Below are 288,358 nucleotides of genomic sequence, written 5' to 3'. Positions count from 1 at the left end.
GGAGCCTACTCACAAAAGTGTGAACGCACTAAATAAAATTAACCAAATAAAAGTATTATATAAATTATTATTATTTTAATTACGGATATGAAAACTATAATTATTCAAATTTATCCATTCTATTTTTTTTTTATCAAATATATTTTTTACTTTTAAGTTTCTGTTCAGATAATTTATGCGACCAAAGAAAAGAAAAATATAGGGGAGAAGGGGGCAAATTGAACCCCATCAGAAAAATAATTATAATATTATTAATTTTTTTTACGCGTTTAAATTGAAATTGAAAAATCGAAAACTAGAGGCAAAGTGGGCCCTCCAAAAAATTTCGGATTTGATATTTTTTATTTGAACAATGAATTATGAAAGATTAAAAAAAAAATGCTTATTTTGCGCTTCTATACAAACTCTCAATATTTGTAAATTAGGAGCGCTTATTTTTTTGTGGCTTATTTTTTGTGGCAAATTATACTCAAAGTTTTTATTCATGTGCCAATGTTCACAACAAAGTTCTGCGAAGCTGCACGTGTGACATTCGCAAATAACTATAAAACAATTGTATTTTAATAATATAAAAAATCATTTTAATAGTCTGCTGCGATAAAACTTTAAAACGTAATTTTATTATCTTCAACTTTTTTAAATTCATATTAGAAATTTCGATAAGTTTATTATCCGTCCGGATTTATGGACGTATAGAAAATTTTAGGGACCTACTTTTCCCCCATATTTTTTGAAAAATTTAAGAGGCTCACTTTGCCCCCTGCTCTCTTATCTATATACATATATATATATTCACCCTTAATTAATTTTGACTCGAAACTAATGGAATAAAATTTTTCAACCCTTTATATATTTTCAATAAAAAGAAAAATTTGAATTTTTAGAAAATGGCAAAAAAAAATTTAATAACTGATGTTTTATCTATTATTTAATAAGTAATAAATTAAATTTTCAAAAAGTTTCTAGCATCCATTCAGAGAAAAATAAATCACACATACTATGAAACCTATTTCCTAAAATTAACAATTCAAAGCCATCAATCCGAGGGATCTAATTGTCACGATGGGAATTAATTGACATTAAATCTACTCCTTAACCGCAAATATAAATATTCAAAAGAAGTGTTTTGTATACCCGTTAAAAAACAAAAAAAAAAGTATCGGACTTGGAACCGAGTGCAGGCAATCCCGAGAATAAGCGATACAGTAGGAAAAATATATATACGTACGTATATAAAAGAGACAGACGCTGAAGAATTGCAAAAGAGATGGCTTACCCGGTGGTTTTGTTCTCTAGTTCGTCCACTACAGAGTGGATCGAGTTACTAATTAAGACGCCGTCGGACGGACGATTGTCTTCGAAACCGAATATCTCTTCGAGTGTTTTAAGCGATTGGATCTACCGATCAAGCGAATTAAGTCCTTCGTACAGGTTCGCTGTGTGCTGCGTGGGTGGAGCCCAGGTTTATGTGCCTCGGCATCCCGTATACCGAGGATAAAATTTATCAGAGTAAATGTGAATGAATGTGTGTATGTGGATGTGGATAATCGTGAGTTGGATGCAACATTGAGTGGAAGAATTGGAACGAACAAGAGCTAAAGCAGTTGAATTCAACTGTGAGGTCCGAGAGACATTGGCTGGCCACCACGGCATCAGCTTTGTCTTGTAAATGAAGCCTCGCTGATTCGTATCCCGGACGTTGATAAATATCGCCCGAGCTTGCTACCAGAGATAGCCGTGTGCCTGACTTAAGAGCTCGCTGAGGAATAAAAGAGGGAGCTCCCACTGGATGATCAAAGAGAGGAGAGAATGAGTATACTTCTCTCTACTGAGATACGCAAAACCCCATTCGTATAAAGTTATACATATATATGGTTAAGAAGATCACCCATTCAAGAGAAAACGACCAATGGGTGATTCAGACTACCGGGTGAAAGATCTCGTGGGAAAATTGATCTCTTTGGATCGCAATATTGTTGTCATTGTTGTTGTTTGTGGTGGTGTTGTATTTAAGATTTTATTTGGGATTGCAGTTTGAATTGGGACGAATTCTGCTCACAACAAACGTACAAGACCTAGTATATTAGCCAATTGCTGGAATTGCTGTTTTTAGGGGAGGTCTTTAAAAGAACCAAATGCCAGTGGACTTAAACAAGAATTGAGAAATTGACGGCGTTGAAAAGATTTATGTTAACGGTTTGGAAGAGATTTATTTTTGAAAATTGATTGATTTTAAAGAGAGAAAAAGAAAAAAACAATTTTTTTTTTAAACTTTAGACTGAAATATTTTATTTTTAAATTGATAATGTAAAATTACAGCTTGCAAGGAAAATGTTTAGCGTAAAATTAACAGAGGGCATGAATAAATTTAATAACCATCAATTACTTGAATTTATTCAAATTTAACGCGGCTGAAAATGTGTTAAAGTTTTTAACGTTTTTGGTACATATTAGAAAAAAAAATTTCGGGTGTGGCGAATGATCGTTAGGGTGAATGGTTGCATTGGGGTCTGTATAAAATGTAAAAAAAAAAAAAAAATAAAAGGAAAATAAAATTAAAAAAATGGATACGGTTTGGCTGTCGGTTTGGATGAAAAAAAAAAGTAAAATAAAAGTAACATAACAGAGGTGCCGGAAGGAGGGAAAGGTTTCTTTTCTCAACTATAAGTTCTTCAGCAGACTTTATACACACGCCTAAAGGGACTCGCCACCGTTGATAAATGGTCAGTGCCGCCCTCTCTCGCTCGATCGTTCGGGTGCTCCCACTCTGAGGCAGACGCTTATGAAGGTGATGCACGCAAATACACATTAATACATTCTCTTTCTGTAATGTGGATATGTATTGTACCAACACTTTAAAACCATCGAGGTATATATAAAACGTACCAAACGGTTCTTTGATAGCCGCGTTCTCGTCGTCGCGATATGATCAACGAGGCTCAAGTTAACATGCTCAGAGAACGTACCAAGACCTTACACTTACTCCTGCCAAACCAAGAAGATACTAATATATCCTTTGAATATGTGGTTGGCTATGTTCAACAATGTGTTATGCGATCTGATCATATATATACGCATATATACACATATGTGTGTCCATGTGTGAAGGTATGAGTAAAGAAAGGGATAAGAATATTATGGGCAGCAAAATGCCTGTGGCCTTAATAGATTGCTTCTTCTTCTTTTTTAATTTTTGAACCACTTAGGTGTAACGAAGACATGGAAATCTCATGGAAAATTATCTTTATCGTCTACCTCGTTAAGCTAACCCTCTGTACACGATCCTTATGAAGATGCGTGGAAAATTGAGTAATTGCTCGGCGGTATAGCCGATAATCACACGGAAGGAAATACGAGCGATTAAATATTTCAGCCTGGGGTCGCGCTAAAAATAATTCTATTAATTTACCATTTGAATAATAAATTCAAGCAACAAAACTCCCCAGTTAATTTATATTTGACAAACAAAAATATTTTTAGACCGTTTAAATTAAAATTTGCTGTGAAATTTATTTTACTACTAAATATGCTTGTGAAATTACATGGAAAAAAAATACTGCTGTAAGAGCAATACCATTCGGTTATAGTAGCCATCTAAAATATATCATTACTTTATTTACGTAAATATTAGATTGCATATTACCCATACAATGTTGCGTTAAATCAACTATCTATATATAGATAGTTGCTATAACGTATGTATTAATATATTTTAGGGGCGTGCGAATCGGGTTCGAATCAAATAATTTGAATTTCTGAATTATTTGTCAACTTTAGAATTATTCGAAAGTTTTTGAATTATTGATAACTTTTCAAATTACTCGATTCAAATCGAAAAAATTCTGATCAACTTTCAAATATTCGATTTTGATTCAACGAAGAGCTTAGGTTTTAAAGTAACCGAAAATAATTTTTTCGTAGATCTGTGTCTGAGCTCTATTTATTTCTGATAATAATTTGGAAAAAATATTACAATATTAAGTCGTCCAAAAAAAAGTTTTCAAATAGTCCAAGAATTTACGAAAAATTCGGAGTTTCAAATTGTTCGATTCGAAGTTCGACCGAATAGTTCTATTCGATTTGATACGAATAATTCGTAAAAGTTTGAATTGTTCGCATACTCTTAATATGTTTAAAATTTGGATCACTATATTACCCATTTAGGGCATGTTCAGAAATTCACTCTGAAAGAAAAAGATGCAATTTCTGAGTTCACAAATGTTATCTAGTTAAACAAGAGAAACAATTCGACATTACCATAATACGAAGTGTTCATAAACTCTGCAGAGAAGGTAAAAGTAGTATTAGGTATTCTCTCATTCCTTTGATTTTAATTAAATCACGTGGCTTTCCACTTACTAACCATCTAGATAAATAGTTATCTATCGTTAAAGTGTACTTCTGAACATGCCCTTAGATTGATATAATAGCAATTAATATGAATCGTGAAAACAGCTATTTTAAATATGAGAAATATAACCAGATAGTATGATTAAGTTAACAATACTTCACAGTAAAAAGTATTGTGTTAAAATCAACACAATATGCGTGTTAGAAACGGTCCATACAATATTTGTGTTGTTTTTCAACACAGACTATTTGTGATAAATTTCAACACAAAATTCGAGTAATATGAGAAGTAACTTCAACACTTTTTAAATGTTAATGGTGACACAAAAAAATGTTAACATGTGCATTTTATTTCTGTACCATGAATTATTTTTAGGCTATCAAAAGTGTCACCAACTATTATTTAACATTTAATTATTTTGTGATAGTAAACATGATCTTAGTTAGCAGACAGTTATCAATTTTCGAATTTTTTTATCAACAAATCAATTACAAAAAAAATAAAAAATATGCGCATGTAGAAAAGTAAAAAAGCAACAGATGCAATTTTTTAAATATTTTTTTTTTTTAAACTATACGAATCACAAATTTTATCAACTTAATTTTTTTATGTCCAATTTAATAAAAAAAATCAAGGTCACAAAAATAATGACTAACCAAGCAGAACTAATCCTTGATGGCACTTCCGCGTGAATGAAAGAAAGACATTTTTTTTAACACAATTCAACTGTCGCTTCAACACTTTGTGTTGATTTTAAAGTAACACTTAATAAATGTTGATAACATCGATCTTTATACTAGATAACACCTTTAGAGTGTTGAATAGTAAATCGAGTTAAAATTTTAAAGTAACACAGAGAATTGTGTTGATTTGACACAAAAAATTAAACACGGACCATGTTTAATACAGATACACAATATTTTTTACTGTGTTTCATTTGAAATTAAAGATATTTAATGCAGCAATCTAGTATTTCCAACTTAACGATCCATATTATTATGATAACTATCGACCACTTGTAATACTTTAGATGGTTACGATAACTACACTTTTTTCAGTGTGCGTATAAATGGTTGCAATTTTCATATTCTAAATAAATATTATAATGCTGTCATATTGTGAAATATGTTAATGGATGGTTGAAATAAGTTTAAGTAGATCTGAAAAGTTTTGATTATTAATTAAAGATAAATTGTTGTAAAAATGTCTGATTATTTTTAAAATTTAGTGTGTGAATCAGAAGTCAAGATTGATGATTAATATGTCCACAATAAATTTGATTGCACAAATTTATTAAAACACCCAGTTATTGGTACACTAAAAACCAATAAATTATAATAAAACACTACTTCTACATCGGTGAGCTCAAAGAATAAGAAAGAACATTAATTATCGGTAGAAAAGTGCAATCTGACCCCAAGTGACCCCATCATTCAATTTCTGCACACGTCATGAGTTTAATAGATACGAAATAATTTATTAGCGATAGAAAAGTACCGAGTTGCCAATCTTATTTCCATATTACCGGTCATTAGTGTATTTATGTAAATTTTTTTAATACTCGATTTTTTTGTTTACAAAAAAAAGTTTCGACGAACTTTTTTTGTTGAAAATTTCTGAAGAGTAGGTAACCAATAAGAATTTAGTAACCTGAAGAAAAATGTAAATGGTCTGACTTTTACTTTCATTAATAGGATACATATTCATATATTTCCAACATATATGTTACCGACAAAAGAGCATAGAAGGCGGGAGGTTACTTGGCTTCTAATTTCATTATTATTAAACTGAAATTTTCTAAAAACAATCATTAAGTATTTAATTGCATAAATGAAAAATGTAATGATTTGAATTTGAAAATCCCGCTAAAATTTGAAAAATGAACTTGAGTAAAAAATCTAAAATGTTCTTAATGATCTGGTGTTAGATTTAATAATTTTGATAAATGAAATAAATTGATTTTAAAAAGAATAGAAAAAAAATAATTATCTGAGTAAAAACTTAGATGATCTAATCTTATGACTCATTAGTTTCAACGCCCATAGTTTTAATAAATATTAAATCCACAGTTTTCCGATGGCGCCGACAATGACGAGAGGATCAAGATCAGCAGCCAGCAAATTAAATAAAATAGTGAGAAGTCGAACTAATCGTTCTCCATTAGATTAATTTTTCGGTTCGTGGGTGGGCGCCACAAAAGTCGGGCGTCTATATCGCATGTTATAGCCGAATCCATTCTTCATTTTCGTCCCACTCACTATACATACACACACTAAAATAAATTTTTCTTCATCTCGATACAAAGGCTCATATAAACAATGACTAGGGCTCGGTTGTTTTCTTCTCCCCACGACGCCAGACAATTCGTTCCTGACTACCGTTTACAAATAAATCTCCTTAAATTTTTAATCCCATTAAAATTCATCTCTATCATGCATTTTTGCATCAGCTTTGCTAAACGGGTCCAAACAAAAATAAAAATAAAAAATTCAAAATGAAAGGTAAAAAAAAAAAAATACAAGTGACGAGGATTTTTTTAAAGAAAGTGTCGAATGAAAAAGATGAATTACTAAAATAAATAATAAACATAAAAGAACGATTGAAATAGTTTTTAGCCCACGTGCGAAAAAAGAGCAGCTAGATGTCCATTGTAACTGTCCTATGGACAATGGTCAAGCTGGATACACTGGGTTCTGGACACTGGGGATCTCAACTTCTCATTCTTTAAATTTAACACCCGAACAGAAAGAAAAACATCCCAAATAAAATATATGTTTCCGGCATCACCTTTTCGTATCCAACACAAATTATTATTATTTTTTTTATTATTACTATTATTATCACTATATATATTAAGTTCATGCCTAGATAAATAATTGCATTGTAACTAAAAATTGTGACGAATCATCCGAGAAAAAATGGCCAATAAATATAAACTTACTATGAAGTTAAAGCAGCATTAAATAGGTTACTTATTTGTTATTTTTATAAAAAGGCCATCGGAAACGTATTAAATCACCGATTTTATCTCGGCATTTATCGATGAAAAGGATGAACCCTAACAAGACTAAACCTAATCTGGCGTAAGCTTTCGTTTAAAAATATACGATTGATTCCGTGAACAACGAACGGATTTATTGAATTTGGTTGAATATTAGGTGACCAAATTCTCGCACGCGATCCTTTGGATGGACGCGTGCCTGTAGAAAAAAACATGTTTCTAATGTATAATCGGTTGGTTTAGTTGATGACACTAGAAATGGAAATTTTTTCATTGTGGGAATCCAAAGACTACTCTGGATTGTGGGTTTTGTTGTGCAAAAGGATTCGGACACGTGCTTGTGATCGCATTCACATTTTTACATTTAGTTCTTTGGGTCGAATGCATCAAAACTGGTATTGGTACTTGTAATTGTATACCGAGCAGTTGTTTGACCCTTTCGGACGAAATTACTCAGCATGAAAATTTTCAGAGCTTCGGTTTTCTTTAGTGAGTTTTATAAGGTGCAATTAGGGAGGATACAATTAGGGGTTATTATGGGATTTGGAATTTAGTCTTTTAGAAATTTTTTTTAGATTAAAGGGTAAAATTATTAGTAAAAATTATTAATTTTTACATCAAAAGGAAATATCAGTTACTTAAAACTTTTAAGGAAATGTCGTTTAAGGTCTTCTGAATTGAAGCCATTTAAAATAAACCGAGTCTTTATAAAATATCTTCTTTTTTTTTTTTACTAAAATTTGTGGGTACCCCGTTTTGTCCAGCCCTTCTCTAAGAGTAATTTTTAATAAATAATTTAAGAGTGGAAAATTCTTGTTTTTAAAATTTTACTGCATACTCATGAACGTTATTGACTAATGAGGTTTAAAATAAAATGAATAAAGTTAATTGAAGAAAAAAAAATGAATTATGCAAATAAATTGAAGAATGAAGTTTAAGTGATTTGATTAAGTCAAAGTAAAGAGGGCAACGTACTTGGCGAAGCCACAAGATCCTTTCCTGGGCATTTTATATTTTTTTGGTTGCGCACAGGAAGAAAAAGGAGAGTAGACGTTAGTAGAAGAGCCCTGCTGATGTACCGTGGCTACGTACGCTTTAACGTCTCTGCTCGGGGGATGAGACGCGGTACAAAGAGTATTATATGTACAAAGACGTAAAGCGAAATGGGAGCGAGATATCCGACAGGGTTTGCGGATGAATGGAGGAGGAGAAGTCGGCGTTGGCTCTCAGAGGTAGAGAAAGGCATACACTGGCACAGAATGAGTAACTGAGCATAGTAGTCGTAGTAGTAGTAGTAGTATAGTAGTACAGCGGAAAAGAAGGAGGAGAAGTGGGAGGGGGAGGAGAATAAGGATGAGGATGAGGATGAGGAAAAAATAAGAGAATGATAAAGGTCTGACGGGGAAGAGGAAGAGGATCAGGAAGGAGGTGGAGAACTGTTGGACTTGCTGAGTAAAGGATCTAAAGCCAGAATGATCCACACGTACTTCTACATGTGTGTTGCACACTACACAGATATATATAGAAGACCGCGGACGCGGACGGGTTTGCTGTAGATACACAGAGAGTATACGTACGGGAACTAAACCGACCAAACTTGATTTAATGCCTCCGGACTTTGCCGAGGAGTTCGAGCACTCTCTGTTACTTCTTCTACTACTGCTGCTGCTGCTGATGATTCTACTTTGAAAGGTTTTTGCTCTTATTTTCCTTTGTACAACACAGGTTACTGAGATACGAGAACTCGCTCATTCATTCCTACGAGCTACTACTTCTAGTACGATGTAATCGTTCTTTATACAGGTTCAACTATTTTTATTTTTATATTTGTTACCATTAGAAATACTTAAATATTTCTGAACAATTTCAAGGAAATCGCAAACCGTTGAAAACAAAGCATTCATAAGCATTTTTTTCAACGATTTTTAATGCAAACCCTGGCTAAACTACCGAATATACACTCGCTAAAACCAAGTGCGTTACAAGTGTATTATTTAAACGCATATTACATGTGTTCTATGTTTGAGGCCATAAGCAAAAATATAGTTTTTTATAGTCACTTAAAAATGTTTCATGGTGTGTTAAATATCGATAGTTCACTTGTAACGTTTTAATGTTATTTGGCAAGTGTGTTAACTTCGACTACATACTTAATTTTAGAGAGCAACAAAAATATCCTTCAACAACTTTGTAGCCAATAAAATTTTCTACAAAAGAGATCCTTGTCAATTATTCTATACATCCAATACTTTCAAAGGTATAATTTTTAAAATTGCACGCAGATAATTTTTGAATAAAAATTACCCATAAAGTTTGGTACTGTAAGGACACCTAGCCATGGCTACTGCAGTAACTAAATTTTGACTATGTTGATCGTAGAAATTGCACTTGATTTACATGCTATCGAGTTGTATAAGAGAGGGAGAAGCAAAACGAGATTCTTAAGGAAATACCAAGTTTTCGAGGACTCAAATACACTAAATCTTTTTCAAAGTAAATAGAAAAAATTTTCAGTTACCGTTAGAAAAAAAATATTTGGATTTTTGCGGGAAAAATGGCGTACTCCCTGAAAAAGATAAAAAAAAAGTTCTCGATTTTAAATGAATTTGATTAACAGGAGTTCGCACTTTTCTCTCTATTACACTCAAGTCCACGAACGGTACTATTTTTGTTGCACTTGTACAGTAAATGGAAACTTTGGCCGAGTTTTTCTCTTAAACAATCGAATGATGTGAAACAATTAAAGTGCACTTTGCTAGATTAGACAGTAATGCATCAAAGAGCGGTCCGTGTTTTGTATTGAGAGATTTTGTTTCCGAAAACAACCCAGCCGAAAATATCTGATAACCCTTGTTGTTAAATTTTTTGTAAGTAATTCACATGAAGAAAAATTATATTTTACGTGATTATTGGATACAGAAGAAAAATAAAATTTTAATAGTTTTTATCATAAAATAAAAGCCAATAATATTTTCCAACTGATAGTTGATTTTTGAAAAAGTTTAACAAAAAAACTTCAAAATAACGCTCAATTATAATTACAAAAGTAATTTGGGAATGTTTAAAAACCATTTAAAATATAAAATTTGGGGGCCATCCCCTTTTGTCCCCCTTCCCCTATTTTACAATGTACATGGGAAAAATTTAGGTATTTTCCACATGTCCTCACAATATCATATTTTTGGGTAATTTTTACTAAAAATTCCTCTGCGTGTCAAAACACAACTGTAATTTTCTAATTACTTTTTGCGTACATCCAATAGTTTAAATTCGAAATCACTACACTGTAAAAAATTTGCGGAGTGAGCGGGGGTCGAATCCAAAGTGAATGCGGAGTAGATGATTTTTTATTTATTTAACTCCCTCGGAGTGAAATTTACTCAGGAGTATTTTAAAATTAGATCTCCAGATCGGAGTGGGTATGGATTGAAATAAACTCTACGACACTTCAAAATAACTTTGCTAAAAAAAACTTCTTATTCACCCCATTTGCGGAGTGATTTTTTTTAAACATCAGGTGATTAACTCAATTTGTGTTCAAGATAAAGTCCGTAATTACTCCGAATTTACTCCCGATTTTTTACAGTTTAGTTATGTCGTCCTTGAAATTGTGATTGTTGTGTTTATTTATTGTATTATGCTTGATGAAGTTCCAATAAATGAACGAAACGAAACGTCTCTAATAATCAACGCTGTAATGTTAAGTAAATTGTAAAATTTTCTAAAAAATAATTTTCAATGAAAAAGAAAATATAAATGTTTCAGTATTTTATATGTTATACGAGTAAGTAATATATAGGTATATAGGTTTTAGCTTACAAAGTGCATTGAAGGAAGAGCAGCGTATATAAGCTAAGGATATACACGATGCACAGACAGGAACTTGGTCCAGAGTAAGCGATCCTGCGTAGCGTTGTTCCCAGGCTCTCGAGCCGTTTGCCGAGTCCGATCGTATCTTAGCAAGGATTTATTGTTTGGTAAATCATTTAGTCGCTGCCAAGCTGCCGCGGGCGGCCGCGAACCAAACCCAATACTGACGGGCCGCACTTGCTCTCTCATTCGTATGAAAGACTTTCGACCCTTTTTTTCGTTTGTATCTCCTCTCTCAATATATTTATTCCCTTTTTTCTATACTCACATTATATACATTACATCACATTATTTTATTTTATACCGTCTCCTTCAGTACTCGAGTACTTTTAAAAACCTCCTTCCCACTTTATCTCCCTCACTCTTCACCCCTTTAGACTCAGATTCATTTAAATTAACATAAATACACTATTTCTAAATTGCACCTATACTTAATTTTACTCAAATATTTTATTTCACTCCATTTACTATTATGTAATTAATTTAAATTATTAAACTTGTCATCTGGTTACAAGCTATACTATTTAACTCGGCTGAATGCCCACACATGACACGATTTAATAGCAAAAATGAATCAAAGATTTATCAACCCGACACTTTGGAATTTAATTCTCGCATGCACTATTCGTTGCGTCACACGTGTTTAGATATTGCGATACTAAATTCATAAAAAATAAAGAGAAATGATTAAGAAACGAGTTATTAAAGGACCTCACGGTATTGAAATCTTTAAAAATTAAATGATTAAAAAATATATGAATAAATAAATAAATAATTAAATACAAATAAATAAACGTGTATATCCAGCTGATAAGTTTTAAATATTATATAGGAAAAAATTATAAAATTGTAAACAGGAAAGTCAGCTAGTAGAGAAGGCAAAACTTTCTAATATGATTTCCATTTCTGGAACTCAGTTAATATTAATATTTATTTATATATATCTGTATATATATATTATTACCTTGATACATAATGATTTTGTCTCATAAAATTTTTTTTTTTTCGCTAAGATAACGTTATTTCACTTTTCAGTGTGTAATTAATCTTTTAATTAAAACGAATTATTAGCGCTGCTTTTACCAGGGCAGGAATCGGTTTCCAGTTTTCAAGAATTCATGAAGGGCTTTCATTTCTAACAAAAACATGCGTAGAGATGATCCAGGAAAAATGGAGGACAGTTAAGTTTTTTTTTTTTTTTTTTTTTTTTTTTTTTTTTTTTGAAATAATCAATTTAAATCGACATTTGTTACTTGTGCAATTATTTTCCAGCATTTTTAAATGCCCATGCTTATTTTTAAAGAATGTTTTAACATAAAAATATTTCCCACTTTGTAAACTGGCGGAAATTTCTGCTCAAAATATATATAGGAAAGTTACTATGAGTCATAAGGATTTTTCTATATTTCATAATAATTTTTACAAATCAACCAAGTAAAATATTTTTATGTTGACATAGTACACTTTCCTATATGTGACATATAGTAGTTTTTTTTTAATTATATTATCGATAAAATTCTTATGTAAGCAACATTATGAATGTGCGTTATTCCTTGTTATAGAATGTATCATAACTGTATTCAATAATCAAACAAATATTGGTTCTAGTGAACTTGACTCTGTTTATGATAAACATAACCATGTGAGTTATTAGTTCATCGTAATTCTTGGCAACCTCTGAATGTATTGGGTGCCCAATTTTAAAACACAGTAACTGACAAAAAAAAAGTTTTTAAATGTGAATTGAATCATGTTCACAAAACACTACTGGAACTAAAAATACTGAAAAATCGATTTTGAAAAATTTGTCCCTGACTGTTTTGAAATTGGGCAGCCGTATAGACATATGTACTTTTTATGCATTTTTGATACCAATCGATGACATCATATTTTAAGAAGTTATGATGTTACTTTAAAATTTAGTGTAGACAATTATACACGAGGCTTGAAAAGTCCTACTTTCCACCCAAGGTGTGTAATGCCCTATTTTTCTCCGTACACCAATTGAAGCTCGTAATTGCTCTAATGCTTACTTTATGCAGACTCCAAAATCAAAGATATAAATTAATTCATTCTATTCTAATAAGTTTAGTGTAACCAAAAACATCCGTACACGCGGAAAAATTTTTAGTAAAATTTACCCAAAATTACCCTTGTATATAAAAAGTTTGATTCTGTGAGAGCATGTGGTAAATATCTAAATTTTTCCCATGCACATTTCTGAAATATATTATTCGACAGCATGTAAATCAAGTGCAATTTCTACTGACATCATAGTCAAAACTTAGTTACTTGCTACATATCCTTACAATACCAAACTTTATGGGTAATTTTTACTCAAAAATTATCTGCGTGTAGATATACTCAAGATTTTCTTAAATTGTTAGAATTATGATCATGATTTCCACTAAACTTTTTCTACGCGCAGAAAAGTAGGCCTAAGAAATTCACGAATGTTTATTATACCATCGATTAAACTTTAAACAGGAAATTACCTTAAAGAACTTCAAGGTTAGATTATCCAAAAAAAGGTTATTGAAGCCCATAGACTTTTTTTGAAACAAGCAAAAATTTGGAAGATTTTTTTGCGGTGGTTTTTTAAGGATTACTCCGGAACAGTTCCTGTGTATGATTAAAAATTTGAAGTTCAGATCTGAAAATTAGAAACTTGAAGCTACAATTTGCTTTTTTTATATTTGCTGTGGCATTTTCCCCCGAGCTACAGCATGTTGAAAACTGTTTGAAAATTTAAAATTTTTTTTATCCTTTAATTTCTGCGAGTAGTGTATTATGCTACACTACAAAACATATTCTGCACTTAAAACATTGATAAATTGCAATAAATATTAAGATTAAGGAATTATAGTAGAAAACAAAAAATTTCTCGAGACATACAATAATAATTATAGTGCAGCATAATAATTTTTTGGCGACTCAAATTCCTACTTCAAGTTTGGTCGACAGCATAAAATTCGTACAATTTTTGTCTCCATTTTTCTCCAAGTCTATTAATATAGTCGAAGAAATTCAAGACAATAAGTCATACTAATTCTGTACTCACCTAAATCAGAGCTTTTGAAAATATCTCAAGAAATCACAATTTAATTCTATGCAAATTTTAAAAGCTGAACCTTTATAATGTATAACTTTATGCATGTATATAATATTTTTACAGTAATTAACTTAAGATACCTTGAACAAGGTATCAATTTCAATAAAATACTGGTTTTAAAAATATTAAAATATTTATAAAAAATAAAATAAATAATTGAACTAATTGGCATTGATGTCAAAGATACAAGTAAAAGTAAAATAAAATAAAGCAGTTGTTATAGTTAAAGCATTTAACTTGCTGATTTGAGATTGTCCAATAATATTAAATTTAACCGGGTGTATATAATAAAAGAAACCATGCAGAAGGACGTCGTTATAACACACCCGTGTAACATATTATACGAGGATAAGGATTATGGAAATTTATTAGCACTATCGTGACTGAAGAGCGTGTAATCTCGCAAGGAATTTCGAAAGCTTTCGTCTTTAAATATTTTATTTTTTATTTTTCGTTTGATTTGTAAATGCACTTGGCTCCTGAAATCCAAATGCATAAAGTATAGATTTTATTTTATTAATTAAATATTATAATATTTATATTAAAAAAATAATAATCAGTTATGTGAATTTCGGCGAAAGTTAAAATTGAGGCTCGTGTTGGCGCCCAGTCATTGTAACTCCGCCTATTCTAAAAAGATGGTCTAATTTGTTGAACAAAATCTACTCGCGTGTCCCTGTCATTTACTTTGGAGACGGTATAACTTAAAATTTGTCTAGGTCTAGACTATTTATTATAGATACGTACGAAAGATCTATATGGATCTATGGATCTGTGGGGTGTCTATAGATATGTTATTTTGAGATTTAGACATAGACCAGTAGTTAGGAGACAAAGAGGAAGTGCCGGCGCGAGCCAGCACTTAAGAATCTCAATGACAGGATTGAGAATGCTACGGACACTCTTGGCTACCCGAGAAAGCATCACCGGGCTTAAAGAAGGACGAAAAAATTATGGTGAATTGACGAAATGTGTATAAGTACTACTGCTTGCTCACTTTTGAAAGGATCGGTCTGTTTGAGGAAACCAAGAAGGGAGGAGTAAAATAATGATTATACGGCTTGGGCGATTAGTTTTTTGCTCGAATGACATAGAATTTGCGACTATTCTTGACCGACTTTAATATAGGCTTGCGTTACTGTCGGTTCAGTAATTGCGAAAGAATTAATTTTTTTAAAATACTATATTGCATTTAAACACTTCTCTAACCAACTATTTTTTAAGTGATATATACTTTTTTTTTTTTTTTTTTTCAAGACAGTTAGGAATTTGTCAAATTTTTTTTTTTTTTTAACTAAATACCTTTTTAACTTGACTCGCGTAGTTTTGATAAAATTAAAAAGAAAAATCTTTTAGTTTGTACAAAAAATTAAATATTGAACTTCATAGATATTCATAAATCTAATTAAGACAATTATTGTTATTATTACTCTCAGAGAATTTTGTGATATTTTTTACATAAAAAATTTATAGAAAAATTACTATAGTAGGGAAGGGGGGCATAGTGGTCCCCCTAAAGTTTTGGATGCCTCAAAATATTTTGAGGCAAAATGGACCCCCCAAAATTTTTGTTCAAGTTGAATGATTCAAGAATAAGGAACTCCTGCAAAATGCTTGAGATTGTGGTTTAATTTACTTTTGATTCGTCTAAATAAAAAAATTCTCTCGACAATTATACACTAGGTTTGGAATGTCACTTTTCTACCTTGATGTGTATTATACTATCAAAATGAAATAAAATAATAATCGAATTTTAGTAGATTTCTTAGAGGGCCTATGTTGCCCCAAATTAGGATGTTTTATTCTGTGTATGTATGCGTACGTGTGTGCGTGGGTATGTGTGTGCGTGTGCATTAGCTTAGATGGTAATCATTATTTGGGCTGATAGTAACTAATACCATTAGGTTATTAAGAATTACGATGTTTATAAAAGTAGAAATTATTTAAGATAGTAAAAATTATAATTTCTGATTATCATAAATAATTTGAAATTTTATTAGGGGAGACCGGGGCAAGACGGCGCACCTGGGGCAAGAAGGTCCACCTCAAAAATTAACCAAAATTTTTTTTTTCTTGTTTTCTTTTGATTATCACAAATTCAGATTATTTACTCATTTTTAGCCCTATACGTGAACCTAGGGTCAAAATGAACCACTCAAAAATTCTAAAAAAAAATGTATTTCATATTATTATAACCTAGTCATGATTAATCTAATAGAAATATCATTTTTTGGTTAATTCTATGGATTTTGAGTAAAATAGAGCGTTTGAAAAAGTTAAAAATATCAATAATCAATTTTCTATTCAATAAAAAAATAATTATTAATCAATTAAGTTATTTTTTATTAAATAACTTTTGATTTATTCATATAATTTGTTATAGAATCCAACAGAACAATTATAATTATTATATGTAACATTATGAATAATATATTTATAAAATTAACAACATTAGCTATTAAAATGTAACAAAAATACTTTTTTAGGTATTAAATTTAATTTAAGTGTACTATAAATTAATCCTCACAACATTCACAAGTGTACATATCGGAAAAATATTCGTCAACTCCTGCACAGGTATCATGAGTCCATTCTTTACATTTTTGACATTGAATCCATGATTCTTTTGATTCCGAATACAGTCCATGACAGGAGAGACAGTAACAATCGTTTGGAAAAAAATTAAAATACTCAATTTCTTTCTACAGAAGTGAACAATTTACTCGTAATATATCAAAAAAGGTTATTTCGAGTAATATAAAAGTAAATACAGTTGTTAAAGAAAAAAATGTAAACATTTATAACGCGGGAAATTTTTTTACAATTAAAAAAAAATTTTTTTTCATTTTTTTTCGGAGGGAGCCGTCTTGCCCTAAAAAAAAAAATTTTTTAGGAGCTTCACCAAAATTTTGGTGAATTGAGTTAAAGTTGGACGAGAGTAAATCGACTCGATGGTTAAAAGTCACAAAGAATAATAATCGGCTTAGGTGGGCCGTCTTGCCCCGGTCTCCCCTATATAGTTGGTAGATGAAACCATTTAGATTGTTTATTTAATAATTCAAATGATATTTTCTACTATAAAATTCAGTTTAAAAATTGTACTCTAACTTGATGATAACTTTTACCATAAAATTCTCCTTGTCTAGCTAACATACGTAATCGCTTAGTAACAACAAAGTGTAAGCATGTTTATTTTTAAAAATAAATTATAATTTAACACTTCAAAAAATAAAGTCTTCCTCAGTTAAAAAAAAGTTAACAGCTAAGGTAAAAGTCCTAGTACCCGATCACTCCATGTATTTGTATATACATATTTAGTAAAATTTAATAAATATAAATATATACAGAAACATAAGTGTTCGGGTACTAGTTCCCTAATCGGATACTAGGTCTCTCAACTTACTACGGAAAATAAAATATAAAATGCCGAAACCAGTTTAAATGCTATTAAACTTTCAAATTATTTAGTTACTATTTCTTAATTAATTATTGTAAAAAATTTTTTACTGTTTTCCAAACATGAAAACAATTTTGAACAAAATGCTATTTTATTTCTAATAATATCAAATTTATTTAGTTTGTTTTTTTTCAAACATTATGTTTTGCATTTAATATCTATAACTATAGTTACATTTTTTGTGTTTTATGAGCTTTTCAAAGTTAATACTCCAAGCGGACTCAATTTACTCCGTTGTTACACAGGTTTAACACCAGTATTTTAACACCGCATAATTACGCCTCCTACACCGGTGTAATTTCATTTCAACACCGGACGAAATTAAAATGAGTCCATTTTTAACACCGCTTTTTTTACAGTGTATGTATGATGCATACATAAATATACAGACACATACAAATGTATAGCGTCGGGTGGGAGACAGCGTAGCTCGTAGCGGGGGGTCAAGATTCAGGGGAAATTCCAAGTTAATGAAATCTGACTAAATAGACTTCGACTGTATATTCGAGACTTATCAAGAATTTCGAGGTGTCCCACCGTTACATAAAATTTTTAGGTAATTTTTATTACACTGTGAAAAATTTCCAACGAATTTTACTATGGGTGCATTGTAACTCCGGACCATAAGAAAACAGGTACAAAATTTACAAGAGTACCATAGTAAACGTATGCGCATAGGTCCCAATCGTGTCGTCTGCGCATACCGTTTACTATGGGACACTTGTAAAATTTGTACCAGTTTTCTTATGGTTCTGTATTACAATGCACCCATAGTAAAATTTGTTGGAAATTTTTCACAGTCTATAAAATTTTCTGTGTGTATGCTTGAAAAATGTAATCAGAAATAATTTTATAAATGGAATTATGTACCTGAAGATCCAAACGTTTTTCGCGAAACAAAAATGAAAAAAATTGATCTACTTTAACTATTTAAGGGCTAGTAGTACCAGAGGTTGGGGGTGGCCTGCAATTTTCCGCTGACATACCAGCATCTATATACGAAACACTTTAGAAATTTAGTCATCCAGTAAATGTTTTACTTTCCAACTTTTTTTTTTCATGTTGCGCGAAAAGTATTACGATTTTTAAGTACATATGGAATTAACGATCACGAAAAAAAAATTTTTTTGTTCCATACAATGTCTTTAAAATTACATGAAAATCATCTCATTGAAATCCTTAATATTTAATATTTATTTTATTTTAATTTTTGTTATAATTAAAAAATGAAACTTTTACTCAATGGATAATGAGCTGTCATTAAAGTTGTCAAGAGTTGCATTTATGAATGTCGTTATCACAAAGATATTCAGTAATTATGGACGATAATAATGAAGAAAAAAAAAAATAAGAGATGGAAAATTTATACTTGAAGAAACAAATACAAGTTGGGCGTGTTTCATGTTCGCAATAACATAATGGTCAATGTAAGTGCAAGCAGGCGAGAAGAAGTTACGTGAAAGACGCAAGTTAAATAATATAATGAGCGGGCTAAACGTCCTTAAGTGTACTTACACGCAAGTGCGTTCCAATATAATATCTTTAAAATACTAATAATGATAATGATTCCAAGAGTAAGAGGAAGGAATAAACTTTGTACGGGAAATGTTATTCCGAGTACATAATTTAGTATAGTCCCAATAACTTTCATGTAATTTCTCCTGGCAAGCAATCATGCTTAATGGTAATCACTCTTTACTTACGTGTCGTTTGTTTATTTCAATTTCGTCTCTCATTTTGTCCTTAGTTAAAAATTTCTTCTCAATATATTTTCATTTCAATAATCATGAATAACCTTAAAAAGAAAAAATTACTACATTATGCACATGTCGATTGCGTCAAATTAGTTAAGCAGAATCATAAAAAAAAATTACAGTATCTAATAACCCATTGCTATAAAAAGGGAAAGTGATATTTATTGTTTAATGAACTAATACATAACATATATTTATGCTTGCACATAAAACAATTAGCTAAATACTCGAGATTTTTTTATTGCATTATAATATTTATTACTGAATTTATTTAAAATATAAATAATTATTTTACGTAATTCATTTTTATTCGTAATAAAATATAATTAGAAAATGTTATCGTTACAAAAAAATGAATTGATAATTAAATAAGTAAATTAGTCTAAAGAAAAACACCGGAAAAATTATAGTCAAATACACATAAACATACACGGAAAAAAATAAGTGCTGCAACGAGACGCATCCTGTGGGAGCGACAGGACAAAATCCTGTTGCAGTAACAGGATATTTCCTGTGAAATCAACAGAATAAGAAACAATTTTTATATGACAATTTTTTATGTCCGTATAATAAAATTTTAAAATTTGATAGAAAATCGATTTAGAAATTTTTTCAAAATTTGAATTTTCTTTCAAAATTTGATTTGTTTTAAATTTTTAAATTTTATTATACTAAAAAAAGATAGCCATCCGGCCTTATCCGGAATGGAAAGGTAAATTTCTTATATATGTAAATACAATAAAGCTACCATAGTGTAATCAATACTTTTTTTGTAAGCTTAAATATGAATTTCAAGGAAAAGGGTTATGCCTTATTATTTAGAAGTTATTAGAAGACTAAGCTGCAAAAATAAGCTTTTTTTGTTTTTTGTAAAATGTTCGATATCATCAAATTGTAAGAAAAGATGTTTCAAAAAATCAAGCATTACAGTGAAAATTAAAGCTAATCATTTAAATTTAAAGATACTTTTTACAGAATCGAGTTATCATTTTCGGTTCAAAAGTTATTTTAGGATAAAGTCAGAAAATTCATTTTTATGAAAATCAGAAAAAATTTCAAACACTTACAACTTCCAAACTAATCGACCGATTTGGCTCATCTTGGAATTTGATCAAGGTAATTGTCCAATAAATATGAGTATAAAATTTCATTAAGATCCGTTAAGAATTGCGGGCGCTATCGTTATGACAAGACGCGTTATATTGTATATATACATACACACATATATAAACTTTTGAGCAGATGGTATTTTTTGACTCTACTAGGTAAAATAAGATATATGGTGGCAAAATTCTTTGATAATTCGATCATGAGACCCATTGCAATAGGCCGATTTCTGAAAAAATCTACCTAAAAATAATTGGTAAATGAAACTTGTTTTTTATCCTGTTGCTGTAACATGAAAATTCTGTCGCTGCAACAGGATTGTGTCTTGCGTCCTATTGCAGCAGCTATTTTTTTTCGTGCAATAATTAATTTATTATTATTATTTTTTAAAAATTCCAATCAAAATTCAAATAAAAATTATTCAATCTTAAAAAATCTTTATAATTTTTTTTTTATAACAAATTTCATTCTTTACAGATCAATTTTTATTTATCAGTTTATCGTATCATTAATAAATCACTTAATTTTAATTAAAAGTATCTAATGGTTTATAAGGTAAAGATATGATACCATTTAGATTTTAGCGTCTTTGAACTTTAATTCTAATTAATCTTTCACAAATACGACAAATTATGTCTCAATACATTTTCACAAATAATATAAATTACTATTATTATTGAAAAATTAATTTATGGATGGAACTAAAACAATTATTTGAAAACAAAAAAAAAAAAAATCGAGCAAAGAACAAACAATAGTAAGAAAATAAAAGATGAGGGCGTCGAGAGTGAATCTTTTCATGTCCAGCACGAGAAATGTTATTTTTATATATTTATATTTATGTATGTATATAGCTAAAGGGAATCACAAAGCAAGGGAATATATAGCAATGGCGGCTTACGTCGGCAAGTATAAAAAGTAACGAAAATTTTGGGTACCTACCGCGGGAGATAGGTAATTGCCGGTCGTTGAGATCGCGTGCGACGAAGAAAGAAAACAACCCGACGAGTCGTTTAGTAGTCAGCGAAAGAGAAAGAGATGAAGTGAAACAAGAACGCGAAAAGCAATTTTTTTCTTTATTTAGCTTATATACTTTCTTGTTCCCCATCAGAGGGCGTAAGAATGTGCACGTGCCTTTATTTATTTTGCATAATTATTCCACCGTAGATGTATGTATATATTTATAAATATATTTTCTTTTAGGCTTTGAATACAGAGAGTTGAGTGCTCACACAACCATCACCTGAGATGTGTTTCTTGAATCGCCTCGAGCCAATTTTTTTACATGAACCTTTCGCCAGCATACATGTAATATATAGTGCATTATAAACTGACGATTAACTTTGGATTTATAATTTTTTTAATAGTGCTCCAGAATATATAAAGTTATCGGAGGTCAAAATGTTAACGAATTGGTATTTATTTAATTTTTTATGTCGCTATCTCAGGTTTCACGACATCCACACACACATACACACACTTTATATGAAACATGTTATAAATATATTCAAAAACATTATTTTAAGGTTCGGGTATGCAGTGTTGTCGATGTTAGTCTGCATCAAAAGCTGATGGGGAAAAATTACGAGCCGACACGCGAGTCGTACGCAAACCAATTATACACGTTGATTAATTAAAATTTCACTGTCTCTTTTTTGTTTTAAGCAATCGATTATTTATAAATGGTTAATCATTAAAAAATTGATAACTCAATAAATTCGTATTTTTATTTAAATATTTTAACAAAGTCATTAATTTAAATTTATCAGAATTACAATTTTTAAAATTATTCATTTTTATTCTACTTAATTAAAATGTCTCGGCAAAACATTTAATATCTGAGTTGTACTCATCTACGTAAGATTTTATCTTCAAAAAAATATCATAATATTAAAATCTATATTAATTAAAATTAACAAAAAAATTTCTGCATTACCGACTGTCGAGTGTTGATTTGTTTTTTTGTATATGATGGCGTTAGTATGAAGTAAAGAAAAAAAAATGTCAGCTGCGAGTCATTATTGAACTGTCGGTTTTTAGATTTATTTATTTATTACAATCAAACTAGAAGAATTTGAATACAGATTTTTCATAGGGTTCTTTTAGATGCAACTCTAATGCAAATGTAAAAAAAATTTTGTCAATCTAGTGTTTCTTTTTTCAGATATCGTGTTTTCGAACCACGCCACAGATACGATTGGCCAACGGTATTTTAAATAAAAATGCACTTGTTTCTAAGAAATATCTGAATAAATTGACCGAAAAAATGCTATACTTATTTATTAATATCCCCTTTTTATAATAGTGTACTTTTGATACTAATTTAGTGTTTCATATAAAGTGCAGATACGATTCAACGTCAGTGGATCAATAAAAAATTTTAAGCGAGAGTAGACATGACCACTCCTTTGGTCATGAAGTATTAATTATATATTAAAAAAATATGTTATTAAATAAAGTAACTTTTTTGCTTTAACCCTTCTAAGAAAATAGTAAAACGATCAAATAAAATAACTTTTTGTGATAAAAGTTAAAAAAAAAACTAATCCGAAGCATCGATATATAAATTAACTTATGACGGCACCTTAGACAACTATAATCGAAAAATAAAAATAAATAAATAATAAAAGAAATCAGCAGTATAAATCCAGGAGTACCCAGTTTAAAATTAGTATTCATTAGACGGTCCGCGTGAGAATTTCGACAAGTCACGTGGAAATAATTAAGGTAAGTAAGGGGCTCGAGTAGTGCCTAATGGGCATTGGCCTCCTCCCGTTTCTCATATAATATCTTTTTCCCTCTACTGAACTTCCATCACTTGGTCTCACATCTCGCGTATATCAACCTTAACCCTCTTTCTTCGTGTCTGTGTCTGCCTATGTCTTTGTCTTTGTCTCTGTCTCAGGGCATACACGAGACTAATACCTATAGGCAAAGGCTTTACAGCCCAGCAGCAACCAGGACTCGTCAGGACTCCTGTGTCGGTGGTCATCGCTCTCACCTTACTCGTCATTTTTTTTTTTATTTATTACATTTTTTATTTCTTCTTGCTTTCTCGGACATATACTTGCTCTTTCTCACTTAATTTCACGCCTGCTACCTTTTTAATATCCACTATACCACAAAATACTTGCCACATCTGCATAAACTGAAGCTAAATAAACCACTGAAATTTCCATTCTCACGTCTAATTTACATTCTTCGTCTAATCTCTTAATTTTTAAAGCTTTCACGATATATATATACACTCTGCATACATCGTATTAAATAAACAAAATAATAACAAACAAATAAAATGGGTGAATTAGAAGATTGAGTTCTCAGTTTGCACGATTTTACAGTCTAATTACTATTATTATGAATCGCGTGATTTTTAACCGAATAGAAATATTTTTATCGTGTGAAAATAATTAGTGCGCCCCCGGTGGTCTTTTAAAAATTATTACTAAATTAAACTTTGCAAAACTGCATTGTAAAAAAATAAAAATTTATGTATAATGAATTTAAACCGCCGGCATTTCGGAAAAAGTAGCCGCGTTTTTTTTTTTTTTTTATTTTTTTTTACCGTAAAAAAAATTTCTTATTACGAATCACTCGAGGTGTCCATTGCAGTAGACAGCTGAGCGAGTTAAATGAATGGTTGATGGTTATCGTACGATAATTAGAAGTCGAGTAATTAAATTTTGAAAAATAAAACCTAAAAATAAGGATTAAAATTAGTGGAGCGTTTATTTCATTTTTTTTTTTTTTTTGGTGTCAAACAAATTTTTATGAGACAAATCGGAATGACGTAGATTAAAGTTGACATTTTGACGAGTTAAATTAAGAGTTGATGGTTACTGTACAATAATTAGAAGTCGAGTAATTAATTTTAATAAATAAAAAAAATTAATCGAAATTTTATAAACATTTTTTGTGTGTTAGTATAAATTTAATTTATATAATACCGTTATATGAATAATTCAACGCTTGATATGATTTTACCATTTTAGAATGATAATAATAAAAATAGGAAAAAATTTAGCCTTCATTAAAAAGCCATATTTGTGTAAGCTTTCTCTTTTCTTTCACCTATCTGCCCAATTATTACTCGCTAAAACACGTGTGTTTATTCAACTAGCTACCAGGGATAGCAAGGATGAAAATATTTTAAGGTCAGTGCTCGACCTTAAGTGTAATGTTTTCCGGGATCTATAAGCCAAGCACGCGAACGATAAAAAAAATAATAATAAAACAGATAATATATGTATAAAGGTTCTTGGTGATCTACGACGAGCACGCGGCACCTGTCCCTTATTCATTCGAGTGAGGTACGTACGACTCGAGCTGTTTCACAACTAAACGATAAATTTTATAGCTAGTCTAATGAAGTCGTTCCAAAACTTGCCACCCATTGCCGACGGACGATTTTATCGTCCTTAATTGGTCAAAACCATACTCTTATACCCGATTTACTCCTAAACATTTTTTACCATTTATTAAAATGTAATTATATATTTATGCTATTCTCATGCTAATGATGTGACATCTGTAGCTCATCTATCAATTATTATTTTACAAATTACCAGATGTAATGTCTTTATTTATTAGTATTATTTTTTTTTTATTTTCGGTATTCATATTTTATCAAATCTATTTAATCCTCGATGAAAAATTCCAGTTTTTTCTTATTAATAATTAAAATATTGATTTTGTACAAATACATAACCCCAATCTCAAATGCGAAAATACATGGAAAAAAAAGAGCCACCCGGCCTTACCCAGAATGGAAAGGTAGATTTCTTATGTAAATACAATAAAGCTGCAATAGTGTAATTAATACTTATTTTGTAAGCTTAAACGTGAATTTCAAGGAAAAGGGTTATGCCTTATCATTTAGAAGTTATTAGAAGACTAAGCTGCAAAAATAAGCTTTTTTTATTTTTTGTGAAATTTTCGATATCATTAAATTGTTAGAAAAGATGTTTCAAAAAATCAAGTATTACAGTGAAAATTAAAGCTAATCATTTAAATTTAAAGATACTTTTTACAGAATTGAGTTATCATTTTCGGTTCAAAAGTTATTTTAGGATAAAGCTAGAAAATTCATTTTTATGAAAATCAGAAAAAATTTCAAACACCCACAACTTCCAAACTAATCGACCGATTGGGCTCATCTTCGAACTTGATCAAGGTAATCGTCCAATAAATAAGTGTATAAAATTTCATTAAGAACCGTTAAGAATTGCGGGCGCTATCGTTATGACAAGACGCGTTATATTGTATATATATACATACACATATATAAACTTTTGAGTGGATTGTATTTTTTGACTCTACTAGGTAAAATAAGATATATGGTGGCAAAAATCTTTGATAATTCGATCATGAGACCCATTGCAATAGGCCGATTTCTAAAGAAATCTACCTAAAAGTAGCGACACCAGAATAATATAACCTGATTCAAATTTAGTGTCAGTACTAGTTGTAAACAACAGAGGCAATTGAAGTCTACCAAATTGCTTGACTTTGAAATGTTGAGAGTAATGCACTACCTCAAACGCTTCGCGTTATGAGGCATGCAATATATATTGACGCTTAATAAATATCACTACTGATACATACTTTATATCTGATGTATTTGACATGACGTTCAATATACTCAATATTCTATAATCTAGTCTACGAAGAAAAAAAATGGCTATTTTTGCCATTTTCACATAGGAAATTTTCACGATGTCAACATTGAAATTATTTCTTTTTGTTACATTAGTGAAAGTTCCTATGTTCACATATGAAGTGATTATTCCTCTGGTGACATCGTAGAAATAACCATGTAACATTGGAAAAATTCCTATAGTATTATAGGAATTTTTACAGTGTCAACATGGGATTATGCATGTACATAAGAGTCAGAACAGAAATTTGATACTCAGTTTTATTTACAGGAGTTCTTCATACATAGAGAAAAACGTTAGCTCAAAACCTAGCAATTTTTACTATGCTCTCGATCAAACTTGAAACAGGAAGAGAAGCACTCAAAAAGTTGTTATACTTTTACAAAAAATTATTATGCCGCATTACAATTATTATAATGTATGAAAGTCATTGTTATTAAAGCTTATCGATAAGTTTTAAGCGCGTAGTAAGTATTGTGATACCGCAAGAAATTTTTCGTATGAGCATAATAATTTTTTAGATGTTTCACTTCCTGTTTCGGTTTTGATCGACAGCATAATAAAAATTGCTAGGTTTCGAGACAGCATTTTTCTCCGTGTATGTTAACATAAAGAAAATTCCTTTATTGACGTTGTAAAAATCTATACGTCAATATAGAAAAAGGTCTCATATAATATAGGAAAATTTTTCATAAAATAGTGGCAGTTTTCCATTTTTACATACAGATTATTCCTATACTCAAATCACCGAACATGTTGGTATGAAATGCTAACAGAACCATACATTTATGTCACCGGATCTACTAGCAATATGTAGGCATGATTTGCTTAGCAGTATGTGTTATCGTGCTTACAATTGATGCATGGGTACTGATGACCATGACTATTATGGCAATATGCTAGCGTACTCTGCTGAACAGAATGGGCTGTCATCAAGCATACGATTCATGCTCGTGTACTGTCGCCATCAAGTGTACGCATAATAGACAGCATATCAACATTGTCTAAAAGCTGGTATTTGATGTTAGTTTATAAACGACAGGATATGAATTAGACATATTTGTCAACATAGGAATTTCCTCTTTTTAAATATAAGAAAAATAGCTTTTTTTCCCGCGTAGACCTGAATATGAACAAAAGTATAACATATATAATCTATAAATTTGACATTGAAAAACAATAAAACGCCACTTATTCGATTGAATTTCTAAAAGTTTATTTAAATGTTCTTTTAAAAACGATGTATATCAATTAAAAACGTCGGTGGAATTTGAAACTAGTAGTCATTAAAATGAATTCAAAGAAAATTTATTTATAAAGATATAAAAAGTACCTATGCCGAGTTTCTATATAAAGTTTCAGGAAAGGTTTTGTTCAACAAGTTCTTACATCAAACTTAATTAAAAAATTATCACGTTTGATTAACTAACTTAGCTCCATAGTGTCATTAGATGTCGAAATAAGTACAAAAAAACTTAGTATTCATACATGTCAGTGAAGTGACCATAAAAATTGAACGACTTTAAAACAAGCTTGATAGTAAGGATTTGTTATATACTAACATTCTGTTACTTGATTTATCAGATGTTCTATTGTCACGACAAAGCTGTTGTTACCGTAACAAATTATTAGTCATCCATATATCAACAAAGAAATTTGCCATTGCAACATATTCAACGTTGTGGTAACAGAAAACTTTTCTTGTTTAATGAATGGTAATAAGAAAAAACAGCCATTTGCCAGCCAAAATGGAAATAGATTTCTCCTAATATGTTTATTATTCAACCGATAAAAATTTTAATAATCGTAAGCATCATTAACAAATCAGATAAAAGTTGAAACACCAGTTTAAATAAATTATTATAATTTAAGTATTAACTCGAACGATATGTGTGCCAAGTTTCATTTAGATAAAGCCTTAGTGAAGCGATTTGAAACTTATTATATAAGCTACAATAAGATGTAATTAACAAAATTAATCTGCAACGTATCATTCAAAAGATACTGAGAGTTAAAGCCGTAACAAAATTTTTTTATATTTTATTTCAAATTTCAAGTCATTAATCTTTTAGAAAAAATTGTCGAAATCGTAAATGATATAACAAAAATTAAAGCTAATTTCATGAGCTTTCAGATACATTCATCGTAAATGAGCTATCGCATTTTATTCAAATTTTTTTTTTAATTTGAAAAACTTTTAACAGTTACAACTTTTATGTATCTGAAAATCGAAACGTTTTTTACGTAACAAAAATTAAAATAATTTATGTAATTTGAGTCTACAGATGAATTAAGAGTGAGTTGGGAGATTTTTTACTGACATGCGAAATACTTCAGAAATTTAGATCCAGTAGATTTTTTACTGTTTATTCCTTATTTTCGTTCCGCGAAAAACGTTCTGATCTTCAGGAACATCAACTTTTGAACTAACTGACCGATTTGGCTTATCTTCGAATTTGACCTAGATTTTTACCCAAAAACTAGGCAAACAACTGGATAAAATTCTTTTCATGATACCAGCATTGAAACTTAAAGTTTCAGTGCTTCTACAACCAGTCGAAACAAGATAATTTTAAGCCGATGCTGCAAATAATTGCTCGCCAATTCGTAACTCACAAATACCTTCATACAGCGGGTAGAAATATGCGTGTTTCTTTTCTTGGGAAGAAACACAATTGTTTCTACCCGGTGTTAGTTATATTTAATGTTCATTTGCAGCCTTATTACTCTCATTTGCTTACTTGTCACTTTAATTTACTCATTTCATTTTTTAAGTGACAGTTTTAGTTAACCAAATAAAATTACTAAAAAATAAGTACAAATGATATTTTTGTAGGATTTACTATTTAATAAGTGACTGTAAATCACAGATTTCTCGTTCTCTAACAGTTCTCCTTATCATCGGCTTGAAATTAACTTGTTTTTTTACTGGCTACTGACACTGAATCTTGAAGTTCAGACGCAGGGAATCATGAAAAATATGGTGTGAGACCTAGGATAAAATACGATTTCAGACTGCGAGTGTTGACAGCCAACTTCACTCTAGTCTGAAATCGTCTTGTTTTATCCCTTGTTACACAATATACCATTAAAAATTTCACTGAGAACAAATATAATATCCAAATTCCTATAAAAAATCTACTAAAAAAGTATTCTGTGAAAATTGACATAATATATTAGAGTCTAGGTCTAATAATAATTTTTGTTTTAAATTTATGCATATAAAAAAATAATAATTAGTTTTTTATCTCTCATCAAAAAAAAAATTTCGAACTAAAAAAAAAAAATATATATATATATTTTAACATAAACGTTTAAACCACAGAAGTTTAGTTCTGTTATAAGAAAGAAAAATAAAATAATACTAGCTGACTAAAGGTGTAATTTAAAAGTCTTATTTTTATTTCGAACTGTTAAAATTTTTATTCCATCATACTATCAGTAGCAACGTTGTTATTTTCGCGTTCACGATTATTTTATACCATGTGAGAGAAAGAGTTAACTATACACTCATTGGCACTTACGATCATACCAGAAGCTGCATATCACCTTGATAATCTTAACACCTTATACTTTACCGCGAGCTCATTTCACCGTGGATCAAATCTGCGCTATAACACACTCGTCTACCCAAATTGTTGATAATCATTCTCTCTAACTTTTTTCATTTATTTTTATCGCTCTCATTTCTTTTATTCTTCTTATTCTTTCCGTCCATTTTCTACTTCATATCCTCTATACCATACTACACATTTTTTATTTTTGTTTCCGTCTTTTGCGCTCCGTGCAAGAAAAAGGGACCGAGTGCTCGTTAGCTCGTACACCTGTGTTAGTGTTTAACCGTCTCAAATTTTTCATTCCTACCCCCTTCACTGTTTTTTTACATCAAATTATTATTATTATTTCGCGACATATGCAGTGACATTTGGACTCGGAAAAAAATTTAACAAAAAATTATATTAATTAATAAGAAAATAAAATAATTGTCATTCAATGAAAATCAAACCATTGATATTTCCGCCAAAAAAAAAAAAATTTTATTTATTATAAAAGTGTGACTTAGTCGCGTGGCTTTTAAAGGCATCAATAAGAGAACCTGGTACACGAAAACGAAATGAAACTCATGCACCTGCGTTGTCGTCCAGTCTTTTAGACCTCAGCCTCAGCTTTAACATCAGCCAAAGTCTGCATTCCCCGTTTACACGGCTTATCATGCTCAACTCTTTCCTCATCCTCTTTTATTTCACTTACTTTTAATACTCTTTACTCTTTACTCGTTACAAAGACATGGATTTGACACCGAATAAAATATAACCGAGAAGCCTTTGAAACTCTCATGTGTCTCGATAAAAAAAAAAAAATATATTTTATATCTACTGGTCCACTTATCTCCCACTTTACTCAATCCACTGTCTGTACGCGTGCCACACGCGATATATTTTTATAATAATTACGATTTTTTCACTTGCAATAATAAAGAACAGATAATAGTCAATTTATGAGGGAATTTAAATAAATACTAGTTTTTAAAAAAGTAAAAACAAATATATAAATTGTAGAAATTGAATCGGTTATATAAATATCCTTGACTGTTGTTAACACTTAAAAGGTAAAAAAGAATTTTGAAGAACACGTAAAATTGATTCAAATCGGAGAATTTGGTACAATCAAATTTTGACATAATTAATTGTGTATATGTGCACAGAAAAAAATAGACGCTGCAACTATGTTTTTCCTGTGCAATTTTTACTACATATATTTTTTTATATTTATATATAAAAGACAATTAAAATTATCATCATGTTAACACCATCAAAATTACCTTGCTTCAACAGGATTTTTCCTGAGGAATCAATATGATAAAGAACAAGTTTCATGCACCGAGTTTTTGGCAGTTTTATAAAATTTCGCAGTTTGAAAAAAAAAAAATCAGTTTGGAAAAAAATTTCAATTTTGCGAAAAAATTAAAATTTTTAAATTCGAATTTTTTTCAAATTTTGAAATTTTATGATACTACCAGATAATCGATAAGAGAGAGTGGGGTCAATTGAACCAGGGGGCAATTGAACCAGTAAGCTTAAAAAATCGAAAAAAATATAAAAATGAGTCGTCCTCTTGAAATTATATTTTAATACACTAAACCTTAGTCTGATCAAAATTTTGAACCAATATGATGATTTAATTTTAAAAAGTTAAAGTTTTTGTGTTTTTAGGTATCTGAACTTTGATTTCAGCTCTTGGCAAATTGTTTAATAATTTTTTGATTTTCAAATGAAATCTTAAAATTTTTATTGTAATACCTTCTTACATATATTAGTCATAAATTTCTAGATTTACTTCTAGTAAAATAGTTCTTGAATATTTTTTTTTAAACTAATTATTTCAATAAAATCATATGGGATCAATTGAACCAGTACTCTCGGGGACGGTTGAACCACACGAATCACACTGTGAGTAATCCGACATGCGCGCGCATCTTGACAGAATGTGAAAACAAGCTAAACTAACCAAGAAAAAAAATAATTATAGCTACCGAAGTTTTAAAAGTGATTGTTATAACATATAATATTATAAAAAATAATAAATATAATTAGAAGTGTTGTAATTTTAGTTGTAAGCTGTAATGAATAGTAAATTATTCATTAAAGTCACTCGTTTGTGGTTCTAATACTCATGGTTCAATTGCCCCCGCAAAGGGAACGATTGAACCATTTGATGCAGTTGTACAATTCCGTATTTATTGAAAATTTTCATCATTCGTTAAGTTATGTGCTTATGAGAAATGATAGTCAATATAATAAATTATAATTTTGAAAAAAAAAAAGTTATCATTTTGCTTTTATTCATATAAAAAAAAATGTCAAAGTATTTTTGGTTCAATTGACCCCACTCTCCCCTACATGAAACTTGTTCCTTATCATATTGATTCCTCAGGAAAAATCCTGTTGCTGAAGTAGGATTTTGTCTTGTCGCTGTAACATGGAAGTTCTGTCGCTGCAACGGGATTTTGTCCTATTGCTCCCTTCCCCCCCCCCCCACGACTGCTGTTGCAGCGCCTATTTTTTTCCCTGTACAGCCAAATTTTTGAAGCAAGGTAATTATAATGGTGTTAACATAATGATAGTTTTAATTGTCTTTTATATATGAATATAAAAAAATATATGTAGTAAAAACATACTATCAGTCGGTAATTTTAATTGACAATTGAAGCAATCCTTGATTAAAAACGCCGATTGAATCTCAATTAATGCTATAAAATATACTATATGTATAACACTAATATTGAACAGGTAACTATCGAAATTGAATAGTAGCTAAGCAACGCGGAGAGAAAATTATGGTAACCGTTCGAGAACGTCTATAAAATACAACCCTATATCGTTATGGTAATAATTACTTGGAATTATCAGATATACGACCCTTGGTTCAATTGACCTCACTCTACCCTACCGATATCGTATAAGAATGAAATTCATATAGATAGAAATGATTATACCATAATTTTTATGAGTACCATTGCTATAATCTATAATTTAAACGACTTGTTCACTGAAAAAAAATATTGCTGTAATAGCAGAACCGTTAGGTTATAGTAACTATCTAAAGTTTGAAAAATCGTAGATTGTTAATATAACAATACTTTATTTGCGTAAAGGTTACATTGCGATTTTACCCATATAATGCTTTGTTAAATCAACTATCTATACAATGGTTGCTACGGCAATACGTATTGCTACATTAAGAATACGTATTGATATATTTACAATCCGGATTGCTATATTAACCATTTCGATTGCTATATTAACAATTTGGTTTGCTATACTAGCACTCTATACAGGAATCGTTAGAACAGCAATACATACCAAGTATAGAGAATATAATTACGGAATATAGTTAAACTGACAATACTTATATTCAAAATTCAAGATAGTTAATGCAGCAATGTAGTATTGCCAAGTTAACGATACATTTTGTTATGACAACTATTTACCACATTAGCAATACTTCAGATTGGTTACGATAACCACATTTTTTTCAGTGTTACCATACAATACGGGTATGGTATATAATGTTTTTAGTCTAATAATAAAATTTACATGTTAACAAATTGGTAACTGGTTCGGATATAGATACTTGGTGAAAATTCTCGCGCTCTCACCTGTTCAATACATACTTGGTGCCAGACACGACAGTGTCTCTTGACGAATAAAAAATTTTAGTCTATAACTATAAGAACTAGATTCTGATTATATTGAATGCTTAACCAATTTCTTAATTAAATTAGATTACGGAAAAAGCAAAATACAACAAAAAAATCGATTAGAACTGTTTCGGCAAATGCTTATATCCCTCCCTTTTCGCTATTTGAAGCCGGGGACAAAAAAAAATGTTTCCAACTTTACGAGTAATTAAACGTCGATAATTGTACATCAATTAATGGATTAAAGAAGGAAATAGTCGAGCAAACTTGCAAGAATGTTGTAAAAAACATTAAATATATAAGAAGTAATGATACATATTTTTTGTACGATTCCTGACAAGAGTTATAAGTATACGTATTATAAACCACATATTTCAAGTCTCATTCATTAAAGTAAAGCAGACGGTAAGACCAGTTGCACTTTATATATATATATATATATATATATATATATATATATATATATATATATCAACTTGCCACACGACCTACTCACCTACCAACGAGTTTGCCACATACGCGTAAGTTTGTCTCACTCTATATCGTCGTAGAAGTTACTTGCTCTTGCTTGTTTACGATCGAAAGGAAGAGGAGCCGGTTTCCCTCTCGATATATTTATTTACTTGCGATAATATATTTATCATAATCACGAGTTTTATTTATTTTAAATCATTTAAAACGTCTTTTTTTATCTATCTAATGTCAATTTAGTTTATTCATTTATTTTTCTAATCAATAATGACACCTGTTCGTTTAAATTCTTTATGACTGAAAACTTTTATCATGTGCAAAAGTTAATTAACTTTTATGTCACTTTATTTCTATCTTATTAAATTGAATTAAATAATTAACATAGTTTAATGAACATGAACAAGATATACGTTTTTGATATTACATTATCACGCTAAATAGTTTAAATAAAATTTTAAATTATAAATGACTTTGTTTGCATGGGCCATTGGCGAATGCTGCCAACACTCCAGATAATACTGGAAATTTGGACATTTCTAATGTTTTTCATCTCTACATATATTGATTAATATAATATTCAAAGGATACAAAACAAAGATTAATAATTAAATGAAGCCCATGGAGAAGAAAAGCAGTTGTTATTCTATTATTTACATAGGGAGAGAAACTCCCATGCTGTCATGATAAAAATTATAAAAAATATGAAAAATATCTAGATATTAGTTACATTAGAGTATTTTGTCTACTACACGTTGAAAAAAAGTGGCAGTTCTTCCCATCACAAAGGACAACACAACCTGGTTATAAGTTACTGTAAGGGGGCTATGCACGGAAAAAAATAGGTGCTGCAACCGGACAAAATCCTGTTGCAGCCACAATGTTTTTATGTTACAGCAACAGGACACATCCTGTGGGAGCAATATTTTTTTTTGTCCGTATAGTAAAATTTCAAAATTTGAAAAAAATTCAGTGTAGAAAATATTCAAATTATGAAAACAATTCAAATTTAAAAATACTATACTAAAAAAAAAAAAATTGGTACATAAAACATGTTCCTTATTTTATCGATTGTTGTTGCAACAGGGTTTTGTCCTGTTGCAGCGCTTATTTTTTTTTTCGTATTTATTTTTTAGACTTTTATGTACATTCACGGAAAAAAGGCACTGCAACAGGGCGTAGCCTTGTGGGAGCAACAGGATTTTCATGTTACAGCAACAGGACACGTTCTGTAGAATCAATAGGATTTTTCCTGTGGAATCGATAGGATAAGGAACAAGTTTCATAGACCAATTTTTTTTTGTCAATATATGATGAAATTTCAAAATTTGAAAAAAAATTCAATTTGAAATGAGGTTCAAATTTTTAAAGGAAATTCCAAATTCGAAATACTATATTGTGTGACAAGGGATGAAACAAGACGATTTTAGACTAGAGTGAAGTGGGCTGACATCACCCGCAGTCTGAAATCGAGTTTTATCCTGTCACACACCATATTTTTCATGATTACCTGCATCGGAACTTCAAGATTTAGTGTCAGCAGCCAGTAAGAAATAAATTAATTTCAAGCCAATGATAAGGAGAACCGTTAGAGAATGAGAAATATGTGATTTACAATCATCTATTTAATAGTAAGTAGAGGAGACCGCGGCAAGGAGGCCCCCCTGAAATTTTAATCAAAAAAAAAAATTTTGTTTTTTTTTTCGTCAAATTACTATAAATCCGATATATTGGCGCATTTTCGGCCCTACGTATAACAACTGGGGCAAAATGGACCAGCCGAAAATTCTGAAGAAATGATTTTTTCATATTTTCTGGCTGATTCTCTATGTCTGAGACGAATTTGGTCTTTAATTATATTCAAAAATTAAAATTTATTTTTTAATTGATAAAATTTTTTAAATTACGCAAAATAATATGTAATCTAAAAAATAAAAAAACACGTTTTTCGGGTTCAAAATAATGACAAATAAGAAATATAGAATTATTTTTTCTTATTAAATGACAATTCGTAATTAAACTAATCGAGGGGGAACGATTTATTACACCTTAAAAATTTTTTTTTGAGTAATATAAAACCAAAAAATAGTTGTCAAGTGAAGGAAATACATTCTTAATGATGAACACAATTAAAAAAAAAAAAAGAATTTATCATTTTTTGAAGGGAGCCTACTTGTCTCAAATTTTTTTTTTTTTTTTTCCAGAGTTTTAGCAAAATGTTTAAAAATTTGTTCAAAATAAGACAAAAATAAAGTGATCTGATGGTTGAAAGTCACAAAAAGTAACAACCGGCTTAGGGGGGCTCCCTTGCCCCGATCTCCCCTAAAACAAAAATATTATTTTTAGTAATTTTATTTGGTTAATTAAAACTGCCACTTAAAAAATGAAGTGAATAAACTGAAGTATTAAGTAAACAAATGAGAGTAATAAGTCTACAAATGAAAATTAAATTTAACTAACTCCGAGCAGAAACAATTGTGTTTCTTCTCGTTGTATGAAGGTATTTATGAATTACGAATTCGCTAGCAGTAATTTGCAGCCTCGACTTAGAATTAGCTTGTTTCGACTGGCTGTAGAGACACTGAAACTTTCAGTTTCGATGCTGTATCATGAAAAAAAAATTCAAATTAAAAATTTGATTTTTTTTCGAAACTTTGAATTGTTTTTCAAATTTGGAAATTTCATTATATGGACAAAAAAATTGGTACATGAAACTTATTCCTTATCTTACTGATTCCACAGGCAAAATCCCGCACCGCAACACCGGTATCATAGATATTTTTTCAATGTTAGCATAGAAATTATTCTTATGTTGACATAGCAAAAATTCATATATGTAATAACATAGGAATTTTCTCTGTTAGATGATTATTTTTACAATTTTAGCAGAGAAATAATTAATTCATCATGTTAACACCCTCAAATTTCTTATGTCATTATTGGAAAAATATCTATTCGAAAATGGAAAAAATCGCTTTTTTTGTTCCTTCAAGTAATTGTTTAGTATCCTAACAATTATCTAAGTATTCCTACAAATACTACAAATCGCGCAGTTATACGCTCATTAGTGAGATAAATATTAATAATAGACATTTTAATTAGCTTAATTTTCAACTGTTGTAAATTTTAATTGCACAAACTGTACTCAAAAATTTTAATTAAAATTATGATCGATTTAGCGTTTAGTAAAATTTTTAATTAAATCGTCTGTCCTTGTTGAATCACGACAAGTTTTTATTAATCATAAATCATAAGGTATCAACGTATAGTTTCTTCACATATTGAATCTGCACAGAAAGCTACAGCATGTATAATTTCGTAAAAAAATCGTCTCGACTCCTACCCCTGAAATCCCATAAATAAAATGGAAAGTAAATAAATTCCCGTCATTGCTATAGCATAGGTGTAAACATGAATCTTTAACTTGAAAACTGAATGTCTCACATATATTTAATTAACGAGCAACAAGTTAGAGTCTAGCTTTCACTCGAGAATACGGAAGATATCTTTCCGATTAACAATTATATTTTTATACGCATATTACATATCACAACATGTATGATGTATTGTTTTATATTAGTCTATTATAAAACAATAAATCATGTGAAATAAGCCAAAAAACGCGAATTGACTGCTGTTCCATGAAGCGTTCTATTTTAAAACGCAAAGAGTTATATTCATATGTTATGTTAACTATTACTTTTTTATCATTTAGTAAAGAGAAAGGTAATTAACAATCTTCTTTATGCAGTCTGAAAAAATTATTTCAGCTGTCAATAATGTTTACTTAGGGAAAATTTCCATTACGTTACCATACACGTATTAGAAATTCCTACCACTCACGCGATCAATTTTTTCGTTTTCATTAATTTTTTTCTTTATCACCAACGCAACAATTAATCCTTTTTTTCTTACACATATCGAAACATTTTATAGAACAAAAATACACGCAATTGCTCAATATTAAATATGTTCTTCCATGCAAATCGGTAGTGCATTGGCACACGCGGCTGCTAATAATTATCATACATATTATTTAAATTTTATATGATTTTATTACTGAAAATTATTAAGATAAATATTGTATACATGTTTAATTTCAACACTTACGTAAAAAAAAATTATATTTTTTTAAATAATTTATTTTATAAATAATTTTTTGAATTTTATGATTTTATTAATTTTAGAGCGTGATTAAATCACTACTGTAAGATAAAAACTGCACTTAATATTTATTATTTAATTATGTTATTACGAAGCTTCAGCATTACCGCGAGAACTAGTGAATACTATTTCGGCCTACTTTCCACACCCGTAAAAACATTTCCACGTTTAAAATCAACTAATAACAAACTATTTATGGTACTATTTATACGACATAAATAAACCGCAATGTGATTTGCTGTAAATTATTTTTGTTTTTCTTTCAATCATTAATATTTTTTACATTATAAATTGAAAGTGTTGAAAATAATTTAAATTCTAATTAAATATTTATTATTAATGATCGAGAATTTCATGTAAGTTAAATCAAATGTAAAAATTAAGTTATTTAATTGCAAAATAATTTATAATTTATAAAATAAATCAACGAAAAAAATATTCCATAGATAAAAATCGGTCGGAAAAAGGTAATGTGATGTTTTGAAATGTGATATGTTACTATTCAACTGAAACGGACAGAATCTGATCAACAAATACGGAATTACCTGTATATTTTTCATTAAAAATAAATCCCACGTAAATACGCACTGATAAATTTTCTCTACTACCGATTGCTTCAAAATTATACTAGCAATTTAGCTCTCTCGATAATTGAACTAATTATTATCTTTCCATTTCCTATATTTACCTTTGGGTTATAATTTTAAAAATTCATCTCGTATTCAAATTTCATTAAGATTTTTAATCTCAATCAATCATACGCATATTAATTAGCTGTCATTAACAAATAGAAAATTTTAATTCTCATTTACACGTGCCTGACAGCTATTAATTATTTTAATAAATACTTATTTACCACTTATCATTTTGATGTTTTCATTTATTCATCCGACATTTTTATACATACAATCAACTCAAATAATATTCATCCGTTTAATCCCTAATAAATTATTCAGCAAACAACTCGTATAAAACTATAAACAAAAAAAATGCGTTTTCTCTTTCAAAATTAAAATTTACAAGAGATATTATTGCATAAAATATAACGGTATAGTTTTTTAAAATAATTTTATAACGAGATTAGTTTTGTTTATCATTAAATTTATCTCATAAAGTAATTCAATTTTCATTTTTCATTTTAAAATTATTATGTCACCGGGTAATAGCCTTTACACAACAAGTTTAACCAAAACCTTGAGGTCAATTGTACGTGAAAACAAACTAGTGTACAAGAATACAACAGTAAATAGTTAGGGTGTGTCTTGTGTGTCTTGATGATGTCAATACAAAACAGAGTGCAGTATAAACTTAATAAGACAGTACACTCTCTCTCTCATCTGGCGCATACATATAAATCCTCCTTACAAACCCACGTGTTCTGAACAGTTATATAAATATATATGTATATATAAACATATATACATATAAATAGTGAAAGAACGAATACACGCGAGTTGTATTAACCCCTGCCACAGCTAATCTCCTCACACTACATCCTATTCAACAAGAAGCGATGCAATTTCTTTCAGATAGCTGGGCAACTAAGTTGTTGATGGGGGGTTTCAAATATATAACGTTTGGAAATTGTCCTTATGGGTCAGTTTATCATTCAACACAATTCGAGTACATTGAAATATTAATTTATATACGACTATGGAAATTCGTCGGGAATCGCGTTTATTCGCGATTTTTTTAATATCAATAATTGTTTTAAATAAAAGCGCAAGTGCTAGTGGATTGAAAGGATGGGGTGGAGCAGCACACTTTGGACGTGCTCCGATACTTGAAAGGTTTTCGTGGCAAGTATTAGATTGGGCTTATCCAGACCCAATGTCTCGCGCTGCAGCTCTTGAAAGTGGAGATTATATGCCCGAAAATGGACTTCCGGTTGGAATTGAAGTTTGGAACAATAAATTATTTGTCACTGTACCGAGATGGAAAGATGGTTAGTTTTATTTTTTACTTGATTAAAAAAAAATTTTAGTCTATGGAATTTTTAAGTAAAAGGTGAAGGTGTAATCGTATTCAAACACGTTTTTTAAGAATTAGAAAAAAAATTTTTTTTTTTTACGGACGGATAAAACGGAAATGGACCGTCCGTCGACATTTGGTTGTACTTGTACTTAAAACGTCTTGTGGTATACGTGATGTACTTAGAGGTTTTTTTAAATGTAGAAGAGAAGTCTCTTGAATCTCGTCTGGACGACTTCCGGTTTTTATGACAAAAAATATCACTAAATTCGTCGTATGTATGAATGCACTGAATTTGCCAATCCTGAATACCGTTTTTATTATATTTTATTATACATACTACTATTATTATTATCATTTAATACTACACACTTTTTCGGAACTGCTTTTAAATTTTTTTCATCTAAATTTATGCCTTATAATATTTTTTGCATTTTAGATTTTTTTATTCCTTTATACGAGTTTGCTGATTTCAATTTTTTTTACATTATTGTATATTTTTGTTGACAATTTCATGCGACATTGAAGAAAATTATATTGGCAATATAAATTGAGAGATTAAATTTTTTATTTTTCAATAATTTTTATACAAATTTAAAACCGTGAATTTGAATATTCGGTGATAAAATTTAATAATATAAATAAAGTATTAAAATTTAATATTTAAAAATAAAACTATTATAAAAATTGTGAGTAAAGTTAAATAAAATGATTGACATAAGAAATAAAAAAATATCTATATCCAGAAATTTTAAATGACAATAGAGTTAAAATTAATAAATACACCTGGGGTTGAAGTTAATAACTAAATCCTAACATTACAACTGTCACAAGCGAGATGATCCCGTAAAAAACGAGCAAACAATAAAAAATATAAATACTTGTAAATACAGCACATAACAAGAGAACGAGTTTGAATGGTTGCGATTACGCGAAAGCACTTAACTTATTTTATATCTCCGCCCTTAACGACTTTACGCTAAAAAAAAAAAAAGTTCTTTGGCGCCCAACTTTTCGTTCTCATATTATTTAAAACTGACACCCAATGTAACATTGTTGGCTTACAATGCAACACAAACACAGATACTGCCAGTGATATTGTATAAAATTTTACAAAGAGTATAATTTTTTTGTTCACTAACGCGGTTTTAAAAAAAATTATTTAACCAGCGTGGCCCGAAAAATTACCTCACGGGTGTAAATTAAGTTATCATGTACAATTTATGTGTACACTCATATAATACTTATATTTTTTTATTAAAAACACCTCGAGCATTATTATGAATATGCTTTATATTGTTGAATATTTTTCAGCAGATCCTTTCACTTTAAATTGTATCCCGATTTCGTTTCTAGAAATAAAATTGTATAATATGCTTTTACTAAGAGAGCATTCTAAAAAAAAGATTAATTATCTTGGATGTCACTAATAAATTAAATTTCGAATTCCGTCGTCTGTGCGTAAACTCGTAAGTATGTAAATGCGGCAAAGTCTACAATACGTAACCAGTTGACTTTATTTTATTTTTAGTAGATTCAGAGTCCAGTTATATATGACCATTAAAAAAAAAAACAATTAATAATAAACTTAAATTGTAGTTCAACTAAAATAAATAAATAAATAAGAATTTAAAAGACGGTTGGTATTTTCTATCTTTTTATTTTGAAGTACGAATGCGTTAAGTGATTAAAAATTTTGAGATCATAAGCATTTTGATAGTCGATAAAATAAAAATATTTTTGGAATCCTTTTTGAAATTGAGGTTTAAACTTCGAAAACAAAATTTTTATCTCTATAACCTATGATAAATTTTTAAAAATTTATTGCAATAATTTTTGAACAATTCAGATTTGTTGAATAATTCGAAAACTTACGAATACTTCGAAATGTTCAAGCAATTCGAAATTTTCGAGTTATTTGTAAATTTTTGAATTATTCGTAAACTACTGAAATAAATTTTTTATAATTTATCACAAGTTAGGGAAAAATTTTATGTTCAAAGTTGAAACCAAATATTTAAATTTTAATCATATAGTGCGAAAATTTACGAATAATTTGAATTCTTACAAATGCTTCGAATTATTTAATTTGAATTTCGAATCGAAAACTACTATTTAATTCTAACAATATTCGCAAATTTCTAATATCTTAGTTTTTGATGAATAAAAAAAAATGTTAAAAAATTACCATTTCAATAAGATTTTTTAATTTTGAAGTATCAAAAAAAACAATCATTTTTTAAATCAAAACTTTTGTATTAATATTTTTCAAAATTTATGGCATTTTTTAAAATTTTTTTTTCGAAGAACATGAATTTACGATAAATTGTCTAGAATATTCCGTCTATACAAAATTGAATTAAAATATTTTGAAGTAAAGACGAACTTTTAATTTGACTCAACTATTTCACAATAATCTCAGTTTTAATAACCATCACCACAATCATTTGTAATTTCTTTCCTTTACCTAAAGCGGAAAAAGAGATCATACTCCGTTGGTATAAAGATACGGAAATTCAATTTAAACTCAACATCATAATGAAGATTGTAATCATACAAGATAATTAGTATAATTACTAGTTATATTTTCTTTCTTTTCTCAAATCACAAAACTAATTCTCGGAAATAAGAATAAGTTTGTTACAATTATACATAAAAATAAAACAAATAAAAGTTATTCAAGTCTAATTCATTAAGCTGAGATAAAGTCAGCTAACACAAATTTACGGGATTCAATGACCGATAAATTTTCTAAAACGAGTTATAGTTATTCGACATGTCGTATATTTCCATTGAAATTACATCATTATTACCAGTGATTGGAATAGATCAACTTTTTTTGTGAATTAATAGATATCTTTATTTTTATATAATCGATTCCCATAAATATTATTTCACATAAAAAAACAACTTTTTAAACTAATTATTAGTAAAGTTTAATTTATGTAAATAATAGTTAATTAATTAATTAATGAATTCAGGAAATTGATTAAATTTAATAATTAGTTAGCTTTTTTAGTTAATAATTAAGTATATTATCAAATAATAATGTAATTAATTATAATTGAATTTAAATGCAGTAATTAATTTGAAGTATGTAATAATAAAAAAAAAAATTAATGGAAATATAAGAGTAATAATAATAAAATAAACCGCAGGAATTCCAGCAACCTTGAATTACATATCGTTGGATACGAACCGTGGTGGTTCACCAAAATTAACACCGTACCCAAACTGGGTCCAGAATGTAGCAGGGGCATGTGATACTGGCCTAACTACCGCGTACAGGTAATACTTATATTTTACATTACCCCCCTTTACTCATCTTCATCTCTTAAAAAAAAAAAAAATTACTGAATACATTTTTAAATTTCTCCAATAAAATTTAAAAAAAATTTTAAATTTGATGAAAATAAATTTATTTATTGCCACAGAATTCACGCAGATGAGTGTGATCGTCTTTGGGTACTGGATACCGGCACTATTGGTATTGGAAACACGACCGTACAAGCTTGTCCATACACACTAAATATATTTGATTTAAAGACCGATAAAATTATACGAAAATATCGATTACGTCCAGATGATATTAATCAGGTAAAATATATATTTTTAATTCTTGTCGAGCCATAAATTTAAATAAAAAACAAATATCTAACCGACTATCTAAAATCTCTTTGAAAATGTGAAAAACATTTTCGATAAGAAAAAAAAACTAATTGCAATAAAATTTGTTTTTTATAGTTTGTTATGTCTTACTTAATTAATTAATTTTTATTATTCTCCTTCCAAGAATACATTTATAGCGAACATCGCTGTGGATTTAGGGAAAGGTGGCTGTGATGACGCATTTGCTTACATGTCCGACGAATTGGGTTACGGATTAATAGTATACTCATGGCAAAATAATACATCCTGGAGAGTAACACACAGTTACTTTATGCCAGATCCACTGAAGGGTGATTACACCATCGATGGATTAAACTTCCAATGGGGTGAAGAAGGAATTTTCGGCATGAGTTTATCACCACTACTGTCAGATGGTTACAGAACTCTATTCTTCCATCCACTAAGTAGTGATCGAGAGTTCGCGGTATCTACAAAAATTCTTCGCGATCCAGTTCTCGCTCTAGATAGTTATCATGAGTTCCAAGTACGTATCTAAATATTCTTAATGACTACCCTTCAATCATCGATTATTGATCACTGATCAGTGTTAATAATATAAAGAACAAAAATAAATAAAAATCTAACAGACAAGTATATATTGACTTGTATTTTAGGTATTGCCAGAAAGATTCATGGGCCACTCAACTTCCGAAGTGATGGACGAGAACGGTCTCCAGTTATTCAATCTGGTCGATCAGAATGCCGTAGGCTGCTGGAATTCGTTATTGCCTTATTCACCGGCTAACCAAGCATTGATCGCCCGACACGATGAGGCTATGATATTCCCAGCTGATGTTAAGGTATATACATATATATCAAAAATCTAAATCTGCTTTATTATACTATAACCCGTCATATTAAAAATACATTTATTAGGCTAAGTGGTCCAAATGCCGCGTAGTTTTTTTTTTTTTAAATATTCAAAATAATCATTGTTACCCATCAAACTTATTTTACATCCTATAAAATAGATTGATTACTTGGTGATAAAAATTTATACTAAAATACACAGTTGAAAATTTTGTGTTCTTGTGTACAAAAGTTAACTAGTTGAATATTTAGTGTCAATTATTTGACACCGTCGAGTGTAAATTTAATAAAAGTTTAATGTGTTATCTTATCTCAACAAGTTTTAAACCTGTATTGTTGTTTGACACAAGGGTTAAATTTAGCACAAATTTTTGAACTGTGTATAATAAGGAAATTTAATAATTGATAAATAAAATTTATGTTACAACAGATTCGAAAAGGAATGGTGTGGATAATATCAGATAAAATGCCACAATTTTTGATAACATCGCTAAACTATACCGACATAAACTTTAGAATACTGACGATGCCTTTGGCTGACGCTATTGCTGGAACTGTTTGTGATAACACACCGTGGAAATACATCGGAAGTAATATACTCTGGTGGGACCGATAGTCAAAATAATATTTTTATCTAAACGATTAATAGGCAGGCATAATATTTGTAGAAACATTTATCAAAAAATACCGAATTTAAATTTTTAACTAGACTTTGTTACTACAATAAAAAAAAAGTTATCATATTATTCATGACTTTTAGTACATTGTAAATTCTATAATAAGTATTAACTGTAAAGGTAACTGATAAATAAAAATAAAATGAGAAAAGAATAAATGTATGTATGAGGTTTAATAAATTTGTACTTTGTATATATCGAGTGAAGCGGGCAGTGATTCAGAACATCTTATTCAATATCAATGCGATTGGAATATATAAGACCAAGTAACATTTTTGTTCAGACTCAATATATCTCTTTCTTTTCTGTTTATACTCGTTGAATATTGACACGCGGGACCACTCGTTTGACGTGGTAAAGAATAAAGTGCGCCAGTTGCATCTCTTTCCCCCTCGGATATCTAAATACAATTGGTCGTTTACAACTCTTTGGTAGTGAGTATCTGGCCCTCTTTTACCTCCTTCGCAAACTTTAAACAAGATTCACTTGCATGGATATTTTTTTTACTGGATAAAATACGAAATATATATTTTATTTATTATTTTTTTCTTTTACTAGTTTTTTTTATTTATTTTAACGTAGTTAACACCGTGTCCAGGTGACCAAGATTTGCCGACTGGACTCTAACAATCAGTTCATCAATAATTCACGACCAAAATATTTTAAAAACTCTACCGAAGATTTTAAAGTTTAACTATTTATCTATTTTTAAAAGAAAAAATATAAGCTATGGATAAAAAATCAAAAAACTTTCAAAAGTACTGAAAAGCTATGTTAGCTCAAATTTAACGTCAAGTTATTGGACTAGTTTGCCAGGTTAATCATTTTTTAATTTTTTTTTTTTTTGCGCTAGAAATAATTCCGCACTGAAAAAAAAATATTGCTATATTAGCAATACTGTTAGGTTATAGTAACCATCTAAAGCTTGGAAAATCATAGATTGTTAATATAGCAATATTTTATTTGCGTAAAGGTCAGATTACTATTTTACCCATACGATGTTTTGTTAAATCAACTACTGTATAACCTCGTTATAAGTTACTCGGTTATAAGTTACTTCCCCTCTATTTGTTTTCGCTCGTCCCGAAATACTACCCCTACTCCAGTTCTACTAACGCAGTTTTTCAGTTGTTGTGAAGAGATTGCTTCTGCAGTCCTTTTATAAGTTAATAAAGTATGTGCGTAGATAAGTGACAAACATCAACTAACTTACAAAAGGACTGCGGACACAAACACGAACACGACGTATACAAATACAGAAACTAAGCGATCACCGAGTAAATGATAAGAGTAGGGGAAAGCCATTTCCAAGAAATTTTTCTCCTACAGCCCCTAACAGTCTTATAACCAGGTTGTACTGTATTTATATAGAGTTGCTATGGCAATACATATTGCTATATTAACAATATGTATTGATATATTTACAATCCGGATTACCATATTTACCATTTGAATTGCATGATAGCAATCTATAGAAATCGTTATAACAGCAATACTGAGTATGGGAAACAACCAAAGAATAGGGTTAAACTGACAATACTTTTATTCCAAATTGAAGAGTTAATGCAGCAATATAATATTGCCAAGTTAACGATACATTTTGTTGTGAAAACTATCTACGATTAGCAATGGGGTAAGAATGTGAGGGGGGGGGGGTAAAACGGGGTACTTAAGAAAATACTAAGTTTTTGAGGACTCAAATACGCAAAATTTTTTTGTTTTTAATGATATTCAAAATAAAAATATTTTTCAGTTCGCGTTGAAACAAGAAAATTTTCATTTTTGCTGACCAAATGGGATATCCCCTAAAAATTTTTAGTCGAAAAACATTTTTCGACTAACACTCGATTTTTGAAAAAGCTTAACATAAAATATTCAAAATAATGCTCAATTATATTTACAAAAGTGATTTTGGAATGTTTAAAAGGCATTTAAAAAATAAATTTTTTTTTTTATAAATTTTGGGGGGTACCCCGTTTTGCCCCCTCCCCTTCCCCTACTTCAGGTAGTTATGATAACCACATTTTTTTTAGTTCGATTAAGAAGTCACTGAACTCTAAAAAATTTTTTGATATAATTTCTTATGTTTTATAATAAAATTAAGGTCGGGCGAATGGCTAGAATTTTGAATTTTTTACAGCTCGAGGCGTTTATAATGAACATATATACGTCCTAATCTACGTCGTTTAACACAAGCTCGAGGAAAAAAATGTTTCAAAAAAAAAAAACGTAGATTCTGAATGTGAATCACCCCCCAGGAGCCAGATGGCCATCATAGCTCTCTGTTCCTTCAAAGCCCTTGTTTCCGATATAATTTCACGTTACCTGGTAATCGGACCCTGATATACGACTTTCTTTCGCACCTTAAAAATTACCCGGTTTACGCCCACGCTTTATAATAAAATATGGCCACGCGCTTTGTTCACAAATTATAAAACATGAGCATTAGACAGTTCTTTTTAATAAATTTAAAAAAATATAATCATCAAATTTTTGTATACTCTAATTTATTTTATAAAGAACGTAAAATATTTTCGAAAAAACATTATTTTATAAAAATTATTTAATTAACGAAATTTTTTTATGAAAAGCTAAAAGTTTATTGAATAATTCTTAGTTCTCAGATTACGCGTATGTTTGCATGTACGAAGACTTGATTTCAAATGAAATATTCAATTACTTGAGAATTTTTTTTTTTAATGCTATTATATTTTATAAAATTTGGCTGAAATTCTGTCAACTGAGCCTTGATTTATCAAAAACCGAAAAAATTTTGAAAATATATAAATAAATTTAAGAAGCCATCTAATAGTTAAAAAATCTGAAATAAAAAAAATCAGAGTTTATTATTTTTTCGGATTTAAAAGGATTTAACTTGAGACTTTGAGAATAATGAGAAAGATCGAAAAGAAGATTCACGCCTCAAATGCTAATTTAAATCGTATCGATTCGATCGAAATCCAAGAGTTGTTTTTTAAAAGTACGAATTTTTTAGGGATTTGCATTTTTTTGTTAAGTTTTTTTTTAAGATCGACTGTCTGGTGGACTTGGGAAGTAAGTAAAAAATAATGTATCAATGGACGCAAGACTGAATATAAAAATAATAACAAAAAAGTAATATATGATTACAGCAAAGTCAGTAGGAAAGAAAACAATAGAAAGGTGTTAAAGGTGGAGTTTGTTGGCTGTCTTTAAAAGTACTAACGGATTATTACAAGCAAAAAAACCGCGGCCCTGCTGATTACACACTGTACCAAATACTAAAGCTGACGATGAACGAGTTATGCCGGTTGTATGTCCAAATTTATATATACATGTATATATATATATATATATGAAATAATAACACTAAAATATTTGTATGCCTTCGGCGTTCGTTACTTTTATCTATATATTTAACTTTATTTTAATTTAACGTTTACACTCTTTTGCTGCAGGGATATATGTGTGTTTTAGCACTTTGTCTGAGACTATATATTATTACTTTCTCGTGAAAACTATAATTGATGGTTTCAACTCTACTCTTTGTTTTATTATTATTATTGTTCTTTTACTTCTTAAAAAAGGGTTTATTTTTTTAACAATTATTGTATTATTGTAAACAAACAATTTATTCTTTTTTTACAAGTCGAATTATCCGGATATTATTTCAAATTATTTTCTATCCACATGAAAAAAACAGATTCCATGGATTAAGAATTATTTTTTTGGCCCAAAAATATTTTTTGAAATCCAGAAGGAAAGTCTAAATTTTCTTTGTTCAAAAAAAATTTTTGAAACCCAGATTTTTTGTTGTCGAACTAAGAACTTTTGCCTTCCTTCTGGATTGCAGAAAATATTCTTGCGCCAAGATATCTTTTTTTTCTGCGTAATTCTTTAATAATTTTTCATTAATGATTTATTGTTAACTAATTTAATTTTATCTGATTATTTAAATACATTTTTCTAAAATATAGCTATTGTATTTGTCCTCAGGGTCGATTTTTCAAGGAATTTTTCCATATAACCTGTCATAAGTGGTCGAGTAGGTTCAAAATTTAAAAATACTACTCGTACCACACTTATGGGATCCTTATGAAATTTTCTACACTTATTCTATAGGCGATTATCTTGATCAAGTTCGAAGATGGTCTAAATCGATCGATAAGTTTAAAAAGTTATAGCTGTTGGAAATTATCCCGATTTTTCCAAAAAATCATTTTTTCACTATTAAAGTTTATGTAACTTTGAAGCTAAAACTTATAGACGATTTCTGTAAAGTTTTGTGAAGTTTATTTAATAAGCTTCAATTTTTGTCCTTGACCTAAACGTTTAGACTATTTCTTCCAATAATTTGATAGACTCAAAAGTTTGATCAAAACCACGAAAACTACTAAATATGGTTTTAATTAATGACTGATAATGTTACGGCTACTATGAGAACTTAACATTTTTAGAATGTCTTTAGAAAAATTTACCTCCCATTCCGGCTGCCAGATGGCATTTTTATTAATTTACAATAAATTTATATCAAGCAATTGATTAAATATTTATTGCCTACTAGAATATTAGTTTTATAGGTAAAATTATATCTAGAAATTTAATTTATCAAGTTCTTGATTACAAGTGAGTTTAATTACTGCTACCAAATTATTTTAAAACTAAAAAATTCACAAAAAACTAAATCATCAGTTTCTCGAAAAATAGTGTCCGTTTTATGAAAAGCTCATCAAGTTTGATCTATAGCTGATCGATCATCAATTTACTAATTCATAAACGAAATAAAAAATCAGTTTATGAATTGATAGACAATCCATACTGTTTCACATTCAAAATGACTTTTGAAACCTGATGCAGCTCAGTGACAATCCACTGATTTAAAAAAAAAAAAGCCTCGGAATCTAGCCAAGCTTTTAAAGGTAAAATTGACAAGACCATAAGTAAGATTTCAAATCATCTCGCAGTTGCACTATCTGGCATAAATTAACCAGTATCTGCATTTTGTTGTTATCATGTATGTCAAATGTGACTTTCAGTTTGAATTTTACAATTAGAGATCAAGAAATTGTACTTATTCTTCTCTAAATTACAAAAATTGAATATACAGGTGTGGCCATTAATGCCTGGTATACTGAAGTATAGCAGAGCTAAGTTTAGTGTACCAGGCATTAATGACCACATCTGTACGCGTTTTGTTCATTGCTGACAATTATCGATTCCTATCAGCTTGATTAAATTGAAATTTTACTATCATAAGTTATAATTATCAAAATTAGTTTTTATTACTGAATTTCTGACAATTGACTTAAAAATAAAAATATCATATTGAAAATACCAGACGTCTGAAAATTTTTGAAGGTTGTTAAAAAATAACTAATTATTAGAAAGAATTACTTAAAATATAAATACAAAAATTTTTAAAAGCTCTTTGTATGGATTTTATTTCATCAATATTAGTTCAACTTTTTTTTTAAAAAAAAAAATTTGTCGGTCGTCTGCTAATTCCAGTGACATCATAACATCACTACCATATGATCCTAAAACTTAAAAATAATTAAGAATTTTCGGATTTTTTTTCAACAACTCAATTTAAATTAAAAAATAAAAAAATAAAAATATGCACTGATAGAAAATTAAAAAAACCATAAGTGCAATTTTTTAAAATATTTTTTTTTATAATTTATCGTTTTGAAAAAAAAAATCCAAAAATTATTAGACAACTATTAATAGTCAATTATTAAATAAATAGAGTAAATAATTAATAAAAAAAAATGCGCATTTAAAAAATTTTGAAATTAATAAGTGCATTTTTTATAAATATTATTTTTTTGATTATTTACTTTACTTATTTATAATTTAAAATTTTTTTGACGTCTGCTACATTCACACTCATCATCACTACCATATAATTATTAAATGGTATTAAAGTTCGACGTCTAATAATTTTTGAATTTTTTTCAAAACGGTAAAATATGAAAAAAAAATATTTTTAAAAATTGCACCTGTAGTTTTTTTAATTTTCTACATGTGCTTTTTTTTCTTTGTTTTTGTAATTATAAGTTGTCGAAAAAAAAACCCGAGGATTATTAATTATCTGTTAGTTTCAAAATCATAATTATTAATTATTTTTCATTAAATAATTATCAAAAACTTATATAAAATAAAAATTTTTTTATCTAAAAATATTATTAGAATTCTTTGTCAACAATTGGTGGCCATGTTTTGTTTTAAACCTAATCTGAACCAACAAGTCAATGTCACTTAATAATTATCAATAAAATTAATTTTGAAAGTCAATTAAATTTCTCAAAATTTAAACGCCAGTTTCATTGCAAAATAAAAAATTAAAACAATTAAAAATATTTATAATAATTTCTGCATGAAAAAATAACTCACCGGTACCCCATTACAATGACAATAGACAAAAATCAGCAGAGCAGCAATTCACATTTAACATAATATCACTGTACCTAATTAACTAATCAAATTACTTTTACCTTACATACAATTACTGACATTTATGAATATATAACACCTCACAATTTAACTAATTCACCTTTATTTTAAACACAAAAAATTTACTGGACACCAGCCGCCTTAATTTTTTTCTACCAGTACTTCAATTCGCCAGGCGGCGGCGCTCAAGATCAGGCAGCAAATGGCGGCAACCAATAAAATTCAAACTTCTACTTGCACTACATTACAAACAGCCGATAAAATAACTCACACAGAAATTATCAACAGAGAGGGCGTAAACCAGAGTCCATACCATGAAATTTTAGTGTCCCTGAAGCCCCCACTCTATTCCCAACACAATAAAACGGAAATAATGACGTCAGGAGCGAAAAGTAGTAGGTAAATGGTAAATCTGAAACTTGAAACTAGAGCAGTGAGCATTTGCCAAAAAAAAAGGTCGTATATTATTTTATTGCAAGTTAATGGAAATACTTAAACACTAAACGGCACTACTATCAAGTAATAATATTTTAAATTGAAAAATAAACTGAGTAAAACAACTATCTGAATTTTTTTTGACAAGGTAAGTCCTGTAAGTTTAGATAAAATAGCATAAAGCCATTGTTAGACGTTGTGATGGCCGAGTTTATCCAATAAATCCATAAATTTAAAGCTCAAGCTTTCTTTCACACGAGTTATAACCAGTGGCTTTTATAGTTTGAATTTATTTAAAAAGTAAAATTGTTTAATTGTTTGTTGAGTCGATGATTCATCGCTTGATGTCTTATGAGTCATAATAACCTAACTAGTACTTATTATCAGGTGAATCTGTCAAAATAATAAGATGTCAGATTTTGGACCAATCCAATTGAAATGGGACCCAAAAAATTTGGAAATTCGTACGATGTCGGTGGAAAAAACACTGGAGCCTTTAGTACTCCAGGTGACGACGCTGGTAAATACCAAGGGACCGAGTAAGAAGAAAAAAGGTAAATCAAAACGTGCTAGCGCTCTTGTTGGAACTGTCGAGAAAGCGACAGCTAATTTTATAGAACGTGGGGAACAAATAGCGTATGAGAATCCGGATATTACTGCGGAGATGCTTTGTGCTGTTGAAGAAGTTCGTAAAACTGGAGCTGCTATGAGTATTGCGGCACGTGAATTCTCAGAGGATCCATGCTCATCATTGAAACGCGGTAACATGGTACGAGCTGCGCGTAATTTACTGTCAGCAGTAACACGTCTTCTGATTCTCGCTGACATGGTTGATGTTCATTTACTGCTCAAGTCACTGCATGTAGTGGAGGATGATTTGAAAAAACTCAAGAACGCGTCGTCGCAACAGGAGCTGCTGGAAAATATAAAACAGTTTGGTAGAAACGCATCTGAGCTGATGAACCAGGCAGCTAAGCGTCAGCAAGAATTAAAAGATCCTCAGCTGCGTGATGATTTGGCTGCTGCACGAGCTGTTTTGAAGAAACACTCAACTATGCTGCTGACTGCTTCCAAGGTCTACGTGCGTCATCCTGAGCTAGCAGCAGCCAAAGCCAATCGCGATTACGTACTGAAACAGGTCTGCGAAGCTGTCAACACTATTAATGATGTGGCCCAAGGTAAAATGCCTATAGACAGTCAGCATCCTTATGATGGACCTGGTGAACTCGCGGCTGCGCTTGATGACTTTGATGAACGAATGGTCATGTCCCCTCTTGCTTATAACGAGGTACGCACTAGACCCAGTCTTGAGGAACGGCTTGAAAGCATTATTAGTGGCGCAGCTCTCATGGCTGACTCTTCTTGCACTCGCGATGAAAGACGCGAACGGATTGTTGCTGAGTGCAATGCTGTTAGACAAGCTTTGCAAGATTTACTCAGTGAGTACATGAATAATGTAAGTATTTTTATATCAGTATATATTTCATATGAATATTTAATAATAATTATAATTATAGTTTATAATCAAACTATTTTTAATTAGAGATCAAATAAAATAAATTTAAAAAAAAATTTGATCGACGCCTGACTAAAAATAGTTGTAACCAATACTATTAAGTTAAGTAATTCAGGGTGGTCACAAAGAAACGATTTTAAAATTTTCTGATATTTACCGGTTTTCCAGTAAACTTTTTCACATTTTTCCCTGATCTAGAAATTTGATTCGTATCTTTTAGATATTCAAAGTTTTTATTACATTTTCATTTTCAATAATTAAATCGTGTGAGAAACCATAAAAAATGCCAATAAAATAAATTAATATTGCCTACTTTTGATTATTCAATGTTAAAAATGTGTAAGTTAAAATATTTAATAAGAAATTTTATGATTCAAATAAATTCAAAATACACTGGCTACAAAAATTAAGAGATACTAAAAAAATTTCAAATTTTTTAGTAATTTTCAAGTTTGTAACTCGAAGGAAAATGGTCATACAACAAAAACAAAAAGGCAAACTGTAGCTTCAAGTGTCTAGTTTTCTGATCTGGTCTTAAAATTTTTTTATTATTCACGGTTCCGGAGCAATCAAAAATCAATCATAATTATCGAAAAAAATGTATTGAAGCTCGAATACCGTTTTTAAGACGTGCAAAAATTTAGTAAATTTCTTTTTCGATAATTTCCTTAGGATTACTCCGAAACCGCACATAATAAAAAAATTTAAAGACCAGATCAGAAAACTAGACACTTTAAGCTACAATTTGCTTTTTTTGTTTTTGTCGTACGACCATTTTCCTTCGAGTTACAACCTGTTGAAAATCTGAAATTTTTTTAATATCCCCTAAGTTTTATAACTAGTGTATTATTGAAAAAATTTTTAATTTTGAACTATCGCAATTTAATTCCCGGATACTTTTCGAAATTCCCTGAGATTTCCATGATATTCCTGGTTTTCCCGAAATTTGTGGCCACCCTGTAATTTATTTAATATTATTTATTATCTACCAGCAGCTTTAGAACGATAATTATAAATATATTTTACTTTTGTCCTTATGTTTTTTGGTGATGAACAGTTACAGCTAGCACGTCGACGGAAACGGGTAAATATTCCGTCCTAAGTGTGTTGGTTGTTTTGTGAAACACGTGAGATTTAATTGCCATTACAGCTTTTAACAGGAGTTAAATTACTAATATTTATATATATATTTATATAAATATACATAAAATTTATAAGTATATATATATATATATATATAAATTTATAATAATATAAATACGCCACCGCCGAAGCACTTATACTTTTGTTTCCACATGTGATTAATAATTTTAATATTTTAATAATTTGTTTCACTGTTAAGGACGCTCTTAGACGGTACTCCCTACTTTTTTTTTATTAAATATTTAATGACCGCAAGCTGTTAGAACCGTATTAATATTTTATTAATTAATTAAGAAATAATTAAAGCATTAATTGAAAAAAAGAGCAACGTAGTTAGGGGGAAATGGGTCTGAGATACAAAAAAAAGGGGGATATTTTTGTGATTTTTTTTTCAAAATACCTTCGTTATTAAAATTCTTAAAATTTGTGACATTATTAAGCATCATTCCAAGAATATTCTGCTAAATTTTCATAAAAAAATATTGAAAAATGTGTCAGTGGTAATGAGGAGAGCCGAGTCACCTCCAAAAAAATGCTACATGTCGTAGACAGGATAACATGACTGTCTCATCTGAAATCAAAAAACCAAAAAGATTTCTTAAGTATCCTAGTATTCCTTTTGTGTAATTAAATAATAAGTAATTAAAGAAAAAAATCCTTCATTCAAATCTAAGATAAACTTATGTACCAAAGAAATCTTTTTAATTTTTTGATTTCAGATGAAACAGTCATGAGTTACTTTTTTTTGTATCTCAGACTCTTTTCCCCCCTTAACTTCACTAGGATGTGGTTTAAAAAAAAAATTACTCACACTTGATAATAATTTGGAGCCAAGCGTTATCTAATAAATAAATTCAAGTAAAATTTTCTTGACAAGATTATACTTAAAAATTACAAATTTTTTATACTAAAATTTTTTTAAACTGCTATTTTAAATAAACCATAAGTAATTTTTTTTTTAATTAGTATCCTAGCCAAATTATAACTTCTTTTGTCCTTTTCTCAACGAATGCTTATATTTTTATTTTCATTAATTAATAAAATTTTAATACGATTATGACAAAGTCATTGAACATTTTTAGAAAGCAAGGGAGGGGGCACTGTATAAGAATGTCCTTAAATAAATATAAGAGTAGTCCAGTTACAAATAATTCAATTTATAATTTCAATTATTTGTAATTAGGCTATTATTATATTTATTTAAAATAATTAATATACAAATCGCTTAAAAAAATTAACACATGCACATTTGTCGTCAGTGAATGAACCACGATGACAAGCTAGCATAGACGTTTTTAATTTATTTTTATTATTAACACTAAATGATACTAATTTAAATGAATACTTATTGACAGATGGGTGTCAAGGAGCAATCAGAAGGCCTGGAGCGTGCTATCGATCATATGTGTCGCAAAACAAGGGACTTACGTCGTCAACTTCGCAAAGCTGTGGTGGATCATGTGTCTGACAGTTTTCTGGAGACCAACGTTCCGCTTCTGGTTTTGATAGAAGCTGCTCGTAATGGCAGGGACAAAGAAGTCGAAGAATACGCTCTGGTATTCACAGAGCACGCAAATAAGCTCGTCGAGGTCGCGAATTTAGTTTGCAGTATGTCAGGCAATGAGGACGGAGTCAAAATGGTTCGTTACGCTGCGGCACAGATTGAAAATTTATGCCCGCAAGTTATAAATGCCGCACGTGTGCTGGCAGCACGTCCGCGATCAAGAGTTGCGCTAGACAATATGGAAGTATTTCGTCAAGCTTGGGAGAATCAAGTTCGCGTTCTTACAGAAGCTGTCGATGATATCACGACAATTGATGACTTCCTCGCGGTATCAGAAAATCATATCCTTGAAGACGTTAATAAATGTGTCCTTGCACTACAGGAAGGTGATGCTGATACTCTAGATCGAACTGCCGGTGCAATACGCGGTCGTTCAGCCAGAGTTTGCAATGTCGTTCAAGCAGAAATGGACAATTATGAACCGTGTATTTATACTAAACGTGTTCTAGAAGCGGTCAAAGTTCTACGCGAGCAAGTGATGCCGAAGTTTGCTCAGCGAGTTGAAATTGCTGTTGATGCGTTGAGTAGCAATCCTGCTAAAGACGTCGATGAGAATGATTTCATTGACGCTTCAAGGCTTGTTTACGACGGTGTTAGGGAAATTAGACGTGCTGTGTTGATGAACCGCGCTGATGAAGACCTAGATCCTGAAGATGTTGAACTAGACGAACACTACACACTGGAAACACGCAGCAAATCTAGTGCGCAGACTGGAGAACATGGCGTTGATGAGTATCCAGAGATAAGTGGTATCACTACCGCACGTGAAGCTATGCGTAAAATGCCTGAAGAAGATAAACAAAAGATTCTCCAGCAGGTCGAGTACTTTAGAAGTGAAAAACTTAAATTTGATAAGGAAGTTGCCAAGTGGGACGACGCTGGCAATGACATTATTGTTCTTGCTAAGCACATGTGCATGATTATGATGGAAATGACAGACTTTACTCGTGGTCGCGGGCCTTTGAAAACTACCATGGATGTTATTACTGCTGCTAAAAAAATTTCTGAAGCCGGTACCAAGCTTGACAAACTCACAAGACAGATTGCTGACCAGTGTCCCGAAAGTTCGACCAAAAAAGATTTGCTGGCGTACTTGCAGAGAATCGCGCTTTATTGTCATCAAATGAATATTACTAGCAAAGTTAAAGCTGATGTTCAGAATATCAGTGGCGAGCTGATAGTGTCGGGCTTGGACAGCGCTACGTCACTTATACAAGCCGCTAAGAATTTGATGAATGCTGTTGTTCTTACGGTCAAGGCTTCTTACGTCGCTTCTACCAAATATCCTAGACAATCAAACGTTACTGTAAGTATTCATTTTTATTTTATTTATTTTATGAAGAGCCAGATTGTTATTCTTAGTTTTATTTGCATTAGAACCTTGATATATTCTCGATAAATTTACGTATGGAAATAGAAAACAATTTTCTTTACTTCAGGATCATAAGTTAGCTGACGTCTAATAATTTTTAGAATTTTTTCAAAACAATAAATTATAAAAAAAAAAGTATTTTTAAAAAATTGCACTTGTAGTTTTTTCAATTTTCTACATGTGCATATTTTTAGTTTTTTATTTTTGAAAGTGATTTATCGAAAAAAAAAAAAAAAACCCGAAAATTGTTAATTGTCTGTTAACATCAGGATCATTTGAAATAATTTTTTTAATAAAAATAAATAAATAAAAAATACTCAAATTAGTACATAAATAAAGCTCTTCATATTGCTCAAGTATTTAAGAATGTAACTAAGCTTATATAAATATATTTCTATACTTTCTTGGATAACTAGTATGTAAGTATGCTAGTCAGCTGCTCAGTAAGTTTTCATATTTATTTTCTTTTTGATAAAACCTCTAATTAATTTCCTTTGTTTATACTTTTAGTCACCAATAGTAGTTTGGAAAATGAAAGCACCGGAGAAAAAACCACTTGTGCGTCCAGAACGGCCTGAAGAAGTTCGCGCTAAAGTACGAAAAGGTTCACAGAAAAAAGTACAGAATCCAATTCACGCATTATCTGAATTCCAAAGTCCAACGGATACTGTATAAAATAATTAACAACAATAATAATAAAAATAAAAAAAATAATAATAATATATTATTAAATGAATTATTAGAAAATATTAAAAATTATACTCAGTAATCTAAATTACTGAAAGTCTTAACTGTAAAAGTCTTTAAATTATGTTTCATCGAGACTTGATTTCTTTTTTTATGTCTCGAAGATTCATTAAAATCTTTACACTTTTATAATAATTTACATGGTTGTATCGAGAGATTTTACTCTTTATTTTAGTACATACACCAATGATCAATTATTTTTAATTATTTATCTACTGATAGTTAGTAACTTATCTGCGGATATTTATAAATTTTTTGCGACAGAAATATTAAATTTTTTTTTTTTTACTAGACCTGTCACGCCAATCGGAAAATTTCAGGAAAATTTTTTATTCACTTAAGTAAAATTTACATTGAAAAATGAATAAAATAAATCAACCATAAATTTGATAAAAAGAATTCTTTGGTGCAGTTCATAAAGTATGTCACGCAAAATTTTATTTGCGCCACAAATGATAGACCACCTCCCCTCCCTGATTATGACAGAAATATTCATATATTCACAAATATGTAACGAATGACTTTCTATTGTAAGAAGAAATAAAATTTGAAAAAACCGCGGGAAAAATTTGCAAAATTTTTTGATGAACTACGAACGTCGTGACGTAGTATTCACGTTTCCTTAGACCCCCCGACCCCCCTTGTCACATCGTAACACTAAGTGACACCTCCTCCTCCCCTATAAGTGCGAACGTATTTTATGAACAGCTCTTATAGAAAAATATCTTTTACTCACAAGCAATAAAAACACAAACATTCTGTACTGTAACACCAAATAATCTAAAATTTTTATTTAAATAAAAGTGACAGTTCTAAATAAACTGAAAGCTCAATAATAAAAATAACTTTAATTAAATATTTGAATCAGAAATGAAATCACGAGACTGTTAAAGTATTCAAAAAAAAAAAAAAAAATGTACACGTACATTAAACTTTTCTATAAACTTTTTTTTTTATAAAACTAAATTTAAGTTTTTTAAACTAATAAATTTATTCATTAATTAGAAAATAATTATTAAAGTATTAATGTCGTATTAAAATAGAAAATTAAAAAAAAAAAGTAATTAATAAACTAAAGCAATCAAAGGCCTCATTGGTTTGTACGAATTTTCTACCAGTTTTATACAATAATACTTGATGGAACTAAAGATAAACGTCAACATATCACTCTGTTTTTCTTTCGTCTATTGAGTAATTGCGACAAGACCAAACCTGAATACTGGTACAATACTAATCATTTTGTGCGCATACCCATGTGTTTTATTTAGTTTATTAATCTAAAAATAATGATAATTCCACAGTACTTTAAGTTATTACTTATAAAACTATTACCTATTGCCAATCATTAACTTCCATGATTAATATTGTTTAAGTTCTTATAAAATATAACTATTCAGCACTTTTAACACACTCGTATCTGATACAATAATTAATATAAATACGTAATAAGTATAAGTTTAAAGTAACACTAATTATTAATTATTTATGAGTATTATATATATTTTTTTTTAATCAACAAAAAATTAAGAATTTAAATTAGAGTTCCAATTTAATTGTATAATTTGTGGTAAAATATGTTTTTTTTATTTTCAATTCCATTAAAAATAATATTTTATGTGTTGTAAACACTGTAGATCAATAAATAAACTTTTGCATAAAATTAATGCTCTTAATGTCTTTTTTAGTAGATTTCATATAAATTTATAGCTATTCCTATCAAAAAAATCCATATGGGAACCTAGTCTAGTTTCCTAAGTTCCTACGTAGTGTTTTCGGATGGATTCCCATATGGTTTCTTATAGGGATTCAGAAAATATTCATCGACTCGTATCAATAGACGATAGGCATAGAAATTCAAATTCCTACATGGATTTCTAACAAAGAAATTCATACATCCAAGTTCCTATATGGGAATCCAGGTACCCACAATTTCCTATGTGAATTTCCCATACCGGAATCCAGATACCCATAGCTTCCTACATGGATTCTTATATAAATCCATACATTCCTATATTAATTTCTATGGATACCCCGGATTCTGTAAAAATTACTTATATACACGGAGAGACAAGAAGAGTTCTGATTCGTATGCTAGAATGGTAACCGTTACTGTTACATAGATGGCTACATATCCTTACAGTACCAAACTTTATGGGTAATTTTTACTCAAAAATTCCTTGCCTGTGTATAAATCCATACTTTTCTATATGGATTCCTATGGGTTCTCATACAATCTCACATGGGTTTTTTTTGATAGGATTATTTTTTGAGGTATAGTAGTGAGTTTTATGAGTCTGTGTTTTATAATGGAGTGGGCGAATTTCTTCCAAAAAAAAAAAAAAAAAAACATAAAAGCGGATTAAGGAATTGTTGAGAATCACTGGGAGCTCGGGACAAGAATATGTGACGCCGTCATGAAAAACCAGCATCAATGTCGATAAGAATATCAATATCAGAAGACTATAGTTTTTGAAATCTCGATAATCAGCTAAATATAAGCCTGTATATATTCGAACATGTAAATTTAAATAATAAAAAAAAAGTAAATATATAGATACGTAAAATAAAAAAAGTAAATTAGTAATTATTTTATGATTGTAGTTAGATATAAAGCATGCAATTAAATCGTACATGTACATCTTATTTAAACGGCGCTAGTCTGATCACCTGGGAATTTTCATTGCATAAATAGCCTGAATTTAATTCATGCATGTGCATTAAATTGATAGAAAATTTTTTTCTAATTACCTGGTACTTTTTTATTGAATCAACAGCCGTTAATAGATTCGTACATGGACATTAAATAGATAACTTTTTTCTAATTACTTTGTAACTTTTGTTATATAAATAGCTACCAATTAATTCGTACACGTACATTTGATGCAATAGACGGCTCTAGTCTAACTATCCACCAATTCCAGTTAATTAAGCACCAATTGGTGTACACTTAGAATTACTTCTTATTCGGAATGGTCAAGTTTTATATCATTATCTTCGTTATTCGTACAAATTATTTTAGAGTATGTTATTTATAATCATAAATTTAAATACAAATTTATAAGAATTCCATCTAATTCGCGCCAAAACCCAAACGCCCTATCGTTCGTTCTGTATCATTTAAAAATATTCTGTTGCGTATGTGCCTTGAAGATGTCCAATTACCTTTTCATCCAGAGACAACGAAAATGTTTCGCGCCAAAATGCATTCTACACATATGTGTATGTGTGCAATGCGACATGACCGTAGTTATTCTTCACCAAAACGTTCGACGCCATTGTTTTTCTGTATCTCTGTACCTGAGAAGAAAGCATATCAATTGTGGATGGTGACATCATCATCACATTGATGCTAGTTTTTTTATAACAGCGCCACATATTCTTTTCTTGAGCTCCCATTGATCCTTAACAATTCCTTAATCCGCTTGAATTTTTTTTGTTTTTTTTTTGGGCAGAAATTCGGCCACTTATAATGCGTATTTTTAGTGAGTAGAGTACGTGAAAAAATTGCAGTTATTTATGAGAGCGGGATTAAAATATCCAATTAGTATTGCTAAATTGGATAATAAAGTACAATCTGGTTTTAAGCAACCTGCTAATAAGTAGCTTCCCCTACATTTTCTTTCGCTGGCTACGGAAAAGTACGCCCACTAGTAAAAATTTGAACATACACTATAATAAATTTTTGGTGTGAAAATGGTCCCCGATGACTACACGGTCTGCTCGGTGTGAAATATCAAGCGGTGTACTTTTAACACAGTATATACTCATATGAGCATTTTCTTTCATACCGTTTGGTGTTATCAGCTGAAATATTTTCCGATAATATAAATTTGGCGAGAATAAATTACAGCTTTGTTTGACGTTAAGTCTTCCTTCAAAGCTTTTGTCAATAACTTCCCACATCTTTTGCACACCTCGAACGCGAAAGCGCTGAATGTGCTTTATTGGCGCTCGATTTTTTTATTTATATTTTCGGAGCGATGGAATCGCAAAATCTTCTCTACGCTTTTTTCTTAATGAATTTTTTTTTCAAAATAAAGATATTTAGTACTTTTAATTTTTATTTAATGATCATTTTTACCGATTTTATTAGGGTTTCAAGTTATTTTCGTGAAAAATCTACTTCCATTCCGGAGGTCAGGTGGCATTTTTAACTTCTCGTTATGGAAATTTAAAATTTAGAAGAAAGGGAAGTTATTGGTTTGGCCGGATTTTCGAAAATCAAGTTATCATCAGAAGTCAACATTTTGAGGTCCTAGGAAACTATTCGGGCCATTTTTATAATGGATATCCACAAGTCAATCGATTTATTCCAAAGATATCGTCAGACAAAAGTTACTTTCTTTCATCGAAATTTATATTTTTTTGATCTAAGCGTTTTTTGAGATCAAAGAGCTCAAAAGTTTACCAATAATAAAATTTGCAAGCTCTCTGAGCTCGCATACAGCGAAAAGTTTTGGGGTTGGCCGACAGACTCAACCGTTTTTCATATTTTATTTTTAAATTAAAAGGATAGGATAATTTTAGGTAAGAAAAATAATTAAGAAATATTGCTTTTTAAATAATTATTTAATATTTTTTTTTCTTTTTTTTTTTATACCTAAGCTATTGTTAAATACTAGGTAAAAAAAACAATAAGAGTGATAATAATCACAAATGCTCATTTACCAATACAAATAGAGTTACAATGCGGCGTATGTTTATAAAATATTTGAATTTAAAGAAATTATTAAATCATGCATGCAAACCCTAAACCTTAAACTTTATTAATTTTACTTATTTCTGGTTATAAATTTATTTGAACTATATTTCTCATAGACTTAAATTTAGATCTAATAAGTAGTTAATTTATGACAATAAAAATTTGTAATAAGTTTTAGAATTTTTTTTTTAATCCTCAACATAAGCGATTCATAAAATAAAAAATTAATCACAATTATTTAAAAATAATTTTGAAAATTTAAAATAATTAATTTGTATTAATATTTCATTCTCATATCTAAGATTGAGAAAAAAAATTTATTATTACCAAAAATAATCAGCTAAATAATTACGGAGTTTAAGAAAAATATTTTCTAAACACATTTTAGTTTATACAGTAGATAATATTTTAAAGATAAAACTAAATTTAGCTTTGCAATAAATTCAATAATTTTTTAATGTTTGCATAAATTTTCAAAATTTTAAATTCACAAATTCAATAATTTATCATCGCATTAAAAGTTGTAATAGAAATATAAATGTGTATAATTAAACGATGTATTTAAAAATGAATGTATCATTTTTATGAGTAGACACCAGAATTAAAAAAAAAAAAAAAAAAAAAAAAAAATATCGATTATTTATAAACGTTACAATAAAAACAAAGACTTTATACAATGTAATAGTACATTTACATGCTAAATATTTTTAGATTTTATTTGACAATTATAATAAATTTTTTAAAAATTTGCTTACTGTCTTTACTCTTTTTTTCTTATCAATAAATTTGTTATTTATACAAGTTAAAACAGATTATGATAATAAAAATACATTAGACGGAAGACTACATCAATTTGAATTTAAAAAATATATTTTAATCATTAAAACAAAGTCATAATTTAAATAATTATTTTTTAAACTCTTATTAAAACATTTTAATTAATAAATGAGGTCTCGCAGCCCTCGCAAGCTATGAGATCTGATAAAAGAAATAAATTATTTAAAATAATAAATTGCTTCATTGCCTATTAAACAAAACTTTAAAACAAATAAATTTTAAAATAAAATTTTTTCTTGTTATTGATATTAGTTGAGTGCATATTTATCTTCCAATATAATAATTATCTTTAAGTACATTAATAAAAGATTTATTGATTATTGTTCGTTATAAGTGTAATTTTATATACTTTTTTTTTTGTTTTTTTGTAGTAATTTTTTTTCTTATTTTTTTATTCTTTTTATTTCTCATTGCTGATTAGTAATTAATATAGAAGCAAATAATAATTTCATATGCCGCGAACTACATGATAAAGGCGATAATGTAACGCCAAAGAATTAAAAATTCGGAATTAAAATACGCCTGTGGTCGTCATTGGAGGGCTGATGGCAATTAAATAATTATTATTATTATTATTCATTGTACTTTATTGCGTGTTTATGTATATGTATATATATTATGAGCTTATATATTTATCCTTTTGTTTCTGTCAAGATTTATTTGTGTCTTCAATAATCAATTCATTATTATCATTCCGTATATGCCCATTTATTTGAATTAGCTCACAAAATAACACGCGTTATTCAAAATAAATTTACGTTTTATGATGATTCACTTGTTACTTCCGTTGTACTTACAGCTGATACTTTATAAGAAGGAATAAATTCTTCTGCATCTGGATTCAAAGTACTCTGTAAATATAAACAAATAATTACTTTTAGTAAATTTACTAAAGTAAATGGCCCAGTTTACTTATTTTATACACCAATTTCTATTGAGTTTAATCATTACTAAAAATGAATGAATAATTTGTCATTAATTAAGTTTATGTCTAAGAAGTGATATAAGTTAAAAAATCTATATTATTATCAAGAGAATATGGAAAATTTTGTTTCAGTCATATCTTTACACTGAGAGAAAAATTTACTAACATTTGATAAAATGATTCATTGACTCTTTCACTGATAATGGCGATATTACGTGCCATCGTATTCTCATTTTCACATTTTCGAATGGCAAAGGTATCAATTCTGTGGGTAAGTGGTCTTGGTACAGAGAACAAACCCATAATATAGCCACCATATTTTTGTATTATATAATAAGTAGATAAAAATAAAATGTATGGCTTAAAAAATATTAAAAAATACGTGATTCACAAATCGGAGTTTTATTTTAGTATAAAATATGTGCGCAGATAATTTTGGAATAAAAATTACCCATAAAGATTGGTACTGTAAGGACATGTAGCCAATAACTAAATTTTGACTATGTTGTTAGTAGAAATTGCACTTTATTTACGTACTATTGAGTAGTATATTTTACAATGTGCATAAGAAAAATTTAGGGCAATGGTCTAGAAGTAGGACTCTATCTGCTTTTGGCCATAAAAATACTTATATCAGGAATTTTTCAATTGTTTTTGAAGTCGTTCTACTCCTCGGCGGATTAATGATGAAAAAACAAATTTCCAAAAAAAAGAAAACAATATTTCTATTAGTTATGGCTGTTTGACATTTTTAAAAATTAAAATACACCGCGTAGGAAGATTGGGACGTCCCAATTCGTGTTTGCTACCCTCGCTTTTGGCTCGGATAGGCACAGAGTTTAAAAAAAAACCACTCCGCGTACAGAGTAAATAGGAAGTTTTTTTCACTGATGTGGATTTTATTTTGATCCGTGTTCAGTACAATTCGGAGTTTTAGTGTTAAAATAAACTTCCCTTGGGAGTAAATTTCACTCCGGAGATATTAAATAATCTGCGTTTACTCCACAAATTTTTTACAGTGTATCATTATTACGATTAATCGAAATAAACATAAATAATAACACTAATTATCAATTGATTGTTATCTATATTATTAAAAGAATAAGAGAAATTTTGTGACAGCAATATTGTATCTATATTATCAAATTAATCAATGTGATTAATCTTAGTATCATTAGAACGATCTTGACTTCAATTGGTATCTTTCCATAGCCTCAGATATTTTTATGCGATAATTAACTCGATACCTCAAGTTTTCTGAATAATTTTATATATATTTTAATTTCGAAATAAAAATATTCATTGGTTTGTTTGTTAATTTTTTTTTTAATTCAATAATTGTCATTTTAAGAATTCAAAATTCGAAGATGACTTATAGTGAATTACATGCTGATTACTGTACTATTTATAATTCTTTATATCTAAACATTTAATTTTATTTGCATAGTTAAATGATACGGACGTAAATTATTTAATAGTCTACTCTAATTAATATTACTAAGACTAAAAGTCAAGATAAAAAGTTATCAATTAAAAATTTCCTACAATAGAATGCAAAAGTTGTTGCTGTATACCATTGGAAAGTTCATTAAATCATTTTAATTTTTAATATTAAAAAAAAATTTAAAAAGGTCAAAAGTTGAGCCACGGTTAATTGCTGGGTCACCTTAACAAATATATGATATAATTATACATCCAAAAAACTAATTAGAAATAAAATTTAATTTTTTTAATATTTGGTACTGATTTAAAATACTTGAGTCGATTTTTAAAAAAATTTGAACCACTTCTACTATCGTAATTCATTTTTTAAAGACTTATACTTCTCTATCTTTAAAACTAACAACTGTATGATATTTTTAATAAGAACTAAAGTTATAGATTATAAAATTTCCTTTCCAATTAGAATGTAAAATGTATATTTAATTCATACACTCTGAGAGTTATTGTGAATTAAAGTATTATCATTGTTTTTAAAGTATTTTATTTTAATCAGCAAACTAAAAATAAACCGATTGAGATAACTAATCAGTAATAAAATAATTTTATGAATAATAAATAATTAAAATGTATAAATTTACCGATTTCGCAAGATCATTATGGACTCGAAGGCTACTCAATTGCTGGCATAATTCGTTACCACTGATAGCTTCCGTTGTAACATTACACCAATTTGATGATAACTGATTTCTTTGATGCTGTCTTTCTTCTTCCAACATCGCTTCTAGACATTCTTCCATTAGTTCTTCTTCTTCTAACTGTTCCATTACCTACAATACATTATTAAATTACAAATTTTTTTTTATCAATTTTCTTTAGCTTACTATTTATGTAAACCACAAGTATTGCGATTAGTCTCTACTATTTTATCGATTTATAATAATGATTTTATATATTATATATACAGACATAATTAAAAAAAAAATTAATGACTAAAAAAAATCTGGATTGCCTTGTAAAGAAAATCATTTTATTGTAAGTTTATTACATTACACTACAACTTTTATTATAACAAATTTATTTTTAAATCACGATAACTGTAAACTGAAAGTTAACGCTGTCATTACATGTTATAATAATAAATATTTTATTTTATAGTTTAATGTAAAACAAGTAAATTATATCTTCTATAAAAAGAAATTTTAATTATTTTATATAAATTACCAGTTCAACCCTGATTAATAAAAATGATTTGGAATGATTCAAAACAATTTGAAATGATTTAAAACAATTTGAATCGACTAATATATAGACATACACCCTAACATGGAGCAAGCATTTTTTTTAATCAGGGATAATAGACTAAGTACTATAATAAAATTAGTAATACAGTTTATAGATTAAGGTAGTCTGGTAACTTGGATTGAAAAAATCGAAAACATTTTTTTTGCTTAATTCGAAAGTAAAATATATTGAGAAGAGAATACACTGTGAAAATTTCAAACTGAAATTCGAAATAGGAACTGAGTTACAACGAGTTTTTAAGAGTACCAAGATGCCCGCCGAAAATTACTTAAATTTTAAACGCGTTTATTTCGAAACAACGTTTTTACGGTCGGCCTGAGTCATAACTTTTTTGCTATTCAACCTATTAGTCTGAAACTGAAACTGATTATTCTACACACTTGCAGTTTTCGTCGGAACTAGAATTAATTTTCTTCACCCCTAACTTTCCATTTTACAACCCTTTTTATGCGGAAAAAATGACTTTTTTTTCAAAGCCCGCCATTTTGTTATTTATTGATAAAATTTCATAATCCTAGTTCCGGAGGGAATGACATGTCTATAGATTAAGGCTTATTAACAATTTTTAATTTCGGATGTCTTCAAGAGTCAATATCACCCGGACGATCCACGTGCTTTTTTTTTGAGACGTCAACTTCAAACGAAAATAACAATAATAATAAATTATTTAATTTCCTCAAAACAATTTTTTTTGTTATCTTTAGATGTAAATAAAAACATAGTAAAAATGCAAAACTTTTCATTTGTTCCTTCTAAAAAAACAAGGCTCTTAAAAAAAAATGTACTTGAAGACTGAAAGTTCTTTGGGGACCAAAAATAAAAAAACAAAATGGAAAGTAAAAAATTTACTGGAGAGATCTAGATTTACACAAATTACGCAAATTTTTTTCATTTTCGTTGCGCAAAAAACGTTCTAATCTTCAGGTATATAAAAAAAAAGCATGAAAAACGGAGCGAGTTACCAGACTATTATTTCAAATTGATTGATTCTATTTGTACTGAGTACATGAATAATAGAACAAGTAATTGACATTTAAGAGACTAGTTTTTAAAACTCTATAGAAAAAAAAATATTTTTTAAGCCTGTAAGCTATAAAATTTAATAATTAAAAATTTTGAAGTTATAAATTCTTTAGTGTAAATTAAAAAAGTTGTTATTTTATTTTTAAACGTAAAAACTAATAAAACTTTTATCATTTTACTTTTAGATATTTTTTTTTTATTTAATCAAAATGAATTTAATTTTTGACAGCCCAAGTACTTAAATTATCTTAAAAAAAAATAAGAAATATTTTTTTTAAAGTGATAAATTAATCAATATTTATAATACCTGTTTATCAAACTCTTCTTCATTTTCCATCCACATGTACTCTGCAAAATCACCATTTTCACCAGCTGGCGGGTCTATTTCTTGTTCAACAGTATCGAAATAAGAAATAACACCACTTTCATGTCCATAATATCCGTTACCGGAGCCGCTATTTGGAATCTTCATCTTCATACCGCAGACTTAAGTAACTAAAAATATAAAATCCTCAATAAATAAATAACATTATCAATAATTATCTCTTTTAAATACTAATTAAATCACGTATCAAACAATAAACGTGATTACACTGACAATGTGATTTTATTATTATATTTTACTGATGATTTTTAAAAAAGAAAGCAAGGTCAGTATTTTAAAACACAACCTTGGTGTCATTGTAACCGAGTCACCTTGAGAAAACTAAAAAAAAATAATGTAAAATCATCAAAGCATTATTTTTAAAATTCAAATAAACAAAATTATGGCATTTAAATAAAAATTGTTTACTTTAAATTTATTATCATGTTCTCTAATTACGTATATCACTTATTATCCATCTCACTTACTCTCATTACCTTAAATTTAGTCGTCAAATTATTTTAAAAAATTATAATTTAAATATAAATACTTATAATTTACATAAAATATTTAAAAAAAAAAAAAAACAACCTATTTGTGTATTGACGTAAAACTAAAATTTACTTATGATATTTCATTTCTTTTTTTAATTATTGCGTTATTGTTTTGTCAACGATTTACATCTACATTAAAATTTGACGCTTCTTTATTATCTTTACCAATACAATAATAAAAGAATAATTAACATAATAATAGATATAGTAATAAATTAATTTTACTTACAATAGATAAAACTATAAAAAATGTGAATCGCAATTATTAGCAATAATTTAATGCTATTAAATGGCCAGTTATAACAGCTAGACAATTTTTATTTTTTCGTTGACGTATCTCCTTTTTACTTAACTTGTGCTTTGTGTGTATGTCTTTATTGTAAGTGATTATTTTTTTTATTCATTAATCAGTGATACCACCTGTAAATTTTATTATTTTTTATTAGCTCTTTGTTTATTAAAATTAATTACTAATTTATATAATGAATTTTTAAATTTAAATTATTATTTTTTTTTCTAGCTGAAAATTTAATTGAACATCTAAATATTAAGTGATTATAATTTTTTTTTGTAATTGATTATTAAATTTTTATTTTACAATTTGACTTGAGCCGTGTGATGAAAACAGCGGGAGTTTTTAAAACTTTTTAATTGAAAACAAGAAATCCGCGTGAAAATTTTTAAATTTATGAGTGTGAATTCAGGAGACATCAGATAAATTTAAAATTATAAATAAATAGAGTAAATAATTAATAACATAAAAATTTTTTAAAAATGGGCATTTAAAAAATTGTGAAATTAATAAGTGAATTTTTTATAAATATCATTTTTTTAATTATTTATAATTTTAAATTTGTATGATGTCTATTACATTCACACTCATATAAATTTCAAAATATATTATGTTTTTAATTATTATTTTATATTCTTATAGATTTGAGTGCAAAACTAGCAACTAGCAATCCCTATTAAAATTACTTAATTTGTTTCAAATTTAATTATTTATTGAATAATTACTCCTCGATTGTTACAAACAAAATTTAAAAAAGAAAACTTGATGCAATGATACAAAAAAAATGTTTGCATATTTTTTATTTTTCCATTTATTATTTTTGAGTTGCTTATTATTCACATACGTCTGAACTCATATAAATAACTTTTTATTTAAGTCATATCCGAATTTTAGAAACCGTATAAAATTTGTAATGGTAAACTGTACACTCAACAGAAAAATTGATCTTTAAAAAGTATGCATAGTTTTTTGACTCAAGAATTAACTTAAATAATTATTTTAATCAATTAGATTAGATATTTTACTTAAAAAAGTTAATATCTTTCTAAAAGAAAGTTGACACTTATTTTTTGCTAATTACTTTCTCTTAAAAAAAAAAAAATTATTCAAATCAAAGTGTGAAGATTTTTAGTGTAAAAAAAATTTTTTTAAAATAATAACAGTAAAATCCTGAGATAAAAATATATTTTATTGATAATCATCAATAAAATTAATTTTTTAATTAGCAATTATCATCTTTTTAAAAATATGTTTATTGCTTATAGTATAATTCGTTTATTTCAAGAAAAATTATTTATTCCATGCTTAGTGTATATCTATATATTAGTCGGTTCAAATTGTTTTAAATTATTTCAAATAATTTTTCTTGCCTTATTAGAAAAACAAAATTTTAAATACTTTTTAATGCTTTTGAATGCTTTTGAATCACCCTTTTTATGGGCATTTAACATAGCAAATCGTTTCGAATTGTTTCTTTTAACCAGGGTTAATCAGGGAAAGTAATTTCCATGATTATTTCTTCTTTTGCCAAATGATAGTAATTAAAAAAAAACGTTTAATTAAGAGAAAAATAAATTATTTAAATAATTTATTCAGAAATAGTAGACACTTGATATTTTTTAAAGTAAATATGTAGATTTTATAAACATTATTTATTATTTAAAGAAATTTGTCCTCTCTTTGTCAGTTTGTTTTTATTTATTTATTTTTTTTATTATTATTGTCGATTTTAATAATTGTATGATCATGAAATACTAATAAATACACAATGATACTGAAGTTAGCCGACGTCCAATACTTTTTGGATTTTTTTTAAACAATAAATTATACAAAAAAAAATATTTGAAAAATTTGCACCTGTAGTTTTGTAAATTTTCTACATGTGCATATTTTTAGTTTTTGTTTTTTTGTAATTGATTTTTTGAAAAAAAAAAATCCAAAAATTACTAATTGTCTGCTAACTTCAGGATCATAATACACATGCTCAAATTCTCTCATTCCTGTCGTTCAATTTTCCTTCCAATTTTTTTTTTATTTTTTACAGTAAAAATTGTATGATAATGAAACTAATCAAGCAACAATAAAAAATACGAAAAAACGAATGAAAGTTTTAGGTCTTATCAAGAGGGTGACGCCTGTACTTGATAAAAAAAAAAAGTTATAAATAATTCAGTATTAGTATAAAAATACTGGAAAAAAACATTGATATTAATAATTTTGAAATATTATTTTCAAAAAAATAAATCAAAAACGAAATGGACAAATGATCATTTTTTAGCGCGAAATTTAAATATATTTAGAATTATTGACAAAACTTTATATCAAAGTAATTAATGTAAAGTATCGAATCCATATCAAAAGACACAAAGTCAAAGGCTTGAATGATAAAATTGTCCTCTTATTATTTCAATAATATCGATATAGATAATTGTGTGAATTAAAAAAAAAATATTTTAAGTTGGTAGTATGTAAAAATCATAACAATAATTTTAATAACAATAATAATCATAATCAAGAACTTGAATTGAGTAGAGTAGTAGTATGTATTTACGTCTAAAAATGTACATGAATTGTGATTGGTTAAATTACATCTAACACGAGTCTGTCTGTTGACGTTTTGTTAAAAACAAAGCACTGTCCGGCAGGTCGGTAACATTTAACAGCAGGCGTCAATTGCTGGCATTTAATCATAAATATCCAAACCAAGTGCATCGTCCTCCGTAAATCGTATCAAACAAAATCAATTGATTTATAGTTTAACTTTTAATACTTTTTTTAAAAAAATTATTCTTGTAATTTTTTTTTTTTTTTTTTTTTTTTTTTTCAAATCAAACCCGTAAATAGTGAGTCAGTGTTGTGTATCGTTTAAAAAAAAAAGGTGGACGAGATGTCTACATCTAAATACACACTGGACGAAAGTCTTGGCGGTAAGTAATTTGAATTAAATCTAAATAAATTATTTTTAAAAAAATGAAATAAAATGTTACGACTTAATGGTGATACTTAGAAATATTTTTAAATAATAATCCAGCTGTCAAACAATCACCGCCATTTCGCGTGGCTTCCCCGCCAATAAAACGTATGTAAACAAAAACAACTCTTTTTGCGACGTACATTGTCTTAGGCCTTTTTTTTTTTTATTTTTATTTTATAGACAAACGCAATTACATTTTATGTCGCAGTTTTAATTAGTTACCTTATAACTTTTTGTATTTTGGAACCAACTTTTAAACTGGATTATTTCTTTTTTTTTAAATCTTGATTGTATAAAAATTTCTAATTTTTTTTTAAACATTTCGATTTTGAATAAAAAAAAAAAAATAAAAAACAATTATTTATACTGTAACTCGATAGTGTAAAATTACTCAAGCGATTACGTGTAATAGTTTATCTTATCGTTTTATTAAAAATTCCGGAAGTTCATGGAAATAAATGTAAAGAAAAAGAAAATAAATTAATGCAATATTAAATTTTAAGAAAGCAAATGTTTAAGTTCAATTATTTATTACCCAATCAAAACGATGGGATTCAAAAATTATGATTCGAAAAAATATGTTACAAAAAATCAAAACTATGGGATTCAAAAATTATAATTCGAAAAAATATGTTAGAAAAATTAATCACTGTTTGAAATAGACAAAGATAATATGTACAATAAATATGAAGATTGAATAAAGAAAACAAAAGAATGAATTTATATACTTATTGTATGTATGTCGAAGCTTTTTGTCTGTCGGGAATAAATTTAATCTCTATATGTATTTATTTTTATAACTAAGTTCAAAGAGAAGTAATAAAAGAGTGGGCGTTATTCATTTTAACAAAAGACTTTTATTTTTAATAACAGCAGCAGATTGTTTTTAAAAATTTGTCAGCTTATTTATTATTTATATGGTTTTAATATTAGACAGAAGGAAGTGCGAATCAGTAAACATGCAAAGGAATAAAGAAGAGTGGAATACGTGATTAAAGTCAGGATCACCAGCTCTCTTTTGCTGTCATGTTAATAGTCACGTACACACTTTTGCTTATATAGAAGCGAAAGGAAAAAAATTAATAGATAGACCTTCAAAAATTTATCTTTCTAATCTCCTTCAATTTACCATTCATATTTTTATTACTATTATTATTGTTATTATTGTTATCTTTCAATACTCCGATTTCAATTTAATTAAATCTTTATTTTTCTATTTTTATTTCCCCTCTGTTATCACAAATGTACTCGCGATTAAATTTACTACTTTAAAATTTTTTATTGATTTAAATAAATGTATTAAATGAAAATTAAAAAAATATTTTACTGTAATAAATTCAAAATAAATTTACTGCATATAATAATTTGAATTATTTAAATTTATTGCGATTGAGATGTAAAGTTTGATGAACTCTTTTTATTGCCACAAGAATTATTTAAATCAGTTGATTCACGAGATATTAATTCGTACATCCGTACATTTTTATACCTACTAGAATATTCTTTTAATCGTAAATATATACATTTTTTTTTCATTATATTTATTTTTTCACGGTTGAAAATTTAATGACTATAAATAAAAATTCATCATTATAAAAATAAATATTTATTTGCTATCTTATATAAATATTATACATAAAATACAGAAGCATTGATTTAAAAAAGTAATTAATGATAAAGACAATTATTGTGATTGAGTATCAAAGATCAAATTATTAAATTAAATTATCAATTATTTTTCATAATTAAATTAATTAATCCGTTCTTAAATTATGAAACTATTATATCTAATGTAAATTGATAAAACAAACCCGGGAAAAAATGTTTTTATAAAGTTTTATAAAAATTTATGAAGTTTTATAAAATTTAAAGAATTTTATAAAATCGAATAAAATTCTTTAAGACTTTGCCGTGAAATTTTATAGAATTTTATAAAATTTTACCAGGCTATTTTCAATATGAAGTTTTGTAAAAACATTTTTTCCCGGGCTTATAAAATTGTACAGCAAAAATTTAGAGAATTTTATAAAATTGAATAAAATAGCTATATAGTTATCAATTGAAATAAATGAGCATTTGTAAATTTAATTTAAATATTCAATAGAATCATGGGTAGAATTAAATGCGGTACCACTAGCTGATAGAATAACGCCTTTGCCATTTGGAAGTGGTGGTGAGGAATATCTTCGTCTACTACGAGAAGCCCAAAGGGATTCCACACATTCATCAGCAAGACATTCTCTAGCTTCATCACGAAGAGACACACCCAGAGATAGGTACTTAATTAAATCTTATTTGATCTAGTAACTCAATACTATCAATAAATAATATTAAAATATATATATATAAAATGTAATTGGATAAAACTTTGTAGTCCCAAGAGTCCACCCAACAGTCCGAATACCGAGCGATCAACCGACGACGATCTCAAAGGAGTCTATATAAATTACAGCTGTGCCAAGGTTAGTTAAGTACAATAACCCGTTTGTTTTATTTTTTATTCTTCTACGACTTAAATAATTCAACTTTCCCAGAAAATTTTTGAAAGTTTATTTATAATTTAAATATTTCATTCCATATTTAAAAAACTTAATTTAAAATCATTAAAATTAACAAAATAAAAATGAAGTGAGAGATAACTTTCACTCATAAAACCTTCATTGTTCCTTTTAAAGCTAAAAGTACATGTGCAACTAAATCGATTTGTTGAGAATTGCGTCACTGACGCTTACGCTTAAATATTTACACACTAATTATTATTATTATTATTATTTTATTTAAAGCTGATAATATTTACGAGCACTGATAGTATTTTTTTGTGATTACATTGGTTTTTTATTTTATTTTTCCAAGAAAATTTAAACTCTGATAATATCGACCTTGAATGACACGCGATGCACGAAAGTGTGTCCAGGAAATCGATGAGCTGCAGAGCATTGCTCTACAATCTAAACTATAAACTTTTTTTAATGTTGTGCTAGTACTAATTTAGTCGTCTTTGTAGAATGATTTGCAAAAAATATAAACTTAAAACTGTAAATACCAAGTATTTAAAAATTTCTATGCATCATCATGATGAGTAATCGTTATATTAATATTTTAAACCTTGTCCTCTGCAACATCGATCTGTATTGAACGCTCAGTAGACACTTTCATTGTTTCCTTTATTAAAACTTGAAGAACTTTACGTAGCATCATTTGAATATCTAGGTAAACATTGACATATGACGATAATTATCATTATAATATTGATATTGATAATGACGATGAGACAAAGTAACCAGGCCGCTCTGAGTATCACATTTCCGACCTACATCTTATATGTATTCTCGAGTATCGGTAACTGGAAACGATGTTGATGTCCTTTATGGTTCTACTCTTTACTCTCTAATTTTTTTTTTATTTTATATTATACGCTTACAACACTTGGAGATGAGACAACAGATTTTTTAGCATAGCAGCAAGAACCGGTTTTGCCAGTTTGTATACAAACATTCAAAATTTCAAACTTATAAAGAACTAAAGAATCATTTTTATTATTATTTAGTTTTTATTTCTGTGTATTTTGTTTCTTTTTCTTGTAAAAATATTGGTCAGGCCGTTAAATGTAATGACGAAAATTACATTTTTTCCGCATAATGGAGTCAAGAGAGGTCAAGACGTTGATGTTAATTCATGCAGCATACTACAACATTTGTATAATACTTACTACACGTTATATTACTGAAGGTTGTTAATCATGTCTTAGTATAAATGACGTTCATCCAATCCTGAGCTCGATAGCTGCTCACGCCATCCACTCTCAATTTAGCTTCTGTAATGTAACAAACTATGACATACTACTTACTGTTTATTGTATACAGTGTAGGAGTGATGAAAAAATATGTATTACTTCCTACACATAATTGTTTGACAGGTACTTGAATGCAATTTTCAATTTAATTATTATTATTATCTATATTATTAAGAGAATAAGAAAAAGTTTGTTCCAGCTATATCTATATGATAGAATTAGTCAATGTTATTAAATTCATGGTTTCTACTTTTTATTGCCAAGTATCGAGATAAATCGATTAATCTATATCATTCGAATTACATTCAAATGAATCTATATCATTCGAATTACATTCAAATTACGCGGGAAAAAGACAATCGTATTTGGTTTCTTTAAATAAATTAATATTTTAATTATTCTGTCACTGAATATGATGAGTATATATAACTATTAAATGTATAATTAAAAGAAAATGAAAAAAAAATTTAGTCTATACCATGTCTTCTAAGATAATAAAAATTAAAAAAATTTAATTTGGTATCAGTGAAAAAAAATATATTAGACGACTAATAGAAAAAAATTTGACTAGATTTGTCTTATTAAATTTCAATGATAATAAAAATAAAAAAAGATTCTAGAGTTAATTTGAGTGTAGAAATTTTAATAAACAATTAAATTCAAATCATATTTAATAAATTTGGTAGTAATACTCGAGCAGCCACGTAGTGACTATAGGTCGCTCGTTATTATTGCACATCTCAAATGCGAACGCTGTGTATACCTTATTATACAATTGAAATTATTTTTTCGACTAATTCACTCACGTTAAATTATCTCTACATTTTTTTATTATACTAAAATGGGGTAAATTGTATTCTAGTACAAAAGATAATTTATTAAGAAGTGATTTTGACTCAGTATTTAGTCGATTTATTATCCATTGATTTAAAATGAATTATTTTAATCCAAAAAAACCAGTGCTACATATGAATCTTCAAAACCACGAAAACTTTCGAAAAATATAATACATCGGCCTAAATTTTTTTTTAGAAGCTTTTGTATCTTTTGTCGCAAGAATCCTTATGAAAATCACGTCTAAATTCTTTTTGTTTAATTGTAATTAATAAAAAACTTAAAACCGGTAATTAATAAAAAATTTAGCTACCATTTATAATTTTCTATTTTTTTTTTTCCTCCAACTACTGGCAGCAACATTAATATGACAGTAGGATTAAAAAATAAAATGTAAATTAATAATGTAAAATAACGATTAAAATAATAATATAATCAAAGTACTGATAATTAAATAAAATATTAATAATTATCATGAGCGATTGAGATCTGCACTTTTGGATTTCCCAACATATTTTTTTTTTATCTCAATTTATAAAAAATTTATCGGAAACCATCAAATGAAATTTATTTGATAAAATGATACTTCTTATAACTTTAAAAGAAGAAAACTACCGTAGAGTTTTAATTTTAAATTTAATACATGTATATAAATATATATATTTATACATAGAGATATAATTTGATACGATTGCACAGATATCTTCTACGTGGTTGGATATATTTTAAACTCATGCCAAAAAGTTTATTCCCACGCAAGAAATTTGTCCACGAGGCGTTTTAATTGGATTTATAAAACCGTTTAACAAAAATAGAATCGGGCCGGTAACTATAAGAAGAGATTTAGCTAAACCTATTCACTTGTACATTCAACTCGTAGTTTACTTTTTTGCGGCGTAATAAGTTATAGTTGTAAGGTCACTCGCCTGCACCCAGATCTTTATATCGTATCGCTATCTATATCTATATAAGCATACATACACGTGTATATTTATGTACTTACTTTATATATTTTATTTTTATAAACTATCTTACACCTAGACTATTACTATAACACAAAGTTAGTAACAACCACGTATGTATAATATAATGTGTGAATTTTTAAAGATTCACAAGCATTGCCTTGTACTTTTTTAGGTCATAGTCTCAATAAACTATCTTAGGATAGGCTTTTGTTGTTTTTATTACTTATGACGCACTGTTATTTCTGTACCGTGACTTAAAGTTATTGCTGGACTATTAAACAATAAGCTATCATGTTTATTTGTTTATATAATATTGTTATTTTAATGCGTAATTTATTTTTTGTTTTTGTATTTGAGTCTGTTCAACTTTTGAGATTGTAAAGTAATTATCGGCTATGAATCACTGATCTTGTATTAATTTCAGGTAAACACAATAATCAATCTCGCTTGATAATTTTTTTAAATTTAATTACAAACAAATGTATACTCGTAAAATGGAAATATTTTTTTTTTTTTCTATTAAACGCCAGTAATTTAAAAACTACAAATTTTTTTTATGTGATTCTTTTATTACTCGATGCAGCATCGCTCGGAAATTGTTTTAGACCACTTATTATGTAGTTTATTCATATACATTTTAATTAATTTTGTAAATATCAATTCCGCAACGAAAAGTAATCGTATATTTTTATTTAATTCAAATAATAATTAATTTAATTAACTAGACGTCAATACAACAAAACTAAAATAAAAAAAGTGAATTTATTTTTAAATTAAATTTGTAGGGGAACTATTAATTTAAAAAAAAAATGTTTTAAACAAATATTGTGGGAAATTTAATTTGTTACAAAAAAGGTACTGGTATATAAATATTATTGACGTAGTACTGATTGTTTCAAAGTGATAGAGAAAATAACAACGACCATTCATAGAAAAATATGTTCAAATTTTATTTTTTTACTTTACATTACAATTAAATAGAAATAATTGGATGTACGTAAAAATAACATGAGATCTTTTTTTTTATAGAATCTAATTAGCTGCTAAATTGTTCATGTACTTTTTTGTCATATTTGCATTTTAGCCAAAATTTTGATTTATTTTTCTTTAATTTTTTAATATAAATTTAAAAATTTGTGGTAAAAAAAAATATATATAGTTTTATTTTTATTTTTTGTATACCTTGTAAACTACATGATCGATCGATTCGAAAATCTATTCAGATTTAAGGCTTGATGAGCCCTTTCGATTGTTATCAAGAATGTTCAAATCGGTCGATTCGTTTCAAAGATATCTTCGGACAATAAAAGTTTATGTACACATACATCCACACGCTAACACACACATACACACGGTCGTCCATTCGGAAAAAGAATATCTTCCTATGACCTCAAAACGTCGACATCTGATGAAAACTCGATTTTCGAAAATGAGACCGAAACCAATAATTTCCTTTTTTTTGAAAATTTTAAATTTTTATAGCGAGAAGTTAAAAAATTAAATCAACATTCTGCGAAATGGCGGGAGTACTTGTAGTAAATATTTTAATTTAGCAGATAAAAATTTGTATAATTAATAAATTTTAATTAAAAATTTTTTTTTCTAGGATGCTGGTGAGTTGTTAGTCAAAGGATCAGATTGGATGTATGATGACTGGTGTTCACGTCCAGATCAAATGCCTCCAAAGTAATTTTAATTTGTTTTTAATAAATACGCAGACTAACTGACCTCTTAGTCTTAATACTCTTTAGTTGTCACCATGATAACTTTTGTTCTGATTTTACTTTTAATAACAATTTATCTCTACTGTCTACTCAGAACATCTATTTTATTGATGTTAATTAAAATAATTATATTGCCAGTAAAACAAATCATGGCTATTTATAAATATTTGAATTCAAAGACTTGGGTCACCTAAAAACACTTACAATTATAACATTGTTGTAACTAATTTTAGTTTAAATAATAAAACGTTTAATGGCAAATAAATAATGTTGTAGATCGGGATTTGTTGATTAGTTTATTAGATGCCGCAAAAAAGTATTTAAATTTATTGCATAATAAATTATCTAGTTCTTTAAATACAAATACTTCCTCAAACAAGTTAATTTATGTATGTATTTTAAAAACGACCTAGTTTCAAATAAATTAGTAACTAGGGTATAGTTACAATAGATAAAACTTTAAAGTAATACAATTATAATTACTTTGAAACGAATGGATAATATTTATTTAGCTTATTCTTAATAGTATGAATATAATTCATATAAACAAATATTTATTCCACGTCAATTTTCGAATTATCTGTAACTTCTTAAATTACTCGATTGGAATAGATAAAATTCTGACCTGTAGTTTTCAAATATTAAATTTTTATTTAATGGAGAGCTTGATTTTTATAGAAACCGAAAATTTAAATTATTAGAAAAAATATTACAATTTTAAGTCATTCAAAATAAAATTTTGAAATTACTCGTAAATTTTACGAATAGTTCGAGAATTTAAAAATAATTCGTATTATTCGATTAGAAGTTCGAATAGAATAGTTCGATTCAATTCTATACGAATAATTTGTAAGTTAAAATTATTCACACATCCCTATTAGATATTAATCAATTGTTATATTTTTTTCAGGGACTGGAAATTCAAACACCCACTGGGTATGACCAAAAGGAAAACTTACAGCATTCGTACAGCTAAGGTTGGCAAAAATGGGCTTTTCTCCAAGGAAGTTCTCTACACATTATTCTTGTCTAATTTGCTGTCACTTATCATTGGCACTGGGTTTGGGTAATAATTTAAACAACAATTTAACAAAATAAATAAATATATCTTTATTATAATTTAATGAAATTAATAAATTTTATTTATATTTAAATAGAGTATGGTTGACCAGACGAGGACTTATGATGACACGCGTGGCTATTGAGTGAGCTAGTCAATAAATACATCGTACATCACGATTAATTATAAGAATGACAAGAATGAGTACTGAGGTAGAAGAAAGACTGAAGAAATGGATTATTGGAGTGAGCCTAATTTAAACGAGAAAAGTTAATAAATAATGAAGATTCAATTACGTACACATCACGCTGTTGTCCACTATTTTAGCTACTTTACTGACGAGGACAGATATAATATTATATACACACATATATATATTTCTGAAGTTTAAAATAAATTTTCTACCTTTGGTACGATAGCTGTGAAAGAGTCTAAGTGATATTAAAAGTACGAGAGTGGAATAATATAGTGTGAGCAAGTCCATTTTATACTATTTCTAAAATATTTCTATCTATGTTAGAGTGTAGATTTATTAGTATATACTACTGATGATCAAAGAGGATTTGTTTTTTTTTTTAGTTTCGTTTCTTCATAAACTATAAATAAATTCGTCCATCATTAAATATGTAGTCGATTTTTAAATTTTTCTTTCATTTATTTTCTCTTTCAAAGAATATTTATGAAGGAATTTAAATATTAGACACAGTGATAAAATGACAAAAAAAGTATTTATGAATTTATTTGAATGAGAATAAAATTTAAAATGTCATGAATAATAACAATTATAAATATCAGAGTAAATTTAAATATATTGATTATTTATTGTCAATGCGGCTCCGTACTCCATAGTCGATTGGATTAACAAATATTTATATTAATATATATATATATATATCTATATATTATTAATATTTAAACATAAATATGAAAAACATTCTCTCAGCGATCAGATATTTCCATTATTTTTAAATTAAGTATATAATCTACGGTAATTGTAATGTAGGCATTATTTACGCTGAAAAATTATTTTATTTAATTGTGTATTAAATTGGCCATTTCGCAATTAATGTTTCATAATAATTAGTCATATCAATTGCATAAATTAATAATTTTATATATATTAATCACACAATTATTATTTTTTTAATTAACTATCTTATTCATTATTGACCCATAAAAATTACTTTATTACTATTGTATTTGTGTTGTTTATATTCTAATAACTGTAATCATAATAATTAATAAAAAGTTTTATAAATTTATATTACGGAATTATTATTATTTTATTTTTAATTTATACTTAGATTAGAAATTATTTATTAAATCTTTGTTGCTTTAGTGTTTGCTGATGTCATTTAAATTTTCATTCTATTTCTAGGCAGTAAATAATTTGATCGACTCTCCAGAGAGTTTGTCAGATTTATTTAAAGCCGTAAGATGGGCGGTGGCGTCTGAAGGTTCACCTATAGTTTACAAGTCCAATGATATTCATGCTTGTAAACTTTGCTACTTGAAATTGGTTATTTGTCAGTTTTTTGGCATCTCGCCTATAAGTGTCTGGGAAGTGTCTTTCGGAACACTTTCGATGCTCTTTCGGAACACTTTCGGATACTTTCGAAACACTTTTGAGCAGATAGATACCTGTCAGAAACTTGTCAAAAACACAGATTTCACATGATAAAAAATTTCTCAAATTCAATATCCTGAATAAAATTTTAAGGGAAAACTTTTAGAAATTCCATATTCTCATAAATAATTTATTCAAAATGGTCCCAGAAATAGAATTTTTGAATTAATGACTTCTCACAATCTGCAAATTTTTTCGTGGGTCTCTAAATGCATTCAAGAAGTCAATTGGAGTGGAAATGAAAATAGAGTGAAAACTGAATCCAACAATTAAACTGTATGACAATACAAATTCAAGGGAGGGTATGTTCGATAATTTGCAGCCAAGGTTCTAGGCTGACAAAAAAGAGCTCTTCCTGAAAGCTTACTCTAAATTGTTAAAAAATAACAATTTTGACAGATACTTGCGCTCTGTTAGCCCTCAAATTAAAATCATCAGAACCCGAGATGTTTACACTCCTTGGTATATCAAAGCTAGATGTCCGAATGGTCATAAACGTATTCTAGCACAACTCAGATTGGCGAACATCTATCGATGTAAAATCACGTGCAATAATACCTGCTATTATCTCACACCTAATCAACAGTGCAAATTATATGGCCTTGAATTAGAAACAGTGAAGCATATCATTCTTCGGTCTCCTTCCTACATAACGCCAAAATTTAAATATATCGGATCGTCAAACCTAAACCTAACCCGCTCTACTAACTGTCAAGTTGCTGGACCCCAAGCCGATATTATTCGTAAGTAGAATATTTTAATACACGATGTAATGGAATTCAAATTGGAAACAATAGAAAATCCAGTGATATTTCGATAATTCGCAAATTTTTCAAACTTAATTTTTGCTATTGCTTAATTATTTTTTATAATATAAATTTTTATAAACCTACCTTCGATTATTGCTGGCAGATGGTATTTATTTTTAAATAATTCCCGCCACAACTGATATGTAAAACCGCTAGGTGGCAGAAGTTTTTTAAATAAAAAAATGGACAACTTGGAGATGGCTGGAGGTGTTGTGTGTTTCGTAGTTTCGTAAGATGTATTAGTTTAATACAAGTTATTATACTTGGTTGATTATTTGTATCAAATTTACATACTCTACGTATGTTAAATTTTGTGTAAAAAATGTAATTATATACAAAAGTGTTATTTATGCAATAAGCTGGATTAATTTAAGTGCATCACTATATAAAACAAAAATAAGTTTTAAAAAATAAAATGAGCTGGCTAAGGAACAGTCCTCTGAGAAATAGTTTAAACAAGCAATGGTCTAGAGATTCACCACCCAAGGATGCTGATCCTGGTGCTTGTTATGACAGCTTTTGCAAGCACTGGCAACAAACTAATGAAATAATAAAACAAACAAGAGTAAATTTTATTAATATTCATTTTTATATTTATATTTATATTATACTCCATTTGTTTATACATTCTCATACTTTATCACACTATTTATGTATACTCGTATTAGTCAGTATTTAACCTTGAAATAATAATTTATTTCTTTACAATTTACAGTCATCAACAAATTCTCCAGTATACGATGACATCGTCGCTGTCATAAATCATATCGATCAAATGATAACGTTGTTATTAGTTGAATTTCAAAGTAATTTTAATTTTAAAAGTCAACAATTATCTGCGTCATCTCATTCGCCTTGTTTAGAATATTTGTTAAGTGAAAATTTACTTGAAATTGTTTACGAATGGAGTCTAAATGTTGGAAGGTATTTTATCTTTTATAAACTATTTATTTATATATCCCTTATCGCTGTTTTTTAAAAACAGTTTCATGTTTTTTATTTTACAATTCATATTTAAATTTACTGTATGTTGTAACTAAGTCGATAAATTTTTATGGTACTGAAAGTAGCAGAGATTAAAAATTTATTTTTTATTTTAAATTAACAAATTAAGGGCATTCTCAGACAGTACTTCCCACTTTTTTAAAATATGCAATGACTCAACTGTCATAACCGAACTAAAATTTTATTTTTATTTATTTATTTATTTACGCCATGCGGCAATTATACATTATTTAAACAATAGGTAAAAAATAAATAATAAACTAAAACTACTTATCAAAGGAACAGATAATATCTCAGGGATGATAAAAAAAAGTTATGAGAAAAATTTAAAATAAAAATATCAGCAAAAAATAAAAAATATCACTTATACATAAATAATATCCAGCCACTTTGCGACTAAAGAAATGACAGTTGATTACGTTACTAAATTTCTAGCGACACTTTTGAATTTATTCGCCGAAACACAAAAAGTGTCAATCTCAGATGCAAATTCGTTGACTAACTTTGATATTCTGTACAATGGAGCTCGCAAAGAGTAGCGTGTTTTAACTTTTGGGACAACGAGTACTCTTGATGTTCTCACTTTAATTCATTAATTAAAAAAAAAATTAAAACTTTAATTGAAAAAAAGACAGCGTAGAAGTAATTTCGCCGAGATATAGAATTTGAAAAAAATTACTTATAGTTGGTATCAATTGGGAGTGAAACAAAATTTGTTAAATAAATTTCATGCCAATTTTGTAATTTTAATTCGAATTTTTAAATTTTGTAAGCTAAAATTTATTTAACAAATTTCGTTTAACTCCCAATTGATATCAACTGTAAGTATTTTTTTTAAATTCTATATTTCGGCGAAATTACTTCTACGTTGACTTTTTTTCAATTAAAGTTTGAAATTTTTTTAATTACCCAAGTAACACACTTGCCGATGAGACTTCTGTAAGATATCAGTCTTTAGGCTACTTTTTGACCTATCGATAAGGCACCAATATGTTAACAAAACGATCAGAAATTCATGTCACCGAAAAAATATCTACTTAAAAGACTTGACACAAGTGACGACAAAAAGTAAAATACATATAGTGGTAAAATAAGTCATCTAAATGACTTTTTAATTGAAATAAGACAGGAAAAACAATACAACTCGGCTCTGTCTCCGGAACCAACATTTGCATGTCGTATTTATACCAAAAAAATGACTTTGAGACAAAAAAATTGGTCTTATTCTTTTAAAAGACATCTTAAAGTTGACTCTGTGCTACTTGGGTAATTAATTAAATTTTGATATGCTTATGAGAGTTGAAAGTCATTGAAAATTTTTAAAAAGTCGGGGACCCTGTTTAAGAACGGCCTTAAGGGCAAATTGTTCAAAACGGATTTATTTTTAATCCGGGTTTAAATTATTGCTGGTATATTTATAAATTACCATTGTTAATTAAAACCCGGTTTGAAAAATTAGCCCTAAATACTTGAAAAAAAAAAAAAAAAAAAACATTTTTTAAATGCGTCAGTAATTTAAAAAAATGTTTTGTTCTTGTTTTTGTAAGTTTTTTTTAATTACAAGTCCTTAATTTTCTGAAACTTTAAAATCATCGGATGTCTGCTACTATCAGTTGCATAAATTTTTTATTTTTAGCACTAAAAAATTATTTTATCACTTCATTTAAAATAATTTTCATGATTCACTGTAGTAATTAATGTAGAAAGCATGAGATACTTGTTATTAATTGAATAATTATGCAGACACAACAATTTTATTACATATTTATTTGTATGCTAATTAAATTTTTAAGTCCATGTGCGATTAGATTATTTCTAGTTTCCAAGGCGTAAAGATAAAAATGAAGCGACGACCTCATAAATCTAAGTAATTTTAATATTATCATGTGAAAAAATAATAATAACCATAAGAACCATTCAAAATAATGAAATACATTGAGGAAATCGTCTTTTAAAATTTTTTTAGCTCCAATAATTATTGATAATTGTTTAATACTAAATTTATAATTAATATTAACGCCACTAAATTGCTGTACAATTTAATTTACAAATTATTACTGTTTAATATCTGTATACAAATTTATAAAATTGATGGTCAGGCTGAAACTTTTTGCAAACTGCAAGCTAGAAATTTTTGTTTTAATTCACAAAATTATTCACGGGTTTAAATATTTTTATTTTCCATAATTTTTACACGAATTCAATGCTTGTGTTTTTAAAATATTTAATTTATTTCTGCTTTTCTATATTTTTTTTACACAATCTTATATTTATTTATTATATAAAAAAACGCTCAAAATTACGTTAATATTTAATGACTGGTCATAAAATAATTGTTTTTGCTCGGAAAAAAAATTATTAATATATTTTTATGTCAGAATAAAATTTCGTACTATAATATCTAAAAAAAAAAAATTTCGCGCGTTTTTCTAAAAAAATAATAATGTTATAAAATTGTTGATTTGCTATTATCGTAAATATGAATGAAATTTGTTATTTAATTATATATTTGTTTAAATTAGGTACACGAGTTCCATAAGATTAGAGTTAATAAAATTATTTGAACTAATAATAACATTTAATGGGCCTTTAATAGGCCATGAGCCCATAGCAAGGCCGTTGTTGAAATTATTAGAATTATTTATTGACGACATAATGCCATTTGATATAGAAAAAAAATTAATAATGTTACTTAATAGTATTTGTGTAGCTTTAATGCAAAATTTAGCATTATTAGACGTTTTTTTTCAACCACATGCTGAAAATGAACAACGCAAGTAATAACAATTTTTTTTATTTATATTATCGTTCAAGTATAAGCACTCTATGTTAATGATGATGATGGTTTGTGTTAAAGGTTCATTATCTTTACATTATTGTTACCGCACATGCATAGAGAAGGACCAATCGGACAGCAGGCACGTGATGCGATACTACTTTGTATGGCGCTATCGAAAAAAAATGACCAAATAGGAATTTATCTGTCGGAAAATTCAAATGTATGTCCAGTTTTGGCGACTGGTATAAGTGGATTGTACTCATTGTTGCCTCGTAAACTTGAAATTGAGTATGAAGATTGGCACAGGTTGACACCAGATGACGTAAATGATATTCCGTCTCTAGATCATTTGATGCAGTGCTTTGAATTTTGTAATGCAGTTGCACAAATAACACACATGTCCGTTCAAAAACAATTACTAGAATATCTTTATCAAGGATTTTTAGTTCCTGTTTTAGGTCCAGCACTTTTACAAGTATGTAAAATATATTTTTTTGTTAATAATACTTTTGCAGAAAAATTAGAAAATAAGTGTCACGTTTCCATCAAATAAATTAATTAAATAAATATAATTTATTTAATTACAATTTTTTTTAAATTAATTTTAATGCGTTTGAACGGAAATATCGCTGATGAGTCTTTTTAGAACTTCAACGCAGTCTATCTATAGACAAAACAAAGTGTCTACGTAGATGAGAATTAAACTGCCTCAATGTTCCCATAAGGAACCTGAGATGCAATACTGTATTAATTTTTTATGTATAATTATGCAGTATTAAAAAAAAAATCAGTTAGTCTGAGGACTCAGCAGAGGCTGGTTGCTGAATCCGAGCTATCAGTCTGTCCTTTTTTCTCTCCATTAATTATACAATAAACCTAAGATTAATATGGATAGCCATAAGATCCACTTAGGGCTATAACCCTGAGGGCTCAACAGCAGTTCGGGTTTCCTCTAAGTTTCCTAACAATCTTTTACCTGATCTCGTAAATAATAATTACATAGAGTTGAAATTAGTAATGGAAATATTTAAATTCGCGAAAAATAATCAAAATTGAATAATCAATGACCAGGACCCGATGGGGGTTCATTGACATCCCAATGAGGCTCAACCTGGACATTATAAACATTTAAATTAATATTGGAAAATGTTCAGTATGTAACATGAGTAAACAAATTAAAGGAGGACACTAGTGAGAAATTTTGAAAAAATCAATTTTTTTTATTTTTGCATCATTTGATAGTTTATACTTTCAAAAATGACATACTAAAATTTCTAGTGCATATCTCGAATAGTTTTTTTGAGTTACAGCCATTTGAAGAGCAGCTGCTTATCGGTTCTCGAAAATACATTTTTCAAAATTGGAGCAGTTATAACTTGAGGACAAATCATCCGATCGATTTGATTCACTGCAGCTTCTTTTATATACGTTTCTACGTACTATAAAACTCCAATTTTCCGATCGAATCAAAAATGTAATTTTGGCAGGCCAAAAATCATCAAATTTTCGCGCAAAATTTGAAATTTTTTTTTAAAACTCCGTCATTTTGTAAAATTTCAATTTTTTTCTTAGTCCAAGGGTCATGGTACGGAAAATACCTTCTAGTTTGATAAAATTTTTGGTTTTTTTGATTTTATGCACTGTGAAGGTTGCTATCTCTGTAGTAGTGGGAGACTTTTTTTTTTTAGAGCGTTAAGAGATTATGAATAACTCGTTCAATTTTGAATTTTTTGGTCCAAAAATTTTATCTTGTATTCATTATATATTCAAAAACATATCCTTAAATCATTAAAACATTCCATGCAATAGCTTTCTTGAAAAAAAAATCCGGTCATTTTTTTTCAGGCGGTTACATTAGTGGTTCCCCTTAATAATGATTTATTATTAAATTGAAAATAAGTTATGAAATAATTTGATGAAAACAAATTTAACTCTAATCAAAATTCTAATAACTAAAAATTAGAATTAAAAAAAAAAAATTTAACAAAATGAATAGCAGTCTTATAATTTATTTAATTTACTTTAGAATGAGTACCCACATGACTATACGTTTAAAAAAAAAAAATTTTAATTCTTGATAAAAATTTAAATCCAAATAAATTTTTTTTCTTGATAATTTTGTAAAAAAATTATAAAAATAAATGAACTAATTGATAATGACTTAGTAATAAATTTAAACATCAAATTATTGAATAATTAAATAAAAGAAAAAAATTCAACTCCAATAAAAAATTCAAAAACTGAATTAAAAAAAAAGAAATTTGTGAAAAAAAGAATAGTTGAGTCCTGAAGTTTATTAAATTTCTTTTAAAATAAGTACCCACATGACTATAATTATGTTATTACAAAAATAATTGTTGAAACTATAAATCCACATAAATTTTTCTAGACTTCTCTTGATGAATCCGTCGCAGCTACAGCATACTTAGATTTATTTTTTCGCACAACAACGAATCCTGGATTACTCCGTGTACTAATAAAATTTTTACTCGAAAAGAATTATGACGATTGTCGCATACTCGATACATTAATTCAAAGAATCTCAACAAGATCAAGGGTAATTATATTTTTTTACCTTAAAATATTTAATCAAGTAATTATTTATTGCTAATAAAAAATAACAAATTACAGTTGTGCATAGTAACTCTAGCATTTTTTGAAACACTAGTAGATTTAAATTGCGAAGACATAATGCTAGAGTTATGCTTGTCAGCATTATCACCATGCTCACATGTAATGTTATCACAACGTCGCAGGCTACGTGACTTTGATTTATTTGGTAATACAGCTAAAAAATTTTTATCATTGCGTCCCAATTGCTGTTTATCATGGCCTCTAACATCAACTATTTCTTCGTCTTCTTCCAATTTATTTGAGCCAAATAACACAACTCCTCTCAATTCATCATCATCATCATCATCAACAACAACAAGTACAAATTTTAATTCATTAGGATTTTCTGGATTTAAACCCAATGAAAGTCTCTACGGCAATTATTTTGCGTATTTATATGACGCGAGACAAAAAATAGTTGCATGTAATTTAGCATGCGCCAACTGGTCATCAACATATGACGGTGTTGATGATAATGATGATAAAGACAATGATAATGAAGAAGATGATGACAATCAAGATGAAGATGAGGATGAAAATTTTAAAATAAAATTACAAATGAATCATGTACAAAAATTATTTAAAAATTTATCTCATAATAATATTTTAGATAGTGTTAGATCATTATTGGATTACGATGAGAACAATCATGTCAATTATAATATTAGTGATATTATTAAATTAGATGATAATGATGATGATAAAGTTTTACAAAGTACTGAGGTAATAAAAAATGAAACTCTTGAGTCTGATATTTTAAGTTTATTAAACGAACAAGTAGATGTAAGTAATAAGGATAGTGCAACATATAAAATTGAAATTTATAATGATAATAATAAGTCAATAACGAATGAGGAACCGACAAAAGTTGTCGATCAAATGTTTTCGATGGGTGAGAGCAGTGGGTATGAAAGTTTGGCAATGAAAAATTCATCTGAATTGTCGTCGATTGATGATGATAATAATGACGGGCTTGATGATAAAAATGATGTGTTGTCTAATACTGAAGAACATAAAGCTGAGAGTGTGATAATAAATAAAATGGAAATAAATACTGATAGTTGCAACAGCAAAGGGGCTGTGAAAAAAAAATTATCTAAGGATGATTACTTGCACAGTAAACCTAACATTGGAATTTTTTTGGATGTACTTTTAAAAAAGTTAGAGAGTATGACCAGTAATAATTTGTATGTTAATTTACATTTAACTGGTTTAATTAGCAGGCTTGCTATTTATCACCAACCGTTATTACAATCGTTTTTATTGAACCCGTCTTTGGTGTTTCAACCTAGTATTAGATCGTTATTTCAAGTAAGTCATTTTATTTATTTATTTTTAAGGCCATTCTTAGACAGTCTCCTCCACTTTTTAAAAATTTTCAATGACATGCATAATAAATTTTATTAATTAGTTAAAAAAAAATCGACACTTTAATTGAAAAAATATAAAGATGAGTGTAAAATTTTTAAAAAATGACTTACAGTTTTTATCAATTGTTAAATAAACTATAGCCTACAAAATTTGAAAATTCAGATTATAAAATTGAAATAAAGATTTTACTGAAATTTACTCTTCAAATTTCGTTTTTAATCTCAATTGATCTGAACTGTAAGTAATTTTTTTTCAAATCTATATCTCAGCGAAATAACAATATTGACTTTTTTCAAGGAGGCTAAAAATCAGGAATTATCAGGGAATTTAATGCAACCGAAAAATATCATGGAAATGTCAGGGAATTCCGAAAAGTATCCGGGAATTGAATTACTACAGTTCAAAATTTAAAAATTTTTCAATAATACACTAGTTACAAAAATTAAGTGATATTGAAAAAATGTCAAATTTTCAAGTGATTTTCAACAGGTTGTAACTCGAAGGAAAATGGTCGTACGATAAAAACAAAAAAAGCAAGTTTTAGCTTAAAGTGTCTAGTTTTATGATCTGGTCTTAAAATTTTTTTTATTATGTACGATTTCGGAGTAATCTTAAGAAAACTATCGAAAAAAAAATTTACCAAGTTTTTACTCGTCTTCAAAACGGTTTTTGAGCTGCAATTAATTTTTTTCGATAATTATGATTGATTTTTGATTGCTCCGGAACCGTGAATAATAAAAAAATTTGAAGACTAGATCAGAAAACTAGACAATCGAAACTACAGTTCGCCTTTTTGTTTTTGTTGTATGACCTATTTCCTTCGAGTTACAAACTGTTGAAAATTACTAAAAAATTTAAAATTTTTTTAGTATCCTGTAATTTTTGTAACCAGTGTATTTTGAATTTATTTGAATCATAAAATTTCTTATTAAATATTTTAAATTACACATTTATAACATCGAATAATCAAAAGTAGGCAATACTAATTTATTTTATTGCCATTTTTTATGGTTTCTCGCATGGTTTAACTATCAAATTTAATTATTCAAAATGATACGAATAAAATTTCTAAAACAGGGCAAAATGTAAAAAATTTTACTGGAAAACTAGGAATTATCAGGGAATTTTGAAATTATTTCTTTGTGGCCACCCTGTTTTTTCATTTAATGCTTAAATTTTTGATTAAGTAATTAATAAAATTTTAATATCATTACGACAGTTGAGTCATTGAATATTTTTAAAAAGTTGAGGTATGTCCGACAATGCCATTAATTAGCTTTAAATTATTACACCTTACATAATTATTTTTAATGACAGATTTTAGCTTCGCTGAAACACAAAATGGATAAATATTTATCTAAAGTTGAAAATGTTGATGAATTAGTTAGACAAGCTCGTATGTTTTTAATAAACCGAGAGTTCAGAATTATTGGCGCTAAAAATAATCCTTCCATGTCAAATTTACCAACGCCAGTAATGAAAAAAGAATCATTAAGTCAAGATTCATTTATGAGAAGTAAGTTATTTAATTATTTTTTATCTAAATTCGTAATGTAAATAAATAATAGAGGCGTTTGAATCTAATCGAGTAATTTTATTTTATTGAATTATCTGAAAATTTTCGATATCAGTCAATTCGAATTGAGAAAATTCCGATCAGTATTCAAATATTCAATTTTCATTTAATGGAGTTTTTTAAAGCAACCAAAAGTAATTTTTTCGTGGATTCATGTCTGAGCTCTATTTACCTCTGACAAAAATTTGAATTATTGAAAAAAATATTATAATTTTAAATCGTTCAAAAAAAAATTTTTGAAACTATTTGTAAATTTTCATATTTGTAAATTTATCAATAATTCGAACATTTACGAATTTTCCGAATAATTCAATGCGTTCGAATTGTACGCACATTCCTAATAAATAACGATAAGTTAATAATGTTTAAAATTACTATCATTACTATATTTATTTCAAAATTTGTTCAAGAAAACTCACTTTTATTCAAAACATTAAACTATCGATCATTTTGATTTTCTTAATTGTTTCAATTATAGAACTAATTAGCATTAATAATTATACTTGCGACCAACCGAAAGTCGAAATTGTAAATCTATAACTCTCTTTTATTTTGCCAAACATTGCAGAGTCAATTTATTCTCGCCATAATTTAAGTCCACAGAAAACTTTTTATAAATAAATTTCAAATAATCACTTATTTTCAGCAATTATAAAACTCATTACAAATTTATCAGAAAGTATTAAATTACGTGACTAATTGATTTTTATTTTTTATTATACATACTTATAAATCGTTTTCCACAATTTTTTAAAGATAGAAAACTAAACTTACTTTGATGATAAAATAAATTTTAAATTATAGATGAACCAAAAAGACGAAGTTTGACTTCATCATTGACTCAAATTTTCAAATTTGGTAACAGTAGCCCTCCACAAAGTTTAAAAACTACAACCGCTGAAGATTTACCTGAACAAACCCACGATTTTAATTTTAAGTACGTATAATTAATAAAAATAATCAAATTTTTCTGCTTATATATTTATTTTTTTATTGTATTTATAGATATCCAGTCGTAACACCAACCCAACACGTTGTTATTTGTGCCGTTATTATGGACGAGTGGTTAAAAGAATTAGCAGCAATTACACAAGAACATTGCGTGTTATCGTTGAATAGTTGGTTGTAATTAATATAGTTATAACATAACAAAGAATTTATATAATATGTAAATTAATCAAATGTATATACAATTAACAGATACATAGATTTATGTAAAAAAAAAAAAAAAAAAAAAAAAATTACTAAGGATAATTGAAATAAATATTTGTTATTAACTTATTTTTAAATATATTTTAACAAAGCACACTTTTAAAACAAAAAAAAAACATTTTTTTTTATAAATTAATTCATTTATAATAAATGATATATATATATTATTTTATACAATTCTACATATAGTAATTATTTAACGTAATTTAAATTATACATATATTTTGTTTATACAATATTTTCATAAGCTTTTTATTCTATTCATTGTTATTATTATTATTATAAAATGATTTTACTTTTATTTATACTCGTTTACTTAAATTATTCGTTTCGTTTCGTTTTAAATATTTTTATTTTGGCAGTTTTTTTTTTTTTTAAGTTTTTTCAATCAATTTTTTTTTTAGGAATGTATTGAAAATATTGAGAAGAGAATAAAATCATTTCTCCCTATTATACTTATTATTTTTTTTTTTTACATTATACACGTTATCTCTGACGTATTTTTCTTTTTTTATGTCACATATGAACTACTTTCGGTGTGCTAAAACAATAATTTATATTAAAAAAATAATTAATTACAAATTTATAAATTAACAATCAACAATTACCTTTTACCCCACAGCCAATTTAGCAACACGCTCGACTGACTCTGGACGTCGCGTGCTGTAAATAAAACAAAATAATTAGTTTACACTAATAACGTATAAATATTTATAATCAACAGTAATTAATAATAATAATTTAAAAACTAGCAATAAAATTTATATGTAATTATGCAGTTTTACTCCACATACTTTAAAAGTTTTAATTAATTAATTTACGGCGGATTGAGGAATACATATAGACGATAAATTTTTGTATTATTAATTTTACATAATGGATAATTTTAAATTAAAATCATAACATAATTTATTGCGATAAGATAGACGGTGGTGTGTAAAGTCTATTCAAAGTTTGAAAAATAAACTGTAAACTTTTAACAATAGAAATTGACACTGCAATTACTCGATCACTGTAGAATAATATACATCTTAGGCCGGTGTTCATAGTCAGAACACAGCTTATCATCTTCCCCATGCTAAATAACATGGGTAAGGTGATCTTAAGCTGTGTCCTGACAATGAATACCGGCCTCTGGTATATGTTCGGAGATATGTTACTATCCGCCTTCTATGATTAAAGGGCTAACGCATCGAAGTTCGCTACAATGTTTAGTTTCCATAATACTGGTGAAAGATAGTAGAAGATAAAGTACGTTAACATCAGCCGTGCATTCCTGCTGTATTCGTTGGCATACTGGGGATAAAATTGTCACTTTACATATATGATTAAATCTAAATCAATGATTGACTTGAGAGCATTCTTATAGAGTGCCCTCCTCCCAGTTTTAAATGTTCAATAATTCAATTGTCATAACAATATTAAAATTTTATTAATTAATTAAAAAAAAATTAAAGTATTAATCAGAAAAAAGTAAATGGTGTAATTTCACCGAGATATAGATTTTAAAAAAATTATTTACATTTGATATCAATTGAGAGTTAAACGAAATTCGGTGAATAAATTTCAGTAAAATCTTCATTTAAATTTTATAATTTGAATTTTCAAATTTTAGAGACTAAAATTTATTCAAAAAATTTCATTCAACTCCTAATTGATAACAATTGTAAGTAATTTTTTTAAAATTCTATACCTCGGCGAAATTTCAACTACGTTGTCCTTTTTTCAATTAAGGTTTTAGTTTTTTTTTTTAATTAATTAATAAAATTTTAATACAATTATGAGTTTAAAGTTACACTGCATATTTTTTAAAAGTGCGGACACTGTCTGAAAATGAGTGTGAATATAGCAGACATCAGATAAATTAAAAATTATTAATAAATAGAGTCAATAATTAATAAAATAAAATTTAAAACAAATGCGCATTTAAAATATTTTGAAATTAATAAGTGCATTTTTTATAAATGTTATTTTTTTAATTATTTACTCTATTTATTTATAGTTTTAAATTTGTCTGATGTCTGCTACAATCACTCTCATTGTCTGAAAATGCCCTTTATTACTTAGTGAAATGTCGATACGGTTATGACAGAAAGTTATTGAATATTTAAAAAAAATGGGAGGAATAGCCTGAGAATGCTCTTAAACGAAATTTATTAAATGAAGAATTTACTGAAATTTATTCAATAAATTTCGTTTAACTCTAAATTAATTAAAACTATAAATAATTTTTTTTTCAAATTTATAACTCGGCGAAATCGTAACTGTTTTCTTTTTTTCAATTAATGCTTTAATTTTTTTTTAATTAATTAATAAAATTTGAATACATTTATGACAGTTGAAAGTCAATGAATATATTTAAAAAGTAGGGGATAATTGTCTGAGAATGTCGACTCCAAATTAATAAAATAGTGTATCTAGTCATCTGCTAATCGGACAACTAATTTATTTTATTCAGGTGCAAATTTTTAGTTTTTTGTTTTTTTAAATTAAATTGCTGAAAAAACAATTCAAAAAATAGGTACACTCAAGGACCTTATTTAAAAAATTAATAATAATTAATTATCAACATTATTCTTAAAACTAAAATTTTATTCAAATTCTCAAAACTTCAAAAAATAACTATAAAAAAAATATGGTTTTTCATTTTATTTATTAATTTATATTGAATGATTTAATCTGACTCCGATGAAAAATGAGCGGGTATAGGGGCTTTTACCTTACATATTGTATATTACCAATAATTTTTTACTAACCCGCGAAACAGGCAGGATCTGCTAGTTTAAAAAAAATCTGTGCAAAAATACCAACAAACGCATTAATTCATAGGTAAATTAATATAAAAAATATCATCAATCCGCCGTAACATGCTTGCTGATGAAATTTATCCAGTAGTACATAAATTACTGCATAGTTGCTTATTAAAAATAAGTGGAGCTCCACTTGTGCATAAATAAATAAATACTACATCATTAATAGTGTATCAATAAAATAATACATACAGACAGTATATTTAGCATTGATGAGTCTGGCAGCAGCGTCTGGTGGTAAAGTACTAAGCGCTTCTTTATGAGCAATTAATGACATTTGTTGTGTATGTCGTAATTCACGTTCGTCCTTAAGCCTTATGTCTTTACGATGACCAACATTATGTAATTGTGATAACCTACATCAAGTTAATTTAAATATTTATCTATCTAGCTTACATTCAAACTACTTAATCTACTATCTAATAAATAAATTATTCTGTCAACTAACTGACGACTAAAATAATAGAAAATAAAATAAAATATGACTTACTTTTCAGCAAGGATTTCTTTACCCTTAACTTCAGACTGCGAGGAAACAGAAGCAGCGTCATTCGTCTCCTGACTAGCAAGACTATCAGCATCATCTTCAGGTTTCGAAGTACTTGGAGAATATTTTCTGAGCTCTTCATTGACGCGAATTGCGTTGGATAACCGTAATTGAAGGGTATCACGTTCTTCTAGCAGCTGCATCAACTCATGAGTCAATTCTTCACACCTCACATCTCGTTGATGTAACATATAAAGCGCGACATCTAATTCACTGGATCCTAATTCTTTTAATTCACTTTTCTCCTCTATTTTACTCAAGTCCACACTGGGCAATTCCAATTCCCCTAAGTCTTTGTTGCTTTTCATCAAAGCCAGTGTCAACTGATTCTTCTCCTGATACAAAGTATCTATTTTATTTTGAAGCTCTTGGATTATTCCTGGATACGTGCTTTCATTAAGTATATACTTTAAGTCTTCTATTTCTTCATCCTTAACATTCAGTTGATTTTTAATTTCATCAATCGCTTGCTTACTCTCCAGTATCGTATTCTGTAGACTATCAACTGTCTGCTGATGTTCTGCTTTAATTTCGCTCATTGCTTCCTCTAAACCACGTGCCCTAGACACTTCTTCAGTCAATTCCATTATTTTAATTACAGATAAATTTGAAGATTCTTCATAATCAGCAATTACGTAATTCATACGCTGGATTTCTTCATTGCACTCATCTACTTGCTGTTGCAAATAAATAATTCTTTCATCCCGATCTTTAATACCAGTTTTTAAATTTTCAATAAGTACCTCATTATTATTAATCGCTTCCTTCAACAATTTATTTTCTTCCGCATGATTATTCGAGCTAGAAATAATACTACTGTACTCTTTGTCCAACTCCTCGAGTTTAGATTGCAAAGAAATTATTTCTTTTACTTTATCATCCAACTCCTCTGTGAATTTATTCTTCACTTCCGCTAGTTCATTATCTTTATCCGTTAACCTGTCATTTAAATTATTTATCTGCGCATTAAGATCATCGATACTCAGTCTATCAAACTCAAGTTTCTTGATGTACTGTTTCAAATCAGCAACTTCTTGAACCCTAACATTCAATAATTCAGTAACATTAGCCATTGCATCAGTTATTTCACTCAATTTGCTCTCCGTTTCTTCATAAGACTTCAAATAATTATCCCGCTCCTTCAACAAATTAATTAAATCTTCTTCTAATGTCTGGATTCGCGAATCTTTTTCCGCAAACTCTTGAGATTTATCAGACACTTGACTTGTCAAAGAGCTTAAAGTTTCTTCTACTCTAATTTTCTCAGCGCCAACTCCTTCAAGATCATCCAAGCATTTAACCTGAGCACTGCGACACATCTGTAAGTGATTATCAGTTTCTATTCTCAATTCCTCTAACTCTCTAGCTTTCGCTGTCAAATTTTCAACTTGTTGACTTGTTAATTTTAACTCATCATTCAGTTGATCGTAATCGGCTTTCAATTTATTTTTTTCATCATTCGTCATCTCCAACAGTCGCTGCAATTCAACAAACTTATCGTTCATTTGTACTATAGTATCATCACGTGCTCGTAATTCTTCTGCCGTCTTTTGTAAATTATTTTCCAATAAAATTAATCGATTATCTTTTTCCTCAAGCGCAATATTATTTTCATAAATCTTATCATTTAATTGTTGTAAAGAATGCAAAAGGTTATCGCGCTCTAACTCGAGTTGCTCTTTAAGCTCGACTTGAACCTTGAGAGCAGCTTCAACTTGTTCCAATTGTACTTTCACCTCGGTTATTAAGGTTTCTTTGACGGCCAGCTCGTTGTTTAAGCCTTCAACTTGGCAATTTAATTTACTTATTACCTCCCCATCTTCAGCTATTTTTTTTTCCAACTGCTCAATCCTCAGTCTCTCTTCTTTCAAAGTGCTCTCAAGATTTTCCTCAACATTTTCTTTTATCTCCGTTACTTCGCTTAAATTTTCTAAACAACTCTTTTCTTTAGTGAATGACTTTTCAAGCATATCGTAGAAATTAACTTTCATACCTTCAGCTAAATTTTTCGACTCTTCAATCTCTCTTTTGTGTCTACTCAGTTCCATTTTTTCATGCTCAATAAGTGCTCTCAGTTCTTCATTTTCATTAGACAGCAGTTCTAAATTTTCCTGCAGTTCATTTATTTTTTCTTTACACTTGAGACACTCGTCGCCGTGCGATTCATGCGAACCGTCAACTTTTTCACCAGAATCCCCGGTTGTCTGGACTCGAGACTCCAGCAAATGAATTTTATTACTCAATTCTTTGTTTCTAATTACCATAACTTCAATATCCCGGTCCTGTCGTTCTTTTGTCTCGATAAAACTTTCATTGGCCGCAGTCAAAACGTCAATGCGTTTCAATAAATTATCCCTTTCAGCGGCTATTTTTTCATTATCACTCTTGGCCGTATTCAAATTTTTCTCAAGCTGGGTCACTTGGCTCTTTAGTTCTTCCTCAATAGCCGAATCTAAATCACTAAATTTATTTGAATTCATTTGTAATTTTAATTGCTGCGATAAATTATCATTGTGAATTTTAAACTCTTTAACTTTCCTTATCAATTTACCGTTTTTAATTTGTATAGCCTTCAACTCATCACTTAGCCGTGATTTTTCTTCCTCAAGATCTTTAATAGTGTCTTGTAATTCAGCTATTTTAGCTTGCATCTGCGTTTCTTCAGTGCGAAAAGGTGTAATTTGAATACCAGGTATCTCTGCTTCTTGAGCATTCCATCCCCACTCTTCTTCGTCAACAAGTTTTGCATCTGGCTCTTCTATATTTTCTATATTCTGTCCTACTTCTTCTGTTACAGCTCCAGATTCTTTAGCTAACGATAAAGATTCTAATTTTTCTACTAACAATTCTTTTTCTTTATTTATAGTTTCAATTTGTTCTTCTAAATTTTTAATTTTTACTTCAAGCTCATCAATCATCAAAATTTTTTCTTCTAAATTATTATTTTGTAATTTAAGCTCTTCGACAACTCGATTCGCTTCAGTTAATTTTATTTCAATATCCGCAAGCTGTTCATTTTTTTTCTCACACTCTTCTTCAAGTTTACTTTTAACATTTTCCAAGACATTGATCTTCTTTTCAAAATCAACTTCCGTGGTCTCCAAACGTTCATTCAATTGCGAATGTTTGGACATCAGCATACCGTTTTCTGTTCTCAACATCTGAATAGTATTCAAATGTTCCAAGTACTCACTCTCCATAACTTGCATACGAACACCGAGTTCACGAGCTTTTTCCTTCGTCTCTTCAAGTTCACTGTCTACCTCAACTTTATCCCGATAATTTTCTTCTTTAAATTTACGAAACTCTGCTGCCACTTCATCTCGTAGCCGTTCAACTCTTACGGCCTCATCTACGCGTTCTTTAATTTCCTCTTCAAGTTTCTGATATTTTTCTCTCAGCGCAGCGAGCTCCTGATTGTTGTCCCGTAGAATTTTATCCACTTGCGTGAATTCAGCCTGCAGGTTTTCGTGATTTAATTTCAAGTCATCAAGCTCACGAACACTATCCTGTAATAATTTATCCAACTCCTCACATTTTTTACTCTTTTCTTCAAGTTCTGTTTGAAGCGCAACAACTTTTTCATTCAACAAATCTTTTTCCCGCGTCTCGTGCTCCCATTTTTCATCATACTCATTCAATTTCATCTCATGCTCTTGACACTGAATTGATTTCTTCTTCAAATTAGCAGCAATTATCTTCATTTTTTGCAACTGACTCGCATTATTATTAGTAGCATCTTCAAGCTGACGTTCTAATTGAAAAATTTTATTTTCTAAATCAATTTTAACTTCTTCAGTAACATTATTACCAATTAATTTTTCCTTATCACTTAAAGCAGCTTTCAAATCATCAATTTCCTTTAATTTCAAATTCAAATCTCTAACAGTTAAATCCAATTGATTATTCAATGCATTCACTTCATCCGCGTGTGTAATTTTAATCTGATCAATCATTCGATTGGAAGAATCAATTTGTACTTTCAAATTTTCCGCGTAATCCGACTGGTTTCTAAGCTGCATCTTCACGTCATCAATAATTTTAAAATTTTCTTCCAATTCTGCCTCTTTGCTATTTAATTCGCTCTTCAGTTTCTCAATTTCTGACAATAATTCTCGTATTTTAATCAACAAACTCTGATTTTCACTCATCTCTTCTCTAAGTCTATCTTCCATTACAGATTTATCAGCATAAATTGAATCAATTACTTCTTTGTCAGCCATCATTTGATTTTTCATCGCTTCCATCTCAAGTGTCAGCTGATCAAACGATCGAAGTTTTTCCTCCTTCTCGGTCAACAATTCTTCCAGCATTCCTTTTTCTCTAGACATCGATTCAATTATTTCTTCTCTCTCCATTACTTTGTGCTTAATAATTTCCAACTCATGATTAGCGTCATTAAATATTTTCAATTTACCTTCACTCTGTCCGAGTTGATCTTCCAAAATTTCTTTGTCCTTCAAAGTAGACTCAATCATTTCATCTTTCTCAGCTAATTTCATCTTAACATTATCCAGCTCACGATGTAAATCATCAATAACTCGCAATTCGTTATTCTTTACTTGCAATTCATCCCGTAAAATTTCTTTGTCTCGAGACAATTCAATTATTTCATTATCTTTATCTGCTAGTGTAGTCTTCAAAGCATTTAATTCGTTATTCAACTCATCAATAATTAATAATTTATTTTCCGTATCACGTAATTGATGTTCCAGAATTTCTTTGTCGCGTCTCAACGATTCAATTATATTTTCATTATCACTTAAATTATTTTTCAACGCATCTATTTCACTCTGTAAATTATTAATCATGGATAATTTATCTTCGTTCTCTTTAATTTTATTTTCCAACAATAATTTTTCTTTTAAAATTTCACTTAATTTAGCTTCATTATCATTTATTTTACTATTCAAATTATCTATTTCTCGTGACAATTCATTTAATCTCTCTAATTTGCCTTGATTTTCATTAACTTCATGCCTCCATTTACTCTCAAGGGTTTCTTTTTCATTTAACATTGACAATAAATTAGCTTCTTTTTCCGTCATTTCAACCTTCAATTTATAAATTTGATTATTTAAATCTTCAATCACCCACATTTGTTCATTTCTTTTAACTGTTTCTTCGTGTATTTTACCTTCAAGCATTTCTTTTTCCTGCAAGAAAGTTTCAATAACTTGCTCTTTGTCAAGAATTTTATTCGTCAAATTATCTATTTTCTCAACTTTATCATCACTACCCTCGCGTAATAATTTCAAACATTCCTCCGATTTTTCCTCCAATTTTAAATTCAATTCTTCAATCAGTTTTTTACCTTTTTCAATTTCAATTTCATGCAGCCTTAAACTCTCTTCTAAACTTTCTATCCTTAATTTGTCCAAATCCGATTGATTTTTCTTATCCTCTAGCTCGCTATTCAATCCGCCCATTAACTTAGTCAACATATTTATATCTTCTTCATATTTAAGATTTAATTTGCCAACAATACTCTCTTTTTCAGCCTTAAAACTATCATACTCACTATTTAAATTATCTAATTGCACTTTCAGATCATCAATTAATATATTTTTATCATCAACTTGCTTCTTTAATTGCGAAATAATTAAATCATTATCATCAAGTTTAGATTCTAAGGAAGAAATATCGACATTATCGTCACCAGCTTTGCCATCATCAATTTTAATCAACATATTAGATAATTTAGCTTGAATTTTAGTACAATTATCAATCAATCCTTCATAATGATCGAGCAATTTATTTTTCTGTTCCAATTCCAATTGATTATCAGTTAAATGTAACTGAATATCATCGATAAATGTCCGCTGCTGTTCGTTCAATTGCTTTAAATTAACAATCTCTGTTTTAAGAGACACCAAAGCAACTTCTTGATCCTCATGATCAGTACTCGCAGAGTTTGTTAAATTATTCAATTTATCTTCTAACAAAATTTTTTCCTGCATTGCCAAATCAAATTTATCTTGCAGTTCATTTAATTTTATTACCAGCTCATTATTATTGTCAACAAATGTCTCTGTTACGTCAGTTTTATTATTTTGTTTGTATAATAATTCTAATTGTTCCTCTAACTCGACAACTTTTAATTCAGCAGTAACTCGTAGATTTTCACATTCTCCATTTTCAGATTTTAATTTGGTTGCTTCTTCTTTAACTTTTTCTAATTCTGAAAAAATAAAAACAAAAATGATAATTATTAAATTAAATAAAACGAAAATTAATTAACGTATTATACATATTTTTAAAAATAAATTTTTCCAAGAGTAAAAAAAAAGGATCCTGAAGTTAGCGAATAATTAATAATTTTCAAATTTTTTTTTAACAATTTAAAAAAAAACTAAAAATGTTCACGTGTAAAAAATTTAAAAAACTATAAGTGCAATTTTTTGAAATATTTTTTTTTTTAATGTATCGTTTTAAAAAAAAATTCAAAAATTATTAGACATCGGCTAATTTCAGCATCATAAGAAAAAAAATCTAAATATTCAAAAATAAATCTTATAAATTATAATCACTGTCGCGACTATTGTCACTGAAAAAAGATTACCTACAAAAACTTACATAATAAATATTAAATATCTACCTTGAACAAGATCTAACTTTTCATTTTCCAAAAGAGCTAATGCATCAACATGTACTTGAATTTGTTGTTTCTGTTTATTAAATTCTTCACTCAAATCACTTATTTCTTTCTGCAACTCTTGATTGGTTGCTGCACAAAAAATTATAATCTCATAAATGTCTTACATACTGCAGTCTTGTAATCTTTGACAACATTAAAAGTAGGTATCACAATAATCCAACACACAAGGTCAACAAAAACAAAAACAACTAAATAAAAATAAATATTCCGCGTGTTAACCCATCACCAAATTTCGTAACTAAACTTGTTATTTTTTTTTAAATTTGTTTTTTTTTTTTTAAATTTAGCTAATGATTCCTACCTTTAATTTCGTCAAAGTCTACAAGACTCAGCTGGAGATTACCTTTTTCTTCTTCTAAAATAGAGACTTGATTTATTAAATTTACGACTTGGTCATTTGGATCCGCAGACTAAAAAACAATCAAACAGTTAATAAATTCCATTACAACAATAATAAATAAAAATAAAAACATACCTTTTGATATCTATCCAATCGTTTTTGTAAATTTTTCAACTTGCTTTTACTCTGTGCCTTTATTTTAATCATACTCTTATTCAATTCATCGAGTTCTCTTTTAAGTTTATCAACTTCTTCATTTCTACTATCCAGCGTATCATCAGTCGCAGTGCTCACACTCTCCTGTTCTTTATGCATCTCTCCCTCTAACTCATTTATCTTTTTATCCTTCTCTTCAATGTCCATTATTAAACTATCTATTTTAACTTTAAGATTGCTCTCAATTTTTATAAAATTCTCCTGCATACTCCGCATCTCATCCTTGGTATCCTCTAGCTGATCCAACGTCTCTTTACTTTTCAGCGACAAATTATCCGACACTAAAGTAATGGCTTTTGTTTTCGACTCGATAACAGAATCCTTATTATTCAAATTGTCCTTTAAATCCATAATTATTGACTCAAGTTCCATTATTTTATTGTTTAAATCAACAATTTTTTTGTCTTTATCATCATTTAAATATTTAAAATTAATATCCTCACTAACAGTCGTCTCTCCACTAAATAACTGCTGGCGAATCTCTTCAAGTTTAACTTCATCAGCACGTTTACTTTCAATTAAATTTTTATTCCTCTGTTCAAATATTTTACGATTTTCTTCCAACTTTTGTTGCAACAGATGACTTCTTTCCGATGGTGTTTTAGCTTCGCTGTGATCCAGTTTAGAAGGTGACATTGTTTCATTTACTGATGACAACCCCGATGTGTCAACACTACGACGTGATTTAACTTTCGATTTTATTTTTGTCAATTTCTTTGCATACTCCTACAAAAAAAAATATTAAATAACTCATTTATATCAAATCATACTGAAGTTAGCCGACGTCTTACAATTTTTGGATTTACTTTAAAACTATAAACTATGAAAAAACATATTTAAAAAAATTGCATCCATAGTTTTTTTAATTTTCCGCATGCGCATATTTTTAGTTTTTTTTTAAGGCCAATTCAGACAGTGCCTCCCAATTTTTAAAAATATGCAATGACTTTCATAAGGATATTAAGTTTTTATCAACTAAAAAAAAATTTTTAAATTAATTGAAAAAAGGACAACGTAGTCGTGATTTTATCGATATGTAGATTTAAAAAAAAAAAACATTTTTACACTTGATTTCAATTAGGGGTTAAACAAAATTTGGAAAATAAATTTTAGTAAAATCTTCATGTCAATTTTGTAATTTAAATTTTTTAATTTTTTTGGCTAAAATTCATTCAACAAACTTCGTTTCACTCCCAATTGATATCAACTGTAAGTAATTTTTTTTAAATTCTATATCTCATGCGTCTTTTTTCAATTAAGATTTTAATTTTTTTTTAATTAATTAATAAAATTATGACAGACTAAAGTCATTGCATATTTTTAAAAAATGGGGGACACTGCCTGAGAATGCCTTTAAATTGATTTGTTGAAAAAAAAATTCACAAATTGTTAATTATCTCATAACTTTAGGATCCTTTATTTCAAATAAATAAAATTACCTGAACTTCTTCTTCTTTTTTCTTCAAATCGAATTTATTTTTCAACATTAAATTTTTGTAATCCACCAGCGAACCAGGATTGTCACATTTATCAGTAGTATTTAAATTAACTAAATCCACTGAACTTTTATCATCTTCTTTATTACTATCTGGTAAATCCGGTGGTTTGTTATCATTATCCGACATCGTTAGCTGTACAATAACAAATAAAATTAATATTTTCATTGAATTTTTTAAACTCATTTAATTTAATTATTAAAATATTAATAATTAAAAATAATAATAATAATAATTTTTTTTTTAATTTATTGTCAGTGCAATCTAATTTTTTTTTCTATTCAAACTAGAAAAAAATTTCACCTACTGATCTACATTTTATTTTTCCTTTTTTGCACAATTACTAATTGGATATTACACCAGTGGGGCTTAATAGTATTACCTTGCATTTAAATATATATTGATTATATTATTTCAATATTTACATTTATTATTATTATTTATTTATTTACTTTTTTTCATTCATCCTGTCATTGTTGTTACAATTCATACTTTCATTCACCAATAGATTTAAATAATTTTTATTCAAATTAACTTACATTCGTTTCTTTTTTTTCAAATAATCACTTCATTTAAATAATATATAAGCAATAACTTATGTAAATATCGTAATTATAATGATAATGTATATAAAAAAATTTATGTAAATTTTGATAACCTGAAAGCTGTTAGCCAATAATTATAAATATATTAATCATTAGTGTTATTCATGTTAAATTAACTTACTTTTTAATTTTTTTACACCCTAATTAATTAGACCTTTCATCAAAATAATAATTTTTATAACAATAACTAATTTTTTATATTAAAAACACGTAACAAAATTTAATTTATTGTGTGATGTGGCTCAAAAACGTAAACTATAGTAATTTATAAACGTTTACTATAAGAAGTGCTTGACATTTTAAAACTTTTTTAACTTCTGTAAGTAAATTATTGACAATGAACCAACAATTGATAAGACTTTTTTTTTAAAAGTACATATACATATATATATTATGAAAATAATAAATAAACAAATAAATAATATGGGTGTTTTGAAAAGGAGGTTATAAATAAATATTTGGTTTTTTAATAAATTAATTAAATTATATAATAGAAATAAGTAATTATTTAATTAAGATGTCTGTAGCTTTAATTCAACTGACAAATTCATTGAGCAATAAAACAAAATCCATAAGTGAATTAAAAAAAACTATTTTACGTCCATTGATACAATGTAAGTATTTATTTACTTTTATCATTTGAATGAGGGTGAATGTATGAAATTTAAAATTATAAATAAATGGAGTAAATAATTAAAAAAATATTATTTATAAAAAATACACTTAGTTTCAATGAGTGTGAATGTAGCAGACATCAGCCAAATTTAAAATTATTAATAAATAGACTAAATCATTAATAAAATAAAATTTTAAAAAACTGCACATTTAAAAAATTTAAAAATTAATAAGTGCATTTTTTATACATATTGTTTTTTTAATTATTTACTCTATTTATTTTATCATTTTAAATTTGTCTGATGTCTGCTACATTCACACTCATTTAGTTTCAAAATTTTTTAAATCTGCATTTTTTCATAATTTTATTTTATTAATTATTTACTCATGTAATAATTTTAAATTTGTTTGATGTCTGCTACATTCACACTTATATCAATTGATTATCTAAAAGTTTTCCTAATTTATGATTTTTTTAAATTATGAGTATGAATGTAGCAGACATCAGACAATTTATAAATTTTAAATAAATAAGTTTATTTATTTAAATAATGAAATTTTTTAAAATTCGCGCGCTAATTTTTCAATTATGCAAACACGGATTTTTTCAGTTTTATTCTACTCACAATTTATTTATGTTTTCAAAAATTTTTTAAATTCCTAATGGTCAGTTACATTCACGCTCAGTAAAAATTACGGATTTCACTTTATAAAAATATATGTATATCGTAATCTGTTATTATCGATTTCTAATAAATTTTATAATTGTTAAAATAAATTTAACAATTTTACTTATTTTAAAAAAAAGAATCTCCAATGGACCCAAATTATGATCCAGAAAATGAGCGCTGCTATTTCGGAGCAAATAAAAAAATGATACTGAAAGTAGCCGACACCTGACAATTGAGTTTTTTAAATTATCTGTTTAATTGTTATCAGAAAATTTTTAAAAAATTATACACGAGAAACTTTTGAAAATTATTTACATGCATTTTTTTTAATTTTTTGCCTGTCAGTATTTAATTTGTTTTTTGAAAATAAATAAATTTTTTTAGACTGCTACTTTATGATCCTGAAATTAGAAGGCAATTAACAGTTTTTGGATTTTGTTTTTCAACAAATCAGACAAAAAAAAAACTAAAAATATGCATATCGACGTCCTAATTAGCAAATTGTCTAACTCCATTTCATAAAGTCCTTCATTTATGCGAAAAAAAGGAAGTTAAAAATTTTTTTTCATCTAAAAATCAATTCCATGTCTAGTATATGTATAGTATTTTTGTCAAAGTTATTTAAATGATATTTTCTCTGACTATTGGTATCTGAAAATTGCACAGAATCACTTACGAAAAATAATCAGTTAGACACTTTGCTAATTATAATGTCGATATGTAGAAAATTGAAAAAGCTGAAGGTGCAATTTTTTGAATTATATTTTTTTGAATTAGTTTATCGTTTGTAGGGCATATTCAGAAATTCATTCTGAAAAAGAAAGATGCAACTTCTGCGTTTATAAATATTATCTAGTTAAACCAGAGGAACAATTCAACTATCACAATGCGTTCATACTCTCTGTGGAGAAAGTGAATGCAGTATCTGTCCCGGGTCAAAAAATTTGATCTGATTTTAGTCTAACTGGACTGCATTTGTACTAATTGGTCTGTACTTGAACTAATTGACCTGTTTTTGATCTGTTGTTTTGAAAAGCAATTACGTTACGAGCAGACAAAACTAAATTAATTCTTGAAACTTTAATCTAGAAGCGATTAAAAACAGACTAAGTATAATACGAAAACAAGTCCGATATTGGCCTGGATAGGGTATAGTACGGCCAAAAAACCGATAAAATTTCCATATAAAATAAATACGATTTTAAAACCCAAATTAAATAGAAAATATTGGAATTTATCATTCATTTTGAAACAGATCTAATTTTTCGGGCCGGGTGGTATTTTTTCGTTCCTCTAGTTTTAATTAAAGCACGTAACTTTTTATTTACTAACCATCTGGTTAGATATTATTATCAATCTCCAGTGTTTTTCTGAACACGCCCCCAATTATTGATCCTCAAATTTAAATTTCTTTTGGAACAAATCTTTTTAATGCAAATTATAATTACTACAATAGAAAGGATGAAAAAAATTATAATAATCGATAAATTTATTATTTTAAATAAAATTATTTTTGTTGACAAAAAGATTCATGTGTATTCATTTATGATATCAATGTTTAAAAAAAATAATAGAATTTATAGATCATATTTAATATATATAGTGGCAAATAACTTAATCATTATTGACATTTGCACTTAGTTATATAACTATAAAATATAATTTTAAAAGATATAAAAGTAAAGGATCACTTACAGCGACATACCCTCTGATTACTGTGCCAATTATAAACCCTTGTTTTTTAATTTTAAACTTCTATTTATTTAATTTTCATCATACACGTACATATTCAATTTTATTTGCATACTATAATGATGTAAACTAAAATCATTCATTAGTTTACTCTAATTAATATTATTAAGACTTTAATAAAAAAAAAGTCATGCAAATCTTTTTATAATTATGATAAAAAATTATAAATTTAAAATATTCTACATTCAAGTCTTACAAGTGTTTTCTTTTGTATATTATAGTAGAGTTTCCCACGAAAAAACAATAATTTGTCTATTAATAACTTTTTTTTATCATACTCCGAAATTATCAACAGAAAAATATTTAAACATTTTAATATTAGATACGAAATTTATTTTTATCGATTACCGACAACACCATTTCAATGAACCCTAAAAGTTTAATCAGTTTTTTGTATTCTTTATAGTTATGAAAACATTAAAAAAAAAAAAAAAAAAAAAAAACGAGAGTATCTGACAACGGTACCCAAGTAGCACACTTTGCTTTGTAATATTTATGATAACAATTTTGAGGCTGTTTTTTGACCTATCGATAAGACACCAAAATGTTGACAAAACAATCAGAAATTTATGCCAACGAAAAAATATCTGCTTAAAAAACTTGACACAAGTAACGACAAGAATAAATTACAAATGATTATCAAACAAATCATCTGTACAACTTATTCATTGAAATGATTTTTTTAAGGCGGGAAAAAGAACAAAAATTTCTATGAGTACTTTTTGATTAAAAACTCCGATTGGATCTCATTAAAAAATTCTGATCGGAAAAATGATTAATAAACAAATATTATTTTCCGAATAAATCTGATTGAAAAATTTTAATCAGATTCAAAGTAAAAAACCTGATACCCGATCAGGGAACAGTACTCAATCACTTCGTGTATTTGCATATCTATATTTAGTAAAATTAAGTAAATATAGATATATATAAATACATAAGTGATCGGGTACTAGTTTCTTGATCGAGTACTGGATCTCTTACCGTAATCGGAAAATAATAAATTTTTTTTTTCAATTGAAATTCAATCAGATAGTTGGAACGCTCTCGAGCAATTCTGATGGAATTTTTGAATCAGATTCAATCGGATTTAATTGCAGTTGTTAATAAGGGCTAGGACCAACATCTGTACGTTTTACTTATTTAAGTAAATTTGGATTTGAGACAAAATAAAATTTGTCTCGTCCTTTTAAAAGACATTTTCACATCTTAAAGTTGTCTCTACTACTCAGGATGATAAAAAAATTCATACGTTTATTGATTCTTAAAAGTATTTCGACATTCTAATTAGCAAATGGTCTAACTCCATTTTAGAAAATCCTCCATTTATGCGAAAAAAAAGTAATTTAAAATTTTTTTTTTTTTCACCTAAAAATCAATTCCATATCTAGTATATGCATAATATTTTTGTCTAGGTTACTCAAATAATATTTTTTCTGACTATTACTATTCGAAAATTGCACAGAATCACCTAATGAAAAGTATTAAGTTAGAAAGTTTGCTAATTAGAACCTCGATTTTTGATAATAAAGTTATTATTATTAGTCAAAAAAATATTTAATGAATTTAGTAGATACTTTAGTAATTACACAGTTTTGATTGATAGTATAAATTATTTTATTTATATTTCAGTGGCTGTAAAATCGATAGAACAAGAATACATCGAAGATGGAATTTTAGATCGCATTTCAGAAAAATATAATTTGTCACAAGAAAATATTGATGAGTGGTATTCGGTTATTTTAAAAATAATTAAGACTCATCTACGTTATCCTGAATCAATGGTTAAAGTTAATGATTTCAAGCAATGTTTGCAAGAATTAAGGTAACTCACTTTCTTAAAAAATTACCATTTCACTTCCATTAGTAACATTCAGTCTAAATAATTTCTTAATTGAACAAATCAACAAAATTCTAGTATGGAAAATGAATGCATTGAAGATTTATGTGCAGTACTCTATGGTCAAAAACGTCCATTACTTATTACCAGTTTATCTGAAAAAATAAAGTTCTTCCCAGCTTTAAAGTCATGCCGTTGGAGAATAGATATAACGATATCAACCAGGTGAATATTTTAGGTCGTCCATTTTTTATATTAATCAATAATTACTTACCTTTAATATTTCAGTATTTTATCACGAGTAATGGAACCAACAATTTTAATGGAATGGACCCTAAGTAATGGTAAAAAATATTTATTTGAATTAAGTCTTTCGAAATTTCATTTAATGAGGTATACAGTAGCAACGTTACTGCTAAAAATGTACGATCTCGAAGAACCTCAAAAACTTACTCAATAATTTACATTAACTATTTTATATTTTACATACTAAATAAAGCTATAATTAAATATTTAAATATTTATTGATAATTATTCCAGTACATAAGTATTTTCGTTACAAATAGTTATATAAGATAAACATTAATGCAAGTGAAAAGTATAAAAACATATATTAAGTAGATATAAAAAATATATTGAATGACTTAATCAACTTCTTCAATGGTGGGTCCATCGTTTTGTCCTTGTCCTTTGCGTTGGCCTTGACCTTGACCTTGCCATTGACCCTGACCCTGACCTTGACCTTGATGTAATTTAGTCATTATAGGGGAGCATTGAGCTTGGAGTGTCTCTAATTTGTGCTGATATTCTTCTTTATCTGCCAGAGTATTGCTATCCATCCACTGGACAGTTTCATCACACAGACTAATAACTTTATTCTTGTCATCAGCAGACAAATTGTGACCTTGTTCTTGAGCAGCCTGTTTGACTGAGTATACATAGCTCTCTAATTTATTTTTTACAGCAAGAGTTTCACGTTGTTTATTATCATCATCTTTATATTTTTCAGCATCAGCAAGCATTTTTTCAATTTCCGCCTTACTCAGTCTGCCTTTGTCATTTCTAATTACGACATCGCGACTACGACCACTTGCTGTGTCTTTGGCAGTTACATGAAGAATTCCATTAGCATCGATGTCAAAAGTAACTTCTATTTTAGGGACTCCACGTGGAGCCGGTGCTATCCCTGTTAATTCAAATGTACCCAGTAGATTATTGTCTTTAGTCATTGCTCGTTCGCCTTCAAATACTTGAACAGTTACTGCCGGTTGATTATCTGAATACGTAGTAAATGTTTGAGTTTGTTTACAGGGTATACGAGAGTTTCTTTCAACTAGTTTAGTCATCACACCTCCTGCTGTTTCGATACCCAATGACAGAGGAATGACATCAACAAGAAGTACATCTTGAAGTGTTGAATTTTTATCACCTTCACCGGTCAAAATAGCTGCTTGTACCGCTGCTCCATAGGCCACAGCTTCGTCAGGATTAATTGAAAGGTTCAATTGCTTTCCGTTGAAAAAATTCTGAAGCAATGATTGAATTTTAGGAATACGCGTTGACCCACCGACTAGAACAATGTCATCAATTGATTTTTTATCCATTTTAGCGTCATTCAAAGCCTTCTCAACTGGTTCCAGTGTCTTGCGGAATAAATCTGCACAGAGTTCTTCAAATCTAGCGCGAGAAATTTTAGTATAAAAGTCGAGACCTTCATACAGAGCGTCTATCTCCAAAGTAGCTTCAGTGCTGGATGACAGCGTACGTTTAGCACGTTCAGCTGCTGTTCTAAGACGTCTTAATGCACGTGGATTGACAGTCAAATCTTTTTTGTATTTACGTTGGAACTCTTGTACAAAATGACCAACTAAACGTGAATCGAAGTCTTCTCCACCTAGATGTGTGTCACCAGCAGTGGATTTAACTTCAAACAACGATCCTTGATCAATTGTTAAAATAGAAACGTCAAATGTACCGCCGCCAAGATCGAATATCAGGACATTTTTTTCACCACTTAAATTTTTGTCTAGCCCATAAGCTAAAGCTGCAGCAGTTGGTTCATTGATAATACGCAGGACATTAAGGCCCGCAATAGATCCAGCATCTTTGGTGGCTTGTCTCTGTGAATCATTAAAATAAGCTGGTACTGTTATAACAGCTTCACGTATTTGTTGTCCCAAGTAAGCTTCAGCAATTTCCCTCATCTTGGTAAGTACCATAGAACTTATTTCCTCAGGGCTAAATACCTTGCGCTCGCCCTTGAACTCGACCTGAATTTTCGGCTTACTGTTGTCATTTATTACTTTAAATGGCCAGTGCTTGATATCAGCCTGTATCTTGGGATCATCGAAGCGCCGTCCGATCAATCGTTTAGCATCAAAAACAGTGTTGGTGGGATTCATGGCTATCTGGTTCTTGGCAGCATCACCAATCAAACGTTCAGTGTCGGTGAATGCTACGTAACTTGGTGTTGTTCTATTTCCTTGATCATTCGCGATGATCTCAACTTTTCCATGCTGCCAAACACCCACGCTAAAAATATTTAAAAATAATTATTAATTATTATTTTTAAATGATCCTTAAGTTAACAGACAATTTGTAATTTTCGGATTTTTTTTTTTCACAAACTTAAAAAAAAAAAAAAAAAAAAAAAAATGCACATATAGAAAATTTAAAAAACTATAAGTGCAATTAATTTAAATATATATATATTTTTTTAAATTTATAGTTTAAAAAAAAAAAAACCCAAAAATTATTAGACGTTGGCTAAATTCAGACGAGTATCAATGTAGCAGACATCAAATTTAAAATCGTTAATAAAATTATATATATGTATATATATATACATAATGCGCATTTCAAAAATTTTGAAATTAATAAGTGCATTTTTTATAAATATTATTTTTTAAATTATTTACTCTATTTATAATTTTAAATTTGTCTGATGTTTGCTAGATTTACACTCGTAAATTCAGTGTCATATTTTTAAATTTTTAATCAATTTAATCAAATATATTATTAGTTATAAATTTATTAACTTACCAACTGTACGTAGTTCCCAAATCAATTCCAATTGCTGGCATCTTTATTTTTTAATTATTAATAATTAATATATTAAACAGTGTTCACACACTTTATTTAAATTTGAAATAGCAATTCAATGGTAATGCGTCGTAAAAAAATATTTTCGGCTTGTTTACAGAGATAACTTTGTTGCGTAGTTTACTCTTGGAGTTTTGTTTGAATACTAAACTGCGCGTAAGTTTTTGCCGGTATTTATATCGTCTGGCCAATCACAGAATTCACGATACATATCACGAAGGTTTGAGAACTGTCTCGAAAAACGAAAACCGTTTGATAAACCCTTCTAAGACGCAGTTACGGATTTGTTAAATTAATTTTAATAGTACGTGCGTGTATTTAAATTACACTAGACAAAAAATAAACTTGGATATTTTAAATATTTTTGCATTTAATTGAAAAAAAAAAAAAAAAAAAAAAAAAAAAAAAAAAAAAAAAAATCTAGGAGATACCGAAAAAAAATTGATTTCGATTATTCCAGAAACGAGGATTATTTTTGGATATGATGAATTATTTTATTATATTTAAGGAAAATTATGTTTATATTTATATTGTTTATTAATAAAATCTTCAGTAAATAAAAAAAAAACAAGTGAAAAAATAAATATCCGTTTTTTTTTTATCGTGGGCGAAATTGAATTTTATTAACAAAATGTTTTGTATTTTTGAAAGTTTTTAGATTTGTAATTTAATTTGCAGTATAATATTTGTAGAAATGGATATGAATATATTCATAAACTATATAGATTTCATGAATATATATGTATATTTGTTGAGGTCTGCTTATTTGATGAAGTTTTAAATTCAATCTTTAAATGTTATTTGATTTATATATTTACTTATTCAAATAACTAAAGTTTATAAATTAAATAAATATTTAAAAGAAAAAGTTTGAGTAGTACAGGGTGGCCAAAAACCAGGAAAACCGGGAATTATCAGGGAATTTAATGCGACCGGAAAATATCATGGAAATGTCAGGAAATTTCGAATAGTATCCCGGAATTAAATTGCGACAGTTAAAAATTTAATAATTTTTCAATAACACACTAGTTACAAAAATTAAGTGATATTAAAAAAATGTCAAATTTTCAAGTGATTTTCAACAGGTTGTAACTCAAAAGAAAATGGTTGTACAACAAAAACAAAAAAGGCAAATTGTAGCTTAAAGTGTCTAGTTTTATGATCTGGTCTTTAAATTTTTTTATTATGTGCAGTTCCGGAGTAATCCTTAGAAAACTATCGAAAAAGAAATTTACCAAGTTTTTGCTCGTCTTAAAAACGGTTTTTAAACTGCAATTAATTTTTTTCGATAATTATGATTGATTTTTTATTGCTCCGAAACCGTGCATAATAAAAAATTTAAAGACCAAATCAGAAAACTAGACACTCGGAGCTACAGTTTGCCTTTTTGTTTTTGTTGTATGACCATTTTCCTTCGAGCTACAAACTGTTGAAAATTACTAAAAAATTTGAAATTTTTTTAGTATCCCTTAATTTTTGTAACCAGTGTATTTTGAATTTATTTGAATCATAAAATTTCTTATTAAATATTTTAACTTACACATTTTTAACATCAAATCATCAAAAGTAGGCAATGTTATTTTATTTTATTGCCATTTTTTATGGTTTCTCGCATGATTTAATTATCAAACTTAATTATTGAAAATGAAAATATAGTAAAAACTTTGAATATCTCAAAGATACAAATAAAATTTCTAAATTAGGGAAAAATGTGAAAAACTTTACTGGAAAACCAGGAATTATCAGGGAATTCTGAAATCATTTCTATGAGGCCACCCTTTAGTAGTAAAATAATAAAATATTTTTCTGTGAAATTACAATTTTTATTAAAACGTTTCAAGATTTAAATGAACATGGCTTAACAAATTATTTATGGGATAAATAAAAAAATTATTTTAGTGAAGAGAAGTAGTATGAGTAAAAAAGTGCAAAGCGTTTGATTTAATCGTAGATTAAAAATAAAATTTATCGAAATTGTTTTTTTTTATCGATGAATCTATTAATAAATCTTATGTTATGTTAGCTAGCAAATATAAATGCGATGAAAATATAAAAACAATTTTATTATCGCTGGTAGTCTAAATAATTTTATTCATCGTCACTATTATGTCCGCCTCCTTGAGGTGGCATTTTGGGTCCACCAGCACGCTTGGCCATTATTATTTGATCGACCTTGAGGATAGTACAAGCAGCATTGACCGCATATTTCAAAGCCCACTCTTTTGTTCTGAATGAATCCAGTATTCCAGCTTCAACAGCATCGATCAGTGCTGCTCCATTACCCTATTAAATCATACATTATAAATAAAATGCTAATTTAAATTATAATTATAAAATATACTTACATTTATATCAAATCCATGATGCTTCTTTCCTTCTTTATGAGCAGCGTACATCTTTGACAACAATTCAGAGGCACGGTTACCAGTATTTTCGGCAAGAGTTTTAGGGAAAATTTCAAGAGCACTTGCGAATTTTCTTACTGCATACTGATCAAGTCCAGGAAGTGTATCAGCATAAGTGGCAATATGAGCAGCTAGTTCGATTTCAGCAGCACCAGCACCTGCTAAGAATTTACCATCTCTAGTTATTCCTTTGAACGTATTAACACCGTCGTCAATACAACGTTCAATGTCATCCATATGATTTTCTGTAGAGCCTCGTACAACAATAGTACTGATTCTACTCTCTTTGCCTTCTAATTTAAATACTATGACTTCGGTATCTCCTAATTCTTCAGTATGTACTGAGTCAGCAAATCCAAGTTCTTCTTGAGTTGGTGGTGTCTAAAAAAAATTTTTTTTTAATAAAAAAAATATAAAAACAAACTTTAAACTCATGTTCAATTAAAAAATTACTGATTATTTTAATCAAATTAAGTTAAAAAATTAAATTACCAATTTAGATAGTGCAGTAGCACCAACAGCTTTACAAAGACGCCGAATATCAAATTTACTTGGAATACGTACAACCATAACATTATATTTATTAAGAAAATGAAGTGCCATATCACCAATTTTACCACCAGATACAATAACTTTAGCTCCGGTATCAACAATTGCTTTTATTTGTGATTCAAGTAAAGACTCTTCACCACGTGAGAAGTTAACAAGCTCAGCAGCATTCTTGATAAGAACAGTTCCTTTAGTTTCTGTTGGAGTTATGTCAACAGGACAAGTGTAAACAGCTATTTTAGCATTAACTTGTTTGGTAACATCACCCTCAACTTGACGCTTGAATACCATCCCCTGAATAATTCTTGATGTATGCAGACCAGCACCCAGTATCTTGCAAACTCTCACGTTGTCAACATTGAAAGTTGTTTTTTCAGGCAAAATAGACACACATGCCTCACTAATTAGTGATGTAAGAAAGTCTTCATTTCCGTACTGTTTACTCATTACCGCGGCTTTCAATCCTTTTTTAATCTCTTCGATATTTTTTACATCAGTTATTTCATACGCTACAATCGATTGTAAAAACTCGAGAGACTTTTCAAGTGCTGATTCGTATCCTGACACTATTTCTGATGTCGTGATACCCTAAAATAAATAAATAATTAATAAATTTAAAAAAATATGTATGGTAAAAGTCCCTATACCCGCTCACTTACATTGGAGTGAGATTAAATCACTTAATATAAATTAATAAATAAAATGAAAAACCATATTTTTTTTATAGTTATTCATTGAAGGTTTAAGTATTAGAATAAAATTTTAGTTTGAAGAATAATGTTGATAATTGAATATTATTAATTTTTTAAATAAGGTCCTTGAATATACCCATAGTCGCTCACTAAAAGTTGTGATGTACCATTACTCGATCAACACATGGCCCGATAGTCGCTCAAAGACAATATTAATTAAACTATGATAAGTTTATTGATTTGGAAAATAATTTATAAATTATATTACTTTATTCTTTCATAAAATAAAATTTCATGAATTTTAAAAATATATTTAATAAGATATAGTTATAACAATTCTTAAAAAATTTGACGTAACGTAAATTTAATCTAATGAATGAACGTTAAAGTAAAAAATACCCGGCTATGCGCGATTTTGAAAACAGTCACTTAATTTAAATTATAATCTATTATAAAATAATTTGATACATGATATTTTAATATATTTAGATTCACACATAATTATTTATCAACAATAATTTTTTTAGTTGAAATTATTTTTTTATAAAAATTATAAAAAAACGCATTAAACAGTTAAAGTGAGCGACTAATGGTACTTAATGGGTACCGGGGCTTTACCTTATTGTTTATTAACGTTTTTTTGATACTTACAAGTCGTAAAAGTTCTTCAGCATTTTCAAGAAGTGCACCAGCAAATATAACAACAAAATTAGTACCATCACCAACTTCAGCTTCTTGCATCTGAGATCCCATGACAATTATTTTAGCTGCTGGGTGCTCGACATCGAGCTCTCTCATAATAGTACCAGCATCACTAGTAACAAATAATTTTTCCAAGTGATTAATTACCATTTTGTTCATACCATTGGGGCCATACGCAGTACGTAGTGTCTGAGCAAATTCTTTGCATGCCGTTATATTTCTATAAACTGCTTCTTCAAGTCCACTGAAGTACTAAAATTAAATAAAATAATTATAAATTAATTTAATAAACAATAATAACAATAAGAATGCAAATATAAAAATATCTATAGAAAAATTTATTGCCCATAAAAGGCAATCGAGTAGGAGCCAAATCGCTGTAGCATGCCGGTGACAAAAAAAATTAAACTTATTTTAAAAATATAATAAATTTTATTATTTAATTATTTATTAAACTTACTCGTGAACCTTCTTTCATCATACCGGTAAAACCCGGTGGTTTTGGAACGTGTAAAGCCATTTTAAATAATTAAATTTATTTCTTGTCACATGTATCGCCAAGCTGAATTTATTTCACAATGAACCGAAGTCAGCAGTCAGCTGACACCCATGATAAATCTATTACCAACTTTATAAAAAAAATTATTTATTTTATTTATTATTTTAATTATTATATGCAATAATTAATATATTTTTAAATAATTAATTAATTAATGAATTATGTTACATAATTTTTTTACTATCAAAGACGTCAATTTTTTAAATTTAACCAGATTTCAAATTGGTAGCACTGGTAAAAAAAAAAATTTTTAATCAGAAAACTTCAAGCCGGACGTAAATAAATCGCCATCGCCATTATTGTCTTGAACATACCAGCAGCAAAAAATTACTGTTCATTACTTTGTTATTTAACAAACTACTGGAATTTTAAAACGTCAGTGTCAATAAAAAAATATCAATCGTTACAAGAAACAAAATTGCAGTAAAAAAAAACAAATAGTTTGTTATTGAAGAGGTTTTATAATTTGAAAAGTTAAATATATATTAAAGTAAAAGTTTAAAAGTTTGAGTGAGGAAGCAACAGCATCAGCACCAACACCAACACCAGTAGCAGTATCAGCAACAAGTATATTGTGTGTGAATAGCCCTTGTGGCTGAGTGTTTAAATAGTTTAAGTGTAACTACCACGCCCGAAAATAGGCCTGTCAGATACAGCGGTTATGGACATGGTGATCACGAATTTACAACAGCAACGTCAAGTGACCGAACAGCTACGACGTGAAGCCGCTATCAAGCGTATCACTGTCAGCAAAGCTGTTGAGGACATAATGAAATACATCACTGAGCATGAACAAGAGGATTGCCTGCTTGTTGGATTTTCCTCACAAAAATCAAATCCATTTCGTGAAAAAAGCTCTTGTATACTTCTATAGCGATGGCGAAATTTTTTTGTTTGATTTACTTTTTATTTCATTGAAAGTTAATTTTACTTTTATTTACTTCACTCTACTTACTTTTATCATTTTATTTAAATAAATAAGTCATTAAACTTATTTACAATCTTTATAAATTGAAAGTAAATAATTTTTTTAAAATTATGATTAAATACTAAAAAATGTTTAATCATTTTTTACAACAACTTTATTTATAATTATTTATTTTTTCATTTAATCATTTAAATTTAATCGATAGTAAAATAAATAGTTGATGTGAAAAGTATATTCTAAATGTTTCCTCATTAGATAAACTTTAGTCGATTAAATCTTGCATTCGAGTGCGGACAAAAATTTTAATAATGTTGTCTATTACATATTTAAAAAATATTGTTTTATAATTGTGATTTTAAAACAACTAAAATGTCTTCGATATATCTATTAATATGTTACTCTAGCTTTCATATTAAATAAAATTTTATTTATTGAAAAAATATTTTCAATTTTATAATTATCTACACAATAGTCTTGCATTATTTAAAAATATTTTTCTACTCAGCTCTTTATCAAGAAATAGGAATTTAATGTTAATAAAATATTTCACTGCAATATACATATATATGCTGCAGTCAAATAAATATGACACTTCATGAAATAGATTATTGATATCAATATTTTTCTATATAAATTCTACTGAAATTTTTAATCAAGACTGAAACAGATTTAAATAATTGTATTGCCGCACTCTTTCTTATCTATTTACAAATGTGTCTATTTAAATTAGAGTAGAAATATTACAAAAGAAAAGTGTCTAATAATGTTTGGAATTTAATAAAGTATTGAATGTATAAAAATTATTAAATACCTTTTTTATTTTTTTAATACTTCCTGTTCTTGGTCTTTGTAATTAATAATTAACTATTAGAAGTATGCAAATCTAGCTCGAATTGAATCAAACTATTCGATTTGAATTTTCAAATAATTCGAATTTTTAAATTATTTGTAACTTTTAAAATTACTCGATTCAAATCAGAAAAATTTTTATCAGCTTTTAAATATTTAGTGGAGAGCTTAGTTTTTAAAATAATCGAAAATAATTTTTTCGTAGATTCATGTCTGAGTTCCCTTTTACTCACGACGAAAATTTGAATTATTGGAAAAAATAGTACAATTTTAAGTTGTACAAAAGAAAATTTTGGAATTATTCGTAAATTTTTTAATTATTTGAGAACTTACGAATTCAGAAAGTTTTTAATTATTCAAAAATTTACGAATACAAAAGTTCACTCATATTGACTATTTAAATGTTTATGTACAATAAAATATTTTAATTTTAATTTAAGATTCATTTGGTTGTTACGAGTCATTTGGGAATTTTTTTTTTTTTGTTATTCTTCGATATATATAAGGCGTTTATTTAGTAATTATATGAACTGATAAATCTAAACAGAAGTTGGTAAACTGTCAAACATACCGTAATTATAATTTTAAAAAAATTTAATTTTGTTTTCCTGTCAAAAAATCCATATAGGAATCCAGTCTAGATTCTTATGCGGGTTTCCACATGGTGTTTTTAGGATACCCCGAATTCTATAGAAATTATTTGTATAGAAAACCATATTCCTATATGAACTTCCCATAAAGAAATCCATCTATCAAAGTTCCTATGTCGTTCCAACATGAGAATCCAGGTACTCACAGTTTCCTATGTAGATTTTCCGTATGGGTATTCAGATACCCATGGTATCGAACATAGATTCATATATAAATCTATACACTCTTATATTTATTCTTATGGATTCTTATATAAATCCATACTTTCTATATACTTTCCTGTATGAATTCTTGTGGGTTCCCATGCAACCCCACATGATTTTTTTTGATAGGGTTTAAAGTGGAATTTTTTTTTTTTTTTAATGAATAATTAATTATTTTTTATTAGATTAGATAACCTGTAGTTAGTTTATATTTTTTTTTAATAAATTAATTTTAATAAATGATTAAAAGAAACTTTAAAATTTTTATAGACGCGACGGTAAGTATATTGTATGCGAAAAAATTTCCCAACACTCACTCATAATTTTTTTATAAAAAAATTAATTTGTTCATATTAATTTAAAATTTCTATATACAATTAATTATTAAAGTTTGTTAATAAAAAGTTGTATAGGCCAATAAAAACAGCGTACTAGATGACTCCACTGCGCACGATCTTTATTATTAATTAAAAAATAGTTAATATTCTGAGAGAATATTTTAACTTTGCCGAAGTTTTGGAACAAAAGTAAATTTGTATAAAGAAAAAATACAAAAATGTTAACTTTTAAATTATTCAAAACATAATTATTTATCTCAAAGGATTTGAAAATTTTAATTTGCGTATCAAAAAGCTCAGCCCTTTTATAAGTAATTGTTTTCATAACAAAAATTATTTACAGATTTTGAAAAATTCTTCGTTGCATATTTATAATTAAAAAAAAAAATTGTTTCTCTTATGCTTGTACTCTAATAATTTATTTAAAATATTATTAACGATAATTACTTAATCCGCATGTTTAATTTTAACTTTAACTTTTTATTGTACCTCAAGTTTTCGAAAACTCATCTGCCAAAGGTTTATTTTAACAACTTTTACTTTTTTATAAAAAGTTAAGAAAATAAAAACTATTGAGAATTCTAAAATTGAATATTACAAGAATTAACTCTTTCAAAGTTTCTCAAACGTTGAAAAAATTTTCAGACTTAGTCATAAAACTCTTTTTTTTTTTAATTTTTTAAAATAACAAGAATAAACCCGGGCAAATCTAAAAAAGTTTAGATCTGCCTATTTGAAATTTGATCAGGTCCAATCAAACTTCATCTATCAATAGGTATGAATAAATCTGAAGACCTGTTCAGATCTAAGTAGATCTAGGCTGACATGGCTTTCTGCTTAAAAATCTGTCTAGATCTGAACAGATCTAATTTGATCTAGGTAGATATAGACAAAATGCAGATCTTAACTTTTTTTCCCGAGATATTGATATAATTTTTTGAACTCATCACCAAAAAAGTTCAAATTGAGCTTCAAATTTCTAAAGTTTAATTTTTAAAAGTTAAATTCATTTTGAATTTACTCAAATTTGTCAGCTCTTTTTATGGGGAAAATTTTTATTTTTTTTCACATCGTCATTGCAATAATTAATAAGAATAATAGGTAAAAAAAATAATAATAATAATAAATAATACAGTTCTAAATTCCAATTTCGTATTTAATAATATTTTTTAAAATAATTTTATTTATACAATGGTGGGCGAAATTTTTACAAAAAGAAAGAAAAAAATTATAATAATAACTAAAACTAAAACCATGTATCACAGTCGTTAGAAAAGGCTTAGCTTACAGATATAATTTTTCTTCTAAGTTATTAGTAGCCTGATCAGAACGATTGTATTTTTAAATACATAAATAAATAATTATTTTACAACCTGATTTAGCAGATTTAAAGTAACATTAATTATTACAATATTCAATATAATATAATATAATATAATATGTAATAGTAATTATAATAATAATAATATACATATATTTATATATTTATAAAAAAAGAAAAAGAAAAACATTGTACTAAATTGATAAACTGCTCGCAATGCACTCAACACATTAAAAAAAAGATAATAATATACAGTAACGAGTTAAAGTAAACGCAATATCATAAAAACAACACTCCACCTACATAACGAGTATTATTTAAAATGAAATTTACATTTTAATGTTTCATTTTATTTAATCAATAAACTTAAATCTAATACTACGTATTTATTTAAAATTTATTATTAATTCATTTAGAATAATTATTATTTTCTCTATCATGACGCGTTACAATGCGGCGTAGAGAAGTTATTATTAGCAGTCTTTTGATTTTATAGCTGATTAAAAAGATAAAATATATAAAAAATGTTGGGTAAGAATGTACCAGTGCTCTTCTCTAAACCACATGTATATCACACGCATACGTAGTATTTTTTAATATTTATAAATTATCATTGTAAATATATTATATTAATAATTAATTTACTGATTTACTTAATTATTTATTAATTAATTCATTCATTATTATAAATTTAGCTGCACTTTATTCACTCGGTAACAACGATAAACTCATGTAAATACATACAACGTAATGGGTACCTTTTATTTTGAAAAACTTTATACAAAAGTTTATTATAATAAAGTATTAATAATAATAATTAAAAGATAATTAGCTACGGGTTATTATTATTTTATTAGCAATAAGTTTATCGCTGATGCCAAATTAATCTCTATCTTACCAAGTATGCATACAATGACAATAACAAGTCATTGTTTTTACTCATTTACATTTATTTATTTATTTATTATTGTTAATTAATATTATAATTAGCCGAATCGAAAAGTAAATAAATTGATCGCATTGTTATTATTTTATATGCAGACTTTTGTTTTATAATGTAGATATATACACTTGATACAATCTTTATTATCTACTTTATACTTACTTTAGAGAACCGCCGGCGGTATAAATCTAGTTGTTTATTATTATTATTATTATTATTATTATTATTATTGTTATTAATATTATTATTATTATGTGTTATTATTATTATTTATTCATGGACATTATATAATGTATGCGTGTTAAATTAATGATATTTTTAAATATATTTATTAGTAAATTATGCGAATAAATTTATGTTTTATTAATAATATTTTTTAATTCGGTAAATACCTCCGAGAAACTAACAATATAAGGAACAATGGCACTTGGAAACGGTAATTACCTCTTTTTTTATATTGTAAAGAGGCAAAGCCGTGTTATTTTATGACAATTTTTTTTTATACCTTACTATTGACAATTAGATTATTTTTTATTACAATTTTTACTAATAAATAACGCGTTTGTCTTAATAAACAACTAATTAATCAATTAACTAATTTCCTTTATATCAATTTATGATAAACTGATCCAAGTGTACATATAATTTAATTGCATTAATATTTTTACACATGTACACTTTAGATCACGGAACTTTGGAAGTGTAGCATGAAAAAATATTTATAAATGTTATGGGTTGCTCATAAAAAAAAATAATTTCATTCGCAAATTGGTAAAAAAAAAACAATTTTTTTTTCTTTTTCTACAATTATTTTCAATTTTTTTTTTTTTTTTTTTTTTTTGGTTTTTTAAATATTTTTTTAACAACAAGTACACTTAACTTTGGTGGATTTTTTTTTTTTTAAATTAAAAATTTTGTCTACTTAACAAAAAAAAAAAAAAGCAATAAATTAATTAATAATTATATTGAAAATAAATTTAAGTAAAATTGTAAATCAGGAAGATTATAAGAGGATATTTTTCCGACTATTAAAAAATATATATATTTGTGTGTATATATATATCTTATATATGTTGTGTTACGTTTAAATTTAGTAATTATAAAATATGAAAGATATATTGGGTGAGGTCTGATTGAATTATATATTGACATTATTATTATTATAAAAATTTTGATTTATCCAAAATAATACTATATATGTTGATCTAAAAAATCTTTTGTCCGATCATTGACATATTTATCGTCACGTTGTCTCTCAAATTTTTTTTCCAATGAATAATTAAATAAAATTAAAAAAAAAAAAAAAAAAAAAAAAATGAATAAATTTATTTTTTGGATTATAAATAAATAGAAAGTCATTAATAAATATGTAGACGAGCTTAAAAAAATAAATGACTTTGGAATGACTTAAAACGAATAATTTTGCCGCTTTAATGTTCGGGAAGCACACATTTAAAGACGTTAAATATAATTAACAATAAAATAATAAATAATTTTGATTATATTTAAAATATAAATATTATTTTCGTTAATTAAAATGATATATTACTTGTTTCTCTAATAATTGTTTTTAATTGAATTCCTTGAGTTAATTCTCTAGATGCTTGAGCACGACGATAAAGGACAGGACAATCCAATGATATACAGTCAGCAACATTGCTATCGCGTCCAATACAAGACTGACAAATAGCTGTGACATTATCATTTATTCTTTCTAGCCACCTTAATTTTTCGTGTAAAACAATAATTGTTTCTGTTGAATTTGACGTACAATCATCACAAATATTTTTATAAGATGCGCGACCACAACACATACAAACAATATTACCGAAGTATTGAAATATAGTTTGTTTTTGTTTGTCACTTGGTACAGCTGTTGGATTATTTAAAATATAACGATGGGGCATTTCACGGTACCAAGTATTTACGTCAACACCCATAAGATTTAAACATCTATTAAGCGGTGGTATTATCACTCTTGTAACATAGTACGTACCATTTGGTCGCAGTCCAGGATCATTAATAACCTCCCACGGTGAACGCACGCAATGAATTAATGCTTGATTTGGTGGACCAGCAACAATAACATAACGTACACGCTCACCATGACGCGGTAACGCTCGTGGATCTTTTTTCATTAGTCTGCGTGTTAGTTCAAGCGCTGGTACACATGCTTTCTCTTTGTACCCACGCAAACCACGAAATTCTTTGGCAAATGTTAAATCTTGAAGTGATACTCTTCCATTTAATACTTTGTCCAGTTGTCTTGTTACGTATTGTTTTACTAATGACATGTCTTTTGTATCGAAAAGTATTCTTAAAGATTTTTCCAATATCTACAATAATAATTATTATTATTATTATAATTACATATTTAAAATTTTCGAGGACTCAAATACGCAAATTTTTTTTTTTAATGATAATCAAAGTAAGATAAAAGCTCCTATACTTGCTCAGTACCATTGGTCGCTTACTTTAACTATTGAACGTTTTTTTTTATAATTTTTATAAAAAAAAAATTTCAACTAAAAAAATTATTTTTGATAAATAATTATGTGTGAATCTAAATATATTAAAATATCATATATCAAATTATCTTATAGTAGATTATAAATTTAAGTTAAGTGACTGTTCTCAAAATCGCGCATAGCCGGGTATTTTTTGCTTTAACGTTCAAATGAACGGTAGATTAAATTCAGGGTACGTTAAATTTTTTACGAATTGTTATAACTATATTTTATTAAATATATTTTAAAAATTCATGAAATTTTATATTATGAAAGAATAAAGTAATATAATTTATAAATTATTTTCCAAATCAATAACCTTATCATAGTTTAATTGATATTGTCTTTGAGCGACTATGGGTACACTCAAGGACCTTATATAAAAAATTAATAATAATTAATTATCAACATTATTCTTCAAACTAAAATTTTATTCTAGTACTTAAAACTTCAAAAAATAACTATAAAAAAAAACATGTGTTTTTTTTTTATTTATTACTTTATATTGAGAGATTTAATCTCAATCCAATGAAATGTGAGCGGGTATAGGGGCTTTTACTTTAAATAGAAAAAATTTTCAGTTTCTGTTGAAAAAATCAATTTTGATTTTTGCGGGCAAAATAGGGTACCCCCTAAAGGTAAAAAAAAAATTTCTGGATTTTAAATGAATTTGATTAAATTAATTTTTTTTTAAAGTAATTAACATGAAGAAAAATTATAATTTACACGATTATTGGATACGATGGAAGAAAAAAAAAATTTAATAGTTTTTATCATAAAACAAAGGTCATTAAAATTTTTCGACTGACAATTGATTTTTGAAAAAGTTTAACGAAGAAAACTCAAAATAATACTCAATTCTATATACAAAAGTGACTTTAGAATGTTTAAAAAGCATTTAGAAGAAAAAAAATTTTTCTATAAAATTTCGGGGGTAACCCGTTTTGCCCGACCCTCCCTTATTTAATATTTAATATATTATTAACCTTTGAAACGGCTGGACAGCCGTCTCTTCTCACAGTCTCGATTCCTTTTGCCAAATACGTTGGTTCTTTTTGATCCTGAGTCTCGTACATATAACCGCAGTAACGTTTTTTAGTCTAAATAAAAATAAAATAAAAAACATGATTGGATTAGCAATTTATTGGGAGATTTATTTAAAATGATAAAAGAATAATTTACTTGTAATATTGCTGGATGTAAAACTTTTTCAAATTTAAGTTTGATCGGCTTAAGATTAGATGCAGTAACAGCGTCAGCGATTTCGTTGCCAATAATAAAAGCGTCGTCTTTAGATTTACCAGGCACAAGGATAAAAAGCGAATCGGTATCTCCGTAAACAACGCGTGCACCCCACTTGGGAGTTGATTCTACAAGCTTTATTGCGCGTTCAAGAGTTTCTTTAGCTTTACTAATAACACTATCTCCAAGCTGGAAACAAATAAATGAAACGATTAATCTGTTTGCCGATGGTATTGGTTGACAAACTAGGGAGGAAGAAAAGAAAAAAGAAAGAAATTACCTCAATACACGGCATTCTGCCGCTGAAATTAGCAGCTGTGTAGCCGTAAGTAACATTAGCGAGGTATTTAAGTCCGTGTTGACGGGAATGCAAAACTCGTTGTAATAATTTATCATCTTTAGAATAATCTTTCATAGCTTTTTTAACCATCAATCTCGTTTCTAAAATTTCCGTAAGCATTCTTGGTAAAATACCCATACGTATTTCTGGTTTAACATAAGCCACACCACAAGGGGCATAATTAACTTTACCCTGTAATTTAATAGCTGTATTTTTTGGTACGCGTAGCAAGTAAGCACCGAATTTATAAGGATCAGGTTGGCCAATATTTTCAATACGCCCTAAACATGTAGAAAAGCAATAATTGTGGGCAATAATGATGCTTGGATATAAACTTTGAAAGTCAAGTACGATAAGTGGATCACTGTAAAACATCGCCTCTGGCTCCATTATTAGTGGAAGTGCCTCCATAGCTCTCATAGATGCTCTTTGCAGTGGTGAAGGAGATACCGGAATGTAATTGAGTGGCTTTGCAAGCCGTAACATTATTGATTCAACTCGGTACTGCGAACCACGAGAAAAAACTTCGTAAAATTGGATTCCAAAAAGCCGAGCATGCTCACTTGTTCGTCCAATAATGTCAAGTTGTTCGAGAATCCTCAAGATACCTAAAACTTTAACACTGTAATGTTGAACAACTTTCCAACGTGATCTTGGGTTCTGCCTCTGTTTCTGCTTCTGCGTTTTCTCTTGCTCCTTCTCTTGCTCTTGCTCCTGCTCTTGCTTTTGTGGCGACGGCGGCTCAATCCACCAGTTAGATAATACTTTAAAGGACGGACAGGGAAGTCTCTCATTCATCACACTATACATAACATTTTCAAACGTATACGTAAGCAGTGCTATTTCACCTCTCATAATACGCCAAATGTCGAGGACAATACGACCCGGTAATTTAACATCCGCTAATGTATTAAGATCCGCCGGTTGAGATTCCCACTTACATTGTACGCTTGGGATACGAGAAATTCGTTTAGCTAAATCAATTCCAAGTCGTGATGCTCGTTTAAATATGTAACCCCATGATAATGATTCTATTTCCCAACCGATAAATATTTCAGGATCGATACGTGTTACTAAGTTTATAAATGCTTTGTATAATTCAACTTCATTTGATACGAATGTCGTGGTAAAAGGCAAATTTGATCCGTAGTCATAGCCGTAGTTATTTTTTCCTTCTGTTCCAACTGCTATAAAACCTAATTAATAACATTTATACATGTAATATTTTGTATTAATGTTAAATAAGTAAAATTATAATTATCAACTATTTAAGGACGTTCTTACGCGACTCGTGAGTCAAATGAGGGCTAACTGTTTCAAATTTAATTCCGAGGCTATTAAATTTTTGAACATATCTCAATATTTTTAAATAGATTATCAATTTTTTAAAATGTAAATTCTTAATTAGACATTATTGTGACTTAGATATTTTTGTCATAATAAATCCGGCAATATCGCAATTTTTAAATCTCAGTATATACATATGTATGTCAATATACGATTAATACACATCATGAATGATAATAATAAGAATAATTATTACAATGTGAGAAATGATGATGGGTCTTTTAAAAGGAAATTTGTTTAATTACTTGTGGTTAAACAAATAACTTAAATATTTTGACAATTTAAAAAAAACCTATAATAATTTTATGGTCTCTTTTGTCTATGTTTACAAACATATGTTTTTTTTTCATCGTGCGCCGTTGCCGGTTTCTAAAATTGCCAATGATGTGACGTCATAATTTCAGTTTTACTAACTACAATTATTAATAAATATTAAAAATCATCGATAATACTATTTTTTACAACGATTTTATCATTAGCATAAATTAAATAATATTTTGAAACATTATTTGTCTTTTCGTCTATTCTAATAATATTTTTTTTATTGAAACATAAAAAGTTGTAGTTTCCAATAAAACTCTGTGTTAAAACTTTGATTTTAAATCGTTAATTAGAGCAAGGATTTTTGCTTTGATTTAAAAATAACAATTAATAATTAATGCTGTCAAATTTTTTATATTACGGTGAAAATATTGGTCGTATAAAAAAATTTTTTAAACCAAATTTGTAGGGAATTTAATTTAAAAAAAAATGTCTCGTATGATTTTTTTATAAGACTAATAGGAAACCTGTAATTTCAAAATTGAGATATTCATAATCATCAAAAATTTAAATCGTTCATTATGAATCTTAATTTTGAAATTACATTGAAAATATTGGTTGTATAAAAAAATTATAAGAGACATTTTTTTTCGAAAATTGAATTTCCTACAACTTTTATTTGAAAACTTTTTTTATAAGACCAATATTTTCACCGTAATACCAAACATTCGAACCATTCGTTCGAAATTAACGCAAAAATCTTGTCCCTATAATAGCTTTTTCAAATGATCGATAACATACACTGAAATTTTAAAGAACGATAATTCTTGATTCATTCTTACCAAAAATATAAAATTTGAATTTTTATCTAATAGTAAACCTCACGCAAGAATGTCCTTAAATTATATAATTTTAAATTACCGTGTTCAAGTGATTTAATTGAAGAGGTTGGTGGTACGTCACTCTGTACAGCATAAAATAACGCAGAAATAGAATCATGTTGTGGATCTGGTAATAAATCATCACGAGTTACGACATGTACTTCTACACATAACATTGTTATAAATTGATACTGTAACAATAAAACAAAGAAATAAAAATTATAAGTATATATAAATTTTTTTGTCTCTTTTTTTAAGATTAATTTAAAAATTTAATAAAAAGGTAACAATAGACAAAAAAAAAGGTATTAAAAAAAAATTCAATAATACGTACCCTCGTCAGGGCTTTCGCTTTCTGTCTATTCTCATTCTCCACATTACTTCTGTCTGAATGCGTTAAACATTCAATTTGTCCGCATGAAATTCCAAAATGTTTCGACTGTTCACTCTCTTTAAACAATTTCGATTTACCGAGTATACTTAATAAAGACGGATCAATATAATCGTCGAGGCTGTCACCGACGGTATTATTAGAATTTTCGTTATGATTCTGTTGTATTAATAATTTTTTATCCCCTGAACTCTGATATTTTTCAACAGCACTTGAACTATATACAGTAGAGCAAGAAGAAGAAGCGAAGGAAGCCTTTGGTGAATTTGAATTTATAATATTTTCTGTCGTTGTTTCAAGAATACTTGAATTAATATTTGAACGTTGCTCTGATTCAACTAACGGATTGTCGTATATTTTATCTAGCTCTAGTGCTTCAATAACCACTCTAACTGTTTCTTCTTTTCCTTCATTCTTGTTATCATCTTTTCTTTCAACTTTTTTACTTTTATTAATAAAATAATCCCGTGCCCTGACCCACTTTATCACACTTGTCAACGAAGGAGGTAAAATTAAAGGTGTAATAACCACAGATGAATGTCCAGCAAGATTTTGTTTTATATTACATGATTTTAAAACTCCACGTGATGATGAATTAAATTCATTTATTTTCATTCTACGCCAGCGATTAATACCCGTAATATTATCAAGACTTGATTTAAAATATGATAAATCGGCTAATCCTTTACCAGGTACTTTTAATAATCTGTGAGCAAGCTCTTTGTGACCTGGCGCATCTGATTGATTACTAAAAAACGGCTGCAAGTTACGACACTTTGGTATACTATATAATTCCATTGTGTCGATTATTCTTCCAACAGACGGCGGTTTTAATTTTGGAATTATTTTCACTGGGAGTTGTGAGTTAGACAGATTTTTATTTTCTTGACTCAATGATTGATTTGTTTGTCTAGTAAGTTGGGAGCTCAAGTATTGTGTGAATGTAACATTACATATATCATCATCATCAATATCATTTTCATTATCATCATTATTAACATCAGGCTGTGATAAAGGTGAAAAGTTAAGTTGAAAATTATCATTTGATTGCTCAAATATCACAGTATCATCATCACTAGATTTTTCTAATTCATTATTGAGCATTTGATCATCTTCTTTATTTAATTTTTCACCCTTATTTTCATTATTTATATCATCATCTTCATTACACAAAGTTTTATCGAGTCGATTGTCCTCCTCAGTTGAAAAAAATAAATTTTTTCGTATATTTGATGTGTTGTCTTTAACACTTGCTGATACATCATAATTATATTTTTCAACATAACAATAATTATCATTTGAAGCTGTAGCAATGCATTCATTACCAAAACTGGTACTGGGAATAGGGTTTAATCTGTTTTAAACAATAAAAAAAAATTTGTTTAAACTTATTATTCACTCAAAAATATTTAATAAATGAAATAAAAAAATTAAAAAAAAAAAAAAAAAAAAAAAAAAAAAAAAAAAATTATGACTCACATTACCAACTCACCCGACTGTTGTTGTTTAACATTTGCCGTCACCACTTGAGAACTGTCTTCTGGAACTGAATTTTTTTTTTTTTTAACAATTACCCAAACAAATTGTATCAACGAAAGCATAGAGAAAATATAAAAAAAAAAGAGTAATAATAATTACCTTGACGTTTGGTGGATGTCGCAGTGGAAGGAAGTAATCTCCTTGGTCTTCTTGGCGTGACGCAGCTGGTATTCTCATTACCAGCGTAATCCGGACGATTATCAATCCGTGACTGATCAGGATAAGTTTCTGCGACTTTCTGTACTTTAGGAGACGTGATAATTATTTTCAACGGTGTGTAATTACCAGACAAACCCGAACTCTTTAACATACTTGTCCTACTAGGTGAATGGTAAGATTTTTTAGTAGCGGTGGATGGTACAACACGTTTAGGTGTACGTCTATTTAATGAACGTTCTTGAACTCGTTCACATAAATCCCTTCCTTCCGCATTAACTCTATCTCTACTATTTTCTTCCTCATCGCTGCTGATGTTTTTACGTTTACGAGGAGTTACTATTGCCTCGCGTTCAATGTGTTTTCTGTGTTTATAGTCACAAACACGTTTTTCCCGGGATTCAAGAGTTATATCCGTATCCGATTCAGAATCACTGGAGCTCAAATCCGCAGCACCATCGTACGCCGGTATCGTAAATCGATTATTTACGTCGGTCTTGAAACGTTTCCCAAATCTATTACTTTTAAAACGACGCGTGTAACCGTAGTATTTAAGTACACTGGGCGTAAGTCGTTGTAGTATAACACGTGGTTGTTGTAATTGCATGAACCCGGTCGTAATGTGAGGTGGTTTCCACCCGCATCCTTGTGGTTTCAACGGATACAATCCAATACCCTCGAGGAATTTTTCTTTGGCCTGTTTACTGATAAATTCTTGATCACTGACTGCCACGCGGGTAAATACCATACGCTGATCAATACTAAGTGTATGAATTTTATTACGATAACTTGTTAACATTCTGTACGTTCGAATTAATCGATTGTCATCGGAGCTCTGCTGACTAATCTCTCGCATTGATGTTGTTAATGATGAGGAGGAGGATGAAGATGATGATGGTAATGGTAGTGGCTGTTCAGAAGAATAAACAATACTGTTATTTTTAATAATATTATTTGAATTTAAATAGGATTGCTTTGGTAAATTATTATTATTCCGTTTACGTTTGCATGTTGATTCAAAAGATCGAGATGATTCTTTCTCAGTGAATTTTATAAAAAGTTCTTCAACTAAACGAGATTTTTCTTTTATATTCTTATCAACTGGTATTGTAGATTCATCTTGAACTGTAACATCCTTTAGGTTCTTATCTAACTTACTTTCCATTTCCTGGATATTGTCCAAAGAAAACTGTTGCTGCTCTTTAATGTCACGGTTAAATTCGGTTTTTGTTGATTTACTACTATTTTGTCCTGATACAGAAGTGAATTTCGTTGCCAACTCTTTAACTCGTTTTCCCGATTTTTTAGTAGCTAAAGTAGCAACAGTAGCAGGAATAACAGCAGCAGGAGCACCGGCAGAAGTAGTATCAGCACTTGAAGTAAAAGTTGTAGAAGTAGTAGTAGCAGTAGTAGTAGTAGTAGTAGTAGTAGTAGTAGTAGTAGTAGTAGTAGTAGTAGTGGTAAGAGGAGGAGGAGGATTAGATGATCTTATCCTTGGGACATCTTTAATTGGGTTTATATCTTTAAACGTGGTCTTTGAATATTTCTTATTTCTTTTATCATTTGATGTCTCATTTTTATTTCTTATCACACCGTTTACGTGAAATAAATTATCTATATCCGCATTATTACAATTCAAAATATCATTTTTTTCAATTATTTTATTTAGTTTTTTTTTATTAAATTTATCGGAAAATTTCGGATGTAATTTTTCCTCTGAAACAAATATGACATCATTTTCACTTGATGATTCATCACTATCCGATATAACTATTATCTCATCATCGTAGTTTTTATTGGGACTATTGCTATTTATTAATACCCCATTAAGTTTTGTTTCATTGTCATTTTTATTACCAATTGATTTATTGCACTCTATTATATCACCTCTTTTTACAACCACACTAGATAGTTCTTCTTTATCTATTATTTTTTTATTATCTTGTTTTTCAACATCTTTTACTCTTTCAACTTGCTCTTTTTCTAATTCTTGATTTTCAACCCCAAGTTTTTTTTCTTCTTCTGCTATTTCTACTTCTACCTCTACCCCTGCTTCTGCTTCTGCCTCAACCTCTGCCCCTGCCTCAGTCTCAACTTCTACCTCCACCTCAACTTCTGCTTCTACCTCTGCCTCTGGTTCTGCCTCTTCCTCTTCCTCATCCAATACCACCTCCGGCTCCTCTTCATCACACTCACCCTCTGTTTCACCCGCACCCTCGTCACCCTCGCCGTCACCCTCTCTTTGCTCTTCCTCTTCTTCACTCTTCTCATCAAAATTTATTAGAGGTACTCGTGTATTTGTCTCGAATATAAATACCTGATCATCAAATCTAACACATTTTTTAACTCCTGATGAATTTTGTAATTTTTGTTTCGTTGAATTCGTATTACTAGCTTCGCTAGCAGATTCTAAATCAGCTACACTTGAATCATCTTTCTTTTTATTACAATTACCATTACCATTACCATTACTACTACTATTATTATTCAAATATTGATTAAATCCGTTCAAATTGATACGAATCAAACGAACAGATAATTCACGGCACCGATGCACTGATTCCTTAGAAATATTTTTTACACTTAAATCATCACTGTAATCTTTTATAATTTCCGATTCTACAGTATCAATATTTGATTGATCTTCTAGTTCATGTTTTTTTTCTAAATCTTTATCTCTCCTAAAGATCGAATTACTTGAATTTAAACACTCATGATTATCACTTAAATTTTCTTTTTCACTATTAAACAGTACTTGAGGTGAATCTTCTTTTAAGCTAGATTTTATTTCTTGTTCATTAGAACAGTGATTATCAGTAGCAATAGAAGTAGATTCAAACGTAGATGTCTCAACAGACGATTTAACTTTCTCATTTACTTCAAGTACTTCGCAATAAGAACCGGCAGCAGCAGTAGTTGTAACAGTACCACTAGTTGTGATTTTATCTTTGATTTCTGGCTCGAGTAAGTTAACGTACGTTTTTTCATTTATCAATTCAGTATCTTTTTTTTCATCACTGTCATCAGTTTCCAAAGTTAATAAAACATTTTCATTGTTTGAATTACATTTGTCAGTATTATTATCGCTGGTATTTCTGATTGCTTCGACTTTATGACTGTGGGTGTTATTGTCTCCAACAGTCGTTGATATTTCATTTGACTGAGATAAATAATCGCTTTGTTTGTCAGCCTCAGCTTTAGCTTCAGTTTTAGCATCAGCATCTTCACCTTTATCATCTACTATTGAATTATTGTCAACAATGGAATTTAATATAGGTACAGAATTAATACTTTTATCTTCGTAATTACTGATTGCATTTATTGATTTTTCAATAGTTACTATAATATTATCCATTATTTTAATTACCTCTAAATCAATTTTTACGTAACTATCATTATCAATAACACTTTCAATAGATTTATTTGATTGTTTGTCATTTTCGTTTAATATTTTAACTGAATTATTAACATTACCATCATTAATATTCATGAGCAAATTATTTGAATTATTTATCTCACTATTTTCGATAGACATTTTAAGATTCTTATGTTGAGTCATAACACAATCCGAGATAATTTCATTTTCTGATTCTTTATTATCACTTAAGTTGTTTTCGTACGTTTTTACTTTATTTTTCGAATTACTTGTTACAAATTCCATTTCTTTTTCTGATTCTTCTTGATTAACACCAGCATCGTTGATGTTGTCATCGTCATTATCATCGATTTTCATAACTTGTTCATTAAATTTATCATCAATTTCATTATCAGGTTTAATTATAACCGGATTATCAGGAAGCTCAGCCTCAATTTTCGATAAATTAATAAATTGTTTTGAATCTAATAAAATATTTTTATCATTACCATCATAATTATTATCAGCTCCAATGCTTTCATTATTATTTTTAATTATTTTATTGGTTCCTTTGTGTGGTACTTTGTTCTTATAGATTCTTCGTATAATGGAAATTTTATTGGGTGAGTACTTAGATTTTGATACTGCTTTGTCATCTTCAACTGTATTAATATTATCCACAGAAGACCGATAATCTATTGATGACGGTAAAGATGATGATAATGATTGATTATTGAGTGCATCATCAAGATTAATATCATTTAATATGAGAACGGAATTTATCATTTGAATAATTTGTTCTTCATCAAAGTAATCTTCTAAATTCAATTGTTCTGCGCTAGGTAAATTATTTAGCATTGCGGACGTGGCAAATTCAAATGCTGACAAAGACGACGACGATGGCGACAACGAGGACGAAGAAGAAGAAGACGATGATGATACATAATTGCACTCATTTGACGTATGATCTCTAGTATTGAATTTTCCAGTGTTGATTGAGTTAAATGAATTGGGCGTCGGTACAAATTCATTTAACTTTAATGTATCACCCAGACTTTTTATATCTTGTTCAACTTTATCCGGTTCCGTGATAGCCGTTAATGTAGATATAGTATCATTTAAATCATTAAATTGATCGTTTATCAAATTATTATCTAAAACTTTATCAGGCTCAGCTGGTGTTTCTGGTGAATGAGAAGTAAAAGGAGGAATATGAGCGGAAGGAGATATTCCAACAGATATTTCAGCCATTGAACTTTCAGTTATCGTCTCCAATGATTTCTTTTGTGAACTTTCCGAGTTAGAATCCTCTTCAAATAGACATTGCGGTATTTCTTGACTGATTGCATCGATAGTATAATTCTTACTAGCATAAAAATTAGCTTCTGCGATAGCATTAGTATATAGTTCTGATTCATCGGTTGAATTTTCTGTACAATCAGCCAACGATATTCTTTCCTCTTCGACAATGCCACCGGCGGCTGTATCAAATATCTCATTAGTAACTGCTGCAACATCGTCATTGTCCTTGTAAATTGAATCGCATAAATGTACATCAAGTGTCGTATCAAACTCACTGAATTGTTGTACTTCTGTCGTATTCGAAATTACACTTTTATCATGAATAATATTATTATTTTTATTATTATTATTATTATTATTATTATTATTATTATTATTATTATTATTATTATTATTATTATTATTAATCAACGAATCTTCCGCTACTTCGGGCGATGTCGTATCGACTTCAGGCTCACACACTGATTTAACAGAACTAACTGGTGCAGAATATATTTTTATTTTGTACGTTTTTGGAAGTGTCTCGACATGTCGTATAACTATAGGCTTTGCTCGTATAACTGGAATTTTCCTATCAATATCTTCATCATCATCAGCTTCAGATGTTATCGACTTGGCGGTTAAAAATCTTAAATCAATATTTTTTCTACTAATTGAACACCAAATTTCTGGTCGTTTAGGTTGTTGCATTGATTCTGACTGGGATGATGAAATTAAATTTAATTGCCCATTAGTAATAGAACAAATATCTGTCAATTCATTATCAATTATTGTAGTTGATGAAGTAGTAGTAGTATTTTCTGTATTACTAACTTGACTACGTAAACGCGGCTTATGTATTATTGATGACGAAGACTTTGAAGAGGGCGAAGACGTAAATAGATCAGTACTTTTTTCATTGTGTATCTTAGATTTTTTATTAATACCATTGGCTATTACTTTTTGATTCAAACGTTTTATTTTCTTTAGTCTTCTACGCTTACTTTTCATCCCACGCGGCTGAACAAAGTTCTCGTTAAAACTTTCATCTAAATTACTTTTATTTTCGTCCTTTATTGAAACAGTACTGTGACTTCTGTTTCCCAATTTTAAAATAATTGACCGTTTCTTTTTACTCGCAGTACCGTCTTGAGACATCTCTTCAAAAACTCTTTTTATTATAACCGGCCCGTCATTTTTTTGTTCCTGTTCTAGCCCTTGTTTTATTGTTGTTGTTGATATTTTGTTATTATCTGTAAGCTGATCGTGGTTTTGTGTCGATGATATTTGTGATGATTGTGTTGACGTTGAATCATATCCACTTGGATTATTATTATTATTATTTAATAATAAAATATTACTTTTTTTATTATTTTTAGCATTATTATCATAAATATTTTTATTTATTTTAACTACATTTTCATTCTCACAATTATTATTATTATTATTATTATTATTATTATTATTATTATTATATAAATTAACTAATTGAGCTGGCGAATTAATTTTATCTATATTTTTAATAATATTACAATTATTATCATTGGTCATGTCAATTTCACTACTGTCACAAGTGGAATTAACAATATCAATGTCTTGTATCACAACTGAGGATGTATCTTGGCTCGCTACAGTATGTTTAGGTTTAGCTTTATATTTAGATTTATTAATAACAATATTAAGCTTATCTAAAAACACTATTGGCAAACGACAACAGTCTTTAGTGCATATTGAGGTTGATATTGCTGGTGCAGTACCACGTTTTCGTTTATCAATAACCCAAACTTGATCCACCGTAAATACATAATCCCTTACAAAAGCATTACGATATGATGAATAAAGACAGTGTCGATGTTTTGATTGCCCATAGGGTACTCCACTGTGTGCACTTTCTGATGAATAATAAGATAAATAACGTGGCTGTTGATTACCAAAAATTTTATTTTTTTCATCAGATAGATTATTATACGTTTCGTCTAGATTTACAAGCGCGCCAGATAAATTTCCCATTTCATCGTTGCAAGTGTACGCTCCTGAACTTTCAACTTCTCCTGAGGTATTTACATGTCCAATAAGATCACTCGGTGAAAAATTACTCGGGATACTTGGTGAATAATCATCGAGTGAGCACGGTGATTTAGTCGACTTTTCTTTAATACCATACCTAAAGGAGCTAGTTTTAGTTGTAGTTCTTGAAGCGAGAACAGCAGAAAGACAAGTATTTTTAGTAATAGTAGTAGTAGCAATAGTTTTTGTAGTAGTAGTAGTAGTAGAAGTACAAGTAAGACAAGTATTGTCATTTGAATTTTTAACATTCCGAGACTTTTCAATAAATACTTTAATTTTGTCAGTCGTACCAGTACGATCTGTAGCTTTTATTTGTCTATTACTATTGCATCTCGTTGTATTATTATTTTTATTGACATCTTGCGGTAAAGAGTCTATTAAATTATTTGGTAAATTATCAGGAACTCGCGCTACTATATTATTATCACTAGTAAATACTTTATTAGCTAAATTAGCTGGACCACGTCTGAAGTAACCGCGCTTACGTGCCATCATTGATTCACTCAACGTTGGCCGTCTCAATATTTGTTTTCTCGGTCTTACAAAACCTTTTTTCTTCAGCACACGTTTCGGAATAAACTTCAAGTCCTGCAATTCCTCCCATCTAGCAACTAAATTACAATTATAATCAGAACTATCAGCACCATTGAGTTGCCTGCTGGTAAATTCTTTGCAGTCATCGTATTTATTTTTCAATACTTTAGTCTCAGGTTCTTGTATGTTGGGCGTTACATTTTCTGATGATAAATTGCAACTAGTGTCATTTGTTGCTAATAATGTTGTGGATGCTGTTGTTGTTGTTTCTGTTGCTGGTACTTGAGTTGAGGTATTTAATTGTTGACTCGGTGTGTTTGAGTTCACTTGACCACACTTTTCGTTATTATCTAATCGCGCATTATGATTATCAACACTATCACTGTCACGAAAATTTTGATAAGCTATTGGTACAAGTTCACTGCCTAGTAAACTATCATATTGATCTTTAAGTTCCGTTAAATCAGATTTATCCATTTCAGCAGTTTGTGTAAAACAAGGATCACCATTTAACACTGTTTCTAATGGTAAACACTCATTATTATCATTACCAACAACTAAATTAACACCTATGGACGTATCATCATCATCATCACCTTCAAGTAGTGCATTTAAACCCAATGCATTTTCATAATCAGAACCAAATTCAGATCCCAATAATTCAAAATTCATATTTACAAACTCGTCAATATTGTCAGCATCAGTTGGTAAGTAAAAGGACCATGCATCTTGTTGTGACATTGGTGAACAATTTGATGATGAAGTACCCTCTTCCATTATAAATGCTTCATCATCATTACAAGGTAAATCTGTGTTAAATACACGTACTCTGTTGTTATAATCCGCTGTTGAAATTGGAGCTTGATATTCCGGTATACGTTTAACTTGATGATCATACTTGATAATATTTTCATCCTCCTCAGACTCGAGAAAGCTCAATAGATCACCAGCACCATCCAATTGCGGTAGCTGAGATTCATCCGAGTTTAGACTCTCGGCGTCCGTTCTATCGGACCCGATAATAGGTCTATTAATACTTGTTGTTTGAGTTACATTAATAGAAGCGGTATTGTTATTATTATTGTTATTGTTAATATTATTATTAATTAACTCTATATTATTAACAGGAACAAGTTGACTAGGTGACTTGTCGGGGTTTGAGTCCCATGGACTCATGGAATCGATATCCAAACACGTCAGGTTGAAATCAATAACATCGTCATCTTCGTTATCACTCTTTATTTCATCATTATCAAAGGCCGAAGTTTGGGTACCAAGAATACTGTCATTGTCCACAGATTCGCGTTTCTCAGAGTCACGCGCTAGATCCATAAGTATTTCAATCAATGGTATGTCTTCAGAATCCACTGAAAAATAAATAAATAAATATTATTTTAATTAAATAATAAAATTATCCTGTGATTTTGTAATACTGAATTTATAAATAAATGAAAAGAAATTATAATAATTAATGAATTAATAAACAAATAAAATGAATACTTACAAATACTGGTTTCGTTAGTTAATTGAGAAGTTTTAGATTCTTGTGAAAGTTTGGTAGCATTGAGACATGAAGTTTCGTTTATATGCTGAGTCAAATTTAAATTTTGCGAATTTAAACTCGGTAAATTAGAGGCATTCATCAGTTGATCGTCGTCCTGTGTTTCAATCGGATATGAGGATTGATTTAAACGAGGAGAAGAGTACGAGGACGAAGGCGAGGACGCGGATGAAAGTGTACTTTCATCACACTGCGATACCATATAAAGTCGGCGATTGAATCTTTGCTGTTGATACAAATCATTGTCTGTGAGACAATAAGGTGGCCGGGCTGGACTTTTTGGGTTGACAAGTTGAGAATCTTCACAGGCAAGGCCAGCTTGTGCTCTTCTAGCACGTTCTTCTTCCCAAATTGCCGCAAGTCCTGGATTCAACTCAATTCCCCGTTCCAAGTCTTGTCTATTTAAGATATCTGATACTAAAGCGTCTACCTCTAATTCACAAATACTTTGTCGTTCAACACACGGTGGAAGATAATCAAGTTCATCGACCGGCGTAATTATACCACCACAAACACCGCCACCACTATTACTGTTACTACTAGTAGCATTTGATGATTTAAACTCCGAATGAGATTCCGTAATGCGCCGACGATATTTCACACTTGATAAATTGATCATACTCATTCCGTGTAAATTGTAATCCATCATGAATTGAAGGATAAACGGTATGTGGGCCTCGTGTGGTTGAAAACTTTGATTCAACACCGATCCATTCTGTAAATAGGATTCGATTTCGAGGTTTATTAATATTAATAATTATTCAAGTTAAATCGGATTTTATAAAAAATTATTTTGAGCAGGCGAATAAAAAATGAGGAAAGATGATGATGAATAATTTTAAGAGGAAAAGTTATCTTGAAAAAAACTAGAATGTAAGTTAAATATTAATGATTAACTCTGTGAATAATGTCAAGGTAATTTATTATTGACTGAACTCACTTGTAGCAAATCGATAGCTTTCTTCATTATCGCTGGATTATAAAAAGATACTTTGAAGAATTGATGTTCTCTCCGATGATAACCGTAAAATGGTCTACGTAAATAAATAAACAATAATAAAAATAAAAATTATAATAACAAGAACAACAATAATAATAATAATAGTATTAGTAACTGTCTGTATTGATTGCTAATAACACAATAAACAATACGTGTGATATAAAATCATTGTTTAGTGTTTGCACAATAGTTTGACTTACATTCCAGCAACTCGATGTACTTGATAGACATGCTGTGTGTTTGAGTTCGCCGATCCTAGGGATATATTGATCGCTGCATCCAAGGATGCAGCTATTCTATAGGCAAGGCCATCAGCATTATCATCCCCCGTGAATGGTACGTACAGGTATGGAAACACCCCATGTATGTGTAAACATGTCTTTTCACCTATTTTAATTACAGGCAATAATTTATCAATATTAATTATAAACTTTGAATTTAATAATTAAATTTTTATTACATTAATTACGAGAAAGTTAATTACCTGTAGGAGTTGTACCAAACACACGTACAATAGGTACATGTTTTATTTCAGTTCCACGAAATTCTGAGAATGTTGGATCCAGCTGAGGCAATGGCGTTGCCTGATAGCTGTCCGCATTAACCAAACGCACGGAAAACATTTGTTTTTAATGCCTGGAAAAAACTAAATTAAAATTTTCATTAAAAATTTTTTATTCAATCACAAAAATTAATCTAGTACTAAAATAAATATTTATATAGATATATAGATATGATCTTGAAGTTAGTAGACAAAAAAACTAAAAATATGCACATGTAGAAAATTAAAAAAAACTACAGGTGCAATTTTTTAAAATATTTTTTTTTTTAAATTTATCGTTTTTAAAAAAAAATCAAAAATTATTTGACATCGGCTAATTTCAGTAAGTGTGAATGTAACTGACATACGGCAATTTTTAAATTACATATAAAAAAATGAAACAATTAAAATAATAAAATTTAAAAAAATGCATGTACTGAATTTTGAATTGTCTAAACATGCATTTTTTTTATTTTTATTTTATAAACACTAATTTATTAGTTAAAAATTTTAAAAAATTGTCAGATGTTCGCTAACTTTACTATCATAATTTTTTAAATTTAGAATAAATAAATAAAACGTAGTTAAGATGGAAATTAAAAGAAATGCGTATTTGAAAAATAGAAAAATCAATACGCGCATTTATTTAATTTCCTTATTTAAATTAATTTATTTGTTTATTTAAAATTTATAAACTGTTTCATATCTGCTCCATTTACACTCATTAATTTCAGTATTATCATATAGATATCAATATTGATATAGATGTAGATATAGATATGGATATGGATATAAATGTAAATGTATACAAATTATAAATAGAATTTTTTCTCACTTAAACGTTAATACATTTTTAAATATTTATTTATTAATAGCGTCAGATAATCTTGAACAGAGATGTATGATTTTCATTGACAAGCATGCGTTATGTCATCCATTATCTTTTATTTGTGTCGAATCATGGGGGCCTTGGGTTTCATCGAGTTTGAATTATACCATAAACCTAATACTTAATTTTTTTATTTTACTAAAACTACTAACTCGCATTGCCTTTTATTTTATTTCATTTCGTTTGGTATTTTTATGATCGATAACAAGAATAAGAGTAAAAATAAACACGCGATTTATCAAATCGTGATATTAAATAAAACAAAAAGTACAGTGTGTCATAAAGTGGATAAACTTTACGGACGGAAATGAGATAGTGTAATTGTAATCGTAATGATAATGGTAATGGCAATGGCAATTTTAAATAGTTAAATTTTCTCAAGTGCTATTACGGATAAAACAAAAAGACTAAAAGGAATGGCGTGTTTGATTTCAGTTAAATAGTATTTTAATAAACTAATTTTTAAATTTAAAAGAAAGAAAAAAGGTAATTATTGTTATACATTCATTACCAGTGTCCTACTAATTGTAAGTAACTAACAGTATATAAAAAAAAAAAAAGATATTTTAAAAATTATGACTTTTTATCCTATTGCTCTTTTTTTATCCGGTTTTTGTCTTTCTCTCAGTCTAGAATTTTATCCAACTCGCAGACTTTTTTGCTCCGTTAGTATCATTAATCATCGTCACTCGTACGTAAATTTTTTTATTATAAATTTTGACATTTTCCAGAGAAACAGTTTTGTAAATAAACTTGTCAATAATTTACATTATGATAACGTGCATTAATAATACGTCTATTGATTAATTTTAAATAAAAGCCAAAGTCTAATTTAAAACATTGCACAGGTGAACGAAGACAGTATACAATGAGAAACCCAAGATGAAAAGAAAAAAGATAAAAAAAATAAAAACAAGAGTAGTAAGAAAAAAAAACTACGGCCAACTACCAGCGACGACGAGTACGAAGACGAAGACGAAAGGAGAATAAGAAGAAGTAGCGTTTTATTTGCTAATATGTCTAATAAAATAACAAAACTCCGCAAGTAGGGAATTTTTACAACTTTTTTATGTCCAGAAAAATATAAAAATATTTTTTCTTGATAGATAATAAAATTTTATAAAAGTTATTCGTGCTCCAACCAAACCCTACCAATAATAGTTATCTTTTTAGTAACATTTACAATATATATTGTACTTATATATATAAAATAAAAAAAAATCACAAGCGACATTTCAGTGTGGAGTAAACTAGAACAATCCATTATAAGAATGTCCGTCAAGCTGCTGATGCCAATTAACACCTGAATATCTTATAATATCAACCCTAGCGGTTTTAATATTAATATATGCTAGATAAATAAAAATATCCATAATTAAATAATTAATTAATTAATTAAAAATTAAATCTCACCTTATTACTATCTAATAGACATGACTCCGCGTCTTATGCGGCACATCTGCAATAAAAAAATGTAAGCGTAAAATCGCGCACAAACGTTTGCTGAGGAAAAAAAAATTTCTTTTTTTTTTCAACTGCTTCTTTTATTTTGGCTTACGACATAAAACAAACGTGTTGTGTGAACAGAACACGTATGCTATATATCTATATATATATATACATATATACACATTAAAGTAACCACGGCAGTTTCAATATTGTAATAAATATATATTACCACCCAGTGTTCTAGTATTCTCAACCTGACATATTATATTTTCATTACAACCGGTGTACCAAAGAACCTTGGATTACTATCACGGTTTTTAAATAATACGATTAACTTAACCATATTCAAAAAAAATATCCATATAAGTAAAAAAAAATAATAAAAAAAGGAAATGAATTTAAAAATTAACCAGCAGTTCTACGGATTAAACTCCACTAATTCTATACCTTTTTAATTTATCATTATTATTATATTTTTTTTTTTTTATTACATTCACTACTATACACACCTCGTACTCATAAGCTTTCTCCGTTTTTCTTTTTATCCTCACAACCTTTTTTTTCACCTTTCTCAATCTCTTGTTCACTTCACTGGTAAATGTACTGAGTATAAGTACAAGTAAAAATATTATGACAATAATAATAATAATAATGATAACAATATTGTATGTTGTGTATGCACACACAACAGCACTAGTAAGATTTAGGTTTTGTGGAGCAGAATGTAGAGATGAGAACAACACGACACATAAAAAAAATAATTAAACACTTTTAGTAAAGATAAAAGTGAATGAGTATCCAGTGTATAAAACTCAAAGTGTAATGTTAACATCCGTACGTACATCTATTGGCTGGTGAATATACCCGTCGGTGAGTAAATGTTAACGTTATTCTGTTCGCGACAATGTTCTTATGTTGAATGTGTGTTTACGAGCGTCCTCTTCGACGAATCGGTACGCGCACGCGCAATTTTAACTTTTCGTAGATATGAAGATCGTAGTATTAGTTATTGTTACATGTAGTAGTAGTAACATATAATTTGTGTAAGGCCGCTGCCCTTCTCCAAAATACAATCATCGAGAAAGGATTTATCAGACGCCATATTCAAAATATCAAGTACCCCTCTGACGTTTGTTAATGTAATCAACTTCCTGTCATATGTGTCACACATCCATCATTAATATATTGTTCTATTATTTCATTACTGTATATGCAAACAATAAGACAACTTATAAATAATAATTACCATGTTTTATTTTTAAAATAAATTACTTTGCCGTTATTTTTAAAAAATATTTTTTATTAGTCATTATTGTTGTTATTTTAAATTTTGAATGGCAAGCTTACAATACTTGTCGTTGCTTGTCGGCTTGTGACATGAAGACACGATTTTAATTATACAATCGCAGGTGCGCGCTTGTATCATTGGGTAAACTCGCGCGCATCATATGGCGCGCCACGTGACTATAACCCGCATGCGCGAGTATATATATGTCAAACGCATGCGCGTATTTTAATATCGCGCGTGCGCAGTTTTCAGTTTAAATAATTTATGCAAGTCGTAGCCTGAACAGCAGCACGTGAGTTATCTCTTCTGTAAATCGATTTTTTTTGCGGGGGATTAGAAAACACCCTTTTTATTATTGTTAAACGATATGAGTTTGATTAGATACATGTATATGTATATATAAATGTACACAGATGTAGACTGATGTAGATGACATTAATGTATGTATGAATCTGTAGATTGGGTAATGCGGGTCAGTTTATCTAGCTTTTTATTCAGCTATTGTTCTGCAAGTGTAAGTAATATCACGTGTCGATGTGAATACAGCTGGGGGAAATAATATACGTTTCGGTTGGGTGTATCTTGTATTTAAAAGTATATTATTAAGTGGGGGGTTTAAGATATTATAAAACCCTTGATGTTTATACTGAGTTTTTAAGGGGTAAATTGACAATTCAAGTGCACGCCTAAATATGATTATCTATTGTATCGAGGGATTATTGATGAAAAGGACTGGAGTTTGTATTGGTAATATCGGGCAAAGTGTTAGAACTATATTTGTCAACCACTTTAAATTAAGTCAGTTTATCGCAAATAATAACCCAAGTTATAAAAATAAATTTAATTTAAACAGTAATTACAGTAGTACGCATTTAAGATCTATATGTAATTATTTTATCGAACGAAGATTTTCAAACAAAAAAAACGATTTTAGTAATATTAGTTTCAAGAGTCACAGTAGCAATATTTTGAGTGTGCCGTTGAAAAAAAGACCGGTTAGGAAGCGGAAATTGGTATTTGATGATGGAGTGATTCCTCCGCCGGGCGTAAGTTTTTTCATATTTTTTTTTATTGTCTATCGGTTTTATATATTTTTTAATTTAAATTTTTTTTCTTTTTATTGATTTTATTTTAGTTTTGGAGCATCAAAGCCTTAGCGACGGCAGATGAGTATGATTTAGACGGGCTTCTGAAAGAACTTGTAGTCCAAGATTTATATACTCCGAAAAAAATAAATACTTCTACTAAATGTAAGTTATACTGCAATTTAATTTCATTTATAGATATTTATTTATTAATATATTAGCTGTGAGTTTGGAAATAAAATTTATATTTTTTTATTATTTACTTTCATAGCCACCTGGTTTTTTTCGATTAAAATTTATTAATCGTAAAAATTTATTTCAATTGCTAGTTGTCATCTAATTGTTAAAAATGGCAATGATAAAAAATTTTAAAAACCACCTGACCATTTTTGTTTTTATTTTTCGTATAACTTGTAAATTCTATGACCGATTGACTCCAAAATCTAATTAATTTTAAGTCTTGGTGAGCCCTTTTGATTGCCACCAAGAACGTTTAAATCAGTTGATTCGTTCCAAAGACGTCGTCGGACAAAAAAGTTTACACACATACACACACGGACGTCTATCCGGAAATAGAACAGCTTCCTAGGACCACAAAACGTCGACGCCTGATGAAAACTCGATTTTTGAAAATCGGATCGAAACGAATAACCTCCCTTTTTTTTAAATTTAAAATTTTTTTAGCGGGAAGTTAAAAAAATGATATTTAATATATTTTAAGAATAAATTAATTTTTTAAATCCAATTTAAAAAATTAATTAATTATAAGTCTTAAAAGTTAATTAAGTAAATGAATATTTTCGATGGTTTTTGTTATAAAAAATAATAGATTTTGAATATTTATTCATGGATTTTATCTCCATGGGAATTTGTGAGTTGCAGAGAAAGTTTTAGCAAGGCTTAAATCTAAGGGAGATCGATTGATAAGTTTTTTTTCTGCGTCAGTTGGAAAAAACCTTTTGAGAAAAAGGTGTTTAAAGTTTAAAGTATACTGCGGCATTGGAATACAAGTCTACGAGCTTCAGAAATTGAAATATTGACAAGTTAATGAAAATATAGGAGTGCATTTATAAGAGTTTATAAAACCCAAAATATTTATTTTATTATCAATAAATAAAAAGAAAAAAAAAATCATTAATAATTTATATTTTTTTATATCTTCAATTTGCAGACGCTAAGTTATAAATGAACCATGTCTAATATATATTTCAACCAGATGTTCACGTATAATTTATAATTAGCCGGAATATGAATTACGTCATATTTGATTTTTTCGCGGTAGTAAAATTCGTATATTTAAATACATATTTATTAATTATTTAAATTCTTGTGCAATAAATTTTTTTTTTTTATCACTAAAGATTTTATTAAAACGTGTAAAAATCTTAGTAATGAACTGTGCACATAATAGAAATAGAAGAAGTAATTTGAAATAGCACGAAAGATCATTAAAATTACCAGGTTCAATGGACAATGTATTTTTTAATGATATATTCAAAGTATGTTTTGAAAGGTTGAAATAAAAAAAAAGTAAAAAAAACTACTTCTTCACCGAGTTCACATAATAGAGAATATATAATAACAAACCGTGATCAAAGTTCCTACTTGTAACTCTTACGAATTATTTTTCACCTCTTAACATTTAATTAAGTAATCTTTAAAAGGAAAAACACATAAATAATATTAGTAAATGGATAAAAATATTTGAATTTAAAAAATTATAAGAATGTAAATGATCTTTCGACACCATTACATTTTACTTCCGCTGCGAGAAAGTCTCGAATGTATTCCATCTATTTCGTTATACATATGTATATATATATATATAAATATATATACACATTTCCCAGTGTATATATGAAATCGGATAAGACTAGATTTCACCAACCAACATAACGGCACTTTTTGCTATCGATTTGTCGATCAATAGGTCTAGTCTACAAATTCGGATTAATACCTGTTACCTTTTTATCCTATCCCTTTCTCTCCTCATATTCTACTCTCAAGTATATATCCATATTTCTATACATATAAAGTAGAAAATTAAGGTTCAGATGCATAACTCTTTATTTTTTTATCTCTTCTATTTTTTCCTCTTTCTTTATTCAAATCTTGTCTTTTTTTAGGAATAATTTCCACACGTGTAAGCATTCTTAATACGAAAATATTATCTGTCAATCATGATTCATAATGCAGCCGTAAAAAAAAATAAAAATCTCTCGTGATCTGATCCGTTATTACTACTATTATTATCTTTAAATTACTGCTATTACATATGTATACATATATATTTCTTCGATTAAATTTTCTTACAACCTAATAGACCAATTTTTCATCATTTTATTTACTTTCATGATATGAATCCAAAGTATTTTATTTATGGGTTTTATATCGTAGGGTAACCGTCCCATTGTCAAAAAATTATTTTTATTACCAAATTATTTTGTCACAGATGTTAATAAAACTATTTACTTCAATATGTGATAAAATAATTTAATGCTATATAAAATTATTTTGAGTTATTGTTTGAGAATTGCTGGGCAGTTAATACCCCGCCCCAACACACAACTTATAAATCAAATTATTTGAATTTATTCAACGCCATACCACACAAAATTGAATATAAACAATCAGTAAAACTATATTTATCTATTAGATTAGATTATATAGTATGTAGTTAAATTAATAATAATTGTTATTTAGTGTTTACTGGAAAAAAATAAAAAAAAAAAGACAGAAAGTTGTACATATGAATAGAGTCGCAGTTATGTAGATAACAATAGTTATTTGTTGTAAAATGTTAAAAGAATGGCTGAGTTAATGAGTTTTTATTAAACCGGTTGTGCATATTATACTGTAGAGTATGAGATTATTTGCCAAGTGAAAAAAAATGTGCAGTGGAAAAGAATGCTATGTGAAAGAGAAGAAATGCTGAGGAAAAAAAAGTCATACAAAAATAGAATATATGATATTCTAGTTAGAGTAACATACAGTGTACACTTTCAACTTTACTGTGAGTGAGTCATATCATGACAGTATATAAAGTTATTGCATCGATTACTTCTGACTTAAGATAAAACCAGAGATATGTTATCTCAAGTCAATTTTATACCTTTGTAATTTATTTTTTCCATCAATAAATATATAAAATTTCTTCAGATCTTGGCATGTGGAAATTCGAGTGCTTTTGTATACAAGTGAAAATAAAATTTATCAATTAAACATTCGATTGACTGGACAGATTTCGAGGGAGAAATTTCAATTGATAGAATAAATAGCGGGTGTAAAAAAATATATATATAAGGTATTTTTTGAAAACTGATTAAGTAATTAAGTGTTTTGTAGTGTAAACTGCGAAGAAGAGCGATGGAAAGTAAAATAAATAAACAAATGTGTTTATCGTCGTACATTAAAGTACCATTACCATCAGGAGAATTAGAAGAGCTTATCGAAAAAGCACAGGATTGGGCAATTATGCACGGATTAGGTATACGTACAAATACAAACTTTAGCAAGGATTCAATGCAGTATGCGCCCTTCACGCTTCTACCGTCAACTTTTCCGAGATTAGAATTTCAAGATGCATGCGAAATCCAAACAATTTTGAATATTTTAATCCACAAAGTAGCACATGATTATGAATTTTTAAAGGAAACTCTTGCATCAACTATTTGTGTCGATGAGTTTACCCGTAAACTTTTTGATATTTATGAGACTGTATACAGAGAAGGATTTAACCAAAAACTATCATTAGGATTATTTAGATCGGATTTTATGTTAAATTCATACTGTTACGATGGTAATAATTTTAAAGTTGCGAATGTTAACGACAGTGATGAAGTTAAAAAGGAAAAATCATTTTGTTGTTGGAAACAAGTTGAAATTAATACAATAGCATCTGGTATGGGTTGGCTTGGTACTGTTGCTACTAAATTCCATAAATTCGTATTGCATGAACTTGGTATGAAAAATTTAATCGAATATTTGCCGGAAAATAATGCAATTGAGGGACTGTGCGATGGAATGCTAGAGGCGTGGAGAATGTATAATGATCCGCGGTATGTATAATATGCTTATTAACACTAATTAATACCTATTAATATTAAAGATGATAATGTGTCATTATATTGAATAACAATTATTTAATTAAATACTTTAAATAATAAAATAAATTTATTTATTACTAAGTTTTTATTATTATTTTTTACAGAGCTATTATTTTATTTGTCGTCGAGGAGTTCTCGACAAATATATGCGACCAACGGGGTCATGAATTTCAAATAAAACGTCGGAATCCTGATGTTAAAGTTGTGAGAAGAACATTGAAACAGCTGACGAGTGAGACTAAGCTTGGCTCCAAGAAAGAATTGATTTTAAATGATAGTGCAGTAGTCGCTGTTGTTTATTATCGATATGGATATTCACCGGAGCATTACACTGAACAAGAATGGAAGGTACGGCTACTGATAGAACGATCGCTGGCCATTAAATCCCCATCTATACAATATCACCTGGCTGGTACTAAAAAAGTACAACAGGCATTGGCTAAATCCGGTGTTGTTGAAAAATTTTTAGAGGATGAGAAAAACGTTGAGCGTGTCAGAAAAATTTTTACAGGTCAATAAATTTTGGATTACCCATTTAAACAATTGATATTTTTATTTTTATAAATAAATAAATAATATAATAAGTTTATTTATTTATTTAGTTAATTATTTGCAGGTCTTTATTCATTAGATTTCGATGAGGAAGGAAACAGAGCATTTGAAATGGCTGTTAATAATCCAGAGAGATTTGTTCTTAAACCACAACGTGAAGGCGGTGGTAATAATATTTATGGAAGTGATATTAAAAAATTTTTAATTACTATTAAAAATTCTCAAGAGCGAAATGCATGGATTTTAATGGACAGAATTTATCCACCGTCACAATTAAATTACGCAATTACGGCAAAAGATAGTGCTACAAATAATATATTAAAAGAATTAACTCCAGAGGCAGGAATTTTTGGTGTTATTATTGGTGATGATAAAAATAATATATTTGTTAATAAACAAGTTGGACATTTATTTCGCACTAAAAAAGCTGACTCCAATGAAGGCGGATTTATCGCCGGTGCCGCTGCTTGTGATAGTCCATTTTTAATTGATTAATTTATATCACTAATTATTATATATATATATATGTAAATACATACATTTAAGTATTTTTCTTTGTTAATATCTATGTAGAATTAATAAAATTAAATGCTATTATAACTAGAATTGAATTTTAATGAATAACACTGTCAAATAATTTAACCGTAAATAATTTAATTCAATTAGCCGTCGTTTAATTAAACTGAATTTAATTATTTAAAATTGTTATTCAAAGAAAAATAATTGTTTTTTTATCTTTTACTCTAGTCTACTATTCATTTTGTTGTTTTTATGTTCTCTGCAGCGCTGGCTGGTGTAATTCATGCAGTACCAAAATACCAAGTGGGAAATGAACCGAGAGAAATGTTTTTTTTTCGCGAAGGTACTATTGTCATGTGGAATACTACAGATCTTGAATGTAATAATATATTAGAAATTTTAAAAAATTATGAGTCAAACAGTTACTCTACAGAATTAGTCCAAGCGGAAAGTGAGATTATGTCTTATACTTATGCTGAACCTGGGTAAGATTTTTTTTTTATTTTATTTTATTATAAAGAATATAAAAATGATAATAATAATAATTTTTTCAATAGCAATCTTTCACATAATATTTTTTCTTTTTATTCAACTCGTTGCTTTCATTGCTTTTGAATCATAACTTTGTGTCCGAAGTAAACAAACCGCTCGTCTTGGTCCGCCTCAAGAACCCTTACCCATTACTTTATTGACTACTAGTATGCATGGGATTGTGTATGTATGTATTTGTAGTTGGTAGTTTACTTACAGACAGAGAGAAAGAGGAAGTAAAATTTTATATGACAATGGAAGTCTAAGTTTTCTGAATATTCAAATCGATAATTTTATCAGTAAGCTCTTGGAGCTTGACTTAATAGAAAATAAAGTAAAAATTAAACCAAACAATTGAAATAATTTATTCAAATTAATACAAAATTAAATTATGCTATTTTGTTATTTAAATAAAAATCTTAATTTCATTTTATTTTATTATAGGATAAAGTTTGTTATTGAAATATAATATAAAACTTTTTGTTTTGTTTGCAGAAGGCGAAGTCACCTTCTAGACGGCGATATTTACTTAGCTTCAGAGGATACTAATTTAGATAAATATACATTTTCAAACGCGATATCTCAATCAGTTAAACTTGGTATTTGGGAGGCATCTTTAGACCACTACATTGAATCGATTGAATTTGTAACAGAGGATTTGAAAGCAGGAAGAAAAATAAAAATGACACGGGAACAAGTTCTTCGAAAGCAAGGAGAACTTTTTGCCCTGAGGCACCACATCAATTTGAGTTCCGACTTGCTCGATACCCCAGACTTTTATTGGGAAAGAGATGAGTTAGAAAATCTTTATCAGCAAACATGTGCTTATTTCGATATCTCCAAGCGAACAAAGGTATTTTTTCCCTATTCGCTAATTTTATTAACTTTAAATAATCATATTATATATTATAATTAATTTATGTAAGCTCGAATTATTTACAAAGTCATTGTTTTTACGCTCTCTCCAGGTAATGAATGAAAAGATAAACCACTGTGTCGAGCTTGTTGAATTGCTATCTTCACACTTGAGTGATCGTCATCATGTAAGACTCGAGTGGATGATAATTATTCTAATTATGGTTGAAGTAGCCTTTGAATTACTTCATTATTTGGATCGATACTACAAGCAAGAAGAAATTGAACAACTCGACACTCAACCACCGACTGTTTGATGATACTATTAACTTTAACTATTATTTTCACTGTATTATAATATTAAATATTGGTTGTAATGATTATCTAATTTGATTCTAAGTCATTGGGTTATATATTTTCTTCAGTAATATGTTTATTTATTAACAGTACGTGGAATATTTAAATAACTATTCAAAAGTATACTACGTATTTCTTAACATTTTCAATAAATCCAATTATCATGCTGTCTTCAACCAGCGTTTGTTCAGTTTCTCCGTCATTCAGAAAACTTTAATTTCTGCTAAAACTTTTTAAAGTTCATAAATAAGTTCATGTCAGTTGTGGTTTAAGCGAGATAAAAAAATATACGTGCTCAATTTTTCTTCTTTTTTTTTATCAATCTAATTATTGTACAATCTTTTTTTTTATACTAAACTTTTATATTTTTAATTTACTTATCTTTCCTTTTTCTTACTACAGTATTTTTTTTATATATAATATAAAAAAAATTATTAAGAATATTTAAGATTACAATCTTAATTCAGATGATAAAAATCCCGCAAAAACTTTTAAAAAGTCTATCTAATAAACGTTAAGATAATTTATGCATACGCATTTATATTAATAGAAATAAATATATATATATATATATATATATATATATATATATATATATTTTATTGCGTTCATTAGTAATAATAAACTTGTATAAAAATAATTATCCAATAAAACTAATTTTCATAATGAATAAAGACCATAAATGTTTACAAATTATTAATTTTCATTATTAATTACTTGTAATAATTAATAGAAATGCTTATTTAAGTTTTAATTATAAATTACTGTAAATATTTACCTTCAGTTTTAATCCATGGTATATAAATAATAATATGAAGAGCTTTCGATGACACTGACATCCTTATAATCTGATTTTTTGGCATCTCTTCAACTACTTACAAAGTAATCTACAAGAAAAAAAAACTATAAATATATATACATACATATACTTATAGAATATACATAGACTTTTAATCAATCAATACTCTATCTATATAACTGACAAGACAATTTTTTTTTTATTCATCTTTGATATCAGATAAAAAATAATTGAAACTAAGTAATTTACCTTTTATTTTTTAGTCACTAATGACCTTGAAGAAAATTTTTTAAACTAACGTCACACTAGAGACTATTGATTTTATGATTTCCGCAAGAGTTTTTCTATTTTAATATCTTGCACATTTTAGCATACAAACAACTCACTAAAATATACTTTATGCTGATGTATCTTACTGCTGTTTTTCACTAACTTTCCATTTACATATATATGTATGTGTATGTATATGTATATACAAACATACAAAAAAAATTTCACAACTTAGTCATGTTGTTGAAGTTACAAATAACTTTATCAAGATTTTTTTTCATGACAAGATAATGTTCTAAAAGCTTCAAAAACTTACAGCAACAAGTGATGAATGGATTTAATTTAATTACCATTTGTTATATATAAAAACAAATATATATTTTATATATAAATATCTATATATTACATTATTGGTTTAGATATTATGCAAATATTTTTGTCAACAGTAATGAGTGTGAATGTAGCAGACATCAGGCAAATTTTGAATTATTAATTAATAGAATTAAATTTTTAATAAATGTGCATTTAAAAAATTTTGTAATTAATAAGTGAATTTTTTGTAGATATTATTTTTTGACTTATTTATAATTTTAAATTTGTTTGATGTCTGCTACATCCATGATAGTAAAGTTAGCAGACATCTGACAACTTTTTAAATTTTTAAATAATAAATTAAAATGTTAATAAACTAAAAATAAAAAATACATATTTAGAAAATTCAAAATTTAGTACGTGCATTTTTATAAATTATTTAATTTTTTTTTTATGTAATTAAAAAAATTTATGTCTGCTACATTTGCACTCATCAGCAGTAACACTTTATCTAGATAATTTAAAATCGTACTTTTAATTAATGTATCATTAACATGTAAATTAGATATTTAAACTTTGTTATTGTTTATTATTAATTATGTTAATAATACACATTGTCAAATATTCAATTAGCTCAAGTGCTGCTTTCTGATGGAAAGCATACAAGGTGTATACTATCATTACGTACTGAGAATTACACGTGTTTGTTTAGGTTAATTTTTGATATTACTGTTTATTAAACATGAAAAAAAGTGGTGAGTTTTTTTTTTATTATTAATTAATATGAGTGTAAATGTAGCAGACATAAGTCTTTATAAATTTAAAATAAATCAATAAATGAATTAGAATAATGAAATTTAAACAAAACGCGCGTACAATAATTTTTAATCTGTTCATATTTTATTTATTTATTCAAAAATGTATAAAATTCCCACTTGTCAGTTACATTCATACTTATTAATTACTTTAATTAAATTAATGAGACAATAAATTGGTTTTTCTTTAGATGATATTTGTAAACCATTGCCATATGAAATAAGTAAACAAGCAAGTACTCTAGATGATAGAGAAAGATTTATAATTGATTTTCTTGAACAACGATTACCAAGTACTGATAGTTCACAAATTATTGATGAACTCAAAAAGGTATTTTTTTTTTTTTAATATTTTTAATTTAAAAAATTACAAATCAGGTTTTCGAAAAATTTAAACTATAAAATAAAACTTTTAACATAATAGTAAAAGTACCTGACACCCGACAATTTTTTAAATTTTAAATATTAATTTTAAATTTTATGTTATATTTTGAGTTATTATATAGTATATATGTTTATACAAATAAGAAATATATGTATGAATTATCCAAGTCCTATTTCTACGCCTGATTGGCTGAAATAAAAATAAACAAATAAAATAATACTAATTTTAAAAAATTTTTAAAATTTATGCTAAAAACTTTTCGAAAACTATGGACGTGGTTTCAAATAATTATTTCTAATAATATATGATTTGGTTATAAAGAAAGAAAAGTTACCGGATGTCTGATACTTTCACTGTCATTATTTTATCAAGTAATTTTGTATTTCATTATAAATTTCTATTGAGTTTTATGATCTCTGCAATTTATGACGAAAGACCCAGTTATTGATGAAATTTAACTTTCGGCTGCTAATATAATTTTGATGTAAATTATTACTATAAAAAAATAATTAAATAAATTTAAATGATCAATCGTTTAATATTTCGAATAAAATTAATTTTTCTTCGACAAATTTGAATTTAAATTTTTAAGTTTAAAATTTTTTATATGAAGAACAATAATTATCAATGAGTTATCAAAATTATAAAGTATAGTTTATATAGTAACAAATAATTTTATCATCATTCTAATTAGCATTTATATAAGTATATATGTATAAATTAATCTTGATAGATTGATATTCAAGAATTATTAACAGCAGCATATCCGTTAATTACTGTACCAGTTATTAAACCCCAGATTTTAACGTTAAAATTAATTTGGCCATGATTTAAAATATAAATAGAATTGAATTTTATTTGCATACTTAAATTATATAATTATAATTATATAATTTAATACCCAGCGTATTCTAGTTAATATCATTAAGACTTTAAAAAAATAAAGTTATTAATTTTTGACAATAAAGTGGCAAAAGTTATCGCTCCATGTTATCGCAACTTTTATTTAGTTATTTACATAAAATTACCATTTTTTAAATTTTAAAAATGCTGATAAAGTCAAAAATGGAGTCACTATCAATCACTGGATCATTTATTTTACATTTATACAGAATAATTATTTTCAGACATTTGTATTGGACAAACTTAGAGCAAACAAAAAAATAAAACCAAAGAAAGGTAATTTTTTAAGTGGGCGTAAAAGAAAATTACTCGGGATAAAAACAGTTGGTTTAAATAAAAAGTTAAAGTATAAAGATTTATTACCTTTAAATAAACTTTGGCTTGAATATTTTTCTCAAACACTTGGAGTTAACTTTAAAGAATTACCAAGTCCTGGTGACAATGATTGGGAGAGTATTAATCAGAAAATAATGAAATCGGATTTTCATGGAGCCAAAGTTAGAGTCGTTAAATCAAAGTGTCCTAGTTTAATTGATATTCAAGGAATAATAGTACAAGATACGAAAAATACATTTAGAATTATTAGTGAAGATGATACTGTTCGGAGTAAGTAATAAATAATAATAATAAAAAATTATTTTAAATTTAAAATATAAATTTACATAAATTAAATTTCTAGCTGTTCCAAAACATGCTGTTGCTATTGACATTCAATTAATAGAAACAAAATTCCAATTGTTTGGTAAAGATTTATGTATCAGGCCAGCTGAGCGTGTTAAAATAAAAAATAAATTTACTCCTTCAACTAGTTTATAATTAAAAAAATATAATTAAACTTGTAATTATTTAAATCCATTTACCTAATAAATTAAGGGGGCCTACTAGTGTGACCGCCCGAAAAAACGATGATTTTTGAGAATCTTTTAAAGAAAACTACTGCATGAAATATTTTAATGTTTTAAGGATATATTTGTGGATAAATAATGAATACAAGATTAAATTTTTAGACGGAAAAATTCAAAATTCAGCGAGTTATTCACAATCTCCCGGTTAAAAAAAAAGTCCCCCTACTACAGTGATAGCGACCTTCACAGTGCATAAAATTAAAAAATCCGAAAAGTTTATTAAACTAGAAGGTATTTTCCGTACCATGACCCTTGGGCTAAGAAAAAAATTGAAATCTAACAAAATGACGGAGTTTTAAAAAAAAATTTCAAATTTTGCGCGAAAATTTGATGATTTTTGGCCTGCCAAAATTACATTTTTGATTCGATCGGAAAACTAGAGGTTCATGATAGATAGAAACATATATAAAAGAAGCTATAATTCACATCAATTCGATCGGATGATTTGTCTTCGAGTTATAGATGCAGCAACTTTGAGATATGCACTAGAAACTGTAGTATATTATTTTTGAAGGTATAGACTATCGAAGTATGCAAAAAAAAAAAGATTTTTCAAAATTTCACGCTAGTGGTCTCCCTTAAACTAATAATATTCATAATAATTAGTAGTGTAATGAGTTTAATGTATTAAATGAATACTAATGCATTGAATAGGCTTTCATTTATTTTGAGCTAAGAATATAGCATGTCGGCACATTTACAGTTTAACTTTATAGAACAAACAAGTATATAATTATTTAAATTCGATTAATTATTTATTTTTAAATAATCATTATTTATATAATCGAAATAATATCTTTTTTTCATTACTTCATTTTCTTTAAATCAACTATTTATTATCAACTTTATATTCAGTTTTATTCATTTATTCATTACTTATCCGTTTTATATTTATATCTACTTACATATTACATATTTTTTATCAATATAATTGTGTCGATTTCTATAATTATTCAGAAATTTATCTTCATTTTATATTTTTTTTTAATTGTTAATTTTAATTGAAATGATAAACGAAATATATATTTATATATGTATATATAACAATTTATAGGACGCCAATTATTTGAAATAATTAAAAATAAAATTATTATTATACTAGGAATGTTAATATTTTAATTAATTTTAAATTCACTATTTCAATTAAATTTTAAACTCACATTTTATTTACTCACAATAATTAACATCTGTCAGCAATATTCATCCTATTTCTTTTTAATAAAAATTACCATGTGATAACAAGAGCACGAGATGTTATATTAATGATTAATGCTCCTGAATATGTCGACGATTTATTATATTTTATTATTTATATTTTATTGATAAAATAAATTTATTCTTGCACCCTTCAATCATTTTATTCATTAAATATCAGTTCTAATAGTTTTTTTTAATGTTATTTTATATTATTTTTTACTAATCAAAATTTAAAACCATCACCAATTAAAATAAGTCAACGTGATCAATAGATCTTTGTTTTATAAAATGGGGGGAAAAAGAAAATAAATAATTAAAAATTTTAAATTAATTACTCAGACAAGTTAACGAGTATGAAATCACAACTAATATTAAAAAGAAATAATTATAAACTTAATATACATTATTGATATAATTTAAAAAAATCTATTATCAGAAAGATAAATTGTAATAGGATTAATAATTAATGTAATTGTAAACAATAATTATTTCAATTTTACAATTCTTTAATCATTTAATCCACAAAATAAAATAATAATAATAAGAGATATCTACATGGATTTTAAATACATTCAAATCCACAATAGTAAATATACTTGTGTATAAATTGTGTTATAGAAAAAAATATTATACATCGTTTCTAAAAAAAAAAAAAAGAAAAAGAAAACTCGTCAAATCAAATAATACTATAATTATTTTTTTAATTACTACAATATAAACCAATTAATCAATTCCAGAATGAAATAATTCATTTTAAAATTTCAATTAACTAAAGTAATAAAAGTGACAAAATTATTAAACGACAAAAAAGCTTTTTTTTTTTTAAATTATTATTTGTTTTTTTTTTTTATAAATTTGATAAATATACACAATAGAAAATGAATACGAAAAGAGCAGCCGACGAAATTTGAATGAAACTTGCAAAGAATAAACGTGCAATAAATTTTTAAAAACAACACACGTATAGATAATTTAACAAAGCAAATAAATTTATTAATGTATATGAATTTTTGTCCTATTCTCTCTTAAATCTTTGTACTGGAATATTCGTAATTACAGTCAGATATAGTATAACATTAATTTTATTTATTTTTTAAATCGGCAGCGCCCGGCACAAGCAGGATTTATATTGATTACAATACTATCAATAATTAAAATAATTATTATTCAATGAGTGGGATAACAAATTCAAATTCAAATTAAAAAAAAAAAGATAAATCAACTCTCAATTAGCGATAGCTTCTATTAGTATAATAACTCTGTATCTGTGATGAAATTTATGAGAAATAATATATTTATATATGACTGTAGACATTTGCCGTGTCGAACCAAATTAAATTACGTAAGAATTAAATCTCCCGTCATATTATTACTTATTATTTTATCAATTAAATGACTATATTTTATTTGTTTATTATTTGTCGCTGTACTTGAATTTATTTAAATCCAGCAGAGTATGACTAATAGCTAAACGGTCAAGATTGTTCTAACAAAACCGCAGTAGTTGTTGATCAGTTGTTATAATTTTAGTTGCAATAAACGGTTCATTAAATTCGTTTCACATGCCATAGCCTTGATAAGCTGCCGCTGCTGGTGCATAAACACCAGGAGCTGGTGTACCATAAACAGCTTGAGGTGCGTAACCTGGTGCCATCATACCTGGACCTGCTGTCAGCATCAACTGTGGCTCCGCTGTACACAGATTTTAAATAAATTTATTATTTATTTAAATATTTATTTAATTTAATAATAAAATACTTACGCATTATCATGGGCTTGTGTTCTTCATGACTGGTTTCTTCAGCACGCCTACTTTCAGCTTCTTCTAATTTATCAACCTTTATAATAATAAATTAATGATTATTAATTATTAATAATACTTATTTTTATTTATTTATTTATTTATTAATAAAATAAACGTACTTTAGTAATGTATTCACGCATAACTTGAATAAGATACGGCATTGCAAAGTGAATGATGCGATGTTTCCACGCAAGCTCGAGAATAACGTCAGGATGAAGAAGATCATAACAATAAAATAGGCAAGCGGCGAAACAATCTTTAGATCCTCGTTCTAAGAACCATTCTAATAATTCTTCAGCTACCTCTGCATTTTTAGATTCTGCGGCGTACTCCATAGCATCTCTATTATTAAAATATAAATTAAAATATCATAAATTTAAAGTCAGTGGACAGCGGAATCTCTTCAATTTTAAAAACGAGGGGCTTGAAATTCCTGATATCAAAGCTACGCAATACGCGACAGTAGACAAATGTTTTTTCCACTTTTTAGTAGATTCCTTATTGAAATCTGGCTATTGCATTTGTTCTCATGGTGGAATTTGCAAAGAATTTTGTTGGAGCCTAATATAATTTATCGAGTAGGTTCCAAAAATACTATTAGCTAAAAAATTTATATATGTAAATATATATATATATATATATATATATATATATATATATATATATATATATATATATATATATAATACATAGTTCAACACAAAAAAAAAAAATTTTTCGCGCAAGAAAAAAAATTCTATGTCGATTACATTTTTTTTAAGCCTGAGTATTCTTAACTCATTAACAGATAAGTAAATCAAATAGACTAATGCATATTTTTGTAGGAAATTAAACGCTCTACAAAAAGGTCGCTTATCATTTTTTAATAAATCCATCTGTTCAAAAGTTATTGGAGCTCGAAGTCAAGTTAGAGTAAATTTCGAAATCTTTTCCTTTTCCGGCGAAACTATCAGACTTATCACAAAATGTTATAGGATATTTTTTGTTGATAATTTTATTCTCTACAAAGTATTATCAGTACAATTTTTTCAAATTCCGCATTGTTTTCTAGTTACTTTTACTTTAAAGTCAAGCTCTTAAAAAAGAAGTGTGCTAATCGATTTCAAGATGATCCTGGTTGGCAGACAATTAACAATTTTCGGATTTTTTTTTTCATTAATTTAATTAAAAAAAAATAAAAATTAAAAATATGCACATATAGAAAATTTTAAAAACTATAGGTGCAATTTTTTCAAATATTTTTTTTTTTTATAATTTATCGTTTGAAAAAAATCCAAAAATTATTAGACGTCGGCTAACTTCAATCTCATGATTTCAAGAGCTCTTTATGAGCCAAATAGGTCGGTTAGTTCGAAAGTTGTGAGTGTTTAAAGTTTTTCAAATTAAAATAAACAAAAAATCATTTTTTGTCAATTTCTTTCCAAATAACTTTTGAATGAAAAGCGATAGCTCATTTTTGTTACATGTATCTGAAAGCTCATGAAATTAGCTTTAATTTCATTATTTAACTGACCATTTCGTCGATTGTTTCAAATAGATTAAAGTCTGAAAATTTTCGAAAAATACATTTTTTTATGGCTTCAACTCTCAATATATTTTTAATGATGCGTCGCAGGTTAATTTCAATGATTGTATCTTGTAGCTTATGAAAAAAGTTTCAAATCACGCTACTATGACTTTATCTGAATGAAACTTGTCACACATATCGTTCAAGCTAATACTTAAATTTTAATATTTTATTTAAACTATTATGATTCAAATTTTATATCATGGATTTTCAATGCTGTTTACTATTATCAAAATTTTTAGAGGTTCAATAATGAATATATTACCAGAAATCTACTTCTATTTCGGTTACCAAATGGCCTTTTTTTTTTTTTTTTTAAATAAATCGGGTGGAGAGATTTAAAGTTATAGAGATTCCAAAGTATTTATAAAAAATAAAACCTACCGGAATAGTCTATCTTTCTTGCACAACTCAACAGACTGTTTCCATCTGTTGTTACCTTTGTAAAGATAAGCGGCAATCCTTCTAAACTCAATAAGCTCATGCTTTTCAAGCTGTTGAGCAAGTGCAATGTTATCAAAGTTATCAAAAGCATCTATCGACGTTCTAAGACCCTGGTAATCCTCTTCATCAATTAGTAAACCATTTAATGCTTCATTTATAGCTTTGTTATTGAGTGCTTGTACTGATCTCAAGTATGGTTTAACTAATTGTAAATGCCCAGTACGTGTGAAATGGCCAACAGCTCTCGTGTGATCCATTCGCGGTGACAATACCAACAGTATGTCATTCAAAAGTAATGGTTTGTAGTCAAGATAAAATTGTATTGCCTTGTAATACAATTCGACATTAGCAACTTTTGTAATAACATCTTTAAAGTGTCCCTCTCTCCATGCCTCTGTTGGATGCTGCATCATAGCAAGTACTGCATTGTCGTATTCCTCATATTTGTCATAAAGAAAAACAAGCTCTGCCCACAGGTGAGCTGATTCTGCAGCACGTAGTACTTTAGGTATATTAACACGTGACCAAAACAATTCCAAGTGCTCACGCATTCTCTGTGGTTTGTATTTACTGTACAGTATAGCCAGTTCAGTAAACATTCCCATGTGTGCACGCTCGAGACCCAGTGCTGCTTCAAGTAAGTTTATTAATTCCTCAAAGTGACCACGATCTTGATAATAATTTATTAAATCTTCAAGTTCATCTGCGTGCACAACAATATGTAGACCGCACATTTGTGCCAAACGGAATTCACCGCTATCGACACAAGCGAAACAAACTTCCTTCCATGTACGTGTTGAATTAGCTTTCCGTGCTGAATCAACAGCGCCTTGAAATTCTTTAAGATGTACTAATGTGATAGCCAATCGTGCAAAATTAGACACATTGTTGTAAAGTAATTTAGCAGCATCATACATTTTATCATCAAAACATCTGTCTCCTATTTTTTGTATATCCGCGTGATTAGGACCAGATATAAATTCTTCTAAATCAGCAAGTCTGTTTGTACGCGCGTAAGCATAAATTAATTCACTCTCGATAAATGATTCACGTGCTTTTTTACGAGCCATTTGAAGATAACGGACAAGATCTTCCCAGTGTGATGTGCGGTGGGCTGTTTCAACAACATCAACGTAAGCTGATGGATCATCCGCTTTAATAAAACTGTCAATAGCTTCTTTAACGAGCCCTTGTTGTAATTGAGCACGTGCCAATTGTGACCACACCGCTGGTTCATTGCATCTCTCGGCGAATTCGTATGCGCGGTCTAGATTACCAACTTGTTCAATCAATACCTGAATAGCTGATGTATTGACATCGAATTTTTTGAAAATAGCGAATGCTTCTTCATATAATTCATTGTTTATTGCAATATTCGCAATATCTGGTGCATCATAATTGTCAAGACGATTAATGTATTCCATAACACGTGTGCGATCGGCCTTTATAGCTGTCAAGATCAAAAGATTTTGTAAATTACGGTGGTCACTGAAGACACTGCTGTCTAATACTATTTTTTCCAATAGTTCAATAAGTTCATTGGGTAAATCTGCGGTCATAAAAGCTTTTACTGTTACTGAAATATCTTCTGGATCTTGAGTTTCAGACAATGCTGTTTGTACAACTTGATCAATCAACGGACGTTTGTAGGGATTACTTTCAAGTAATACTTCTGCCCAAAGATCAGGATCACGTCGACGTACCAAATATCTTGCTTCGCTCTTAAATAAGCTGTTTTCATTACAAACGCTTATTAATTCACGATCACACTGACCACGTTCATAAGCGATGCATGCCAAATGTGGGTCACGTTTTTCGCAGTATTTACCAACAACGCGGCTGTCGTAAAACTGGTTTTCTTTCAAAAATCTCTCAGGATTATTATTACTGTCGATGTAAATTTTAGCAAGAGCATTGTGCGTCGCTGGTTCGATGCAACCCTCATGGACACGAGATTCTAACCACGGAAGAAGAAGCTTCAGACGATTACGTTTCTCAACTTCTTCAACGAGCTCGTCTGTTGAAAATTGACCTCTGACAACGAGAATTAAATTTTTAATTATGTCTTCTGAGCAGTCCACGTCCAGTAATCCGCCAATAACAACAGGCAAACGTGATGGATTTACCTGTAATATAAATTATAATTAATTATATAAATTTAAATTGACTAAATAATTATTATTTAATATAAATAAATTATCAACAAACCTTTTGTACATAAATTTCAATATACTTCTGCAAGTTGTTACGATAAAGGTAGAGAACAAGGTCGTGGACAAAGTCAAATCGATCGCAGACAATTATGAGCGGTAATTGATCAGATAACTTGGCCTCTTTCAAGAAATTTTTAACACGTTCGGCATTATAACAATGACTCTCACGACAAATACGTTCGACTTCTTTGATCTGTCCAATTTTACACGCAGCTTGGATGTACTTGAAATGAACCTCTTGATCCTGACTGAAATTAACAATCGATCCAAGGAAATAAAACAATCCTTCGTATGATTTAAAGCTCTCAAATAGATCAATCAATGATTTTGTCGTCAATTGTTCGTGATATTTAGTAGCAATCTGAACGCAAATCTGTAAATTTTGACGTATATTTGCAGTCATCATGGCTTTCAGGCATTCAAGTGAGTCTTCAACGGACAGAGTACCAAAGAATCCAACGAGCCAGTCGGCAGATAATAAGTGGGTATGCACAACGGCGCGTTTAATGTCATATAAATCGGTATAGTGTTCCAATGCACGCTGCAATAATCCAGCTTTTTCGCACAGCTGTGCAACGTGTGCGCGATCATAGTGAGTAAACATTTGATTGCCGAGAATAGCGTCGGCAACTTGAGGCGCAGACATTAAATTCATTTCAAGCAGACGTGTCTGAAGAGCTCCTTCACTCGGTCTGTTATTCTTCAATGCATCCAACAAAAATGCCGTACACTGCTGTACCATATTTTGTTCCATAAATATATCAACAATCTGATTAATATCTGCCAGCGGCTCATCATCCTGTACAAGCATTTGGGCAAATGCGACACCCTGATCGGGATTTATTCTCATAACGTTTCTCAACAAGAATATATAATCCGGAGTATAAGATACCTTTTTAGCATAAAGGACAATTTTTTGAAATTGTCCTGTTTCAGCGAAGCATTGTATAACTTTGTTCGGTACATTAGCACGCAAATAAACACTCAAAGCGAGTGTAGGATCTGCTTGTTTAACTAAATCACCCAGTTCTTCACTGCACTCCAATTTATCTTCTTTAAGCCATTTTTCCAGTAATTGTTTACGGCCCTGTACTAAAACCGGTCGGCATAATTCTAGTGATTCAAATTTATTTAACTGTCCTTGATCCAATAGAATACCAAAATACTGTAGCAATGGAGATGTTTGACCTTGTGTTGTTGGTACCTGTTGAAAACGTTGAATAGTAGCTGGTGTACGCAATATTCCCTTGGGTGCATTTGCAGCAACTTTAGCAGCTTCTGCGTACTGTCCGTTCTGGAAAAGCATGTTGAATTTACGTACAAATAAATCTTCAGCACCAGATAAATTATTTCTGACTGCCATTCTCAATGCTAATTCTGGATTCTGAAGAACTCCATTTATGTATGGAATAATATTTTCTTCTTCGACAGACACAGAGAGTACTTGTCCTTTGCGATTAACACCAATTATACCACCAGAAGCTTCATGGGGAGCAGTAACGAAAATAGTTTCACCGGATATACGATTCATGAATATACAGGTGGCGGATTCAATGTCATACATGTGAATGTATCCGTACTTAGTGATAAGATAGATAACATCATACTTGGAGCTAACTTGCATCGCAACAGGAAAATCGTTACTAGCCTCAGCTGGAAAGAAAACATCGACGGCTTTTTTAGGGAATGGAGCATTGCCAGCTGGTGGTTGACCTACTTCAATGATATGAAGTTTCGCCCCTTGGGTCGTCCTTACGGCAAAACAAAATAGATTACTAGGTTCAGCGTTACCCTCCATCTTGAACTGCGCAAACGAAGCCGCGTGTCCTTCAATCGGTTGTGAACATTTGCGTTCGACTGAGTAAAGATGCATTGCACCTACGACACGATTATGTTGTGCCGATATACCAATTAATAGGAGCCAGGTTTGCTTTGGATCAGTACGATAATTAATTATCTGACAACCATTCAAAGACGCATGACGATCGAATATTTTAGTTGGCGTCGAGTCACCTTCCATTGACCAATGATAAACTGATTGCTCTGTCACCAGAGCTAGAGTGTTCGGTGATATCCATTTCCAGAACACAACGTCTTCTGCCATCGTGTGAGCTTTCATCTTGGATTTCATTTCGATATTAAAAATTTGTAGAGTTTTTTGTGCTAAAAATATTATTATTATTAATTATAAATTCTTCTAATTAAGGAACAATATAAATTCAAATTTAGCTTACCTTTTAGAGCAATAACTTTGCTTGCAGGGTTCATAATAGCAGAATCAGCAGAAATGGGCCTTCTGATAGGATTTGCGGTGTCATTTAAATCGACAATAACAACTTGCGATGTATCACCAACTTTTTCACGCACACAGATAAATTTATCAGACTCCATAGTAAGTGTATTGAAGCTGACATTGTTAGCATTTATTCCTACAGCCGTAAGCTAAAATTAAAAAAACAAACAATCAAAATTAATATTTATACTTTTTTATTTTCTTATCTACAGACTCCATTATAATTTTAACAGATTTTCTAAACAAGATAATTTGTTTCTTTTATCAAAAAATTATCTTAGTCAATTAATTTTGTAATAATTATTTACCTCGAAAAATCATGATACTAGTTAGTTGAGGTCTGATAATTTTTGGATTTTTTTTTAAATCATACATTTAAAAAAAATATATTTCCAAAAATTGCACTTATAGTTTTTTTTTATTTTCTACATGTGCATATTTTTAGTTTTTTTTTTTCTAACTGATTTGTTGAAAAAAAAAAATCCCAAAATTTTTATTTGTCTATTAATTACAGGATCATGAAAAATTAATGAGTAAATATAGCAGACGTACGACAATTTTTAATTAAATATAAAAAAATTATATAATTAATATAATAAAATTTTAAAAAAATGCATGTACGAAATTTTGAATTGTCTAAACATGTATTTTTTTATTTTTATTTTATAAAAATAAAAATTTATTATTTAAAAGTTTAAAAAATTGTCAGATATCTGCAACTTTTACAATCATGAAAAATTAATCATAAATTACTCCGAAAAAAAATAATTTATACATAAAAAAATAAAATAATAATAATAATAATAATAATAATAATAATAATAATAATAATAATAATAATAATGATAGAGAAATGTAGGCGGCGGCAAGGGGCGTGTGTACGTATGAAATCGACGTGGCTACCCGGTACTCCAGTCAGTGTAAAAAAAAAAAAGGAAAAAAATAATTAAATGAAATTACTCGTTATTTCCAATCATATGTGATTTAGTATACGAAGATGTAACACCTAGGATCGATAATCGTCCACGTTCATGTCCATGTCCATGAGTCAATGGTCGGTATGTAAAAAAAGTGAGAGGACAGAGGAAGAACAGGAATGTGATTAATAGTATACATATATATAAATGCATACATATATATGTAGATTTATATTTGTATATATGTAGATATATGAGATGAATATGTTAAGAATTGAGAGTATGGGCTTTAGTTATTAAAGCCACAAAAATTCAGCATAGCTGTCAACTCTACGTCATTAGCAAAGCCGTCGAATCCGACGCCCCGGATGCATCATTGGGACAGGTGTAATTTCGTCCGAAAAAATCCTCGCTTTCTCTACTCTCGGTAGCTCAATAAATTTTGTTCCTGATAATTACAGAGTTAGTAGATAAAAAAAAAAGCAGGTCACTTACCTGAAGATGTTCCTGAAACCTTATGGGTAGTAGCTGCGACATTTTATATTATTGTTATATCGATATCGTTAACAAATACACCCGCGTTATTATAAATTTATAATTGATGTTTATATATATCATAAATAATCACGTGTTCATAGACAACTAACACAAAGTATCTTATTTAAATCCAGGTTTCACAACTATCAGTACTACAAGCAGTTACAAGTGGCCCAGCAGTCCCGGTGATGATGTTTTATTCACTCATCCGCGCACTAAACCGACTGACGCAAACCAAATCCCGTCACTCTGCTCACCGCTGACATCTATAATGGCGGCCATTATCCGCCCTCTTTGTCAAGAAAATAGTCCCGATTATTATTTATAAATATTTTATTTGTTGTATTTACCTTGAAGGCTTTATTTATTTTTATAAAATAAAATTAGTTGGTAACTTTAGTAATTTAAATTAATTAGTTGGTGAAGTAACGTTTGATAAATTTTATTTATTTTAGAGGTTCAGGCGTAGTAATACTGAGAAGAAACTATCATCGTTAAGTTGTTGGGTTCAGGTCTTACCGTAAATTTGCTACCCCACTTTTTTATTCCTGTGTGAATGAAGCCACGACGCGTACCAATGCGCGACACGGTTTTCTTGCACTTTGAAACTAATCACGCCGGTTATTACATCAACATCTTCAACTACTCTTTTATTTAAATTTAAATATTTTTACTAATTCTATTGTAGTTATTTCAGTTTTTTTTCATTGCTACTCATAAATTTAACGGCTTGATTTATGAAAAAATTGGCGCGTAATTTAAAAACATTTTTATGGATAAATTAATAATTAAGGGAGATGAGTATAAATAAATTTAAATATTAAATGTACAGTAAAAAAATTATTTATTCATCAGCAGATTAAAACAAATGTATAAATGTGTCAACAGTAGATGGTAATGATGATGCTAATGAATAATTAAATTTTTTGATGATCATTTTAGTCAAATAGACCGAAGCCCATGTCATCGTCTTCAGATTCAGAGTCTTCTTTGGCGGCTTTCTTATCTTCTGCAAAATAAATACATATATATTAATAATTGCTTTATAATTTAACTTTATTATTAAGTAATTATATTTAAAATCAGTTTGAAAATCTTCAACACAGTAAATCAGGCGAAAGATGGTTAGTAAAAATAACATCACGTGGATTTGTAACATAAATTACTAATTAAGTAGAGGAATGAGAGTGAGTGTACCAGATATCAGACAAATTTAAAATTATTAATAGAGTAAATAATTGATAAAATTAAATTTTTAAAAAATGCACTTATTAATTTTTTTTTTAAAATATGCGTTTTTTTTTTAATTTAATTTTATCAATTATTTAGTCTTATTATTTATAATTTAAAATTTGTCTGTCTGCTACATTCACACTCATGTAGAGGAATAAAACTTTACCTTTTTTCTCTTCAGCAGCAGGAGCTGCGGCTGCGGCACCTGGAGCTGCTGCAGCAGCAGCAACACCACCACCAACTGGCATGGAAGATAATTTTGTACGGCCTGAAATTTATGAATAAATTAGTACTGTATTTTTTGTAAGGCAATGAATTATTATTATAAATAAGTATAATTACCTTCAGCAATCAATTCCTCGATAGATTTACCCTCGAGTGAAGTGATTACTTTCTTAAGTTTTTCAGCATCGGCTTCGATACCGACAGATGAAAGAATTTTTTCGATGTCATTCTGGGATGGTGCGGCTTTGCCACCAAGGACAGCCAATAAGTAAGCGGCCACGTAACGCATGCTGTTTAAATATTAAAAATTTAATTAGTTTACTTATAACTTAGAACAATAAAATAATAAATTTATTTAATGATATTTCATCAGATAAAATTAATCTTCACTACCACTCAGTCGAAAGATGGTGATAAATTTCAAATCATCATGTTCTATTTATTATTTATAAATTATTAATTTAAGTTGATTAAAAATGAACAACGTGATTCCCGCTGAATCAACATAGCCTCAACATGGAGGAGTAATCCAAAAATATTTTAATCAATTAAAAGCAATCGGTTGTTATTTCAATCAATTCAAATAAATAATTTATTTAATTAATAAGTATTCGTAATATTTATTGATAAATTTAATTTTTTAACTTACTTTTTAAGTCGTATCGACACGAAACGTGGAACACGCTAAAATGAATTGATGATTTCTCGTCAAGAAACCAAAAGGAAAGAGCGCAGCTGATGGCTTCATGGCTAAACTTAAGAGGGAGCTTCGAAAATGGCGGAATCGTCGCCACGTCGCTACTGGGATTTTTTTTACTAAGCGCGGGAACTTTGAATTTTATATAATAATTCAACTTAATTAAAATTAATAAATTATTCTAGAGATTAAAATTTATAGTTATACTAGATATATTTTAGGGGTGTGCTAGTCGGGTTCGTATCGAATTGAATATAACTATTCGATTCGATATTCGAATTTCCGAATTATTAAAAAATTTTTGAATTATTCGTAACTTTTTGAATTATTCTATTGAAATCGATAAAATTTTGATCAGCTTTAAAAAATACAGTTTTTATTTAATCGAGAGCTTAGTTTCTAAAGTAACCAAAAATAATTTTTTCGTAGATTCGTGTCTAAGCTCTATTTACCTCTAACAAAAAATTGAATTATTCCCCGAACTGTTACAGTTACTGTTACATATTTTAAATCGTTGCAAAAAAAATTTTGGAATTATTTGTGAATTTTGGAATAATTTGAATTATTCGGAAGTTCAAATCGAATAGTTCGATACGAATAATTCTTAAATTGGAGCTATTCGCACATTCCTACAATAATTTATTTAAAATTGTCTGGAAAAAAACGATGAGAAGTATATAAATAAATATAATTAATATAAATAATTAAGATTCAATATTATTTGTAAATTAAATTACTCAATGAAAGAAGAAAAAATAATTATCAAGTTTACATTTGCTACCGAAGGTAAGCTTGGATTATTTTTATAACAGCCAGTGGTACTTTTGTGAATCAACTGAGACAGTTTCCTCTCTTATCACTTTGATTTATTTAAACTAGCTAATTAACTAGTAATATTTCATTAATTATTTATTTAATTCAAATAAAATATTTTAATCCTTAAGATAAAAATGTATAATCGGTAATAAATAATAATAACATCAGTTATATAAATTATTAGAATAATTTATTTACAATTAGTCATACTTTCAATTAGATACGCTAACTTTTTAAATTATTTGTTGTTTCAAATCGTGCTTTTACATTTACTTTTTTTTTTATTACTACTTATTTTATATTTTATAGTTCTTTCAACTCAGTAATCAATCTATAATAAAAAATTTATATTGAAAAAAAATTGTTATTTACATAATATCACTACAATATAATTTAACTAATAAAATTTATATTTGAGTTTAAATTAAAAAATTAAACACCAGGTAATTATTTGAATAATGAATTCTTATCAACATTTTGCTGAGAAATAACTTTTTTGTAAATAAAAAAAAAGAGTTAAATTTGCATACTCATTACAAAACTAGATCATTTAGAAAAATTTATCGGGAACTATTATTTAACATTTATTCAGATGTATTACTCATTGAAATTACGAGTCTTTAGTTGATTGTGAGCCTTTCAACAATAAAATCTATTTTACTATTTTTCAAATCATATTAAACTCAGTGTCGATTTCCCATTTAAATTAAGACTTAAAAAATTTAAACGCTTAATTAGACAATTAAGAAACAAGTAAACTGAAAAAATAATCCAGATAAGGTAAAACAATAAAATGATTATCTGCGTTAAATAATAAAGATTAGTTTGACAAAATAATAATGTATCTGTCAATCTGATATGGATTTAGTGCTATCGCTACTGCCGTATCTTAAACTCTTTAACGATCGAGTAATATTATTATATACTAAATATATATACTTGTATATATTTATATATATTAATTTAAATAAGCAGTAAATTAAATATTATTTAATTAAATACCCACACCTAAATAAATTAATAAATCACTCAAGAGTCCGCGGTATTTAATAGAAGGTAATTATTTAATTACATAAATTAAATCTAATAAATATAGCTCATATAGTCCGTAATAGAACGATAGTAACAATCAGCTATTAAAAGAAATAAAATAAAACCTCGTGGACCGAGTCCGGATGTTGCCAACTAGGGCTTTGATATAGTCGTCCTTTCTCACACATAATAACTATCACTTTATTCTCTATACATATTATATATACATACATATACATTAAAGTTGTGTACTATTGAGAGTACGTGCGTGAAATTGATTTTAATGCTCATAAATATTCAAATGATTCATAATAATAAGCAAAAAAAATATTTACGTAAATAAATATTTTATGTATTAAAAATAATATTTCTGATTATATTTTTATCTCAGCCAACGATTATCTGCTCTGTTATCTCTATGATAAGTGAATAGTTAGAAAAATAATTTATAAAAATTCTGAAAAGTAAGATTTTTTAAATTTATCTTCTTTATCAATTTTCAAAAATCTTTATTCAAATATTGGACAGTTAAAAGATATTTATTGCTGCTTCAAGGTCGAAATCTATAGAATAAATTATTAGAATGAGGTAAATGGAATTGATTTATTATTTATTAAATAATTTTTGTATAATTTTTTTTTTTATGGGGGATAATTTTTGTGAAATTAATTAATTGTAAAAAATGAATCATTCAAGTCAATGCACCATGTAAATAATAATAATGATAATGTTAATAAACATCTCGTCTTTGTAATCATAAATAAGTAGAAGTAAAGTTCACCGTTGATATCTAAAGAATAAAGTCACAGAAGATTTGGTAGTTTAGTTGTCATTGAGACTTTACTACGACATCATTCTATCATTTGAACTCTGTACCTTGTTACAATTACGTTAAAATTCATTCGAATGTAGAATAAAAATTTTTCTTTCGTGAGTAATTTTTAAAAAAATTATTTTTATTATTTATTTATTTTTTTTTTAATTTATAAAATAATACATCAATTATATTTGAGACAATGTTTTATTAAAAAATTTTAATGTCAGATATGATGTAAATTTGAAATTAGAATAAGTTTAATAAAATTATAGAATGATTTTCTAATAATTTAATTTTTAAAAATAATCAGTAATTTTTATTGCGTTAAAATTAAACTACTCCAAAGTTTTTTATTAAAATAATAATAAAAAATTGTAACCTATTGACATAATGTGCGTTTTTTATTACAAGTGTCATTAAATATTAGGAATACGTGATAATTAAATGTAAATTATAAAATAATCATAAAATCTAGTGGTTCGAAGGAATAAAATGCAAAGCAGGGAATGGGTTTTAAAAAAAATAGTAATAGTAATAATAATTATGGTTTAAAAAAAAAGGTGAAATGGGTGGGGTATCAGCCAGAAATATATTAACGTGTTGAATCAGACTGATTTGTTTTTGTATTATTTTTAAAAGAAACCCGTAGACTAATACCGCGAGGATTGGTTAGAAAAGGTAAGCGTGGAACTGGTAAACGGTAGATAGAAGAAAACGAAGACGACGGTGTTATTCCTCTCATCTTGTTTGTCGTAACGTTTAAAGCTAAAGTATCAACGGCTGCGCAAAGTCTAGAGCTTTGTAAATATAATTTATTATACGATATAATTAAGAAAAAAAAAATTGTGTAAGGTCATGGCCGTAAAAGAGTGGTTTAGACAACTGCAACCAGTTCAACTTTACTTAGTGCTTTTCTTCACAACTACCTTCTTCATCGTCGAAATAATAACTAGTCATGTGACACATTCACTTACCCTACTACTTAATGCTTATCACATGCTATGTAATATTGTTGCATTAGTCGGCTGCATCGCTTCTATTAAGGTGAGTGTACTTTTGTTCTTTATTTTTATTTATTTTATTTGCGATCCGCTACCTTTTAAATACACTTACATTTTGGCCGAAGACAAAAATAAAAAAATAATAATATTAAATAATTAAATCCTACTTTATTTTTAAATTATTATTTGAGCTAAGATTGAAATTTGAAAAATAACAAAATTAAATGGCACTAAGTATTTATTTTCCCGATTCTGAACATAAACGTCCAAATAGACACTCCGATGGCCCATATTATGAACGTTTATCAAACGTAATAGTTATCGAGTTCCTGCGAGACAAAAAATTTTACCCTGCCGTCTATTAAATCTTGAAAAAAAATTTTACATTAAAAAATTAAAAAGTATTTGGAAAATCCAAAAGTGTACACCTCAAATCCCTATGTATTAATGAATTTTTTTGACATTGCGATACCGGCGATTCTTGGTCTGGTAGATGTCTATATTTAAGTAGCACAAAAAAAAAATTTTAACTATTTGTTGAACTTAAGCTTACAATTGATTACATGGTAACAAATTGCTGACTTAAATTTAACAAAAAGTCAACAATTTTTTTTGTGACTCTTTCGTAGTTTTTATCTCAGTTTAAATATTTTTAAATCTGCTATATCCCAAGTAGCACAGAGTCAACTTTAAGATGTCTTTTAAAAGGACAAGACAAATTTTTTTTTGTTTCAAAGTCATCTTTTTTGGTATGAATACGACATGCAAATGTTGGTTCCGAAGGCAGAGACGAGTTGTGTTGTTTTTTCTGTCTTATTTCAAATAAAAAGTTGTTTAGATGACGTATTTTACCACTACTTGTAATTTACTTTTTGTCGTCACTTGTGTTAAGTCTTTTAAGTAGGTATTTTTTCGGTGACATAAATTTCTGATCGTTTTGTCAATATATTGATGCCTTATCGACAAGTCAAAAAGTTGCCTAAAAACTGAAATCTTATGCCACTGCTAATTTTAGCATTCGAATTAGTGTAAATGTAGCTTAAAATTGGAAATTTTTTAAATTTTGGAATAAATAAATAAAACATAAAAAAAATGGGTATATAAATAATTTAAAAATCGATATGATTCATTGAGTTTGTCAAGAGATTTCCAGCTCATAGATGTACACACTGATGACCAAAAAATTTTTTTTCAATTAATTTTTGTTCAATAATAGTCTAAATAATAGAGTTTATAACTATGTCAGGATACTGCTGTGCTTAGGAAAGAGGTAGTAAATTTACTTACTGCCTTTCTACCTTACTAATGTTAATTTAACATCAGTGTACTTTTTGTTATCATATAAGTGTAACAAAAATTTTTATAATTAATGTAAGCTGACTTTGTAAACATGAATAAGTGAAATCCGTAAATATTCACTAATTTTAAGTGCCAACCGAACTACTTATTTTAAAAAGTGGTTCGATTAGCACTTAGAATTAGTTAATATTCACCTATTTCACTTGTTCGTGTTTACAGAGGACCCTGATTAAGAAAAATGATTTAATCTATGCTAAGTGTATATCTATGTATATTCATCGATGCAAATTGTTTTAAATCATTTCAAATAATTTTTCTTAATCAGGGGAGTGAATTGCGATTTTTTTTTTCTGGTGATAATAGAGCACTACCTCTTCGCATTGAAGTGTGCAGTAGAGTTACAAATAATTTTATAAAAAATCATAGTTCATAGTACAGATGTCTAGTTTACAAACTTCAGATATTGAGTGTATAAATAAATGTAAATTTACAATAAATTTAATGAATATGCACTGAATTGCCTGTAGTCTATTTACTTGATATTGCTGGTATGGATATCATATTAGTATATTATGTATAGTATAGCTCTCCAATATAGGTCTCATTAGTTAAATATAGCGTTTTCAGTATGAATATGCGTGATAAATATTTATGCACAATTTATTTCTCTTATAATACAATTGAAAAATTTTAAAATACCAACTCGAATACTTTATTTCAATTTAAACGTAATAGTTTTGTTTCTAAATAATTAAATAAATAATAAAATGAATCCTTTTTTTATAGTATGGCAAAGAAGATAGATGCCGTAGAAATCGTAATTCAAACGATTCGACAATTTGTGTTAATGAAAATGAAAAAAATCCGGCATCGACGGACTCAAAAGTAATTATTTCCTTGTCGATTATATTTATTAAATAACAAAGATTTATAAAGAATTAATTTAATGAATTAATAAAATTACAGCATTCATGTTCAGACAGACAAATGAAGAATACATTCGGATGGGCGCGAATAGATATTGTAACGATGCTAGTGTGTTGTGTACTACTAGCATCTTTTTGTTTTTCATTATTAGTAGAAGCATTGCAGACTCTCATTCATATAGATCATCTCGATGAAATGCATCATCCGGTGCCGGTGATGTGTATTGGAGTCTCGGGAATACTTCTCAATGCATTTTGCTACGTAATTATCGGCGGTTATACCTTCAATCAAGGTCTACTGCTTCATGTCACTAAAGATGGAAATGTCGTCCTTCAAAAGTATGTTTTGTTTTGTAATAAATTATAATACTTTGATTCATTTTATTATTTTTTTTTTAAAGATATGCATTTATTTTGTTTTATTTTTTGTAGAAATATAGAGAATGCAACAGATGAACAGAGACTCGCTAATCCGACTAGACGAAGCCCACTAGCCATTCCCAGGAGACAAGGATTCCAAGAAATGTGTCGCGATGTTCTTGGATGTATTTTAGTTGTTATAAATTCGTTATTAGTTTATTTTACTGATGCACATTTGGCTAAATTTTTTGATCCAATATTTGCTATGATTTCCTCTATATCACTTTTTGTATTGAGCTATCCGTACTGTAAGTATTTAATATTTTTATTTATTCTTGTATTTTATTTTGTATAAAAAAATCTTCTTTCTTTTGCAGTAAGAGAGTCGGGCTTAATTTTGCTGCAGACAATTCCCAATCATATTAATATTGATTCATTAAAAAAAGAATTATTAGCTGCATTTCCGGGTATTGTTAATGTACATGATTTTCATGTGTGGCAATTGGCTGGTGAAAAAATTATTTCTACAATACATATTATATTTTTAGATCAAACGGTAAGATAATAGACTTTTTTTTTATTGATACCTAATATTATAAATAGATATAATATAATCGGCTGTTTAACTTTGATAAATAGTCAAAGTAACATTTTTAAGAGCTGAGATTTTTTCTTATTTTTACACTCTAGATCTTTTGTATAGTATTGTATCTTTTAACAGGCGTTCTTGCTTTCTTCTCTCTTGCACCCAAGTAGGTGAACTGTATTATCTTTGTTGCACTAATACAGTGATCAGGAACTTTGGCTGAGTTTTTCTTTTAAACAAACGACTATTATCAAAAAATTAAAGGGCGCTTCGCTCAATTAGATAGTAATGAATCAATGTGCAATCTGTAGATTGTATTTAAAGACTTTGTTTCCGAAAAAAACTCAGCCGAAAATATTTGAAAACCCGTTTTTCAAAAAGTCTTTTAATGATAGGCAGAATTTTATTAATGCTGGATATGTTTAACTCAAATTTGTTACTACTTATCGAGGAATAAATTTACTTTGACTTCCAATCGATGCCAAAGTTGAGCTTTTCAAAAAGTATTTTAGTAAATCAAATGAAAAATTTTCTATCGGAAATTTCAAAGCGAAAAAAAGTATAATTGATTTTTTGGAAATATCTTTGAAAATATTGAATTATCGGGAAAATTGTAGGAAACCTTTCTTGTAGAGCTTTAAATTTTCTACAAAAAAAGTATCTTGTACTTTTTTTGAAAACTGAATTATTACAGAGATATTTGGAATTTAAAATTCAAAGAATTAGATCAAGAAATAAGGAGTTGAAAATTGTCTGAGGTTTTTTGGACCATCAATGCTTATATATTTTTTTTAAATCCAATACTGCTATTTTTTTTTTTTCAATTGATAACAAAGAACAAATTTACTCTAATTGAGTTTTGAAATTAAACAACCGTAATATTTAAGCAGCTTAATAATTTTATTTTGACGGGATTCTAAAATAATAAATTATTTATAAACATTAACATGATAACTTATTGGTAAATTTAAAATTTATATTTTATTATTTGGATCCTTAATTTATTAATTTTATTTAAAATTTTTTCAAAGACTACGATGTAATGAAATAAACTTTTATTGCGATAGTGACATTGAAATTGCAGTTTTAATTTGGGACATGAACTTTGTTAAGTTTATAAATTTTATTTTAAACGCAGAATGTAGAATATTAATATAAGCCTGAAAATTAGTAGAAATAATTTAAAAATCGATTAAAATTTCGATCGATTCTTTTTAAATGAATTTGTTTTTTTTTTTTTTTAGGTATATTCAGTAATAATTGATCAAGTGACAACATTTTTTATGGAAATGGGAATCACACACGTGACAATACAACCCGAATTTCAAAAAGTAATTATTAAAGAAAATAAAAAATATTACAAACTATTCATCAATAAATAATTTGATTATTTATTCTTCAGATAAAAGGCGTTAATAAATCTGATTGTTTGATCCGCTGTCGAGGTAAACGTTGTATAGAATCCCAGTGCTGTTCAAAAGACGATTTACTTGAAGAAGTAATAATGGATAAAAATGATAAGAGTACAACAATAAACAAAAAATTTTTGCGTAAAGAAATAATTCCCTCAGAGGAAGATATTAATTTAAAAAAATTCACCCTTCACAAAACTGATAGTATTAAATCGATGAATGTGAGTTTGAAAGACACTGAAAAAATAACAGTTCTAACACCGCCAAAAGAACACAGAAATAGTTGCCCGGGTAGTAATGTCAGTATCATTAATGTAGATGTTAATTCCATTAGTGTTAATGACTCATTTGAAAATGTTAAAAAATAACTTTTTGTAATAGTATTGAATCAATAACTTTTTTAATTCTACAGTGTATTTATAATAAGACTGGATCTTAGAGTATTAAAAAATAAGTGTATATAAATTTATCTTATAACTGTTAATTTTTAATGCAATAAATAATTTTTTTTTCATTCAAAAATTACATGTCATTTTTTAATTATCTGCAAAATTTTTTTTTATTTTCAATATCTCGTTTGAATAAAAATCTAATATCTTTTGTCGATAATATAGGTGTCAAGAATCAGCTTAAGAAATTTAAAAATCAGCGTCGAAATATTTTTAATCTTTTCAATAAAATTTTGTTTCTTTTTAATAACTAATTATCAATTATTAATTTATTAAGTAAAAGATCATCAACAAAATATTTTTTACGTTAATAAGTTTAAAGAAAATTTATAAAAAAATTATAAAAAATGTTTATTAAACAAACGCCTACTTAATAGTGTTCATGGTCTATTAATAGTCATTACCCAACAGAACTTTTCAAGTTCATTTATATTTTCATTCGACTTCCAAGATAGATCGTATGAAAATGGCGAACCCGTCCACCAATACTCACAGTAAGTAAATAAATAAAAAGTTATTTAAATAGCATTTAAACGATGTCATCTTTACTACAGGTGTGCTATATTGTCATTAATATAATAAAGACATTTATCGAGGTGTACTAATAATTAATAAGTACTTCATTAAATGAATAATCTATTTACTTAACTATTATGTAACTGATAATCAAATTTGTTGTTTCGTTTAAATAGCAAATAAACCCACAATGATACCATCCGAGACATTTCTTGACATACATGAAGGGGATAAGCTGACTATTGAAGGTACCAGTGTCAAAGACATGAAATTATACACTGATCTAGATCATCCTGTAAGTTAACAAAAATGGTTATAAAGTATTCTGCAGTTTGTATTTAAATTATTATTTAATTCAATAGGAAAGAGCTTCTCGGAGAATTGAATCAGTAGGATTAGGTGAAAATTCATATACTCGGGGTTTCACAATACCATCGGTTGCTATTGGTGATAGTGGATGGTACGGTTGCGCAAACAAGGATGTAAAAGTTGATACAAGTCAACACGATCAACCGGATGTCGCTTGGATATACGTGAACATAAAGTGTAAAATTCAATTTAATTACACTGTAAAAAAAAATGTAGTGTGAAAATGGTCCCCAAAGAGTTTACGCGATGTCCTCGGTGTGAATTTGGTGTAAAATATCTAGTGGCGTATTTTTAACACAGTATGAGTGTTTTCTTTCACACTGTATGGTGTTATTAGCTTAAATATTGTCCGATAATATAATCTGTAAGTAAAAATTATCAAATAATATATCGCGTTACTAATTCCCGGATTAGAAAATACGTTTAATGACGATTAAAACTGTTTTAATCGTTTTAAATCGTTAATTTATGATTAAAAACAATTAAATTTTTAATCGTTTTAAATCGCCACGAATCGTCAATTGATGAGTAAAGATAATTAAAAACGATTAAATTTTTAATCGTTTTAATTTGTCATGAATCGTTTTCAATCTTCATACGGGACCAAAAATTGTAATATTATATTAAGATTAAAGACAATTCATGACAATTTGAAATTTTTAATCGCTATGAATCGTCTGAAATCGTACAATAATATTGCGATTTCTGACCCCGCATAAAGATTAAAAACGATTAATGACGATTTGAAATTTTAATCGTAATTATTTTTTAACCGTAAAATAGTAAATCGTTTTTTGACGATTAGAGACAATTAAATGTGAAAAACTATGACGATTCTGACGATTAATGATGATTAAATTTTTAATCGTTACAAATCGTATTTTCTAATCAGAGAATTTTTGAAGGACACACGGAAAGAAAATTATAGGAAGTATTCCTATGTATTATGGGAATGGTTCCCATAATGGTATAGGAATTGTACCCATACTATTATAGGAACAGCTCCTATACCATTATAGGAACCATTCCCTTAATATTATAGGAACTATTCCCATAATATTATTGGAACCATTCCTATAATTTATAGGAATCGTTCCTATATATTATGGGAATGATTCCTATAATATTATAGAAAGTATTCCCATAAATTATAGGAACCATTCCTATAATTATAGGAACCATTTCCATAATGGTATGAGTATCATTCCCATAATTATAGGAATTATTCCTATAATTATGGGTAATATTCTTATAATTATAGGAACTGCTCCCCTAATTTATGGTCGTCATTCCTATACTGGTAATGGATGAAATTTCATAAAATTATAGGAACCATTCCCATAATTTTCTTTCCGTGCACTTTCTTATACGCCCTATTGACTTTAGGAAATTCTTTAAAGCCAAAAAGGCTTATAATTTTTTTTCATTGCCACTCCGTAAACATGAATAAGTGAAATAGGTAAATATCCACTAATTCTAAGTGCTAATCGAACTACTTTTTAAAATAAGTGGTTCGGTTTGCACTTAAAATTAGTGAATATTCACCGATTTCACTTATTCATGTTTACAGAGCAACTGTTTTGTAGATTTATTTTATAGCAAAACATTAAAAAATTTCGCCTTTAGAACAAGTCTACAATATGTTTAGCTATTAAAAAAAAATTATACACTGATAGAAGGATTTCTTAGTATTAAAAAAGATTTGTTAATATTTAACAAATTATTTCTTAACGGAGCTTTATTTAAGAAATATTTATTAATATTTAACAAATCATTTCTTAAACATCATTTTTTTGTATTTAATAAATATTTCTTAGCATCTAATAAACGATTTGTTAATATTTAATAAACGATTTCTTTCCATTTAAAAAATGATTTATTAGTATTTAATAAATCACTTTTTAACATTTAATGAATCACTTTTTAATAATTAATAAATGAATATTTTATATTTAATATATTTTTTATTATTTGAACAAATTTTTTTTTTATATTTAAGAAATTATCTATTAACTTATTTATTAAAATTTAATTCATAAAATCACACAGTTCAAGAATATATATCTATATATGTTTTTGCATGCAGCTACACACATTCATTAATATTTGTATTTATAAACAAAAATAACTAAAACAACCATCGTATAAAATTTTCTGTTCTTTTAATTTCAAAATACAATTTCATAGTAATTAACACTATAACTAGAATAAACAAATTAAAATTTCTTATATTAAACTACGCTGAGAAATAACATAAAATCCGTTTGATAGTACATGTGTTTTTAATGGTTTTATATTTGATTAAAATTGAACTGAATAAAATTAACAAGGCTTCCATATTTTTTTTATAGTTATAATATGGATGACAATTTACAAAATACTTCTGATATAAATATTATTTCAGTATATGAGAGCTTCAGTTGTAGGTTACGTTTAACCAACAATGCAAGCTAGAACGGAGTAAACAATATGACGTCGCAACGACACACACATATAGCTTTTTTAATACTTGTACACCACTACAGGCTCGTGTGTAGCCCTCTACCGATAAATTCGTCTAAGAAATATTTATTAAATATTAACAAGCCTTGTTTGGTGCTAACAAATATTTCTTTTATGTTAATAAGGCTTTGTTAGCATTAAAAATATTTCTTAATAATAAAGAAGTTACTTATTTCATTATAATAAATATTGTTAATAATTACTAAATATTTGTTAAATCTAAAAAAGTCAGTTGAGAAAAATTTAATAAATCAATTTATTACTCCTAAACAAATCCTTCTATCAGTGTACGCTCTTTAGGTTCTAAACTTAGTGAATAAAGCCAAAAGGGCGTATAAAAATATCTTCTTTTGGAATTAGTCACGCGATATAAGTTGTGTAAGTCGTGTAAACGTTTTAAAACTTTTATACCGGCAGTGTTGAAAATTTTAACACTCATTAATTCACACCGACCCATGAGCTCAAAATTTTTACAGTGTACAAATACTATTTATTAATCTATTTATTAATAATAGATGGTTTTGGGTTAAAACAGCTAAAAAACCTTTGATGGAACCGGATGATAACATCTCATTAATTGAAGGTGACCGATTGTTCATTAAATGTCAATGTAGTCAACAAATGTTTTTTTACACTAATTTAAATCACTCAGTAAGTTGTTTGAATTTTTTTAACGTACTTTAGTATATTTATAACTGATAAATAATTTTCTAAAGGAAAAAGCAACTGAAAGTATTGAAGAAGAAACAAAAGTAAATGAGGATTTGTATACACGAACTCTTGAAAAAAAATCAGTTGTTCCAGAAGATAGTGGATGGTACGGTTGTGCAGCCAATGGCGTCATAGTTGATGAAGAGAGATTCGATCAACTGGAAGTCAAATGGATTTACGTTAGCGTTAAACGTAAAATTTTTTATACTATCGACTATAAAGCAACGAAAATTAATACTAATAATTTGAATAACAAACAGCTAAAAAACCACCAATGGAGCCTCCGGGACCAGTTCTTAATCTAAATGAAGGCGACGAATTGCATCTTAAATGTCGAAGTTATCAAAAAATGACTTTTTACATGGTCTTAGATAATCCTGTGAGTTTTATTTCCATTTAATGAAAAAGTCTAGATAATTAATGTTATACTGTTCTGATATTTAAGGACCAAGGATCTGAAGCTTGTCAAGAAGGTACTGCAATCTTTGAGGGTGCACATACACTAGCTTTAAAAAAAAAATCAGTAGTCCAGGGTGACAGTGGATGGTATGGATGCGCATACAGTGACGTAAAAGTTGATACAAGTAATCGTAATCAGCCGGAAGTTAATTGGATTAACGTTATTGTTAAACGTAATACATTTGCTTATTCGTAAAATTAATAATCTATTCCATATTTCATATAAATAACTAACATATTAAATAAATATTTATTTAACTTAATTTTTTTTTTTATTTTTCAGCAAAAGCTTAATTCGATTTCATAAATGTAATGTATTAAATATTGCTATCATTTGTAATACTGTTAAATTGTTATATAGTATTTGTTTAGATATATTTCTCGAATTCACTTTTATTTCAACTACACTGATAAAAAAGTTGACTTGATTCAAGAAAAAAAATCTTGAGCCAAGAAATTATTCTTGGGTTATATTGAGTAAATTTCTCTTGGTTCAAGATAATTTTTTCTCTTGACTCAAGAAAATCATTTTCTTCAAAATAGAATTCTTGGTTCAAAATTTTCGCTCTTGAATCAAGTCAACTTTTTTATCAGTGTATAAATTAAATTTTACTCTCTTTACTCTTGTTATTGCCTAAATAATTTTTGATTTAAGTGTAATAGTCAAATTAAGAATTTTAATTATTTTAAACAATCATAGGTAATTCTATAAACTTTTGAGTCGTAAATTTTAGATAAACAAGATGAAAGTTTTTACGAATCGAAATAATTCCCTCGGAGGAGATATTAAGTTGGAAATATTGACAGTTTACAAAGCGATGGTATTATATTGATGGATGTGAGTTTGAAGGACACTGAGAAAACAACAGTTTTAACATCGCCTAAAGATTACAGAAATAATAGATACTAATTCTGTTTGTATTAATGATTAATTTTAAAAAATTACAAAATATTTTTTATGATAGTATAGAATTAATAATTTTTTTTTAGTATGAAGTGTATTTATAACAAGACTAGTACTTAGAGTATTAAGAAATACATGTATACAAATTTATTTTATAATTGTTAATTTTTAATGCAATAAATAATTTTATTCCAATCAAAATAAGCTACCTTATTATTTATTGATCTGCGAAATTTATACTTATTGACAATTTATAGTTTAACTCAGATTCTAAAATAGATGTCAAGAACTCGTGTAAAGAAAATTCATTTTAAAAAGATTCAAAGAAAGTTCGACATGTAGAACTTCTATATTTAAGACAGATTAGAAGTTCAGGTTGATCATTTTTCGAACTTTTAGGATTCTAATAGTACAAAATATGGTTAGTTCAGAGCTTTACGTGAATGAATTTTAAGAAAGATGAGAGTTTTTTTAAAACATTCTTAAAATGTATTTTCCTACATTTTTCCCTCGTTCAGAAAAAATAAAAAAATCTTTAAATCAGTCACTATAAACAAGAAGAAAGTAGACTTACTGCTAGAACTTAGTAACCAGCCAGGCGTGGGTTCGAATCCCAGTGTTAGCTGAAAAAAATCGATTCTCTGAGATTTGGCCCACCGCCGACCTTACAAAACCCCAGAGTCTTAACGCATCACTCCCGACAGTTTAGCGTCGCTAATGACCCCAGCAATTTAATAGATATTTTAAATAAAAAAAATTTGGGCGTCGGTCAGCCCTGCGGGCCAGGCACAAAACTTCCCGTTGTTTTCGAACTCAAGGAGCTAATAATATATTAATTCTTATTATAAATTATTCATCAATTTTGAATTATCTATATTTAGACCTCATAATAGTTCTCATTGAGGATTTTGAGTACTAATGTAGAGTTACTTTTTGGGCGGTAAATATTACATCAAAGGAATTGAGGCTTTTGAGAACTAAACTAGAATTTGTTTTTTGACTCGCGATTGTGCATAGTAATATCGTTTATAAATAACTGTTGATACAGTTAATCGAAAGAAATTTCTAATATATTACAATAAATAATATTTATCTACTAAAATAATTTAGTTTTGCTCATGACCTATTCACAGTCATGACCCAACTGAACCATATATAAGTTTATCTCTATTTTTTTTTTGTCGTTTACTTCTGATCGTATAAAAATGGTGAAGATGTTCATGAATTATTACAGTCAATACATAAGTAAGAAGTGATTCAAATTTCTTTAAAGTCATGACATCTCTACTTCAAGCTTCTGTTTTATTTTTATTAATATCCATATGTCGAGGTATACTTTTAAATATTAATCAAGTTATTAAATAAACACGTAGAATTATTTTCAATTATCAATGATATTAATTAACTTTCTTATTATTAATGAGTGATTTTGGATTATAGCAGCAGAAAAACCTTCAATGGAACCAGAAGGTTCTGAGATCGCATTAAATGAAGGCGAACGATTGCTCATTAAATGCCACAGTAATCAAGAAATGAACTTTTACACTAAATTAGATCACCCTGTAAGTTTTTTAAAATTTTTAGATATACTCTAGATTATATGTGATAAACAATAATTTGATAAAGGATAAAGCGTCTGATAGCGATGAAGAATCTGCAGGAATAGGCGAGGGCTCAGTTACACTGAGTTTCGAAAAAACATCAGTTGTTCCAGAGGATAGTGGATGGTACGGTTGTGCAGTTAAGGGGGTTACAATAGATATAGAAACATTGGATCAGCCAGAAGTTAAATGGATTTACGTTGGCGTTAAACGTAAAGTTTTTTCTATAATCATAACTGTCATGCAATCAAAATGAATGTTGACAAGCTCTATCACGTTAGAACCCGACTGTAAGGTATTCAATTTTAATTTTTGCTACTTTAATCTACAAATGATGCTAATAAATATGTAGTAGACTTAAATTTTCTGTACTCTTGAAACTGATAGAAAAATAACGATTTATATGTTTCGAGGTCTCAGATAATTTCAGAATTGGAAATAAATTATTGAAACTTATTTAAAATCGTTTATAGTTCAATGTAGTGACAAAAAAATTGCTTGAAATGAACGAGAATTTTATAAAATCATATGAACTATGGATAGAAATAGTATTCAACATATATTACACGGAAAAAAAAAATGTTAAAATTCACCCGAATTATCAATACTTTTTATTGTTTCAAATAGTAATGCGGCGCCCGGGTGCGATTTTGTTGTTTATTATAAAGTATAAGGTTAAAATATATGAGTGATCTGTTAAAATATACTTATGCTCAAAGAAAAAAAGTATAGGGTAGAGATATAGTTTTTAAAATTTCAAATAGTAAAAATTATTATTTCCAATTGTACAGTTCGAGTTGTATAGTTTCAATGGCAGGATGATATTTTTCAGACTGACGATAGTAAAAATTAAAACTTAAACCATAAATTTTAAAGTTTCAAACAATAAAAATCTCTAAGTCGATGTATATAATTTCATAGTCGATCGTTACTTTTTCTTATGCTACCGTAGTAATAATTTTTGTTCTAAACCCTCATTTTTATTGTTTCGAATAATAAAAATATATTTTTTTTTTGTTCTATTTTATATTTTTTTATTTTGAATTATTTATTTCCGGCTTTTACCGTTTGTTCTCGTAGTACAAGATTCTATTCGGGTTTCTGATTTCACCCCCCCTCTCCTTTGTCTGTTTTCTCATCGTTGTGCATTTAATTGATTACATCCTTGTTTGTATTATGAATAATTGATTTAGTCGGGTATAGTATGTAGTTGTTCGAATTTCTAAATTGAAAAATCACCAGAAAAATTTCAGCTGATTCTCGAAACCACCGACCTTTTGCGAACAGAGTCCCTGGCACTTAGAGCGCTCGACCACAGCATGCGTATGGGAATTGAAAGTTATTTCTGTACTTAAATGGATGACGGTAGCGCATAAAATTTTACTGCAACAAAAAATAAAATTTGTTGAGGCTGACACATACCTTTTACAAATTGACGAAGTATAATGTACAGTTTCATATAGTCAATCTTCACTGATTTCAGTGGGAATATTTAATATTGGCTTTAATAATAAATGTCCGTGAAAATTTATTTATTCCCGTTTATATTATTAAATTTGACTGTTGACTAATGTTAAAATTTAAAAACAACTCCTGGTAAAGTTTCTCAGCTAGAGGACTTTACAAAATAACGTTCTAACTAAATTTATTACTTTGTATCCTTTATATTTTTATTGTTTGAGACTTTAATTTCTCACTTTACAAATGATAGATATTTAAGTTTTGGCTGTCAAACTTTAAATACCATTCGTTGAAAAATTTATATATATATATATATATATATATATATATATATATATATATATATGTAATATAACCAAGTTTTGAGGACACGGTTGCGGCTACAATTCCTATCAGATCGATGAAATTTCTCCCACTTATTATATGGCCGATTATCACGGTTAAGTTCGAAGATGGGCTAAATCGGTCAATTAGTTTAGAAGTTATAGCTATTTAAAATTTCCACGATTTTTCGAAAAAATGAGCTTTTATCCACTTTCATGTTCATATAATTTTAAAACTAATACTCATTGACAATTTCCATAAAATGTATCTGAAAGCTTGTCTAATAAGCTTTAATTTATGACTTTAAACTTTATGTTTTGACCATTTCTTCCAATAATTTGATAGCTTTGAAAATTTTTATAGAATTAAAAAATGATGAAAATATGGTTTTCTTTCCACACATAACTTAAGCATTTCCCATTATAATCCAATTTCGTCAGTTGTATTTTGTTGTGAACAAAATAAACTTTAAATTTCATAGCTATTTTCTATTTTGAAAGTATCTCTTTTATCACTAATAATGTTTCAAATGTACCTGTACGCTCTATGATTGACAGTTTTATTGTTTTATGATCCTTTCAAAGCATTGAAAATTTTTTTTAATATATAAACACGCATCTTTTATGATTTTAAGTCTTAATAAATTATGCACTACACATTAAAATCTATTTCCATTAAATTTTTCTTGTTGCTAATAATATAATCTTTTAAGTTGTTGGCACTGGAAGATAATATTTTGTTAATAGTAATACCGTTAGGTGATAGTGACCATCTCAAAATTAAATAAACATTGTAGACTATGAATACAGCAATACTTTATTTGCGAAAAATTTATATTGCTAAATTATCTAGACAATGTTTTGTCAAATGAATTATCTGAAGTTCACCGAGAAATTTCATACCATGACTACACACTAACATGTATCACAAGATATTCATGTACGAAATTAACTTACTCGATAGATTAAGTGAGAAATCTACCTTCCATTTCGGCTGCTGAATGGTCTTTTTTTATGGTTTCAAATGATAATTTTATCTAAATGAAATTTATATTTTAGCATTCGATTTATAATTATATTAAATATTGAAATCACGATATTATTATTTAAATTTATATTAATTGCTAAAAATATTATAATTATTAGACATCAAACTTTATTTATTACAGTTCCTTTTTTTCCGTGTACGATGAGCTTGGAAACTACAATATTTGTAGTTTCTGCGAACAGCTAGTAATAACCTATATGAAGACAGCATTGATGAGGTAACGATAAAACTTATAAATTTACTGCATCATTTACAGAATCGTTTGTAGACTAATGTAGTGTAATGACACATTAAATGTGTAAGTTTGATTGTTACATCATCAATGATGTGCTCTTATATATAGGTTATTACTAGCTGCTCGCGGACACCACAAACAAACGAGTGCTGCTATAATCATTATTGTTTGCAGTTTCCAAGCTCACCGTCGCATATGTTGAATACTATTTCTAGCCGTAGTTCACCCGGTTTTATATAATTCTTGTAAGCTTCAAGTTATTGTTTGTCACTGAATTGAACTACAAACAATTTTAAATAAGTTTTAATAATTTATTTCCAATTCTGACATTATCTGAGACCTTGAAGCATATAAATCATTCTTTTTTGGTCAGTTTCAAGACTATAAAAAATTCAAGTTTAGTACATGTATTAACATCGTTTGTAGATTAAAGTAGCAAAAATTAAAATTGAATATCTTAAAGTCGGGCTCTAACGGGACAGAGCTATGTTAATAATTAATTAAAAATTTTTTTCTATCTATTTTTTTCTAAAACAGCTAAGAAGCCTTCAATGGAACAATCAGGACCAATTCTTAATTTAATTGAAGGCGACGAATTGTTTATTAAATGCCGTAGTTATCAAGACATGACTTTTTACACTATCCTAGATAAACCTGTGAGTTATGTTTTTGTATTAAAAAAATAGTTTATGCAATTTATAATATCCCTTTTTTTTTATTTAAGGGCCAAGAGTCTCAAAGTACTGAAGAAGGTACTGCAATCTTTGAGGGTGCATACACACTCGCTTTGAAAAAAAAGTCAGTTGTCCAGGGTGACAGTGGATGGTATGGTTGCGCATACAGTGATGTAAAAGTTGATACAAGTAATCATGATCAGCCGGAAGTTAACTGGATTAACGTTATCGTTAAACGTAATACATTTGTTTATTCCGAAAATAAATCATTAATTTACTCGATATTCATTAAACAACTATTCATTTTACTTATTTTTTATTTTTCAGCTAAAGCTTGATCCAATCACACAAACGTATGGTACAAATTATTACTATAATTTATATTTTTGAAATAAGTTTTAATTCCACATTATTATTTTTTTTTTCTTTACAGATTTTATTCCAAATTAACTGGAAGTTTCATAAATATTTTAAATTGGTCCTCAAGAATTATTGAATACTGGTTTTAATTATTCACAAGTTTCTAAATTCTCAAGAAAATTATTGTCAATTTTGATAAGAAACATTTGAAATAAAATATTTAAATAAATAATGAAGTCGTTCGTTTGTTTGATTTAATACTTTAACATTTTTATTAAAGGGTAAATTGGTAATTGGCTGTTAAATTATTTTATATACTCGATTTTCAAAATTTGGACTATACACGTTTCCCGGGTCAAGAAATAATTTAATGTTAAATGATTTTTTTTAGTGTTGCCATATGATGGAGATTCTTTCCAGATTTTGTTCATGCTGATGGTATTCATCACCTCTTGTCACTCTAAAATTTTAGTCGTCGCTTTTATTAAACTGTTAATTAATCCTAAATTTTATTTTTCTCTTTGGATTTGTTTGCAAAGATCTTCAAAGTCTTGAGACTTGAATCATAAAAATCTGTTTCCCATATTTTATACAATAACATTAGCATTTGTAACACAATTCGACTCCTAATTCTTTAAAAATAAAACTACTTTTTTTTAACGACGGAAAAAATTTTAGCATCGTTTTTGGGTTTAAATTTAACACCAGAATAGTGTGGCCTTTACACCGGTTTTTTTTATAGTGTAGCCAAGCATTGCCATATAGCGAAAGCTAGAGCATTTTTAAATGCACTAAACGGTTGAAACTTTTCAAAATAATAAAAAATGCTACTCATATAGGAGAGAACTTTATGATAACGATTTCTGTATACACGGAGAGAAATTTATGGTAACAATTACAATATATCATAGGAATGATTTCCATAACGCATGGTAATCGGTTTTTTTGAAATATTGTCAATTATAGGAACGGCACTTATACATATTATGGTGATTATTCCTATTAATATGGGTACAATTCCAATATGATATCGAAATAGTTCCTATAGAATTATGGTAATCGTTATTATGTCACTATGGTAATTATTCCTGTAATAGTATGGTAATAATTTCCATAATATTATGGTAATCGTCATTGTATATTATGGTAATAATTCCCATAGTGTATAAATTATATTTAATTATTTATTTATCTATGATTTATTTTGACATCTAATAATTTGAACTGAAGTTCAATATTTATTGCTGATAATCCATAGGTTTAGAATTAACTCATAAAGTCATAAAGAATTAAAATCAACGACTCAAAACTTTTATTTTTTTTACATAACATTTTATTTTTTATTAAAAATTAACAATCAGTTATAATATATTGCGTATAATATGTTGTTGATAAGATACTGACGCAACAAATATTTAAAAAAAATAAAATTTATCAAACAAAAACATTTGATGTTGGCCGTGACCTATTAATAATCATGGTCTAGTTGAACTATTTAAGCTTATCTATATTTTTTATTTGTGGTTTATGTCTGATCGTATAAAAATAGCAAAGACATCCAGGAATTATCACAGTCTGTGAATAAGTAACAAGTGATTTAGATTGTATTTAAATGATGGCATCTCTACTTCAAGCTTGTGCTTTATTTTTATTAATATCCATATGTCGAGGTATACTTTTAGTAATTAAATAAATGAACAAATAATCTATTTATTTATCATATTATTAAAGGAATAAGGAAAAAATTGTGCAAGCCATATCGTTACGATGAAATTAGTAATAACGTGATACAAGTTGGTATCGTTTGAAAGATTTTGACTTGAATTTGTGCCTTTTCGAGGTTTCAAATGTTTCTGTGGGATAATTTTTTTGATATCTCAATGACGTGATCAGCTGGTTGCTTCGGACTGCTCAGAGCAGAGTTGATTAATACTGAAACAATCCGATTGTCAATTTAAAAATCAAAAGTTGTTTTACTCTGAAAATTTATTAACGAAAAAAGTTATTTTTCCTTATCTTTACGTCATGGTAGAAAATATCAGCATTTGCTACAATGATCGGGTCGTCGATTATCCATAGCTTATTTTTTTTACATTAATTTACTAAAAAATATCCTGTGTTTAACTAAATAATACATGATTTTGATAAACATGTCAATCGGCTCATTATTTAAACGGCCACTGTATAAATTATATAAATATATAGTGTTCAGTAGATCTCGTTCCCTTTCGAAATTTTTTGGGTTCAGACATTTTTTTTTCGCCTTTTTAGGGGGTACCCTATTTTGCCCGCTAAAGCGAAAATTTTTTTGTTTCAACAGCAACTGAAATTTTTGTTTATTTACTTCGCATATCATTGAAACAAAAAGAGTTAGCGAATTTGAGTCCTCGGAAACATAGCATTTCCTCAAATTCCCCGCTTTGCCCCCCCCCCCTCCCCACACTATATAGTTATACATTCATTATTGAGTGAATCGTTTTGTTTAATCCGGAATCAAAATTTATTATGTAAGCTTGATACGTACTCTAAAATTTGACTGTAATTTATCACTATAAAGTTATTTATACAAATTCAACTGTGCATGTTAAAGAATTTTTAAATAATCAATAGAAAAAAAAACAAAGTATTAGTTTTTATTATTTACATCAAGCATTTTTTTTTATGAATTTTTTGGTAAGAACTGATGAGTTAATGATTTAATTAACATTTTAATTTAAAACGTATTACATAATTTTATCAGCGATACTTGGGCAGCCACGTATAAGAACTACAGGTTGTGAGTTAATTGTTAAAATATTAATAATTCAACTAATTATTTTGTTAAATTAGCTGATAAACCAACAATAGAACCGTCGGATCCAGTTGTCGTTATAAATGAAGGCGATGAGTTGGTTATTACTTGTCATAGTTCTGATGGCATAGAATTTTACACTGATCTAGATAATCCTGTAAGTTATTTTAAACTTTTTATTAAGTATCTGTTAATTTTACATAATTAGTATAATAAATTTTTATATAGCACGAAGCTTCTGTGAAAGTTGACGAATTAGGATTAACAGAAAAATCATTTTCACGTGGTATTAGAAAATCATCAGCAGTTATTGGTGATGGCGGATGGTACGGTTGCGCAAATAAGGATGTCAAAGTTGATCCAAGCCATCATGATCAAGAAGATGTCACTTGGATTTACGTGATTGTCAAATGTAAAATTATTTTTAATTTCAAGTGCTATCAATTCACATATATATTTACTATTATTTAATGCTTTTGGGATAAAACAGCTAAAAAACCTCTGATGGAACCGAAAGGTTCTACGATCTCATTGACTGAAGGTGGCCGATTGTTTATCAAATGCAGCAGTAATCAACAAATGACTTTTTACACTAATTTAGATCACCCTGTGAGTTGTTAAAAATATAAAAAATAACCAGGCGTATTTATAATTTAAATATCATTTTTTAAAGGAAAAAGCCACTGAAATTATTGGAGAAGAAAAAGCAATAGGTGACAGCATATTCACACAAAGTCTTGAAAAAAAAACAGTTGTTCCAGAGGATAGTGGATGGTACGGGTGTGCAGCCAATGACGTCATAGTTGATCCAGAGAACTTCGATCAACTGGAAGTCAAATGGGTTTACGTCAGCGTTAAACGTAAAATTTTTTATGTTACCGACTATGAAGTAACGAAAATTAAAGCTAATAATTTGTTCGTTTTAAACAGCTAAAAAACCCCCAATGGATCCATCAGGCCCAATTCTTAATCTAAATGAAGGCGAAGAATTGATTCTTGAATGCCGAAGTTATGAAGACATGTCTTTTTACTCTGTCCTAGATAATCCTGTGAGTTTTATTTTTTATTAAAAAAATACTTCGTATTTTATGATGTCCATTTTTATTATTTAAGGGCCAAGAGTCTCAAAGTACTCAAGAAAATTCTGCAATCTTTGAGGGTGCCCATACTGCCGCTTTAAAAAAGAAGTCAGTAGTCCCGGGTGATAGTGGATGGTATGGTTGTGCATACAGTGACGTAAAAGTTGATACAAGTAATCGCGATCAACCGGAGGTTAATTGGATTAATGTTATCGTTAAACGTAATAAATTATTTTATTATTCACAATTTCTTTACTCTACACTCTAAAAAATTGGACGTTAATTCAGAGTAAATATGGATTTTATTTCAATTCGAATTCACTCTGTCATTCTAAGTTTTGGAGTTAAAAAGAAAAACTCTGCTTACGAAGTAAATACGAGCTTTTTTTTGCAGAGTGATGTGGATTTTATATCAAACTGCATCGACTCAGATCTAAAGTTTCAATTTTAGAATAAACTCCATTTCAGAGTGAATTTCAATCCAATAGAATTAAGTAGATAAAAAATTGTCCGCTCTATATTTACTCCGAATTTCATCCGCATTTACTTCGCAAATTTTTTTCAGTGTATAAAATTATTAATTTATTTAATAAAATTTAATTTTTTTTTATTTTGCAGCTAAAGTTTGACCCAGTTTCGAAACTTTAATGATTTAAATATTCTTGTAGATTCAATTTTTATCAATAAATTTTAATTGTTTGTTTTCAATGCCATAAAATGTTTGTTTTTATTTACTAATCATAATCTTCACGGAGACAAAAAAATAGTTCTAATTCCTATGTAGAATGGTAACCATTACTATGTTACATAGAAACGAGTATTTTTTAGCGTCGAGACTTACTGGGGAGAGTAATCCCCCCCCCCCTCCCATATCTACATATTAACGGTGGCTATGCTATAGCATAGGACTGATTACGATTCTACATTGACGAGAGAACTATGTAAATGGACATCACTACAATGTTACCTAGTAACGTTTACAATGTTTTATTTATTTCATTTTTAGTAAACAAGGTTATGAAAAATAAATCACTCAGGTTACTATAAACAGACATATGTAGAAATTGAATTAATTTACTGAAATTATTAAGACACTGCTCAAAAAGAAATATCATTTTTTGATAACAGATAAATAATAATTAAATAAATAAAAATATTTAACAATATACATCGCATATATACACACTGTGAAAAATTCCCATTATATTTTGCTATGGCTGCATTGTAACACCGGACCATAAGAAAACTGGTATAAAATTTACAAGTGTCCCATATAGTCAACGGTATGCGCAGACGACACGATTGGGACCTATGCGCATACGTTTACTATGGGACACTTGTAAATTTTGTACCAGTTTCTTATAGTCCGGGGTTACAATGCACCCATAGTAAAATTTAATGGGAATTTTCCACAGTTCATGCATACACTTACAAACAGGCTTCTGGGCAAATATCCGCGCATGATAACTTCCTTGTCTCACTTATTAAACTGTAATGACAGCTATTCTAGCATAGGACTGAGTGGCATTCTACATAGCCCTGATTCCCATGCTAAACATAGCGATTTTTACAATTGTAGTTGTTTCAATATAACATAGTAATCATTACTAGAAAAATGCTAATGAGTCTTATTTTACATAGTAGTATTTACAATTTTCAAAAAAATGAGTCTGGTTACTATGTAGCATAATAATCATAACTATTCTTTTTTCTTCGTGTTTTATTATTTATTTATCTGTACTATATTTTTACTATCAATAGTTAAACTTAAAATCTAGTTTCTATTTTTGCCGATAATAGAGATGTTAAAAATCTGCTCATAAAATTTTAACATCAACGCATTAATAAATTTTGATTTTTTAACATAAAATGATATTTGTAATTAAAAATTAATTATCAATCAACAGTATGTCAAAAATATTGTCGATAAAATAATTGTTGACATAATAAACAACAGGAAATTTTCAGTGAACTTAAAAAAAATAAGTAAACAATAATATTTACTAAAATTAAAGCATTCAGTATATTGTTCATGACTTATTAATAGCCATGATTTAATTGTTTGCATTAAACTTTTTAAGTTTATCACCATTTTTATTTCGTCGTTGCTTGTTTGTGTCCGATGTTATAAAAATGGTGAAGACACTCATGAATTATCACAGTAAGTAAATAAGTGAGATTCGAATTTTTTTTTAAACGATGGCACCTTTACTACAGGCTTTTACTTTATTTTTGATTCTATCAATATGTAGAGGTATGATTTTAATTATTAGTTGAAAAAAGTTGTTTAGTTTAGTATTGAACTATTGATAATCAAATTTATTATTTTGTTAAATCAGCTGATAAACCGAAAATCGAACCATCAGATCCGATTCTTGATATAAATGAAGACGGTAAACTGTTTATTAAATGTCGCAGTAACAAAGCCATGAAATTTTATATTGTATTAGACAATCCCGTAAGTTATTTCTGGTTTTTAAAAAAACTTCTATACTTTTCTGTGTACACTGATAGAAGAATTTATTAAATGTTAATAAATTCATTTGTTTGGATACAATAATTTCATTTATTGAATACAAATTAATATTTGTTAAGATTTAATAAATATTTCATTTATTAAATACAAATTAATATTTGTTAACATTTAATAAATATTTCTTTGGAATAAAAGTATATTTATTAACAGTTAATAAATATGCACTAATAACTAACAAATATTTATTAACAGTTAATAAATTACTTTTGGAGTGAATGTGTCTTTTTTACGGTGCGCCGTGAAGATCATTCATAAACAAATAACGCAATAACCCTTCTTAACAAAGATATGATACTGAATACTGAACATAAACACATATTTTTCTGTCGAATTTTAAATAAAAAAGTTTAAAGTGGCCCGTAAAGTTATTTAAAAATTTATTGAAATGAATGTGTTGGTAAATTCATGGGGTCTCGGTGAACTATATCCAATGTTGATGAGTCAGTACAATCAAACGAATAAGATTAAAGTCTTTATACATATCGGAAACCTTTAAACTTATTAATATAAAAATAATTATCATTTTAGTTGAATAGTTTTTCTTATTTTTCTGTAGAGCATGATATAACTGATTTAGATACTCCGAAAGAATCATAAACAATAATAGAGATGAAATGAAATTCATGTTACATCAAGCAGAGTTCATGTTTTTTCTCGTCGTGACTTAATTTAAGATATATTTATGTAAATATTAATTTACCATCATACATATTATATTTTTTGCATTTTTTTTGTTAAAAAAAATTAAAAAATTTTAATGAAACGAATATTAATTATAAATATTTTTAATTTACATTCTAAATTCTTTCAATTTATATTACCCTAATAATTTTCACCGCAAAAAAAACTGTAATTTATTACAACTATTTTTTTATGATTCATTTCATTTTCTCTATTTTTTCTATAAGGAAACTATAAATCTATCTCATCTAATTAAATTGTATTATTTATTGAAGTTCTGAGGTTACAAACAGTGTCAAAGTAAAGCTTTTATGCTAACTTTTTATTTAACTTTCTTAATAAATGATTTATTAACAGTTAATAAGGCTTATTAAACATTAAAAAATCCTTCTATCAGTGTAAAAAAAATTGTTGGTGAAAGGCTGAAAAAACGTTGACTATTCTAAATTTCAAAACGTCACAGACAATGAAGAACTTGGTGTAAATGATCTTTAAACTTCTGAAAATACAAAGAAACAATAATGCCATCTTGCAGTCAGAATGGAAAGTAGATTTCTCTAAAGAGGTTCTAAAAATTTTCTAAACCTTGTAAATTCATAATTAATAAAATCGATATTTTCTTCTTAGCTACTAAATAAAGCTAACAGAATACGATAATGTGGAATACATACATAAGTTATCAGGGATTAAAACTACATTTAGTAATTTTTTGGATTTTGTTCAAACTTTTAAGACTCTCAAATTATTGGAAGAAAAAGTCAAAAGATAAAGTTTAAGGATGAGAATTAAAGCTTATTAAACAAACTTTAAGATACTTTCATAGAAATTATCTATAAGTTTTAGTTTTAAAGTTATATTAACTTATATTAGCAGTAAAAAAATGGTTTTTAGAAAAATCGTGAAAATTTCAAACAACCATAACTTCTAAACTCATCGACTAATTGAGTCCACCTTCAAATTTGAATAAAACAATCGCCTATAGAATAATCGTAAGAACATTTTATTATAATCCGATGAAAATTGTAGGCACTATCGTGATGATAAGACTGGTTAAATCACACATATATAAATCTTTTAACAAGTGGTATTTTTGGAAGCTACTCAATTAATTATCATAGGTTATGACAAAATTCCTTGAAAAATCGACCACGAGGACGAATGCAATAGCTGGATTTTAGAAAAATCTATTTAAAAAATAACTGACAAAATGTAAATTAACGTTTTTTTGACTATTTTGTGAACTTTTTTCAGAAAGAACTGATTTTGAACTCTTTTTGTAAAAAGAAATTCAGTAAAGTTACAGTTTCAGATAATAACGCGGCGCTTCGGATATAAAACTGGAAACATTTGGAAAATTCTGTAAGAATCAGTTTCAAACAATAGCATCAGAGTTTAGTAAACACTTACTCAAAAGTACATTTGAAATGTTAAAACTCACTATTCAGAAATCAATTTAATAAAATTATTATTTGAAATTGTAATTTTTTAATAATTTTTTCAAATTTTCCCAGTTTTCTATATAGAAAACTATATATAGAAAATATATTCGAAGAACCGCATGATTATCTGAAACTGTAATTTTTATTGTTTTCTTTTTTCTGTACGTTTTTCTTTGAACATATTTTAATAGTATTAATTCAAAGATTGATTTTTCCCGCCAAATTTAAAAAGCTCAAACAAAGTTCGTCGTTGTGTCACGTTTTGAAGTTTAGAATAGTCAACGCTTTTTCAACCATTTTTCAACAATTGTTTTTTGACATGAGCTGTAATTAAAATATTTATTTTTTCAGAAGCAAAAATTTTCTGAAACGATTGAACTAGCAACAATGAGTAACAATTTATTTTTACATACTATCATAAAACCATCAGTAGTTCTCGGTGATAGTGGATGGTATGGTTGTGCAAATTCCGACGTAAAAGTTGATACAAGTCAACATGATCAACTAGAGGTTTCATGGATTCACGTGAACGTCAAACGTAAATTTTTTTTTTGATTATCAATGTCATTTATTAATTAATTTATTTATTAATTACTGTCATTTATTAATTAATTTATTTATTAATAACAAGTTTTCTTTTTATTAAAACAGCTATCAAACCTTTAATGGAACCGGAAGGTTCAGAGATGTTATTAACTGAAGGTGACCGTTTGCTTATTAAATGCCACAGTGATAAAGAGATGATTTCTTACAGTAAACTAAATAATCCTGTGAGTTGTTTTTGATTTTCAAAAATATTTTAGTTTAATTATTATGACAAAAAAATAATTTTAAGGATAAAGCTTCGGAGAGCAGTGAAGATTCTACAACTCAAGATGAAAATTTATTTACACTAAGTATTGAAAAAAAATCAGTTGTTCCAGAAGATAGTGGGTGGTACGGTTGCGCAAATAAAGACGTCTCAGTTGACACGGAGAGATTTAATCAACCAGAAGTTAGATGGATTTTTGTAAACGTTAAATGTAAATTTTTTCATATTACTGACTATCAAGTAACCAATCAATGTTAATTATTAATTCTTCATGTTAAAACAGCTAAGAAGCCTTTAATGGAACCATCAGGACCAATTCTCAATCTAAATGAAGGCGAAGAACTACTCCTTAAATGCCGTAGTCACCAAGACATGACTTTTTTCACTGTTTTGGATAATCCTGTGAGTTTTGTTTTTCTTAAAAAAAAAAAAAAAATTTAGACAATTTATTATGTGCTTTTTTTTCGTTATTTAAGGGCCAAGAGTCTGAAAATATAGAAGAGTCTTCTACGTTCTTTGAGGGAATATATACAGTCATTTTTAAAAAAAATTCCGTACTCCAGGGTGACAGTGGATGGTATGGATGCGCATATAGCGACGTCGACGTTGATACAAGTAATCGCGATCAACTGGGAGTCAACTGGATAAACGTTGTTGTTAAACGTATGATATTTATTTATTCCTAAAACTATTAATTAAGTCATTTTATATCACACTGTAAAAAATCGGTAATGAATCCGGAGTGAATATGGATTTTATTTCAATTAGAATTCACTCCGCCGTTCGAAATCTGGAGTTTAAAAAACACTTACTCTGTATATGGACTAAATAAGGAATTTTTTTCTCAGCGAAGTGATATCAGAGTAGTGTGGATTTTATTTCGTTTTAATGTCGAACTGAACTTTCATCAAAAATGAATTTTACTACGAGGAAATCAAATAAATAAAAAATTACCCTAGTATTATCGCGAAACAGCCGCATCACTGCTGCAACACTGCGACGCCATAGCTATAGTATTAAAAAAACATTCTTGTTGCCGCAACACCGCCACTCTATATATAGCTGTGACACCCAAAAACCAATTATTGATTTTGGATATTATATAAAATAAAACTTCAAAATCATACCAACACAATAACATCTTTAATTTTCATTTGTTTTTTATTCTAAAAAATTTTAGTCGTAATAATTGTCGAAATTTAATAAATTCTCAATCAATATGTTCCACTATTTAAAAATATTTAATGACTCAATTTTCATAATGGTATAAAAATTTTATTAATTGAAAATTAAATAAAGCAGTATGTATAAATAAACAACGTAGTTACCATTCTCCGAGATATAGATTTGAAAAAAAAAAAAAAATTACAATTGTTATCTATTCAGAGTTGAACGCAATTTAGTAAATAAATTTCAGTTTAATCTTCACATCAATATTATAATTCGAATTTCCTAATTTTGTAAGCTAAAATTTATTAATCAAATTTCGCTGGACTCTTAATTGATAACAACTGTCAGTAATTTTTCTTCAAATCTACATTTTGGTAATTTTGCAACTACGTTGTCCTTTTAGTAATTATTTTTCGATTCATTAACAAAATTTTAAAACGGTTATATGTCAGCTAAAAGTCCTTGAATATTTAAAAAAAGTGGGGAACACTGTATGAGAATACCCATAAAAATCAATTAATTTCAGTAATCATAACCGTTTAATTTCTTTAATGAAAAATTATTTAATTTATTAATTTATATAAAGTGTGCAGCTATGTTGCAGCGGTGGTGCGGCTGTACTAATAATAAAAATACAGATCCATGAAGCTGTGTTGCGGCGGTGATGCGGCTGTAAAAAGAAAATAAAAAATATCGTGCGGCTGCGTTGCGGTGGTGGTGCAGCTATACTAAAGACTACACTGAGAAAAAAAAGTACTATTTTCCTAACAAGAATTTCTTAGTTCAAGAAATCCGTTCAAAATATTTATTTTATTATTTTTAATTATCAATTTCTTGAGAAAAGAGCATCAAATTTATTTTTGTTATTATATGAATTTGATATTATACTGCGAGTAAACAAAAGAATAGCTTTACTTGAATTAAATAAAAATTATTCCCTTCAATTCTACGAATTCTTGAGACAAAATTATATATTCTTGAAAATTATCAAGAATACATGTTCTTATATCAAGTAAATATTCTCATTAAAAGTATTTTTTTTTCTCAGTGTAATAAAAATTTTGCGCGCGTCGGTTTTGTCCTCCAAACGACTGTGGTGCGGCGGTGTTGTAGGAAAAAAGTGCGGGCACCGTGCAGCTATGCTGCAGCGGTGAAAAAAAATTTATTATTCTAAAAATGGAATTTTTATTTTTACTCGGATAATCACTCCGCATTCAATCCTAATTTAATTCACGTTTACTCTGTGATTTTTTTCAGTGTACTGTTAATTTAATAAATAAAAATGTGATTTTCTTAATTTTTCTTATTTTTCAGCTCAATTCTGATCCAACTACACAACTGTAATGTATTAAATATTATTATCATTCTTACTATTTAAAAAAAAATTATTATTTCTTCTTTTTTTTTTTACAGATTTTACTTAAAATTGAAAGAGGAAGTACTATATAAAAAGTTTTATTATTCGAACCTAACATGCATTTATGAATACTATAGATTTAATAATCCAAAATTTGTGGAAGGCTTATGAAAGTTATTGTTGAGCTTAAATATAAATATTCAAATAAAAAAAAAAATATGTTTATTTGTTTGTTTGTTTGTTTTAATACTTGCGCATATCAAATTTAGTAGTACGTCCATTCATAAAAATCGAGAACTGGAATTGGTGTTTACAAGATACCTTTTAGCTTCAGTAGATGACGTAAAATCTCCTACTCCTTCCGTTACTTTTTTCCATCATACAACACATTAGGGTGGGGTCTACGAGTCTCACATTCCTCTGATTCTGGTCTCAGTGTTAAAAAAGACCGCGTAAAGATATACAGCAACGACATATGATTTAAAGTATAACACAGTCTACCGCGAGTGTCACATGTGTTTAAATATACACTGTAATTAAAATATATTAAATGTGAATATGTGATGCTGATAAAAGTTTTTTATTGTTAATAAAAAAAAATCATGGATCCAAAGTGTATTTTTTTGATACTTCTAAATACTTACCGTGAGTTGTTTTAATTTTTTACTCCGTCTTACATTGTATTGTAAAAATTTATTACCAAATTATTTTTAAATGTTTAATATATTAAAAATTTTTTATTTATTGGGAAATGCCAGTTATATCACGTGGTCGACGTGTCAGTTGAATCACTATCACGAATAAACTTATACCTTTACCTGTATATATATTTTATTATATATCTCAACTACTACCTGAGCTAAGTGATACGTGATTGGTTCAATTGTACCGGTATGGCCTTGTCTGAAAGTTAAAATCACTCTCTACTCTTTAAATGTTACATCGAGTGCACTCAATACACTTATTATTGTTATTTTAATTATTTAAAACAATGTCTTTTAAATAAAATAATAAAATAAAAAATAAACACTGTCTAGAAATGCCGTAATACCTGTTTCTGACGCATTATTTTGGTATTTCCCGTTAAACTATCACTTATTTTGGAAATAAAACATTAAAACAAGAAGTAAATGGAATTTTTATATTTTAGAATAAAAAGTAACTTAAAAATTTATAAATTTTTAATATATAAATAGTAAAAATATAAAATTTTTGAATTACGCGTCGAAGTTTCAAGTAAACACGTTAATTGAGTTTCACTAATTGAGTGTCTCTTAATGGTCAAAGTATTTTGTGACGGTTTAAATTGTGAGGATTGTATAAATGGTTTCGAAAAAATCATTTAGCATCTTATTGAGCTATTAGTATTATTACTTGGGTCATCGAGTATATAATTACTTATCGACTAGATAAAAAACGAAATAAAAAAAAAAACATGTTATTTTTTAAAGTTTTACTTTTACTTAAAATTTTGGTCTTGTTTTTTTGAAAAAATTAAAAAATATTTAAGAGCAATTTATTTTCTCTTAAATAACCTTGACATGGATGTAATCATCTGCGTAAATACACTTAATAAAATTTTCGTTTAATATTTCTATACGCGTAGCTATAGTTGAGAAAATAATATAAAACGAATGCTCATCTTGCGATGCATATGATCGAATTCATTCAATACGAGTCATGGTCTATTAGTCAGCATTTATAATAAATGTATATTTTATTATTATTATTTTTTTAATGAATGCGTTTGTGGTACTATAGACAGGTTATTTATTTCTCTAAATAATTATTTTTATAAAATACTTCAAACATTTTTTGTGGTAATAAATTTTTTAATTAGTTCGTTTTTTAATTTATCTATAAGAAAAAAAAATATTATCTACTTTACGGTTATTATTATTAATCTATTGAACTTCATAAATTGTTTTTATTAGTAGAAATTTATCTTTATTTGATTTTAACAACTTTTCTTTGTTCATATGATTTTTAAAAAAATATATTTTTTTAAAAAACAAGTTAAAATATTTTTTTATATAACTGTCTTTAAAATTTTTTTTTTACGGAAAAAATTTTTTTTCAAGATGAGATTTGTCGAAAATCTATCTTATATTTATCATAAACAGAAAAAGAATATTTTTAATCAGTAACACATGTTACAGGACGTTAGTTTGATTATTTTGTCAAAAATTCTAAAGAAACATCCGTTACGCCTACAATTAACAATCGATTATTTTAAAATCATAAATGTTTATCTTTAATTTCCAAGGGACTTTTCATGTTTTATCAAATCCATGAAACCTTTTTTTTTTTTATCGGAAATTTGTTTTTACAGTTGATATAAATAATCAACAATTCACGATTAATTAATTATCTTAACAAAAATTATGAAATGAAAATAAAAAATAAAATATTGTCTCATATATATCCAATGGCATACTAATTTAAATCAAAATGTTTTAGATAAAATATTAGATAATATGAGGAAGTTAGTTATATTTATATATATTTAATTTGAAAAAAAAATTTTTTTTATTATGAAGGAATGTTTAGTAATAGAAAAAATGTGAGAACTTTGTGATATTAACAGCCACAACAATTCATTTAGATGATATAGGATGGAGACTGGTTTGATAAATGTTGAGCTTATCGAGGGAGGAAAGAAAACTTCCTCTTAGAAATCTTATGCACTGACTATATTTTTAAAAAAAGTTGAATTATATTAAATAATATAAATACAATACGTTAAGTTAAATTTTTATGATTATATGATATTGGAAAAAATATTCCAATTTATAACATCTTACAAAAACTGATACTCGATATATTATTTAATAGTTAATTACAAAAACGTTATTTTTTTTTTATAATTAAATTATTAAATATTTTTGACAAATAATGGGTGTGAAAATATTTTGTACATAAATATTACTCAAATTCTAAGTAGAACACTTAATTTTGGGACATATATATGATAACGATTCAAAGAATGTATTTTTGACATAACGATAAGGCCGAAAAATAATGACAAAATAATGAAAACTGAAGCCATCAAAAAACTATTTGCTAAAAAGACTGAAAAAAGTTAGCTAAAAGTAAATTATAAATAATCACCAAAAAATTATCTGTAAAACTTGATAATTAAGATAATTTTTATCTATAAAGCGAAAACACGACCCTTAAAAAAAAGATAAAATCTGGTCAGATCAATTTGTATCTGGTCATGTATTAAATTTCAGGCGATTCATATCTGATATAATTTGTTAGACCTATTTATATCTTAGGATCAGGTTATATTTGTCGTTACATACCTATTTATATGCACGGAAAAAACAAACTTTGAAAATAAGTGCTTGAAATTATATCCCGGAACCCGGATGTCAATATGAGGAATTTTAACACTCCAAATAATAAATTTTACAATACGTGTCGTCAATTTTCTAAGTATCAGTTACGATTTTTAAAGTTCAAATACATAGTAATTTTTCTTGCATAGACCACAAATTTTCATACTTATCTTGTACTTATTCACGTTTCAATTATAAATAAAAAAATTACTATTTAGAATAATAGTATTTATTGATCACTTTATCATTATATTACTTGTCGTTTTCAATTTATATAGTTCATTTTTTCCGTGTGGCTATATCTGACCAGATCTAAACATATGTGAAAAGACCCATACAAAGAAAAAGAATCGGCCTATTACTGGGTCGTGAATGGCTGCCAATTTTCAAGCAATGGCCGAAGATCGGCTAAATATCGGATGATAACGGTATGGCAAGCTGGCAGTCGCAAGCATTGGCCAATCGTGATAATCAATCATCGGCCAAAGCTTGGTATCAAGAGCACTCGATCAAACCGTTAGCCAACAAACGGCGGCTAATTGTGCGCCGTTTTTATAAGTAAAAAGACGGCTGCCAATGACTCACCATGCACGGGCGAGTATAGTTAGCCGTTTATTGGCCAATCATTAGAAAACCAGGCATTGGCCGATCTGTGGGAATATTTCGAAGCTCGGCGACTTTATATAGGGAACTGCACTCGTGTTAAGGAAAAAATTTAGCAGATATTATTAGATCTGACAAGATATACCCAGATATAATGAGATCCAAATTCAATATCTGACCAAATATAAAATGGTCAGATCACATCTGACGAGATATGGTCAAATCTGATCTGACGGCGGGATATAAAATCGTCTTTATAATTGAATAAAATTTTTTGGAATTCTGCAACTATTTCTTAAACTTTTGTTGCGTAGCTGAATCGAACAAAAATTTTTTGTGACTAGTATCAACATCTATATGTTTTATTTACTTAAAAAAAAGTTGATTTTGAACCAAATCAAAATGTATCTTAAGTTCATTAAGACGTTTTTGTGATATCTTGAAGATTTTTCTGTCCTACTTAAGTATATTAATATTCAATTTAAAATTTGAATCGAATGATTTAAATTTTCGAAAAATTTGAATTACTTGCAAGTTTTAAAATTATTTTGAAAATTCTAATTTTTCTAATACATTTTCCACTATTTATCATAAGAGGTCTCTTGAAAATTATATAAATCCAAAATTTCATGAAAAAAAATTGTTAGTACAAAAAAAAATAGTTTCCCAATTATCTATTCATCCATACAGATTTAAAATTTCTGTTATCTATTTAAATTTAACTAAATTTACGAAATAAAAATAATAAATAATTATATTTTTAAATATTTTAGTATCGCTAGCAACTAAACCAGACTTATCACCTTATGGTGATGAAATTTATTTAGATGAGCATAAGCCATTAGAAATAAACTGTACATACTTTGAAAATGTATCATTTATTTATCCTAGAAATGTAACACCCCATGTAAGTAAATAATTATATAATTTAAATAATAATATTCATAAATTAATAATCAATTATATAAATAGATTGTCACATCACCAGTTGAAATTTTACATTACGATGAAGGATACGTACATAATGTAATATTAAAAAGACCAAAAACAATTTATGGTGACACTGGTTGGTATGGTTGCCTTGATTCTAATAAAGATTATCTACTCAAAGATCTAGAGGATATTGAAATCACACCTGATACTCTAACTGATGAAGACGTTAGATGGGTGTACGTTTTTGTTAAATGTAAATAAATATTTTAATTATTTATTTATAATTATGATAGAGAAAAAATAACTTTATTCACAATTATTATTTTTTAGCAACTGAAAATTATTTTGTCGAGATTATAGAGTCAGTAGAAAATTTACGTGAAGAAGCCGGTGATGATATTGTTTTAGGATGTCGTCCAACTTCTCCGGAGTACAGCATTAAATTATTTCGGGACGGACAAGTAATTTTTTTTAAATAATTATAATTATAATAGTAAATAAAAAGATAATTATAGTGCATACATTTTTTTAAAAACAGGAAGTTGAAATTAAAGTGGATGGACAAGTGACATATGATGCAAAAAAAGGATTTACTATTAAAAATGCTACTATTAAAGACTCAGCATATTATCAGTGTATTCATGAAGAATCGATGCAAGAAATAGATTATTTTCTTCATGTTGCAAGTAATATTGATATTAAATATAATATAAATACACAGAGAGAAAAAAATACTATTGCTGAGACATTTTTGTTTTAGACAAAAATCTATATTATTGGAAATTACTCTCTCGAAACATGAATAAGTGAAATAAGTGAATATTCACTCTTTGAGCTCGAAAATGCTATTCCATGCAATTGTTTTTTATGAGCTTTTCAAGCTCCAACAAGTTACGTTTTATGCTAAAGTTTGAAAATTTTAATATCGGAAATCATTAATGAAGAAGCGGTTTTAAATTTTTATTCCCGATTATGTTCAATAACATGAATTTATTGAGTCAGAAATTAATGTCAGTGACTAAAATCAGAATCTAAATGAGTTTTGGCTCACGTCAGAGCAATAATATATTAAATATAACTTTTCAACGCCGATATCTTTTGAACTAATTAACCGATTTTGACGTTTGAGGTTGCAATCGGCGCGTTTTATTGAATTCTAAAGCTGATTAAAATTTGAAATCGATCGGTTCAGCTGTTTCGATGATATTTGGAAAAACCCGTTTTTTACCATTCTTCTCTCCAATGAATCTCTCGAACGCATCAACTGATTAATAGGGTTGAGGCGGCAATTGACGCGTTTTACTAAGTTCTAGAGTTGATTAGATTTTGAAGTCGATTGTTCAAGGCGTTTCTCGAAAATAAAAAAAAACTGAAAAAAAAAAAAAAATTCGCAAATATTTTCGAGTCTACTTGATCAAATGATCTGAAATTTTCAGTAAAGTTGATCGCCAACAAGTTTTTTCGATTGCCGACTTAACCATCCAAATCGGTTCATTAGTTAAAAAGTTCTAGAGCGTTCACATCCATAGCTTCCTAGGACCTCAAAACGTCGACATCTGAAAACTCAATTTTCGAAAATCGGGGTAAAAACAATAGCTTCCTGAATTTTTTGAAAATCATTGATTTTCTTAGGGGAAAGTTAAAAAACTATTGAATCAAGAAAATCTTTTCTGAGTAATAGTAATTTTTTTTCTCAGTGTAGAAGTAATTATTCGATTCATAAATGTATATATAGATTGAATTAATACTTATTTCAATTACTGAAAATTAGGAAGGATATTGAGTGTTAATAAACCGGTCATAAAACAACCGTCTCATCCCATAGTTCTTGGTGGAGAACTTCGATTAAATTGTACCGTTGATATTGAACACGATTTGACGTATTTACTTAATTGGACAACGCCACAACAGGTATCAATTTATTTAGTCAATTGATAAATGTAATATTTTTATTTTATTATTTTTTTACTTTGTAGAGCGATCGAGTATCAACGCAATTTCATCGAGATCGTCGTGTTGGCAGTAATATGGTACGTGCTATAAATGAATTAGTTATTAAAAATATAGATACTGGTGATGAAGGTGAATATGTCTGTACTATATCAACGCACTCAAAGTCCAATCATTCTACAATAAATATAAAGTTACATGGTAAATTTATTTTTATTATTTTTTAAATTCTTGCTGTAAAGTAGGAATCTGATTAACATAAAAATTTATTGAATCAGCTTGAAAATTATTTTTACCCTCTAAAAATGAATTAGTGAAATTCACTGCGATCCAGTGGATAGTCAATATTTCTACAGCTATAAGTATACCACTAATTGAACCATTGGTATACTTATAGCTGGTTTTCAGTGAATATTCACTAATTCGAGGTGAACTCCACTGATTCATTTTTAGAGAGTAAATAAATTTTTTTTTGCTGATTCAAAAGTTAAATTGGGTGCCCAAAAAGTAATGCATATAAATTAAAGGATAGATAAGGGTTCCAATTTTCCGACGAAAAGCTTGCTACCATTTGTGCACCAAACGTTTAGATAATTAATTATTAGTTATAGAAAGTGTGCAAAGTTTTTTGTCTCAGAATTGCAGTCTACTCTTTAAAAATGAATCAGAAATTTTCTTCGAATAGGTGATAAGTAGATATACCACTGGTTCGCAGTGAATTTCACTAATTTCCTTTTAGAGGGTATCTACTTCATAATTTATGTGTGTGACCTTTGGGATACCCTGTATATATTAATGTTTTATTTATAATATTCATACATTTAAGTTTATTTTCATACCATTGCATATTACCTGTTTTGAAGCTGTTAGTTTCAATGCTTTTTTTCCAATTGACACAAGCCAACTTCAGAACAAAGCGATTTAGGAGACAGAAATTCATGTTTCTAGTCTATAGGGAAGAAACTGATTTTTTTCTGCCCGCTAAATTAATTCCTGACTTCATTTGATCACTGTCAGAATTGCATTTGTTTATTGTAAACTTCTATAGTATATTGTGTGACAAGGGATGAAACAAGACGATTTCAGACTAGGGTAAGGTTGGCTGACATCACCCGCAGTCTGAAATCGTGTTTTATCCTGAGTCACACATTATATTTTTCATGATTACCTCCATCGGAACTTTAAGATTCAGTGTCAGCAGCCAGTAAGAAACAAGTTAATTTCAAGCCGATGATAAGGAGAACTGTTAGAGAATGAAAAATATGTGATTGACAGTCACTCATTACATAGTAAATAATACAAAAATGTTATTTGCGCTTATTTTTTAGTAATTTCATTTAGTTAGTTAAAATTGTCATTAAAAAAATGAAATGAGTAAATTGCAGTGACAAGTAAACAAATGAGAATAATAAGGCTGCAAATGAACATTAAATATATCTAGCACAGGGCAGAAACAATTGTGTTTCTTCCCAAAGGAAGAAACACGCATGTTTCTGCTCGCTGTGAAGGGATTTATGAATTACGCATTCGCTAGCAGTTGTTTGCAGCATCGGCTTAAATTTAGCTTGTTTCGACGGGCTGTAGAGACACTGAAACTTCAAGTTTCAATAATGGTATCATGACAAATATTTTTCACCATATCTGCACTAAAACTTTAAATTCTTCCTCTATTTAGAGGCAAGAAAGTCGTGCTCTTTTTTCTTATGTGGAAACAAGTTGTAAAATTTGTGCATGCGCTATTCTTTCCGCAAACAGAACAAAAATTGAAATTTTGAGGTGCAGATCTGAGGAAAATAGCATAGATTTCACGGAGGAAAGTAGGACGTCCCAATTCGCATATTTGCCGTTCTGATCTCGGATAGGCAATTACACACGTGGCTTAGAATGTCCTACTTTTCTCCCATGGTGTATAATATACTATATTTTAACTATAAAATAAAACTAATATTTAATAATTAAGTTAAGCAAGTTTATAGAGATTAAATAAATGGCATGTTATATTTCAATTAAATTTATTTTAATAGATCCCAATATAAAATATATAAATTTAACATTGTCACATAATGAGACAAATTTTACAAAGAAAGAAGGTGATAGTATTACATGGGTGATTTATTTCGATGCATTTCCAACGCCTGAAATAGAATGGTAATTATTATGATACTAATAAATTTATAAATCATTAAAATTTATTTATTTACTAGGCTTGCGCCGTCTGATAAAGAGCTAATGAGTAATAACTCAAACAACAAATTTTCTATAACAAATACGGAAAATAAATCAGTATTACAACTATTTAAATTAACTCTAGAAGATATAGGAACTTACGTATTTAGAGCTTATAATTCTGAAGAAACTAAAGAGTTACATTTTGATCTTGAAGTTGAAGGTAAGCATTAATTATTTTATTTTTTTACTTTAATAAATTAAATTCATTGTCATTATCAAAATTAATTTTAATCAACCATAGAAATTAAGAGTAATGAAGCTAATAACATTTATTATTCAATCAACGTTTCTTTTGTCATTGAAACCTTATCAGTCTTATACGTCATCTTAAAAACCCTAATGTAGTTCTAATAACCAATGAAACGATGGTTGAACAAGTAATTGTTATCAGCTATATCAGTCCCAATTCTAATGATCGATCAAAATTAAAGTAATTACTAATCAATATTTATCAACTTTTTTTTTTAATTCTTAATAACTTTAAAACATCGAATCTTTTTAACATTTGTCGCATTTGATGCGGCATCGCTTGGAAAATGTATGTGCGACTGACTATGATTCATATATACGTTTCATTAGAAATTTTGTTTTTTTTTAGTTTTTATAAAAATTTATTTTATGAGGGATCAATTAATTTAGGAATAAAATACTTGTTTATTTTTTTTTACTTCAAGTTTCAATTACGTCTATATAATTAAGTGTATATAGAAATGTCATGAGACATTTTTTAGAAAATTTCATTAGCTATTAATTTGTTTCTGTATATTTTTGTCACTTCTATCGTAATTTATCGAGAACACTACTAGTAAATAATAAGTACTAAATATATTTGTTTTTTTTTGCAGCACAACCATTGATTGGCGATATAATGGGAATACATCCGTACCATTTACCGAACTCCAACGCAAAAATTGATTGCACTGCTGTTGGATATCCTTTACCAAATATAACATGGAATTTTTATGATAATTTTATCAATTACAATAATCACTATCAAGGATTCAATGTTACAACATCTCAAACGTTAAATGTAAATTAACGTAATTAAATTAATCATCAATTATTTTTAAACTTATTGTTATTATTGTAGTCAAACATATTTTTAGGGCGTCATTATATCTGAAGAAAAAACAAAAATAGTTTCTCAAGTGACATTAATAGTTGAAACAACTGGAACAATAACTTGTAAGGCTTGCAATGATCGTGGTTGTGATTTCGTCAGTCAAACGATATTCGTTTCTGGTAATTTTTTAAATTATTTTAAATAAAAACAAAATTATTTAATCGTAACCATGAAAAAAAAAAATCGTGACTCAATGAAGAACTTTTTTTGAACGTTTTTAAAACTTTTGAAAATTGAAAGATAAAATTAATGATTTACTTTAATACTAACATATGCTAAAAAAAAAATTTTTATCTTTTTTGTATTTTTAGAAGTTAATAGTAATAATTTTTACAGATGTACATGATGGGTTTGGTATAGTAGAACCTCCAAACGATATTATTGTTGGTGATAATATAAAATTATCTTGCGGTGCATCAGTTTATAACTTTACTGAAGACCTTAAGTGGCTGGATGAAGATAATAATATTATTAATCAAACTGGTAAATAATTTACTTCAATAAATAAATTTGTTTTAACTTAAAAAATTTATAATAAACAATTTAATTTAATTTATTTTAGATAGACTGATTATTGATAAAACTAAAACAGAATTTACATATTTTTCACATTTAATATTTAAAAATGTGAGTAAATCGGATGCTAAACTTTATAAATGCACCGGAATATTTAATGGTGATCAAATACCACAAAGTGAACATCGGCTTAGAGTTTATGGTAATTATTTATATTTATAATTTATTTTAATTAAATGTTAATTTTATTTAAATCAAATAAAAATTGTCCTAAATGGATAAAATTCAATAATTAGTAAATTAAATATCAGCATGGTCGTAATAACAAAAATGTTTATAGTTCTTTTATTGTTATTAATTTTTTATTTATTAGTTAATTTTTTTTTAAAATAAATATTCGGAAAGTTGATTTAAAAGTATTTTATAAGGAATTTCGGGTGGCCCCAATTGCTTTGTGGTGTCCATGTTACCCTTTTGTAAATTAAAAAACAATTTTGGGTTTCATTTTGTCAATTCTTTTCCCTATTCTATTATAGATATTAATAATTATAAATTTATATTTACACAGATCCACAAGAACCGTATATTCTCGATACAAATATGAATCAAACGGAAAATATATATAATACTGATGAAGCTAGTGACACTACTATAAGTCTTAATTGTAATATTAAAGGAATGCCGAGCCCTTCAATTTCCTGGTGGAAGGTAAAAAATAATTAACATTTTAATGTCTTCTGGTTAAAAAATTCAATGAAAACTTATTTAAATTCGATCAAGTGTAGGAAGTTTCAAATTTAATTGAATAAATAAAACCAATCAGAAATGTCTGACTAATTCCGATTCACAGAAAAAAAAATTTCTTGGCGCAAGAAAAATTTTGCATTATGGATTAAAAACAAAAATTCTTTTAGGGCTAGAAAAAATTTCTCGATGCAAGAAATTTTTTTTTCATCCCGGGTCAAAAATAAAACTTGATTTAGACTTGGTTTCCAAATCTAAATTTGGAGCCGTTTTTCACAATACAAACTCGAATTTTTTTGTGGAGATATGAAATACATTGAGTTTAAGCCTTGGTTTAGACTTAACTGGCTTACTTAGTCACGATTTAAGACGGTAAAGTTAAAGTCAAGTCGAAATTGACGATTTAGATTTATCTGACTTAAATTATAAGGCGGGAAAGTCAAAACTAAGATGAAATAATTTTTATATATTAAGGCAAAAGTAAGCCGAATAAATAACTTTTTTTCGACTTAATTCAGCAAGTCAAAAGTAAGGCGAAAAAAAAATTAAAAGTCAAAAGTAAGGAAAAAAATTAAATTCAAGTCGGAAAAGTCGAGATCTTATCGAAAAGCTTTAGCAAATCGATAACTTCGAAAGAAAATAAGGTAAAGAGAGCCTCAATTAAGTTTTATTTTTGACCCGGAACCCCAAAAATTTTTTCGTGCCCAAGTAAAAAATTTTCTTAAGGCGAATAAAAATTTTTTTCCTCCAAGAAATCTTCTTTTTTTTTCTTAAACACATTGAATTAGATTTTTTTAACCAGAGATTGTTAAATTTATTAAATAATGAATTTTATAAAACACTCTTATTATTTTTTTTTAAGGATAATATACACATTAATGAAACGGATGATGTTTATAAATTAATAGACAAGAATAGAACACTCGAAATAGTCAATCCGCGTGAAAAAAATAGTGGTAAATATATATGTCGCGGAGAAAACCGTTTTGGGAATGTTGAAACATATCAATTTATAACGATAAAAGGAGAAGGAATACCTAAAATATTAATTGCTGTACTTATATTTATCACTGTTATTTGTATTATACTTGTTATTTATTTCTCAATAAAAGTCCATCGTGAAAAGGTAAATAATATAAATAAATTATGTAAATAATTTGTTAACTTAATTATTTATTTTTGGTAATTATTATAAAGGTCATAAGAAAACAATTAATGGAAGCTGGTTTAACGCACTTCGAAGAAGGTGCACTAGAATGTTTGAATCCGGAGCTGACGATTGATGAACAAGCTGAATTATTACCATACGATAAAAAATGGGAATTTCCGCGGGAAAAATTAAAATTTGGTAAGGAATTCAAAATTTATAGTTAAGAGAGACTGAAGTTAATGTTTATAATTTATTATTTATTATTTTAATTATGTTTTCTTATGAATAACAGGAAAACAATTGGGTAGTGGTGCATTCGGTGTCGTCATGAAAGCTGAAGCACAAGGAATATGTGAAAGTGAATCTAATACGACAGTTGCTGTAAAAATGGTACGACGTTCTACAGAACCTACATACATACGCGCACTTGCTAGCGAACTTAAAATAATGGTACATCTCGGTAAACATCTCAATGTTGTTAATTTACTTGGGGCTTGTACTAAAAATATTGCAAAACGTACGTTAAATAATTTATAAATTCAATAAATAAATTTACTTGATAATTATATAAATGAATAATTTACTTATTTATTTATTAGGAGAATTATTGGTGATTGTTGAATACTGTCGATTTGGTAATTTGCATAATTATTTATTACGACATAGAGCTGAATTTATAAACCAAATTGACACAGCAACTGGTAAAATTGATCTGATGATTGGACGTGAGTTACTTGCACGGACTGTCAGTGTCGGTAGTGGCAACAGGTAAATTATATATATCTTTGATGCACGCAAAAACATAAATAATAAATTTCATTCGGATTTTCTTTCATTTTATTGTTTGAACATAAGCTTACATCAAAGAAGTCAATTCATATATTTATAAATAATATAATATGGAAAGCGAAAATGTATAAGAGTGATTCTCTTACAGGGTGGCCACAAAGAAATGATTTCAAAATTCCCTAATATTTGCCGGTTTTTCAGTAAAGTTCTCCACATTTTTCCCTGATTTAGAAATTTTATTCGTATCATTTAAATATTCAAAGTTTTTATTATATTTTTATTTTTAATAATTACATTTGATAATTAAATCGTGCGAGAAACCGTAAAAAATGGCAATAAAATAAATTAATATTGCCTACTTTTGATTATTCGATGTTAAAAATGTGTAAGTTAAAATATTTAATAAGAAATTTTATGATTCAAATAAATTCAAAATACACTGGTTACAAAAATTGAGGGATACTAAAAAAATTTCAAATTTTTTAGCAATTTTCAACAGTTTGTAACTCGAAGGAAAATGGTCGTACAACACAAACAAAAAGGAAAACTGTAGCTTCAAGTATCTAGTTTTCTGATTTGGTCTTTAAATTTTTTTATTATGCACGGTTCCGGAGCAATTAAAAATCAATCATAATTATCGAAAAAACTTTATTGAAGCTCGAAAGTTGTTTTTAAGACGAGCAAAAATTTGGTAAATTTATTTTTCGATAGTTTTCTAAGGATTACTCCGGAACCGCACATAATGAAAAATTTAGAGACCAGAGCAGAAATCTAAACACTTTAAGCTATAATTTGCCTTTTTTGTTTTTGTCGTACGATCATTTTCCTTCGAGTTTCAACCTATTGAAAATCACTTGAAAATTTTAAATTTTTTTCATATCCCTTAACTTTTGTAACTAGTGTGTTATTGAAAAATTTTTTAATTTTGAACTATCGCAATTTAATTCCCGAATACTTTTCGAAATTCCCTGACATCTCCATGATATTTCCCGGTCGCATTGAATTCCCTGATAATTCCCGACTCTCCCGGTTTTCCTGGTTTGTTGCCACCCTGTCTAAAATATACTGATATGAAAAAAAAAAATAGTCACTCTTAATCTTTAAATTTTCTTATTTAAAATGATAAAATACGTCATTTTGCCATGTAGATGTAGTCGCATCAGTAATACTTTAGATTAATTCTTTCACATACATTGGAAGCCAACAAACACAAGTAAAATTCTATTGTTTCAAACTATAAAAACTGATGCGCTTAAGATATACTTTCTACAATTTGAGAAAAGTAATAATTATATAACGTTGTACATAAAATCAATTGCTCGACATTGAAAATTTTATTTATCATACTAAATATTTTTTTTATACTTTTTTACTATAAACTTTAATGTTCCAAACAGCGAATGTTGGAGCTGAAACGTTAAATTATTATAATTTCATTTTTTTATCTACCGAACAGTAATTTCTATTACTTGTAACATGATTTATTTACATGTAAACTTTAAATTCAAATATTTAAATTAAGATTATTATAATTTATTCTATAAAACCACGAAATTACTGTTTGAAATGATATTAAATTGTGACCACATTCGAAATTTTCAGTTATCAATCATTAATTTTTATAATTCATTTTTTTGCGTGTATAAATAATACAAAGAAAAAAAGTTAAATAACAGGCCTTTGGAATGATACAAAATATTTTAGTAAAATTATGATTAAATTACTATAAACTTTTTGATAAAGGGTTTTGACTCGTTTTACTTCACGCTCTATCTCTCTTTCTCTCTTTCTTTTTAACAAAAATAATAATTTAACAGTTATAAATTTCTAATTGGTAATTATAATCACTAAAATACACATTTTTATTTTTTAATGCAAGTGAATGCTGTGCACAATATTTTATTTAAAATTGTAACAGAGGTGCATGCGGTATGTGGTTTAACAAAGACATGGGTCGTTTTTTTTCTATTTAACAGGATAAAATATGCAGCATTATCATTTTCTCGTAGCATCAGTACAAGTTCAAGCAATGGACCAGAGTTAGTTAGTTACGCAGCTGGTAATGATACTGAAAGCATAAATATGTCACCGGAAGGTCCTATTTTGAGTAATAATTCAGTACAACCGGGCTGGCGTTCAAATTATCGTGGTGATTATAAAGATTATAATTTAAAACCAATTTGCACACAAGATTTATTATCATGGGCATTCCAAGTCGCTCGGGGAATGGAATATTTAAGTCAACGCAAGGTAATGAATAATTAATAAGAACATCATCGCTTTAATGATTGATGATTAAATGTATTATTGGGTTTATGGTTATAGGTTTTGCATGGCGATTTAGCGGCAAGAAATATTTTATTAGCAGAAAATAATGTCGTTAAAATATGTGACTTTGGGCTGGCTAAAACAATGTACAAAGATGATAATTATAAAAAACAAGGCAATGCACCATTACCTATTAAGTGGATGGCTATTGAATCTATAAGAGACAGAATATTTTCAACGCAATCAGATATTTGGTCCTTTGGAATTGTACTGTGGGAGTTTTTCACTCTCGCCGAGACACCGTATCCGGGTATGGAAGCGGAAAAACAATTTCAAAAATTGGTCGAGGGTTATCGTATGGAAAAACCGGAATTTGCTACTGACGATGTGTATGTTTGATTTATTTATTTAGAGAATTTTCATTTTTAATGGCATTCTCAGACAATGTATATCGTATTAAAATTTTATTAATTAATTTAAAAAAATTGAAGTATTAATTGAAAAAAGGACAAGTTAAAATTTCACCAAAATATGGATTTAAAAAAATTACTTACAGCTGTTATCAATTCGGAATAAGTTGGTAAATAAATTTCAGTGAAATCTTCATATCAGTACTATCGAAATATTAAATTTTGTAGGGTGAAATTCATTTAACTCTTAATTGATAACAACTGTAAGTGATTTTTTTTTAAATCTACATCTCGGCGGAATTATAATTATGTTGCTTTTTTTTCAATTACTGCTTCAACTTTTTTTTAGTTAACTAACAAAATTTTAATATGATTATGCCAATTCCAGGTTATTGAATTGGCATATAATTAAAAAAAAATAAAGGCTGGTGTCTGGAGGTGCCTTAAGGATGGAAACTGGTCTGAGATACAAAAAAAAAAGAGCAAATTTTTGTGATTTTTTTTTCAGAGTATCTTTTTCATTAAAATTATTAAAATTTGTGACATTATTAAGCATCATTCCAAAACTATTTTGCTAAATTTTCATAAAAAAATATTGAAAAATAAGCCAGTGGTAGTAGGGAGACACGAGTCACCTCAAAAAAAAAGTCTCCAGGATAACTCATGACTGCTTCATTTGAAATAAAAAAAGCAAAAAGATTTCTTTAGTAAATAAGTTTATCTTAGATTTGAGCGAAGGATTTTTTTTTCAATTACTTATTTTTGAATTAAACAAAAGGAGCAATTTTCAGTAAAAATCACAGTTTTTTTATTGCACCTTTACCAAAAATTCAAAAATGAATATTTTGTTTATTCCTTCGTTCAAATCCAAGATAAACTTATGTACCAAAGAAATCTTTTTGGGTTTTTGATTTCAGATGAGGCAGTCATGAATAATCCTGACTACCGCATGGAGACTTTTTCTTGAGGTGACTCGTCTCTCCCTACTACCACTGGCTCATTTTTCAATATTTTTTTATAAAAATTCAGCAAAATATTCGTGGAATGTTGCTTAATAATGTCTGAAATTTTAAGAATGTTAATAAAGAAGGTACTACTTTTTTTTTGTCTCTCAGACGAGCTTCCTCCCTTAAGTAAAGAAAAAAAAACTTTAATTGTTATTTTCAATTGTAGATATAAAATTATGAATGATTGTTGGCGAGCTAAACCAACTGCACGTCCAACATTCACAGATTTAGTTGACAGTATTGGAAATTTATTAGACGAAAGTGTTAAAATGGTAATTTATATTTTTAAATTATTTTTTCAATAAACTCATGCTCGCAATATTTATCTTTAAAAATAATCATTTTTTCAACAGCATTACGTCGATTTAAATACACCATATATAGACATGAATACAGAATTCTTTGAAAGTAAACAAAATGATTATCTGATGATGATATCATCACCGGATCATGAGTCTTTATCATCACCACATGACTATGTCAATTCACCAAATATACCATTAAGCCCAATGACAGATACATCATATATTTGCATGAGTCCTGCTCAAGAACGTGACGAGTCTGGGATATTTAGTCCACTCAGCTTGACCTCAAATAATCACTTTGAATTTCCATCACGAAATAACACAACTAGTAACAGTCATAACATTAACTCAGATTCGGATTCTGAGGCTGTTGAAATATCACCGATGCTTAAAAGTGAAGACGATAATTATTTAAAACCGATAAATATACAAGAACGTAGGGCGGAATATGCAAGACAGCGTCAAGCTATGAAAAATTCCCTTGCTAAAGAAAAATTAATGGAACGAGACTCTGGTTATTGCAACGCGCCACAAAATTTAAGATTAATTGACGATACACAAGTTCATTGTAAAGATGATACTGACAATAGTAATAATGGAGATAATAAATTAAATAATAAACATAATTTTAATAATTACAAAGATGGAATTATTAGAACACAAGATAATTATGTTAATATCCCGAGTTATAATAATGAACTACGAAAAGATATTCCTGATAGTTTTACTAATCCCAGTTATGTATATATGACTAAAGATGTAGATGAGGTTAAAGTTTGAACAAATCGAATTTGTGACAGAATATTCTTATGATAAATTCTTTTATGTCTGACATTTTGTGAAGTTAAAGTCACTATTTTGTCTCACATAATTTAAATTTTTTTAACAATTAAATTAAAAAGAATGAAAGAAATAAATTTGATTCAATTAAAATATACCAAAAAATTGAAATGTAGTTTTGTAAATTTAAAATATACTTTTAATATAGTTATAATTATATTTTAAAATTTATAAATGGAAATTTAAATATTTACGCGATGATCTGTCACAAAACTGACTATTAGAAGTATATACAAATAGTGCCATTAAATTCGATAATTTTTTTTTTAAATAATTCAATATCTAATAATAAAAAAAATAATAATAATAATTAACTGCCGTACTTAGTTAAAATTTTTTTAACAATGAGATTATTTTTTAAGATTACTACTTAAATTTTTGTATCAAAGTATTAATGTAAAAAAAATTACGCCGTTAATTAACTACGTAAAAAAAAATAACTATTTTATATTTTGACAATAACGAAATCAAAATTTGCCGGTTAAGTAAATTAATGATATTAATTTAAAAATAAGATATAGAATAAATAAACTGTAAATTTTTTTTATAATATACTTTTTTTAAAACTTGCTTTAAGTACTTACGAATATGACTATGCATAATATTAAGATAATGAAACTCTTTTAAATGTAATGTAATGTTTTATTGTAATGGAACGAGAGGTAATGACAATTAATATGAAAACTTTGTTACCATCATTTTTATTACGTAACTTAATCAAATATTTATACGTGATCTACCTGATATAAGAATATAATGAAAAATAATTGTAAATTGTTTTTAAATATTTTTTAAAATAATATTTTATTATTCAAAAACGATTTATTTGTACGAATTTATTACATTTCATAATTAAATAAAGAAAAATTTATTAAAAAGAAAGAAAAAGTTATTTTTTGGAACTAGAGATCATATTGCACCGGTGAACGGTTACTATAATTTACTTTCCGTATAAGAAAATATCAATATTTAGTTATCGCTATTCATGTTTATTTAATATAGCGGAATTTAATGCTTTGGACGATCTCACACGTAATTTCGCATGCTTTTCATCTGTAAATTGTAGTCCACGATTAATACAGCTGTCAAAGAAAATGTTGACATATTTTTTGACTTGTTGAAATCGGCATGCGTAATTCATGATAAATCTACAAAAATAATTATGTCAATCAATAGGGTGATAAAAAAAAACTGGCTGATTTTTATTTTCAATCTCGTATGAAAATTTTTCATATTCTTATGCATAATAATTCTTTAAATATCAAAATGACTAATTTTTAGAGCTCACTTAAGAATTTTAAATCACAATGAAAAATGGATGCCATACCATCATTCTAAAAAAAATTCTCGACAAATACCGGATACTTACTTCCCTAGGTGTGTAATATACTATTTTTCGAAAAAGAGAAAAAATTGTTTTTTTTCATGATACCAGCATCGAAACTTAAAGTTTCAGTCTCTCTACAGCCCGTCGAAACAAGCTAAATTTAAGCCGATGCTGCAAACAACTGCTAGCGAATTCGTAATTCATAAATCCCTTCACAGCGGGAAGAAACATGCGTGTTTCTTCTTTTGGGAAGAAACACAATTGTTTCTGCCCTGTGCTAGATATATTTAATGTTCATTTGCAGCCTTATTACTCTCATTTATTTACTTGTCACTTCAGTTTACTCATTTCATTTTTTAAGTGACAATTTTAATTAACCAAATAAAATTACTAAAAAATAAGCGCAAATAACATTTTTGTTTTATTTACTATGTAATGAGTGACTGTCAATCACATATTTTTCATTCTCTAACAGTTCTCCTTATCATCGGCTTGAAATTAACTTGTTTCTTACTGGCTGCTGACACTGAATCTTAAAGTTCCGATGGAGGTAATCATGAAAAATATAGTGTGTGACTCAGGATAAAACACGATTTCAGACTGCGGGTGATGTCAGCCAACCTCACCCTAGTCTGAAATCGTCTTGTTTCATCCCTTGTCACACAATATACTATTGATTTTTTCAGAAATTTTTGGAGGGATCTCTAAAAATTGTTTAATCATCCTGTTTTTTTTGGAGTAGTTTTTTACAATGTGTCAGGCTTGAAAATTTGAATATGAGATTGAAAAAGGGGTGGAAAAATTCAACCATAAATTATTACTCAAATAATACTGTAGATATATAAATCATATTATCGCTTTTTGAATATATTGAATATTCATATATTTATTAAAAGTTACAATATCAAAAATATTTGAGTAATTTTTTATAAAAATTCTTAATATTAACAAATTGTCTGATTTTTTATTGAAATTAATATAAACTTACTTAATAAAATAATGTTTTATCCTATCGCTATAGGAAAGGGACGAACGCAATCGCGGCATATTGATATTCATTAATTCCATGGCATACAATAGACCTATTTCATAAGACATACCGGGAAGATAATATTGTATACCACTCATTAAACATCTTATCATATGCTCCCATTCTGAAGTTATGCCACGTAAGTTTGGTTTCACCCATTCATTTAAATAGTCCGCGGAACGCTGCTTAATATCATCAAATGATCCTCGGAAAAAATTGAACCTTTAAGAAAATTTTTATAATTCATATTTTTTTTATAAATAAAAATTAATTTGGGTAATTCATGTCGAAGAATGCGCCACTAACTGGCTAAATTTAGCCTCATAAAATTTTATATTAGAATACAATCATTTCTTTTTTATACTAAACTACTGAATTTGAGTGAAATGAACGGAATATCTTCCTACACAGTAAGCATTCAAGTCGGAATGACTGATTTACGACGTCTTTTTGAAGGAGTCTTACTTAAGTAAGTCTCAATTAAGAGTTCTTGAAGACTCCATAAATAACACGTCAGTTTTTTGACGTCTAAATGTATTCTTTTTTAACTTCTTTATGAAGTCAAAATAAGGAGCTCCTTAAAGACGTCATGGTAAATTCATACTGAAGTTTTATTCACGAAGTCAGAAAAAAGAACTCTTTTTAAAGACGTCTTACTGAGTTCGCTAGGTGGCTCATTCGACATCTTGAGAACTTCTTATAGATTTCTTTAAGATGTTGATGAGACGTTCAAATCATAAATAGGAACTCATTTAGAAATCTTATCACTTATCTCTCTGATGACGTCGCTTTGAATTTAATATGACCGAAATCTCTAGACTGCGCACGTGCGTATTTAATTAACCCTTTAACGCTTCTGGGCGTTTCCCCTACTTTGTGGCCTGTCAAACGGGTGGTGTGTATCTACGTTAGTGTGTATCCGTGAGCTTTGGCAAACAGTGCCGTACATAAAAATAAGAATTTAAAAAGAAAAGAAATTATGAGAAATTCATATTAAAAAAAAAAAAAAAAAGTAGAATTTAAATTTCTTTTAAAACTTGAAATAATTGATAATATTGAAAATAATTAATAAAATAAAATTGTTGAAAACATTAAAATAACAAATAAAAGGCCACTTTGGCGCCGTGCGTACTATTTTGTCCGACTTCGCCGTTAAAGGGTTAATCAGTACACTTATATAGATCAAGGCAACGTCAGCTGAATTTTATAACCTTACATATTTCTATTATAAAGATGACTTCTTTATTATTTAGTTTTTTTAAGTGAATAGTACTAAACAACGTAATTTCATGCCCATAAAATAATCTTTTTCAATTCTTGAGCAAGTCTGTTCTCAAGATTGATAGATGCTAATATCTTTTTCTACGTATGTGTCTTCCCTGTTTAGAAAATCTCATAGAATCTAATAAATCCTCATAAATTCCTATAGAAATTTTATAAGAATGAATGAGTTCTATGAGAAGTGCTATAGTTAAGTATAGGGCCTTATACATACAGCTATAAGAATCTATCGGATTTTTTAAGCAGGGTTGCTGCAGATACTTGTGACCGGATTTAAATTGCAAGCCTAGTGCAAGTCTTGATCAAGAAATTCGTGCCAGATTATAACCCAATTCTGGAGGAAGACTATGGTTAAAAATAGTTGCGCATGGCTTGCTCAAGATTTACTCTAGGCTCAAAATTGACCTTGAGTCTTGAGCAGATCTTGAGTAAGCCATGCGTAAGTACTTGCCGTAAGTTACTGGTGCAAGAAATGCGTCAAACACTCTGTTTCATTGCACCGTGTTCAAGATATCTTTAATATTTTTGGGTACGATACCATGAGCAAGACATATACAAATCTTGACATAGGTTTCTTGATACACGATTTTCCAAAAGGGACATACGTAGAAAAAGACACTAGTAGTGAGGAGTCTTGCTCAAGGTACTTACTCCAAAATTTTGCTCAAACACGCATTACTATAGGGTGAAGTATAAATCTTATTTAATAATAGTAAAAGAAAGTATTTTTATAATTATTAGTGCATGACGCTAACTTTGGACATTTAATGGCGTTTTTCTTCATGCATTGATTACATAAGATAGTATACATCTGGTGACATCGAGCATAATATCGATTCCACATGATCTATAAGATACTATTAACTTACTCATCTTCGATACCGAGAAGATATCCAATACCTCTCCACAAATGACAAAAAGCATCAAGATCATCATCAGTAGCATCATGGATACCAAAAGCTTCTGGATAAAGAATAGTTAAACAAACAAATGAACCTTGAGTCAAAGCCATTTCTCCTTGATTCATTTTTTTTAGTCGTACGGAATCCAAAGCTCCCATTAAAAAAGGGCATTGTCCATGTAAAGATACAGGACATACTGATTGAAAATCTTCTAACAAAATATTTCTCATCGGCGACCACGGATTTTCAATTGTCGCAGCTTTATCTACGTCTTCGTTTGACATTGCATTTAATTTATCACGTACAATTGTGTGGACTCGACGTACTGTTCTAATGTCGTTGTACGCTATTGTACCCTTTGTCCAAGGATCGCTCGTGTACCAATTTCTGAACCGTGCAACAGTGGACAGGTATCTTAAATTTAATTTACTGATGTTACTAATTTGATCATCAATTAAAATTTTTTAAAATAATTAAAAAATACCTTTTATATGCTGTATAAGGTTCTGATGATTTTCCAGTCGCAATCAATGGCTTTAAGCCATCTTCAAATGAATAAATACCAAACAGACTCAAAAGTGTAGAAATAAAAACGCCAAATAAATTATCTTGAGCAAATTTTTGACCGCGTGAAAATTTTTCCCGATCTAGCCACTTAGGTATTTCGTCAATAGATTTTTCCGAGTCTCCATCAACAGTTGACCCTACAGTTATGCTCATTAAGGTTTCAGGTAAATTAGGAAACGCATATCGGGCCCATTGACGCATTAACTTACGTTTTGTTTCATCATTTAATTTTTCCCAATTCGAGGGAAGTTTTACTTTGAATAAGTCTTGAATAATTGTATCAGAACTTTTAATTTTTCCATTGAATATACAAGTCCTTAGTTTTTCATGTTCGTTATCGTTATTCGTGTAATCGGTCGCGTGTTGCATTTTTTATCTATATCTTTGTGACGATTAATAGCGAAAAAAATTATTTTCTGTTAATTAAATATTAAAGTAACAGAAAAATAATAATGTCAAATATTTTTCTACATACATATAATTTCTCATATAAATTCAAAATCATCCGCTTCGCGTTCGAGGCGTGCAATTAAATTTAGATTTTTTGTATTTGCATGCAATCAGAATTGTCACCTTTTCTCTCTTGCTTTTATTGCAATTAAATAATCTTTTTAATGTAAACACCTTAATAGAGAAAATCTTATGAAAAAAAATAAATTAATAAATAATTTTTTTTTAATACAACAAAAAAATTTCACTTAATTTCTATCCTCCAAAATAAAAAAAAAAATTTGAAATTTCAAAGTATTCAATCCAAAATGTATATAATTATATAAAAGTGAAATACAAAAAATATTTTACATACTTGATTTTTTTATTCAGTATTCAAATCTAATACTGTTTTCGCTGCTCATAAATTGAATTTATTACCAATTATTAATGAGTTTATATTCTTTTACTCGCAGTCATTCAAATTTAAATTGATTACACAAACCGGTGTTACCTGCAGGCGATGTCAAACAACACTACGCTTCGCCACGTAATGACAATAATTTTTTTTTACTAACGACGGTTTATAATTCCGAGCTATATATAAATATGTAACATGTATTACTACGAGAAACAATATTTAAACTTATTATAGGTAAATAAATTACAAGTCTTTTAAATAATTTATTCAAATAAATCATTTGAATATTTACATATTGTAAAAAAGCTATAAGTGAATTCGGAGTGATTACGGATTTTATTTAAATCTGAATTCTCCCTGTCACTCGGAGTTCCGGAGTTTAAAAAACATCACTGCCTACATAGCAAAAAGGGAGTTTGTTTTTTGAGTGTAGTGATTTCTGAGTGATCTGGATGGTATTTAAATTCGTATTTACTCCGATTTGGAGTTTTAATATTGAAATAAGCTTCTTTTAGAAGTGAATTTCACTCCGAACCGGATTTTCAATTCTATGCAAAGTCGTCGAGTTTCGAAATTTTCCCGCAAATTGGCCGATGTCTGATTTTCTAATGACTGACCAATAAATGGCTATACTAGCCCGTGGATGGTGAGTCATTGGTAGACGTCTTTTTGCTTATAAAAACGGCGCACAATTAACCGCCGTTTGATGGCCAACGATTTGATCGAGTGCTCTTGATACCAAGCTTTGGCTGATGATTGATTGCTATGATTGGCCAATGCTTGCGACTGCCATGCTTGCCATACCGTTATCATTTAGCCGATCATAGGCTTGTGCTTGAAAATTGGCAGCCATTCACGATCCAGTAATGGGTGAATTAACAAATAAAAATAATTATATATAATTTAGTACAAAATTTATTTTTATTCAATTTAAAAGAAGATTATATATCCAAAAAAACATAACACAATAATTAATAAAGATTCATAGATTTTGTACTGAGTAAAAATATTTTCGCTATTAGTTTCAGATGTTACAGATGACAATATTTTGGAAGATTTTTGTTGTAACTCGGCGTGCTTTTCATTTGTAAATTTCAGTGCATCGTTCATACTTTTATTTGCTTGAAAATTTAAAAACTTTTTTATTTGAGGTAGTTGCATTGCGTAGTGCATTGTAAATCTATAATAAATAATTTTTATAATTATTATTGATATAAAGTAAATAACCCAGTAATTGATCGTGGACCGGTTATTGACCTATTCACTAATTTTAAAAAATGTCAATAGACAATAAAAAAGGTAGCTAAAAAATACCAAATAGTACATAGGTTACATCACAAGTATATCATTATTTTTATTGGTGTAGATTATTTTAGATTAATCCGCGTTCACTCTGCAAATTTTTTACAGTATATTACTGTTAGTTTATTTAATAGGGCTGTACATCTAAAAAAATTTAAGTAACCATTTTGACACTTAGCTAATTTGAGTTAACAGTTTAAATCTTCAGCTAATTAGCCGAGCTAATTAAGTCAACCGGTTATTCTTTAATTGTACTAGACATAACATACTCGCCTTCACTCTTTCAAAAATCCCCCCACTATCTCAGTCTACCAATCGACAACCGAATAAAATAATCACAGAAGTGACGTAAAACGATACGACATCCGGTCATCAACTTTTTAGAAGAGGATAGTAATTATTAATTAAGAATTATAATACTGGTCAGCAAAAATTTACATTTGAGGGCCAATAACTGAATCTTCTATTCGATCAAAAACTGCAGTGTGTTAAGTTTTAAAGGACGAGAACTGAATCCATAGAGAATAAACATTCAATTTTTTTTTTTTACAATTGGCAATGTAACAGTTGTTATAAATTACCAGTATTCGCAATCTTTAAAAGGTCAATAACTGAACCACTTATCTTAATAGTTAGTTCTTAAATAAGGCATTGGGATAACCCACCCAGCCGTACTTATCTTAATATATTATATATATTTATTATGGATAATTATCTTACTTCATAAAATGATGTTTTATCCAAGAAGAATAACTAAGTGAGGCACGTAATTGCGGCATGTCAAGGCCTATCAATTCCGTAAAATACAGTAGACTCATTTCGAAAGAATTATTAGAAGTATTAGAAGAAAAATAATTGGAACTAACGACTAAACATCTCATCATGTGTTCAAATTCTGGTGTCATATCACGGAAATTAGGTTTCACCCACGAATTTAAATAGTCTGCGGAACGTTGCTTAATATCTTCTAATGTACCTCGGCAGAAATTGAACCTTAAAAAAATTTTTTAAATATTTTTTTTAGGATAATTAATTTTTTAATGACTTACTCATCTTCGATTCCTAAAAGATAACCGATACATCTCCAAACATAGCAAAAATCATGAAGCTCTTTATCAGTTGCACCATGTATACCTAAAGCTTGAGGGTAAAGAACAACTAAACAAACAAATCCACCCTGTGTCATAGCCATTTCACCTTGATGCATTTTTTGAGGCTGCACAGCACCTTGAGTTTTAGTTGTAAAAGGGCATTGGCCAGGTAAAGCTACAGGGCATGCTGATCGAAAATCTTTCAATAAACTATTTCTCATCGGTGACCATGGATTCTCAATTGTCGTGGCCTTATTTATTTCCTCATTTGACATTTCATTTAATTTATTACGTATAATTGCGTGAACTCGCCGGACGGTTTTAATGTCATTATACGCAGGTGTACCCTTGGTCCAAAGATCACCGGTGAACCAATTTCTGAACCGCGCACCAGTTGATAAGTATCTAAATTAACGTTCAAACTAAACTTATTATCATAATTAATATTGTAATAGGAATTTAAGCCAAGTTCCGATTCAATTTACAATTTCTAATATAATCAAAGTTATGACTTAGCCCCTGACTAAAAACTCCGATTGAATCCGAATAAAAATTTTATAATCGGATTCAACCAGAGTTTTTAATCAGGGATAAAACCTTCCAAAAATTTTTTGTTACAAAACACTCTTTTTTTTTAAATGTAGGGAAAAAAGTTAATTCCAAAGTAGGCTAGAAGTTCCATCTGTAGCCACTGCTTGATTTTTTTTTTATTGTATAATAGTGTGATAAAAGTATCTCTGGAGAAATTTGAAAAATTAACAATGTCATTGCGTCGTTTACGAATTATTTCATTTAAATTTTTCGAGTGTCAAAAACTGGTCAAAAATCATATTTAAAATTAAATTTTAATGAAAAACAAAAAATTAACAGAATCTTTACGAACTTCTGAAAAGTATAGTAAGTATTGGAAACAATTAGGGTAGAGGTACCGTTTTTAGTCTCTTTAGGGCCAGTTTTGGACACTTGAATAATTTAAATAAAGTAATTTCTAAAAGACCCAATGACATAATTTATTTTGAAAATGTGTTTAAAGGTACTTTTATCCTACTATTAAAATGGAAATTTTATTTTATATTTATTCATTAATTTAAGAAAAGTATTAAACGTCGAAAAATGGAGCAGTGGCCACGATTGGTACTTCTACCCTATGTGCTGCGAGCTGCAGTCAATTCGTACAAATGAAATGAAACTATGGAGAATATATACATATATAGTCTATGGAGTTTATATACGTATGTAGTCTCCATAAATGAAACGTTCACTCAATTATTTGGCGCTGTTGAACCAACGAGGACTGATGAAAGGACTAAATCCAATTCGCAGGACCTATTTTTTTTCTCAATGTGTAATTTGTTACAGTCGGTACTAAAAAATCTTAATAAAAAAGTTTAATAAATTATATTAAAAATTGTTAATTAATTCATATCGCAGATTTAACATGTTGATTGTGTTAGCAGTTAAAATGTTACTAATGTTAATAAAAATAAATAGTGTCGAAAAACAACTATAATCAAGACTTAGCTTAATAATCACTTCATTACGTAACACTGATTTTTTCAGAGTAAATAATTAATGTCATAAAAATTGTTGTAAATAGAATACCTTTTGAATGCTGTATACGGCTCCGATGATTTTCCAGTTATAATCAGAGGATTGAGACCGTCTTCAAACGAATAAAGACCGAACAAAGTTAAAAGTATTGAAAAAAAAATTCCAAAAATATTATCTTGAGCGAACTTTTGACCGCGGGCGAATTTCTCGCGGTCTAACCATTCAGGTATTTCGTCTATAGATGTTCCGGAATCACCATCGACAGTCAAACCTACTGTCAGTGTCACTAGCGATGCAGGTACGTTAGGAAAAGCTTCACGTGCCCACTGATGTACTAGTTCACTTTTCTTTTCTCTTTTTAATTTATTCCAATCTAATGGAAGTTTTGCACTAAATAATTTTTGAATAACTTCCTCTGAATATTCTATTGTTTCTTTAGATGATAAATTGTTAGATTCTTCTAAAGTCATCTTGATAATTGTAATAATCAACTATTGCTGTTTGATGCTTTTTGTAATTTTCATCCGCAACGTACTATAACACTTTTACACTTGACCTTTAAACGAAGAATGATTTGCAATTTTTCAGATCTACTTAAACTATAGCTATCTTTAATAACTCATGATAATTATAATCTTATCAAGGCCGTATTAAGCATAATTCATGAGTGGTTATTTTTTTTTACAACACTTTATTTAATAAAAAATATGCAAATAAATTCATAAAAAACTTAATAATCAAGTAATTTGAATAAACTTAATGATTCATGTAAACGTCCATGAGAGAAAAATTATAACGCTTTGAAATATCGTATTTTCTTATTACAGGAAATTATACTATTGAATTTTCAAATCTGATATATTTCTGGGTTGAGAATTTAAAAACTTTATAAAAGTTCTTGTTCTAGATCGAAGAAATCTGAATTTAGTTAAAGATAAGCTGATTTTTTATCACGATTATCTTAATGAACCGGTTATCTTCTATTAAGGGTATTCTCAGACAGTTCTTACCATTTTTTAAAAATACTCAATGACTTCCAACTGCCATGACGGCACTTCATTTAAAAACACAATTCAAAACAATTAGAAATGATAAAAAATAATTCAATTTTATTTGTCTGAGTGAATCATTTTGTTTAATCAGAGGTATTAAAATTTTATTACTTAATTAAAAAAATAATTGAAAGATTTATTGAAAAAAGAACAACGTAGTTACAACTTTGCTCAGATAAAGATTTAAAAAAAAAAATTACAGTTATTATCAATTAGGAGTTAAACGAATTTAATAAATAGATTTCAGTAAAATCTTTACGTCAATATTATATAGTCTGCAAAAGAATCGTCTTTCCTCTCACTACTTGAGTATGATGAAGTCATGAAGTTCATGATTTTGCACTAACACGCATGTGCAATAATCACCACATGTAAAGAAATGGTGGGAGGAAATGTACAATTCCTTGACGGACTCAATTATAACATGAAATATTAAATTTTGTAGGCTAAAAGTTATTTGACAAATTTTATTCAACGTAATTAATAACAGTAAAAAATCTTTTCAAAATCTATACCACGGCGAATTTTATTTATTTATTTATTTAATGCCAATGGGCTTTGCATTAATGAATATACAATGATAAGAAGATGTATAAGTAAAAATGGGTCGAAAGAAAAATAAATAATCTATGTATTAAATGGTATTATTTGATGATTGTCATTGCAGAAGTAGCCTTTTAAAATTGACTGAGAATGAGACAATTGTATTGTCAAAAAAGTCAATGTCCGAGCAATGGCGATTGACTAGCCTTGCTATTTTATTAAGTGACTTATAAACTACGTAATTTTTTTTTTTGATTTGACGGTACAGAGTAGTTGAAATTGTAACTAGGATAAATGAGGGCATTACCGCGGCTTGATATGTACTTCTAACTTTAAAAGCATATTTTAAAGATTCACTGCAAGATATCGGCTTTTTAATTTCTCGCAAAAAAAAAATGAAAATTTTCAAATATTCGGGTAGTTATTGGTTTCGGTCCGATTTTCAAAAACCGAATTTCTATCAAATCTTGACATTTTGAGGTTCTAGGAAGCTCTTGGTTCTAAAAAGTCCAGAGTGAATTTGACATCAAATACGGATTTTATTTCAATTCGAGTTTACTCCGTCACTCATTGATTTGGAGGTTTAAAAAGGGGTCACCCCTTTAATAGCGAAGTCGGACAAAATCGTACGCGCCGCGCCAAAATGGGGATAACTTGCAGCGTGCGCTCACAGTCCCCACTACCTCAGTTTATGAGATTCAGGTTCGGTCATTACCGAAATTCACTTGTTTGGTGGGTTCCTTAGTACTCTTCCTTTAGTACTCTTTCATTTCTTATTCTAATGTTTTCAATGATTTTATTTTATTGAATATTTTCAAGGTTATAAATTATTTTAAGTTTCAACAAAAATTTTAATTCCACTTTTTTTTTAATTATGAATTTGTCATAATTTCTCTTCTTTTAAAATTTTTTTTTTTATGTACGGTATTGCTCGCCAGAGCTCACCAATAGACAAACGTAGATACGCACCACCCGCTTGACAAGCCGCAAAGTGGGGGTAACGTCCAGAAGCGTTAAAAAGTTAAAAGGTTAATAATAGCTTAATCTAACAGAGAATATAGTTACCTTCTTTTTTCTTGTAACTCTACATGCACTTTATTTGTCAATTTTGATAAACTTTTCAATGTTTTCTTAGTTTGAGTAATCACAGATTTTTTTGTTCGAGGAGTTCGAAATAACGTAGTTCATTGTTAACCTAATAAATAATTATTTTCTACGATTATTGATTATAAATACATTTTTAATACCGGTTATTATATATTTTATGTGATAAAGTAATATGTTACCCAATCTCTGTAGCTATTTTATAAGCATACGATGCTTGTCAAAATTTAGGAACTCGCCGTATGTGTGTAGTTATTTTCATAATATCTGTAAGATTCTTTTTTGCTTTTTACTACATTTTATGAACAACTATTCTACTACCATCATTAATTGTCGATGGGATCAATTTGTAGGAATCACCTATATAAAATTGATAGACTCAAATAACTGCACAGCCAATAATTCCCCACACCATTTATTTCATTCTGTGTTTACAAAAAACTTAAACACCCGAAAAAAACAAATAAGATAAAGAATAAAAATTCCATAAATTTATATTGCGTGAAAATATTATCATTGTTTTTAGATGTTACAGATGATAAAAGTTTTGACGATTTTTCTTGTAACTTTGCATGCTTTTTACTTGTGAATTTTAATGCGTCATTGATATTATTATTTATTTGGGCATTCAAAAACTGTTTAAGTTGCGGTACTTGCATCCCATAGTACATTAAAAATCTGTTAAATAATTTTTTTATTATTATTTATAAATGGATTTTTATTGACAATTATAATGAATCTTACTTGATAAATTTATGTTTTATCCAATCGCTGTAGCTCAGTGCTGCACGTAATCGTGGCATGTCAAGATTCAATAGTTCCGTGAAATACAGCAGGCTAACTTCATAAGAAACGTCGGCAAGATAATAGCTTGACCCAACAGTTAAACATCTCATCATATGCTCAAATTCTGGTGTAATATCACGGAAATTAGCTTTTATCCAGAGGTTTAAAAAGTCTGCAGAACGTTGTTTGATTTCGTCCAATGTTCCTCGGCAGAAATTGAACCTCAATAAAACATATTTTTAAATAATATAGTTTTCAGAAAAATAAAAAAAAGTTTTATTAGAAAAACTTACTCATTTTCAATACCCAAAATGTAACCAATACATCTCCAAACATAGCAAAAATCATCAAGTTGTTCATCGGTTACACCATGGATACCTAAAGCTTTAGGATGAAGAACAACTAAACAAAAAAATCCACCCTGTGCGCAAGCCATTTCACATTGATGCATCCTTTTTAATTTGACGGGCCCTTGAGATTTAATTGCAAAAGGGCATTGTCCAGGTAAGGTTACAGGGCATGCCGATCGAAAATCTTGTAATAAAGTATTTCTCGTCGGTGAAAATGAATTTTCAATCGTCGCAGCCTTTGTCAGTTCTTCATCAGACATTGAGTTTGCATTCGCACGAATGATTGTGTGAATTCGTCGTACTGCTCTCAAGTCGTTATATGCTGGTGTGCCTTTTGTCCAAGGATCGCTAGTATACCAGTTTCTTATTCGAATACTAGTCGACAGATATCTAAAATAAAACAAAATACTCGAAATAAAGTAATTGTCGTAATTGATAGTTATAAATATTCATAATTGATAATTTACAAAAATACCTTTTAAATGCTCCATAAGGATCTGATGATTTTCCAGTGGCAACCAAAGGCTTGAGACCTTCTTCAAATGAAACAGATGCAAACAAAGTTAAAAGTACAGAGAAAAATAATCCTAAAACATTGTCCTGAGCGAATTTTTGACCGCGCGCGAATTTCTCGCGGTCTAACCAAGCGGGTATTTCTTCCGTTGATTTTCCAGAGTCACCGTCTACTGACAAACCGGCTGTCATTGGAACTAGTGATTCTGGTACATTCGGAAATGCATCACGTACCCATTGATATGTCAATTCACTCTTTTCATCTCTCTTCAAGTCATTCCAATCGGCCGGAAGCTCTACGCCAAATAATTCTTTGATTATTTCTTCTGAATAATCAATTTTATCGTTAGATTGTAAATTTTCAGATTGTTTCAAAGTCATCTTCATTAGATTATAATATTCTATTTTTTATATTTATTATTTCTAAGATTCTTTATTAACGATACAAATTACAAGCCTTAATGATAGAACTTCAAACCAGGAATGATGAACTATTTTTTAAATGCACTTCTACTTTTATATCTGTTGTAACTTAGATAACTGTAATCTAATCAAGTCTACGGACAAATTTTGGAATAATAATAATTATTGTTTTATTTTTTTTTAATTTTGATTTAATCAAAACTATGAAAAAGATTCTATCACCATCTTGATAGCGAATTCATTGAATTAAAGTGACAAGGAATTTTATGATTTGTTGATTATTTCACGTGTTTACTTATTTTTAAACACTTTAATGATTAACGAAATTGTTTGTTTTAAGAATTTCTAAAATTATTTGATGAAAACGTATGAATAAAAGTTATTAATGATTCTCTAAGTTAAAAGCAGGAAAAAAATGTTTCTTATTAGAGAAGTATCTTCGACCGCAGAATTTACTGTATCGTTGGTTATTAATGATATATATTTTTTATTTCAGAAATTGAATTATATTATTATCATTAATTATATAACTCTTTCTTTAAGAATTGCCATATTATGGGTTTAGTGCAGCCTATTTAAGAATTTCTCTACATTATAAAACCTCACAAAACTTTTCCCTACACGAATCAACTCTACAAATAATTTTTTATATCGTAACAACTCAACAGCAGATTATTATCACATCGTTCCATTTTTTCATAAGAACATCCGGTATGAAAAAACTAGCCATGAAAAATGAATCATACATGGCCATGCATGGCCGTATATAGCTCATATATGAAGAATATATAGCCATACATGGTGTATATATGGCCATCGACAGACAAACTTTTTTAATACAGTACTGCATGACCATTAGGGTGGTCGTTAAAAATTAAATTTTCTCAGGCGCCCTATAAAAAGCTTCTTTTTAGTGAAAAAATACGTGGGGAATTTAGTTTTTTTGTTTTAAGTAAGAAGAACACGCGCCGAACGACGATCAAAGTTCATTTGATACTATCGCGGTTTTTTTTAAATATCTCAAGAAATATGCAGATTAAAGAAATAAACAATTGGAACAATTTTGTTTTTAATTAAGAAATTAAATTTTCGACAAAAAAGGTCATGCATGATCATGCACGAACATGTTAATTTTTTTTATAAAACGTGGATTTATGAAGATATTTAAAAAAAATTTTTTTTAGGTCTTGTCAATTGAGTATTTTAAGTATAACGAATGTTACAAATAACGTTTTTTGATAAATATGGACAACTTCGTAACTCGTAACACATCAATTATTAATGCTTGTTACTGTTTCTATATACTTAGAAAAATGTAATTTTCAAAATTTGTAATCCTTAAACCGCTCAATTCATCAGACATAAACAAAGTTTTTTTTAAATATCTCCATAAATACACATTTTAAAAAAACAATGAATATGACCTTTTTTGTCAAGAATTTAATTTCCTAAAAATTGTTCCTACGATTTTTTCCTTTAATCTGCATATTTCATGATAAATTTGATAAAAACTTCAATCGTATCGAAAAATGAACTTAGATCATCCATCGGCACGTGTTCTTTTTAATAAAAACGAAAAAACCAAATTCCCTACATATTTTTTCACTAAAAAGAAGTTTTTTATAGAGCGCCTAAGAATATTTAACTTTTAACGACCACCCTAATGGTCATATATAGTCATACAAAACCATGTATGGCCATACATGGCTTTGTATGGTTCATATATGGCCATGCATGACTATATTAATAAAGTTGGTATGTCCATGTATGGCCATACATGATTCATTTTTCACGGGGATATATACAAGAATTTGAGCTGGCTATTACAATTATTTATAAACAGGATGTTGTAGTGTAAAGAAAATAGGTAATTTTTTTGATATCACTCACATCATATTGATGATTACATTTTGCTTTTTCGAAAGTGATTATATTCTTTGAACCTTACGTAACACAACTAAACTTCGTTATAACTGTCTCGGTCTCATACTCGACTAGAAATTTTGACGAGGCTTGCCGAAGAATCAGTTTGGCCCGAATTAGGCTTGCCTAACTAAGGCCAGCCTAATTCGTATCTTATCTGATCTTTATGAGGCAAAACGAACATTGGCATGCCGAAAAAATTCCAGATTCAACTGTGATCATGAAACACTATGGCATTGCCGAAGTACGGCATACTATTGGAATTCCTGACTGGTAGGTAGCAATGGTGACCTAAGATTTGCCGATGTTTGGTATGCCAAAGTCAGACGAAACTAGGAATGTCTGTGGCAAGTCACACTCAGGCCCAATATTGGAATTCCTGACTAAAATCGGATTATAAAGACCGAAGGCTTGCCGAAGTAAGGTATGTAAAATTTGGCTATTATTAGGAAAGTCTTCGCCATTGCCTAAGTTAGGTATATCTTTGGAATTCCTGACTGGTACCGAATAATATTTAAATAGCATAAACTTGGGAGCCACAATCGGTAGTGTAGCGTAGTAGTTAAAGCGTCAGTCTTTCGTGCGTAGGGTCTTGGGTTCGAATCCCACAATGTCGGTCCTTCATAAGTTTCGCGTTTTTCCTTGAATTAAAAATTTCTCATTTGATTGGAAATTAAAATAACATTAAATTAGAACATCCGATGATAACTGCCGTGCAAAAATAATTTTAAACGATAAAAAAAAAAAAAAAAAAAAAAAAAAAAAAATTGATTTAGTTAAGCAAAATTATATGATCATTACAGTCATACATGACTATATATTGCCAATTTCTATGTATAAGCGTAAAGCACGTATGCGAAGTATGGTTTCTAAACAACTGCCTAAGAAGGAAGCTAAATCAGGCAGGGTCTCGAAACTGCGTTATTTTCGGGATTTCAACCTAGTTTGGTTGTCTCATTTGGCGTGAACTCGGCTTAAGCTATTACCAGCAAGTATGGTTTCCAAACCACTGCCTAAGAAGGCAGCCAAATTAGGCAGGGCCTCGCAACTGCGTTACTTTCGGGATCTCGACCTAGTTTGGTTGCCTCATTTGGCGCAAGTCTGGAATTCGGCATGCCTTATTCGGGCCACACCACTGCCTAACTAAAATTTCTAGTCGGGATAGCCTAGTCGCTCAAATAAATCTTAGTTGGTTCGAATAAATCTTTTTTTCAGTGTATCTGATAATTTCTGTGTCGCCAAAATAAATAAAATTTTTTTTTTAATTTAATTAAAATTTCTATACATAGTCATATTAAATCATATATGGCCGTATCTAGCTATGGATAACTATACATGGCCATGTATGGTCATATATGGCCATGTATGATTCATTTTTCACGAGTACATGTATACTGAATAAAGCATCGTTTCTATGTTATGTAGACTTTAAATTTTAAAATTGATAGTAAGTAGTTACTGCCTTAGTAGTATACTTAACAAGGACTTGAATCTCGACTCGGAGGGTCATCAAATAAAAATAAATGAATTTTCAACACTGTTTATTTTATACTGTGCTCAAAACAAGCTAAAACAACCAAAGAAAAAGAATACAATTAATAATAAAAGTTTAGTAAATGTATATTGAGTAAAGACATTATCATTTTTTTTAGATGTTACAGATGATAAAAGTTTTGATGATTTTTCTCGTAACTCTGCATGCTTTTCATTCGTAAATTTCAATGCGTCATTTAGATGTTTATTTATTTGCGCATTCAAAAATGTTTTTAGTTGAGGTACTCGCATCGCATAGTACATTACAAATCTGTTAAATAATTTTTTTATTATTATTTATAAATGGATTTTTATTGACAATTATAATGAATCTTACTTGATAAATTTATGTTTTATCCAATCGCTGTAGCTCAGTGCTGCACGTAATCGTGGCATGTCAAGATTCAACAGTTCCGTGAGATACAGCAGACTAACTTCGTAAGAAATATCAGCGAGATAATAGCTTGAACCAACAGTCAAACATCTCATCACATGCTCAAATTCTGGTGTAATATCACGAAAATTAGCTTTTATCCAGAGATTTAAAAAGTCTGCGGAACGTTGTTTAATGTCTTCCAATGTTCCGCGGCAGAAATTGAACCTTAAAAAAAATAGTTCTTAACTATTTTTATTAGTAAGTAATAGTATACACACCACGGAAGAAGAAGAACGTCCCAAACCGGGTGTTCGCCATCCTCGCCTTTCACCCAGATTGGAAGATCCTAATTTCTTTGGTGTGTAATATACTATTTAATGACTTACTCATTTTCAATACCAAGACGATAACCAATACATTTCCAAACATAGCAAAAATCATCAAGTTCTTTGTCTGTAGCACCATGAATACCTAAAAATTGAGGATTAAGAACAACTAAGGAAACAAACCCGCCTTGTGAACTAGCCATTTCACATTGATGCATTCTTTTTAATTTTACGGAGCCTTGAGATTTGATTGCAAAAGGGCATTGTCCAGGTAAAGTAACAGGGCATGCTGATCGAAAATCTTGCAATAAAATATTTCTCGTCGGTGACAATGGATTCTCAACCATCGCAGCTGTTGTTATTTCTTCATCAGACATTGAGTTTGCATTCTTGCGAGTGATTGTGTGAATTCGTCGTACTACATTTATGCCCTTGTAAGCGGGAGTTCCTTCAGTCCAAGGATCGCTGGTATACCAATCTCGTACTCGTATTCCGGTCGCCAGATATCTTGAATTAAAAAAGTTACTTGTAATAAAATAATTGTTATCGTCAATAATTTATGGAAAAGTATGAAAAATACCTTTTAAATGCTGCATAAGGCTCTCCAGATTTTCCAGTGAGAACTAAAGGCTTGAGACCTTCTTCGAATGAAACAGATCCAAATAAAGTTAAAAGTACAGAGAAAAATAATCCTAAAACATTGTCCTGAGCGAATTTTTGACCGCGCGCGAATTTCTCGCGGTCTAACCAAGCGGGTATTTCTTCCGTTGATTTTCCAGAGTCACCCTCTACTGACAAACCGGCTGTCATTGGAACTAGTGATTCTGGTACATTCGGAAATGCATCACGTACCCATTGATATGTCAATTCACTCTTTTCATCTCTCTTCAAGTCATTCCAATCGGCCGGAAGCTCTACGCCAAATAATTCTTTGATTATTTCTTCTGAATAATCAATTTTATCGTTAGATTGTAAATTTTCAGATTGTTTCAAAGTCATCTTCATTAGATTATAATATTCTACTTTTTATATTTATTATTTCTAAGATTCTTCATTAACGATACAAATTACAAGCCTTAATGATCGAACTTTAAACCAAGAATGATGTAGCATTTTTTAAATGCACTTCTACTTTTATATCTGTTGTTACTTAGATAACTATAATCTAATCAAGTATACGGACAAATTTTTGAATAATATTCATCTTTATGTTTAAATTATTCTCGATTTAATCAAAAGTATGCAAATAATTTTATCCAAATCTCGATGGCAAATTTATTCCAATAGAACAATAAAGAAAATTCGAAATCGTTGAATTACTTCAAAAATTTTTTATTTATTTCAATAAAATATTTAAATAATTAACAAATAAATATATTGTGAGTACAAAATATTTAATTTCATAGGATTTAGAAGAAAAAATGTATAACTACATAAAGTACCACGAATATTAATAATATGTTAATAATTCTATCCTCAGTACAAACATTTTTATTATTATTATTTGTTCTAACAAAGAATAATAATTTAGATGATTTATCTTTTAACTCTTCACGCTTTTCTTTCGTTAATTTTGATGCATTATCCAAAGTTTTGTTAGTTTGAGAGACCACAAATCTTCTTATTTGAGGAACCCGCATTACATAATACATTGTGAACCTGATAAGCAATTGTTTATCTTAATTTTTATTAAAATATTCATGTTTTTATTGTCAATGATTATATAAGTTACTTGATAAAGCAGTATTTTATCCAATCTCGATAGCTAAGTGCTGCACGCAGTCGTGGCATGTCAAGATTCATCAACTCCGTGAGATACAGCAGACTTATTTCATACGAACTATCAGAAGCATTAAAAGAATAATATTCTGAGCTAGCAGTAATACATCTCATCATATGTTCCCATTCTGGAGTTATGTCACGTAAGTTTGGTTTCACCCATTCATTTAAATAGTCCGCTGAACGCTGCTTGATATCATCAAATGAACCTCGGCAGAAATTGAACCTTTAAAAAAATTTAATTTGTCAAAAATTTTTAATATTTAAAAATTTATTTGACTTACTCGTCGTCGATACCTAAGAGATAACCAATACATCTCCAGATATAGCAAAAATTATCAAGATCTTTATCAGTAACAGCGTGAAGTCCGAAAGCCTGAGGATAAAGAATTGCTAAGCAGATAAATCCGCCTTGTGTAACAGCCATTTCACCTCGATTCATTATTCTAGGTCGTATGGAACCCGTGTGTTCTATTGCAAAAGGACACTGTCCAGGTAAAGCTTCAGAACACGCTGACCAAAAATCTTGTGATAAAATATTTCTCATTGGCGACCATGGATTTTCAATTGTCGCAGCTTCGTCAACTTCTTCCTTTGACATTCCGTTTAATTTATTCCGTACAATTGCGTGAATTCTTCGTACTGCTATCATATCATTGTAAGCTGGTGTATCTTTTGTCCAAAAATCACTAGTGTACCAATTTCTTACTCGTATTCCAGTCGATAGATATCTTGGATTTAACAAATCACTTATCATTAGATGACCCAAAAAAATTAATTTTTTTTTATTTTCGAATCTCATAATATGAAAATTTGTTGGCTTAACAAATTTTAAGAATCCTCTCCAAAAATCAGCTCGATAAACAGTTTTTATTGAGAGCATGCCTCATTATGACGACTTATCATATCTGCAAAACAAACCCTACCTTGAACACCAAACTTTGCTCAGTAAGTTCTGCAGTGAAAAATTTTCGGCTAACTTAGCGACAAGTTTCTGGCAAGCCTTGGATGAATAATACTTGCGTGCAAGTTGATGAAAATCAACTGCCGTCATCTGAGTGTAATTTGACAGAAAAACTTGTCGTCAATTTCAAATGAAACTTTCAATCAATGATTATGCCTGAATATTGGCCAGCCACACTCAGAGAAAAGTCGATAGTTACGTTATTAACTAAAAAGCTTCAATTATTTAAAATTAATTCCCAATACTATTTTCGATAGTAACATAAACTATTAATTAATTGCTAAAACAATAAAATTTATTGGTATTACTAAAAATTGATAGTGATTAAAATTTTTTATCGCAACTACTAAAATGTAGTTAAAATTAGATCATTTTTAAGTAATTACAGCAACTTTTCCGTTAGTTCAAGTAATTAAAAAGTTGTTTCAATCATAAGTGTTGATTCATAGTTAATATTAAATAGTTATTTTAATTATCAAGTTAATTGCTAAAACTAAACATTTTTAATTAAAGCTTTATTGCTCCATAAGTTAATAATTAATTGAACTGAACGAATTGGTATTAATGAAACAAAACAACGTAGCATTATGAATTTTTTAATTACAATTACTATAAGTAAACTAATGATTGTAACTACAACCGCCACCTAGTTAAAATAACAATCTCATAACTATATTAACTGTAAAAATGTAAAAAAGAACTGCAACTCAGTTGTTGCTTCAATTATTTTATAATGATTTATTTGAACAAAAATTGACGTTTGCACGAATTATTGATTTACAGTGATTGAATACTAATTTAAATTGTCGCAAATGATACTAATTTTTTTTTTTAAAGGCAGCTGAAAATTTTTCCTATTTACTATAAATAGAAAAAAAAAATTATTTAACGTCTTTGAGTTCCTAAAAACTTACTATTCCTTTAAGTACCCCACTTTGCCCCTCCTTCCCCCATATATTAGACTGTGTGAAATAAAATCGATTTTTTTTTAGTTCCATACGAAAATTTTGTTATATGTAACAAAACAAAAATTCAGGAACTTTTTTGTAGATCATTTTATTATCCATCAAATAATGTAATCAAATTATTTTTAAACCTCATAATTCAAAAGTTACAAGTTTTTAAAATTAATTGTTTGGAAAAAAATCGCAGTTTTCGTGAAAAATGATTGAAAATTCTTTTGTCGTATCAAATGACGAATTTCATGTATAAAAAAGTGAAATGAGTATGTACTTATTGTAGTAAAAAATTTTAAGGTCAAAATATTTAACTAGTATCCAAACGGCACAAAATAAAGTCGTTGGCTTCAAATTTAATTTAATTTCAATATCCCCATGAGAAACTCTAATCTTATTTTTTCCGAATTATTCGAGAAGAATTTAAAAGTTATCAATCGGTTTTCAACATGTGAAATTACTTTGTCTGACAAAATTATATTTTTGAGTTTTAATTCTTTGTAAGTTTTAGAAAGAATTTTGTACGAGTATTTAGCTTTCATTTTACGAAGCCTTCTTGTCAATACACTTTTGAGCTTTTCAAGCTCAACAATAGTAATGTCACACATTTCTTTGTGGAAATTCAAGTAATAAATAATAAGACTATGTTATTTTAAAATAATAAACTATCATTTCGAACGCCGCCTTAAAAAGCCAAATCGGTTGATCTGTTCAAAAGTTACAGAATATTGATATACGTACGTACGTACACATACACACATACATACACTGAGACATTATCTTAAAATCAGTCAGAATTGCTTCCTGAAACCTCAAAACTTAAAGATATGTTAGAAATTCAATTTTCGAAAATCGGAGCGAAACCAATGACTTCCCTTCTTGTGACGGTTTTCAATTTTTTTGGCGGGAACTTCAAAAATTCGAATTTCAATCATTTTTGGAATTCCCGAATTTCTTGAGAGATCCCTTAAAAATTGTTTATCGAGCTGATTTTTGGAAAGGGTTCTTAAAACATGTTAAGCCAACAAATTTTCATATAAGACTCGAAAACTAAAAAAATTCGGTTTTTTTAGGTCACCCTACATGTCATAAACTGATTGTTACACTGAGAAAAAAGTTGACTTGATTCAAAAGAAAAAATCTCGAACCAAGAATACCATTTTAAAGAAAATGATTTTTTTGAGTTAATAAAAAAAAATCGGTCTGTCAGTTGACCCTGCGGGCCAGCCCCAAAACTTCCTACTGCTTTCGAGCTCCTTGAGCTCAAAATCATTGTTGAGAATACATTTTCGAGCTCGAAAATACTTTTGCATGCTTTTGTTTTCGAAAAATAACGTTTTTTACCATTTTTTCTACAACGATATCTCTCGAACGAATTCACCGATTGAGGTGGCAATCAACGCGTTTTATTGATTTCTAGAGCTGATCAAATTTTAAAATTGATTTATCAAAACGTTTTTGAGAAATTTCAAAAAAACTAAGAAAAAAAATTTTTTTTAATTCTTTCGTTAACGGTTTCTCTTCAACAAATAAACCGATTTTAATGGTTGAGATGGCATTCGACGCGGCTTACAAAGTTTTAGAGTTGATTAGATTTTGGAATCGATCCATCGAGCGAATTAAAAGTTATTCAAAAAAAACATTTTTGAAAAAATTTTATTTTTGAAATGTTTCCGAACGTACTCTACCGATTAAGCTCAAATTTTCAGTGCTTGTAGTAAAGAACAAGCCGCGTACAATGTTACCTCGACGATCAAAATCGGTTTTTCCGTTCAAAAGTTACAGAATATTTACATACGTACGTACGTACATACATACATACATACACTCGGACATCATCTTGAATTTAGTCAGAATAGCTTCCTAGAACCTTAACACGTCGATATCTAATGGAATTTCGATTTTCGCAAATCGGGGTGAAAACAATAACTTTCCGAAATTTTTGAAAATCATCGATTTTTTTAGCGGGAAGTTAAAAATTCTTGAGCCAAGAAATTATTCTTGGTTTAAGTAAATTTCTCTTGGTTCAAGAATTTTTTCTCTTGACTCAAGAAAATCATTTTCTTCAAAATGGTATTCTTGATTCGAGATGTTTTCGCTTGAATTAAGTCAATTTTTTTATCAGTGTACTATTAATATTTATGATAATAATAAAAGAAAAAATACCTTTTATATGCTGTGTAAGGCTCTGATGATTTTCTGGTAGCAATTAAAGGCTTGAAACCTTCTTTAAATGAAAAAAGGGCAAATAAGGCTAAAAGCACAGAAAAATATATTCCAAAAATATTATCCCTGGCAAACTTTTGACCACATGCTAATTTTTTCCGGTCTAACCATTCGGGTACTTGGTCCATTAATTTTACTGCATTACCATCAACGGTCAAGCCCACTGTCATCGAAACCAGTGATTCAGGCACATTAGGAAACGCTTTGCGTGCCCATTGATGAACTAATTTACTTTTATCTTCTCTTTTTAATTGATTCCAATTTAGCGGAAGCTTTATTACGCCAAATAATTCTTTTATTATTTCATCTGAATACTCAATCGATTCTTTAAATGATAAATTATCAGACTCTACTAAAGTCATTTTGGATAAATTTGAATAATTAACTATTTTTATTTGTTTTTTTTTTAATTTTTTATTCGCGACAGAACACGCAACTTAGTAATTCAAATTACAAAGTAATAATTCGCTGCTTATTAAATATACAAACTTCGTTATGTCATATAGTTCATGATAATTATAATCTAATCGAGTGTATTTATAAATTCTTAATGAGTTTATTATTTAAAACATTAATTTATTTAAAATTATACATATCGTTTAATTTATATACTGTTTGAAGTTGAATTTATTCGAATCGAATAAGGAACATCATGAATTGTTGTATTATTACAAGTTTTTTTACTCCTTTTAATAACATCTTCTAATAATTGTTTTTTATACTCGGTCCATCTGAAAAATTTATTTAAATAATTAATTTTAAAATAATGATTAACATAAAGAGGAAATTATGGTAACCGCTTTTGGTACGTTTATGAAATATCACCCCATACTGTTATGGTAATAATTACTTTGGAATTATGGGATATACACTTATAAGTCCTGGGAAAAGTTTTTATGACTACAGAAACAATTTCTATTATTATGATAAAAGTTCTTATATTGTCTGGTAATTGAATTATGCTAATCATCATTCTCATCGGAATACACGAAGAGAAAATTATGGTAACTGTTCCTAAAATGTTTATGAAATATCATTCCATACCGTTATGGTAATGATAACTTGAGATTATGGGATATAAACCCATACTTTCTGGGAAAAGTTTCCATAAGTATGGGAACAATTCCTATCATTATGGTAACAGTTTCCATATCGCATGTGAAAGAATCATGGTAATGATTACCATACTCATAGGAATAGTTTCCACAAGCAAATAGTAACCGATCCTATAACCACATTGTAATGGTTCCTAAGTGTGTATAGGAATAAGCCCTATATATTATGGTAACTATTCCTATAATATTATGGTAAACATAACCATCATATTATGGTAATCGTTCCCATAATGTATGGAAATTATTACCATGATATTATGGTAACGATTAGCATAATATTTAGAAATTATAACAATTTTTTTTTTTTGTAAGAAGCGTTTTTTTTTTGTATATTACAAAATTTTAAGTATGCAAAAAAACGCTTATTACAAAAAAAAATTTATTATAATTTCTAAATATCATGGTAACAATTATCATAATATTATGGTAATGGTTACTATAATATCATGGTAACCATTACCATAATATTATGGTAACCATTATCATAGTTACATGGTAACGATTAGCATGATTCCATAGGAACTATTCCGATACCATATGGAAATTATACCCATAATTATAGGAATGATTACCATAATATATGTGGGTGCCGTTTCTATAATCAACATTTGAAAAAAACCGGTTACCATGCAGTAAGGGAACCATTCCCATAATATATTGTAACTGTTACCATAATTTTCTCTCCGTGTAGTTACCATAGTCACATAGTAATAAATTTTATAATATCCACATTGGAACGGGTTCTACGTACGTATGAGGAAAAACTCCTACACATCATGGTAACCGCTCCCATAACAATCGTTTCTATACTACTATGGTAAGCATTACCACACATTAAGGTAATGACTCCCATACATTATATAGGAATCATTACGATAATAGTATAGTAACGACTGCTATGATAGTATAATAACCATTATCATAATATGAGAAATTTCTAAATAGTATTACTATATACTATGGATATAGTTCCTATAATATTATAGTAACTACTACTCTCCAATTTTATGGTAACCATTTCTGTACGATGTCAGAATAGTTCCCATACTATTATGGTAATCGTTCCCATACTGCTATAGTAATCGTACCCATACTGCTATAGTAATGATTACTATAATTTACGGTAAAAGTTACTATATACAGTCATCACAGCAGTATGGGAACGATTATCGCAGTAGTATGGTACATATTCCGATATCGTATAAGAATAAAACCCATATACATAGGAATGATTACCATATTGTCAAAAATTTGTGGAGTGAACGCAGATCGAGTCTGGAGTAAATAAGAAGCGAATGATATGACTGTATATTTTATTTAATTCCCTTGGAGTAAAATTCACTCCGAAAGGGAGGTTATTTCAATATAACAACTACTCATCGGAGTGAATGTGAATTTAAATAAAATCCAGATCACTCTGAATTCACTCCCGAATTTTTACATTATAATTTGTATGGGTGTCATTGCTATAATAAATATTACAATATGGAAACCATTCCCATTATATATCGTAATTGTTACCGTGAATTTCTCCCCGTAAATATAATCGATACAAAAAACTAAATCACATACTTTCGATTGATAACAAACTCTTGAAACAATTTATGCCTTGTTGGATACTTAGAGTTCATAAATACTTTGACTCGTTGCCAAATATTTGCATGATTGTGTTCAAGTAACCAGTAACGCGGAATTAATAAGCAACGCACTGATGTTGTGGATACTATGCGTCGATTCCGCATCTCTTCACCTTTAAATTCAAAATTATTATATTCATTTATTTATTTATTTAGAAATATATACATATTTATTAATTACCTAAACCAAAACAAGCACCGCGATGGAATTCACATATTTGTATGAAAATAGTTTTAACACCTGGATAAGTTTGGTCAGACAATGTCGATGGTTTACGCATCAATGCTGTCGCAACATCTGTTATTTCGTGCCATTGATTTACCTGTAAATTTTTTCATAAATCAATTTATAATCCAACGTATTTATTTTTATATCAAATACTTACTACATCTTGTAATGTTGTTGTAATTGTACTTTCACGATCAAAATCCATTGGATTTTTTATTTTTTTAGACAATAATTTTTTTGTGAAATCTTTAACTCCTGGAACTTTTTCGGAACTTTTGATAATCTATTATTTTATAAATTAAATTAATAATAATATATATTTAATTTCGTGCTACAGATGTCATAAGGGTGTATTTCTAGCGAAACATTCCATTAAAAACGCGTAATGGCATATAAAAACAATTTTTGAGACTAATCGATGTATTTTTAATGCAGAAGATTTAAAAAGGAAAAATACTTTTCATACGCCCTTACACTATAAGAAACCGATGTAAGTTCACATTATCTCAGTGTCAAAGTTATCGGTGTTAAATTTAACTCCCAAAAACGGTGTTAAAATAACACTGATAGCGGTGTTGAAATTTTTCCCGGTGTTCCCCGACTAAAAAAAAATTATTTGAAATGATTCAAAATAATTTGAATTAGATAGTATATAAGATATACACTTAGCATGGATTAAATCATTTTTCTTAATGAGGGTTAAAAAAAAAGTCGCTTTATTATTGAAGAATCAGAAGTCAAATTTTATTTCAAATAAAAAAAAAAATTTGTATTGTTTAAAAAATTAATGACACGACAAATTCACAAATTTATGGAGAAATCCAAAGAATATTTGTCCACAATTACATATCAATGTTATTGTGTAAAATATGGAAAATAGATTCTTATGATTCAAGTCTCTTTGCAAATTAAATCAGCGAGAAAAATAAAATAAAAGTATCAATGATTAATTTATCATCTTTGAATCAGTCATCACCTCACGAAACATATCAGAGTTATAATAAAAATAATTATAATACTGCCCTTAAATGTTCAACTTGATAAGTAATCAAAAATTTATCCGATTCATGAAATATTATTGTTATTATTTTTTTTTGTTTTGTAGATCTTAAAACACCCTGAGCTCGAAAACATTACACACATACATGCCCGCGTGGACGTCCATCTAAAAACTGTCAAATTATCTTTGTAGGACCTCAAAACATCTAGATCTGATAAACTCGATTTTCGAAAGTCGAACCGAAACCAATAACTTCCCTTTTTTCGAAAATTGTCAATTTTCATAGCGGCAAGTTTAAAATTTTCTTTGCACTCTTATGACACCTATTACGTTATTTATTTATGTAAAAAATTTTACTGGAAAATTAATTTCACCATTAGATTTACGACTAACTCTTTTACTACTTCTTCTAGATATATCTGATTTTTCAGAATCATACAATCGATAATTTATTTTACCATAACGTTTTTCTTCAAACACTAACATATGTTCAATCAGTCGACACATGCCTGATAATAAAAAGTAAACGTAATTTACCATACCCTTTCCATCACCCAATAGAATCTTTAATTTCAAAAAATGTAATTTTATTAATAAAAATTATTTTTAATAATTAATAATAATAATAAACAAATGAAAAATTACCTCATTGGGTTCAAAATCTTTAATTTTACTGAGAACACAACATTCTCTTATAGTAGTATCATCCCATGATTTAAAATAATTAAAATTAACAAGCGCATCTTGCAATACATTCCAATTTTGCAGTAAAAAATTTTTTAATAGCTGGTCAAAGTCTGATTTATCAAGACAAAAAAAATCTACAGAAGCTAAAATTTATTTTAAATAATTAATATAAATTAATAATATGAATATTTATATATTTTACTTTTAGAAATAACAGTTGTTGACCGTGAAATGGAATGAAGAAGTGCTACTTCACCAAACATGTCACCAGGTCCTAAAACTCCAGCATTTATTTCTTTGATGTCTCCTATTAAAAGTAAAAAATTTGATTAAATTTAATTAATTTTGTTACAGTCCAAACTCGGTATAAACAGGAGAAGAAATTATTTGAAAAACCGAGATTTGTACTCCTTTCTTTGCAAGTCGCACTTTATATGCAACGACTGAAATTCCATTAAAAAGTCAAATAATCAGTGATAAATTTTGCACAGATGAAAAAAACAGGTAATTTTCCTATGTTACATAATATATTCTGTATTCCCATAAGAATTTTTACTATACTAACATAGGAATATATACTAGATAACATAGGAAAAGTTTCTATGCAGCATAGGGAAATTTACTGTGCATCTTAGGAAAATTTAGTGTTAACATATGAATAATTCCTTTATGACCCTGATTAAAGAAACGATTCAGAAAAATTTGCAATATGTTAAATGCCCATCAGAAGGGTGATTCGAAAATATTCAAAGCATTAAAAAGTATTAAAAAAATTTTTTTTAATCGTTTCAAATTGTTGTCTTAATAAGGGAATATAGGAATAATTTCAGTAATCCAAAAATATATAATTTATCTCGACATTAAACTATTTCATAAACGTATTGTTGTTTAGTTTATGTTTATTTTGTTACTAAAAAATATAATTGACTCAACTATATGCGAAAAAAAACTCTTATCCTTTTATAATTATTTTTACATAAAAATTTTTCCTATATTAACATATGGAAAGTTCCTATGTTTGATGTGGGAAAAGTCTTATGTTACATAGTAAAAATTGCTGTGCTAACATAGGAATAATTCCTATGCTGACGAAAAAATTTTCTTATGGACACACAGTACCTTTTACTATGTTAACATATGAACTTTTTCTATGTATTATAGGAAAAGTTCCTATGTAACATAGTATTGTTTTTTTCTTCCATAGGGTATTTTCCTATGCTGAAATTTGAAAAATTTCTATGTGTATATAATAATAGTTACGATGCCAACATAGGAAAAATAATTGTTTTTTTTCTTTCTTTCTTAGAACTTCAAAGACGTAATAAGAAGCGCGACAGGGAAAGTTGCTTATAACGAACTCGAGCTGTACTTAAATAATTGAACAATAAATACCAGTAATATTATCTTTTTCAATTTTACTTAATTCAACTTCTCCTTTTATAATAAAATATAAATATTTAGCTGGATGATTTTGTCTTACAATAACACGCTGAGATTTAAAATTTTTATAATAAACGACTTTAGCAATCAATTGTCTTTCTTTGTCTGGATACTTTTTGAAAGCATTAAATTTTTTAATTAAATCAACTATATAAATTTTTTCTTGTTTGCTACGAAAATTAGGTTCAGTTAAAAGAATTGATCGGTCTTTAATACTCAGAGATTTATCATCTATTTTATATAATTCATTGTCTTCATTTTTTAACCACTCAATATATTCAATAACTAATCTAACACCCGCTCTAAATAAATATTTTCCTCTTAATTTTATCTGTAAATAAAATTAATTAATAACTTATTATTTTATTTATAAAAAAATTTGATTCTTACTCCAATAGGTTTTTTTTTGTTAAACTTTGCGTAACTCAGCGATTCTTTTACAGTTGCCTTTTTTTGATTCATTTTTAAATTTATCACGTTCACAATAAAATTAAATAAATAATTTAAATTATATAGAATTTAAGAAAAAAAGTACAGAAAATTATCTCAGAATTATGACATGAATTTAAGGGTTATTTTATTGATCAAACAATTACAATAGACGTCAAAATGAGTTATATATTTATTGCTTATGAATACATTTAGTGTAAAAAAAAAATATTTATATATTTATAATAATTTTTAATAAATATTCGATGGCACTTATTTGAAATTCTATGAATTTTTAAAAATATATATATTTCAAATATTAAATTCACAGCCAAATAATATGAAAATAAAATTAAGTTTATAAAATATCCGAAATAAATTTAGCTCTCCACATAATTAAACATTGCGCACATAACATTAAAAAACCGATAATTTTATACTGAGAAAAAATACTGACATGTAAATATTTTTCATGATTTTTATTGGTATTATTATTATTTTTTTTTAACATTACAGATAATGTTTTAGAGGATTTGTCACGTAACTCAGCATGTTTTTCATCAGTGAATTTTAATGCACGATCCATGGACTTATTAAGACGAGAATTAAAAAACGTTTTAAGTTGTGGTGAGCGGCAGGCATATTCCATTGTAAATCTAAAAAATAATTATTTATAATAATAAGTGTTATTTATGTAATTTTAAAATAGTATTATAAATTATACAACTTACTTGGTAATTTTGTATTTAATCCATTCGCGATAGCTGAGTGACGAACGTAATCGCGGCATGTCGAGATTCATAAGTTCCGTAAGATACAGGAGACTTACTTCGTAAGAACTGCCAGGAAAATAATATTGCATTCCAGCAGTAATACATCTCATCATGTGCTCCCACTCTGGAGTTATATCACGCAGATTAGGTCTTACCCATTCGTGTATATAATCTGCAGAACGTTTTTTAACGTCTTCTAATGTTCCTCCACAGAAATTGAATCTTTAAAAATATTGGTGTTGAATATACTTGTATAAATAATATATTATTGTTTAGAAGTGGGGCTCACCATATTTTTACTTTTCAAAAATCGAATAATGAACATTTTTAAAGGTTTTCTTTTTTCCAAATTATTTTATTTTATAACGGATTTTTGAGAAAAAGTATATGAATGTCAAAAAAAAAATTATTTTAATTAGTTTTTTTAGTCTGAATGTAAAAAAAAAAAAATTTTTTTTTTATGTTTTTTTTATCAAAATTCTCATATTCTAAAGTTTACAATGTATTATTTGTCTTAAGTGGTAACGGTAACCAATTTTCAATTCAATTTAATTCATGAACAAACACGAGAAACCTGAAATAGAGAGTCTTTAGCGTTTTTCAAAATCTTAACAGAGAGCTAGAAATTTCGTATTTTCAAAAACTCTAATTCGTCTCCGAGAAAAATTGTTTTAAAATTGTCATTTACTCTAAGAGTGTAACACAGAAAGCTCCGTTTATTTTTCTGAGTTTGAGAAAGAGATCGGTAGCGTATCCCCTTAAACAACACACAAAAAAAGTTTTTGAAAATTAAAATATTAAAATTTTCATTAAATTTCAAATTTTATTTCGAATCTATGTACTGTTAAAAAGTATGAAAAGTTTAAAGAAAAAAAAAAAATATATATATATATATATATATATATAACAAGTGAGCCCCACTTTTGAATAATTACCATATATATTAGTGTGTAAAAAATTCGAAATTTTTTTTATGCGGCCTTCTTAAAAGCAGTTTGTCAAGGATATGCTCAGACAATACCCTTTCCCCACTTTTTTAAAATATACAATGATTTTTAACTGTCATAATCGTATTAAAATATTTTTGATTATAATAAAAAAAAAAAAAAATTAAAGCATTAATTGAAAAAAGGACAACGTAATTACAATTTCGTCGAGATATAAAATTAAGAAAAAATTACTTACAGTTTTCAATTTGGAGTTAAATAAAATTTAGTACATATATTTGAGTTTACAAAATTCGACATTTTGAATTATAATTAAACATGAAAATTTTACTAAAATTTATTTACCAAAGTTAGTTTAACTTCTAATTTGTAACAAATATAAGTAATTTTTTTCAAATCTATATCTCATTAATCATCAATGAACGCTGTAATTTTTCAATTATTTAATAAAATTTTTAAACGGTTACGACAGTTAAAAGTCATTGAATATTTAAAAAAAAGTGAGAGAAGCACTGCCTGAAAATGCCTTTAATATATATAAAAAAAAAAAGGGTCTTCTAAGTCTCGATATTTAGCTCCAACACAGAAACGTCGCATTTAAAAATAAGATTTCTCATGAATTTAAATGGAAAATTTTTTTTTATTTGTCTCAACTGTCTAAACTTCTTTACTCAGCTGAAAAAATAAAATCAATGTACTTTTTTGTAGAAAATTTTATAATCTACAACAATAGTACTTTGACCACAGTTACTAAATTTAACCGCTAACAAGTTACAGTGTATTAAAGATATTTATATCCAATTACTAATTACTTTGATCAATGAACTCAAATTATTTTTTTTATAAATTTTTTAATAAATAAGTGATAATCATACAAAGTGAAATATCTTAAAAAAAAAATTTATGTTGATTTGTCGAAAATAATTAATGATCAAATACAAATGTATTTAAACGACTGTAACTTATTAGTGGTTAAATTTAGCAATCAGTGTCACAATTTTAGTAAATTATAAAATTCTCAAAAAAAAAGTATATTCATTTTATTTTTATCTGTTAAATAAAAGAAAAGTTATACAAATAAAAGTAAAATAAAAAAAAATTTCCCATTTAACATATATGAAAAATGTTTTTTTCAAATGTGCCGTGTCTGTGTCGATCCTCCATAACTAGACTTGAGATTATTTTTTTGCCGTCATTTTTTTTCCAATAAAAATAAATTAAACTTACTCGTCTTCAATGCCAAGAAGATAACCGATGCCCCTCCATACATGGCAAAAGTCATCTAGATCTTTATCAGTAGCGCCATGGAGACCGAAAGCTTCGGGATAAAGAACAGCTAAACAAACAAATCCACCTTGAGTAACAGCCATCTCACCTTGATGCAATCCTTTAGGTCGTATGGATCTTACAGTATTCATCGTAAAAGGACACTGCCCAGGCAAAGCCGCCGGGCATTCTGATCGGAAATCTTGCAATAAAATATTTCTCGTTGGCGACCATGCATTCTCTATTTTCCCGGCTTTGTCTATTTCTTCGTTCGATATCACATTCAATTTATTACGTACTATTGTGTGCATTTTCCTTACTGTTTGAATGTCATTGTATGCTGGCGTGCCCTTGGTCCAAGGATCGCTGTTAAACCAATTTCTTACTCGCGCTCCAGTAGACAGGTATCTTAAATCATTAAATCAGTCATTCATCCAGAATTAATTATCCAGGTCATTATTCATCATTAATAATTTTAAATAATATTTAAAATACCTTTTAAATGCTGTGTAAGGCTCTGATGACTTTCCAGTAACAATCATTGGCTTAAGACCGTCCTCAAATGAAAATAAACCAAATAAAGTAAGAAGTTGAGAGAAATATATTCCAAAAAGATTATCACGAGCAAATTTCTGACCTCGAGCAAACTTTTCGCGGTCTAACCAATCGGGTACTTGGTCTGCAGATCTACCACAGTCACCATTAACTGTCCAACCAACTGTTATTGTCAATAATGATTCGGGTAAATTAGGAAAAGCTTCACGTGTCCATTTACGTACTAATTTACGTTTATCTTGATTATTTAATTCATCCCAATTTGCCGGTAAATTAACATTAAACTTTTTAAATAAATCCTTTATCATCTTATCTTTATCATCAAACATTTTTTCACATTTTATTTCACCGGTCGATTGTGTAATTTTAGTTTTATTGGATAAATCATGAAATTGTTTTACGTCGGTAGGCAATTCTCGGTCATTGCTCTCAGAATCTTTCATTTTCTTCGTTTGTTATTTTCACCTGTTTGTTATATTTATAAAATTATTTATTTATCAACTAATGCGTTGTTGTTGTTACTTATTTACTATTCAATTATTACATCAATTATTTCACATCTTATTTTTTTTATGACTTATTATTCTTATTTTTTAGTTTAAAATTTTATTCCTTTAATTATTTATTTATTTATATATTTATCTATTAAAATTGAGGAAAAAAAGTTGTAGCAAAAAATTTTAATATTAATAAAATAAACTGTACTAAAACACTTTTCGCGTGCAACTGCAACAATTCTAGACTTCCTGCTATTCATATACGCGATAAAAACCCCTTCCACTACATCTTAATGTCACGTTTTTAAACCCAAGACGATTAAGAATAGAAGAAACTAGTTTTTAAAAAATTATTAAGCAAAAAATTAATTATTGTTTTTTCCTTCGTTTTTTTTTACTAATAATGTCATAACTTATACTAAAAAAAATTAACTGACTTTTATTTCAAATATTGAAAATTAGTAATAAATATTTATTGTAAAAATGATTTATTTAAAATTTTGTACTCAATAATTTATTAAGTTACTTATTATTTAGGTTTTTGTAAATGAGTTATGAATTCCATTTGTTGAATTATAAATAACAAGCGTCTTTTGTTGTCTGGATTTCAACCTAAATTTTATTTTTGTTATTTTAATGGATCTTAAAAAAAAAAAAACTCAAGTTGTCTGAGACGAATAAAAAAAAATTGAATCTTAATGATTTTGCATATTTTATATATTTTTCCGCTAATAACAAAAATAGCAGTGACATCATTAGTTACAAAAAAATATATAAAATTTATAGTAAATTTTTTTCCATTTGAAATAAAAATATTTTATCATAAGAGAGGTCTGTTCTTTTTCTTTATTACACTCAAGTCCACGAACTGTATTGTCTTTGTTGCACTTGCGCAGCAAATAGAAACTTTGGCCGGATTTTTCTCTTAAATAAACGAATATTATAAAAAAATTAAAGCGCACGTCACTAGATTGCATCAATGTGCAGTCTGTAGTGTATGCTTAAAAATTTTGTTTCCAAAAAAAACTCAGCCGAAAATATCTGATAACCCTTGGTAATTATAAGTTTAGTAATTATTGTTTTAATTGCTGGTTGTTAAATATCTATGACATGCGACGAATATGATAGTGATGAACAAGTATATATATTATGAGAGCTGATTAAAGTCCAGAACTAGTTGACCTCGAGTATGAACAATTATTTATATAAGGACAAGAGTAACTTGTATGTGGATGATTTCAATTTATTTAATCAGCGGTTTTTATATCCGCATTTATTATTTATGTATGATATAAATGAGAAATGTGTATTTACATTGAGAAAATAATATATTATATAAGTTAGAAAATTTATTTATAAAAAATAAGAAGAAAATTTTTCATTTTAAATTGGGTTTAATTTGTGGTCGGATTTTTTTTCTTCGTTATTTAATAAGTCAGAAAGTTTTATGATAAAGATTTAAAAAATTAATAATTTCTTTGTATTTTGGACGGTACTTCACTGCTGGTACGTTAATTACCTTAGAATTGATGAGTATTTTAAATTTATTTAATATAAATCGGTAATTTTCTGTAGACTTTTCTCAAAAATTAAAAAAGCTTCTACTTGGTTTTAAAAAATCGGTAAAAAAATTCCCTTCGGCTTTTTTTTTTCTAAGGTTTTAGACTCGTAGAGGTGTAATATAATATTAGTAATTGCGTAATGATTTATGTTAATTAATTGCGGTTCTTTAATCACATATTTATTTTTTGATAAAAGCCGAGTATCAACTTGTGCAAAAAATTGAGGATAAGTTGGCAGTGGAAGTCATCTGTCGGCAGGTGGTCAAAGTTGACAAAAAGTCGACGATAAGTTGAGCGACAGATATTTGTCGATATTTATTGGCAAAGTTGATAATAAGTTGACAACGCAGTTATTTGGTAAATGCATTAACAAATTTGATAAAACCCCGACGAGATTAATACTGGCAAAAATCTGTCGAATAGAGTTCGGACAAAATTCGCATTTCTAAAATCTTCAAGGAAAACCTTGGATTAGTATTGAATCCGTCAGCGAATACAGGAGTTCACATATACTTGTTCTCATTGTCTTCAAACCAGTAGAATATTCAGTAAAGTCGTTTACAACCTAGAGGCTAGTGTTCAGTGCCCTAAATGCAATACAATGTTCGACAGGGATATGAATGTTGCTAAGAATATTTATGTTGCCAATAAAGAACGTCCTAATATATTATCTAATAAAAAAATAATTATTAAAAAGTATAATTGTATACACTGAAAAAAATAATCGTTAGCTGCTAGCGATTTTTAACTTCCCGCTAAGAAAATTGAAAATTTAAATAAAAAGGGAAGTTATTGGTTTCGGTCCAATTTTCAAAAATCGAATTTCTAACAAATCTTGACGTTTTGAGGATCTAGGAAACTTTTTTGACTAATTTCAAGATGATGTCCGAGTGTACGTACGTATGTATTTAAATATTCTGTAACTATAACGGATGAATCGATTTGGATTTTTGAGGTCGCGTTTGAAACGGCTCGTTAATTCCAACAACTTGAGATAAATTGAGCATAATCGGTAGTGTCGAGTTCCACCTCAACCATCGAAATTGGATCGTTCGTTTATGAGAAACTGTTGTCGAAAGAATTGCAAAAAAGTGTTTTTTTCTAATAAAATTTAAATTTTTGAACTAATTGATGACAGTGTTTTTTTGAACGTCAGTGGTTGGAAAATTGCGCCAAATTTCACATTGAATGTCAAAATCGATTCATAATTTGAAAAGATATTAGTAACTCATAATATTATTTATCAAATTTTTCAAAAAAATTTTCCAATGTTAAAGGTTAGAGAACTGCGTAAAATATCATTTTAAACAACTAAATCGGCTCATTATTTCCAAAGATATTGTTGATATAAATTTTAAAAAACAACGATTTACTTAATTATTTTTTTTGTTATTAATTACTTGAATTTTCACAATGGAGTGTGCGACGTTACTATTGTTGAGCTTGAAGAGCTCAAAAGTGTACTGACAATAATGTTTTCGAGCTCCTTGAGCTCAAAAACCGCGGGAAGTTTCAGGGCTGGCGGTTTACAGATTTTTTCGCTAGCCGTTAGCACATTTGGCTTTGTGACGTCCATAAAATAGCAATTTTGAGGCTATTTTTTGGGCTATCGATAAGAAATAAAAATCTTGACGAAACAATCAGAAATTTATGTCACCGAAAAAATATCTGCTTAAAAGACTAGACACAAATGACGACAAAAAGTAAACTACAAATGATTATCAAATACACAACTTTTTAATTGAAATTACTTTTTTAAGACGGATAAAAGAACACAAATTTTTTATGACTCCTAGGACTAACATTTGTATATTTGATTTATTTAAGAAATCTTGGCCTCGAGACAAAATAAAATTGGTTTTGTCCTTTTAAATAACATCTTAAAATTGTCTCTGTGCTACTGAGAAATTAAAAAAAAATTTATGAATTTTTGAAAATAAAATTTTTATAAAATGACTGTTTTATACATTTCTTTTATCGAAAATGTAGAAATAAAAATATTTTACTGATATTATCTAAATTACCTTAATTTATTTTTGAAAAAAAGTATACTGGTATTTAAATTTTAACTTTCCTCACGTTTTAAATTTACACGTGGAAAACTATAAAAGCCAAGTCATAACCTACATAGATATTTCTATTCAAAATAAAATTTTCAAAATACATGCCAACCAAAAAAAATTAATTTTTTTTACCCACCTAAAGGTCAGGCTTTAGAATTTTCTTTTACAAAAGTTTTTTTTTGTAAAATATATCCTTCAATCTCACTAATTAGATGTTTTTATTTTGTTACAAAAAAAAATCCTTGAATTCTATTACAATTTAACTTCCGGTAAGACAACTACATAAGCGCATGTCTCTTATGATCACACTAACCTTGACCTAGCGTGTAGCCTAGGTAATGGTTTAATGTCAACTCCATAACTATTTTTTCCTCAAATCGAGTCTTTTATTATTTTTATTCAAGTTTTTCTTTAAAAAAAAATTTTAACGCAAAATAAAGAACGAGGCTCTTTGTTACTCAATCATTTAGTAGCTTACATTTTTACTTTTTAAAAAATTTGCATTTCTTGAAGAGAAAAACGTGAATAGAGCTTTTGTTAACTGTGCACATGTAACAAAGACAGAACCGTTCGTCTATTCAAGAGTAACAAAGAAAAAAGACCTGAAACTCTAGAATAAATAAATCAATTAAATTTGAGCAGCATAAAAAAATTTTTAATTTTTTTTTTAAGTTTAGTTAAAGAAACAATTACTTATCATATGACCAATTGTTATCTTAAGCTTGATTAATTGCTTAATAAAATAATTAAACAAAAATATTAAACCCGTACATTTAATAAATTAAATTCCAAATAAATTTGAATCTTCTCACAAAAAAAAACCTTCTGATACTTAATTCATTAGTTAATAAAACAATAAGACAAAAATATTAAACCTGTACATTAATAAATTAAATTTCAAATAAATATGAATTTTCTCATAATAAAAAAAATTTCCAATACTTGACAAATTATTTAGTAAAATAATTAGACACAAATATAAAATCCGTAAATTAAATAGATTAAATTCCAAATAAATATGAATGTACGTACTACAATGTTTTAATAATAATTAGTAATAATATATACATCTTGGTATGTGTACATACCAAATAAGTTTATACAGTAGCACGTGATGATAACAAACCAGTAGAGATAATACGAGTGGTTAACTCGCCGAGGGTTGTTATCCCTTCTACGTTGTAATTTTAGTTTAAAATAAAGATGAGAGACGGAAGACTCAACTCAAGAATATCAACATCTGCAAGGCAACTGCACATTACACTGTTACATTAATAAAACAAACTTGCCTTTATCCTATTCTTCAGTAGCTTTGGCTTTGGCATCGATCGTCACACGTGATGACTAACTTCGCAGCAATACATGACCTATTTTGTACATGCGCATGACCTATGAACTTTAACATTTTCTTTGTTTAAATAATTTAAGTAATAAACTATATGTATATTAAATATTTGTTCATCAAATATATGTACAGTTACAATAGATCAATTTAAAATAATTAAGTTTTAAAAAAAAATATGACCTTGATTTAACCAAATTATTTATTTAAAGATTAAAATTGGCAGGGAACCAAACAGGATACACGCATCAAGAGTACGGGCCAATCTGATGACTTTTATTATTTGGGAATATACTGCGAAAAAGAAAGCCAAAGAGTAATAAATATAAATATGTAAAAAAAAGATAATAATAAATTAGAAATGGTAATAATACTTTTTTTGGTAACGGAAGTTGGTAAATTTAAATGTTGCCCTTTAGGAGTCGGAGTAATCGCGATGAACAATGCATAATGTACATAAATTAGCATTTTTAATTTAACTTACCACCATGAAAATTGATATTAAAAAAAAAAAATTCGGGCAACGGTTGGCCCTGCAGGCCAGCCTCAAAACTTCCCGCTGTTTTTGAGCTTAAAGAACTCGATAACGTTATTTTCAATATTCTTAACTTGACAATACCCTGAAATATAAGTAATGGTGTTTTCAAACTTAACAACAGAATACGTTTTATATTGAACTTGGAAAATTCAAGGCATCGAAAATAATTAATAAACAAGCTTTCTTAAAATTTTTATTCCCGATTATGCTAATTAAAATCAATGTATTCAGGCAGAAATCCATGTCTGATTGAAATAAGGATTTAGATGAGTTTCGACTCAGATTAAAGTGTTAATATATAAAATATCCGAGGAAAATGTAAAAATGGTCTGTGTAAAAAAAATCGTTTAAAAAAGGTTAAAAAAGTGTTGATTATTCTAAACTTCAAAACGTGACACAATGACAAACTTTTTCAAACGATTTTTAAACTTCTGAAAATACACAGAAAAAAACAATTGACTTAATACTACAAATTAACATTTTTCAGTGTAAAATACCTTAAAAAAACTGATTTTCAACTATTTCTGAACGTTTTTCGTTTTAGCATTTCTTAAAAATATTAGGATATTTAATGATTTTCCTCATGAATTTTTAAAACTTTAAAAAATGTTCGTCGTTGTGTGACGTTATGAAGTTTACAATAGTCAACACTTTTTCAACTTTTTTTGAATAACTTTTACACGGGGGTGTTTTTAATTTTTTGTTGATTATATTATTTAAATTAAAGAACGCATTGCAATACATTATGTGGTGATCAAGAAAAACCATTAAGACAAAGAGTTGGTATTATTTTGAACACATTTTAGTTCATCATATTACGATTTATCCAGAAAAAGACATAAAATGTTATTTTTTAAACTCTTCTTCGTCGATATCTTTTGAAAAAATTAACCAATTTTGATGTTCAATACGGCCATCGGTGCGTTTTATCGAGTTCTAGAGCTGACTAGATTCTGAAATTGATTGATTTAATCGTTTCAAAGATATTCATGAAAAACCGTTTTTTTTCCATTTCTTTCTCCGACGATATCTCTCGAACGAATTAACTGATTGAGATGTTTGAGGCAGCAATCGACGCGTTTTATCGAGTTCTAGAGCTGATTAGATTTTGAAGTCGATCGTTTGAGTCGTTTTTGAGAAACTAAAAAAAAAAAATTTTCTTTTCGTAATTTTCAAATATCTTCGAGTCTACTTAATCAAATGATCCGAAACTTTCAGGAAAGTTGGCAGCCGACGAACTTTTTCGATTGCTGTAAAAACCATTCAAATCGGTTAATTAGTTCAAAAGTTATAAAAAGTTTAAAAACACACACATACAGATACTCAGACGTCATTCTGAAAATGGCCAGAATAGCTTTCTAGGAACTCGAAACGTCGATATCTGACAAAAATTCAATTTTTGAAAATCGGAGTGATAACAATAACATCCCGAATTCCCGAAAATTTTCAATAGTCACAGCGAGAAGTTAAAAAGGAAGTTATTAGTTTCGGTCCGATTTTCGAAAATCAAGTTTCCATCAGATGTCGACGTTTCGAGGTCCTAGAAAGCTACTCCGACTATTTTAAAATGGATATGCGCGAGTGTGTGTGTATATGTAAATTAATTTTTGTCGTACAATATCTTTGGAACGTACCAACCAATTTGAGCAATCGAAAGGATTCATCAAGATTCAAAGCTGATTAGATTTTAAAGTCGGTCGGCCGAGTAATTTCTAGATATCTCGAAAAATAAAAATTAAAAAAAAAAAAAAAAAAAAAAAAATTGTGGTTTTCGTAGCATAACTCGAAATTGGCGCAACCGATTTGATTCAAAAATCAGTCAAATCTAAATTTCAAGAATCGCTATCGATTGTGGCAGAAAACGTGCAAATCAATTAATTCATTTTAAAGATATCGTCGGACAAAAATGACTGTTTTTCAGTGGAATGCTTAGAAAGCTCGAAAACAGTGGGAAGTTTTGGGTTCGGTTCACAAGATTTACCGTTTTTCAGATTTTCTTCTTCTCGATATAATCTATTTATTATAAAAAAAAAAAAAATAATAATTTACATGGAAAGAAAATTATACATGATTTTGTCTTATAAACAAAAAATTTATTGATTAGCTTAGGGATTGATCTGAAAAATATTTAATAATAAAAAGTTTCTGGACATGACGGACTGACTCGGACTCTAGATCGCGACTGCCGGCTGTCGCGTGTCATGTATACACCTGTCTCCCCACTATATTATTTTACTTACCTTCTAAATCTACACACACACACATATATACACATTAAATATATACAGATGTAGAGCATGGTTTAATTTTAAAAGGAGAATACGGAGCAGAAGGCACAAGTCGAGGGACTCGTGTTTCAGACTTGGTTGTGTCCAGTGTATAGACTCGCTGATGATACTTGTCAGCTGCCATGTGCTGGCTCTTGCCTCGGAGCTGAATACAATGATCGCGGTTCTAAATTAGTATATATAATTTTTTAATTTTGTTTTTTTTCCACGCAAATGTTTTCTTTTGATATCTTTTATGCTGTTTAATAATTTTTATTTATTTCTAAATTTTATTGATTTTTAAATCAGAAAATTCATTTTTCACAAAAAAATTGGTAATTATATTAAATATTTTTAAGTAAATAAAAAAATATTAATTTTTTAGTATAGCACATAAAATTTCCTTTAAAATGAGTACCAACATCGATATATTATAAACAAGTCATATCTATGAATATATAAAAATATATAAAAAATAGATTTTGTTATTTTTTAAATATATTGTTGTGGGTGCTTATTCAAAAGGAAATTTAAAAATTCACAAAACTAACGTGAAAAAATTTTTTAAAAATCAAATTTTGGATTTATTATTAAATGAAAATTTTAATGAAAAATTTTTTTCAATAGAATTTAGTCGGTCTTTATTTTATATTTTGTATAGATAAGTATTTTACTAATAAAAGAAGAAATGAAAATTAAAAAAATTATAAAAGGGTTGATATTATTGTTGTTGTATGGTGGGGACTCACGTGACCAACAACCGCGTGCTCTCAAATATGTACTGCTCAGTGCAGCTGCTCCTGCAGCACTCGACTTGTTTCACTTCTCACGCGACTCGCTTTCAAGACACATCGTCTTTAGCTCTCTTTTATCATAATCAAAAATTAAAAAAAAAAAATAATAAATAAATATAAGCCTATAGATACTTTCTCCTGCGTTCTAGAATGCGTGCTCATAAATGTACATAAATATTACGAAAAAAAAACTAGAGTGCAGTGTTAATTGAACTTTTAAATTGTGTGTTAATTTCATATTTTTAATTGTTTAATAAATTAAATATGTGCTCCAATAATCGATTTATTATTTTCATAATTATTATTGGTATTACATTCGAGGTAAGTTTAAGAAGTTAATTTAATTAATTAATTTTTTTTATGTAGTTAATTAAATAGTATTACGTTAAAGTTAAATATATGAGATGAAAATATATCTTAATTGAATAAGTTAATGAAAATTGCCGGCGCCAGACGTCTTGACGCTTGAATAACATCTAGTTAAACTTAATATATATATATATATGTTAAATACTCATCAAAATATTTTGACATATTAATTTACCACGTATTAAATAAAAATTCTACTTTATAAATAAATTAAAAAAAAATATTTTTAAAGAAATAAAAATATTTAATTATTTTTATGTAAAGTAAAAAAAATTTTATGATGAAAAAAAAAAATTCGCATCCCTAAATAATGAAAGAAGAACAAGCGACTAAAAGGAAAGAAGAAAAATTAAAGCAAAAATCCACGACGACGACTTTAGCCAGAGGGTGAATCCTGGGGCTGTTCTCATACTCTTATAGAGAGCAAAAGAGGTGGATAAGTCGTGGGAAGAAGTTACTTTAGCTATTGTTTCCCTCTCGTTGACGCGGCACATTGTCCGATACAACTTTGTTGTATATTTTCTTCATACGTGTTTCGAGTTTAAGGCCATTGTTTTCTTTACTTAAATTTTTTCTTGTAACAAATTTCGAAAAAAAATTTTTTTTTAAACACAAAAGATGATAGGAAAAAAAAATTATTAAATTAATTACAAGTATTTCGAGATAAAATATCAGTTGAGAGAAGGCTTTACACGCGTTTAGACGTTTTTACATCAGACTCATTAGCATGACAAGAGCTCATGGGAACTACAAAAACTACATGTTCAAATAAATACATATATGTATTTATATGTGGGTAGAATGGATGAGAATTACAAAAAAAAACACATTCTCCCGGGGCTAGCCCTGTTATATTTTTCATTCTGTCACACAATTCTAGTCAACTCTTCCATTGTATCTTGTAATATATTTATACATATATAAACATATATTTGATTTTTGACTGTTATTGTTATTATCCCCTAGGCGATAAGAACAAATGTTTTTAACGAATCATTGGTTCTGTTTTTTTATTTTTTATTTTAATTACAACGTTACAGCTCCATCGCGATGATTTTTTTCTACATACTCTTATTTTCCCTAAGGCGTTTTTTCGTTTTCAAATTATTCTCGGGCGCAGAGCTCAACACAATCAGTTAATTTTTAATGAAACTTAAATTACGAGACAAAAGTCAAGTCAGTCAGGTGCAATTATAAATTAATATTATTTAAACATTAATCGATTAATTTACTTGTAATTTAAAATTTTCTTCTTTACTGTTCTTTTATTTTGCTTCTCATCTATACTTTATTTGGTCGGGATTAAACAATTGGCTTTGAAATTTTTTTTTTTAAGACTAGATTAACTTTTGTAATTTTTTATTTATTTGTATAAAAAAAAATAATAAAACTTTAGGAAATTTATTGTTTTGAATTTAACTAAAATTGAAAATTTATATCTTGGAAAGTATCCGAGTTAAGTTCTAACTTTGTATAAAATTGGAGTCGGCTTTTGGCAGACTAAATACGAAAAAAGAAGTTGTCTAAATATCTTAAATTTTTAAAAGTAATGTAAAATTTTATTTCACTTTTTCTCATAAATTTAAAATTTATTATTTGAAAATTTGAAATCTCGAAATTTATTAGAATATACGAAAAAAAATGAGGCTTGAAAATTTATTAGTTAGTCGTATATTTTTTACTTGAAAATAATTTTTATAATCTACGTTTGAGGATCATAATAATTATATAAAAAAATGGTAAATATTTATATGAAAATTTAAAATAATTTATAGAAGTAATTATGAATTTAGAAAAATTAGTAAACTACTTTGTATTAAATATATAAAAATACAAATAATTGGTAATAAATTCCACTTTTTACTGCATAGAGATATTTTTACGATAATAAAAAATAAAGAATATTCTAAAGTAATAAAAAAAAATATTATATTTTTATGTAGTACGTAAAATTCCCTTTACAACGAGCACCAATAACACCGATATATTCTAAGCAGGTCATATTTATGAATATATCAAAATATATAAAAAAAGATTTTATCATTTTTTAAATATATTGTTGTGGGTACTCTTTCAAAAGGAAATTAAAAATGTACAAAATTATCATAAAAAAATAGTAAGTTACTTTGCATTAAATATATAGAAATATAAATTATTCATACTAAATTCCACTTTTAACTACACATAAATTTTTACTTTCCCCAAGAAATTTTCTGCATCATGCATTGAAACCAAAAATTTCTGGTCCAGAGATAATTTTTTTTTTTAAATTTATAATGCAATAAATTACTCCCGCCAAAAAAACCCTTTTTTCTGTACATTTCATATTAATCTTAAATATTTTATTTACTAATTACCGATAATTAATTTCGCTTTTTGATATTCTATATCAATTTTTAATATTCAGTTTTTTTTCCGACTTGAGTTTGTCTTGAAAATAAAACTGAAGCTAATGTATTTTTTATTAACCGTTTTTATCTTCCCCTTTCTCTTAACTAAAGAATAATTAATAAAGATAAATTTTATAAAAAAAAAAAAAAAATAGCAAAAGGAAAACAATAAATAAATAATAAATAAGGTAACGTCTCTTCTTGAGACTTTTTCCTTATAAAGATTATAATAGCAAGTGAAGAAACACCTGCAGCATTTTAATTTGCATTTGGATAAAAGAGGTAGCCGCGGTATCTCATGGGGTTACATAGTGACCAAAGTGTTTGTTGATGTCGGATAATTATTTTCACCGGAAAGCCCAACGCTCGTATAGGAAATAGGGTGGGTCGTTTTACACAAGTCCAGTATAAATAAAATGCACGTGACGAGACTATTTTGTATTGTATTACCCACATACATACGTACACACATGTAAATATAAACGACCGAATGTTTATGGGCGTATAAATGTCGTTATATATGTCATATGTACGTTAGTATATCCCTTTTACTATTTAATAAACCTCAAATACCTCAATGTACTCAAGTATTGTATGAAACGATGGTAGAGCTCATGAGGTCACGCCACACTGGCACTTCCGTTTTTTCGTATACTAAATTCAGTGTCCGGTTTTTTAATAATTTTATTTGTGGGATAAATAAAATTCATATGTTGAGTAGAAGCCTAAGCGACAGGGAAGAAATTGACGACTTTTTTTTAAACTTAAGGCGGCAATTTGTCGTCATTTAACTGATTGACATCTTAAATTTAACAAAAAGTCAAAAAATTTTTTTTGAACTGCTCCGGGAGCTGTAAGTTGAATTAACGATTAGTAGAATAAGATTAAATAATTTGTAGCAAATGAAAAAAAGTATGTATAAGATAGATACTTTATAGCCGTAAGAAGTCTTAAGAATTTATAACGACCCTAGTACTTGGTACTTAACTCATGTTTCACGTCCAATTTATGCCGACGTTTAAAGTTTACTAATCGATTATTATTTAATAATAAATAGATTATCATAAGTTCGAAGCTTTTGGAGAGATTATATAAGCGTTCAGAGTAATTATTTTAACGGATTTGAATAATCAATTTTTTTAAAATAATTGTTTTTAACGATAAATTATTCATAATAAAATATAATTTTGACAGCGTTCAAATTATTATTTAATTTATAATGGAGCTTTAAAAAAATAGGTAGACTTCCGGTCCGGTGGGAAATTTTTTAAAATTTTATATTGAAAATTTAATTAAATAATTTATTTTTAAATATTTTTTAGACTCAAATTTAGTTTTAAAAAAGATCAATTTTTTTTTTATGTCTTAAAAAAAAAATAATGACTTTAGGAAATTTGTTAAAGTTCTTTCTTTGATTTAATGAAGTCTTTGTTAGTTTGATATAATAGAACTAATAGATTGAAAAGAGTTTAAAGTTTTTATTAAAAAAAGTTATTTCAATTAAATTGAAAGTTTAATTATAACAAAACTTAAAAATATAAAAAAAATAGGTGACAAGTAAAAAAGACTATTTTGTAAACTTTTAAAGGAATTTAAAAAAAATAATTATAATAGTAGATAACTTTACGAAATTACATGACAATTCCATCCTAGATACTCAATAAAGTAAATAAAATTTATAAGAAAATTTAAAAATTAATGACTTCGTTAAAAAAATAGCATTGGATATGGCAACAGAGTAGAGGCAGCAGCGTCAGGGCATCACGATTCACCTGAGTTTGGCGACGCGTGCCATCGACAGCTGCCACTACAGCTGTTATACTCAATAGATGCTCGTTATTCCGTATCGTCGATTCGATGTAGAAAATTACATTTTTGCGATCAGTAATTTAATACGTCTATCATTACCAGGGATAAAAATATTTTTGTACTTCATCACAACGAGTCAGAGAATCGGCGTGGTAGATAAAATAAATAGAAAAAAATTTCACTATTATTATTATTATTATAAATTATAAAATAATTTTCAGTAGCCGTAGGCTTAATAATTATAACCTGCCGTATTTTTTAACGATAAAAAAATAAAAAGTTAAATTACTGTTCTAAAATCATGAGTGGGCGGCAGCTGGTATCTGAACGCTCTTTAGTTTGGTCTCACGGTAAAAAAAAAAACTTTTAAGATATACTTGATAACAATTTAGATCTTTTTAAAATAAAGTATTATTTTAAATTTTTTCAAAAATATTTTGAGGAGTTTTATAAATAATTTTCTTTTATACTATATATCTCAAACGTACTTCTGGTTTTTCATTATTACTGAATAACTTTTTAGGTCAACTATTGAAATGAAATTTAAAATACGGGTCGACTAAAAATAATATTTAATATAATTGAATATTAATGAAAATTTTAACAATAAACCATATGGCCTTTCTTATAAAATCACGGTACAGTCGTATCAATAAATAACAATAATAAAAAAATAAAATAAAAGGTAATGTAGAAAAAAAGTTATTAAGTACGAGCAATAGAGGCGGAAGGAACAAGTAAAGGTGTTTTCGAAAGTCAGCTGGCCTTCGTCTTATATTTGCACCTGTTCATCCGTGCATTATAATGCGAATCAACCAGAATAATTTATCTCCCTCGCGTAACAATAAATAACTCACAATTATTATATATATTATTTTCCAGATAGCAGAAGGAAGACCTCGAATTCGTCATCATCGAGGGGACGGTAGATGCAACCGATGCGCTCCAGGTTGGGGAGTAACGAAACTCTGCACCATAGAACGCGACACCGAGTGCAGTAAATGTGAGCAGGGTACATACAGTCCACATCACAATCTACAGACCTGTTGGATTTGCTCACGCTGTGGTCCAGGTCTTTACGAAGCGCATCCTTGTACGTCCAAGACTGATACGGTCTGCGATTCTTGCTATCGGCATGCACCTGACAATCCTGATTACCGTAGAAAATGCTCCGAGCACAAGAATCTTTTTTTGGCACCCGAAGACGCAATCAATACTGGCGAACAGAGTTCTTTGGTTAATGAAGAAGATGATGGTGATGTTGATAAAAAATTGCGCCAAGCCATTCTTGCTAACGACGTTAAAGCTGAATTTTTAATTAATTAATTTATTTATGATTATCTAATAGAATAACAAACACTAGTCAACTGAGAGACGATTTTCTAAGCCCCTGTACATAAACTACGTATATATTAGGGTGGTCGTTAAAAATTAAATTTTCTCAGGCGCCCCATAAAAAGCTTCTTTTCAGTGAAAAAATACGTGGGAAATTTTGTTTTTTCTTTTTAAGTAAAAAGAACACGCCTCAGGAGGATCAAAGTTCATTTTTCTATACACACGGTTTTTTTTAAATATACTAAATATGCAGATTAAAGAAAAAAATCATAAAAACAATTTGTTAGGAAATCAAATTCTTTACAAAAAAAAGGATATATTCATTTTTTTTATAAAATGTGTATTTATGAAGATATTTTAAAAAAACTTTTTTCAGATCTTATGAATTGATGATACTGAATTTGGCAGACGTCAAATAATTTTTAAATTCTTAACAAACTAATGAATTATGAAAAAAATTATTTTAAAAAATTGCACCTTTAGTTTTTAAAATTTTCTACATGTGCATATTTTTATATTTTTTTTTTTTAATTCAAACTGTGGAAAAAAAAACCAAAAATTTCTTAATTGCCTACTAACTTCAGGATCATTATGAATTGAGCATAAAAAATTACGAATGTTTAAATGCTCAATTGATAAGATCTAAAAAAGTTTTTTTAAAATATCTTCATAAATACACATTTTATAAAAAAAATGAACATGCCCTTTTTTGTCAAGAATTTAATTTCCTACAATTGTATCGAAAAATGAACTTTGATCGTCCTGAGGCAAATTTTCAATTTTTGAATTTGTTTTTCACCAATTTAATTTAAAAAAAAAATTACACTAAAAATATGCATATATAGAAAATTAAAAAAACTATAAGTGCAATTTTTTGAAATATTTTTTATTTAAATTTATTGTTATGAAAGACAAATCCAAAAACTATCAGACGTCGGATAACTTCAGTATCATATTTTTTTTACACAAAAAGAAAAAACCATATTTCCCACGTATTTTTTTTACTAAAAAGAAGCTTTTTATAGGGCGTCTGAGAAAATTTAATATTTAACGACCACCCTAATATATATATACATATAAATATATATATATATATATATATATATATATATATATATATATATATATATATATATAGATATATATATATATAGGTATATATTTGATTGACTCTACAGAAATAATTAATTAGTAATTAATCAATTAATTTTTTTTTATTTAATTGACAATGACACTAATTAATATTTATTCTGCTAATTATTTTTATAATTACCTACTCTTTTAAACTTGTACAGTTACATAAGTATTTTATTAATTAATTATTTATATATATTGTGTTGTATATAACATGATACAATTTATTATATATAATTTTTTTAAATATAAGAAACATATTTTCCATCTACTTGTACTACAATCCAAAAAAATTTTTTAGTTTTAAGGTGTGTCAATAAATTCAAGTTTTAATTATTTGATAAATAATTTGTCAAAATAACGTTATTTTTAAAATATTTTTAATAAGGAAAATAGTAAAAGTAATTAAAGTCTAAGGAAATTTTAATTATATGTTGCAATTATAATTTAATAAATAAGTGGACATTATTGTACTAATTATATATTATTTAGTTGGATAATTAATAAAATTTTAAGAGAATAATTGAGAAATAAAAATATAAAATATTAATTAAGAAAACAATCAATTATATAATTAATACAGTCTTGTTTTACTTTCATGTAAGATATTTTTAAAAATTATATAATTTATTAAAATCAACAAATTGTAACTCAAAAAAATATTTTATTTGTAAGGATGTATATGGAATTTTAAAAAATATTAATAAAACAATTATTGAATATATCGCACTTACGGCATATAATTATTATCATTATTTAATTGTTTAGTGATATATATATATATACATATATGAAGAGTATGCGAATCAGATTCGAATCGAATCAAATCGAATATAACGATTCGATTCAAAATTCGAATTTCCGAATTATTTGTCAACTTTTGAGATATTCAAAAGTTTTTGAATTATTTGTAACTTTTCAAATTTCTCAATTCAAATCGATAAAATTCTGATCAGCTTACAAATATTCAATTTTATTTAATGGAGAGCTTAGTTTTTAAAGTAACCAACAAAAATTCTTTTCGTAGGGTCGTGTCTGAGCTTTATTTTACCTCCGACAAAAATTTGAACTACCGGAAAAAATATTACAATTTCAAGTCGTTCCAAAAAAAAATTTCGGAATTATTCGAAAGTTCGAATTATTCAACTATTCGCATACCTTTTAATATACATACGTAAGGTAAAGAACCTAGTACCCGATTAGGGAACTAGTACCCGATCACTCATGTATTTGTATATTTATATTTACTAAATTTTTCTAAATATATTTATACATATCCATGGAGTGATCGGTTACTAGTTCCCTAATCGGGTACTAGGTCTTTTACCTTACCCGTGTAAAAAAAAGTTCGTTCCAAAAAGATTCCAAAAAAGTTCGACGTGAAACTTGTAAACTTAAGACAGATTAAAACTTTGAGTGTTGCTTTTTTCGAATTTTTGTAATTTCATTTAGGATTTTATATGAGCGAATTTTCAGTAAAAAAAGATCGTTTTTAAAAAATATTTTACCACATTTTACCCTTGTTTCGAAAAGGTTAAATACCATGTACTTGAAGATCGGAACGTTTTTCGTGGAACGAAAATAAAAAACTAAATGAAAAGCATAAAATCTACTGGATCTAGATTTCTAAAATGTTTCGCGTAGGTCCTATTATGTTAACCGAAAATTGCAGACCACCCACAACCCTCGGAACTACCCCTTAAGTCACCCTTAAACAGTCAAATTACATAAATTTTTTTCATCTTCGTTGCGCAAAAAACGTTTCGATCTTCAGGTACATCAAAAACCTATAATTTGAAAATTTTTGTGAACATTTTTTATTCTTATGAGTCTATTGATTTATAATAGGAACTTTTTCGGAACGAAGGTAAAATATACTAAAAATATGTTTTAAAAACATCCTTTTTTTTTACTCAAAATTCGCTCGAAAATTTACTCAAAATAAAGTCTTAGATAAACTTTTTTTTTTTTTTTTATCAAAATTACAAAAATTCAAAAAAAATTCCACTCAAAGTTCTAATTTGTCTAAAGCTTAGAAGCTCAACATGTCGAACTCTTTTGAAATCTTTGGAATGAATTGTTCTTACACGGATATATATCAAATCATGTCTTACAAACATATGCATGTACATGGGGCAGCATAAAAATAATTCTAATCCAACAGTACATTGTCATCTTTTTTTATTTATTTAATTAATAATTCGGGCTCGCACTCGCTAAGCTTATGAATGAACAGCATAATAAAATTTAATAATACAGTTAAAAAAAAAGGAAGAAATAAAATTTACATATTAACCAATAATTTTAGCACTTTATAAATTATTTTATTTAATTAATTAATTAATTAATAGTATTTGTTTCTTTTGTTTATAATTTTTTGTTCATGATTATGCACGTTATAAACGTTTTATAACAATCGTGCTCACACACTCGGGATTTATTTTATTTATTTATTTTTTTATATATTTATACGAATTTCATTTATATAGTTTTTTTTATATATATATTCATATATGATACGAGCATAATTTATTTATATTCTCATATAACCGCGCAATAACATTTTAAATCTATTTGTTCCATGATTTTATTTAATTATTCAAATAATAATTATGGTAATTATTATTTACTTGATTTTTTCTTTTTGTTTTTAAATCTTTGTACAATGAAAGTGCACTACATTCCATGAAATCTACAATAACATGTGTAACTAAGATGACCACACTTTCACAATCTCATCTTCACTATTTTAATAATATTAGTTAAATTTATTAATATTTATTTTCAAACACAGGCGATTATATTGTTTAATACTTAAGAAAATTGATTAGCAATTTTTAAATATTCCTGCTGCTCGTTTTGAGATTCAAATATCCTATTTATTTATTTATTATGTTTAAAGATTAAAGATTTCGAAGAAAAAAAATTAATAATAATTAAAACAAAGTTATTATTAAATTAAAATCAACTTTCTTGAGTAAATTTATAGCCTGTAATAATAAGAAGTCTATTTAACACTTAATAAAAAAAAGAAGAAAATTTACATCTGAATAATAAAAAACAAAACACGTCAAAAAAAATTAATAAGAAGCCTAAAATAAATTACAATAAAACTTACGCAACAAAGCGAATGCTCGGTTTAATTTTTTTATATTAAATTTAATTGGTTTTTTTGTTATTTCTCCTACTGAGTAATTGATAAAATCAATTAAGAATCAATTAATTTCTAATAATAATCGGACAATTTAATTATTAACGATTGCTATTTACAATTGAAATCTACCTTTACAAATTATTTTTTATTCAATTATTTTTCGACACTCAACATAGTTATTTTATTTATAACAAAATATATTAAAAAATAAAAAACACCGGCTTTATCTGATTTTTCTTTTTTTTTTTTTTTGTTACACAATGAACAAATACACCAGCCAGTTGATCTTAATTATCAGAAAAAAAAAAACAAAAGGGAGTATAACAGAGACAGTAATAATTAGCAACTAGATATAGAGGGTAAAAAATAAATTTGAGCTTCATTTAAATACGCTGGATCTAATTAATTAATTAGTTATTGTACAACTAGTCATTACGCAAAAAGCCTCATTCGTTGCCACAAACATATCGCAAGCAACAAAATGATACAGCAATTAAAAAAAAAATAATAAAATAAAATAATCAAAGAATAAACCTTTAAATTAAATCAATATTTATCTATTTAATTAAATACTGGACTAATACTGTCCAATTGTCTTTGTTATTCGTTTAGTTTTTTTTTTTTATTTTATTTTTTTTTGTTTTAAAATATAAACTGAAATAAATCAAAAGTTTATTTTGGATACGAATTTTTAAAAAGTTAATCAAACAGTCAGTCCAGCTTTTTCGTTTAAATCTGACGTTTTAATTCGATTGATACTCGTAGATTATATTTATTATATACGATTGTTGATATTAATCATATTAAAATTAATTAATAACAAATCAGTACCTTTTGAACAGCTTAAAATTGATCTACCAGCAGGTCACATATTTCTATCGACATTGATTCTTTACTCGAGCGTACAGTCAACCGGAACATCTATTAAATTATTTTGATTTATTTATTATTATGCAACTTATAATGTTTGTAATGAAGGAAATACGGCTTTACTAATCAAATTTGATTGAAAAATTTTATTACATTTCGGATAACGTTTCGTAAAAATATTTTACATCAGACCCAATGAATACATTAAAAATATAAAGTATATATAATTTTTCTAAGTAGATTGTTATTGTCATTTTATTTTGTCAAAACTCATTAATTACGCTCAATTATCAGCTAAGTAATTATTACTTAACAATGATAGATAAAAAAACTTGTTTCATTAAAATTTTTGAAACAACTTTAACACAAACCAAAACAACTAGTGCTAAATTAAAACTGCACAATAATAATCTATTAACCAAGAACTTTGTACAAAACGACTGTAAATTTTATAATTAAGGGCCTTCTTAGTCAATGCCCCCCCCCCACACTTTTTAAAAATATTAAAATGACCTCAAACTGTAAAAATAATATTAGAATTTTATTAATTAATTTCAAAAAAATTAAAGCATTAATTAAAAAAAGGACAACGCAGTTACAATTATTTCTGAGATATAAATTTTTAAAAAATTACTCACAGTTGTTATCAATTAGGAGTTGAACGAAATTTTAAAAATAAATTTTAGTCTAAAAAATTTGACATTCTAAATTATAATATTGTCATGAAGATTTTACTGAAATTTATTTTCCAAATTTCGTTTGACTCTTAAGTAATGTCAACTGTAAATAATTTTTTTAAAAATTTATGTCTTAATCTTTTTTTTTTTGTAATTAAATATGAAAATTTGAATACGGTCATTACAATTTAAAATCATTGAATATTTTTTAAAAGAAGAGGGGGCACTGTCTGAGAATGGCCTAATTGATGTTATTTTTATGATGTGAGTCAATTTTTTAAAACCAAATATTATACATTTATTTTTTTTAATTATTTATATTTATTTTATGTTATATTTTTAATGTATTTAATAATTTAGATCTGGGCCTGAAGATGTAAAATATTTTTACGAAACATTACCCGAAATGTAATAAAAGATGTCAATTAAATCAGTAAAGCCGTAATTCCTTCATTACGAACTATTATTATAAGTATATTATTTATTTCAATTTACCTGAGCTTGTTTATTAGGTTCGAGACGTAACAAACAACCAACTTGTTGTGCACGCATATGAACAATACCAGCAAGGACAAAGTTATCAGGATTAGGATCAATATTATCAAGTAACTGCATTCCAAAACCTTGTAATTTTGTACGGACTTGTGCTAAATCCATCGGATGTTGGGCTTTGAATATTTTTTGTGAACGCTGTTGATTTGCGCTGTCAATAAAATAATTATTATTTAATTAGTTTATTGAATATTTTGTTTTTTTATTTATTAAATTAATAAAATAAAATACAATACCCGCCAAGATTTTTCCATCTCGCGAAAAATGATTCTCCATTCATTTCCGTTGGTTCAAAGAATTTATTTATCGTTAATGGTAATTTCATTGTTATTTTTTGTGGCATATTATTGTACGTAAATGATATTACCATACTAGGAGTATCTAAAAAAAATAAATAATACTTTCTAAAGATAAAGTTTTTTTTTTCGTTTGTTAAATAGAAATAAAATTACCATTGTAATCATCAATACACTCAGCATTTATCATTTGTTGAATTTGTGCACCAGCTTCAAGCACCGGATCAACAGGTTTTATTTGAACGGCTAATTTTAATTGATTTTCATCAGACCAAGCCAATTGTGGTTGGAAGTTATTAAGCGCAAACTGGGTTTTATTTCCATAAAATAAACCAACACGTCCAAGGTTCTGTCGGAATTCTGATTTAACGCCTATTTGTATCAGATCATTTTCAAATAGTACTCCATTGTTTCTACAAACGAATCTATAAAATTATTAGAAATTATTATAACAAAAATCAAGAAATCCTGATACTTTTGTCATATAAAAAAAAAATATTTACTTTTTAGGATTATAAGAATTCTGAGCTCCATTAGTAGCCGTAACTTTATTTGGTGCATTATAAATATCACCTAATACATCAAGTAACATTCCAGTGTTACTAGTAGGCTGTGAAGAAGGTGGTGTTGATAATCCCAATAAATCAGCAGATGAACTATTAACACTAGCAATGGCAGCAGAACTACCGATAGTAGAAGCAACAGCAGTACCAGTTGTTTCATGATTGGCACTAGGAGCAGGGCTTTTATTTTCTCTAATTTCATTTTCCGGTACACGTCCAGGTTTCTTTTTTTTAAGAACAGCCAAAATCGAACTTTCACGTTCAGGAAAAGCTGGCATTTCTTCTAGTACAGTTGCCAATACATCAGTAGATGCTATAATACTCAATTGTAGATACTCAGATGCACGCTGCTGTAGTTCAGCATCAGCGCTACGTAAATTACTGTGTGTTCTAAACACGTCTTGTATTTGCGTACGTATTTCAGGAAATAAATTAACAAATTTAATGTAAGTTGATAGTAATAGTGCACGTGTCATTGGTGAACATAAATGATATTTGGAATGTAGTAACTGGAATTGTACTGCTGGTGATGAACGTGCATCACCAGCAATTAAATTACCAAATTCACCGAGTATATAACCACCAACTTTGACCATATTTTCATGGCAAGCTGGTGCTTGGAGCGCTTCAAATACAGTTTTAGCGGCGTAACCTTGTACATCATCACGATTAATAACTATTTGTATTACACGATACCATACTTCTTCAGAAACATAATCACCAGCTATCCTTATCAAATTTAATATGACATCAACGTACCACGTATAGTCAGTGGCATATTTCTCAGCAAGTATAGCAACTTTTAGTACCATTTCTTCACGTATTGAGTAATCAGCCGTTTCAAGATAATTCAACATTTCTTGTACTATTTCTTCAGCATTACTTTTATCACACATCGCGTATAATAAATCAACAGCTTGCTGCCGTACTGATACATCTTTTTCCATTTTCATTGATAATATAACAACTTCTTGATGTTTTTTAACAGCTTCGTGTGAAAATTCTGATGTTGCTAAATGACACATTGATTCAAGAGCAAGATAACGTAAATTTGTCTCACGATTTGATAAAAATTGTCCGAGTTGATTACATGCGCGTACTAATAAATTAGGCTCACTGTCATTGTGAATAATTAAACTTATTGCTTCAAATAGTACGGCATTTTTAGCATTTGAGTGCTGAACTTTTTTTGATTTTGGTGGCTCTTGTGCTTTATTGAGAATTGTTTCGAGGCATTCATTTAAACGGCCACGAACACCGGGATCTTCAGCTGGCGGAGTGTAATTTTGAAGAAGACGCAGCAGTTTTACAGACAGCCATGGCGCTGGGACAAAGTAATACGTGTAATCTTGTAAATCTGTGTAACTAGATGTTACTATTCTACTGAGACGTGACACTGCTAGACTAACGCAGCCTTTGTATTCATCGGGATTGCGTTTTACTAGAGCATCGATAAGTGATGCTGCTGCTGTCACTACACCGAGATGTTGATCATTTAGTAGATGGACGATACGCGATGTCCACTCACCACCAGGTACTACATCTGGAGCTGTTCGTAAGAGTCGCAGAAGACAGAGTGCTGCACTCTGCTTTACTACGTCCATTGTATCCCTGAATAAATTTTTTTTTTTTTTTTAATATAAATAATTGAGGAGTCGCTACCTTTTAAACAGTTAATCGACAATTATTTAGAGTAGTTTATGTTATTAAATGTGTTGTTAATTAATTTATGATTGTTTGAAATGATCGTTCTTTGCCACACGATATGAAGTTTAAATTTTATTAACATTCTGATATTAAAACTAAAAATTTATTTAAATTATGGTCACGCACGCTTCCGGTATACTTTACTTGTTAACTAAAAAAGCAAGTGATTTCCGTTGAGGTTTTAAAAGTTCGTAAAGACTTTGTTGGCACTACAACTCGTTTATTTAAATAAAAATTCGTAGTTGTGATAATAGAAGTTTTTACAAGAAAATGTAAAAATAAAAAATGGATTTTTTCATTTGAAAGGTAGCGATTTCCTCGATGAATATTTGAATATGTAAAGATTGTGAAACGAAAGCAACTCGAGATCTAGATATTTTTTTTTTAAAGCTAAGCTTTAAAATTTTACCTAATATCCAGTCGACTAGATCCAAGCAGTGTTAAATGTAAGTGTAAGTGTTAAGTAAATACATTTTCATATATATATCAGCTGTAACTTACCCAGATACTAATAATTTAGGAATTTCATTTCCAAATGCCTCAGCCATTTCTTTACTCCCGATATTAGCGATGCACTGGAGTGCTAAATTAACGTGAATTGGATTACGAGATCCCAAATCATTTTTTATACTTTGTATTATTAATTTTATGAGATCACTGTTTGTATTAACCAGCACTGATATAAATAAATATCCCTGTAAATAAAATAAAAGTAATAATTTTGAATAATTATTGTTAATAATTTAATAAAATAATATTTAAAAATACATACAATTTGTTTTTCAGAGTATTTATTCGATGATAATAAGTTAACAGCTTCCATATGTCCGAAATCAATATCATGACCAAGTAAAAATATAAATAACAATTTACAAACGTATTTTTTCTTTTGGTATCCATCAAGAGTTTTATCTCCTTTAAATTTACTTCTTATATTTGCTAATTCTTTATTTATCCTCTTTATTTCAGCTTCTTTACTTTTACCTAATAAACAAATAAATAAATTATTTAAAATAAATGGCATAGAGCCATTTTAATTGACCTTCAAATTTCATCTATCGTTATATTTTTAATTATTTTCACAACTTTAATAAAAATAATATTTATTTTCTTTGTAGTAAATGTAAATCATAATTGACAAGTATGAATGTAGCAGACATCAGAAAAATTTTTAATTATTAATACATAGAGTAAATAATGAATAAAATTAAATTAAAAAAAAATGCGCATTTAAAAAATTTTAAAATTAATAAGTGCATTTTTTATAAATATTATTTTTTTATTATTTACTCTATTTATTATAACTTTAAATTTGTCTGCTACATTCACACTCATCATAATTGTTATTATTATTATTATTTATTTTGGACATTGAAAAAAAAAAAAAAAAAAGGTCTCATTTAATTCATTTAAGCATTTTCTATCAAGTAGATAGTACTGTATCACAGCTCCGCCCCCCAAAAGACCAACACTCTTACTTGCATCATACAATTTTAAAAAATCATCTCTACTCGTATACAATTTATTCTCTTACTATACACTGTACTCAATATTAAATTGCAATATCCTATTAATAATATATATTATATATTACGAAATCCATAGAAATAATTTATATGATTTAAGCTTAAATTTTATCACAATTTTCTGTTATAAAAAGATTTATTTTTAATGAGTGTGAATGTAGTAGACATTAAAAAAATTTTAAATTATTAATAAAGAGAGTAAATAATTGATAAAATAAAATTGAAAAAAAATGCGCATTTGAAAAATTTTAAATCTAATAAGTGCATATTTCATAAATATTATTTTTTTAATTATTTACTCTATTTATTTATAATTTTAAATTTATCTCTGCTACATTCACACTCATTATTTTAAATATTTAAATAAATTAATTTAATAAATTACAATCTAATTCAATTATTAATTAAAACTTTCTCTAAATTTTTTTTTTATTTAATTCGTTAATTGAGAATAAAAAAAAATTTTTTTTTACTGTTGTAGATTTGAATTGAAATAATAATATAATAATTTTATTTTATGTTATTATTTAACTTATTACATATTTTCATAATTTCAAATTTACTATCGACGAATCTTTCATAAGTATAATTATTAAATTACACTACAATTAGCTATTATTGTTTTATCTTTCATCAAAGTTCCTCAACTAACTCAGTATCCGACAACTTTGTTCCAATTTTAAAAATAATAACTTTTTTTTAAATTATTTTTTTGAGCAAATTTAAATTACAACTCAATGATATAATTTTAACATAAACATAATCATAAAGATAATAATAAGATAATTAAATAAATAAAAAAAAAAGTGAACTTACAATTTCTAATATCTGAAATGAATACAGCGAGTCCACGCATGCCATCCCCACGTACGGCCGGCATCTTGCTATCTTCAGCTTAGAACCACCTGATGATAAAAAACCGTAAAAAAAATAATCATTAACTAATCATACATTTAAATAAATTATAACACTAGTTCTATAAATAGGCATATCTAAATAAATAGTTTAATAAGAGAAGAGAAGAGAAGAAAAAATATAATGAAATAAAATCAATATCAGGTCCCTCATTATCCACTTGTCGAGCAATTGTATTTTTATAATAATCCAAATATATACGAGTGTATATATACATACCTACATATATGAGATCAAAATTTAGTAATCAATATCATTAGGTAGTAGTTAACGATAATTGCCGAGCATGAAAAATTCTTAACATACTTTCAGTAAATAAAAATAATTATTTTTTTTAAAAAATAAAGTAAATTGTGTCTGTAAATTTATAATATTTGTATTTAGTTTTTATTGTAATATATTGCCGGTTTAGTAAATAATTTATCGCGACCCAATTTTGACAGACGAGAATTAAAATTTTGACAGCAGGTCGTGCTCTCGCGCGCGCATCATCAAAAAGTCAAAGATCGAGCGACTGGTGCTTCAAGTATGAACGAGACAACCCAAGAACCAACTTGGAATTTTCTGTTCTGTCTTAAATAACTTAAATATAAACTACAATTGCTTATAATTCTATTAATTGTCTTGTCTTGTACTTAAAACAATCGAAATATCGTTACTTGTTTTATAATTATACGTGTCATTATTATTTTTTTTATTCCATTTAAATATACAGATTTAAATGGATAAAAAAAACGGACGTTAGAGAGTGGAATAAAAATGTACCATGCGAGGAATTTGCCGAAACCCTCCCTGTTTACTTTCTATAAATTTTTTTTTATATATAAGACAAAGTATTTAGATTTTTTGAGTGATTATAAAGACTGTTAACATACCGATTTGGGAGAAGAACAATTACGCGAACTGCTTGACTGGTTAACACCCAAAAAAAAAAATTAAATAATTAAATGTATGTCGTTGCCACGAATTTAGTGGCTGTCGCCATTTGCAACCGTTGACTAGTATGACGGTACGAGCTTTGGAGCTTCGTTAATGTACGAGTTTCATCGGTTGCGCAGATTTAACGCCCGCGCGTGCGTCATTTTTAATGCGCATGCTCTGAAATTTTCACCGCCAATATTTAAATTTTATAATCTTTGACATATTTCATGTTATAATAAATGATCCTGAAATTAGCAGACAGTCAACAATTTTTGGATTTTTTTTAACAAATCAATTACAAAAAAAAAAACTAAAAATATGCACATGTAGAAAATTAAAAAAACTACAAGTGCAATTTTTTAAATATTTTTTTTTCTTATAATTTATCGTTTTTAGACAAATTCAAAAATTATTAGACGTGGGCTAACTTCAGTATCTTAATAATAAATGATCCTGATTAGCAGACAATTCATAATTTTCGGACTTTTTTTTATAACAAATTGCAGAAAAAACAAAACTAAAAATATATGTGTGTGAATGAAACTAACAAGTGGCAATTTCCAAAATTTTGAATAAATAAATAAAATGTAAGTAGAATATAAATTTAAAAACGCGTATTTAGATCAATGAAAAATCAGTCCGCGCTTTTTTTTTAAATTTCATTATTTTAATTTATTTATTTAAAATTTATAAATGGTTTGATATCTGTTATATTCTCTCATCAAAATATACTGATGTAGAAAATTAAAAAAAAACCTTTGATGTAATTTTGTGATATATTTTTTAATTAATTATCCTAGAAGAAAAAAAACCCAAAAATTATAAGCCGTTGGATAATTTCAGTATTATAGTATTAAATTATTGATGATAAATAAAAATAATGAATTTAAATTCGAGTAAAAATATCTTGGGAATTTTATTAATAAATTATAATTCAATGTACAGTATAAATTCGTTAAACTAAAATCAAAATTTTGAATATTTAATTATTTAATAGTTGATTGAATTTTTTGTAATAAAAGTTCCATACGATCTTTCATGACAGGTTGACCTTTTTTAGTTTTTTTGCATAATTTTTTATAAGTTTCAGCTCTTTTTTCTTTATACTTTTTTAGTGCTTCCTCTTTTTCCAATTGTTTTCGTTTAATTTCTTCTTTTTTTTTTAATTTTTCACTCAATACTTTTTGTTTCAATTCTTGATTTTTATTAAACTTTCTAGAAAATAAAAAAAAAACAAATGATATTTGTTGACAAGTAGAAGTTTATTATTAAATCAATAGTTAGTGAAATTACTTACTGATTTCCACGTGTTTTGTCAGCAAATGAAGTCTTAAATTTTTTGGACACTTCTGTGTCGTTCTTTAATTCGCGTAAAAATTTTTGTTTTCTCTCCGACTCCCATTTACTAACTGGAATAAATAAACAACAATAAATTTATAAATTTTATATTCTACATAATTAAAGTTTATTAAAATAAACAAATAAATGTAGAGAACATAACCACAACTTACTTTTATGCTGATTACTGTATTTAGTTTCTCTATATTTTTTCTTATCAAATATTTTAGTTTTATTCAATTTATCCGGAGAATTTTTAATATTTTTGTTGCCTTCTTGATGATATGCACGACCCATTTTTTGCTATATAAATAATAATAAAAATTATAACCGGATCAACATGACAACTTGAAAAAAATAATAAAAATAAGAAACTCGTATTGGCGTATTTCATATAGTTTTTGAGCCGATAAATTATCTGGTTATGGAACCAACTGATGGTTATTTAAAAAATTTTTGAACCGCCCTGATAGCCAAGTTGGCGAGAAACTGACGAGAAACTTGCAGCCACAACTGAACACCAAGTTGGCCGCCAACAGTTGGTACCTCCAATAGTTGATAGACATTTTCTGAGAAAGTTGGTGGCAAAAGTTGTAAATCCAAAAAGTTGACGGTCACTTTTTCAGAAAGTTGGCGGTAACTTGTAGGCAAAAGTTGCAAAAGCTGAAGTTGTCGATAACTTGTCGTCAAGTTGGTCGGAAACTAATGAATGACCAACTTTTTCACGATCAACTCGTGTTATCAGAGAAAATACGATGATCAGCCGATCCTCGATGATATGGTAAATTTTTTTTTTGCGCATGCACACTAAATATGACATCAGCTATTTTTTAGCATTATTTTTATGTATATACTTTTTATTAGACAAAAGCAATCATTACTGAATAACATAAAATTAATTTATCGTTGTCATCAAAAAAAATTTTATAATTTATAAAATCATGTCTGACCGTGTAAATAAACATCGGACGTTAAAAAAAAACATGGATAATAGATCCCAACCGCCTAATACACCCTCACTTTGGAGAGAGTAATAAGAATTAATTAAGAAAAGAGAATGAATGGCGTAATTTTTTTTTTCAACAATTTGACTTCTATGGAGGTTCATGTAGGTGTAAAAATTAAAAATTTCACGTTTTTAAACTTAAAGACCTACTAGTTTAAAACTCAAATTATACGATAGAAGAAAACCAATGGCGAAAAATTTGTTTATGAGATCAACTATTATGTGACTAGCAGTCGTGATAAACTGAATCGTTTACACTACATAACTATAATTACAATCTTTTTTTTTTTATAGGAAAGACCGAATGAGAATATTGACAAATATAATTAGAAGGAAAATCCTAAGAATTTGATGTCAGTAATCAGAACAAAATATATAGGCATTTAAGACAAAAACACAGATAGTTTGGATAGTTTTAATTTTTGATTTCCTTAATTTGTTGATATTTTTTGTATTACCCATAAAATTGGAAACTTTTTATTAGTGAGATTTATATTTTTTCATGTGCTTTTCAGTAGAAAATACAAATAAGTTTTTGTTATAAATTTTTTATGACGAACTACAATATATTCTACAACTTTTAAGCCTGGTCTGATCAAGCGATCTTCATGCTATTTTTTTTTTTTTTTTTTTTTTTTTATTTTTTAAAATTAAAAAAATTTTGTTCTCTCCATTAATTACTATAAATGCCAATTTTCGTCACTATTTATTTGTTTTCCAATTCTTTTAAATAGTTTTTAGAATTATTCACTGTAAA

General features: G+C 28.0%; 30 protein-coding genes and 1 long non-coding RNA gene across 54 annotated transcripts; 17 read left to right on the top strand and 14 right to left on the bottom strand.

The window, feature by feature from the left end:
• Positions 1–39,795: 39,795 nt before the first annotated feature.
• LOC103570510 (protein yellow) lies at positions 39,796–45,208 on the top strand. Its single transcript, XM_014444455.1, has 6 exons — positions 39,796–40,087; positions 43,272–43,401; positions 43,548–43,710; positions 43,907–44,266; positions 44,397–44,582; positions 45,023–45,208. Exons 1-6 carry the CDS (start codon positions 39,796–39,798, stop codon positions 45,206–45,208), a joined length of 1,317 nt encoding a protein of 438 aa, XP_014299941.1.
• A 6,848-nt stretch (positions 45,209–52,056) lies between these two features.
• LOC103570483 (catenin alpha) lies at positions 52,057–60,079 on the top strand. 2 transcript variants are annotated; one of them, XM_008548246.3, is made up of 5 exons: positions 52,057–52,287; positions 52,527–53,595; positions 54,713–54,739; positions 56,154–57,668; positions 58,245–60,079. In XM_008548246.3, exons 2-5 carry the CDS (start codon positions 52,549–52,551, stop codon positions 58,407–58,409), a joined length of 2,754 nt encoding a protein of 917 aa, XP_008546468.1. In that variant the 5' UTR covers positions 52,057–52,287; positions 52,527–52,548; the 3' UTR covers positions 58,410–60,079. The 2 variants fall into 2 exon arrangements, with proteins under 2 accessions (XP_008546468.1, XP_008546470.1); XM_008548248.3 differs by lacking the exon at positions 54,713–54,739 and having other exon boundaries at positions 52,058–52,287; positions 58,245–60,078.
• Positions 60,080–63,833: 3,754 nt separating this feature from the next.
• LOC103570482 (polyadenylate-binding protein-interacting protein 2) lies at positions 63,834–70,024 on the bottom strand. Its single transcript, XM_008548245.3, has 4 exons — positions 69,861–70,024; positions 69,021–69,208; positions 67,027–67,215; positions 63,834–64,871 (listed from the first exon to the last, which is right to left on the bottom strand). The coding sequence occupies exons 2-4, from the start codon at positions 69,189–69,191 to the stop codon at positions 64,782–64,784; spliced, it is 450 nt and encodes a 149-aa protein (XP_008546467.1). The 5' UTR covers positions 69,192–69,208; positions 69,861–70,024; the 3' UTR covers positions 63,834–64,781.
• A 2,514-nt stretch (positions 70,025–72,538) lies between these two features.
• LOC103570481 (BCL2/adenovirus E1B 19 kDa protein-interacting protein 3) lies at positions 72,539–82,535 on the top strand. Its single transcript, XM_008548244.3, has 6 exons — positions 72,539–72,850; positions 75,002–75,173; positions 75,272–75,359; positions 80,096–80,175; positions 81,124–81,279; positions 81,371–82,535. Exons 1-6 carry the CDS (start codon positions 72,811–72,813, stop codon positions 81,420–81,422), a joined length of 588 nt encoding a protein of 195 aa, XP_008546466.1. The 5' UTR covers positions 72,539–72,810; the 3' UTR covers positions 81,423–82,535.
• Positions 82,536–83,905: 1,370 nt separating this feature from the next.
• On the top strand, positions 83,906–94,271 carry LOC103570480 (FHIP family protein CPIJ015043). Its single transcript, XM_008548243.2, has 9 exons — positions 83,906–84,274; positions 84,425–84,633; positions 87,237–87,491; positions 87,572–87,968; positions 89,883–90,050; positions 90,125–91,417; positions 92,795–92,993; positions 93,858–93,990; positions 94,059–94,271. The coding sequence occupies exons 1-9, from the start codon at positions 84,125–84,127 to the stop codon at positions 94,180–94,182; spliced, it is 2,928 nt and encodes a 975-aa protein (XP_008546465.1). The 5' UTR covers positions 83,906–84,124; the 3' UTR covers positions 94,183–94,271.
• A 262-nt stretch (positions 94,272–94,533) lies between these two features.
• LOC103570479 (putative leucine-rich repeat-containing protein DDB_G0290503) lies at positions 94,534–107,181 on the bottom strand. 3 transcript variants are annotated; one of them, XM_053742579.1, is made up of 10 exons: positions 107,059–107,181; positions 106,872–106,997; positions 106,276–106,467; positions 104,756–105,562; positions 104,582–104,690; positions 104,221–104,349; positions 97,566–103,803; positions 97,268–97,431; positions 94,874–94,928; positions 94,534–94,806 (listed from the first exon to the last, which is right to left on the bottom strand). In XM_053742579.1, the coding sequence occupies exons 3-10, from the start codon at positions 106,459–106,461 to the stop codon at positions 94,782–94,784; spliced, it is 7,713 nt and encodes a 2,570-aa protein (XP_053598554.1). In that variant the 5' UTR covers positions 106,462–106,467; positions 106,872–106,997; positions 107,059–107,181; the 3' UTR covers positions 94,534–94,781. The 3 variants fall into 3 exon arrangements, with proteins under 3 accessions (XP_053598554.1, XP_008546464.1, XP_053598555.1); XM_008548242.3 differs by lacking the exon at positions 106,872–106,997; XM_053742580.1 differs by lacking the exon at positions 106,872–106,997 and having other exon boundaries at positions 104,624–104,690.
• Positions 107,182–107,352: 171 nt separating this feature from the next.
• LOC103570477 (COMM domain-containing protein 5) lies at positions 107,353–112,327 on the top strand. Its single transcript, XM_008548239.2, has 4 exons — positions 107,353–107,551; positions 111,608–111,800; positions 111,894–112,040; positions 112,104–112,327. The coding sequence occupies exons 1-4, from the start codon at positions 107,455–107,457 to the stop codon at positions 112,273–112,275; spliced, it is 609 nt and encodes a 202-aa protein (XP_008546461.1). The 5' UTR covers positions 107,353–107,454; the 3' UTR covers positions 112,276–112,327.
• Positions 112,321–115,074, bottom strand: LOC103570478 (heat shock protein 68). The gene is made up of 2 exons (XM_008548240.3): positions 114,858–115,074; positions 112,321–114,347 (listed from the first exon to the last, which is right to left on the bottom strand). Exons 1-2 carry the CDS (start codon positions 114,896–114,898, stop codon positions 112,460–112,462), a joined length of 1,929 nt encoding a protein of 642 aa, XP_008546462.1. The 5' UTR covers positions 114,899–115,074; the 3' UTR covers positions 112,321–112,459.
• A 1,663-nt stretch (positions 115,075–116,737) lies between these two features.
• Positions 116,738–119,854, bottom strand: LOC103570476 (T-complex protein 1 subunit theta). Its single transcript, XM_008548238.3, has 5 exons — positions 119,726–119,854; positions 119,215–119,517; positions 117,815–118,459; positions 117,263–117,703; positions 116,738–117,200 (listed from the first exon to the last, which is right to left on the bottom strand). Exons 1-5 carry the CDS (start codon positions 119,783–119,785, stop codon positions 117,006–117,008), a joined length of 1,644 nt encoding a protein of 547 aa, XP_008546460.1. The 5' UTR covers positions 119,786–119,854; the 3' UTR covers positions 116,738–117,005.
• A 231-nt stretch (positions 119,855–120,085) lies between these two features.
• On the top strand, positions 120,086–121,543 carry LOC103570474 (guanine nucleotide-binding protein subunit gamma-1). The gene has a single exon (XM_008548237.3). It carries the CDS (start codon positions 120,486–120,488, stop codon positions 120,696–120,698), a length of 213 nt encoding a protein of 70 aa, XP_008546459.1. The 5' UTR covers positions 120,086–120,485; the 3' UTR covers positions 120,699–121,543.
• Positions 121,544–125,992: 4,449 nt separating this feature from the next.
• Positions 125,993–156,830, bottom strand: LOC103570509 (serine-rich adhesin for platelets). 6 transcript variants are annotated; one of them, XM_053742263.1, is made up of 15 exons: positions 147,241–147,753; positions 146,908–147,091; positions 146,363–146,408; positions 144,004–144,165; positions 143,720–143,906; positions 143,460–143,553; positions 142,463–143,234; positions 133,665–142,325; positions 133,506–133,572; positions 131,970–133,380; positions 131,676–131,826; positions 129,087–130,342; positions 128,747–128,995; positions 128,551–128,664; positions 125,993–127,393 (listed from the first exon to the last, which is right to left on the bottom strand). In XM_053742263.1, exons 4-15 carry the CDS (start codon positions 144,140–144,142, stop codon positions 126,590–126,592), a joined length of 13,905 nt encoding a protein of 4,634 aa, XP_053598238.1. In that variant the 5' UTR covers positions 144,143–144,165; positions 146,363–146,408; positions 146,908–147,091; positions 147,241–147,753; the 3' UTR covers positions 125,993–126,589. The 6 variants fall into 6 exon arrangements, with proteins under 6 accessions (XP_053598238.1, XP_053598237.1, XP_053598235.1 ...); XM_053742262.1 differs by lacking the exons at positions 146,363–146,408; positions 146,908–147,091; positions 147,241–147,753 and adding exons at positions 156,470–156,578; positions 156,740–156,830; XM_053742260.1 differs by having other exon boundaries at positions 146,908–147,753.
• LOC128668726 (uncharacterized) lies at positions 145,374–146,337 on the top strand. The gene is made up of 3 exons (XR_008404379.1): positions 145,374–145,476; positions 145,578–145,640; positions 145,798–146,337. It is a non-coding gene; the product is annotated as an uncharacterized LOC128668726 (long non-coding RNA).
• LOC103570471 (required for meiotic nuclear division protein 1 homolog) lies at positions 147,867–156,202 on the top strand. Its single transcript, XM_053742267.1, has 5 exons — positions 147,867–148,732; positions 148,822–148,936; positions 154,214–154,433; positions 154,975–155,332; positions 155,448–156,202. The coding sequence occupies exons 1-5, from the start codon at positions 148,379–148,381 to the stop codon at positions 155,649–155,651; spliced, it is 1,251 nt and encodes a 416-aa protein (XP_053598242.1). The 5' UTR covers positions 147,867–148,378; the 3' UTR covers positions 155,652–156,202.
• On the top strand, positions 151,242–154,199 carry LOC128667277 (glutathione synthetase-like). Its single transcript, XM_053742266.1, has 4 exons — positions 151,242–151,784; positions 151,931–152,829; positions 152,982–153,388; positions 153,494–154,199. The coding sequence occupies exons 2-4, from the start codon at positions 152,138–152,140 to the stop codon at positions 153,922–153,924; spliced, it is 1,530 nt and encodes a 509-aa protein (XP_053598241.1). The 5' UTR covers positions 151,242–151,784; positions 151,931–152,137; the 3' UTR covers positions 153,925–154,199.
• Positions 156,831–157,737: 907 nt separating the features above from the next.
• On the top strand, positions 157,738–161,991 carry LOC103570473 (ribonuclease P protein subunit p29). The gene is made up of 4 exons (XM_014444652.2): positions 157,738–157,827; positions 158,079–158,218; positions 159,400–159,781; positions 159,855–161,991. The coding sequence occupies exons 1-4, from the start codon at positions 157,815–157,817 to the stop codon at positions 159,989–159,991; spliced, it is 672 nt and encodes a 223-aa protein (XP_014300138.1). The 5' UTR covers positions 157,738–157,814; the 3' UTR covers positions 159,992–161,991.
• Positions 161,992–162,162: 171 nt separating this feature from the next.
• Positions 162,163–171,531, bottom strand: LOC103570469 (clathrin heavy chain). The gene is made up of 7 exons (XM_008548231.3): positions 171,011–171,531; positions 169,540–169,747; positions 167,301–169,468; positions 165,033–167,218; positions 163,201–163,423; positions 163,040–163,115; positions 162,163–162,969 (listed from the first exon to the last, which is right to left on the bottom strand). Exons 1-7 carry the CDS (start codon positions 171,050–171,052, stop codon positions 162,836–162,838), a joined length of 5,037 nt encoding a protein of 1,678 aa, XP_008546453.1. The 5' UTR covers positions 171,053–171,531; the 3' UTR covers positions 162,163–162,835.
• A 348-nt stretch (positions 171,532–171,879) lies between these two features.
• LOC103570468 (60S acidic ribosomal protein P2) lies at positions 171,880–173,246 on the bottom strand. Its single transcript, XM_014444535.2, has 4 exons — positions 173,160–173,246; positions 172,628–172,800; positions 172,452–172,553; positions 171,880–172,061 (listed from the first exon to the last, which is right to left on the bottom strand). The coding sequence occupies exons 2-4, from the start codon at positions 172,797–172,799 to the stop codon at positions 171,991–171,993; spliced, it is 345 nt and encodes a 114-aa protein (XP_014300021.1). The 5' UTR covers position 172,800; positions 173,160–173,246; the 3' UTR covers positions 171,880–171,990.
• Positions 173,247–174,917: 1,671 nt separating this feature from the next.
• Positions 174,918–181,971, top strand: LOC103570467 (proton-coupled zinc antiporter SLC30A1). 7 transcript variants are annotated; one of them, XM_008548226.3, is made up of 8 exons: positions 174,918–175,079; positions 176,725–176,916; positions 178,959–179,057; positions 179,139–179,437; positions 179,531–179,766; positions 179,836–180,014; positions 181,289–181,375; positions 181,447–181,971. In XM_008548226.3, the coding sequence occupies exons 2-8, from the start codon at positions 176,728–176,730 to the stop codon at positions 181,822–181,824; spliced, it is 1,467 nt and encodes a 488-aa protein (XP_008546448.1). In that variant the 5' UTR covers positions 174,918–175,079; positions 176,725–176,727; the 3' UTR covers positions 181,825–181,971. The 7 variants fall into 7 exon arrangements, with proteins under 7 accessions (XP_008546448.1, XP_008546446.1, XP_008546450.1 ...); XM_008548224.3 differs by having other exon boundaries at positions 176,512–176,916; XM_008548228.2 differs by lacking the exon at positions 174,918–175,079 and adding an exon at positions 175,532–175,643.
• A 355-nt stretch (positions 181,972–182,326) lies between these two features.
• Positions 182,327–187,547, top strand: LOC103570466 (uncharacterized). Its single transcript, XM_008548222.1, has 9 exons — positions 182,327–182,399; positions 182,598–182,716; positions 182,784–182,967; positions 185,828–185,943; positions 186,009–186,195; positions 186,264–186,382; positions 186,449–186,635; positions 186,746–186,771; positions 187,197–187,547. Exons 1-8 carry the CDS (start codon positions 182,366–182,368, stop codon positions 186,754–186,756), a joined length of 957 nt encoding a protein of 318 aa, XP_008546444.1. The 5' UTR covers positions 182,327–182,365; the 3' UTR covers positions 186,757–186,771; positions 187,197–187,547.
• Positions 187,548–188,599: 1,052 nt separating this feature from the next.
• Positions 188,600–193,252, top strand: LOC103570465 (uncharacterized). 3 transcript variants are annotated; one of them, XM_053742355.1, is made up of 7 exons: positions 188,600–188,696; positions 188,810–188,928; positions 188,993–189,179; positions 192,572–192,690; positions 192,759–192,945; positions 193,036–193,066; positions 193,142–193,252. In XM_053742355.1, the coding sequence occupies exons 1-6, from the start codon at positions 188,642–188,644 to the stop codon at positions 193,044–193,046; spliced, it is 678 nt and encodes a 225-aa protein (XP_053598330.1). In that variant the 5' UTR covers positions 188,600–188,641; the 3' UTR covers positions 193,047–193,066; positions 193,142–193,252. The 3 variants fall into 3 exon arrangements, with proteins under 3 accessions (XP_053598330.1, XP_008546442.1, XP_008546441.1); XM_008548220.3 differs by having other exon boundaries at positions 188,807–188,928; positions 193,036–193,061; positions 193,142–193,248; XM_008548219.3 differs by having other exon boundaries at positions 188,807–188,928; positions 193,142–193,248.
• Positions 193,253–194,543: 1,291 nt separating this feature from the next.
• LOC103570464 (uncharacterized) lies at positions 194,544–197,765 on the top strand. Its single transcript, XM_008548218.3, has 8 exons — positions 194,544–194,738; positions 195,898–196,016; positions 196,088–196,271; positions 196,350–196,468; positions 196,533–196,719; positions 196,790–196,908; positions 196,973–197,159; positions 197,557–197,765. The coding sequence occupies exons 1-8, from the start codon at positions 194,681–194,683 to the stop codon at positions 197,565–197,567; spliced, it is 984 nt and encodes a 327-aa protein (XP_008546440.1). The 5' UTR covers positions 194,544–194,680; the 3' UTR covers positions 197,568–197,765.
• Positions 197,766–198,902: 1,137 nt separating this feature from the next.
• LOC103570463 (cell surface glycoprotein MUC18-like) lies at positions 198,903–205,218 on the top strand. 3 transcript variants are annotated; one of them, XM_008548216.3, is made up of 9 exons: positions 198,903–199,192; positions 199,278–199,396; positions 201,946–202,132; positions 202,246–202,364; positions 202,430–202,616; positions 202,689–202,807; positions 202,882–203,068; positions 204,890–204,915; positions 204,989–205,218. In XM_008548216.3, the coding sequence occupies exons 1-8, from the start codon at positions 199,138–199,140 to the stop codon at positions 204,898–204,900; spliced, it is 984 nt and encodes a 327-aa protein (XP_008546438.1). In that variant the 5' UTR covers positions 198,903–199,137; the 3' UTR covers positions 204,901–204,915; positions 204,989–205,218. The 3 variants fall into 3 exon arrangements, with proteins under 3 accessions (XP_008546438.1, XP_008546439.1, XP_053598111.1); XM_008548217.3 differs by having other exon boundaries at positions 204,890–204,920; XM_053742136.1 differs by lacking the exons at positions 204,890–204,915; positions 204,989–205,218 and having other exon boundaries at positions 202,882–203,719.
• Positions 205,219–205,360: 142 nt separating this feature from the next.
• LOC103570507 (vascular endothelial growth factor receptor 1) lies at positions 205,361–223,934 on the top strand. 2 transcript variants are annotated; one of them, XM_053742134.1, is made up of 22 exons: positions 205,361–205,577; positions 209,653–209,786; positions 209,852–210,065; positions 210,143–210,273; positions 210,351–210,498; positions 211,584–211,723; positions 211,789–211,963; positions 213,787–213,910; positions 213,967–214,151; positions 214,837–215,021; positions 215,098–215,233; positions 215,451–215,597; positions 215,677–215,832; positions 216,199–216,338; positions 217,237–217,500; positions 217,572–217,722; positions 217,817–218,041; positions 218,124–218,292; positions 220,323–220,563; positions 220,639–220,970; positions 222,165–222,270; positions 222,352–223,934. In XM_053742134.1, exons 1-22 carry the CDS (start codon positions 205,535–205,537, stop codon positions 223,081–223,083), a joined length of 4,278 nt encoding a protein of 1,425 aa, XP_053598109.1. In that variant the 5' UTR covers positions 205,361–205,534; the 3' UTR covers positions 223,084–223,934. The 2 variants fall into 2 exon arrangements, with proteins under 2 accessions (XP_053598109.1, XP_053598108.1); XM_053742133.1 differs by having other exon boundaries at positions 220,290–220,563.
• A 21-nt stretch (positions 223,935–223,955) lies between these two features.
• On the bottom strand, positions 223,956–229,193 carry LOC103570462 (uncharacterized). Of its 4 annotated transcripts, XM_008548214.3 has the most exons (7): positions 229,056–229,193; positions 228,726–228,889; positions 228,460–228,632; positions 228,168–228,387; positions 227,651–228,097; positions 225,459–225,722; positions 223,956–224,291 (listed from the first exon to the last, which is right to left on the bottom strand). In XM_008548214.3, exons 3-7 carry the CDS (start codon positions 228,617–228,619, stop codon positions 224,123–224,125), a joined length of 1,260 nt encoding a protein of 419 aa, XP_008546436.1. In that variant the 5' UTR covers positions 228,620–228,632; positions 228,726–228,889; positions 229,056–229,193; the 3' UTR covers positions 223,956–224,122. The 4 variants fall into 4 exon arrangements, with proteins under 4 accessions (XP_008546436.1, XP_008546432.1, XP_053598110.1 ...); XM_008548210.3 differs by having other exon boundaries at positions 228,168–228,632; XM_053742135.1 differs by having other exon boundaries at positions 228,168–228,626.
• Positions 229,194–230,030: 837 nt separating this feature from the next.
• LOC103570506 (uncharacterized) lies at positions 230,031–233,721 on the bottom strand. The gene is made up of 4 exons (XM_008548274.3): positions 233,096–233,721; positions 231,452–231,898; positions 231,123–231,395; positions 230,031–230,280 (listed from the first exon to the last, which is right to left on the bottom strand). Exons 1-4 carry the CDS (start codon positions 233,512–233,514, stop codon positions 230,031–230,033), a joined length of 1,389 nt encoding a protein of 462 aa, XP_008546496.1. The 5' UTR covers positions 233,515–233,721.
• A 2,437-nt stretch (positions 233,722–236,158) lies between these two features.
• Positions 236,159–237,849, bottom strand: LOC103570505 (uncharacterized). Its single transcript, XM_053742484.1, has 5 exons — positions 237,355–237,849; positions 236,823–237,269; positions 236,488–236,751; positions 236,245–236,421; positions 236,159–236,168 (listed from the first exon to the last, which is right to left on the bottom strand). Exons 1-5 carry the CDS (start codon positions 237,777–237,779, stop codon positions 236,159–236,161), a joined length of 1,323 nt encoding a protein of 440 aa, XP_053598459.1. The 5' UTR covers positions 237,780–237,849.
• Positions 237,850–248,406: 10,557 nt separating this feature from the next.
• On the bottom strand, positions 248,407–254,468 carry LOC103570503 (uncharacterized). Its single transcript, XM_014444479.2, has 9 exons — positions 254,397–254,468; positions 253,959–254,337; positions 252,769–252,873; positions 252,525–252,709; positions 252,237–252,443; positions 251,037–251,162; positions 250,832–250,973; positions 250,586–250,763; positions 248,407–248,629 (listed from the first exon to the last, which is right to left on the bottom strand). The coding sequence occupies exons 1-9, from the start codon at positions 254,466–254,468 to the stop codon at positions 248,503–248,505; spliced, it is 1,521 nt and encodes a 506-aa protein (XP_014299965.2). The 3' UTR covers positions 248,407–248,502.
• Positions 254,469–254,653: 185 nt separating this feature from the next.
• LOC103570461 (uncharacterized) lies at positions 254,654–263,548 on the bottom strand. Its single transcript, XM_008548209.3, has 5 exons — positions 263,187–263,548; positions 257,917–258,441; positions 257,383–257,829; positions 255,167–255,430; positions 254,654–255,091 (listed from the first exon to the last, which is right to left on the bottom strand). Exons 2-5 carry the CDS (start codon positions 258,417–258,419, stop codon positions 254,794–254,796), a joined length of 1,512 nt encoding a protein of 503 aa, XP_008546431.1. The 5' UTR covers positions 258,420–258,441; positions 263,187–263,548; the 3' UTR covers positions 254,654–254,793.
• Positions 263,549–266,965: 3,417 nt separating this feature from the next.
• LOC103570460 (tumor necrosis factor receptor superfamily member 4) lies at positions 266,966–273,369 on the top strand. Of its 2 annotated transcripts, none has more exons than XM_053742281.1 (2): positions 266,966–267,360; positions 272,490–273,369. In XM_053742281.1, the coding sequence occupies exons 1-2, from the start codon at positions 267,304–267,306 to the stop codon at positions 272,931–272,933; spliced, it is 501 nt and encodes a 166-aa protein (XP_053598256.1). In that variant the 5' UTR covers positions 266,966–267,303; the 3' UTR covers positions 272,934–273,369. The 2 variants fall into 2 exon arrangements, 1 of the variants encoding a protein (XP_053598256.1); XR_008404381.1 differs by lacking the exon at positions 266,966–267,360 and adding an exon at positions 271,676–271,957 and having other exon boundaries at positions 272,490–272,572.
• Positions 273,370–276,061: 2,692 nt separating this feature from the next.
• LOC103570459 (AP-2 complex subunit alpha) lies at positions 276,062–285,339 on the bottom strand. Its single transcript, XM_014444854.2, has 9 exons — positions 285,212–285,339; positions 284,238–284,326; positions 282,668–282,879; positions 282,397–282,590; positions 280,129–281,799; positions 279,782–280,050; positions 279,566–279,710; positions 279,273–279,480; positions 276,062–278,151 (listed from the first exon to the last, which is right to left on the bottom strand). Exons 2-9 carry the CDS (start codon positions 284,299–284,301, stop codon positions 278,074–278,076), a joined length of 2,841 nt encoding a protein of 946 aa, XP_014300340.2. The 5' UTR covers positions 284,302–284,326; positions 285,212–285,339; the 3' UTR covers positions 276,062–278,073.
• Positions 285,340–286,154: 815 nt separating this feature from the next.
• Positions 286,155–287,070, bottom strand: LOC103570458 (thyroid transcription factor 1-associated protein 26 homolog). Its single transcript, XM_008548205.2, has 3 exons — positions 286,769–287,070; positions 286,555–286,666; positions 286,155–286,472 (listed from the first exon to the last, which is right to left on the bottom strand). Exons 1-3 carry the CDS (start codon positions 286,890–286,892, stop codon positions 286,244–286,246), a joined length of 465 nt encoding a protein of 154 aa, XP_008546427.1. The 5' UTR covers positions 286,893–287,070; the 3' UTR covers positions 286,155–286,243.
• Positions 287,071–288,358: the final 1,288 nt, after the last annotated feature.

The sequence above is a fragment of the Microplitis demolitor genome, chromosome 10 (genome assembly GCF_026212275.2).
Source record: "Microplitis demolitor isolate Queensland-Clemson2020A chromosome 10, iyMicDemo2.1a, whole genome shotgun sequence".
Taxonomy (NCBI): domain Eukaryota; kingdom Metazoa; phylum Arthropoda; class Insecta; order Hymenoptera; family Braconidae; genus Microplitis; species Microplitis demolitor.
The sequence above is the reverse complement of the archived record's forward strand: the minus strand, read 5'-3'. Positions and strand labels throughout refer to the sequence as shown.

Excerpts from the sequence above, each read along its gene's own strand:
- LOC103570510 (XM_014444455.1), top strand. The coding sequence starts at position 39,796 with ATGGAAATTCGTCGGGAATCGCGTTTATTCGCGATTTTTTTAATATCA. Across the intron at positions 43,402-43,547 it reads GGCCTAACTACCGCGTACAG|AATTCACGCAGATGAGTGTG; the intron begins GTAATACTTATA and ends TTATTGCCACAG. Across the intron at positions 44,583-45,022 it reads TATTCCCAGCTGATGTTAAG|ATTCGAAAAGGAATGGTGTG; the intron begins GTATATACATAT and ends ATGTTACAACAG.
- LOC103570483 (XM_008548246.3), top strand. The coding sequence starts at position 52,549 with ATGTCAGATTTTGGACCAATCCAATTGAAATGGGACCCAAAAAATTTG. Across the intron at positions 53,596-54,712 it reads TCAGTGAGTACATGAATAAT|TTACAGCTAGCACGTCGACG; the intron begins GTAAGTATTTTT and ends GGTGATGAACAG. Across the intron at positions 57,669-58,244 it reads CTAGACAATCAAACGTTACT|TCACCAATAGTAGTTTGGAA; the intron begins GTAAGTATTCAT and ends TTATACTTTTAG.
- LOC103570482 (XM_008548245.3), bottom strand. The coding sequence starts at position 69,191 with ATGAAGATGAAGATTCCAAATAGCGGCTCCGGTAACGGATATTATGGA. Across the intron at positions 67,216-69,020 it reads AAGAAGAGTTTGATAAACAG|GTAATGGAACAGTTAGAAGA; the intron begins GTATTATAAATA and ends AATGTATTGTAG. Across the intron at positions 64,872-67,026 it reads ATAATGATCTTGCGAAATCG|AGTACTTTGAATCCAGATGC; the intron begins GTAAATTTATAC and ends TTATATTTACAG.
- LOC103570481 (XM_008548244.3), top strand. The coding sequence starts at position 72,811 with ATGTCTACATCTAAATACACACTGGACGAAAGTCTTGGCG. Across the intron at positions 75,174-75,271 it reads AGAGACACACCCAGAGATAG|TCCCAAGAGTCCACCCAACA; the intron begins GTACTTAATTAA and ends AAAACTTTGTAG. Across the intron at positions 80,176-81,123 it reads CCAGATCAAATGCCTCCAAA|GGACTGGAAATTCAAACACC; the intron begins GTAATTTTAATT and ends TATTTTTTTCAG.
- LOC103570480 (XM_008548243.2), top strand. The coding sequence starts at position 84,125 with ATGAGCTGGCTAAGGAACAGTCCTCTGAGAAATAGTTTAAACAAGCAA. Across the intron at positions 84,275-84,424 it reads AAATAATAAAACAAACAAGA|TCATCAACAAATTCTCCAGT; the intron begins GTAAATTTTATT and ends TACAATTTACAG. Across the intron at positions 93,991-94,058 it reads ACCCACGATTTTAATTTTAA|ATATCCAGTCGTAACACCAA; the intron begins GTACGTATAATT and ends TTGTATTTATAG.
- LOC103570479 (XM_053742579.1), bottom strand. The coding sequence starts at position 106,461 with ATGTCGGATAATGATAACAAACCACCGGATTTACCAGATAGTAATAAA. Across the intron at positions 105,563-106,275 it reads AAAAAGAAGAAGAAGTTCAG|GAGTATGCAAAGAAATTGAC; the intron begins GTAATTTTATTT and ends TTTTTTTTGTAG. Across the intron at positions 97,432-97,565 it reads AAAGAAATCCTTGCTGAAAA|GTTATCACAATTACATAATG; the intron begins GTAAGTCATATT and ends AACTTGATGTAG.
- LOC103570477 (XM_008548239.2), top strand. The coding sequence starts at position 107,455 with ATGTCTGTAGCTTTAATTCAACTGACAAATTCATTGAGCAATAAAACA. Across the intron at positions 107,552-111,607 it reads TTTACGTCCATTGATACAAT|TGGCTGTAAAATCGATAGAA; the intron begins GTAAGTATTTAT and ends TTTATATTTCAG. Across the intron at positions 111,801-111,893 it reads CAATGTTTGCAAGAATTAAG|TATGGAAAATGAATGCATTG; the intron begins GTAACTCACTTT and ends ACAAAATTCTAG.
- LOC103570478 (XM_008548240.3), bottom strand. The coding sequence starts at position 114,898 with ATGCCAGCAATTGGAATTGATTTGGGAACTACGTACAGTTG. Across the intron at positions 114,348-114,857 it reads TTGGGAACTACGTACAGTTG|CGTGGGTGTTTGGCAGCATG; the intron begins GTAAGTTAATAA and ends AAATATTTTTAG.
- LOC103570476 (XM_008548238.3), bottom strand. The coding sequence starts at position 119,785 with ATGGCTTTACACGTTCCAAAACCACCGGGTTTTACCGGTATGATGAAA. Across the intron at positions 119,518-119,725 it reads TGATGAAAGAAGGTTCACGA|TACTTCAGTGGACTTGAAGA; the intron begins GTAAGTTTAATA and ends ATTTAATTTTAG. Across the intron at positions 117,704-117,814 it reads CTACTGCACTATCTAAATTG|ACACCACCAACTCAAGAAGA; the intron begins GTAATTTAATTT and ends AATTTTTTTTAG.
- LOC103570474 (XM_008548237.3), top strand. The coding sequence starts at position 120,486 with ATGGACATGGTGATCACGAATTTACAACAGCAACGTCAAGTGACCGAA.
- LOC103570509 (XM_053742262.1), bottom strand. The coding sequence starts at position 144,142 with ATGTTTTCCGTGCGTTTGGTTAATGCGGACAGCTATCAGGCAACGCCA. Across the intron at positions 143,554-143,719 it reads GTACATCGAGTTGCTGGAAT|ACCATTTTACGGTTATCATC; the intron begins GTAAGTCAAACT and ends TTATTTACGTAG. Across the intron at positions 128,665-128,746 it reads TACATCCAGCAATATTACAA|ACTAAAAAACGTTACTGCGG; the intron begins GTAAATTATTCT and ends ATTTTTATTTAG.
- LOC103570471 (XM_053742267.1), top strand. The coding sequence starts at position 148,379 with ATGATTATCTATTGTATCGAGGGATTATTGATGAAAAGGACTGGAGTT. Across the intron at positions 148,733-148,821 it reads GAGTGATTCCTCCGCCGGGC|TTTTGGAGCATCAAAGCCTT; the intron begins GTAAGTTTTTTC and ends ATTTTATTTTAG. Across the intron at positions 148,937-154,213 it reads AATAAATACTTCTACTAAAT|CGCTGGCTGGTGTAATTCAT; the intron begins GTAAGTTATACT and ends TGTTCTCTGCAG.
- LOC128667277 (XM_053742266.1), top strand. The coding sequence starts at position 152,138 with ATGGAAAGTAAAATAAATAAACAAATGTGTTTATCGTCGTACATTAAA. Across the intron at positions 152,830-152,981 it reads AGAATGTATAATGATCCGCG|AGCTATTATTTTATTTGTCG; the intron begins GTATGTATAATA and ends TATTTTTTACAG. Across the intron at positions 153,389-153,493 it reads TGTCAGAAAAATTTTTACAG|GTCTTTATTCATTAGATTTC; the intron begins GTCAATAAATTT and ends AATTATTTGCAG.
- LOC103570473 (XM_014444652.2), top strand. Across the intron at positions 158,219-159,399 it reads TTATTGATGAACTCAAAAAG|ACATTTGTATTGGACAAACT; the intron begins GTATTTTTTTTT and ends AATTATTTTCAG. Across the intron at positions 159,782-159,854 it reads TGAAGATGATACTGTTCGGA|CTGTTCCAAAACATGCTGTT; the intron begins GTAAGTAATAAA and ends TTAAATTTCTAG.
- LOC103570469 (XM_008548231.3), bottom strand. The coding sequence starts at position 171,052 with ATGTCGCAGCTACTACCCATAAGGTTTCAGGAACATCTTCAG. Across the intron at positions 169,748-171,010 it reads GGTTTCAGGAACATCTTCAG|CTTACGGCTGTAGGAATAAA; the intron begins GTAAGTGACCTG and ends TTTTAATTTTAG. Across the intron at positions 163,424-165,032 it reads AAGAAAGATAGACTATTCCG|AGATGCTATGGAGTACGCCG; the intron begins GTAGGTTTTATT and ends TTTTAATAATAG.
- LOC103570468 (XM_014444535.2), bottom strand. The coding sequence starts at position 172,799 with ATGCGTTACGTGGCCGCTTACTTATTGGCTGTCCTTGGTGGCAAAGCC. Across the intron at positions 172,554-172,627 it reads CGAGGAATTGATTGCTGAAG|GCCGTACAAAATTATCTTCC; the intron begins GTAATTATACTT and ends CATAAATTTCAG. Across the intron at positions 172,062-172,451 it reads TGCTGCTGAAGAGAAAAAAG|AAGATAAGAAAGCCGCCAAA; the intron begins GTAAAGTTTTAT and ends TTTATTTTGCAG.
- LOC103570467 (XM_008548226.3), top strand. The coding sequence starts at position 176,728 with ATGGCCGTAAAAGAGTGGTTTAGACAACTGCAACCAGTTCAACTTTAC. Across the intron at positions 179,058-179,138 it reads CGGCATCGACGGACTCAAAA|CATTCATGTTCAGACAGACA; the intron begins GTAATTATTTCC and ends ATAAAATTACAG. Across the intron at positions 179,438-179,530 it reads GGAAATGTCGTCCTTCAAAA|AAATATAGAGAATGCAACAG; the intron begins GTATGTTTTGTT and ends TATTTTTTGTAG.
- LOC103570466 (XM_008548222.1), top strand. The coding sequence starts at position 182,366 with ATGAAAATGGCGAACCCGTCCACCAATACTCACA. Across the intron at positions 182,717-182,783 it reads ACACTGATCTAGATCATCCT|GAAAGAGCTTCTCGGAGAAT; the intron begins GTAAGTTAACAA and ends TTAATTCAATAG. Across the intron at positions 186,196-186,263 it reads GATTTACGTTAGCGTTAAAC|CTAAAAAACCACCAATGGAG; the intron begins GTAAAATTTTTT and ends AATAACAAACAG.
- LOC103570465 (XM_008548220.3), top strand. The coding sequence starts at position 188,642 with ATGACATCTCTACTTCAAGCTTCTGTTTTATTTTTATTAATATCCATA. Across the intron at positions 188,697-188,806 it reads ATTAATATCCATATGTCGAG|CAGCAGAAAAACCTTCAATG; the intron begins GTATACTTTTAA and ends TTTGGATTATAG. Across the intron at positions 188,929-188,992 it reads ACACTAAATTAGATCACCCT|GATAAAGCGTCTGATAGCGA; the intron begins GTAAGTTTTTTA and ends AATTTGATAAAG.
- LOC103570464 (XM_008548218.3), top strand. The coding sequence starts at position 194,681 with ATGATGGCATCTCTACTTCAAGCTTGTGCTTTATTTTTATTAATATCC. Across the intron at positions 194,739-195,897 it reads ATTAATATCCATATGTCGAG|CTGATAAACCAACAATAGAA; the intron begins GTATACTTTTAG and ends TTGTTAAATTAG. Across the intron at positions 196,272-196,349 it reads GATTTACGTGATTGTCAAAT|CTAAAAAACCTCTGATGGAA; the intron begins GTAAAATTATTT and ends GGGATAAAACAG.
- LOC103570463 (XM_053742136.1), top strand. The coding sequence starts at position 199,138 with ATGGCACCTTTACTACAGGCTTTTACTTTATTTTTGATTCTATCAATA. Across the intron at positions 199,193-199,277 it reads GATTCTATCAATATGTAGAG|CTGATAAACCGAAAATCGAA; the intron begins GTATGATTTTAA and ends TTGTTAAATCAG. Across the intron at positions 202,133-202,245 it reads GATTCACGTGAACGTCAAAC|CTATCAAACCTTTAATGGAA; the intron begins GTAAATTTTTTT and ends TTATTAAAACAG.
- LOC103570507 (XM_053742133.1), top strand. The coding sequence starts at position 205,535 with ATGGATCCAAAGTGTATTTTTTTGATACTTCTAAATACTTACC. Across the intron at positions 211,964-213,786 it reads AATAAATATAAAGTTACATG|ATCCCAATATAAAATATATA; the intron begins GTAAATTTATTT and ends TTATTTTAATAG. Across the intron at positions 217,723-217,816 it reads GCGGGAAAAATTAAAATTTG|GAAAACAATTGGGTAGTGGT; the intron begins GTAAGGAATTCA and ends TATGAATAACAG.
- LOC103570462 (XM_008548210.3), bottom strand. The coding sequence starts at position 228,619 with ATGCAACACGCGACCGATTACACGAATAACGATAACGAACATGAAAAA. Across the intron at positions 228,098-228,167 it reads CCTTATACAGCATATAAAAG|ATACCTGTCCACTGTTGCAC; the intron begins GTATTTTTTAAT and ends ATTAAATTTAAG. Across the intron at positions 224,292-225,458 it reads ATAAAACATTATTTTATTAA|ATTTATCATGAATTACGCAT; the intron begins GTAAGTTTATAT and ends TTATTTTTGTAG.
- LOC103570506 (XM_008548274.3), bottom strand. The coding sequence starts at position 233,514 with ATGACTTTAGAAGAATCTAACAATTTATCATCTAAAGAAACAATAGAA. Across the intron at positions 231,899-233,095 it reads CCGTATACAGCATTCAAAAG|ATACTTATCAACTGGTGCGC; the intron begins GTATTCTATTTA and ends ACGTTAATTTAG. Across the intron at positions 231,396-231,451 it reads CTTTTAGGAATCGAAGATGA|GTTCAATTTCTGCCGAGGTA; the intron begins GTAAGTCATTAA and ends AATTTTTTTAAG.
- LOC103570505 (XM_053742484.1), bottom strand. The coding sequence starts at position 237,779 with ATGAAGATGACTTTGAAACAATCTGAAAATTTACAATCTAACGATAAA. Across the intron at positions 237,270-237,354 it reads CCTTATGGAGCATTTAAAAG|ATATCTGTCGACTAGTATTC; the intron begins GTATTTTTGTAA and ends GTTTTATTTTAG. Across the intron at positions 236,422-236,487 it reads ATAAAACATAAATTTATCAA|ATTTTTAATGTACTATGGGA; the intron begins GTAAGATTCATT and ends ATTATTTAACAG.
- LOC103570503 (XM_014444479.2), bottom strand. The coding sequence starts at position 254,468 with ATGAATCAAAAAAAGGCAACTGTAAAAGAATCGCTGAGTTACGCAAAG. Across the intron at positions 250,974-251,036 it reads CAACAACATTACAAGATGTA|GTAAATCAATGGCACGAAAT; the intron begins GTAAGTATTTGA and ends AAAAATTTACAG. Across the intron at positions 250,764-250,831 it reads CGGTGCTTGTTTTGGTTTAG|GTGAAGAGATGCGGAATCGA; the intron begins GTAATTAATAAA and ends TTGAATTTAAAG.
- LOC103570461 (XM_008548209.3), bottom strand. The coding sequence starts at position 258,419 with ATGAAAGATTCTGAGAGCAATGACCGAGAATTGCCTACCGACGTAAAA. Across the intron at positions 257,830-257,916 it reads CCTTACACAGCATTTAAAAG|ATACCTGTCTACTGGAGCGC; the intron begins GTATTTTAAATA and ends TAATGATTTAAG. Across the intron at positions 255,092-255,166 it reads ATTAAATACAAAATTACCAA|ATTTACAATGGAATATGCCT; the intron begins GTAAGTTGTATA and ends ATTATTTTTTAG.
- LOC103570460 (XM_053742281.1), top strand. The coding sequence starts at position 267,304 with ATGTGCTCCAATAATCGATTTATTATTTTCATAATTATTATTGGTATT. Across the intron at positions 267,361-272,489 it reads TTATTGGTATTACATTCGAG|ATAGCAGAAGGAAGACCTCG; the intron begins GTAAGTTTAAGA and ends ATTATTTTCCAG.
- LOC103570459 (XM_014444854.2), bottom strand. The coding sequence starts at position 284,301 with ATGCCGGCCGTACGTGGGGATGGCATGCGTGGACTCGCTGTATTCATT. Across the intron at positions 281,800-282,396 it reads CCTAAATTATTAGTATCTGG|GGATACAATGGACGTAGTAA; the intron begins GTAAGTTACAGC and ends AAATTTATTCAG. Across the intron at positions 279,711-279,781 it reads GTGTATTGATGATTACAATG|ATACTCCTAGTATGGTAATA; the intron begins GTAATTTTATTT and ends TATTTTTTTTAG.
- LOC103570458 (XM_008548205.2), bottom strand. The coding sequence starts at position 286,892 with ATGGGTCGTGCATATCATCAAGAAGGCAACAAAAATATTAAAAATTCT. Across the intron at positions 286,667-286,768 it reads ATACAGTAATCAGCATAAAA|TTAGTAAATGGGAGTCGGAG; the intron begins GTAAGTTGTGGT and ends TATTTATTCCAG. Across the intron at positions 286,473-286,554 it reads GACAAAACACGTGGAAATCA|AAAGTTTAATAAAAATCAAG; the intron begins GTAAGTAATTTC and ends TTTATTTTCTAG.